This window comes from Malaclemys terrapin, chromosome 3 (assembly GCF_027887155.1).
Source record: "Malaclemys terrapin pileata isolate rMalTer1 chromosome 3, rMalTer1.hap1, whole genome shotgun sequence".
In the NCBI taxonomy this organism is placed as follows: Eukaryota; Metazoa; Chordata; order Testudines; family Emydidae; genus Malaclemys; species Malaclemys terrapin.
In genome coordinates, this window is record NC_071507.1 from 24,447,526 (window position 1) to 24,735,883 (window position 288,358).

The 288,358-nt window shown below is 43.9% G+C and overlaps 2 protein-coding genes across 9 annotated transcripts; both read right to left on the reverse strand.

The window, feature by feature from the left end:
• Positions 1-1,565: 1,565 nt before the first annotated feature.
• On the reverse strand, positions 1,566-2,114 carry LOC128833739 (probable transmembrane reductase CYB561D1). Its single transcript, XM_054021838.1, has one exon. The coding sequence runs from the start codon at positions 2,112-2,114 to the stop codon at positions 1,566-1,568; it is 549 nt and encodes a 182-aa protein (XP_053877813.1).
• A 4,967-nt stretch (positions 2,115-7,081) lies between these two features.
• On the reverse strand, positions 7,082-188,886 carry CCDC85A (coiled-coil domain containing 85A). Of its 8 annotated transcripts, none has more exons than XM_054024090.1 (6): positions 188,573-188,886; positions 183,851-184,706; positions 43,248-43,324; positions 19,185-19,304; positions 13,486-13,584; positions 7,082-9,150 (listed from the first exon to the last, which is right to left on the reverse strand). In XM_054024090.1, the coding sequence occupies exons 1-6, from the start codon at positions 188,786-188,788 to the stop codon at positions 9,061-9,063; spliced, it is 1,458 nt and encodes a 485-aa protein (XP_053880065.1). In that variant the 5' UTR covers positions 188,789-188,886; the 3' UTR covers positions 7,082-9,060. The 8 variants fall into 8 exon arrangements, 7 of the variants coding, with proteins under 7 accessions (XP_053880065.1, XP_053880064.1, XP_053880067.1 ...); XM_054024089.1 differs by having other exon boundaries at positions 183,782-184,706; XM_054024092.1 differs by lacking the exon at positions 19,185-19,304 and having other exon boundaries at positions 183,782-184,706.
• Between the last annotated feature and the right edge of the window lie 99,472 nt (positions 188,887-288,358).

Consider the following 288,358-nt stretch of genomic DNA (forward strand, 5'->3'; position numbering starts at 1 on the left):
GCCAGCACACACCCGCAGTGTCAATGCAGCCTACAGATGGAAGGGGCTTTTCCATTGCCATAGGAACACCACCTACCCGAGTGATGGTAGCTAGCCTGATGAAAAACTGCTTCTGTCACCCCAGCTGTGTCAACACCAGGGGTGCGGTCAGCACAGCCATGGCGCTCACAAGCTCTGGAGCTATGCTGACCTAAATTTTCAGTGGAGCCCAGGTCCAAAGCCCAAGTCATTGCGAGTTACGAAGCCCCCACAGCTAGTAAACCTACCCCTGGGCTACACCTGCAAAGCCATCCCCAGCCCACGAAAACCCCAGGGACACTGCAAACTTGGTTCTTTCCCATTATAACCCACTGAGCTAACCCATGGCCTCTGCCCCAAAGCGACACGCAGATACAGACCTGCCACTGCAGCAGGGGACAATCAAGAGCAGAAGTCAAGTGCTGCAACTGGCCTTTGAAACAGCCACTTCTCTGAGGGGGCTTCACAGGACGTGGAGGGTGCCAAGCAACCACCTCCCCAGGATCCCCCACCCCATTCTTGGCTAAAGTTAACTCAGTGTTTGTCAAGGAGACCATGCAGAGCCAAGACCTTTGCTTACCCACTGGATGGGTACAGCCTGGGCAGCAATAGTGCAAGTTTCCACACCCAATGCCACCTGTCTATGGTGCTATCCTCACCATAGGATCTAGGTGCTTACCCGCATGCCTCAGGCATAGCTAGACCACCAACTCATTTCACACAGGCCCATTTCACACCCCACATTGGCGAGAATCCAGGCAAAAGGCCCCATATCCTTCCAACTACTCCCTCAGCCTGCTGGGCCCTGGGGGCGGGGGGGCCAACTACCACAAAATCCAACCCTCCTGCCTAGGAAAAGCCTGGGGCTCTGTGAGGGCCTGCATGGGACGGGGCTGGGGGGCATCACAGGGGGAGAGGGCAACGGGAAGCCCAGAGTAACATTAGGAACAACAATTAATCCAGTTTGAAGAGAACCTGGGACCTATTGCACCCAGGTGCTCGTCTGCCTCATTTACAATCCCAGCAGCCCCAGGGGTTGAACGACAAGCAGAGATGGCCAGTGGAGTTCTGCCTGCAAAGATGGTCCAGGGCTTTGCACTCAAAAGCAAAGGAACTCATCCAGGGGCAGGACCAGCTGAGCTGCAGTGCTAAGGGGCAGGGACTCCAGTGTGAGCCAGGAGCTTGAAATCGAGCCCTGGGTCCAAAACCTAAACAAAAATACATTAAGTGTCTATCTTAGCTGTGATCCGCCAGCTCAGGACCTACGCCCACAGAGCAGCTCTGCTAAAAACACAAGGGGAAATGCTCATTAGTACAGGGAGTGAAGGGACTAGCCACAATGCACCCGTGCATTGTGGAACGAAGGCAGAAGGGCAGGCAGTAGCTCAGACCCGGGGGGGTGGGATGGGAGAGAGGGGGATGGGCAGGCCGGAATTCAGACCTGGGGGATGGGGGGACGACGGTAGGGAGGAGAAGAGAGGGGGATGGGCAGGTGGGAGCTCAGACCTGGGGTGGGAAGAGGCACAAGGAGAAGGGGATGCCGGAGTTCAGACACGCACCCTTTTCTTTGGTAGGTGAACGCCCGTGGTCTGGTTCATGATCACCAGGGCAGGGTAGAAGGCCAGTGCCAGGCAGAAATACCAAGCTACCCCTTTGATCTGTGCCTGGAACCACTCAGAGCAAATTCCGAGGACTACGGTGAAGGTGGCCAGCAGACACACAACCAGGCCACATGTGACATGGTACAGCCTCAGCCGTGCCACAAAGGAGATCCTCAGCAGCTGGGGGAAGCGCAGGCTAAGTCCGCATAGAGCCTGCCCGCAGGTGGCAGCCAGAGTCAGGACTCCCAGCAGGCTATGCCAGGAAACCAAGTGTGGGAGCTCGCTCCGATTCTTGCTGGAGATGATGAAGGCCAGGCCCAGCGTGGCAGCCACAACCGCTGGCGTCTGTGCGGTCCAGTGCAGCCACATTATCACCTGGTGGGAGCAAAGGCAGAACGGTGAGTTCTTGGGCGAGAAGAGCAGGATGGCTTCGAGTAGGCAGAGGCAGAAGGCTATTGAGAACCAGGGTGCTAGGAAATGATTGTAGATGAACATAAAGGCAACTAACTCCTTGCTTCCAGGCAGGGGATTTTGTTGTTAAAGAATGAACGGGAGGCAATTGCCTACTCTTGGCCTGCCTGTCCATAGTGATGAAGGGATGTAGGTGACCATGACTGGTCAAATCAATTGGTAACTTGGGACTGACTCAGCTTGCAGAAAGATCTGAAAGGATTCCTGCTTTTCATCTCATTGCCTGGGAATGTGGAGTCCTTTTTTAATTCGGCCCAGCCACCAGCATGTCCTGGGAACATATTGTCACTGTGTTAGTCACTGAATAGTCATATACAAAAAGACAATTTCACATGCTGAGACCCTGAGGGCAAACAAGCATCCGACACACCAATGGCTCATTCATCATTCTTTTGTCAGGCTACTCAGGCAACTAGAGAACAGCAAAGAGAACACTGGCTGGATCTGAGGTGTGACGTTGCACTCCATATGATTTTACGAAAATATGCTAATGAGAGTGAATATAATGTAACTGGAATATGCTTCATGCAAAAGGTCTCTTGTAAGGTATCATTACAAAGCTTATAATCTATTGAGGGTGGTCATCCTATTTGTAGAAATGTATCATTCTTGTATCTGAAACAGGAAATATGAAATATAACTGAGGTCCTATTGTAATTATGCAAAGTGTGGGCCATTAATGAAGGTTTGGAATCTTGATGGCTCCCATTGTTGGGTAAAATCTGTTTCTGACCTGTTTTATGTAATGTCCATCTTAGATTTGCCCAAAGAGGGAGAAGACCTACCCAGGGGACCTGTCCAGAGGGATAAGATTACCCAGTTCCTGAGTTCCTGTTTGGTGTCCAGCACCCCTGATTTTCACCACTATCCCTGTTGGTATCCTGAGTTTTTGTCATTGTGTCCCTGTCTTCAGGATATGGTATTGTAATACCCATTGTGGTTTTCCCCTGTTTTACATCCATAGGTTAAGGGGGTTTAAGGGCTCTAAGCTTCATGCTCTGGTAACTGTTAACAACTGAGTGTGTCTTGCTTATGTTGTTTATTGTCTGAAAGGGGTCCTTGTCTAGTTTACTGACTAGTGGCATAATAAATATTTGTGTGTTACATCTTATTCTGCCTCTGGCTTAATAAATCACACAATGATAGATGTGGGAGGGGGTGGGATCTGCAGACAGCCCATCTTCTGATCTGTGTAGACCATAGTTAAACTGTTTTTGGGCTAACACCATTAACCAGGACAATTGACTGTAGATTGTTCTGTTTACTTGCAAGTCTTCCTGTGAGTCAGGCCGGGAAGAATGAAGGCTTGGGATCTCACAGGATATGTGACCATGTCATCTAGTACTGGAATCCATCTTAAACCTCGTGCTTTTCCATTTAGAAAGAGGAGTGGAGACCCAGAGAGACAAAAGATTCCTGCTTTGTGTCAAAACTATAAAAGGGGGTGGAACAGAACAAAGGGCGTGGCAGTCATGAGAAATCCCCTAGCTACCACCTGAGCTAACAAGAACTGTATCGGGGAAAGGATTGGGCCCATACTAGGAAGGAGTCCAGTCTGTGAAAGAAGATTATTGGAATATCTCTGAGGGTGAGATTTTATCTGTATTCAGTTTCCTACTGTATTAGGCTTAGACTTGAGTGTTTTATTTTATTTTGCTTGGTAACTTACTTTGTTCTGTCTGTTATTACTTGGAACACTTAAATCCTACTTTTTATATTTAATAAAATCACTTTTGCTTATTAATTGACCCAAAGTAAGTAATTAATTCCTAGGGGAGAAAACAGATGTTCATCTCTCTCTTTCAGTGTTATAGAAGGTGGACAATTTATGAGTTTACCCTGTATAAGGTTTATACAGAGTAAAATGGATTTATTTGGGGTTTGGATCCCATTGGGAACTGGGTATCTGGGTACTAGAGACAGGAGCACTTTCTAAGCCATTTTCAATTAAGTCTGCAGTTTTGGGGGGATGTGGTTCAGACTCCTGAGTCTGGGTTGGAGCAGACTGGCATGTCTGGCTCAACGAGGCAGGGTTCCAAAGTCCCAAGCTGGCAGGGAAAATGGGCTCAGAGCTAGTCTCAGCACATCAGGTGGCAGTCCCAAGGGGGTCTCTGTGACCCAACCTGTCACATGAGGGTCACTACTTGGCTCTTTATCTAGGCCCATAAATCCACTAGCTTTCCACTCATGCTGGGTTTATGGCATGGCAGGAACAGATTGTTATCTTCCTACCATGCAATCTCAGTGCACTCTGTAGGATAAGAGGAAGGCCATTGTCTCTAGCCACTTAGCTCTCAGGCACCAGGGGATATTTAAATGTACAAAGTGAATCTGATTTGATCCTGCAAACCTTTCTTTTTTGCACATAGTTTTCAAGCACCCAAGTAGTCCCACTGCAGGGCAGGAAACAGCTCACCAAAGTGAGGACGGCTCAGGTAAGATTTTCCAACTTCAGGCAGAGTCTGTTTTCAGTGAATTTCCCTTTAAAAATTTACAAAAATATTTTTATTTCTGTTAAATTATATGAAACTTTATTCTTTTGTTTCTCTGTTTACAGAACATATTGGAGTTTATGGGATTGTAGAGAAGCGAGACTCACCGGCACGGCGCCTCCTGCTGGTCGTCCTGCGAATTAGTTCTTGTCCAGTCCAGAGTGCCCTCTGCAGGCCGGTGTCTCACCTGCCGCTGGCCCCCATGTCCCTCTTGGCCCCCCAATGCTCCTTACCTTCAGGGTTCTGCCCCCAGCAGTAATCCACAATCTGGGCCTCCCCTCCCAGGGGAACCCCCAACCCTCTAAACTCACCTTGCCTCAGTGGCTACTGCCAATTATCATCTAGCCCCCACTCACAGGGGCAGACTGCAGTCTGTAATGGCCACTCATCCTTGGCAAGGGGTTAGGACCTACTGCCTTTGCCTATTCTCGGGCTGCCCCTCTGCAGCCCCAGTACCTTTTGTAGGCCTTCACCAAGGCCTGCAGCCTGGGGTTTTACCAGGCTGGAGCTCCCCAGCTCCTTTTCCCTATTCCCCAGCACTGCTCCAGTTCAGGTACCTTCCTCTCAGGCAGCTAGCCCTTTTCCCTCCAGCTAGCTTGGCTGCTTTTAACCCCTGCTTATCGGAGTGGGGCAGTTGCCCCACTACAGGGATGTGCCCATGTGCTTTTTTTTAAAGTCAGCCCCATGCTGAGAGAAACTTGCAAAAGTAAGGCCAACTTTCAGAGGAGTATGGCAGCCATGAATGTGCCTGGATAACTCCCAATGAATGGCAGCTAGGCAGGCACAGTGATTAACAAAACTGATTCCTTAAGTATTTCCATCTCTGAGCTTATGTTTAATTGAACCCAGTGCTTGGTGGGCTATTGTGATTCATTCAGTCTCTTCCCTTTGTGAAAGTGTCAGTCATATCATGATGTTTCTAGGACACAAACAAATCCTCAAGAAACTGAAGCATTCCCACTCTCACCCCCCGAAGAGTGTCCTTTAAAAGACATGATGGAGGGAAGTAGAGAGAGATTAGCCACAGTAGGAGAATGGCATGGATCTTCCCCTACTCTATTTCTGACTCTGCCACTCACTGCTTGGTGACCTTGGACAAGTCACTTTACCTCTCTGACTTGTTTTAATAATAAATAATTAGTATGAGGTGCAACTGTTGGAACTTCACCATCAATAGCATTGTTTTCTAACACGAAAGACCAGAACTTGCACTTGACCCTGAAGTGGTAATAGGAGTAAAAACCAGCAAAAACTCCTTTTGGCACCGAAGTCAGCAGATAGGACACTGAGTACATATAAGCAGAATATTACTTCAGTTAGGCCATTTTTTACATAGTGAAGCACAGTTAAAGGCTAAATGATTCCCAAAATATATGTTAACGTCTCTCCGATTAGAGATTAGGATAGAATGACTGTTCTTAAAATTCTATTAGTTTCACTACACACAAGTAGTAAGATGTTGCTCCTTCTGGACCTCAGCACAGATATGCAGATGGAAGATGGCTACCCTGATAAGTCCTTTCATAAAGGGAAGAAGCTGAAGCGGATATATATATAGTTTTACATTCTGAATTGTGCTATTTTTATCCTAATTTTCTTCTTTGTTGACCAATGTATATTATGAGATTTAGGGCAATAGCCAAAAGATAGTAATGAGCAATAAAGAACCTAAAATCCAGGTCAAATCTATGAAGTATTTTTCTTTCTGTTCAGAAACATTTCTGAGTGCATGCTTATTACAATGAAAAAGGATTTAGCTACAGTAATTTTCTTTTCTCAATAGGAAGTGACTGTTTAACAAAAAAAACAATGCCTATTCAGAAGCACTAGGACAATCTCACAGGACATTTGCCCAAAGATACTGATTTCAATCCTCAGTTATAGCCAAAGACTCCTGGAATAGTCTCAGAAGTAACCCTGGGCTTCTTTCATTCTGGACCAGCTGTATACCAATCTGAACTCATGCACAACAAGGCTGCTTTAAATTAAGCCATTTGCCAGTGGAACCCATGGACCAACAGGGCAGACTGGGCTCACCATCCCATACAGAATCCTTGGCTAGTCTCTATTTCTCATGGCTGCTCTCCATATGCCACCAGCAGGAAGGAGTGGATGGAGTAAAAGCCACCATGTTGGCTCTCCATCACAAGTAATTCTCCCTACACTGAGATGATCCTCCCATGCCCAGCTATATCAGAATGATAAATTGTTCTGTGCCAGCTATCTGACATAAACCAACACCACCACACAGTAGGATCTGGGACAGTGTATTTAAGCAGCAGAACCTAAGCAGTAAGGAGTAGACAAGACAAGTTAAGGGGCCGGAATTTCTATTTTTGAGCATCCAGTTCTTCCACTGACGTCGTGGGAGATAGAGCTAGCTAATGTAACTACTATACAAGAAGTATCTAGAATAGATCTCTCAGTGAACAGAATTTGCTTTTGGCATCTGGTTTACATATCTCATGAAATGCATCATTAAAAGAAAGCAAACAACTATGGGATTAAATAATTTATTACCATTGCTAAGATGAACACAGATACTTGATACCCAATTGTATGCAGAACTGTAAAAAAATAGTTTTAATACAGTATCAAAATTTACACAAGTGTAATGTCAAAAGACCAGTGTCTCTTGAATTAGCCCCTGCAGGTAAATACTACTGTTTTACTTCCCCCTCCCCACATATTATAGGAATACAACAATTTAAGTTTAATGATAAAACTGCTTGAGAGAAAAATATGGAAATGTAAGAAGCATTTTTATATATAATAATTTAAAAAATGCCATGTTTCAAAATTAAAAGCCAGATTCTGCAGTCCTCACTCAAGGAAAAGGAATCAACAAGAGTTGTGCCTGAGAAAGGAATGCGGGATTGGAGGCCTTACAACTATGTTGAATGGTACCAAATAAAATGACAGAACGGATATAATTACTGCCACAAATTAATCCATAACAGTTTTCTGAAGACAGGAAGCTGATTTTACAGTACCATATAAAAAAGGTTGCACAGCAGCCCAACTACATTCCACTACCAACAAACCAGTAATACAACATATAGCAAGCCCACAAAAAACAGAGAATATCACCTTTGAATCAAATTTTAGTAATCAAGAACAAACCCAAAACCTGGGAATTGTTGCATTCCTATTTTTTGATGCTCAGCTATGGTAAAAAGTTAAGCAACAGCATTCAGTCACAAGCCTGTCGCACATTCATACAAGAAAGTATTGTTGCATTTAAATATACAAGAAATACCTATCACAGCATTTCAATACACACAATCTAATGTTATACACATAGAAAAAAAATTAAACTAAGCACATCTAGGGCACCTCCTGGTCAAAACTCAGGCAATCTGAACAAGAGCTTTTAGCCTCAGAATAAATTAAAGACATGCTTTGAGAAGAATAAAAGTTTTCTTTGAAAGAACACTACAGTAGGCAAGGAAAGCTTTTCATAAAAGCAGTGCAATCTTTTAGATTCATATTTTTGCTAAATAAAACAGCATGTCTCTAAACTAAGTGGTAGAAATTAGCATTGGCAATTGGAAAATGCTCTCAGAAAAGAACTCTGATGGTGGTTTTGGTTTGAGGTCTTAAATATTGTTACCTCAATGTTCTATTCACGGGATGGTGCCCATCATATATGTCTCCAGGAGGCGTGCACCAAAGAGAATGAAAAAAGTCTATCTTCACTTTCATTTAGAAAGAAATTGTGTTTTACTACATTTACTGTAGTTTTTGCTACACTACTGGCTGGTTAGGAGATTTTATGGTCTTTTTAGCACCTCAAAATGCAAGTATTATAAAAAAAAAAAAATTTCAGCTGCAAATTGCCTAAGCACCATTAACTAATACTGTAGACTGAAGTGTGAGCTACCAAGTAACTGACTTTCTTGTAACTGTGATGACTGAAGGTACAGTTTTTTGGTGTTGCTTCACTCTGGTGAAAAATTCCTGCTAAACCCAATGGAAAATTCATTCAGACTCAATGAAGGTTCACCGTAACAATCTTTAAAAAAAATCATGTTTGTGTATCTCCTGAAAAATACCAATTAGGTTTTAAATAAGAAGCATTCAGATCTTTTCATTCTGAGTGTGTATTTTTGAATGACAATGCCATGGCTAAGAGGCAGAGTTTAACTATATAGTATACTGAAATGACAGTGCAAGAAGTCTAGGGTACATAACTGTTGTCTGAAAGACTTTTATGAAGAAGCTGTGCCAATTTTCAAAGCAGTAGTGTAGTCAAGAGTAAACAGAGTTTACCCACTTTTCAGTTGGAGAATATTGAGTTTAGGTCAGTTTATCCACTTTTTTTTTAACCACTTCACCACTGTTTCAAAGAAGTCATGTATACTTCATGTAGACATCCTGTTGTCGGCTGAGAAGTTACTGTGGATAGAATAAGTTCCCTCTATCCGTCACTGGCCATTTAAATTCTATCTTCTGAGAGACGTGACACTCAGGTCCTTTTACATAGGTCCTTTATACTGATTTCCTGACAAATGTTGTCTAATTCCAGGACATGAACCTGCAGCATCTCCAAGCTTCCGCCATACAACCTAAAGGCAAGTGATAGAAAGATATGTCAGCTATATCATCCAACCAAAAGTGGATTTGTGTATCTGTATGCATTATACACACACACACACACTATGCAGCATAGACAGAAATAGAGGCAGAGAGACACAGTAAGAAGGAAAAATAAATTTGGAATGAAATACAGTATCTTCATTTTTGCCCATCTGTTAACTAGAAGTCTGTTCAGGAGCAATGTCTGTCCTGAAAACAAGGGTCATGTTTGGAAATCTTTATGCAATTGTTTATTAGGCAAAACTCCCATCAAAGTCAATTTCAGGCACACAGGCCCCAATGCAGAAAAGAGTTTAAGCAAGTGCTTAGCTTTAAGAACATGAGTAGTCCCACTGAAATCAACGGAAGTGGTCTTATACTTAAAGTTAAGCACATGCTCCAGTGCCTTTGCTGGATCAGGGTCATACGTGAATGAGAATGTTCAAGATTTTTCATAGTGTGGACTACATGTGAACAGATTTGCTCCTTGTCCTCACCTCTGTTCCCATTCATGATTGTATTAAATACATGCCACAACTACAACAATTCTTAGCACAGAAAGGTAATATTAGGAAAGCATTTAGTGTATTCTTAGTTGGCTTTTAATGAAGTTTACAAACAGGAAACAAGAACAGTTAGCAACACGTGACTTTGCATCTCTCTGTGGGCCACCAAGAAGCAAGAAATGGATCATTGGACAAGATTGGTTATTAGAAATAGAAATAGAAGCAAGACAGGGTCAGAAATAAAGATGAAATATGGGAGTACAAATTCAAGCACAGGGCTGTGAAGAGATTTGGCTTTGGACCAGTTGGATGGGCCCAAACCAAGATTCCAGAGCCCAACACCCTCTGAATTTTATGTTCCAAATTGGTCCCACATTGTCGCCTGAGCCCATGTCTGATTTGAAGGAGATGGGTGGAATGAACAAAAAAGGCTGTTCCTAACAAAACAGTAACAGTAAAGATCATGGAAAAATGTCGATAACCAGAGATCAGCGTCATACCTCTAGCACAGTAATTGACACCTATAGGCTAGTTTCACAAAGGGACTTAAGTGTCCCGATGCCTCTAGAGTGAGGCAGCAGTGCACATGCTGAGAAGCAGAAACATAGGTGACTTTTACTGCAAAAACTTAGGCGCCTGCAGGGTTAGGCGGTAGGTGAGTGGGAGGCTGTGAATCACAGTGGTGCCTAAATCTGGGACTTAGGCACTTAGCTAGCACTTTAGGTCCCAAAGTCCCAGATTTAGGTGCCACTGGGATTCACAAAATCCCCACTCAGCTGCCCCCTAACCCTCAAACTTAGTTGGCACCAAACTTTTTGCTGTAAAAGTTCCCTAGTCACCTAGCAATTGTAAGGATTAAGAAGCAGTTCCCTCATAACTTTTAGCCCAGTGGTTAGGAAGTGAAAGATGCCCAGTTCCTCTTTATTTTTCCAGAGCGTCATTGGAGCAGAGGGACTGGATCCCAGGTGAGTGCCCTATCCACCAGGCTATAGAGCCATTCTCACACTGTCTCCAGCCCAGTGACTTCAATTATTTAGCAAAGTGGAACAGCTTCAACAGGCAAGATTGAGGGAGACTCACATCAGACTATCCCATAGCTCAGTGGTTAGAGCCCTCACCTGAGAGGTGATAGATCCTTGTTCAAAACCCTTTTCATCAGGTGCATGGGGGTTAATATCAGAATCTGAATCGGCCAACCACATGGGATCTCTCATCACCATCAGCAGCCATCTTTGCTTACGTGTGGAAAGCAACCTATATACAGGCCTTGAAGCTACTCCAGCATATTGAGTTTGGTACTAGTTAGGATTTTCACTGGCACCTTTCTGAAGACAGAGTAACGTGGGCCAAACATCTCAGGAGTGGCTGCAAATACCCACAAAGGCACATTTGCCCTCAATCAAGTAATTGTATGTGGAACCTCATTTGTGTGGGCATGTCTAAACAAGCAGATATGCCCCAGCTTGCTACACAGTAACTCTACAGTGCTCTAGCAAGGCAGGCACCAAATAGCAAAGTGGACGCTGCTGTGGCACGCTAGAAGTTTCCTAGTGCGCCCTGATGTATTCTTGATACAAACAGTAGTATGTCAATAAGCACTAGGGAACTTTGTGAGCAGTATAGCAGGGTCCACCTGGACAGTTAGTGTGCAGCACGCTGGAGCACCGCAGATTTACGGTGCAGCAAGCTGGGCGGAAGTTCTCATGCTTTTGAAAGCCAGCTCACAGTAGCTAATATGAGAGAATAACTCCAAATGTACCTATGACTGTTACTTGTGATAAGACAGTGGCTAGAGGCTCCAATCAAAACCACACGTTTCACTGTACTAAGCACTGTACAAAAGCAAAGTAAAAGGCCTATTTAAAAGTTATGTAGACACCCAATGTGAATAAAAGGAGGATGTGTTAGAAATGGTGTCTTTTCCTCTTGAGGAACTGGCATAATTTCCATCATTAGTGTGGAATACACATGCATCCTGAGGGGAGAATGTGCCCCTTAGTGTAAGTTAGGGGAATCCTTAGGGATGGAAAGTGTGCTGAAAACATTACAAGGCCTTCATATTCTGTGATGCAGACATTTTATAAACTGAAAAACCACATAGTAGATAAAAAATTTAAAAACAAAACCAAAATTTTCAGACTTGACTAGTGACTTTGGGGTCTCAACAGTTAGAGTGCCCACCTACCCTCTGAAAATCAGGTCCTTTTAAGATGTCCCAAACTGAACACCCAAAAATTAAGGTACCCCAAAAAATCAGCAGTGACTATTGAAAACCCTGACCCAGAATACAGAGGCAAAATGATCACATGACAAACATTTCACCTAAAAAAAAACAAAACAAAAACAGGAGCAAAGTAATGATTCTGTAAGCCCTAGGAAACTACAGTGAGAATTAAAACAAAAGAATAATTAGCTAATCAAAGGTTTGCTTTTCATCTGAATACACATGGATAACCCAAGGAGAAACAGGAGTACTTGTGGTACCTTAGAGACTAACAAATTTATTTGAGCATAAGCTTTCGTGGGCTACAGCCCACATCATTGGATGCATGCAGTGGAAAATACAGTAGGAAGATATATATATACACAGAGATCATGAAACAATGGGTGTTACCATACAAGGAGAGTGATCAGTTAAGGTGAGCTATTATCAGCAGGAGAGAAAAAGAACTGTTTGTAGTGGTAATGAAAATGGCCCATTTCCAGAAATTGACAAGAAGATGTGAGGAACTGTGGGGAAGCATGGGGAAATAGTTTTAGTTTGTATAATGGCCCAGCCACTCCCAGTCTTTATTCAAGCCTAATATAATGGTGTCCAATTTGCAAATTAATTCTAATTCAGCAGTCTCTCATTGGAGTCTGTTTTTGAAGTTTTTTTCTTGTAATATTGTGACTTTTAGGTCTGTAATCGAGGGGCCAGGGAGATTGAAGTGTTCTCTAACTGGTTTTTGAATGTTATAATTCTTGACGTCTGATTTGTGTCCATTTATTCTTTTACGTAGAGACTGTCCGGTTTGGCCAATGTACATGGCAGAGGGGCATTGCTGGCACATGATGGCATATATCACATTGGTAGCATGGCTGCTACTCTGAAACCAAGGAGAAACAAACATTTAAAAAGTTTAAAGAACATATCTAATAATGGAGTAAAAACATTTAGCTTTTCCGTGCTGAGCAGATGGAAAAAAAAGAAAGAAAAGTATTTTTAAACAAACATGTTAAATTTAAAACTCAAAACATAAGTGCATTGGGAAGAAATGGTTGTGTCAGATATAATACATGAACATTTCAGACATAAAATTACATAACTATTGGGAAGTTTTATGGATTACTATAACAATATTTATCATTTAGAAAATACTTTTTATCCATAAATCACAAAGCTCCGTGTACAGGTGGGTAATTATCACTAGCATTTTATAGATGATGAAATGGAGGCACCAAGATGTTCATATACCTGCCCAATGTCACACAGAGATTAGCCATCTTTTAACATCCTAGTCTTGATGACAAAGCTGAGAATAAAACCCAGGTCTCCTGAGTCCCATTCTAGTGTCTTATCCACTGGACCACTTTCTCTCTTTATAGAGATATATTTATATATTAACAACATAAAATATGCTGACCAAAGTGTAATGATTATTTAGTTCATAAAAATTCGGTAAATTATATTATTGAAAAATCAGAGTGTAATTGGCTTCATTTTTATATGAAAACTTTAAAGGCACATTGTCAGCAATTTTTAAATATTGATAACCTTGGTACAAATATTATTTCAGGTTTCAGTACAGAATACAAAATTAAGCACATTAAACTTACATTGCACATTTCTCTGACTATAGCTTTTTCTGTCTCACTAAGGTCATGATCATATTCTTTACCATGCTGCCGATCTATATTTTCCTGAGCTTCCAAGACCTGGGTATGTTAAAAAAAGAGTAAATTTTATTTTACAAATGGAATTTGTTCTTCAACTACAAAAAGAACATTAAGAAATTTAACCTCTAAAATGGCCTTTTCAGTGTAAGAATATGCATGTGTAATCGGATAATAGATTTAAGTGTAATGAAGCAGATCAGAGTATGTAGTCAGCACACAATTTCCTCCAGTATACAATGAAATTGGACAAGATTTAAAAACTTGATGCAGAAATTACTGGGTGAGGTTCTATTGCCTCTGTTATTCAGGAGGTCAGAACAGATGACCAGAATGGTCTCTTTTGGCCTTAAGCTATGAAAAGGGCTGTACCTTACATCAGTACTATAACCTACATGGAACATGTATACTGTAGAACCTAAAGGATATGAACACCAGAGTTAGGGACTTACCAATCAACCAGACACCCTGTGAAACTGGAAGTCATCAATCAGACAGTAGCACATAGAAAAAAGAAGAAAAAAGCAAATACTGTACTGCCTCAGGGCATTAGACCCGAGGCTCTGGGCCTCAGCCACTGGAGGGTTGGGGCTGCAGCTGCAAGGTGGGGGGGGCGGTCGGGCTCCAGGTGGGGGTGGGGCTCAGGGCTTCTGACCCTCGAGAGCACCACGGCTCCATTCCTGGCTTCAGCTCTGCAGGGGGTGCCAGGGCTTGGGGCTTCAGCCCCACAGCTCTGCTCCCGATTTCAGCCCCAGGGGTGCTGGGGCTTGAGCTACGAGGGGAATGCTGGTTTCAGCCCCAGCGCTCACCCTGTAGCTAAAGCCCCTATCCCCCCCACTCCCTCCTGCTGAAACCAGGAGTGGAGCTGCTGGGCTGAAGCCCAAGCCCCAGTGCCCTGCCCCAGCTGAAGCCAGGAACAGAGCTGCAAAGCTAAAGCCCCAATCCCTGGTCCTATAGGCACCAGCTCCATGGGTGCTCCAGGGCTGGAGCATCCATGGAAAAAAAATAGTTGGTGCTCAGCCCATTGGCAGGCCCCACCAATCAGCTCCTCTCCCTCTCTCCCAGCGCCCCCCACCCACCGCGGTCAGCTGTTCAGTAGTGTACAAGAGGTGTTGGGGATGAGAGGGAGGAGTGGAGGCAGGAAGGGGCAGAATGGGGGCAAGGGCAGAGTGGGGGCAGGGAGAGGCAAGACGGGAAATGGTGTGGCAGAGTTGGGGGTTTGGGGGAAGGGTGTAGTGGGGGCAGGGCAGGCCCCCTGTGGGGTGGAGTGGTGGTTGAGCACCCCCCGGGAACACAGAAAGTCAGCGCCTCTGCCTGGCACCACCCCCCTGCTGAAACCAGGAGCGGTCTGGCACTTCCCACAGGGCAGAAACCAGAAACGGAGCTTCAGGGCTGAAGCCCTGAGCCACAACGCTCCCCGCGAGGCTGAAACCAGGAGCTAAGCTGTGGGGCTAAGCTGAAACCCAAGTCCCAGCGCTCCCCCCAGGTCTAAAGCCCTGAGCCCTGGTGCTCCAGGGGGGCAGAAGCCCTGAGCCCCCTGCTGGAAGCCTTGGTGGCCCCTAAGATCAGAAACTGCAACACACACACCCTGCTGGGAGTCCTGACCCCCCCCCAACCCTGTGGTGCAGCCCCAATTCCCCCATGTCTGAAGTCCATCACGTCTTTTTCAGAGTTACTATAATTTCAGAGTTACGGACAACCCCCATTCCCAAGGTGTCCGTAACTCTGAGGTTCTACTGTATTTCTACATGGAAATATGGCTTTGGGGTGATAAAACAATTCTGGCCATAACATAAAAGCCTGTGATTCCATATGAAATGTTCACACAGTTATTTCATATGTACAAACACTCAATGGATTAGATTCAAATAAAAAAAAATCCATGCCATTCACTCAATTTAATTTAATTTAAATTAATATCAGTTCCTAAAAGTTAACCTCTTCCCATTTAGGACTGAGGACTTAGTGCAAATGTTCTACTTGTCACAAGCAAGAGTGGTACCTATGCTTTCCATTTTACTGGCTAATTAGTCATTTTCTTCCTGTAAATACGTACAAAAACGATGGGCCCATTGACATCAATGTGCTTTGGACTATGTCCTTGGGATTTGGATTCAGGCGAGGATCCTGATTCAGGAGAGCACTTACACACACACACTTAACTTTGAAGTCCATGGAATTTAAACACATGCTTAACTTAAGCATGTGCTCAAGTGCTTTACTAAACTGAAGCTTTTGGGGGCACCTTTCTGAGATACACCACATAGGAGCTGACTTTTTGTGTGCTCCGGAGAATTGTATTTAAAATCAACTTAATGTTTAAGAGACTTCAGTTTTGAGGAAAACAAAGTTCTAATTTATTTTATTTTTGCTAACTATATATGTGGTGATGGTGAAAGGTGCTACTCTCTTCTTTGTTCTGGGTCACTGAGGTACAAACACTAAGGATATAACTTGCCCTATCTAGACAGTTATTAAAGGGTTTGTGGGGGTTAAGTTACTCCTGGATGGAAAGTAAAATTTTCCAAAATTCCTTTATGTTGCGGAGCATCTGCACAGTGGCCAACTTCACCTTACACTGTGGGTATGTCTACATAGGGATAAAAAACCCACGGCTGGCCTGGGTCAGCTGGCTCGAACTCCCAGAGCTCATGCTGTAAGGCTGAAAAATCACAACGTAGACGTTCAGGCTCGGACTGTAGCCCAAACTTTGGGACCCTGTGTTGGTGGAGGGTCCCACAGCTTGGGCTCCAGCCCAAGCCTGAATGTCTACACAGAGATTTTGAGCCCCGACAGCCCAAGCTCCACAAGCACAAATCGGCTGACCCAGGCTAGCTCCTGCCATGCCACAGATCTTTTATCCCTGTGTAGACATACCTCAGTGATCCTAAGTCAGGAGCCTTAGGCCTGGTCTACTGTTAGGACTTGTAAACCAACTAAAGATATGACGTCAACATGCACAAATTAAAGTACATTACCCCCCCATGTGGATGCTCTCACTCAGGAGTAAAGGATTCAGTTACAGCAAATTAAGACCACTTTACTCCTGAGTGACATCATCCACATAGGGGTTTAATGTGCTTACACTGACTTCACGCATTTAGCTGATTCACCTTAACTTTCCTTAGTGCAGACATTCCTGCAGAAGTTTTACTAGCATAACCATGTCAAGTGGGGAGAGGGGGTGATTTTGTAATCAAATAATTATACCAGTGTACGCACGTACACACACACACACACACACACACACACACACACACACACACACACACAAAGTTATATTGATCAAAAAGGATTAATACTGGTATAGCTTATTCCCTTTCCTGTATTGGAATAAGCTACACCAGAATAAGCATTTTTATACTGTTATTGTAATGCAGTTATAGCAGTTTTTACTGATTCAACTAGACTAGTGTAGTTTAAAAAAAAAAATCAGTAAAAATTTTTAATGTAGACAAGGCCTTGCACAGGGGCTGAGGCAGCAACAAGGGACTGCATTTAAGTACAGAGATTCCAGGAGAGTCCCAGGCTTATCTATGTACAATTCTTCCCCAGTTTATAGATGCCAGTGTAGTTAAAGTGGAACAATCCCATTACTGTAGACAGAGTGTTGTTGGTATAAAGGGGCCTTCTATTGGCATAGCTATTCCTATACAGAAAGGGAATAAGCTCTACCAGGAAAAGGCACCTGTATGCTAGTATAACTGTGTTCATACTAGGGCTTGTACCACCTCTAACCGAAACAGTTATACCGGTAACTTTCCAGTACAGACCAGGCCCAAGAGAGACAGAGGTCCAAGTGAGCTGACTCTTGGAGACAGGGCAGTGGAGGGAGTTGCCTTGTGTGTTGTTTGTGACCACCTCTGTTCAAGGGATCAGGACTCATGTACATTTTTCAGTCTGGCTGAAAGGAAGAAATTTTATTTAACTGGATAAAATTTAGCACACACAGGGAAATGCGTAGCATCATTCCTCTCTATTTCTGCCTGCTAATACAATTCCTATCAGGATAAAAGCAGGGGCATCACATCACAGAAAACTAAATTTTGTATACATCTAACCATTTTAATAACCCTAATGAGTACTTTACCACTGTAAACACATCCACTTACACCAACTAGCTATCAGACACTATCAAAAGCATGTTGATAACTGTTCCAATCAAAGCGATTTGTCAGAGGCTATACAAAGATAACTACAATAATCTTATTTTGTAAATCCACATGATCTCTAGGCTAAGTTGTTTTGTGCAGCTTTGTTTTCCATAATGACAGCAGGTGAAATTCACCCATCTGTGGAGGGCACACACAAGACCTTTGGTGCTGCTGAAACATGCACTTCTCAAGCACAGAGGAAACTGAATGGCTTCCCCACCCCTGGATACTACAGGGCTGGGATGTGTACTGCCCACAAGCAGACTGGGTGTAGATGGTGGCAGGGCAGACTAGGGGAGCAGCCACAGGAACCTCAATTATGTGCAGGTGGCAGGAGGCTAATCCTAAGCTAGAGTAGTGGATGCGGAGAGACTGCCCGAACCCTGACATTCTGCTGAAGGAATGGCTTTCACTGCCACAACGCCTACACATTTAACCAGCATAAAAGCTGTTTACTCAAGCTTTATGTAGGAGAACTCAATGTCACCCATCCACATGACTTCACAGACTTCACTGGCACTTTTGTCTGAGTGAGGAGTGCAAAACTGAGCTCCTTAAGTAACTAATTTATCCTTACATCATTTCCTGGTATGGCAGGTAAGGAGTATTATTCCTGTTTTCAAATGAGTAAGCTGTGTAAGAATGATTTGCCCACACCTCACAGAAGGTTATCACTGTTCCTGATTCTATGCTCAGATCATTAGGTCATGCCTTTCTCTGTCAATTAGTTAACACAATTGTCCAAACTGTCCCAAAAGGAGAAAAGATTTCTATTGCATAGCTGATGCATATATAGTGGTGGGACCATGTACTTGCACAGATGACATGTGAAATCTCATGATATGCTAGATACCTCCTGATAGGTCATTGTAACATTTTGTTTCATTAAGGGAAGTAGCTGCTGTTAAAGTCACAAAGGGCCAGACTGTGAGCCCTCTGCTCACATAATTCCTTAGAAGTCAACAGGACTACTTCCTGTGTGCTCACCAAAGTAAGAAAGAGGTTCACAATCTGGACCAAAGTTAGCATGAGAACTGAAGAGATTATGGTGAATCGTTTTCAGCACTCCATAGTAGATATATCACACTCTCTGAAATCACATGACAAAGTCCATACCATGCATGTGCCCTGTATAATTTGGTTTCATTTTTATAAAAAAATGTTTGTGATATTCATATTATTCACCTTATCCTGTAGCAGAGAATACATCAAGTCCAAAGATTGCTTGTCCCACCCTTCATCATAGTCATAAAAGAAAATATGTATCATTTATTATGGGAACACAATGGGGCCCATTGTGTTAGACACTGTACGCTCACAATGGAGATAGTCCCTGACCCAAAGAGCTCACACTCTTAAGTACATGATTGAAACAAAAAATAATGTTGTATACAAAGATATTGCAGTGATATTGCTCTAAGTACAATGGAACATATGTCAAACAACATACGTAACATTCTGCATATACTGTATGGGAGTGTGTGTTACCTTAATAGCATTTACCACTGCTTCAGGCTGCTGAGAAGGTGAGACATGTCCACTGAAGCTAGCTGGATGGTTTGGAGAGCAGTAACTCCCATCCGCCCCTGATGGCATCCTAAGGGGAGCCTTAGTAGAAAATTAAAAACTATTTAATAATGAAAGGTGTTTGTAACTAATTAAGCAGATGTACATTTTTTAAAAAGTCAGTTTATCACGTGAGCATGGAGGGCATATTTCATTCAAAACCTTTGCCTATTTCTGTGCCATGCTTGTGCTACTTTCAGTAATAAAAAGACCTGAATTAAGTCTAAAATACATCAGCTACATTGATCAAACTGCCTGAGTTTGATTCTCTAAAGATACTCTTTACCCTTGTTGGTGGTCACCTACTATCACAGAGAGGAAACCTGGTTAAGTGGTTAGAGGACAAGGCAGAATCAGATGCTTTGGCTCTATTCTCAGCTTTGCCACTAAGTTAGCATCTGCAAGGTGTTCTACCAAGGTCTGTCTGTGCAGAGCAGCTTGCTGTACTGGAGCCTCACTGAAATCTTGAGCATGTCACTGAAACTCTGTGGCTCAGTTTTCCCATCTGGGAAATCAGGATACTACTACTTACCGACAGTCTTCAGAAAGGTGTTGTGAAGCTTAAAGGTAAACAGTTTGGGCCCCAAATATAGGTGTCACAGTTCAGGGCAACTGCACCTGTTTTCACCTCCATGGTCCAGCTCCTCAGCCGTCACCTCTCTTGGGAAGAGACCTGTGTCGCTCTCCCTCCTGACAAGGGTTTTTCCAAGCTGCACAGTTCCCTGCCTACAGTGAGTTCCCAGCAAGTCAGGCTACCTAAGCAGGCCTGCTTTGCTTTCTCCTCAGAGGCTATACACAGAACAATTGCCCTCAATTAAAAGTTTCCACACAGCCCATTCTGAGCAAACACATATATTTTCAAGGTGAAGGCATTATAGAGGAAATGTATTACAACAATAAACAAAACCTACACACATGCTAATAAGCTTAGCAGAAATTATCCCAATTCCAGCAAGGGCTCAGGAAGGATTCAGTCCATGAAATCCCACCAAGGGTTTTTTCTGCGGTCACAAGTTCAGAACACCTTTTGTTCAGAACAAGCACACCCAGGACTCAGAGTCACTCATTTATACAGTCAAGTATCAGGGGGTAGCCGTGTTAGTCTGTATCTACAAAAACAACAAGGAGTCTGGTGGCACCTTAAAGACTAACAGATTTATTTGGGCATAAGCTTTCGTGAGTAAAAACCTCACTTCTTCGGATGCATAGAGTGAAAGTTACAGATGCAGGCATTATATACTGACACCTGGAGAGCAGGGAGTTACTTCGCAAGTGGAGAACCAGTGTTGACAGGGCCAATTCAATCAGGGTGGATGTAGTCCACTCCCAATAATAGATGAGGAGGTGTCAATTCTGTCTGAGGGGTTGGAGCAAATTCGGTTGTATCTTAGGGCTTGGCTGTAGACAATGGATCGTGTGATGTGTCTTGGATGGAAGCTGGAGGCACGTAGGTACGTATAGCGGTCAGTAGGTTTCCGGTATAGGGTGGTGTTTATGTGACCATCACTTATTTGTACTGTAGTGTCCAGGAAGTGGATCTCTTGTGTGGACTGGTCCAGGCTGAGGTTGATGGTGGGGTGGAAATTGTTGAAGTCCAGGTGGAATTCTCCTAGGGCCTCCTTTCCGTGGGTCCATATGATGAAGTTGTCATCAATGTAGCGCAAGTAGAGGAGGGGCACTAGGGGACGAGAGCTGAGGAAGCGTTGTTCCTCATGGCTGACTTCCTCAACTGAATTTGCTCCAACCCCTCAGACAGAGACAAACACCTACAAGATCTTTATCAAGCATTCGTAAAACTACAATACCCACCTGGGGAAGTGAGGAAACAGATTGACAGAGCAAGACGGGTACCCAGAAATCACCTACTACAGGACAGGCCCAACAAGGACAATAACAGAACACTACTGGCCATCACATACAGCCCCCAGCTAAAACCTCTCCAGCGCATTATCCACGATCTACAACCTATCCTGGAAAATGATCCCTCACTCTCACAGACCTTGGGAGGCAGGCCAGTCCTCGCTTACAGACAACCCCCCAACCTGAAGCAAATACTCACCAGCAACTACACACGCACCACACCACAGAAACACCAACCCAGGAACCTATCCCTGTAGCAAACCTCGTTGCCTACTCTGTCCCCATATCTACTCTGGCAACAGCATCAGAGGACCCAACCACATCAGCCACACCATCAAGGGCTCATTCACCTGCACATCCACTAATGTTATATATGCCATCATGTGCCAGCAATGCCCCTCTGCCATGTACATTGGCCAAACCGGACAGTCCCTCCACAAAAGAATAAATGGACACAAATCGGACATCAGGAATGGTAACATACATAAGCCAGTAAGTGAACACTTCAATCTCCCTGGTCATTCTATTACAGATTTAAAAGTCACTATCATTGAACAAAAAAACTTCAAAAACAGACTTCAAAGAGAAACAGCAGAACTAAAATTCATTTGCAAATTCAACACCATTAATCTAGGCTTGAATAGGGACTGGGAGTGGCTGGCTCATTACAGAAGCAGCTTTTCCTCTCCTGGAACTGACACCTCCTCATCTATTATTGGGAGTGGACTACATCCACCCTGATTGAATTGGCCCTGTCAACACTGGTTCTCCACTTGCGAAGTAACTCCCTGCTCTCCAGGTGTCAGTATATAATGCCTGCATCTGTAACTTTCACTCTATGCATCCGAAGAAGTGAGGTTTTTACTCACGAAAGCTTATGCCCAAATAAATCTGTTAGTCTTTAAGGTGCCACCAGACTCCTTGTTGTTTTCATTTATACAGTGTGGGTCTTTGACCTTGGGACCCTGGGAACAGGTAATCAGCAAAGGTCTCCTCCTCAGGGCTAAGCTTCAAAAGATGAGCTCTTGTGTACCCAGAGAGGGTATATTTGCCTACATCTCCCCCTAGAGATTTTCTGGGAAACCCACCTAGCTTTGTTTGTCCCATAAGTTCATTTTTGTCTGGCTCATTGTTTTAAATAGTCCTTTGATCCTCATAACACTTCCCAGGGTTTACACTGGTCACATCTCCCCTACTGAAGTTACATAGAATTGCACATTAACACAAACTTTGTATTTTGAATACAATGGACTCCAAAGGTACTTAAACTTAATTCAGTAAGGTTTTTTTTCCAGGATTTTGCAGGAAGTCACTGTGTCTGTCACACTAGGTTTTGAGAATGCCTAACCTCAATCAAAATGTTTCCATGAGTGGGGGTGGATATTTTAATTACAGTTAAATTGACTGGGAAGAGTTTAATTTTGGAACATTCCCCTGTAGAATTTGCTGCCCAAATACTGCTGTGTCTTATTTGGAGAGGGGCAGTGTGAGTGGGGAGATAGATGACTCCTGATTTATCCTTTTCCCACTTTAAACATATGCAGTCTGCTAAAGATAAAGTGACAGGTGGGTCCTCGAAAGTCACCTGCATTCTCTCGCTGCTTGTGCAATGGCATCAAATGTTACCAGCCTTGGAAGTAGCTCCCATTTATGGAGATATGGCTCAGACGGCAGCTTGGCAAGTCCATTCTCTTTACTTGTGGCCTGTGGCATTCAAAAATGCCATGGGTGGCATCAGTGGATCTTCTCCCACTCAGAGGAGTGTAGACTTCCAGTGAGTAGGGGAATGAGGCAGTGAGGAAAATGGGAAGGGATAGCTCAGTGGTTTGAGTATTGGCCTCCTAAACCCAGGGTGGTGAGTTCAAGCCTTGAGGGGGCCATTTAGGAATCTGGGGCAAAAATATGTCTGGGGATTGGTCCTGCTTTGAGTAGGGGGTTAGACTAGATGACCTCCTGAGGTCCCTTCCACTCCTGATATTCTATGAGAGGAATCTTAAAAAATGTAACAATACAAAAACTCAAAAAAACCCCCAACAAACAATAATACAGAAACAAAAATGGAGAGGGAAAGCCAAGAGTGTAGCAGCTGGCCTGGCATGAGAAGATGCACTACACTGCAATAAAAAACCTGCAGGCACCAAGTCTCAGATCCTGGGTCAACTGACCTCAGGGTATGTCTATACTTACCAGGGATTGACGCTGTGGCAGCTGATCTACTTGGGGTCAAGTTAGTAAGTCTAGTAAAGATCCACTAAATTGATCACAGATAGCTCTCCTATCAACTCCACCACAATGAGAAGCGTAAGGTAAGTCAACAGGAGAGTTTTAGTTGACACCACACTAAGTTGACCTAAGCTACGTCGATTCCAGCTATGTCATTCATCTTATTGCGTAACTTAGGTCGACTTAACCCCATAGTGTAGACCTATCCTCAGTCTCGCAGGGTTTAGGCTGCAGGGCAAAAATTGCACTGTAGAAGCTTGGGCTCAGGCTGGACCCCAAGCTCTGAGACTCACCCTCCGTGCAGGCTCCAGCCCAAACCTGAACATCCACACTGCAACTGTTAGCCCCACAGTGTAAGCCCCACGCGCCTGAGTCAGCTGACCTGGGCCAGTCTCAGCCATGCCACAGGTCTTTTACTGCAGTGTAGATGTGCCCTAAGGGGCTACCCAAGCAAAAAGAGTTTGGGGACCAGCATGATCTAGTGGATGAAGCACTGAGGCAGGGATCGGCAACCTTTGGCACGCGGCTCGTCAGGGTAAGTACCCTGGTGGGCCGGGCTGGTTTGTTTACCTGCCGCATCCACAGGTTTGGCCAATCGCGGCTCCCACTGGCCGTGGTTCGCCATCCCAAGTCAATGGGGGCTGTGGAAAACGGCGCGGGCTGAGGGATGTGCTGGTCGCCGCTTCCCGCAGCCCCCATTAGCATGGAGTGGCGAACTGCGGCCAGTGGGAGCCGTGATCGGCCAAACCTGCGGATGCAACAGATAAACAAACCGGCCCAGCCCGCCAGCGTGCTTACCCTGGTGAGCCGCATGCCAAAGGTTACCGATTCCTGCACTGAGGAAAGCTGGGTTGTAGTCCTGGCTCTGCCACTGATCTACAGTGAGACCTTGGTAAGTCACTCCCCACTCTTCTTCTGTTTCACCTCTCACCCTTCGTCTGTCTTGATCATTTACATTTGTAAACTCTACAAGGCAGGGGCTGTCTCTCACGCTGACCATGTCTACACTATAGACTTCATCCAGCATAGCTATGCCGGCCAGAGGTGTGAATCTTGACTGACATAGCTGCATAGACAGAAGCCAGTAAAAGCTGCATCAACACTAGAAGCACTTTTCCAGTATAGTAAAGCATCCCTAGTGTAGACATGGCATATGTGCTTAGCTGGGGCCTTTAGATACTTCTGTAATAGAAATAGTGAAATCATAATAGCCACTGATCTAAGCATTTAAACAGCAAACAACAACAGTTAGTAATTCTTTTCAATGGGGACTTAGAGTTGGCATTGTGCTGCAATAACTTCACTAGCTAAGTAAACATTTGCTGTTTGAGCACCTCAAGTTGCAGTATTCAAAGTAGTTCCTATAACGACGATAGGGAGCAAAAGGCAAAACTGCTGTGTTGAGGTAACCTTATCTAGCAGCCTACTTCGGTGAAATGCTAAAAATTCAGTCTGGCAATAGCAACCCAATAACACCACAGAGAGAAACAGCTATGTAATACACTTAGGAGGAACTGATGATCTTTTCAACTTGACCTGTTCTAATATGATCCCTTGCTGTTTTCATCCTTCACACAGAACTTAATTTAAAAAGGAAGAAAACCATGCAAAGCAAAGCAAAACAAAGGAAAGCATTTAGAAGTTGCTAAAATACAGGAAAATATGTCTCCTTCCAACATTTTTTTCTTGGAAACACTGTATTATATACAAAATTCCCTAATTATTTTTTCTGTAGAAATGGGAATGCATTTCTGTTATAATCATAATAGTTAATAGTACCAAGAGCCTCCAATGAAAATCAGTGCCTCATTGTGCTAGGTCCTGTGCAAACACATAATATGAGACAGTCTCTCTCTCCCAAAGAGGCTGCAATCTAAATAGAAAAGACAAATGGGGCCGGGGGGGAGAGGGGGGGAGAGAACAGGCACAGGGAAGTGACATGCAACTGAATTCCCTGACAATATTGCATAAGAAACAGCCTGCGTTTGTATGTTCTGAGTGATTTTATGAAAACATTTTGGGCCTGCATCTCCATTATGTTACACCTGATATAGATATTTACACCAGTGCAAAGTGTAAATGACTGCACAAGCTGAAGAGAACAGAGAATTGTCTGATTATTACAGACAAGGGGCCTGATCCTGAGACTTCCTGGGAATTCACAGCACACTGAGATTGTGGGATTGAGCCCCATATGTGAAAAATCCTAGAAATAAAAGCATAGCTACAGAAATGAGAATGCTTCTATATAGACATCATAAATTGTATGCTGAAAACATGTAAATGAGTGTTTAGATCAGCATTTGAAACCAGTTTAGGTTCTCACTCATCTCATCCTGTACATTCATCTTTTCAAAGGATGTTGGGATTTTTCTTTTTTATGAGAAAGTGATTAAAACAATTGTAACTGATGGCATATGAACCTAGTAATTGGGCTGATAACACTGACATACAAATGTATTTACCACAATACATAGTGAATCTTACAGTTCTCCAAAGCGATATACTGGTATCAATTTGGGAAGGGAATTTATATAACTTTATATAAAAATAAATCCAAAGTAAAAATTTATAGATCTGCTAGTTACTGAACAAGCTTAAAGCTACCCTTTTGAAAAGGAAATAAGTTTCAAGTTGAAAGGGAGGGAGGAAAGGAGTAATAAAATAGATTGGAGCAATTCTGTTTTGGGAAAAATTCTCTCAGGTCCCTTTGTTTTCTTATGAGTCAATATTTTCAGTTTCTTTACTGACCCCATGGCCAGTGAAAACACTGGCCAATTTCAAACTGTGTAAAATAAATATTGATATTAAAAGCAAGGAAAATACAAGATGCAGCACAGGCATCTAAAACCTCCCATATTCCAGAAAATATGAGTCCTGTGAGTTGTGCTGCTGTCAGAGTCCATGCCTTCTTGCAGGCGCTATGATTTCTTCCAGGAAGTCACTTCTGTGTACGCACAGAATACTTACCCCCATCACTGTCCCCAACTGAACATGAGAACTAGGTGTGAACATTTATGGGTCAAAGCAACCACAGTTCTCAAGGCAAATCCAATGCACACATTCATAAGAAGTGTTTGAAAAATGAATCTTTCTCCCTCAGGCATCCATCCTCTTTTTGTCCTTTCACAAGAGGCAACAGGTTCCTATGCGCTACAAAAGGTGCTTTACTGCCCCTGATTGCTATCCATCTGAGCAGCTCAAGGTGGTTTACAAAGACTTGCCCAAAATTGTTTACCTTGTGAGAATAGACTTTAAAGAAAGACCTCGATATTTCATTTTGGATCTGGACATCAAGCGTTCCAAAGTCTGGAGCTCAGGCTTTGGTTTGGCCCAATAAGTAGATAATGGGTTAAGAGTCAAAGAACTGGTTGTGGATCTCAGTGCTACCAGCTTTGGTGTACTTCCTTATCAGGGGTTTTGGTCTGGGCCATTTCTGGCAAATAGTGGCAGTGCTGTACCATCAGACTGACCTTCTACTGAGAGGAGTTACTAGGGATGCTTGTGAACTAATAAATAAAGGATAAGATCAAGGTTTTCTAAAGAAACTACAGTAAAAACTGTTTTATCTGGCACTTCACCAACTGGAAAGCTCTATAAACCGGTATTTCTGATCTTCATTGAAATTCTGGTTTATAGTCTGGTTGGCGCGGGGCTGGCAAGAGGCTGGGGTATGGGAGGGGGTGTGGAGCACAGGTTCTGGGAGGGAGTTTGGGTGTGGGAGGGGGCTCGGGGCAGTGGGTTGGGATGTGGGAGGAGATCTGGGGTGCCAGATCTGAGGGCTGCTCAGCTCGAGCAGCTTCCTACAAGTGATGACCTGTCCTGGCTGGTCTTAGGCTGAGGCGCGGCAGGCAGCTCTGCACATTGCCTCTGGCCACAGGTGCTGCCCCCGCAGCTCTCATTGGCCGTGGTTCCCAGTCAGTGGAAGCTGCGGAGCTAGCGCTTGGGGCAGTGGCAGCACGAGGAGCCGCCTGCCACACCTCCACCTAAGAGCAGCCGGGACAGGTTGCCACTTGCGGGGAGTCGCCCGAGGTGAGCACCCCCCAGATTCGACACCCCCATCACCTCCTGTGCCCCAACCTGCTGGCCCAAGACCCCTCCTGCACCCAGACTCCCTCCCAGAACCCGTGCTCCACACCCCCTCCCATGCCCCAACTCTCAGTCCCACACCCCCCCCACACCCAAACTCCCTTCCTCTTAGTTAATTGTCATTTTTCCACTTACTGGCACCCCCAATTCCCTCAACATGCCGGATAAAATAGATTTTATTGTAGTAATTGCGAGTGCCTCCATTTTTGGGTGTCCAATCTAAGACCTCCAAAAGGGGACCAATTTTCAGAAGGAAAGTGCTCAGCACTTTTTGAGAATCAAGCCCCTTTGAAGTGTCTCAAAAGAGATACCCCAAAACTGAGGCAAACAAAACTTCTAGTCACTTTTGAAAATCATGATCTGTGTTTGGAAAATGTAAAAAAATTAAAGCTGATTCTTATATTGAAAGTGAAGCTGGGTAAAAGTCTTGGTATTCTGATGATTGATGGATGCCAAGTGAAGTCTTGGATGATTCTGCAGCACAGCAGTTGGAATTCTCTAGTAAATGCCCACAAGAGGTACCTACATAGTTACTAATTACAATAGGAACTTCTTAGGGTGGCCAGGAGCCTGCCACATGAGAGTTGTGGAGTGGCCTGAATTCCATCCCCATGGAAGAAATCATTTAGAAGCAGGTCCTTGCTTCTTTGTTAAAATCAGTGCAGTCAGGGTTCCGTCACCCCATAACTACAGGACCTCTTGCACCTTATTCTGAGGCAGCTGGTTCTGGCTCCTGTCAGAGACAGACACTGAAATAGACTGACCGCTGGTCTGATCCACTATGGCAATTCCTATGGTCACTACTGTGCACTGTTGACTCCATTATGAGCCTGAGAATCATAGAATCATAGACTATCAGGGTTGGAAGGGACCTCAGGAGGTCATCTAGTCAAAACCCCTGCTCAAATCAGGACCAATTCCCAACTAAATCATACCAGCCAGGGCTTTGTCAAGCCTGACCTTAAAAACCTCTAAGGAAGGAGATTCCACCACCTCCCTAGGTAACTCATTCCAGTGCTTCACTACCCTCCTAGTGAATAAGTTTTTCCTAATATCCAACCTAAACCTCCCACACTGCAACTTCAGACCATTACTTCTTGTTCTGTCATCTGCTACCACTGAGAAGAGTCTAGATCCATCCTCTTTGGAACCCTCCCATCATCCAGATCATTAATAAAGATTTTGAACAAAATCAGCCCCAGAGCCGATCCCTGAGGTACTCCGCTTGATACCGGCTGCCAACTAGACATAGAGCCATTGATCACTACCCGTTGAGCCCAATGACCTAGCCAGCTTTCTATCCACCTTATAGTCCATTCATCCAATCCAGACTTCTTTAACTCGCTGGCAAAAATACTGTGGGAGACTGTATCAAAAGCTTTGCTAAAGTCAAGATATATCACGTTCTCTGCTTTCCCCATATCCACAGAGCCAGTTATCTCATCATAGAAGGCAATCAGGTTGATCAGGCATGACGTGCCCTTGGTGAATCCACGTTGACTGTTCCTGATCACCTTCCTCTCCTCCAAGTGCTTCAAAATGGTTTCCTTAAGGACCTGCTCCATGATTTTTCCAGGGACTGAGGGTGAGGCTGACCCGACTGTAGTTCCCCGGGTTCTTTTTCTTCGCTTTTTTAAATATGGGCATTATATTTGCCTTTTTCCAATCATCCATAATGCACATTGGAAAACATAATCCCAGCTATACATATAAAATGATGGGGTCTAAATTAGCTGTTACCACTCAAGGAAGAGATTGTGGATTGTGGATAGTTCTCCATTAAGAAAGGGATAGATAATAGGACAGAAAATATCATGTTGCCTCTATAGAAATCCATGGTATGCCCACATCTTGAATACTGTGTGCAAATGTGGTAGCACCATCTCAAAAAAGATATATTGGAATTGGAAAAGGTTCAGAAAAAGGCAACAAAATTGATTAGGGGTATAGAATGGCTTCCGTATGAGGAGAGATTAATAAGAGTGGGACTTTTCAGCTTGGAAAAGAGATGGCTAAGTGGAGATATGATTGAGGTATATAAAATCATGACTGGTGTAGAGATAAGGAAGTGTTGTTTACTATTTCTCATAACACAAGAACTAGGGGTCACCAAATGACATTAATAGGCAGCAGGTTTAAAACAAACAAAAGGAAGTATTTCTTCACACAATGCACAGTCAACCTGTGGAACTCCTTGCCAGAGGATGTTGTGAAGGCCAAGACCATAACAGGGTTCAAAAAAGAACTAGATAAATTCATAGAGGATAGGTCCATCAATGGCTATTAGCCAGGATGGGCAGGAATGGTGTTCCTAGCCTCTGTTTGCCAGAAGCTGGGAATGAGCGACAGGGGATGGATCACTTGATGATTACCTGTTCTGTTCATTCCCTCTGGGGTACCTACAGCAGAGAGAGATGGAATCAATAAACATGTGAACTTATTTTCTATTGTAAGTAAACCTATTGAATTCCTAATGCCAGGTCACCCAAAGCAGCTCTTTAATCAACAGGAAACAGAGGAAAATCTAGCACAGCTTCACCATACTGCTCTAGGAATAAAATAAAATAAAATAAAATAAAATAAACAGAAACCTTGCATCTCCCTGGCGTTGACCCCAGAAAATTGGGGAAACTCAGACTCTATTTCCACAGTGCACAGGTGTAAGTGCACTTCACAAATACCTAAGTCACACAGTAAAGGCTCTTATGTAACAGTGCATGGAACAGCTTGCTCCTTTAAGTAGAAAGCTAATCCTAGGCCTTTTGGCTACTTGAGCCACCATAAAATATCATTTTTCTGCCTACACTATTGATAAACATGGCCATTAATGAAAATCCACTATAGCATATTATGCACTGTATCAGAACTCAACATACATTCAATTTGTCAGCCAGCCTCCATTCAAGAAAGCTTGTTGTTTACTATCTCACTAGCTTTGGCTATCCATGACACATGCAAGAATAGCCAAAAAGGAAGAGACACAATACACTGCTACTCAGAGGACAGCCGTATTCACCTCCAAAGCTTGCTTCAGAGAAAATACATTTTTTCCTATCCACTGGGGTCTGCACTAATTGCTCACTTGGCATAGGACATCCTACTTCAGCAAATGTAAAGACCTTGTTCTTCAGGAACATTTACTCCCAAAGGCAAGGGGCCTGGATAGGGAAGCATATTCTTCCTGCTGGGTAACTCCCACTCCAGTTCAATCACTGCCTGATTTTGAAACCCATTCACTTCCCCACTGTGACGGGTTCCCCCTGGGGTGCCATCTGGAAATGGCCTACCTGTATGTGTGCTGGAGCTTGGGAGAGTGCTTGGCAGGCTGGTTACAGCAGTACAGTGTAAAGGGAGCCCCCCAATCCACCAGCCTGGGCTCCCTTTACACTGTACTGCTGTAACCACCCTGCCAAGCACTCTCCCAAGCTCCAGCACACATACAGGTAGGGACACACCCAGCTGCAGATGTTGTGATCAGCTCTGCGTGGGGAGGCTACAGCTAAGGAACTACCCAGCTGCTTAAGTGCAGACCCCCCTCTGGAGTGTAAACCCAAAATTATACTGTACAGCGTAAGCTCATGAAATTCATCCCCTCCCTCAGTGTAGAAAATGATATGCAACAGCTTTCTGCCCCAAGTTATGATTCCCACACACTGGTTTTAGACAAAGCAAAAATAAGTTCATTAACTACAGAAGACAGATTTTAAGTGATTATAAGGGATAGCACACAGATTAAAGCAGATTACCTAGCAAACAAACAAAACACGTGAACTAAACTTAATATACTAAAGAGACTGGATATGAGTAACAAATTCTCCCCTAAATGATGATTCAAGCAGGCTACAGAGATTCTTAAGGGGCCAGCTGCACTTGCTTACAGCTTAAAAACCCCAGATGTTCCTTTCACAGGCTAAAAATCCCTTTAGCCTGGGTCCAACACTCCCCTCCACCCCCAGTTCAGTCTGTGTTCTTCAGGTGTTTCCTAGAGTCTCTTTGGGGCAGGAGTCAGTGAAGAACTATGATGATGATGACACTCCCCTGCCTTAAATAGCTTTTGCATATGGCGGGAACCCTTTGTCTCAAAGCTTGATTCCCATGCCAGTCAATGTAAAAACACTGGTATTCCAAGATGGAGTCCAGCACCAGGTGACCTGGTTACATGTCCCTGTAGTGCCACAGCAGCCATTGCTCAGAGGCTGTTTTTAGCGTCCTCAGGAAGATTCCCCGTATTGTTTTCTCCTAATGGCTCATCAACCTGAATGGGCCCTTCCCAGCCAGCCATCTAGACTGAGCATCTTTGGCCTAGTGGGCATTTCCCAGGTGTAAACACATTTGTCAATATTCCTAACTTCAGATAGAAAATGATACCTGCATACAAATAGGATAATCATATTCAGTAAACCATAACCTTTCCAGTGATGTCTCACATGACCTATCTTGCATAGAATACACCATAGTTATGCCATAAACATATCTCTATGAAGAATGTGGGGTGCAGTGTCACACCCACCCTCCCCTGTTACCTCCAGTTCTTACAAGACAGAGGGTATATTTGTTGACTTGTTTGAAATACTCAAGAGAATGAGGGGGCAGGGAAGGAAGCAACTGGGATAGCAGGATAAACTGGACTTACAGGGCCATGCTGCGAGGAAAAGGCCATTAAGACAAACCAGCAAGGAGTTTGTTGGAAATAATCCTGTTGATTAAAATGTACATTATGTCATTTTTGTTCACTATGTTTCTTGCTTTTGTAGATCTCAGAAAACCTCCATTTGTTAAGTTTTTTTTTTAAATTTCTTCAATGAAGAAGGCATCTTAGAACTATAGTCTCTCTGAATTCCGATCTGATGTCAAAAACCTTTTCAGATGGATATTTCCAACTTCATTCACTTGCTGTTTCTGAATCCTTACTTAGAGCAGATCTCATCACTAAATAATGATATAAGTAGACTAGCCTTTCACAACCCACAGTACAGAGCCTGAAGAAAAATGCACTGATCTACAGCTAAACAGGACATTGAACAGCAGAACTACATGTGCCATTTAAAAAAAATCAGTTTACAAAATAAAGAATCTCAAAGGTAGTGGATAGTGAAACCTGACATGTGACAGGGGCATAACTTTTTGTAACCCTGAGCCAGTAAATGAAGCAGTCTCTTATTTGCAATCCTATATGCCTCCTATATCCTTTAATGTCAGAAGGGAAGTAAATCTTTGGCAAAAAACACATGATGTCAAGACCCCATTATGCACAGTTGAATGGATAAACAGAAAAGTCAGAGCAAACAACGAACCTGAAAGGCCTGGCTGGGATCCATGCTTAGCCCTGCTAGAATACCACAACATACCTCCTAATGCTCTATTAATATTGTCAGTTGAGAAACTGAGGCAGAGAAGTGAAGTCAGTCAGCACAAGGCCACAAGGGAAAGTCAGCATCTTACCCCGGATTAGAAGGTTGGAATTCCTAGCTCCTAGTCCTATGCTCAGAACATTAGGGGGGGAGGGATAGCTCAGTGGTTTGAGCTTTGGCCTGCTAAACCCAGGGTTGTGAGTTCAATCCTTGAGGGGGCCAATTAGGGATCTGGGGCAAAATCAGTACTTGGTCCTGCTAGTGAAGGCAGGGGGCTGGACTCAATGACCTTTCAAGGTCCCTTCCAGTTCTAGGAGATAGGATATCTCCATTAATAAATAGATCACATCTATTTTCTACTTCATTTTTTACTTTAACTACCAACCACTTTCAAACAGCATATTGATGAAGCAAATATGATTCAAACTTCACATTCTGGACAGTCCTTTAAACTTCATTGGAAAAAACAATTCCCTCTGAATTGTCATCTGATGTAACTTTAAAAAAGCAAATGCTTTCACCAGGCAATCTGACACAAAATTATAACATATACAATTAAACCAATTGCAAGATCAACATGTTAGACAACTGCTAAAAGTTAATTTAGTGCATGGTTTGTCTAACATGAGCATTTGTACTATATGAAAATCTTGCAACACCTTATTAAATCTCTAGATGCTGCATGACTGTACAAGAAGAAATTTGGGAGCTCTAATTACAGGTAGTACAATGGAGAAGTCTCCAATGACCACACTGAAGTTACAATAAAGCAGTGTGAGAATTAATCAATTCTTATCTGTCTTTATCTTACATACCTCCTCAAAACAATGGAAATACAACTCATTCCAGATAGTACTATATTTATAGACCTTATAGCAGGGCCGGCTCCAGGCACCAGCCCTCCAATCATGTGCTTGGGGCGGTACCTGGAGAGGGGCGGCGCTCACCCGGGGAGAGCGGGGCCGGAGCGCCGCAGGGAGGGCGGCGTGCCTGGCTCACCGCCCTCCCCCAGCGCTCCGGCCGGCCGGGGAGAGCGAGGCCGCGTCTGGGCTCTCCGCCCTCCTCCCGGCGCTACGGCTGGTCAGGGAGAGCGGAGCCGCAGCAGGCTCGCTGCCCTCCCCCGGCGCTCCGGCCGGCCGGGGAGAGCGGGGCCGCGGCCGGGCTTGCTGGCCGGGGAGAGCAGGGCTGCCCTCCCCCGGCACTCCGGCCGGCTGGGGAGAGCGGGGCCGCGGCCGGGCTCTCCGCCCTCCCCCTGGCGCTCCAGCCGGCCAGGAAGAGTAGGGCCGCCCTCCCGCAGCGCTCTGGCCGGTCGGGGAGAGTGGGGCTGCGGCCAGGCACGCTGCCCTCCCCGCGGCGCTCCGGCCAGCCGGGGAGAGCGGGGCCACAGCTGGGCTCAGCGCCCTCCCCTGCCGCGCTCCTCGCCGGGGGGCCGGGGGCAGCGGGAGGCTTTTTTGCCTGGGGCAGCAAAAAAGCCAGAGCCGGCCCTGCCTTATAGACAGGTCTTTTAAGTGTTACTGTACCACAAACCTTCTTAAGAGCTAAACAGAATACATCTATGACTTTCTACAGACCCTTAAAATCATATTTGTTATTTCCTTCAAGAATGTAAATAGTTTGGGTTAGGCATGTTTATCAGCAATCCATGCTGAAATTTTACTGGTGGAGGTCTTCTCCCATTTTGTCCCTAGTGTATGTTTTCAGTCTTTCCCTAAAGCAGAAATCACTCTTAATGGTATGGAATTTCCTAGGTCTTCTCTAGATCATTTATTAGATATTGGTGTCAAATTAGCATCTCTTTTGGAGTAAGCTCATATTTGCATTCCGGCTCCACCTGTCTGAAGTTGCTAGTACTAGCAGTATCTTCTGAATCTGTGGTAATAATGACTTCCATTTGCTCACTTTTCCTGCTAGTGCCATTCCATACCTGTATGCTTGCAGCTCCTTTTCATCACACAGTTTGGTCAGTTCCTGGTCAGTTTTATGCCACCAAGAAACCAAAGCCTCCTGAGAAGTTCTGTCTCTGTCTCTTTGGATAACTTTTTCTGATCTGGCCTAGTTGTAGCAGAGGGGAGGCAAGTGTAAGAAGCTGAATAATCCCATCTGCAATCTGGAGCATCTTTAAAGGAATGACCATTGGGAGGTCACTGTGAATTTGTCATGGAACCACAAGACAAATAATGCTGGTGACTGCAGGAAGATGTCACTTTTTTATGACCCTTCTACTGACTGTGACTGAGTTCCAAAAAAAAAAAAGAAAAGTTTTTAGGGAAGTTCTTTAAAATCTCTTTTGCTGACTATTACAACAACAGACAAAAAGACTTGAGGCTACAAAAACAACGAGGAGTCCGGTGGCACCTTAAAGATTAACAGATTTATTTGGGCATAAGCTTTTGTGTGTAACAAACCCACTTCTTCAAATGCATGGAGTGAAAATTACAGATGCAGGCATAAATATACTGACACATGAAGAGAAGGGAGTTACCTTACAAGTGGAGAACCAGTGTTAACAAGGCCAATTCAGTCAGGGTGGATGTGGTCCACTCCCAATAATTGATGAGGAGGTGTCAATTCCAAGAGAGGGGAAATTGCTTTTGTAGTGAGCCAGCCACTCCCAGTCCTTATTCAAGCCCAAATTAATGGTGCTAAATTTGTAAATGAATTGTAGCTCTGCAGTTTCTGAAGAAGAAAGAAGTGTTAGAGGAGCAGCAACAATGCACTGTGGCTGTGGCACCTGGGCAGAGTGTGGATGGGGAAGGATTAAATAGTTACATGGTCTGTACTTTAGACAGTTGCTTATTTGTTGTTTGTCTATTACCATCTGTGTCTTGTCTATTTAGATCATAAATTCTTTGGGGAAGAAATTGTCTCCTATGTGTCTGAATAGCACCTAGCACAATGGATCCCGTGCCTCAACAGGGGCCTTCGGCACTATAACAACAATAATAAATAAATAAATAAATAAATAAAAAGACCCAAGAATCAAGAAACTGAAAAGAAAGGACAGAATGCACAGAAAGAAACAGAGTGCTAGATAACCTCATAGATTCTTTCACTGACTCATTAGCTACCCTGTGCATAAGCTCTGCCTTGTCAGATTTATGCTGCGTTGCCATGGAAGTTGAGAATTCAATTCCTCTAGCTCTTGTACACTCATATGAACTTCTGGCAACAACGACATTCTTTTTGTTTGTCCAGACTTGGTTGTCTTGGCAATATTTGCCTCTGGCTTCCTATTTCATTACAAGGTGGGACTTGTAGCCAAATTATTAGATAAACTGAGACTTTTTTTTCCATTCTAATCCTAACATGCTTCCTTCTCTCTACCATACAACTTAAAATGGAACTAATATAAGAAGAAGAAGAGAGTGGCTTGCCAGGAATATTCTCACCAAATACATTCATTGACTACACGGCACATGTACACTTGTGTTGTTTCAACATATGATGTTATCATCACCCCTAGAAATATAATCAACCTATTCAATTCACAAGCTTCCTTTTCATTTAACTGACTTTTGGAGGCCTGATTCTGATTGCACACCAGTGTAGATAAGGAATCAATGGGACAGATTTTGTTCACAGTTACACATGAGGGCAAATCTGGAATAATGATTGCCTAATCAGTGGAGTTATTCTAGATCAGTAGCTCTCAATCTTTCCAGACTACTGTACCCCTTTCAGGAATCTGATTAGTCTTGAGTACCCCAAATTTGACCTCACTGAAAAAACTACTGGCTTAGAAAATCAGACATAAAAATACAAAAGTGTCACAGCACCCTATTATTGAAAAATTGCTTACTTTCTCATTTTTATCATATAATTATAAAATAAATCAATTGGAATATAAATATTGAACTTGCATTTCAGTGTATAGTTTATAGAGCAGTATAAACAAGTCATTGTCTGTATTAAATTTTAGTTTGTACTGACTTTACTAGTGCTTTTTATATAGCCTGTTGTAAAACTAGGCAAATATCTAGATGAGTTGATGTACCCCCTGGAAGATCTCTGCATATCCCCAGGGGTAAATGTACCCCTTCTTGAGAACCACTGTTCTAGACATCCACCAACATAACTGAGATCAGAATGTCGCCTAATGGATTTACATCAATGTAATATTGATGTAAATGAAGTATGAATCCAGTTTTGTCTTTAAAAAGCTTCTTGACTACTGCAAAATGTCTCAGTACAAGCAAGCATTATGTCTCTGCTAACTGCAGAATGTACTACCAGAGATAGCCTAAAATTCTGTGCACAAGAGCTGATCAATAGGTAGAGACTAACAGCAGAAAAGGCACATGAGAATGGTGATGCATAGGTTGTTTTTGTATGGTGCATCTTATAACATATTGCATTGTAATACAGCCAACTCATTAATTGCAACTCTTTGGTTAAGGACTGTGGTTACAATATTATGCATGTTATTTACTGCATGCAATAAAGATGTGAGGTCAGATCACACTCTCTGCTTTTATGCACGGGGACAAAAAAGTCTGCAAATAAGGGCCTAATTTTTGTAGCAGCCTCTCCCTCCAAACATTCAGAGATTTCCCAAGCAGATTCCCACTCTATGCTCTTAACCACCCCACCTTTCTCACCTACCCATTAATTAAAACAGAAGGGGACTTCTGTTCAACCACTCGTTTTTTTATCCTTTCTATTCTACTACCTTGTGCATGTGCTCTAGCCACCCAGATTCTATTTTAGGCCAAGAAAATGCAGTCCTAATTTACTGGAAACTTGTCTGGAACAGAGACATGAACACTGCTGAAATGAATCAAAATTTTAGTCAAGTAAATATCAGTGAAAAGTCTTGGGGAACTGATTTTAGGATTAAGCAACTGCAACTCTCTCTAGACTTTACTATATGCTCACACAGTGTCTAGAACAATGGGGCCAGAACCTGGCTGAGAATTCCGTAATACAAGTGACAAATACTAATAATTTTAATGGGAGTTGTGTTGGTCGCCACAGTAATGAAAAAAGCTTTTCTTATATAAATAATTTTATTCTTAACTTTACAGCCAAGTGATAGAAGGCAAACCAGAGTCAGCTTCTATCTGAAACAAGCAACTCCATTCTGTTCAGCATTCACAGAGCCGTGTACTGTCATGTGAAAGGTGGCCATTAGAACTTTCAATCCACCTCCCACAATCTGACATAACAATAGCGACTATTTCACACAAGAGTTGTGCCTTTTTTACATAAAGGACTGAAACTAGTCTATACAGTAAGCTACACTAGAAAAGGTTTGCTAGTATAACTACTGGTACACTGGCAAACCCGCCTAGTGTAGATGCAGTTTACACCAGCAAAGGAAGTGCTTTTGCCAACATAGCTTATCTTGGTTTTCTCAAACAAAACAAGCTATCCCAGCAAAAGCACTTTTTTGCTGGTATAACACTAGGGCTTTGCCAGTATAAAAAGGTTTTAAAAAATTATACCCCAACATTATCACAGTGACAAAAGTTTTAAGTGTAGACCTGGACTAAGACAAATTCCTTGCACTGAAGATATTAAATTAAAGATAGACAAGACAAACAAAAACATGAAATAAAACTTCAGATAAGATGGTGCAGAGATATTATTCTTCATGGCAAGTTTCTGGTAAGGCTTAAACAGGAATTCTAAACTTGCCTGGAATATATAGGAGAAAATAATCACTGTATAAACCAAGTTGCTTAAACATACATACATACTGGATACACTCTTCCAGTAATATTATATCTAACCATGAATCTCCTGAAAAGAAGTCTGACATTACTGATTCCTAAGTCTGCTTTCTTTCTGATCTACCAAAATCATCATAAGTATTTTGTGCTTCTGTGAATTGCGCAGAACAGCCATGGGCCAAACCACAGATCTCTTAAAGAGAGTCTTATTATATGCCAGATCTTTCTTGGTTCGAATTACACCACCCACAAACATCCTTCCACAAATTGTGTCTCTCTATGTACACCACTTGCAAGCATTGTTACATACTTTTGTGTTTGAGAAGCACTGATATTAACCTATAATATACTGTTTCCTCATGCCTATCCAATGTAGTTTGGCAACCGGTAGGAAGACCCTGTTGCATGCTGTAAGTCTTGGAAAACATCTGCTTTCTTTCCCAAAACTCATATCAGTGGCCATATATTGAATGTGCTTGGATTATATCTTTTGTTCGCCATCTGAAAACAAATACATGCTAATTGCTGCCCCCATCAACAAAGTAAATTTACAACTTGTCTGCAGCTTCTCATAACTCTTAAACGTACTAGAATGCAATCAACCAGTATGCGAACAAATGTTGGGAGACTTTTGCAGTCTTAAATGAATAGGAGCATTTTTATACCATTTCTATTCCCTGATCAGACTGAAATATTGACCCACTGTAGCTATTGTTTTTTTCCCTAGCCACTGTAATCTCTTCTCATAGTGCAGCAAACTAGAGCTCAGAATTCAATTTGGACAGTGAAGATGTCATCATTGAAACACTTTTCTCTGAAGAGGTGCCTGCTGCTAAATATTAATAACACCGTTAAGTTACAGGTAGAGGGGGGTTGAAATAAAAACAAATATGTAAGAAAAAGACAAGAAAAGCAAAGGAAAAGGGGAGATAACTAATAGGTTGCCAAGGGGTTTTGTGCTCTATGCAGGGTATAAATGGTCACACCATTACACAAGTTGGTTTGAGTAATGCATATCTAGAAGAGGAGAAATAGGTCAGGGGAGGAAAGGGGTTAAAAAGGAAGAGAGGAGGCATAGCAGAAGAAGAGAGATGAGCAGGCAGGAAAAAATAAGCATCGTAAGTAGCACTGATCATACTCATTCAGGGATAGAATAGTTATTAACAAGTGTATCAATAACAGTTCACCTCTCTCACTCTCTTCTAATATGTATAGTCCTGGAGCTTTAAAATCCCTGTTGTCCTGCAGGGTGAGTGCCACTGAATAACAGGGGGTTTTGTTGTTGTTTTTTGTTTTTACAAAAAGACATTCCCTTCCCACAAAACAGATGGAGTTTTTATACCTGTATCAGAAAAGGAACTTCATTTGATGTTGTATGCTTGGAGTGGAATTGTCAAAAGCACTGAGAGTCAGCCTAACCCTCATAAAACTCCCATCGCCTTCATCAGAAAGAGAGTTAGACCAATGTGGAGAGAGCTTTTGAAAATCAAAATCCCATTCTATGTCTTTCTATTTCTGTTTCAGCCTGGCAAGTGTCCAGAGCATAGTTAGCATGTTTCCCATAATGACAACCAACCCAGACAACAGACAAGGTTAGCCACTACTGCCCTTTTTAACCTTAGTAACTTTGAAGGTAGAAAAACAGATCAGATAGAATATTGCCTGAACAAGAGTCTTTCACCAACTCACCTGAAGCCCCAGAATATTCTTTATAGAACATGCTGGCTGGGTCCCTACTGTTTCTCATAGACTCATAGACTCATAGACATTAAGGTCAGAAGGGACCATTATGATCATCTGGTCTGACCCCCTGCATGCTGCAGGCCGCAAGACCCTTCCCTGTACTCTACCGTTGAAGTCCCCAGTCCTGTGTTTTAGTGACTTCAATCGGCTGAGACCCTCCTGCTAGTGATCCCTGCCCCATGCTGCGGAGGAAGGCGAAAAACCTCCAGAGGCTCAGCCAATCTACCCTGGAGGAAAATTCCTTCCCGACCCCAAATATGGCGATCAGTAATACCCCGAGCATATAGGCAAGAGTCTCTAGCCTGACCCTTGTTGGCCATTATGTTGTTCATGTACCATTGCTTGGTTTTCCTTGGCTACTATGTTTTATCATTAAACCATTCCCTCCATAAACTTATCCAACTTAATCTTAAAACCAGACAGGTCCGTCGCCCCCACCGTTTCCCTCGGAAGGCCGTTCCAATATTTCACCCCTCTGACGGTCAGAAACCTTCGTCTAATTTCTAGCCTAAACTTCCCCCCGGCCAGTTTGTATCCATTCGTTCTCGTGTCCACATTAGTACTAAACTGGAATAATTCCTCTCCCTCCCTTGTATTAACCCCTCTGATATATTTAAAGAGAGCAATCATATCCCCCCTCAGCCTTCGCTTTGTCAGACTAAACAACCCAAGCTCCTCTAATCTCTTTTCATACGACAGGTTTTCCATTCCTCTGATCATCTTAGTCACCCTTCTCTGCACCCGTTCCAGTTTGAGTTCATCTTTTTTAAACATTGGAGACCAGAACTGCACACAGTACTCCAAATGAGGTCTCACCAGCGCCTTATACAACGGAAGCAAGACCTCCCTATCTCTACTAGATATACCTCGCCTAATACATCCCAAGACCGCATTGGCTTTTTTCACCGCCACGTCACATTGCCGACTCATAGTCATCCTGCGGTCCACAAGGACCCCTAGGTCCTTCTCCTCTTCCGTTACTTCTAACCAATGCGTCCCCATCTTGTAACTAAAATTGTTATTATTCGTCCCCAAGTGCATAACCTTACACTTTTTACTATTAAATTTCATCCTATTTCTAATACTCCAATTCACAAGCTCATTCAAGTCTCCCTGCAGAGAGAAATGAAACACTAACATACCTGAGTATGACTTCAGAATGGGCTAGCTGTTGACTATGCTTCCTTCCTGTATTGAAAGCAGTGAAATTCCTAGGATGAGCAGACATGCTATGAAAGACCAACACATGTCATTCTCATCATTTCTAATGATAAAGTGTTCACAGGTGTTTGGTTAGCTTCTAGAACCAATAAACCAAGCCAAGATATAGACACACATTTGGCCATAAAGCATATATTTTTGGCAAGATGCAGACTTTGTTGCCTACTTAATTATTCCTCTTGCATTTCCCTCAGCTTGTGCCCCCGCCCCCCACACCCCTCACCAAAAACACCACTGCCCCTATTGTAGACTTTTAGGCACTATTTTTAGAACTGACTAGTGATTTTGGATACCCAACATGAGAGATCTTAAAGGGCCATGATTTTCAGAGGTTGGGAGTTCTGCACTTTCTGAAAAATCAGACCCCTTTACAGTGTCTCAGGTGTGCACCTCAAAATGGAGACAAACAAAACCACTAGTAACTCAAAAAATGTTGGCCCTAAAGTGTTTCCTGAATGACCTATCTCCATCTCCTACTACTGCTTCACCACACCAAGACAAATCACAGATTATGTTTTTAGGTCAATCATTTTCATTTGCCTTGAACATCTTGCTTGGCAAGACAATAATACTCTGCATCACAGAGTATCTTCCATCTCAAATGCTCTGCAAATGTTATTTTATATATGATAATCCTCATTACCCCTTGCAGGTGGTAAGTATTATATGCCCATTTTTCAGATGAGTAAACTAAGATACAGAGAAGTTAAATCACTTGCTCAAGGTCACATAACTAGTTAGTGGCAGAACAAAGAATAGAACCAAGATCACTCCTTTAACTATTAGACAAAACTTTGCTTAAAATCTGCTTTAGCAAAGACATCACCAACTCTGATCCTGAGCCATTCTTGTAACTAATGCATTTGTCTCTATACTTTATAAAAATTATTAAATCAGAGTATATGAATATCGCTGCCCCTTCCCTTTACCACTATCTTCGATTTTACATACAAGTGATAGTATTCTGAGTCAGTACAATGAACCAGCATTACATGGCTATTTTTTTTAAATGAACAAGATATTTCATTTTGAAAAGTTATTGATTTCCACAGTATTTTTAAATGAAATATAATAGCAAGATGCGTTAGTCAATAAAAAATTAACATATATTTGAAAAATGCAAATATTATTAATTCATTGCTAATAAATAAAAACAATTAAAATAAAAAGAAAAGCATGTACCAAGGAGAGCTAACTCCAATTCACTTGATGTTTGTTTATTTTTAAAATGTAATTTCAGTCTCCCCATTAAGCACCTAACACATCCCTCCAAAAAAATTACAATAACCAATTTATTATTTTAATTGCTTGACAAATTTCCATTTTTGAATCAAAGTAATGTTTTAGTTGACTGCAGAATAGCATTTGAAACTTGCTACATTTTGCCCAGTAATAACATATGAACAGCCAAACAAAAGGTTTATATTTTAGAAAGATATAAAGATAGAAATTCACTCTTAAGATGAAACTAGGACTGTCAAAGGTCAGCTGTTTGTAATTTTAAATGTCTTAATTGTTAATTATAACATAAGTTTCAGCCCCCAGTGAGTTCTTACAAGGTATCAACACTTGTAAAGGAAAAAAAATGCTCTGAAGTTTTGTCATGATCTCAAATACACCAGTAGAAATGCTCCACTATAATCAGCAATGAGAAATGAAAATAAAAGATGCTAGAGGCTTTGATTACTGTAATGAGAGTCTTTGATCACTGTGAGAGTTCAATTATATCAATGTCCCACTGCAGAAAATACTGATGTTAAACACGAATATATGAGTGTTACTATCTAGCTAGGAGCTACTGTTCCTATCAACAGGAAGTCACCCACCTGGGGTAGCATGCGATTTTCCTCCTCCAGCTGTCTTACTCTTGCCTCCAGCTGCCTAACATAGGACAAGGTTGAGTCTAAAATTAAAAAGAAAAAACTCACATTATACACACAGGTCTGCTTTTGTGCACTAGCATCAGTGCCTATATAAGACAGGAGATTTCTGATTTGGTGTAACCACAGCAGATATCTCCTCTTAAATGTACCTTACGACATTCAGTTCTGTTTCTCTCTAAGATAATACCAGTAAGTGCTGATACTATAAGTAGTCTAAAAGATTAAGACTTGGCAGAATGAGCCTAATCCCTTGTTGATTTTGAGTCTAAACTACTGTACTTTAAATCAGTGGTTCTCAAACTTGGGCCGCTGCTTGTTCAGGGAAAGCCCCTGGCAGGCGGGCACATCCCTCATCCCGCGGTGCTTCCCGCAGCCCCCATTGGCCTGGAGCAGTGAACCGCGGCCAGTGGGAGCCGCGATCGGCCGAACCTGCAGATGCGGCAGGTAAACAAACTGGCCCGGCCCGCCAGGGGCTTTCCCTGAACAAGCGGCGTCCCAAGTTTGAGAACCACTGCTTTAAATGACAAGGCAGTTGCTTCTACACTACAACACAATAAAAGTCCTGAAGAAAGGCAATGAAGATCAATTTCTGCTAATACCTACCCTAAGCTTTCTGAATTTGCTGTGCTATGTAACCACATACAATTTTAGAAACACAAGAATAATACAGTGAACTATGGGATCACTTTTGCACAAGCATGGACATAAAAGAGTTTGTTCTATAGCAAGAGCCAATCACAGAGGTAAATCCTGCTCATCCCATCCTGCTCACCCAATTCACACAAATATTTTCATTGGCCTCAGGTGAAAAAGAAAAGCAGGATTTCCCTCAGGTATGAAATTCAAAAAATAAGCATACATCAACCCCATGGGCTCACTTCCACCCTCAAGAGAGTCACATATGGTCAATTCTCCTCCCACTGAAGCAAACAGTTTTCCTAATGACTTAAATGGGAGCAGGATTTGGTCCATAAGGAGAACAAAAGCCAAAAATCAGAATTTTCCAATACAGATGACCAGGCATATCTTGGCTCATATGGAAGCTCTGCAGGTAGAAAACTGCCTCTAAAGAAAATGTTCATGGAATGAGGTGTAGTTTAATTGTAATACAAAAGACTACTTCTCGGTACAAGAGCATAACTGTGACTCTACCAGCCCCTATTAATTTAACAGAAGTCAGCCCTTCTCTGGGGCCTGATTCACTAATCCTCTACACCATTTTTATGCTGGTGTACTCTAGTGACTTTAGTTAGAATTACACCAGCCATCTACTCATTGAATAGAGTGGAGAATTAGCTCTTTGGTCTCAAAAGGGTGTGTCTGTGGACATTCTGGGTCAGGTGTTCAACTGGCATAAACCCAATGGCTCCACTGACTTCACTGGAGTTCCCCAATTTAAATTAGCTGTGCATTTGGCACTCTAGATCCCTAATATATCCAAGTCACTTCACGTGCCAGCCAGTCCATGAAATAAAAATGACGTAGACTGGGAATGTAATGTAGCTGTAGTTATGTGGTCCCAGGATACTAGAGAGACAAGGTGGATGAGCAAATATGTTTCCAACAAAAGCTATTACCTCACCCACCTTGTCTCTCTAGTAGAATAAGTTTCACTTACCACCCTTATGAGGAAGTAGTAGACTAAGGGCCATTTTACTTCTGAATTAGAGCGTCTACAGGGGGGGTTAATACAATTTAACTAATCCACTTTAAATTCATACCTTTATTTAATTCTGATTAACTTTCCTGAGTGTCTCCATGAATACAAGCCCTAAAACAGCAGTTCTGAAACTGTTGGTCGGGACCGTAAAGTGGGTTGCAACCCCATTTTAATGGCGTTGCCAGGGCTGGCTTAGACTTGCTGGGGCCCGGGGCTAAAGGCCAAGCCCCACCGCCTAGGGCCGAAGCCAAAGCTCGAGGGCTTTGGCCTGGGTGGCGGGGCTCAGGTTACAGGCCCCCGGCATGGAGCAGTGGGGTTTGAGCTTTGGCCCTCCTACCTAGGGCAGTAGGGCTCAGGCGAGCTTAGGCTTCAGTCCCTCCTCCTGGGGCTGTGTACTAATTTTTGTTGTCAGAAGGGGGTCGCGGTGCAATGAAGTTTGAGAAACCCTCCCTTAAAATATGCAAACATATGTAGTTCATATGAAGTTACAGAACATGAAGGCAATATAAAGTCATTTGTCAGAAATGATTAGTACACAGTGAGCTAGTGGACTATACATAAAAACAGAGGGAGAAAGGTAATCTGAGGTTTTATATGCTGTGCTCTGCAAGTGTTGTATTAACTAGTGTTGGATGAGTCTCTGAAGAGTCCCAAAGTTTGGTTTAGATAAGCACTGAAGTTGCAAAGCTTATCCAAAACTAACCATATTCTTCTAAGAGGACCTCCCATCTCATGACCCTCCTTCCTTCTCTGTAACCCACCCCTTGTGGTAGCAGCATTCACAACAGTCTCACGCAGTACCTTCCCCATCCTAAGGCAGAGCTGTAACTAGGTATTTTTGTGCCCGAGGCAAGAATATAAAATTGTGCCCTCCCCCAGGGGTGGCTCTTTGGCAGCAATTTGGCAGCAGGTCCCTCAGTCCCTCTCGGAGGGAAGGGACTGCCGCTGAATTGCCGCCGAGGAATGAATGAAGGGGCAGTGGTAGAACCTGTGATTTTGGGGGGTCAACTCATGATTTTTGACTGCTTGGGCTGGTACCAGTCCAGTTCCAATCCAGAGAAGGACTCACAGGTTAAGAGAAGACGGAGGTGCTGGATAGCAGCAGTGGCCATTAGGGATCAGCATGTGTCCTGAAAATGCTGGGAGTTCAGGCTTGCAGGCAGGATCAGGGGTGGCAGGTTTGTAGAAATTTTGGTGGTGCCCAGAACCCGCCCCCCGCACCCAAACTCTGCCCCCCCCCGCGCCCAAGGCTCTGGGAGGGAGTTTGGGTGAGGGAGGAGGTCTGGGGTGCAGGCCTTAGGCTGGGGCAGGGGATTGGGGTGCAGGCTCTGGGAGGGAGTTTGGGGATGGGAGGTGTGCAGAGGGAAGGGGTGCAGGGGTGAGGGCTGTGGGTTGCGGCTGCAGATGAGGGGTTTGGAGTGTGGGAGGGGCTCAGAGTGAGAGCAGGGGTGTAGGGTGTGAGGGCTCTGGCTGGGGATAAGGTGTTTGGGGTGCTGGAGGGGCTCAGGGCTAGGGTAGAGGGTTGAGGATGCGGTGGGGGGGGTGAAAGCTCTGGCTGGGGGTGTGGGCTCTGGGGTGGGGCAGGGCTGGGGATGAGTTTGGGGTGCAGGCAGGCTGCTCCAGGACAGGGGCCAGAGAGGAGGACTCCCCCCAGCCCTTTCCCTGCCGGCAGCAGCAAGCTCTGGGGGAGGAGCCCCCCCTTTCCTGCCCCCCCCCCAGCAGCACACTCATCCACACCACTGTCACTGCATGTGCTCCTAGGACCCCTCTCAGGTCCAGGAATCTCCCTTGCCTCCCCTGCGGTGAGTGCCGTGGGGTGCTGCGTGCGCCTCCTCCCCTGCTGTTGCCCCTGACTGTAGCTTCACTGGGGGTGAGGGAAGGGGTTGCCTCCTTGCCCAGAATGGGGCAGGCACGGTGACTGTGAGCAGGGGGACCCCCTGTGCTGCTGGAGGGTCCCATTGGAAAATGAAAGGGTCTGAGGGAGAAAGGCAGGCTCAGAGTCAGTCTGCCCTGGCAGTGAGATGGGGGGCACTAGGACCCTGTGGCAGCAGTTACTGCAGGGAGGAAAGTATCAGGGGGTAGCCGTGTTAGTCTGTATCTACAAAAACAACAAGGAGTCTGGTGGCACCTTAAAGACTAACATAGGGTTACCATACGTCCGGATTTTCCCGGACATGTCCGGCTTTTGGGGGCTCAAATCCCCGTCCGGGGGGAAATCCCCAAAAGCCGGGCATGTCCGGGAAAATCGGGAGGGCTGGGTGGTGCTCGGCCGGGGCCGGCGGTGCGGGGCCGGTGCGGGGCCGGGGGCATGGTGCCGGGCCGGGAACTAGGGGCGCAGTGCCGGGCGCGGGGCCGGACGGGGAGCCGGGGGCGCGGTGCCGGGCCGGGGTCCGGGCTGGGAGCCGGTCAGCCGGGCCCGCGGGGAGCCGGGCCGGCGGGGAGCCGGTCAGCCGGGCCCGCGGGGAGCCGGGCCCGCGGGAGCCGGGCTGGCGGGGAGCTGGTCAGCCGGGCCCGCGGGGAGCCGGGCCGGCGGGGAGCAGGTCAGCCGGGCCCGCGGGGAGCCGGGCCGGCGGGGAGCCGGGGAGCCGGGCCCGCGGGGAGCCGGTCAGCCGGGCCCGCGGGGAGCCGGGCCGGCGGGGAGCAGGTCAGCCGGGCCGGCGGGGAGCCGGGCCGGCGGGGAGCAGGTCAGCCGGGCCCGCGGGGAGCCGGGCCCGCGGGGAGCCCGGGGGTGCGCCGGGCCGCCGGGGGCCGGCAGTGCTGGGCGGGCTGGGGGTGGTCGGCCGGGGCCGGCACCCCAGGGCCCGAGCCGACCCAGGCTGGAGCCGCCGGGGGGCCAGCCTGGGCCGCGCCTCCTCCCCCCCACACCCTCCTTACCTGCTTCAGGCTTCCCGCGAATCAAATGTTCGCGGGAAGCAGGGGAGGGGGCGGAGACTTTTGGGAGGGGGCGGGGTTGGGGCGGGGGTATGGGCGGGGCTGGGGGCGGGGCCGGGGGCCGTGGAGTGTCCTCCATTTGGAGGCACAGAATATGGTAACCCTAGACTAACAGATTTATTTGGGCATAAGCTTTCGTGAGTTAAAACCTCACTTCTTCGGATGCAAGGAGGAAGCACGGAGTTGCTGTGCTCCAGGCCGGGGGTGAAGGGGGCGGGGGAAGCAAGTTGGGGCCGGGGGACACTTGGTGGGGGTGGCAGGTGGGGCGGGGGGGTGGAGATCACCTGGGTTATAAATATCTCTGTGCCAGCCAGCGGTTTTTTTTTTTTTTTTTTTTCCTTTTTCTCCACCACTTTCTGCGCCCCTGGGCTTTGTGTGCCTGAGGCATGTGCCTCACTCGCCTTGCCCTTGTTACGGCACTGCCCTAAGGGCAGTTATTTTGGGAAATAGTTCACAATACATCCTTCCCTTCCAACAAAACTCTTCTTGGGAAAAACTATGTACTCCTCCCCCTCCTACAGTACCATCTTCTCAAGGGGGTTGATTTGCAGATTTCCACAGCAAGAGGAGGCTTCTGGACTCAGTGCTGCTCCTTTTGAACATCATGCTCTTGCCAACCCGTGCCATTGTCTGTTGAATTCACTTTTACTCTTGATGCTTTTTGCTTCTGCCATTTTGTACTCTAGCACCACATACATACATATTATATTTGTAAAAGATTTTCACCTCTCTTATTTATTCCTTTGTTTTATACTTTATATCTTAAGGACCAGAATCATAGTTGGTGTAAATCTACTCTACTGAAGTCAATGTTGATTTACATTATCTGAGCATCTAGTGTAAAATCTCCTAGTTTTTCAACCCTTCCATAATATGAAAGATTTATTTTAATCTCCCTACCAATCTCATTAATACTAACAATTAGGCCAGATACCAAGGGCAAATGCTAATTGAAATGAGTAGTCCTGGTGCCTTTAATTATTACAAATACATATATTGAAGTATAAATTAATATACTCAAGTTATGTTGTAAAATGGACACCATAAATTACACGGGGTGAAATTTTTCTCCATTGAAGTCAGTGGAAAAATTCCCAATGATTGCTATGGAGCAGGATTTCATCCACCCTATATTCAGTGCAGCACAGCCAAAGGCATTACGAGAACTGTAGCTGTAACACTGACCAGAGCTATATTAGTGTTGCCTCCCAGTCTAGCATTTTGCAAGATGCTCCAATATATCTGTCAAAAGGTAAGCCATGTCCCCTTATGGCCCTGCCAAGGCACTCCACCCTCGTGTTCTTTCAATTACCAGACTTGGATTGGCTCAAGAACATGTACCCCCTTCCTGGGGATGATTTATTCAGTTTTCTACAATGGGTGACTTACTTTGTTGCTCCAGATCTCCATGCTGGGGTCCCAATAAAAGGCCCAGTCAGCTCTTTGTCCCAGTTCAGGAGCCCCCACACCTTCCTTCCTGGAGCTGGTGTTGTGCTTCAGTCACTGTCTCTCCTTACTGCAGGAGCCCCCCCCCAGCTCTCCTCCTTGGGGTCGGGTTATAATTTTGCCAGCTGTAGGGCGTTAACTAACTTCTCCCTCTGCTGGCCCCTTTATCCTCAATTAATCCTTAGGCCAGGAGGATCCAGCAGGCAGCCTTCTCCTGCTGGTGTCTTACTGCTTCTAATTTAGGGCCCTACAGGAGCTTTTTACTCCCTACAGTGTCTGCAGGCATCTGACCTGCCATGAGAGAGGAGACAGCATTTATACTGGACCTCTTTTCCCAGCTCATTCCCAGTTATTTGGAGGGGAGAGAGGAGCCTTTACCACCCCTTCTGAAAGACTCCTGGCCTCAGATTCTTAAAGATATAATGACAGGATTTCCTCCCAAGCATCATTTATTCCTAGGACCGCTTTCTCTCTGTCCCCATTAGGTTCATATAACGAACCCTTAAAGCCTTAAAAGGCCATGTCACGTGGCAAGGTGGCTCACATCCTATAACGGGCAAATTACCCCACCACAAAATATCTGACAATAATTGTTTTGAAAGACAAATTGATAATCATTGGACAAACAAGAGGATTTTCAGCTGATGTAATTAGTAAAGCCATTTGTGTTTTATGCTTCTGTAAGTACATTAATTTATTATCCATGTAGTTCTTAGGATTTCTAATGCACGGCAAAAGACCTCCATTTACTACAAAACAAATCTTAATCTTTGGTTGCACAGCTGCTTACATATAGAATATTAACTCCCAAACACATCTGATCTGAGCTCCCTCAGTCTTAAAACAACTAATAAATAATGGAAAAATATTTATATTAATACCAGTAAAAGCTCTATTGTCATGACAAAGCTTGACAAAGCCTTAGCTGGGATGATTGAGTTGGTGTTGGTCCTGCTTTGAGCACGGGATTGGACTAGATGACTTCCAGAGGTCTCTTCCAACCCTAATAGTCTATGATTCTATTATTCTATGTTCTGAATATCAGCGTAAACCTGTCAGTGATGTTGTGGCCAAATGAGGACTTAGATAAGATCAAACAACTTGTTTTTGCTCAAGAACTAAACAGGATTTTGACCCAGAGACAGGATACTGGAGTAGATGGACCACTTCTTCTTAGGGCTTGTCTTCACTACTGTGCAGGGTCGATCTAAGATACGCAACTTCAGCTACGTGAATAGCGTAGCTGAAGTCGATGTACTTAGATCTACTTACCGCGGTGTCTTCACTGCGGTAAGTCGATGGCTGCCGCTCTCCTGTCGACTCCACTTGCACTCTTCGTTCTGGTGGAGTACTGGAGTAGACGGGAGAGCACTCAGCGGTCAATTTATCGCGTCTATACTAGATGTGATAAATCAACCCCCGCTGGATCGATCGCTGCCCGCCAATCCAGCACGTAGTGTAGACAAGCCCTTAGTTTATGTGCAATATGTCTCAGGTGGCACATGACCAGGATTCATCGCTGAATTTGGTCTGCTGATTGGATCATTAGCTTCCCCGGCTTGGGCTGAGTACTGATGGGGAGTGCGATGTGAATGCTGATCCATCTCTCCCCACTAATGTACCACTGGTCAGATCCAGTGTGGGAACTCCTAGCTTCATGTTTGGTTGCATTATTTCTGCTTCTCCCATGGTCCAATATTCTGTTTTTAGATATTTGTTCTATTAAAGCAGCAATCTTGACTGAGTTCCATTCTACTTCATTAAATATGACCCCTGTCAAATAAATGTGTATTTTAAAATTATAGTATTATTCATTAAAGCCATGAACACAAAAAATGCAGATGGCTGTTAGGTCATATAATCAGAATAGAATATCAGGGTTGGAAGGGACCTCAGGAGGTCATCTAGTCCAACCCCCATCTCAAAGCAGGACCAATCCCCAACTAAATCATCCCAGCCAGGGCTTTGTCAAGCCTGACAGTAAAAACCTCTAAGGAAGAAGATTCCACCACCTCCCTAGGTAACCCATTCCAGTGCTTCACCACCCTCCTAGCAAAATTTTTTCCCCTAATATCCAACCTAAACCTCCCCCACTGCAACTTGAGACCATTACTCTTTGTTCTGTCACCTGGTACCACTTGAGAACAGTCTAGATCCATCCTTTTGGAACCCCCTTTCAGGTAGTTGAAAGCAGCTATCAAATCCCCCCCCCCCCATTCTTCTCTTCTGCAGACTAAATAATCCCAGTCCCCTCAGCCTCTCATCATAAGTCATGTGCTCCAGCCTCCTAATCATCTTTGTTGCCCTCTGCTGGAATCTTTCCAATTTTTCCACATCCTTCTCGTAGTGTGGGGCCCAAAACTGGACACGGTACTCCAGATGAGGCCTCACCAATGTCAAATAGAGGGGAATGATCACGTCCCTCAATCTGCTGGCAGTGCTCCTACTGATACAGCCCAAAATGTCATTAGCCTTCTTGGCAACAAGGACACACTGTTGACTTATATCCAGCTTCTCGTCCACTGTAACCCCTACGTCCTTTTCTGCAGAATTGCTGCCTAGCCACTCAGTCCCTAGTCTGTAGAAGTGCATGGGATTCTTCTGTCCTAAGTGCAGGACTCTGCACTTGTCCTTGTTGAACCTCATCAGATTTCTTTTGGCCCAATCCTCTAATTTGTCTAGGTCCCTCTGTATCCTATCCCTACCCTCCAGCGTATCTACCACTCCTCACAGTTTAGTGTCATCTGCAAACCTGCTGAGGGTGCAATCCACGCCAACCTCCAGATCATTAATGAAGATATTGAACAATGTCAGCCCCAGGACCAACCCTTGGGGCACTCTGATTGATACCGGCTGCAACTAGATATGGAGCCATTGATCACTACCCATTGAGCCCAATGATCTAGCCAGCTTTCTATCCACCTTATAGTCCATTCATCCAGCCCATACTTCTTTAACTTGCTAGAAAGAATACTTTGGGAAGCCATATCAAAAGCTTTGCTAAAGTCAAGGAATAACACATCCACTGCTTTCCCTTCATCCACTGAACCAGTTACCTCATCATAGAAGGCAATTAGGTTAGTTAGGCATGACTTGCCCTTGGTGAATCCATGCTGACTGTTCCTGATCACTTTCCTCTCCTCTCATACTTTTTCACAGCCCCCCAAAGACACAGGATTGTTTCCTTGGTGTTTTACAGGGTATGTCTACATTGCAATAAAACATCTGCGGCTGGCCCGTGTCAATTGACTCGAGCTCGTGGGACTCCGGCTCTGGGGTTATAAAATTGCAGAGTAGATGTCCAGGCTCAGGCTAAAGCCCCGGCTCTGAGACCCTGTGAGGCGGAAAGGGTCCCAGAATCTGGGCTCCACTTGAGCCCATATATTTACACTGCAATTTTATAGCCCTGAAGCCCAAGTCCTGTGAGTCTAGTCAGTTGACACAGGCCAGCCAGGGGTGTTTTATTGCAGTGGAGACAGACCCTTAAGAGTCTTCTTCCAATCTGCAAGTATATTCAGATGTACTGGATCTGCTGTATTCAGATGTAATGGATCTGCTCGGTGAAGATGAGAATCTTCGTAGTTTCACCACACACAGTTCCTCAAATGTTCCTTTTTACATCAGCTCCACATGCTGTTAACATAGTTGGAAGTGTAGTCATTGTGCCTCACTCCATTCTGGGAATGAAACTAAATTCTGGATTATCTGTATAATAACAGTGTATTATATGTGGTAATTTATCATCCTCAAAAACTTAATACAATGTTTTTATAGAAATTATGAGTCAATCTGCCCTCATTCTGTATCAGTTAGTCTAACATGTTATTAGAGGACTTCAGTATTTATGTAGCTGATCGTTTTTCTCTTATGATATCAGAATTCTTGAAACTGCTAGATATTTTTGGTTTGAGTCAAACTATGTTAGAGCCTGATGTTATTCCCACATGCATATTCTTGACTTTTTTTTGTCTTACAGAATATCCATTTTCAGTATGTCTATGACTGATCTCCCTACATCAAATACTTTTGTAATGTTCTTTAAACTAGATTTCCTCCATTTTAGAATGGTTGAGGATGTCACATTAAATTCTATTTTTTAAGACAGCTTCCCTTTGTTCTGTTTTTTTCCCCCTAGGGCTTTCTCATACTATGAATATGGCTTAGGCTCTGATTCAATGCTAACTGAAGTCAATAGTAGGTTTTCCATTGACTTCAATAGGCCTTGGATAAGCCATTAGTGCATGTGGTCATGTTTCCCTTTAGTGACTGGCCCAACTGACTAACAGTCTGCTAATTAGACAGCAAAAAACATCTTCTTTAACTCAAGCATTAGAGCTCCGGTTTTTAGTGCTTAAGGTGCTGAGTTTGAGTTGTGCTGACAACAGTTGTGTCTATATATCTATATATCTATATCTATATATCTCTCTATATATATACACACACACACACACACACACACGTGACCATTGTTCATTACGCAGCTCCTTTTTGAATAGAGGTTTTATTTTGTACAATTAAGGAGCTGGCTGATAGTTCCTTCGCTGATGTGCAGTTCTGTTAAATTCGGAGGAATCTTGTAATAAGGCTGGCCAGAAGTGGAAAAATAAAATTATATGGAAAATGTTAAAATAATCTTGTTTTGGTTTTCATCAAAACTTTCTGATTAGTTCTATTTGATCATCATAATTTACCTGGAGTGTTCCAGGATCTAAATAAGCCTTGTTATATTCTGATGAATGTGGTGACCATATTTTAAATACGGTGAGAAATTCTCAAGTGGTGTAAATGGGTAAAATTACATTGAAGTCAATGGAGCCATCTAGTTATATCAGCAAAGAACTGTGTGCCAAGATATATAGGTAGCTGATGAATTTGGTTCAATTTAAAATATTTGCAGAAGGCTCAAACAATAGGGAAAGCCTTTAAGATGCTGGCTGTAGTCTTTGGAAAGCTATTACAAAAACGTGAAGGGTACGTGTAACCTTGCTTTCACTGTACTACTTTGGGCAGGAACATAAGATTTGCAATATCATATCAGACCAGCTCAATTAAATCCATCTCCTGGCAATGACAACTAATATCTCACTGGATGAAAGGTGAGAATCTGCACATAGCCAACTATCTAATATTACAGAATATAAATCTTTTCCCTTGTACCTTACAGTGACCAAGTAACAGCTCAAAGCATGATTGATTAATCCTATATTAACAGCCATAACTAGAAATGTTATAACCATATCCAGCCTATTTTAAAATCTAGTTACTATATATTGTCAACATCCTGTTCTTAGGGTCCTGTGGCACCTTTAAGACTAACAGAAGTCAGTGATGTTGTAGCTGATCTGGTTAGGTCCTGTGATGGTGTTGTAGATCACTGATGATCATTCATCGGTGATCTACAACCCATACTGGACAATGACCCCTCACTTTCACAGACCTTGGGAAGCAGGCCAGTCCTCGCCCACAGACAACCTGCCAACCTTAAGCATATTCTCACCAGCAACCACGCACCACACCATAACAACTCTAACTCAGGAACCAACCCATGCAACAAACCTCGATGCCAACTCTGCCCACATATCTACACCAGCAACACCATCACAGGACCTAACCAGATCAGCTACAACATCACCGGCTCATTCACCTGCACGTCCACCAATGTTATATATGCCATCATGTGCCAGCAATGCCCCTCTGCTATGTACATTGGCCAAACTGGACAGTCACTACGCAAGAGGATTAATGGACACAAATCAGATATCAGGAATGGCAATATACAAAAACCCGTAGAAGAACACTTCAACCTCTCTGGCTACACAATAGCAGATGTAAAGGTAGCCATCTTACAGCAAAAAAACTTCGGGACCAGACTCCACAGAGAAACTGCTGAGCTCCAGTTCATTTGCAAATTTGACACCATCAGATCAGGATTAAACAAAGACTGTGAATGGCTAGCCAACTACAGAAGCAGTTTCTCCTCCCTTGGCGTTCACACCTCAACTGCTAGCAGAGCACCTCACCCTCCCTGATTGAACTAACCCCGTTATCTCCATACTGATTTATACCTGCCTCTGGAGATTTCCATTACTTGCATCTGAAGAAGTGAGGTTCTTACCCACGAAAGCTTATGCTCCCAATACTTTTGTTAGTCTTAAAGGTGCCACAGGATCCTCTGTTGCTTTTTACAGATTCAGACTAACACGGCTACCCCTCCAATACTTGACATCCTGTTCTTATTTACACTGGTATAAATTCATTGAAGCTACTCTGTATTTCCACTAGCCCTATTAGAGTTGCGTTCCTTGTATGACATTCTTAAATCCTAGAGAGCTTCTTGTTAAAGTATAGTGAAATTCCTCTGAAACCCAACAATATTAAGGCTAGTACTATCATATAGATAAAATTGAGGTTTGCCTAAGGGAGAACTGTATTAAGCTCAGCAAAATGTTTAGCAACTGTTTATTGTGAAAGTGTCTGGTAAAGCATGTTTTCTAGAACACCTACGGCAGGAAAAACCATCGAGTAAGGTTTGTATCACTCAGATTATTGCTCTTTTGACAAGAAAAATTATTTGTCTTAAATTATGCTGCAGTAAAACTGAGCACTCTCATCTGCGATTATTGCTCACAACTATTCAGTTTTTTCCTGTAACTAACAATATAACTTCTTTTGTTGGTGGTGGTGGTTATTTTTGGTTTTGTTTGTCAATTCACTAAACTTAGTTCCATGGATACTGCTCTGATTATTTCAAAATTAAGTCTTAGTGATTGTAAGCTTTATACTTTTTTAACTAGAATATATCCTTCAGATTTTATTATTTCGATCAAAACAGTTATTTTTGTTTTTCGGGCAACAGGTGCTGTACCTCCTGTTTTCAACACACATGGGATCCAGACATGTAAGTAATTATATGTCTCTAGAATTAGACATTTGTATCCAAATTTTCTTACACGATTAGTGTTTTCTCAGTTGCAGCTTTTAATTGCAAATTATCTCTACTTGTTGCAGTCAGAGGCTTGTATTTTTTCAGAGTCTTGACTCTGCTATAGTCAAGGCTTTAATGGTTTATCGATGGAGTCTGACTGGGGTTGTCTGTGTGTTTGCATTTGTCTGGACTTAAGTGCTACTTTGACACTGTAGATGATGACATCCTTTTGAATGTCAATGACAGAGTGCATTAGTTTTGCTCCTACTCAACTTGACGGCATAATTCTGTTTCAGTAGCAGACTTTTCTTTGACTCCTGCTGATGTCACTTAAGGAGTCCCTCAAAGATTTGTTCTAAGCCACACTCTTATTCACTATTTAGATGTTGCCTTTGAGACAGGTTATTAAAAATACAGGCTTGGGTTTCTACTTTCTGTTGAGGATAAGCATATTTATATTTTACTTAAGAACAATATTGATTCTACTGTCTTGGTGTAGGAGATTTATTGTTGCACATAAAACTTTGGATGCAACAAAATTTCCTCCAGATGAATTCAGCTCTAACAAAAGCTCTGCTTTCGAACCCCTCTCATAGCTTTTGGCAAAAAGCCTCTACTACAAAAGTGCATCTCAATGGCTAGGAAATCATCACTAGATCTAAGACCAGACATTTAATAATAATAAAGATATCCCATCTCCTAGAACTGGAAGGGACCTTGAAAGGTCATCAAGTCCAGCCCCCTGCCTTCACTAGCAGGACCAAGTACTGATTTTGCCCCAGATTCCCAAGTGGCCCCCTCAAGGATTGAACTCACAACCCTGGGTTTAGCAGGCCAATGCTCAAACCACTGAGCTATCCCTCCCCCATAATATGTGGTAGTCTTGATTCCAACTTCTCCTCTAAAGTTATATGTAAGATTTATTTTTAACAGCTGCATAACAATGCCACTATGAGGGCCTGCTGTAACATTCACACCATTGATACAGGCTTTTTGTTGACTCATGGGTTGACATTCATGATGCTTTTCTCACAGGGTTACTTGATATGCTTTCAGCTCAGCTTCCGTCTGCGCAAAATGCATCTGCCAGGTTATCAACGAAAACTGAGAAAAATCGAACCCATTATGCCATTGCTAAACTCTTCTCACTAGTTGAGGTTTGTTCCAGAATTGATTTTGTGTGCTTCAGGATTGTTAGAGGTCTTTCTGGCCTTTCTTATTTCACTGAGTGGTTAGTTCCATATACCAACATGCTCTCTTTTACTCTTTAGCAATACTTCCCTGCCTCAAGATGCACCCCACTGCACTTTGAATGCAGCAAGCAAGACTGGTGTTCAGAATGGGCTTGATCCAAAGCCCACTGAACTCATTGGAAAGACACAAAACTGAGCTTTAGAGCAGCCTCAGTAAGAGAAGAAGAGCTGAAGAAGGAAACAAGGACACAGGCTGGGATGAGGGACAGCAGGATTAGTAGTGGGAGGATCACTAAATGGAAAGGGCTACTAAATCAGAGAAAGGATTAAGAATTGGTCCAGGAGCAAGAGATAACTAAGGGGAGCAGGGCCGGCTCTAGCATTTTTGCCGCCCCAAGCAGCACAAAAAAAAAAAAAAAAAAGCTGCGATTGCGGCGGCAGCTCTACCACCGCTTCATTCTACGGCGGCAATTCGGCGGCAGGTCCTTTGCTCCCAAAGGGAGTGACGGCCCCACCGCCGAATTGCCGCCAAAAGGGCCGGATGTGGTGCCCCCCTCTTCATTGGCCGCCCCAGGCACCTGCTTGCTAGGCTGGTGCCTGGAGCTGGCCCTGATGGGGAGGGCTCCACAAATAGGGCATGGAGAGAAGCACATGGATGGGAGAAAAAGAAAGCATCAGGTCTAGGGAAATAATCTTCAGTTTGTGTCACAGCTTTAAAATTCCTATCTGTTTCATTTGTATTTATTATTGTTATTAAAAAACAACTCCTAACTGAAGAGGCCCCCTGGCTCTACAAAATATATTAACAATACAGAAGCATAAGCCAGTTCCTATGAACCAGCTACTGACTACCCTCCAGCATCAACTCTTCCTTCTCCCACCCAACTGTACAGAAACAGAGTGCCATTGTTCCATACATGTTTGTCATATAGCATGACTCTGCAAAAGGAAAACAGTTATGTCTTAACATCTGATCGCCAAATCCAATGAGGTGCTGAGCTCATGCAATTGTAGTTGCTCAGCACCTCACAGCGCTGGATACAGAAGTAATAACTACACCTCTGATCAAGGAAGGTACAGATTTTCAGACTCTGCTAAATCAAAAAGCCACTTGCTGGACTTAATAGCCTGAAGCACATAAATGTCCAAAAATGAGATTGGTTGAGAGTTTAACTATTGATACAGTAATCCAAGTGGATTATAGGATATTTCTGGGTTTATGCAGCTAAACACCAGCCTCTTCCACGGCGAGGGGCAGACAAACAACCTGACCCTTAAAGGCAAAATTTCACTCCGATATAAGAATAACTTGGGCAAGGAAGCTTGGGCCTAATGCGATTATTTTTTGTGTGCCAAAAACTCTCCTTTGTAGTAAAAAGCTTTTGAAAGTGCCAGGAATCCCAAACATTCACTTCCGAACAGAGCTTTGTAAATTAACATATGCCATCCCATCCAGAACAAGAAAAAGTGTTTGGGGATGGCTGAAAATACCCATTAAATAGATTAAAACACACTGTGGAAAATGCCATCTTAGGTGAATTAAATACATCTGCTAGCATTCTAAACCATACAACACTAAAGTAATCTCCTGGGACTTGAAGAGGGCTTTCAAACACAGGTCATACCACATAAAAAACCTAGTATATAAATGTATTAAGTACAATATTGATCGTAAAATTTTCATCTGGATAAAGAAATCATCTTAGCAACTGAGATCAAAGAAAGATACTGGGATGGGTAGAAAGAAAATGACAAGCACAATGCCAAAGAGACTAGTTAGATCTGGTCTTGTTCATGCAACAAACAAAAACCTTTTGTAATTTAAGTTACAGTTCAGACTTACTATTACAATTAAAATATATGTCCTGGACACCAAGGAATCTCACAGTAACAAACAAACCCTACAAAGAACACCACCCATTTAGCTACCTAAAAGAACCCAGTTAAGAAAGACAAATATTCCAAATATCCATACAGTTCATATAATTGCTAACCTAAATGTACAAGTATAAAATAACATAAAACACATTTAAACAACCTTATATTCTTCCCCATGATTCTAACCAAAACTCGACCTCCAGATCAAAAACCCTCTTATGCCTACTCATCATACACCCGCCCTCTAATACTCACCCACCGCAAACATAGAGCCGTTCATTCAATAAACCAAGCCAGTACATTATTTATTTGCCATGTTTGTAGAATGTTTACATTTTATTTGTAGTCAATGACCTAAAACAATTACATGATATTGTAGTTATAAAATAATCATATCGATATTAGACAAGTGATGGGGAGGTGGATGAGGACGATCACTCCTAGGTTGCTTTTTCCTGTTTAATTACCGTATTTGACAATGGTAGTGCTTGCCCACGGAATTTGCAGAGATGTTCCTTCTGTGACATTTTAAATCCTTATTTCAATTCTCAGTCATGGAAACATAGATCATTAGTAGTAAAAAGAAGAATTATTCTGCTTTATGGTCAGAGCTATAAACATTTCCAAGAGTTTCTTTCTAGCTGTATTACAAACATTGCCAATGCACAATTTTGTATTGAAATAATGAATCAGACTTTCTAAAGAGCAGTACAAATTAACTCTGGATTTCAGATTTATGCTTCATTTCCCCCAAAGATTTCGGTTACAAAAGATGAGTTGATTGGAGGACCTCAAAATGACTCCTTTAGTTAAAGTTGCACAGCCATCTTTATTCTTAACAGGAAAAGACTGTTATTCAGACTCCCTCAGACTTTTTTTTACCTTTTGGATTTAATTTTTCCAAGTTTGTTCTTAGTCCCAGAATTTAAAAAAAAAAAAACACTGAGCAAAAATGATGTAGCCTTTTTAACAAATGAATGGAATAAACAAACACTTTGACCATTATAAAAAATTGTAACTTTAAAAAAAATCAAATCTAGTGCTTCAGCATTTTGGGGATAGAAACTTAAAATTTACATTGGATGTAATTCCATAGCTCACAGACATGTTTTTTGGAGGTCTAGTGTGAAATTTAGCTAAATTATAAGACGTCTATAAGCATTGCACATGTGATTTTAATCACATGAAAACAAGGAAAGTGCTAGCATATAAAAATTCAAACACGGTTTTTGACATATAAAATGTAATACATTGGCATCTATGATAGAGGACCAAGTAGTAGTGATGAGTTATACTAATAACTTTGTTTTTATTTTTCAATACCCTACCAGGGCTTCAGCCACACCCCACTGAAGTCAGTGGGCCTGATTCTCATTTACACTAAGGTCCCTTGACATCACTATGGTAGTGCCAGAACAGTACAGAGGAAACTTAGTGCAAATAAGAATGAGACCCAAAAAGTCTTTCCATTGACTTCAGTGTGCTTTGAACGAGACTCTGAATTAATTAAAAAGAACAGGAGTACTTGTGGCACCTTAGAGACTAACAAATTTATTAGCGCATAAGCTTTCGTGGACTACAGCCCACTTCTTCGGATATGCATATGCATCCGAAAAAGTGGGCTGTAGTCCACGAAAGCTTATGCTCTAATAAATTTGTTAGTCTCTAAGGTGCCACAAGTACTCCTGTTCTTTTTGTGGATACAGACTAACACGGCTGCTACTCTGAAACCTGAATTAATTAACTGAGATATGCATACACAGAAAGTTCAAAGTGTAAAGCATTGTTGGATCTGACTCTCATATACACTGAGGTCCCTTTGCATTGCACAAGCAGTGTGCCCCCTTATCTATATAAAGGGCCTAACCTAACGCCCATTAAAGCCACTGGAAAGATTCCAAGGGGCAAAATGAGGATACTGGCTGAAAAGCAGTTCATGTAATTTAACAAATAAAGAAACACTGCATCAAAAAAGGGAGAAATGATTAAATCCTAATGGATCACATGCTACAAACCACTGTTAAGAGAAACAACAAAGAGTCTGGTGGCACCTTAAAGACTAACAGATTTATCTGGGCATAAGCTTTGAGGTTTTTACTCACGAAAGCTTATGCCCAAATAAATCTGTTAGTCTTTAAGGTGCCACCAGACTCTTTGTTGTTTTTGTAGATACAGACTAACACGGCTACCCCCTGATACTTGTTAAGAGAAAGAATCAGAGTGTGGTTGTGAAATAAAACTTAAAACCACTATCTCAGGCCTCATCTCCACACAATTTTGTACCAGTATAACTATTTCAGTTGGGGGGGGGGGGGGATTTTTTTTTTTTTTAGCAAAACGTTTAGTACTTCAAGCTCTAGAGTGAACACAGGTATATCAGCATAAAAGTGCTCATACAATACAGCTTATTCCCTTTCTCGTATAGGAATCAGCTATACTACTATAATAGGGCTACCATATATCCGGATTTCCGCAGACATGTCCGGTTTTTTGGTCTATAAATAGCCGTCCGGGAAGGATTTTTAAAAATCTAAAAATGTCCAGGATTTCCCCCTGGTCGGCTATTTATAGACCGAAAAGCCGCCGCTCGGCAGCCAAAGCCCCTTCACAGCTCCCTCCATCCCCTGCAGCCTTACCACTCTGTCCAGCCCCTCAGCTGTCTTCCCCCTCCTCCCCTCCCCTGAACGCTCTGCCCACCTGCTCCTCCCCCTCCCCTGCTTCCCGTGAATCAGATCTTTGCGGGAAGTCTGAAAAGAAGCAGGGGCATGCAGGCGGCAGCAGCAGGTAAGCTGGGGTGGGGGTACGGAGGGCAGGAGAGCTCCGGGGAGGCGCGGGCCTGGCCGAGCGGCTCCCTCCGGCCCAGGCTGAGCAGCGCCCGGCGGCCCCAGTGGCTCTGGCCCTGGCCCCAGCAGCTCTGGCCCGGCTCAGTTCGGGCCCCGGGGCACCGGCCCCCGTTCCGGCCGAGTGCGCCAGCCTAGCCCCGGCCGAGCGGCACCGGCCGAGCACCCTCGGCCCCAGCAGCTCTGGTCCCAGGGCGGCGGCCCTGGTTCCGGCTGAGCGCACCGGCCCCGGCCCCAGTGGCTCCGGCCTGGCTCTGGCCTCAGGGCGGCGGCCCCAGTTCCAGCCGAGCGCACCAGCCCGGCCCCGGCCGAGCACCCCCGGCCCCAGCAGCTCCAGCCCGGCCCGGCTCAGGCCCCAGGGCGGCGGCCCCAGTTCCGATTTTTCATCTTCCTCAACAGCACATGGTAATTCACCCACTGGGATCAACTGGGCATATCTCACCTAATCAATTCCCTGCCAATACAGGGGCCTCGGGATTGATGGAATGTCAGTGTCTCCCATTCTCTGTCCGTGGACACAGTCCTGAGGAGTGAATTGCTTTAGTCCAACTAAAGTCTTTAGTGTTCAGGTATCATTGAATCATAGAATATCAGGGTTGGAAGGGACCTCAGGAGATCATCTAGTCCAACCCCCTGCTCAAATCAGGACCAATTCCCAACTAAACCATACCAGCCAGGGCTTTGTCAAGCCTGACCTTAAAAACCTCTAAGGAAGGAGATTCCACCACCTTCTTAGGTAACCCATTCCCACCCTCCACCACGCTCCCAGTGAAAAAGTTTTTCCTAATATCCAACCTAAACCTCCCCCACTGCAACTTGAGACCATTACTCTTTGTTCTGTCATCTGGTACCACTGAGAACAGTCTAGACCATCCTCTCTGGAACCCCCTTTCAGATAGTTGAAAGCAGCTATCAAATCCCCCCTTATTCTTCTCTTCTGCAGACTAAACAATCCCAGTTCCCTCAGCCTCTCCTCATAAATCATGTGCTCCAGCCCCCTAATCATTTTTGTTGCCCTCCGCTGGACTCTTTCCAATTTTTCCACATCCTTCTTGTAGTGTGGGGCCCAGAACTAGACACAGTACTCCAGATGAGGCCTCACCAATGTTGAATAGAGGGGAATGATCACGTCCCTCGATGTGATGGCAATGCCCCTACTTATACAGCCCAAAATGCCGTTAGCCTTCTTGGCAACAAGGGCACACTGTTGAGTCATATCCAGGACACACGTACTGATGTAACTTAGAGGATCCCTGTAAACCAAGTCCCCAGAATTTCCCTTTTTATCTTTAAGGCTTTAGGGTTCACACGAGGAGAGGTGACACACACACACCCGTACACCTCTCTCGCACAGGGGTTGACCGATTGACCTGACCCTCTCTGCCCGGCACTTTCCACCCTCCATGCCTGGCTGGGCCCCCAGGACGGACCCACCTCTCCTGGTACCTGGCGCCACGTCTTCCCAAGGCAACATGGTGGGGAGGGCACACAGGGTCACATGCCCTCCCCCTCCCCAGATTTCTGCCAAGGTTCATACCAGAATGTGGCCAGCAGCAGCCTTTCGGCACTGTGTGGAATAGAAGGGATGGGAGCAGCTTCCAGCTGCAGGGCAGGGGGTGAGGAGGAAAGGGATGACCTGGCCCATGTCTTTGCAGAGCTCATCTCTTCCCCACACACACACACTCCCCTCTGGCTGGAAGCAGCTTGTCCCTTCCTGCCCACACAGTGTCGAAAAGCAGTTAACATAGCCACATCCAGTTGCCTCCTGTCCCCCAACTACAGCGTGGGCATGAAGGGGTTAAGCCCTAACACTGCATTGTGCACCAGCGAAGCTGACTGCAGGGGCTTCAGCAAACCCAGCCAGAGAGGTGGCTCAGCAGGGGAGGGTGCCTAGGGGACGGAGTGGGTGAAAAGGGTGCTAAGCCCTTGCCTGGGAGGCTGATATGGAGCCTGCAGGGTCGGATGCAAACAGGCTGGAAATCGCTTTTCCTCCTCCACTCCAGAGCTTAGCTAAGGGGCAGAGAGGCTTCCCCATGCCAGCACTGTTGGGGCTTTGGCCCATGCAGGGCTCGTCTCCTCCTGGCCAGCGCCCGGGCCAGAGGTCTTGGGCTTTCCCGGGGCCCTCGGCCCAGCCAGAGGCAGTGGGGGAAGGAAGAAGCCAGGCTGTTGATGAGCTGAGCACTCCGACCAGGGGCTGGTTCTCTGCATAGCGCTGGGAGCGAAATGCGCCCCGCCGGAGGGGATATAGAGGAGCAGCGGGGATGGGGGTGCTGAAGGGGCAAAGCAGGGAGAGGACAGCAAGACAGGGAGTACGTAAAGGGCCAATGGGTGGATCGTAGAGCCGACACATAACCAGCCATTGCCTGCCACCTGCCTGCACTCACCAGCCACCACAGCATGCAGCATGCAGCCAGTGTAAGCCAGAAACAGGATGGGGGGCGGGGACCTGCTGCCCGAGAGCCAGCACGCAGCAGGGGCTGCACTGACGGACTGGCAGGGGAATGGCCGGCCCTGCGTACTGCAGCTTTGCCCCGCCACCAGCCTTGCATATCCACCCCCATTGTCAGCCACTGGACTCTGCCACTCACCAGTGGGATCTGGCCAGCAGCAGGACCTGCCAATACTGATGGGGTGGGGGAGACAGAAAATACAGGACAATTTGCCCATTTTTAAGAAACTTCGGGACACTTGCAGGAGGGCTTAAGTACGGGACTGTCCCTTTAAAAATGGGATGTCTGGTGACCCTAGATGAAACGGATGTGCCAGCCACATTACATTTATATCAAGCAGCAAAGAAAAGCCTTCTAGGAAAGGATTCATTTTCACTAAAGTACTGTACAAGGCTAACATGTAAAAATGCAAATAAACAGCACTGTGTCCAAGTGACCCTGAAGGATGGTGTTTAGCTGGTCAGTGTACCAAGCTAAGTGAAGGGCTCTAACTTCAACTATGTAAAGAATGAAATATTTTTAAAGTGTATGTGCTATCCCAGTGCTCCACATCATCTACTTCCAGCTGCTTTCAGGTGTTTTCTCTTGGTTTCGCTCTTATATTTTCCTCTGTCGCTGTTCCAGAATTAATTCTTTGATAATGGTGGCAAATGATTTGAATGAAGCAGAGTTACCCTAAGTAAAATGAAAAAAATATCAGAATATAATGGGCTTTTCATCTGCAGACCCCACAGCACTTTACACTGCACATGTGATTGCAAGAGCAGACAGATTTGAACAGCAAAATTTGCTGTTTTTAAAAGACAACGGTATAACTGTTCAATAGCAACTAGTGATTTTAGGTGCCCAGCTTGAGACATCTCAAAGAGATCTGGTTTTCCAAGAAACAGTGCTCAGAACTTCTGAAAAATCAGGCCCCTTTATGTCGTCAGGGTGACACCCAAAAGTTGGGGACCTCAAAGTCACTAGTCACTTTTGAACATTTAGGATTCTCTGTAATCCAATATTTAGCCTAGATTATGATACCCTTAATCATACTGATTTCACCACAAATAGTGTAATTGATGTAAATGGATCTACGGTAGGAGTGAGATATTGTTCAATGCAAACAAAGGCACCACAATCTGGTCCTTCATAAAATACTAGTTATTAACATAACATGCTGTGGTAGTTGGTGATGTATCCTTCCTCCAGCTAAACAGGGGAGATCTGCATGGAGGGAGCCCTCCATCTGGATCATCTGGAACGGATGGATTTAGCACTTGCTTATTTGAACACAATAGAGGTATGTTATCAAAGTGCAGGGTTTTAATCAAGATTTCCTGAAACTTCACACCTCAGTTTAAAAATCTCTCTAAGTCTATCCTGGAGAGTCCCAGTCTTTTGCTGTGTTCTTTGAGGTATGTGCATTTGTTCAGTTCACTGAGAAATATCTCTTGCAGTCTCCATTTGTTATAAACACACATATTTTATACTTCTGGAGAAAGAGGAAGCGAGTGAGTAAAAAAAAAAAAAAACAGAAGAAAATTCCATCTGACTTAGAGCTATATTTGGTGGAAATAGAAACATAAGGCTCTTCAAGAGACAGGGAGGGAGTCCCAAATATAGGAGCTCCATGCCAGAATATGAGAGCTGGCAAGTATATTGTTTACCAAGTGCTTGGGGCCAGATCCTCAGCTGGTTAAATCAGCATTACTCCACTGATGTCAATACAGCTATGCTGATTTACACCAGCTAAGGATCTGACCCCAAGAATACATCTTGTTCACCAGCCAGTCCAATCAGTGATAGCACTTTATTAAGGAGACTAAACTATCAGTATAACCTTTTAGTTTGCCATCTCTGTAAACCTTAAATCCAAATCACAGACCCTTGTGCAGTTTTCTCTGCAGTGTCATGATTTAATCAGAAATAGCTTGGTACAGATGCAAAGGCAAATGAGATCAGTCATACATAAAACACGGCTATGTTTCTCTTATCCTTCTATGTATAATTTCAAATTGTAGAGCAGTTAGAGGGGAAGATTTATTGAAGCTGGCACATGGAGGATGTAAATTGCACCTCCCTGAGTCAGACATGGCCTCTGCACACTAGGGGAATTCATCCCAAGGGAGAGCAGGTGGTGATGCTGTCGCCTGCCCTCCCTTGGTTGTAGCAGCTTTAATTTCCACACAGCAGAGGTTGATGAGATGGATATGCTGACTCACATGTCCCCCAGCCACCTGGCCATGTCCATTTCTTGGCCAGCACCACCCACTTTCCAGTCTTCACTGGCTCACTATAGACCACATACCTCCCAGTCGAGGGCAGGCTGTGGCCACCTTATGTCAGCACTACATCCTCCCCTAGCAGCCATTCAGCTGCTGCATCTCTCTGCCAGCCATCTATCAAACCCAACCAAAATCCCAGGTTCTTTAACACAGACTATCATCTTCTCCTCCTTACTATTCAGATGCAAATAGTTTATCTAACCAATCCCTCTAAGCTATACCACCTACTGCATAGGAGAAGTAATCAAATATATTTAGGAATGGCTCTAAATAAATGACTATGAACAGATACATAAATACAGATCTGTCAGTACATACTTTTTTGTAATGCCCAGCCAAAAATAACCCAGCTAGCAATTTCTTACTGTACCATCTTTCTGCAATGAGCTGTTTCTGTTGAAGGCTTTCAAAACCATGGTATGTTGCTACCTACCGAGGACTGGTGAGTTGGTCTCGACCAACTTCTCAATCCCTTATGGAAAAGGGCAATTTAATTCAATGGGGATTAAATCAGTAGGATTCTACAGAAATTACTCTTAAACCTATAAAATGTACTACAAAATTATTTCCATTTTGGCTTCTCTAGGTTTTATTTTGTATCTTTTTTGTCCCTTTTCTATAAACAGGGATGTCGTCCTGTATTAAACACTATTGGAGGCTTCCAAAATTCTAGACAAAGGCTATAATTTTCTATTACATTGTACAGGACTTTTCCGTAAGAGAGATCACAGCTGGTTACCTCTATTATCCAGCTGACACAAACATATATTTTAAACAAAGTCTCTCTTCCTTATTTCCTGGTTCTTTCAATAGTGGGCAAGCAGCTCCCTTTCCTAAATAACTGAACTCTACTTTAAGCTACAATGGATAATGGAAACAATAATATCCTTCAGAGTTCATAGTGCAATGTAGACAGAAAAGAGACCCATATCTGCTGCAATCTTTATGGAGAAATAGCCTCTTTTTAGAGTGCTGTTACCAGCAGTACATGACTATTACTATTATTATTGAAGTTTATATTACAGTAGTGCCCAGAGGTTCCATTCAAGGTAGGGGCCCCATTGTGGTAGGTGTTATACAGCTGCTTAGCTCTCAAGAATTTACAGTCTAAGAAAAGAGCTCAAAGGGCCTGATCCAAACCACGGGAGATTCCTCACATTACATGTAATGACACAAACCTAAGTAGCCAGGCTAGACATTTCTACATATTAGATTGCTTTATACTTCACACAGCACATTTCAATAACTGTGGTTTAATAATTTGGGGAAATACTTTAGGATGATAGAACTGACAATCTACTCATAGCTATCATAACCATTTTATTAATACATATGGAAAAATATAGTAGTTTTGTAAAAAATGAAAGTTCTAGAAAAAACAAAAATGCTGACATTTTACTCTACCAAAAGCTACAGGCTGGAAAGACGTCTCCGGCGAATTTTTAGGATAAAAACAAAAAGATATCACTATTCCCAGAGTCCTGTATGATAAAAGGCAGATATGACTTCAAGGATGAATTGCAATGGGTCAGAGGGGAATTGCAAATCAGATGATATCATATACATATATCCATCATAACTCATTAAAAAGACAATAAAAAGACAACCTCTCATTTTATTAAGTAAGTTTGAGCTCAGATAGTACAGCGATAGAAGTATCTAGATAGACAGAAAGGTTCTGTAATTGATCTAGCAGGGTAGGTACTAGATCAGAATGCAGATAGCACCCTGAGGAGCTTGAAGGTAATGGGGAAAAGCAATTAAAAGGATTCAGCTATTTTAAACCAGAAGACACCATTATGATTTGTTAGTCTGATCTTCTGTATGTCACAGACCACAAATTTTCACTCTGTGACTCTAATAACTTTTGGTTGAACTAGAGCAGTTAGAAAGACTTCCAATCTTGATTTAAAGTGATGAATACATTTTTCCATCTCTAGGGGAATCAATCACATCCCTTGGTACATTGTTCCAATGGTTAGTTACCCTCACTGTTAAATTTGTGCTTATTTCCAATTTGAACTTTACTAACTTCAACTGCTAGCCATTGGAGCTTATTATACCTTTGTGCACAGGATTAAAGAATCCTCTGCTATCAGAAATCTTCTCTCAGTACTTATAGACTGTGTTCAAGTTACCTTTTAACCTTGTCTTGATAAGCTAACTATTTTCTAGATTGTCCCTCCTTCACTGACAGAACTAGAGCTGGTCACAACATGGGTTTTTTTCTTTGTGGAACATAACATAAGAAAGGCCGTACCGGGTCAGACCAAAGGTCCATCTAGCCCAGTATCCTGTCTACCGACAGTGGCCAATGCCAGGTGCCCCAGAGGGAGTGAACCTAACAGGCAATGATCAAGTGATCTCTCTCCTGCCATCCATCTCCATCCTCTGACAGACAGAGGCTAGGGACATCATTCCTTACCCGTCCTGGCTAATAGCCATTAATGGACTTAACCACCATGAATTTATCCAGTTCTCTTTTAAACTCTGTTATAGTCCTAGCCTTCACAACCTTCTCGGGTAAGGAGTTCCACAAGTTGACTGTGCGCTGCGTGAAGAAGAACTTCCTTTTATTTGTTTTAAACCTGCTGCCTATTAGTTTCATTTGATGACCCCTAGTTCTTGTATTATGGGAATAAGTAAATAACTTTTCCTTATCCACTTTCTCCACATCACTCATGATTTTATATACCTCTATCATATCCCCCCATAGTCTCCTCTTTTCCAAGCTGAAGAGTCCTAGCCTCTTTAATCTCTCCTGATATGGGACCCATTCCAAACCCTTAATCATTTTAGTTGCCCTTTTCTGAACCTTTTCTAGTGCCAGTATATCTTTTTTGAGATGAGGAGACCACATCTGTACGCAGTATTCGAGATGAGGGTGTACCATCGATTTATATAAGGGCAATAATATATTCTCAGTCTTATTCTCTATCCCCTTTTTAATGATTCCTAACATCCTGTTTGCTTTTTTGACCGCCTCTGCACACTGCGTGGACATTTTCAGAGAACTACCCATTGACTCCAAGATCTTTTTCCTGACTTCTTGTAGCTAAATTAGCCCCCATCATATTGTATGTATAGTTGGGGTTATTTTTTCCAATGTGCATTACTTTACATTTATCCACATTAAATTTCATTTGCCATTTTGTTGCCCAATCACTTAGTTTTGTGAGATCTTTTTGAAGTTCTTCACAGTCTGCTTTGGACTTAACTATCTTGAGCAGTTTAGTATCATCTGCAAACTTTGCCACCTCACTGTTTATCCCTTTCTCCAGATCATTTATGAGTAAGTTGAATAGGATCGGTCCTAGGACTGACCCTTGGGGAACACCACCAGTTACCCCTCTCCATTCTGAGAATTTACCATTTATTCCTACCCTTTGTTCCTGGTCTTTTAACCAGTTCTCAATCCATGAAAGGACGTTCCCTTTTATCCCATGGCAGCTTAATTTACATAAGAGCCTTTGGTGAGGGACCTTGTCAAAGGCTTTCTGGAAATCTAAGTACACTATGTCCACTGGATCCCCCTAGTCCACATGTTTGTTGACCCCTTCAAAGAATTCTAATAGATTAGTAAGACATGATTTCCCTTTACAGAAATCATGTTGACTATTGCTCAACAGTTTATGTTTTTCTATGTGTCGGACAATTTTATTCTTAACTATTGTTTCGACTAATTTGCCTGGTACAGACGTTAGACTTACCCATCTGTAATTGCCGGGATCACCTCTAGAGCCCTTTTTAAATATTGGTGTTACATTAGCTAACTTCCAGTCATTGGGTACAGAAGCCGATTTAAAGGACAGGTTACAAACCTTAGAAACTTGAGACAAAAAAACATAAAAAAATCAAAACCCATTTTTCCATCTAAAAATAGATTTGACAGAAGATTTTCAACCAGCCCCAGCCACAAACCAAAGGTGGGGTTAGAGGAAGCAAATTACTGAAGCAGGGACATACTCACCCTATGCCAGGATTAAGAATTATTGCAATTCCCATTGCATCAATGCTGTATCCACTGGTGCCTGTGGCAATGCTTACTGTGGTGTCATCAGGTTTGGCTGCTGGCTTCAGTCTCCCTACATCACCTCCGGTTGTCTCTGAGTTCAGTGGTAGGAAGGGCCTTGCTATTATGCTCATCCACAGAGTGTGCTGTAGTTGTGGGATAGCACCAGGAAACCCATTTCTCTCATTCCCAGCCACTTTCTACATCATGTTTTACACAAGGGCAGAGACCGCTCTCAGTACAAGGCTGCAGGGCTACCTGTCAAGAACTAGAGCACTAAATTTCCTGTTTTTCTGGCTCTTGTCAGCAGTAGAAATTTGCCTCACAGCACAGAGATTTTTCATGCTCTGGTAATAATCTCATATGCATCTGAAAACTTCCTAAGAAACGTAAGAGGCAGCACCCCAAGCAAAAAAACTCCTCCATAGAAATTCACTGTGGACTTTTCCACCCAAAAATAAACCTTTCCACCTAAACAGGAGTCTAACTGGGAGCTGTTTGACCCCACAGGGGCAAAAATTTGGGGCATATAACTCAGGGGCAGACTTTTGCGTGACCCTGGTCTACTCATCATGTGCAAGGTAGTCCTTTGTTGAGGACTGCTGGTCAAGAGCTCAACAAAAATAAAGATTCCTAATGCAGACTGAAAAAAAAAATCTCAGTATGTGGTGATGGGAGACTAAACAAATGTCCTTCTCTCTTATTCCTCTAATAGTAGCAATTACTACACACTGAATCCCTGAGACAGTTGACATGCAAACACTCTTCTTCCTGGAAACATGCCAATGTCTGAGGGAGATTACAAGCCTACTTTTTTCCAGTAGCATAAACAAACTTCAACTAGACTCTGCAATAACAACTGAAGCAGAAGAATTATCAGGCAGAACAGAAACTGATCACCACCTCCCACTCTGTCGAAGACTAGATTCTTAGCTGTCAGCACTGACAGACCAGGTCTGAATGAGGGAATGGCTCTTTTATGGAAAATTGCAGATTTACAGATAGCCAAGATTTCCTTGACTTGAGAATTCAGGACTTGCTCCTACGAGATCTTGAGCTAAGTGCCCTCAACTACCATTAGAGTACTCAGCACTTCATAGGATCAGTCACTAAGGGAGCAAGTGGGGCTAGAAAAGTAGTAATCTGAATTATGTTTGCTTCTTTTACTGAAAAAAAAAGCCACCACAAAAGGGTGTAAGAACAGGCCTCTCTGACACCTTTCTTTAAGACACCACATAGGCTGCAAAGCTAAAGTAAGTATGTGACTGACAGTTTTTCCACCTCAATGTCTACATCTTCCCATTCCTGACTGTTACAAAAAAGTCCATGGATGGATTCTTTCCAGGTTCAATAACTCACAATATTCCTGTCAGACTGTCAGCCCTGGAAGTAACATCCTCTAGTGACCAGAGAATAGGTATAATTTTGGCAGTGCCATCTTCACCATGGCATGTTGTTACTGTGCCTCAGTCTCCAAGCTTATTCAGCACTTGGCCCTCTGCTGAAACTTCAAGCAAGGGTGCCAAAGCATCATGATGGTTTTTGCTACATGGACTCTTCTCTATTGATATAACAAGACTGAGACCAGCCTTTTGTTTCACAATGGCCATGGAGAAGACACTGGCTGAACAGCAATGGCATCCAGTCCCAGCTGACACCTACTGGATTTAAACTAGCAGTCAAAGAGTGAAAGGACCTGTTTCCCCTTATCAATTTCCAGAGCCATCCAGTCCCTAACATATGAACACTTATCTTCAACTGATCTCTATTAGCTTGATGTACTGATATTCCGTAAGCAATATATGCCCTGTAATCATTCAATCATTTCTGTTGATTTTATTATAATAATCACTGAATTATTTTACATGTTAATAAAGACAGGTTATTATTTGTGTCTTGAGTGTAAATATCAGTCCTTGCTCAGCTCTTGTAAGAATATAAAGTAGGGGAGATATAGCAGGAGCAGTTTTCAGTAGATGTGAACTTTTGTCCCCACATGCTTTTGTTAGGAAGTGACTGAGAAATAAGCTCATATTTGGTTTTGAAGCTTAGAGAATGGGAAAAAAAGAGAAAACTTGACCTCAAATTAAACTAACAAATAAGACAAATCTGTTACTATGGAAGCCAAAGGAATGTAGATGTTTGAAAAAAGTAAAATCAGAGAGGAAATAAGTAATAAATAATAATTTTTTATTTTGGGTAAGTCATCTTGTCTATTTAATCTAATTTTTTAACCACTGAGCAAAATGCTTCTTGCGTTATAACTGGTAAAGAACTGACTATAAACCAAAACAGAAAAATTGATTTTTTTAATACGGCGACTCTCAAAAACAGTCATGACAACAGAAAAGAGTTTCTTCTGAAGTATTGTGATCCCTCAAATTTAGCATCAAAGCATTGGCTAATAAAATTGTTAACTGTGGGTAACAAACATTATTGTTTCACAGTAATTGACTATGCAATGAAGTCTCCTAATTTTCTAAAGTTCTGATAGTGGCTCATGTAATAGCACGTGTAATACCTGCTGTTAACAATGCCACATAGCTAATTCATTCCTTTAGCTAGTAACTGCCTTTCAGAGTATTAAATGAGAGCATTAAAATCACAATTGAAAATATTTTAGTTTGAAAGATCTATCATAGCTGAATTATAGAACTTAAGACGTCACATTTATTACAGCACGATACTTACTGCCTGTGTGATATTTTACAATGTTTTATTTAAAATAGTGGGATTAATATATGAAGTATTTTAGAAACCTAGTCAACAGTATCACTAAGCAGAGTCTGTGAAACTCATTGTTATTAAGCTGACAACGTAACAATGTGTTGCAAACTGAAACATATTTCCATACCTGGTGTGGTCTGACAAGCTGCCTGTTATGCTTACAAAAAATGTCACATTCAGATGCAATCTCTCTTGGTATCTTTGCGATCCTTTTCTTTTCACTTCTTTGCATGTGTGTGCATACAAGTAAAAGTACAGCATAACTCAGGGGTTTTCAACCTTTTTCCTTCTGAGTCCCCACCGCCTAGGGTTACCATATTTCAACAATCAAAAAAGAGGATACGGGGGGGGAGCCTCACCCTAGCCCCACCCCCACCCTGCCCCCATCCACTCCCTCCCACTTCCTGCCCCCTGACTGCTCCCCTCAGAATCCCCAACCCACCCACCCCCACTCCTTGTCCCCTGATTGCCCCCTCCTGGGACCCCTGTCCCTAACTGCCCCCCAGGACCCCACCCCCTACCTAAGCCTCCCTGCTCCTTGTCCCCTGACTGCCCCCTCCTGAAACCTCTCCACCCTAACTGCCCCCCTAGGACCTTACCCCCTACCTGTCCCCTGACTGCCCCAACCCTTATCCACACTCCCGCCCCCAGACAGACCCCCGGGACTCCCACGCCCATCCAACCACTCCCTGTGCCCTGACTGCCCCCCCCAGAACCCCCAACCCATCTACCCCCCCCTGCTCCCTGTCCCCTGACTGCCCCCTCCAGAACCCCCCTGCCCCTTCTCCAACCCCCTGGCTCCCTTACCATGCCGCTCCGCAACACACTCCAGGGGGAATCTGGACACAGCCACAACTGGCTCAGAGGGCCTGGGGGTGGGGAGACTTCAGAAGACATTAATGGGGTGGACCCCCCAAAGCCTCTAACCATCATCTGTCTGGGGCTTTGGTTTTTTAAATCTTCCCCAAAATCTATCCCCGGCTATTGCTGCCAGGCGTCCTTTTCATCGGTCAAGTACCCCGTAGTCACCCTCCCCCTGCCCCCACTCCATTCCAGCGAGGGAACAACCAGTGCCCCGTGAGGAAACAGACACCGGGGCTCTAGACAGGAGCTAAACTCTCTGTTTTCCCTGCTGCGGGGCAGTTCTCTCCCCCCTGCAAAAGCAGGTTAGAACAGCCGTGCCCCGGCTCTCCCCAGGGAGCAGCACGCTGGGCAGCAGGGGAGGGGGAGAAGGAAGGAGGAGCTCTAGAGCTGCAGGAGGCTGCCTGGCCAGTGATTTGAAGCTGCAGGGGAGAGGAGGGGGGAAGGGGAGGAGAGGCTCTGGCTGCTAGAGCCCTCTTTAGCCACAAAACAGATAAGCATCTATGCTTACTTCTCAAAGCTATTGTACCATATGTGCCTTACACCTGACCTGGAGGGACCTTCTCTAGTAGTAAGAAGGTAGCTCTCCGCATCTATTTAATCCTCGGCTTCTCTGCAGACACTCCAGCAAGGCAGCTATGTTAGAGCTAAACATGGTAGCAATTTCATCATGCGATTAACCATCCATTTCTATGCACTCTGCCAAATGACAAAATCCACAGCCCTGAAGTCTTCAAATTCCACCAGTCTTGCAGTGGATTTCCTGGCCCATAAGATGAATTCCACTGACATCAAGGCCTGAATTTCTGAGGAGTTGCAGGCATTCAGTATCTATGAAAATCAGCTTCTAGATGTCTCAAGTCAGACACCCACAAACAGATATCTAAAATTAATGAACATGGAAAAATGCTGGCCTCTGTGTATTGTATTGTGCTCACTTATCCAGTAGCAATTACATTACAATGTGTAAAACACTCAAAGGGTAGAGAAAGAAAAGTCCTTCATCACTAAGACAGGGAACCACCATTATTCTTGTAAAAATCAGCCTACAGGGCTATAATAATTATACATTTACTTTGTCTTTTATCTTCCAGCTGTAAAAGCATTCTACCAAATCTGCTGATTCAGACAACTGCCTTTACATGAAAAAGAATGCAAATCTCCTTCCAATTCAGAATCCAGAAATATTATAGCAACTCAAGAGTGCATGAATATACATTAAGTTTTAAAATACTTTGTTTACATTTTCTTGTAAAACTTGTTTATCATACTGGGAAACAGATACTGAAGGAGTATCATATATGTCACCGAATATCTCATACTACAAATCCTCTTGAAGTCTTTCCTCCTTTAAAATCATAATGTATCCAGTACAAAATGTCTAAATCCTAAAGTTGTTGATTAATGTTATCAAGTATGTCACTTATCAAACCAATGGCATTTTGTTATTAAATCAGAAAACATTGACTATTGAATCAAATGCATCATATACTGAATTAAATTTACCACTAATCTAATAAGATACATCACCTACTACATACTGCATGTTAAGCACATACATCACCAAATCAAACAAAGACCACATATTTAATTAATTAATGCTGGTATATCGTTTACTGAAATGTAGTAAGGAATGACCTTTACTGAGCCTTCTACATTTTGAAACAAAAACATCAAACAAAATCTTCCACAATTTTCAGGAAATCCCCATTTTGGATGAGGTCTCTCATGAGGCATTTTAGAGGGTTTTAACCAAGATAATGTTTTGTAATGATCTGAGAACTACAGAATATTCTATTTGATAGGGAAAGTCATAATGTACATAGGACACTGAAACACAGGCAACGATCCCAGTAAGAAGTTTTATCCCTTGACTCCCATCATATACTGTAGTAAAATCAGCATTAAAGTGCAGCAACTATTGTCATGCTTAACAAAGTTTGCCTTTACCATGTTAGATATATTAAGGAAAATCTCTAGAAGAAATATGTACTTTGCTGTATATGTAGGAAAATACCTATAGATGCAACATATGAGAGATATTGGTTAACAAGTTAATTGTACATTTTCCCCCTGTACACAGGGATCCAGTTCTGCAAGAGGCCCATTTTTATGGTGTGTGCATGTGTGTATTTTATTCTGTAGAGCATTAGGGTATTCGCTGTACACTGCAAATGTAGATTTATAATAAATCAACTTGTTAACAGATTATGGGCCAAATTATGGCCTTTAGACCAGTAGTTCTCAAACTTTTTTTTTTCTGCTGACCACTTGAAAATTGCTGAGAGTCTCAGCAGACCACTTAATGATCTTTCCAAATGTTATTTGTATCATTAGCTAACTATTGTAAAACGCTTTGGATAAAAGCACTATATAAAAAAAAGTTATAATAATTAACTTTTTTGTTCTACAAATAAAAGCACACAACTCATATTTTCATATCAGTAGTTTTACCTTTCTAATGCGATGGATGTGCCCTCTCTACCCCACCGCAGCAGCCCCCGATCTGGGGCTGGGACGGAGGGGGGGGTCTCTCCCTCTCTTCCCCACTGCAGCAGCCCCCGATCTGGAGCTGGGAAGGAGCAGGGGTCTCTCCCCCACCACAGCAGCCACAGCAGCCACAGAGCCATTCAGCACTTCCACAACAGAATTGCTTTCCCTTTCGATTTCTTGGATGTAAGTTTGGAATACACTCATGAGTGAATGCATGTGCCAGAGGTAAATCTCACTTAATTCATACTCAAAAAATGTCTTAAGCACTATGGGTGGTTTGTCCTGTGACAGAAAGAATGACTTCAAGGCTGGAAACATCTGTATCAGCCTTGTAATGCCCGGAAATAATGACAGCCATCGTGTCTTGCTATGAGAAAGCAGCTTTCTGTATTCAACATCAACAAACTCACAGTACTCCTTCAGTCGCTCAGTTCGGACAGTGTAGATATGAAAGTACTGGTAAATTTTAAAAATAATGTTCTCAATGTCAATGTTCATTCTTTCTGCTGCATGGTGAACACAGTTGTTCAAAATGTGTGCTGGGCAACCCACACCAATTAATGTTCTCTTCTGCAACAACTTCTTTAAGTTTGCAAACACGTTCTTTCCATCTTCATCACGCCGGAGTCCTCCAAACATTGTATTGCAGTTGTCACCTGTAAATGCAATACACTTCTCGAACAAACCATTTTTTTCAAGCGTTTCTTTTACGTAATGAGCAATTGTGTCGGCAGTCTCATTAGGTGTGTTCTGGACCTCAATCAAACTTGACTGCAAACTGCCATTCTTCCAGTTGAAATACTGAATAATTACTGGAAATATTTTCACTGAACCGTGATTGCTTCCATCTGTAGCAACTCCACAGTAAGCTATGTCATTTTCTTCAAATGTTTTCAGAACAACATCAACAGAATGTGGTGCAAGCACGGAGATAACAATTGCTTCTGTCTTGGTTCTAGCACTTGAAAATTTCCGTGCCACTTCAGAATCAGGGAATGTCTTCTTCAACAAGACAGATGTGCAATCCATTGACTTAAAGCTATTATGATGCTTAACAGTGTGAAATGCAAACGCACCCTCTGCTGTAGTAACAGCATCCTCTGATTCGCTGCCTGGTTTTACAAAATAATCTGTCAATTTTGTTGATGAGCTCTCTCCTTGAACTGCTTTTTTGTGCTTGTCTGAGTCCACATGAGTTTGTAAATCATTAGCACCTTTATTTTTCACAGAGATGTAAGTACCAGGTCTACATACCATGCACTCAGCTTCCCATTCATCTCTACCACTTCGAAAACATGGGAACTTTGTCTTTAGTTCTGCAGTGAATTTACACTTTCGTTTTGGCATTGTGTTTGCTCCTAGGACCAGGGGCAGCCAGGGTCTCCACGTGCTGGGCCCGCCACAAGGCAAGCTCAGTGGCTCCCATTGGCTGGGAAAAGCTCCAATGGGAGCTGTCGGAGCCAGCCCCTGCAAGTCCTGCCCCCACAGCTCTGATTGGGCAGGTATTTCGCAGTGATCCACCACACTGCTGTGTCTCATCACAAATGGGGAGCTGAGTGCCATACAGCACACCCCAGCCCCAGGAGCTCTGATCCACTTGCAGGCAAGGCAGCCCGATGCCCATCGCAGCCAGAGCTCTGATCCCTCTGCACACTCCTGCCTTTTTCACACTGCCCTCCCTTCCTCCCCCACCAGTCAGTGCTTTTTGGCGACTCCCCGGAGCAGCTCCCCCAGCGCTGCCCCCCACCTGTGCAATCAGCGGCGCATGGTACTCCCAGCTTTGCTGGCATCCCTGGCTTACCTTAGAGCAGGCTCTGGCGACTGCTGCTGCTCCCTGACTCTTCGGCTCTGTTTAAGAGCCGAGCTGCCCTAGTGCTACCGGCTTCAGGCACTTCTCCTACCTGGGCTCCAGCTGAGCTGCTCCTCCCAGCTCAGACTGTAAGAGCCGAGCTGCTGGCTTCTGGCAGCCCTCCCCTACCTCAGGACCCAGAGCTGGCTGGACACGTCCCTTCCCCAGCTCCAGCCGAGCTGCTCGGCTCCGCCCCCTCAGACTTACAGAGCAGAGCTGCAGGAGCCAGCGTTACCGGCTTCAGGCAGCACCCCCCCTGCCTCTGGACCTTGCACCGTGGGAGCAGCTCAGCTGGAGCTGGGTAGGAGAAGTGCCTGGCTGGGGGCTCGGGGTCCGGAGGCTGCCTGAAGCCAGTAGCGCTTGCTCGGGCAGCTTGGCTCTGTAAATCTGAGAGAGGAGGAGTGGAGCAGAGCCACAGGGGGAGAGGAAGTGCTGGCCATTTTCCCGGACATGTGTGGCTTTTCAGCAATTCCCCCCGGACGGGGGTTTGATTGCTGAAAAGCCGGACATGTCCGGGAAAAAGAGGACGTATGGTAACCCTAGTCAAATGTGATCATGCCAATATCTATTACACAATATACACCTAAACAAAACAGTGATTTCTTAGTGTTTGTCTGGACAAATTATTTTATAATAAAGTACTCTCTACTCATCAGTCTCTTCAGTTCTACTAGTCAATATCTACCTCTAATTTTAGATAGACAGTTTCACCCTATGGCTACATTTGAGCTGGGAGGTGCGATTCCCTGCTTGCGTAGACATTTCTACACTAGTTCTCCTGGATTTAGCACACTAAAAACAGCAGTGTAGCCAGGGTGGCATGCCCAGAACCCTCTGGGATTCACACCACCGAGCTCAAATGTAGACGTACCCTAAGTGTGAAACTTTTTATGCAGTTTTAAGAATAGGAGATTTTAGTAATAATAGTGTAACTTGTGCCAAGATTAATTTTATACTAGGGATCTAAATTATATGTCCCTTTCATTTAAGGGCCAAATTATGTTCTCACTTGCAATACTATTAATCTAGCGTAACTCTATTGAGCTTTGGAGATTAAAAATGACATAAATGAGAGCAACATTTGGCCTTACTTATTTTTTGCCATTTGTTTTATCTTTGGCTCCATAACCTATCATTCACACCGAGTCTTTGCTGTTTTGGCTGTTTCTTTGCCTTTCCATTTGCAGTCAGCTGTTGACCAGAGATTCATTTTTTGCAAATGCTGCCCTGCCCAACTTTGAAGTTTCAGCTTGAAAACTGTGCCACTGAATGGCAGAGATGCTAGAAAATTTCTAATGAAAAAGCCAGCGAAGAGCTGATGGAAACCATAAAGCTACTTTCCCACACAAGTCTCCTTTGTGATATTACTCTGAAGCAGAGCATGCTGGTTTCCTTATGGTGTGGATGTGATCAAGGCTTGGAGAGCAGAAACACTGATAGGATAAGATAGGAAGTGGAAGGGAGAATCTGGGCCGAGTTGTACCAAAGCACACTTTCAAAGGGCACACACATGGTTCAAACTCCACTTTTAACTTATCTTTACAGGGGCACTTTCAAAGCTGATGGTCACCTTATGGAAGTGCTCCTCTTCTCAAAATGTGTTAAAAACACTTCTGCTATGGGAAATTATACTGCCCCTTCCACATGTGGATAACTAAAGGCCCAGGTGCTCCCTTGTGCTGCACAGGGCAAAGGGAATAAAGGAGAAACTAATAGCCCCAACAGCAATGAAAGAAAGTGGTAACATCACATTTTGCCATTTTGGGAATGTCTAGAAACCACTCCACACTAACACCAGGTGGGTAGGTGTTCTTGGACTGAGGTGGGACTTTGGGACTGAAGAGAGGAAGAACTCCTATATGACAGACTTCCCTCCTGCCACCACCTTCAGAGTCCCAATCATAAATCTATGATGTATCTCACTGCTTCCTCCCACCTCAAAGGAAGAAGTAATGCACAGACACAGAGTTCACCTCACTAAATCCTCCATGGAATGGAGCCATTTAGGCCACATATTTTAGACACTGTGACCTAAACATGAATGATCTAAACATTTCTCAATCTTTTTGATATCTGGAACTGACTTGTTGTCTTCCTAAACTATGTCATGGAGATCTTAGGGACTGGCGTCAGTTCACAGACCAGTCATTGAGAAAACACTGATCTAAGGACACTTGACTGATCCAGCCCTATACAATAAAATAGTTCAAACAATGGTCCAGTCATAAATAAGCCATGATGGGAATCTGCACGGACAGTTTATTAATATGCAATGACAGCAGAGAGTGCCAAGTTGGTTTTGATAAGTTAATTTGAATTATTTAGCACAGGCAGAGGTGAGAAACAGCATCTCTCCTCTGAATATAGAAAGACACAAGGCCTGTGTTCTTTGTTGTCTTGCTTGTTTCTGTTTTAGAAAACCACAAGAGTTCTACAAATTACAACTATAGTGAAATCAGTGATTGAAACAATGTCATGATGTCTATTGAACAGACCAATGGGACTGTTTCTTGATTACGGACTTGGATTGGGCTGAAGTAGCTTCTGTGGATATACTCCATAGTGGCTCTACACTAAGGAGAGTAAGGTTTCTCACACTACCCACAGAGCCTCTCCCCAGCTACTCAGTCTGGGGGCTATAATGAATTCTGGGCCTTGCTGAACCACTAACTATGGTGTTCATCATTTATTTTAATGTGATCCCCTAAGAAATCTTAAATACCATCATGTAAAACAAGCAGAAATGTGTTTATTGCAACGTGTCCTCCACTCAAACACATTTTGTTAATGCATACTACAGACAAATATTATCTCACTCCAGGAAAAGCAGCGCTTGCAAGATTTTTTAGTATCTGTTTTCCAAGAATGCACTGATTAGGGTTCCCATAATATACAATAAAAATGATTAAATGTAAACACTACTAACACAGGATAAATGTTTTATACAGTAATATATATATATATGTAGCTCTGCTGTATCACATATACTGCAATACTCTGTTTCTTTCCCCCAATAGATCACCTACAGCTGGTGTGATGAAAGTGTCTCTGTTGAACTTTTGACCCACTTAAGACCCACTACTGCTAAAGTTCCTACTGATTCCAATAGGAACAGAGTAAGACTAACACTGAGCAATTTTGAAAACCTTGCCCTTTATGTGGATATAGCTCTTACCAAAACAAAATTATAGCATAAAATGTATATTGCTTACGAATTTTAATTCATTTAGGACAAAATTTTGTATTTGCAAGTCTTTCACTTTGAAGGTATTAAAGACAGGAAAGTCAAAACAGGCAACAGGACTGAAAATTAATAGAGATTCATGCCTATTTTTCTTGTTAGAACTGGATATTATGCATAATGTTTCAGTATTAATCTTGCCCCCAGTACAGGGAGAAAGTAGCTGCATATTATGGCAGAGTATATTCAGTAACATGTAAAATTAAAGTAACATGAATAATTTAATAATTAAGAAATTATTAATAGAAATTTTAAATAAACTTCATTATAACATACTTCAGTCATGTATCAATTATTTTAAAATACTTAACAGATGAGACTATAGCAGATACAAAGCACTTATAGAAAATAATTTAAACACATCTCCACAATGTGATCCAACACAATAGATAATAATGCATTTACAGAAGTGACTATTAAAAAGCCACCATTTACCCAGCGTTTCCACATCACAGTATCTGATATACTGAAGGTATTTTCCTGAGAATAGGATATATCATGGTCATGTGGCATGCTAACACTGGGTAAATGGTTTTACAGGCACACTTTTAACAGCAATTTTATTTATAATTAATTAATTAATTAATAAGGCCAGATTTTGCCACTTTTACTCATGCTAAGTAGTACCTTCTGAGCTGATTCTGCAAGTAAAACCAAAGCTGATTTCAGTGGTGGTTTGTAGGGGTACAGAGAACCAACTACCTGTGCATTGTAACTTGCAGGATTGGCACCTTTCTGCTCAAGTAGTCCCATTGATTTCACTGGTATTCCTAAGGGCATCAGAATCTTGCCCTAAGTATCTAAGCATGTGGGGGAGGCATCTTCCATGACTCCAGGTCAACTGAAATATCAGTAAAAAGTGACAAAGAGTCCTGTGGAACCTTACAGACTAACAGACGTATTGGAGCATAAGCTTTCGTGGGTGAATACCCACTTTGTCAGACGCATGGTGCATGAAATATCAGTGCATCTTATTAAAAAAAATATGTCAAGATCAAATTACTGCTACCCATAAGGGACAAATTCACTGCTGGTGTAACACCACTGAAACCAAATAAACTAGTGCACCTTATTACTGTATTCAATTGTTGACCAATATATACTGGCTACCATATATCTAATCTATCTATATATGTTGTGACAAAGCTTTGTCCTTGTCTCTATGGGTCCTGTGTTTCCTGGCAGATTTCGCTAGCCTCAGAGGCTCACTGTGACCCTCTACTTAACCCTTCTCTCTCTAGAGACAAGGGTCACAGTCTACTGAGCCATTTTCATCATAAGCCAGCGAGGAAGGTGAGGAGAAGCTATCCTCCCTTGCAGAGTCTCTGTTGTCTCCCAGTCTCAGTGATTAATCAGGAGGGCAAAGGGGGAGAGCCCGAGCCTGCCCTCTACTCCGGGCTCCAGCCCAGAGACCCTAATAGTAATCACCTATGGTAGCTGACCTTTTAGGAACAGGATACATACAATTCCCTGGGCTACTTCCCCAGAGCAGCCCCCACTTCCTCAAGCTCCACTTCACCCTTACCTCAGGGCCTCCTTCCTTGTGCCTAATATGGTGTGTACAGCTCAGTCTCTCCAACAGCACAACTTCTCACAGCTCCTGACATGTACGCCCACCTGACTAACTGGGAGGCTTTTAACTATTTTCAGCCAGCCAATCAACCTTGCATCCTCCCTGCCTTCTAGAAAGCTCTTAATTGGCCCCAGGTATCTTAATTGATCTGGAGCTGCTGCCATTTACTTATCCTGGTACCAGGGATTTGTTTAGCCTGAGGCTAATATATCACCTCCCACTACTTTTCTATAGCCATCTGGCCTTGCCCTGTCAATATATATAATATTGATAATATCTATTAGCCACACCCTATATACGTTAGTATGCATTCAGCATAAGTAGCATTAAGCACAAATAGTATAGCACTTCTAAATTGGCCTGTATCTTTACTACAATCCTGTTCTCTTATGCTAAGTATCCCATAACACCTTTAAGTAAGCTTGGGCATAAGCAGACAGGAAACTTTTCAAAATCAAGATACATTTGTTCTATGTCTTAGTACAAGCTAGGGCAGTACCTCCATGGACCAGTACCTGAAATGCTAGTATCCAAAACAAAGATAAGGAAGGAACAGAACAAGAAGTTAGGGAACTGGGACAAATAGGTTGGATTTTAGTAACATGTCAAGAGATGTATGTGACGTTCCCCTCTGGTGTTATCCGGACCAGTGATCTGCTAGGTCACTCCAATCCTTGACTCTGGGAGCCAGCCTTACCCTGCTCTGCTGTGAGAACCCCCACTCCTGGGCTGTTCACGCACAGCCTCTGGTATGTAAGCTGCTCCTTGGATTGTGCAACCAAATGACACTAGCCAATATCTCTGATCCCAGACACAACCCTAGGAACCTCTGTCTTGCAGTGTCCAGTTATGCCTGCTGGACACTGCAAGCTTATATGAGTTCATCAATTTAACAAAGAAATTGATATGTACCAGGATTGTTATCCCAAGGGGAGTCTCTGACATGCTTCAAACCAAACTCACTGCTTCAGGAATAATAAACAAAATAATGTATTAACTACAAAGATAGATCTTAAGTGATTATAAGTCAAAGCACAACAAGTCAGATTTGCTCAAATGAAATAAAAGCAAAACACATTCTAAGCTGACCTTAACACTTTCAATGCCCTTACAAACTTAGATGCGTCTCACCAGGCTGGCTGGTTGCTCTTCAGCCAGGCTCTCCCCTTTGATCAGTACTTCAGTTGCTTGGTGGTGATGTCTGTAGATGGAGGTGGAAGAGAGAGGAAGAGCATGGCAAACATCTCTCCCTTTTATCATGTTATTTCTTCCCTCTTGGCTTTGCCCCCCTTCAGGATCAGGTGATCATTACCTCATCGTAGTCCAAACTGACCAAAGGAAGGGCGGTGACTCACTTGAGAGTCCAACAGATCCTTTGTTGCTGCCTAGGCCTGTGTCCTTTGTTCCTGATAGGTGGAGCTGGACTTGTCCCATACATGCCCTGATGAGGTGTGAACTGCCCCTCTGCTCTTGGAGAATTTTGCCTGGGCCTGTTTTAAGCCATGAGGACACATTTCTAGCCTCATAACTATATACATGAAATTACAACCCATAACATTACTGTAACAACAATTACTATAACATCACTATGACAGGAATGCTCAGTGCATCATGAACCTTCCAAAGACACCTGACATGACAAACTTTACACTGGATACCACACAATCATTTTATAAGGATGAACATGGGGTGCTGGGTGTTCCCCGGAGGTACAGAGCATCACAATGTGTAACTAGTAAAATCATCATATAAATAATACCAGCTAAAATTTATAACTTGGGGAACATACCTCCTGCATAAGGTGAACGTAACTTTGCTGCAAAAGAGGCTTCCTGGGGATTGGTATTGTGTAGAATCTTTGTCCTGTAACTATATTATTATTGGCTTAGAGCAATAAACCTGACTAAAATTGGTTATTTGGCCCCTTGAGTATATTTCATATCAAACCAAAGTGTGGTCAAGCAATTGACTATGCAATTTATCAACACAATTCACACTGCACTCACAGGCTTGCTTTCAGGCAGAGACAACAGTTCTAAAAACCTATTAATTAATGATTACCAAATTACTTCTTACAGGAGCTGCCATTAAGAAGTAAACATTTACACAATTGAAATGCCACAGTTATTTTCCATTCTAGATATATTGAAATACCTGCAGTAACTCTGGGTAAATACTGACTTTACAACAGCAACTACTGTAAATGCATTTTTATATAATTACAGAACGTATCATGGAACTGATTAAACTGGCCCAACTGAAGCCAGCTATAGGCCCTGATCTTTCAAATAGCACTTGTACTCCAGCGGAGTCCCACTGACTTCAGTAGGGCTGATCATATTGTACCTTGCAGAACTGGGTCTATGGTCTGAAGAACAAGGAGCCATAAATTAATTTCTGTCTGACTCCCCTGATTTCAGCAGCAATCTGCTTTGATCAGATACAATATGTTCAAATAACTCTGTGCTTACGCATAATGGGATGAACTTTTTCATTTTAATACACCTTCATCTCAAGTTTTCTTTTCCCTTCCAGATAGTGTAATAATGGGGAGAGAGGAAAAGAAAATCATTCCTGTATGTCCTCTCTCAAAAGTGTACACTATCCAGTGCATGGATGGAATTCTAAAATGTACCTCATATTACTGATTTGATAGAACATAAAAGAGCTCTTCCAAACCTTCAAAGACTACCCTGGAAATGTATATTTTAGGAACTTTTTATCCTATGTACTGTGACAGCTGCTATAATGGCTTCTTTGTTTTTCAATATACGTATTTAGAGTTTGCTTTAAATGGGAAATAGTCATCTGAAGGACCATGACATCTTGCAACTGCTGCCCAAGAGAACCAAATGCTAGCAACCCTTATGTCATGTGTTTCTGCAGAGCACTCAATATAGCTCGACATTCTGAAGGTGTATAGGCACTTCCAGTGGCCTTCATTGGTTAGTGGAACTGGAGGTTGGTGCATGGATGTGCAAGGGGGTAAGTAAAGTGCAAAATGTTTTCCCTCCCTGCAGCACAATCATGATCCCAGTGCTCGCCAGAGACAAACTGAACAAAATAGTAACAAGAGAAGCCAAGCACTCAGTGAGGAAGCTGTGAAGACTATGGTCCTTTCACACAATAATTGTGTTATCTAATTATAAAGCCCAATTATTGTCTGACAGGACCATATATACAATGCCTAAGCTCTGCTTTGATGTGGGTATATTATAAATAAAAAAAAATCAGAACAGAATAGGGTAAACATCACTCACTAAAGGTTCACAAAATATATGGACTAATAAGTAGTCTTGACACAATGCATAGTGCAAGTTCCCAAATACTATTCTGCCAATGCACTAGATAATCCTTACTTGCATCACTCCTTCCTTTGTAGTATATTGAAAACTGCTGATTGTTTAGCACTTTACTGAAGCGCATAGTGGTTTTATGATGTGCATAACTGGAAATTAGGAAAAAATTCAATTTACTCATGACCACCATCAGAATGTGAATATAGGTCACCAGAGGTCAAAGTCGAGTGTACCAATAATCCCTTAATAAACTAACATTAGTAGCTATAAGCAATGTTAACATATAACATTAATGAAGCATGTAAATATCCAGCTGTTAAAATGGAAAACCTGTGACGATTTGGAATAATTTAATGCTGCAGTTTGCTTCTGGAAATATTGCATTTAATTTAACATGAAAGTAAATACAATTCTAGAAGTACCTAGAAGGACAGAACAAGTTTTGCGGGGGGGGGGGGGGGGGGGGAGGGGGAGTGGCAATATAGGTGAAAGAAAATGTAGAATCAAATGAAGTAAAAATCTTAAGCGAATCCACATGTTCCATAGAATCTCTATGGATAGTAATTTCATGCTCTAATAAGAATATAACATTGGGGATCTATTATCGACCACCTGACCAGGACAGTGATTGTGACAATGAAATGCTAAGGGAAATTAGAGAGGCTATCAAAATTAAGAACTCAATAATAGTGGAGGATTTCAATTATCCCCATATTGACTGGGAACATGTCACCTCAGGACAAAATGCAGAGATAAAATTTCTTGATACTTTAAATGACTGCTTCTTGGAGTAGCTGGTACGGGAACCCACAAGGAGAGAGGCAATTCTTGATTTAGTCCTGAGTGGACCGCAGGAGCTGGTCCAAGAGGTAAATATAACAGGACCGCTTGGAAATAGTGACCATAAGATAATAACATTTAATATCCCTGCGGTGGGAAGAACACCTCAACAGCCAACACTGTGGCATTTAATTTCAGAAAGGGGAACTATGCAAAAATGAGAGGGTTAGTTAAACAGAAATTAAAAGGTACAGTGACTAAAGTGAAATCCCTGCAAGCTGCATGGACGCTTTTCAAAGACACCATAATAGAGGCCCAACTTAAATGTATACCCCAAATTAAAAAATATAGTAAAAGAACTAAAAAAGAGCCACAGTGGCTTAACAACCATGTAAAATAAGCAGTGAGAGATAAAAAGGCATCTTTTAAAAAGTGGAAGTCAAATCCTAGTGAGGTAAATAGAAAGGAACATAAACACTGCCTAACTAAGTGTAAAAATGTAATAAAAAAAGCCAAAGAGGAGTTTGAAGAACGGCTAGTCAAAAATTCAAAAGGTAATAACAAAATGTTTTTTTAAGTACATCAGAAGCAGGAAGCCTGCTAAACAACCAGTGGGGCCCCTGGACGATCGAGATACAAAAGGAGTACTTAAAGACGATAAAGTCATTGTGGAGAAACTAAATGGATTCTTTGCTTCAGTCTTCATGGCTGAGGATGTTAGGGAAATTCCCAAACCAGAGCAGGCTTTTATAAGTGACAAATCAGAGGAATTGTCACAGATGGAGGTGTCACTAAAGGAGATTTTGGAATTAATTGATAAACTTAACAGTAACAAGTCACCGGGACCAGATGGCATTCACCCAAGAGTTCTGAAAGAATTCAAATGTGAAGTTGCGGAACTATTAACTATGGTTTGTAACCTGTCCTTTAAATCGGCTTCTGTACCCAATGACTGGAAGATAGCTAATGTAACGCCAATATTTAAAAAGGGCTCTAGAGGTGATCCCGGCAATTACAGACTGGTAAGTCTAACATCAGTACCAGGCAAATTAGTTGAAACAATAGTAAAGAATAAAATTGTCAGACACATAGAAGAACATAAATTGTTGGGCAAAAGTCAACATGGTTTCTGTAAAGGGAAATTCATGGAGGATAAGTCCGTTAATGGATATTAGCCAGGATGGGTAAGGAAGGGTGTCCGTAGCCTCTGTTTGTCAGAGGGTGGAGATGGATGGCAGGAGAGAGATCACTAGGGGCATTGCCTGTTGGGTTTACTCCTTCTGGGGCACCTGGCATTGGCCGCTGTCGGTAGACAGGATACTGCACTAGATGGACCTTTGGTCTGACCCAGTATGGCCATTCTTATGTTCTAGCTTGGTACATTCTGTATAAGAACATAAGAAAGGCCATACGTAACCTGTACGTATTACTGAGGCAGGCACACAAGCCCATGTTTTAACTTATTTCACAATAAGGGGACTGATTAACTTACCTTATGTCAATAATCCCTATACAGATTCACTTGGAATATCAATGGTAGTGAATATTCTGACAATGAGTAAACTTAAAATGAGCTAAGTGACTCATTACTGTGTGGCAAGCTCATATTCTCTACAAAATAAGGTTTCATGGAACATCTAGGCACCAACACCACCCGGAAAGTGCAAGAATCTCTATATGTGAAATTAGTCACTGGTAGAACACTAAGCTTGGAAAAAAGTGCCACAGATGATGATGGAACTGTAAATTTCTACATTTTATAAGCATTTCAATTTACAGGGTTAAGAGTTGTTTCATTCTCCACCTAATGCAAATCACAAAAATCTGAGCTTCACATGAAACACTTTTGCACGAATTTTAGTGCAGTAATGTACTCAAAAATATATCCTTGTTCAGATCATTATTATTTACTATCAGTGGCTCTAAAAGTATTTAAATATCCAACTTGCTTTGGCTGAAAGACCATGAAAGAAAAAGGTAAGGAAGGGCTATCTGAGCAGTGCAGACAAATCTGATGAGTCATGCTCACCATGTGTAAAAGCATGGAGCCTTTGATGAAGAATGTGAATAATATAGCTGAATACCACCCTGGTTGTATATTTATTTTGTGCACTGCTGCACAGCACTCAAGTGCATAAGGACTGACATAAAAATCAATATAATGACATAAGCATCAATATAAAGTTCCCTCTTTTGTCCTTCTAGTGTAAATGGAAGTCATAAGTAGCAATGAGTTAACTTGAATGGTTGAAAGTTAAGGTTTGGGTTTGAATAAGAATCCATAAGAACAGATGTTTATCTGAAACATCTCCAAACTAAGCAAACGTTGAGTCTGTAAAATTGAGGTGAAAATCTCAAGAGAACAGGCTTCTTTCCAAGATTTTTATCACTTGCATTTGTGAGCTCAGCTGCAAAAAACATATCTAAAAATGAGGTCGGTGGAAATTTGCCGCCAAAATTTTCAAAAACAGCTGCTGATTCTGAATGCTTCAGTCTTTCAGTGCACACGCTAAGCCATCTTGAACAACCAAGCACTGAGGAACCCAAAATCAGAGGTAACTTTTGAAGATGTTGGCTGATTGGTTCTGAACCAATTTTGTCACAGCAACCAATTTTTTGATTAATTATCTGACCAGGCAAGGAGCATGTTTTCTGCCTCTGTAGCTTTGTGTAGGGTCTTCTGCTTTTAAATCAAGCTGAACCGAGCCTTAAATGAAAGTTACCTGCTAACAGAACTGCTTTTTTGAGGATGAGTGCTTACATCTGCAATGTCTGTGCCTCCTACTACACATAAAAATGCATTTACAAGATTTAGAGCCTTATAAACCACTGTATACAAACAATATATTTCATCCAAATTGAATCAGTGCCATGTTTTCCTTTAGAAAGTAATACTAGGTTATTACCTCCCCAATATGTAAGTTAAGAAACTTTTTTGGAAAAAAGAATCTTAAGATCTGATCCAAAGCCCTTTGGAAATTAATGAGTGTCTTTCCATTAACTTTAATGGGCTTTGGATCATGCCCTTAATTTTGTCCTTAATCACATAAACAAATTTTTAAAATCCCTCAGAGAAATCGCTGCAGTTGTTTTAAAATGTCTAATCCAGGAGGACCACAATTTAATGAGTTTCTAAATTTACATTTTAGAAGTAAAAAAAAAAGTGACCTAATATCTATTTAACAACAGCTATCTGTTTTTGATATTTTTAGACTCTGATTTCTTATAGTGAAATAGCCCTGTCAGAGCCATTATGTGGAGCTGAGTGAGATGACAGAAGGAACTAATTATTTTTGTTGCAACATTAAAATATTACTTTTTTAAATTTTCCATGCTACCAAGTGGGAGTTCCACAGAATATCCATGTTGTGGCCTCATGAATCTTCAAAAGGAGAACCGTGTGGGGACAGTTTAACTCACTGCACTGCAACTCTGGATTCTGCTCTCTTGAAAGTTGACAGCAATGTTCAAATTCAGGGCTTGCTTAAGTCAGCACAACCCCATTGATTTCAATTGTGTTATGGTTTCTGATTCCATCAGTGAATTTAGCCAAAGGGCTAGGAGTGAGAGAGAATTTCTTGCAGTTTTGATAGTTGCTAACCTTGATCACTATCACAGAAAAGAGGCAGTGTTGTAGTTTCTTCTCAAAGCTAACCAAAGTAGTGGCCCTACTGAGGAAGAGCTATCATATCAAACAATGTTATGACAATACATATCACTTTGATTTAAGAATCTTTTTCACCTCAGAGAAAGATAAAAAAAAAAAATCACATTGCATCAAACAGACTTATGAGACCATAATATCCTATTGTCTCCAAGCCAATGTAATTCGTCTGGGGATATCTGACCAGATCAGAATTTTTGATTCTTGTAAAAGCACAGATGAACACTGAAACCCTGTAAACTGGATATGAAACTGAAATTGAACACACATGATCCCTATCATTGGAACAGAAAAAAATGCAGAATGCTCTCTACCAATGGCCACTTAATGGCATAAAAATTGTTTGCCTATCTCATGCAAATTAATGAATTCACCCCAACACCAGAACAGAAGCTTAAATGAAAGAATCCATCACCCCTAAGCAAGTACTGCAGTCAAAGAACTAGACCCTCCTCATAGTCTGCCAGTCACAGTAGGCTGCTGTTCCCTTTCCCAACAGCAACATGTTATGTTTAGAGCTAGTTGGAAACTTATCAACCAAACAATTTTTTCATTGGAAAGTACCAATTTGGCAAAACCATTTCTCTGGTCCAGGATGGAATTTCTGGTCAAAACCAGAGAGTCAAACCAATCTAACCCAGATTAGCAGATAGCCCAGTGGTTAGACTGCTCATGTGGGATACTCAGGTTCAAGACCCTGTTCAAAGTCAGCTAAGCCAGGGACTTGAACCTCCCATATGAATGCCCTGACCATGGAGCTATTGGCTGTTCTGAATTGGAGAGCTCTTGGTTTTTCCATGAAATATTTCGAATGGTCTAGGTTTCATTCTGCATCCAAATGGAAACAAATGTCAAAAACAGCAAAAATCTTTTTATCCAGTGAGTCTGAGTTCTATTGCACTTACCACTAATTTGCTATGTATTCTTGGACCAGTCATTCAGGGAAGCTATGCAGCAAGTGGATTGATGGGAACACTGGGTGTATGCAGCTTTTGCATCTGCCACCAGAGCCATCCTGTAATTGCACAAGATGATTCAGGGTAGCCATCTATGCACTGCAATAAACTGTTGTTTTACTGATCCTCTGAACAGGAGTAGTGTATCAGAGGGGTAGCCGTGATAGTCTGAATCTGTAAAAAGCAACAGAGGGTCCTGTGGCACCTTCAAGACTAACAGACATATTGGAGCATAAGCTTTCGTGGGTGAATGCCCACTTTATCAGATGCAAGATGATGAAGTGGGCATTCACCCACGAAAGCTTATGCTCCAATACGTCTGTTAGTCTTAAAGGTGCCACAGGACCCTCTGTTGCTTTGAACAGGAGTAATTCACCGGCTTCTGATTTTGCCAATTACTGTCATGCGACCTCGCTGGCTGGAGCTAAACACAACCCACCCAGCATGTTATACACACACCATTTTATGTCTTCTGGGAATCTGTGTTCCTTCCATTTGAGACTAGGTTGGTGACTAATAAGGGTAAGTGGGCCCTTTTCCACCACCCATCTTCCATAAAGAAAGCAAATTAACAACATTTGTGGGTGCCATCAGGCTTGTTAGTGTTCTAGGTAGAGCTTCTTCCCAAAATCGAACTAATTTAATAACAGATAAGATCACACACCCCAGGAAAGGGGAGGGGAGAGAACAAAGAAGTAAATGCCTGATGAAGACAAGGCAAGTGAAACAAGCAATACCTGTAAACCAAACTTCAGAGAACCTCATAAAACCTGGATGTGCCAGCAGAATTGTGACTTGCAACCATCCAGAACTTCCAGTGCAAGCGGAAGGGAAACAAACAAGTTACAAAAAGGAGTGGGGTATGTAAACTCTACATTGTACAGTGTAACAACAAAGGTAACGGGCTTGGGAAGATACACTGAAGACCTGGAAGAACAAACTACCAGTATGGATTCCGCAATCCCATGAAACACAATAGAAGTGACAGACTCCAAAAGCTTAACAGCAGCTGCAATGAAAGAAAGCAGAGCTTGGGATTGGAGCCTCATAGTGCTGTTCACATATATAGCAGAAGCAGGAAACAGTCTTGCCGTGAGCCCTGATTCAGCAAGATACTTAAACCATTGGTACCCTTTGACTTCAATGAGATGACTCATGCTTAAAGTGAAGCATATGCTTAAGGACCTTGCTGAAAAAGGGCCCAAAAGATCTTATAATCTAGATGTAAAAGGTTGAGAGGAAATAAAATGCCACCAGCTTACTCTGAGGGGGACTATTTGTTGTATTTCAAACATCTCTATCTTTCTTTCTTTGGTTCTATCAGTTGAGCTCCTGTGGCCTATAACTGCACTGCCTCACAAGGAGCCTTGGGAAGGAATTGTGTCTCAGAGGGAAACTCCTCTTGCTCTCAGTCAGGCGTACTTTTGCCACAGCCTTTTTTGAGATCTTTATTGCACCACCCTCCTTTGGCAGGAGCATAGCTCTGTCCACTCCTAAACCTCTCACACACATACACACTCACATGGGGGAGTGTTGGGGGACGCATTGGACATTCAGCTCCTGTTCCCTCCTCACTCCACCCCAGACCTGGGGCCACCATCTAGGCAAGACTCATGCAGTCACACACGGGCCTGAGAGGAGTGCTTCCTCCCCTGCACAGCCCCATAGCTCACGGGCAGATTCTAGACTTGTGTGATTATCTGTATTTGCTCAATGTACTAATCCAGACCACAGGTAATAGAAGCCATTGCCCAAATAACAAGTATTAATTTAAATACTAGTGAGAAATAGGACAACAAACTAACAAATATGTAAATAACATTAAAATAAATAGGAAAAACTTTTTAAAGTATCCTTGGTGATTATTAATTTTAAGGTAGATTCACAATTTCACATCATCCAATGGCTTACAAAGCTGGATACAACTAGACATGTCTCATTGTAGCAGAGTCTATATACCTTTTACCTGATAGTTCTTTAAGTGGAAGTGATCTTCTCTTCACGTGATATTCCTTATAAAACCTTTTCCCCCTGTGGTGGGGTGTCTGGCCCACCCCCTTGCTAGAGGGGGCTGCAGCAGGCCAGTGGGCCTGTGCAGCCCAGCAGCCAATAAGAGAAGGGCGCATTGCGAGCCAATCAGGGCCCGGATTGGAGACAGCCAATCAGGGCCAGGCTCAGCCCTATAAAAAGGCTGCTCTGAGAGAAGAGAGTCAGTCTGTCCTAGACCTTCAGGGAGGAAGGTCTGTCTCCTGAGCAAGAGACCAGCACACAGGACAGTGCAGTGCTGGGCAGGCCCAGGGAAGCAGATTGGAGCTTCAGTCTGATACCTGCTGGCCCTGAGTAGAAGGGCCTAGAGAGTGCAATGGGGTAAGAGGGGAAGTGACCCAGGGAAGGCTCAAGGCAAGGGGAGAGAAGGAGGGCTGAGAGGCTGCGTTAGAGGGTCCCTGGGTCGGGACCCAGAGTAGCAGGTGGGCCTGGGTCTCCCCTTTTCCCCCTTGTGCTGCACCGAGCAGTGGCTGAGTCACACTGCTACCTGCCCCTTGATGCAAGAGGGACTTGGGGGTTGTGGCATGCCACTGAGGCCAGTGCAAAGACTCCTAGTAACACCCCCCCACCCTGGAAGGGGGTGTGGATGGACTAAGGGGCACTGCCAGAGAGCAGTGGTCCGGAAGAGGATGCCGCAAGCCAGAGAGCGACGCAGGTCCACACGCCAACCGAGGGTGAGACAATGGACAGGACACCACCAGGAGGGGGCACTCCACTGGACAGAGCTAATTCCTGAGATGACCAGTAGGAGGTGCCAGGGGATGAGTCCCAACCCCGTCACACCCCCATTTGTATTTAAGAAAACTGCATCTTTCTGCATTGACCATTTTGTGACATATCACATTCACATCCTCTTATATCAGTCACTTTGTATTAACATTTATATGCATTTTCATAGAGACAAGCAATGTATCCCAAGTATAGCATTCCATTTAGTTGATTTAGCTATTCATTTCATTTTGGCAACAGACTGAGCTATTCTCACCATACTATTCTGTCATGGTGCTATTTTCCTTAAGACTTTATCTGGGTGAAGGAAAAATCTGCTGCATTAGCTGAAAAACTTTTACTGCCTCCATTAGTCAGCGTAAAATTGTAATAACAAAAATATTTTATTTGTAAATTATATTAATGCTGATAATTACAACCCTGTGTTGTACGTATGTGTTTCTCCCATACATACCACAGCAGTTTCAACTATGAAATAGTAAGGGTGGGATGCATTCTAGGATGATCTAAGGTTCATTAAGCCTGGCTTCACAGCCTGTATCATCACTATAAGGAATCATTTATCCAGAGGGAAAAATACATGACTCTTAGAACCCAATTCTTTCTAGCCCTTTTGTAAGTAACAGTGGGAAGCGAAGGTGACTGTCTCAATGGGGTTGTCCAGGAGCTCTGGGAGGTATTTTGCCTTCCTTGAGGCAGAATGTTCCCCAGTGCTCCTCCTCTTGCATCTGAAGAAGTGAGGTTCTTACCCATGAAAGCTTATGCTCCCAATACTTCTGTTAGTCTTAAAGGTGCCACAGGACCCTCTGTTGCTCTTTACAGATTCAGACTAACACAGCTATCCCTCTGACTCCTGGAGCAGTGTGACTCACATTACTTCCAACACTTGTCCCCTCCCTCCTCTGGGCGACCCTGGACTGAGGTGTCACTAGAGGAGGTTTTGGAATTAATTAAAAGTAGCAAGTCACCGGGACCAGATGGCATTCACCCAAGAGTTCTGAAAGAACTCAAATGTGAAATTGCGGAACTATTAACTATGGTTGGTAACCTGTCCTTTAAATCAGCTTCTGTACTCAATGACTGGAAGATAGCTAATGTAACGCCAATATTTAAAAAAGGCTCTAGAGGTAATCCCGGCAATTACAGACCAGGCAAATTAGTTGAAACAATAGTAAAGAATAAAATTGTCAAACACATAGAACGTAAATTGTTGGGCAAAAGACAACATGGTTTCTGTAAAGGGAAACTGTGTCTTACTAATCTATTAGAGTTCCTTGAAGGGGTCAACAAATATGTGGACAAGGGGGATCCAGTGGACATAGTGTACTTAGATTTCCAGAAAGCCTCTAACAAGGTCCCTCACCAAAGGCTCTTCATAAATTAAGTTGTCATGGGATAAGAGGGAAGATCCTTTCATGGATTGCGAACTGGTTAAAAGACAAGGAACAAAGGGTAGGAATAAATGGTAAATTCTCAGAATGGAGAGGGGTAACTAGTGGTGTTCCCCAAGGGTCAGTCCTAGGACCAATCCTATTCAACTTATTCATAAATGATCTAGAGAAAGGGGTAAAAAGTGAGGTGGCAAAGTCTGCAGATGATACTAAACTGCTCAAGATAGTTAAGACAAAGGAGATTGTGAACAACTTCAGAAAGGATCTCACAAAACTAAGTGATTGGGCAACAAAATGGCAAATGAAATTTCATGTGGATAAATGTAAAGTAATGCACATTGGAAAAAATAACCCCAACTATACATACAATATGATGGGGGCTAATTTAGCTACAACAAATCAGGAAAAATATCGTGGAGTCATGGTGGATAGTTCTCTGAAGAAGTCCACACATTGTGCAGCTGCAGTCAAAAAAGCAAGCAGGATGTTAGGAATCATTAAAAAGGGGATAGAGAATGAGACAGAGAATATCTTATTGTCCTTATATAAATCCATGGTACACCCACATCTTGAATACTGCATACAGATGTGGTCTTCTCATCTCAAAAAAGATATACTGGCATTAGAAAAAGTCCAGAGAATGGCAACTAAAATGATTAGTGGTTTGGAACGGGTCCCATATGAGGAGAGATTAAAGAGGCTAGGACTTTTCAGCTTGGAAAAGAAACTAAGGGGGGATATGATAGAGGTATATAAAATCGTGAATGATGTGGAGAAAGTGAATAAGGAAAAGTTATTTACTTGTTCCCATAATATAAGAACGAGGGGCCACCAAATGAAATTAATGGGCAGCAGGTGTAAAACAAATAAAAGGAAGTTCTTCTTCATACAGTGCACAGTCAACCTGTGGAACTCCTTGCCTGAGGAGGTTGTGAAGGCTAGGACTATAACAGGGTTTAAAAGAGAACTGGATAAATTCATGGAGGTTAAATCCATTAATGGCTATTAGCCAGGATGGGTAAGAAATGGTGTCCTAATCTTTGTTTGTCAGAGGGTGGTGATGGACAGCAGGAGAAAGATCACTTGATCATTGCCTGTTAGGTCCACTCCCTCTGGGGCACCTGGCATTGGTTGCTGTCGGTAGACAGGATACTGGGCTGAATGGACCTTTGGTCTGACCCAGTACGGCCATTCTTATGTTATGTTCACTCTACTTCCAGCAGAGATGAACAGTGGCACATGCCAGCATGCATTTTCATCTCAGTAAATGGACATTTATTAGAGTTATGCCTTGGGTGTTAAATAAGAATATGCCTGTGAGGCTAGAATGCCACCCCCTGTATTAACTGAACCATGGAGAAGGTTCTTGAAGGTCCTAAGAGTTTTTTTCTAGTGAGAGATAAGATTAGGGTCAATTTATTGTTTGATGCTCTCTGTTTATACTCAGAGCCACCACTGGAAAGTATCTGCCCACAACACGTATATCCATGTATCTGTTTTTTGTTTTGAGGTACCATAATGAGGGGTGGGGGGGATGCTTCTGGAAACAATGTCTGACTGATACTAACATCATTCCAGATAGTAATGTTAGGCATAATGAGAATTCAGAGAACCCAGGGCTGTAGGAGGTCTCGGGTAATGCCAATAGATTCCGCTTTAATTTTTATTAGCCACGTTTCAGGTTGTTTAATAATAGGCAGGATATTGCGCATCATAAATGAAAGGGATGAAAGTTATAAGAACTTGTCTTCCACATGATTTGTTTATAATGCTGCACATTTGTAATTTAAAGGTGCGAGCATGCTTTCTGCACAGGCTTTATCAACCTGAGGATAGTAATATCCCAGACTTTTACCTAGAGTTTATTACATTTCTAGAAGATGACAAATAACAAACACCAAGCTTTCATTTTTCCAGACAAGAATTTAAATCCCTCCTGAAGACCTTTTTCCACAGCACCTACAAGTAACTAGCTGACAAAGTCTTCTACTTATTCCCTTCTTTACTCTGTGCTGAACTGCAGGGACTAAACCTGGGAACAGCTGTGAGGCAGGGAAGGAGGAAAGGGCAAGAGCTGGTTTATGGAGGAAGAACAGGAATTTAGTATATTTAACTTTTAAACTATATACAAAATTAAAATCCATAACAAACAAATATGTTACAAATAAGACGTGCACTTATCATTTCCCTGACCACTTTGCTTGTCTGCTGTATACCTCTCCACTGCCATTCTTCTGTCTCTGTCTTTTAAACTGTGCATTGTTCAGGGCAGAGACTGTCTTCCTTTGTGTTTGGCAAGTGCCTGGAACATTCTGAGCACTGCTATAATTTAGCTAATAATAATACATCCAATTATACATAGGGAACTCCAACAAGACACCTATAAGGAAGAAGCAAAAGCAAAGGCAAAAGGTCAGAGAGACTGACAGAGGATGGCAGAGGAGCAATAGCCAGTGCAGCAGAAAATGACACAATGTGATATCTGAGTAATTTAGTTTTCACCATTCCTCAGCATGTTTGGATATTGCTCTCAGGCTGTGACCTTCAGTAAGTTGTGACTGTAGCAGAAAAATAGCTCAGGCTAGGGTTCCATAGCACATACATCAAGAGGACACACCTGGAAGTCATCATATAATTTAATTTGCAACCAACATAAAATAGCCACAACTAAAGTTATGTCCTCACTCCATCTAGTGCCAGTCTGAATCCCAGGGGAATCCTGGCTTTTGTAACAGCTGTAATCTTTTCAGTGTGCAGGCAGAGGGCCAAATTCTGCCCTCAGTCACACCTCAAGACAACAGGCCAAACACATCTCTGGAGTAAGTCCATTGAAGTCAGTGGAAATAGCATAAGGGTGAATTTGTCCCAATATGGTTGTATAGGACATACTGAGAACAGATTTTGGCCCACAATGGTATTTTTAAAAATACCAAAATTAATATATTTACTTTAACAGCAATAAACATTTCTGCCTGCTATATACTGTCTGGGCAGAACTCTGATGGGTTTAAAAGGAAATCTCAATGCCAAATTCAGCATGGCAATGTGGTGGAATAGGTATAGAACAGGTGTAAATCACTCAGTAAAATAGGATAAGTGGTAATACTGGAACTTTCCCTGTTTAGCTGGGGTGCGGGTATTCTTTACCTCTTGGCAGTAGCTTATTCTACTACACCCCGCTGGCACATTGTTTTTCATGCCCACTGAATGCCAAATAGGTGCACACTATCCTACTTTACCATTTACATCTGTTTTATAACCAACTTATGACTGACATGAAATGTCAACCACTATTTGTTTGGCTGCTCAGTCTGACTCCCTGAATGCAGCTTCTGGGAAGCCACTCCAGGCTAAGTACTCACTAGTTCCCCAATTGGTCTTTATTTTAGAAGTTTGCAGTACTTGAAACTGCCCACTTCAGCCCTAATTAATAACGTTCTCAAGTGCTGTTATTTTTCTCCTCACAGCTGCCAGATGGAGCAGTGCAGATTACTCTCCGCCTCATCATTTGAGTGTATAATTTTTTTAAAAGCATCTGTTACGTAGTGTACTTCTTCCCCTTTGATCCCAGCACATTTGCCCCGTTTGATCCTGCACATAATAACCAAGTGTAATGAATGCTGCCTTCCCTCTGAGCTTCAGATACTATTACTGGGCCACTTCACTGTTTTTGTTATGTGCTTATTTTTATTTAAAATCTTTCTCATAACAAATAACAGTCCACTGTAGCAGGTCAGTCTGAAACCCAGCTGGCCTAGTGGTCAGGCTGTTGCTCCACAGTTCTTTTTAATCTCTCTGTTCTGGAAGGCCTCACCCCTTCTTTGTGCATCCCTTCCTTTTCCCTCAGGGTTCTGTCATGACAGAGGGAGGATGGGAGCAAAGTAGGGGACAAAGAAGGGCAATAAAAATGATTAGGGATATGGAACAGCTTCCATATGGGGAGAAATTAAAAAGACTGGAACTGTTCAGCTTGGAAAAGAGACAACTAAGGAGTGTATGATAGAGGTCTATAAAGTCATGAAAAGGTGGAGATAAAGTGAATAAAGAAGTGTTATTTACCGCTTCACATAACACAAGAACTAGGGGTCACTTGATGAAATTAATAGCAAGTAGGTTTATAAAACACAAAAAGAAATCCTTCTTCACACAACACTCAGTCAACCTGTGGAACTCACTGACATGGGATATTGTGAAGGCCAAAAGTATAACTGGGTCCAAAAAGTAATTAGATATTTTCATGGAGGATCAGTCGCTATTAGCCAAGATGGTCAGGGACACATCTGGTTGGGTGTCACTAAACTACCAACTACCAGAAGCTGGGACTGGATGACAGGGGATGGATCACTCAATAATTGCGGTGTTCTGTTCATTCCCTTTGAAGCATCTGGCACCAGTCACTGTCAGAAGACAGGATACTGGGATAGATGGACCAAAAATCTGACCCAGTATGTCTGTTCTTATTCATAGATTCATAGATTATAGGACTGGAAGGGACCTCGAGAGGTCATCGAGTCCAGTCCCCTGCCCGCATGGCAGGACCAAATACTGTCTAGACCATCCCTGATAGACATTTATCTAACCTACTCTTAAATATCTCCAGAGACGGAGATTCCACAACCTCCCTAGGCAATTTGTTCCAGTGTTTAACCACCCTGACAGTTAGGAACTTTTTCCTAATGTCCAACCTAGACCTCCCTTGCTGCAGTTTAAACCCATTGTTTCTGGTTCTATCCTTAGAGGCTAAGGTGAACAAGTTCTCTCCCTCCTCCTTATGACACCCTTTTAGATACCTGAAAACTGCTATCATGTCCCCTCTCAGTCTTCTCTTTTCCAAACTAAACAAACCCAATTCTTTCAGCCTTCCTTCATAGGTCATGTTCTCAAGACCTTTAATCATTCTTGTTGCTCTTCTTTGGACCCTTTCCAATTTCTCCACATCTTTTTTAAAATGCGGCGCCCAGAACTGGACACAATACTCCAGCTGAGGCCTAACCAGAGCAGAGTAGAGCGGAAGAATGACTTCTAGTGTCTTGCTCACAACACACCTGTTAATACATCCCAGAATCATGTTTGCTTTTTTTGCAACAGCATCACACTGTTGACTCATATTTAGCTTGTGGTCCACTATAACCCCTAGATCCCTTTCTGCCGTACTCCTTCCTAGACAGTCTTTTCCCATTCTGTATGTGTGAAACTGATTTTTTTCTTCCTAAGTGGAGCACTTTGCATTTGTCTTTGTTAAACTTCATCCTGTTTAACTCAGACCATTTCTCCAATTTGTCCAGATCATTTTGAATTATGACCCTGTCCTCCAAAGTAGTTGCAATCCCTCCCAGTTTGGTATCATCCGCAAACTTAATAAGCGTACTTTCTATGCCAATATCTAAGTCGTTGATGAAGATATTGAACAGAGCCGGTCCCAAAACAGACCCCTGCGGTACCCCACTCGTTACGCCTTTCCAGCAGGATTGGGAACCATTAATAACAACTCTCTGAGTACGGTTATCCAGCCAGTTATGCACCCACCTTATAGTAGCCCCATCTAAACTGTATTTGCCTAGTTTATCGATAAGAATATCATGCGAGACCGTATCAAATGCCTTACTAAAGTCTAGGTATACCACATCCACCGCTTCACCCTTATCCACAAGGCTCGTTATCCTATCAAAGAAAGCTATCAGATTGGTTTGACATGATTTGTTCTTCACAAATCCATGCTGGCTGTTCCCTATCACCTTACCACCTTCCAAGTGTTTGCAGATGATTTCCTTAATTACTTGCTCCATTATCTTCCTTGGCACAGAAGTTAAACTAACTGGTCTGTAGTTTCCTGGGTTGTTTTTATTTCCCTTTTTGTAGATGGGCACTATATTTGCCCTTTTCCAGTCTTCTGGAATCTCTCCCATCTCCCATGACTTTCCAAAGATAATAGCTAGAGGCTCAGATACCTCCTCTATTAGCTCCTTGAGTATTCTAGGATGCATTTCATCAGGCCCGGGTGACTTGCAGGCATCTAACTTTTCTAAGTGATTTTTAACTTGTTCTTTTTTTATTTTATCCGCTAAACCTACCCCCTTCCCATTAGTATTCACTATGTTAGGCATTCCTTCAAACTTCTCGGTGAAGACCGAAACAAAGAAGTCATTAAGCATCTCTGCCATTTCCAAGTTTCCTGTTACTGTTTCTCCCTCTTCACTAAGCAGTGGGCCTACCCTGTCCTTGGTCTTCCTCTTGCTTCTAATGTATTGATAAAAAGTCTTGTTTCCTTTTATTCCCGTAGCTAGTTTGAACTCATTTTGTGCCTTTGCCTTTCTAATCTTGCCCCTGCATTCCTGTGTTGTTTGCCTATATTCATCCTTTGTAATCTGTCCTAGTTTCCATTTTTTATATGACTCCTTTTTATTTTTTAGATCGTGCAAGATCTCGTGGTTAAGCCAAGGTGGTCTTTTGCCACATTTTCTATCTTTCCTAACCAGCGGAATAGCTTGCTTTTGGGCCCTTAATAGTGTCCCTTTGAAAAACTGCCAACTCTCCTCAGTTGTTTTTCCCCTCAGTCTTGATTCCCATGGGACCTTACCTATCAGCTCTCTGAGCTTCCCAAAATCTGCCTTCCTGAAATCCATTGTCTCTATTTTGCTGTTCTCCCTTCTACCCTTCCTTAGAATTGCAAACTCTATGATTTCATGATCACTTTCACCCAGGCTGCCTTCTACTTTCACATTCTCAACGAGTTCCTCCCTATTTGTTAAAATCAAGTCTAGAACAGCTTCCCCCCTAGTAGCTTTTTCAACCTTCTGAAATAAAAAGTTGTCTCCAATGCAGTCCAAGAATTTGTTGGATAGTCTGTGCCCCGCTGTGTTATTTTCCCAACATATATCCGGATAGTTGAAGTCCCCCATCACCACCAAATCTTGGGCTTTGGATGATTTTGTTAGTTGCTTGAAAAAAGCCTCATCCACCTCTTCCACCTGGTTAGGTGGCCTGTAGTAGACTCCTAGCATGACATCTCCCTTGTTTTTTGCCCCTTTTAGCCTAACCCAGAGACTCTCAACACTTCCGTCTCCTATGTCCATCTCTACCTCAGTCCAAGTGTGTACATTTTTAATATATAAGGCAACACCTCCTCCCCTTTTCCCCTGTCTATCCTTCCTGAGCAAGCTGTACCCATCCACACCAACATTCCAATCATGTGTATTATCCCACCAAGTTTCAGTGATGCCAACAATGTCATAGTTGTATTTATTTATTAGCACTTCCAGTTCTTCCTGCTTATTCCCCATACTTCTCGCATTTGTATATAGGCATCTAAGATACTGGTTTGATCTTTCCTCCCAGTTTTGTCCTGACTCTCCTTTCTCTCTGCCAATATAGCCCCCACTCCCTCTCGTTTCCGACCCATCTCCCCGGTCTCCATGTTCCCCACTTACCTGTGGGCTTTGCTCACCTGTCCCCGTCGAACCTAGTTTAAAGCCCTCCTCACTAGGTTAGCCAGTCTGTGTCCGAATAGGGTCTTTCCTCTCCTCGAAAGGTGAACGCCATCTCTGCCTAGCAGTCCTTCCTCGAATAGCATCCCGTGGTCTAGGAAGCCAAAGCCCTCCTGGCGACACCATCTTCGCAGCCAGGCATTCACCTCCATGATGCATCTGTCTCTGCCCGGGCCCCTACCTTTGACAGGAAGAATTGAAGAGAATACCACCTGCGCTCCAAACTCCTTCACCCGTACTCCCAGAGCCCTGTAGTCACTCTTGATCCGCTCAGTGTCACACCGCGCAGTATCATTTGTGCCCACATGGATGAGTAGCATGGGGTAGTAGTCAGAGGGCTGGATAATCCTCGGCAATGCCTCCGTAACGTCTCGGATACGGGCCCCCGGCAGGCAGCATACCTCCCGAGATGAAATGTCAGGGCGACAGATGGGCGCCTCCGTCCCCCTCAGCAGAGAGTCTCCGACCACCACTACCCTACGTTTCCTATTCGCAGTGGTGGCAGCAGACTTTCCAGCCTTAGGGGTACGAGGCTTCTCCTCCTTTACTGTAGGGAGTGATTCCTTCTTTCCTGGATCAAGAAGAGCATAACGGTTACCTATAACCACGGCAGGAGGGTTCGGAGCAAGGGTGGAGCACTGCCTGCTGCCAGAAGTAACCAGCTGCCAGTGTCCACCCTGAGCCATCTCCTCCTCCACCAGTGGTGTATCAGCAGTCCTGTGTACTGGGACAGCTACCTCAGCTGTCTCCACATGGACACTGTCGAGGAATTGCTCGTGGATTCAGATGCTCCTCAACCTAGCCACCTCCTCCTGTAGCTCTCCCACCTGCTGCCTGAGAGATTCCACCAGCAGGCACCTCTCACATTGGATGGTCCCCCCCAGCCTGGATATCAGTAAGTGGAAATTGCAATTCTTATATACTGAATGTTAGAAAAATTAATATAACTTATAGTATTATAAAAAATATAATGAAATGTTTGCTTTTTTATGTCTCTCTGCTGCTGCAGCATTTCAGAACTTAGCAGAAAAAGCATCAGGGTAGTGTACTATATGAAACTGGTTTGTGTGCCTGAAGTATAAAATAGCAAGGTGAAGCAGAGTGTCAAGAGGGAGTTGTTAGCTCCAGGTGTATTTCCCTCCCCCCCAACAAGACAAGCTAACAAGTAAAAACCCAAGGCTACGTAAACAGACCAATAAGAAGAACGAATAACTGCTATAAGACAAGAGCCAGTGGGGTTGACAGCAGAGAAGAGAGGGGTTGGAAATCAGACAGATAAAAGTAAGTTTTATCAGGATAGGGGAAAATGTATTAGTTTAGGATAGTTATTGTGATTTATGCAGGGGAAATTAGGGATTTCTAGTAGATAAGCACACAGATGAGGTAACATGGTAAACTGAGTGTGTACAAAGTTACAGAACAAGGGATAAAAGATAGATGTTTGACAATAAGAGAGTGGAGAAGACACGGAGTGAACATAGCAGAGACCAGAGATTTGAAAGGAGTCACACTGTCCCCAAGAAAGGCAACTTGACCATTTACCTTTTTGTCTTATCTGGTTTTGCATGTATATTGTAATTCATGAGTGATAATAGCATTGTCTTTAAAACATACATCATAAGACCTAAACGAAACTGTTTAAGCCTAAATTGAAGTGAATTTCATTTTTCATCCACAAAAAGAACAGGAGTACTTGTGGCACCTTAGAGACTAACAAATTTGTTAGAGCATAAGCTTTCGTGGACTACAGCCCACTTCTTCGGATGCTGTAGTCCACGAAAGCTTATGCTCTAATAAATTTGTTAGTCTCTAAGGTGCCACAAGTACTCCTGTTCTTTTTGTGGATACAGACTAACACGGCTGCTGCTCTGAAATTTTTCATCCAGCAATCCCAAACTATACTCCCTGCTGGATTGCTTCCTACTGGGCAGGAGCACCTCTATTTGGGGCGTGGTCACAGTCTGTAGCAGTTTAGCCTGCCAGGGGATAATCCACTCCTCTGGCCTCTCCTTGGTTCCCAGCTCCAAAGGGTGGAGGGTCCTGATTACTACTTGTAAAGTGACAGCACAAGTACTGCAGTTGCTCTTCCCACAGCTCCAGGCATCAGCCTCACTTCCTGGAACATCCTGTAGCTCCACCTGGAGCATGCCCTGCAGCTGCTGCGGGGTGGGACCTACCCACCCAGTACTACTCCAGGTCTTGCTGTGGTTTAGCCTGGGGTCTGTAAATCCCATCACAGCCAGATTGTTAACAGATGCATGCAAAAATGAGTGTGCACTTTCAGGAGTCTGGCCCTATGTTATTTCTGTAGATGGACTCTACAAAAAAAAAAAAATTCCAGCACCCCTTAAGTTTGGGGAAGTCTATATAGTGATGCTAATGTTGCTGCTGATGTCCACAGACACTAAAAGAGAAATATTTAGCACTTATGATTGACAATCAAACTGCTTCAGGAACATAGGAATTGCCAGATTGGTCAGACCCAAGATCCTTCTAGTCCAGAATCCCATCTCCGACAGTGGCCAGTAGCAGATGCTTCAATGGAAAGTGTAAAAACCCTGCATTAGACAGATATTGGATAAATAAGTGTGGCGACGACAGAGGAAAGGAAACAGAACGCCAGGTCTGTGGTAGCCAGAAAGCCTTCTGAGCCTCAAGCCGAAAAAACTCCCAGGAAAACTTTCCTGGGGTTTTTATTCTTTCTACCTCTCTGCTTACAACACTTCTAACTGGTTACATTCTTGTGCATAGGGAAAGCATACAGTGTACAACAACATGAGATAGCAAACCCATATCTTGTGCACGTGAAAGCCAGCTGCGAGGGAGACAAACAGGCCAGCCAAGAAGTTTCCCAAATCACAGACGCTGGGGTGAAGGCCACTCCTGCCTTGTAGCCATGGAAACAGTGTGCCGTAACCATGGGCTGGCAATTTGGGAGCTATGCATTCCTACAAATAAGAGGCTGGCTTATTTATATAAAGGCATTACAATATTCTCCCATTCTAAGATCTTGCTAGCTTTTTTAACCACATTCAGCAGCGTTCTTCACTGAGTGTCTACAATGATACCGAGGTAATACCAGAGTTGATGCAGTAAATTTAGAACCCTATAAGGTATATGAGTAGTTCACAGTTTTCCTCCCAATGTTCATCATTTTGTATTTATCACCTTTGAATTTCATTTGCCATAATGTTGCACATTCATCTAGCTTGGTTAGGTCTCTCTGAAGCGCCTCACAGTCCTCTCTGGCCCTGACTTTTCCTAAGTAACTTTTTGTAATCTGCAAAACTTGCTACCTTACTGCTCACTCCCCCTTCTAGATTATTAATAAATATATTAAATAGCACGAGACCTAGTACAGAATCTTGAGGCACCTGCTGTTAGCCTTTTGTCATGATAAAAATTGACCATTTAATCCTACTCTTTGCTTTCTGTCTCCTAGCCAGTTTTTGATCCAAGCCAATACTCTGCCTCTCACACGATTAGTTTATTTAATAGCCTCCTCTGCAGGACCTTTTGGAAGTCCAAATAAATTATGTCAACCAGTGCTCTTTTATCCACTACTTTATTAACACTTTTAGAGAACTCTAAGAGATTAGTGAGACATCATTTTCCTTTGCAGAAAACTTGCATTATCTTCCAGGAGTTTTGTTGTTTTATTTTTAATTATTGTTTCAACCAATGGGCCAGGTGCAAACCAATGGGCCAGGTGCAGATGTAAAGCATACTGGTTTATAATTCCCAAATCAACCCTAGAACCTTTTTTAAGTATAGGAACAATAATTGCTACTCTCCAGTCCTCTGGAACATTTTAATGAGTGATTGGATATCTGTATTAGTAATTCAGCCTCTTCATATTTCTCCTAGATATACCACCTATGCCTGGTGACTTTTATTTCTTTTGAAATTATCAATTCTTTCCTATACTACTACTTCTGAAACTTCAGTTTCCAAGAATAACTCATCTTTATTATCAGAAAAGTGCAGGTCTTAGGCAGGTATCTCTCCAACATGCTCTGTGGTGAAGACTGAGGCAAAGAAATTGTTTAGCTTCTCAGTGATGCCCTTGCCTTCCTTAATTGTTCCGTAGCCTCTGGAGATTCCAGTGGGCCCACAAGTGGAACTTCTAATTTCCTTCTTGCATATTGCCTGCTGTAATTTATGCTCTTGCTTCACTAGAGTCAGATTTCCAAATTTTGAAGGATTTCTGCTTGGCTTGAATAGCCTCTCAACTTTGCCATTTAGCCATATTGATTTACTCCTTGCCTTCATTGTTTCCTTTTTGTTCAGCGTTACACATGCTTTGTGAGACTCTTATTATTATTGTTTCCTCAAGTACTATCCATGCCACTTCTACAGATATTACTTCCCTTACTTTTAACTTTAGTGCCTATTAGACTAGCCTCATTAAAATGAAATTTCCTCTTCTGAAGTTTACTGCAATTGTGTCACTTTTTGGTTCCCTAACTTTTGGTTCCCTTGGATGGTGAACCTAATTACATTGTGGTCACTATTATTCAGTGGCTCAGCTATTATCACTTCTTGAATTAGCTCCTCTGTTACTTATAATTGTCAACAGTAGCTTCTCCTCATATGTGCTCTAGAAATTGCTGTTCCAATAAGTGAACACCTAAACTGTCGAGAAATTGTTTCACTAAATTTTGTCCCATTCTGACGTTTGACTATTTTACTGGTGGGTAGCTGAAGTCCCACATTATTGCCATTTTATTAGATTTTGCTGCCTCATTGACTTCTTTCAACACTGTGCGCTCAATTTCTATTTCTTAAACTGCAGGCCAATAGTACAGCCCTACTAATATGTTTACTTTCTTATCGTTTAGGACTTGTATCCATATAGTTTCAACTGTGTGGTTCTCTCCACTCTCAATATTTATCTCATTAGATTCTATGAAATCCTTTACGTACAACACTAGTCCCCACCTCTTTGGTGTAGTTTATCTTTCTCGTATAGTTTGTAACCAGATAATACAGTTTTTTGTTGAATTTTGCCATTTCACCAAGTTTCTAATGCCTGTTATATCAAGGTTATATCACCTATTTTTGCTTTGAAGTGATTGTGGCCAGCTGCAGCATGGTGGGTGCAAGGGTAAAACATATGCGGCCTGATTCACTGTCCCAAGCCTTCCCGTGTACATCTCCGGTGCTGCAAAGACTATGGAATCTGGATTATCAACCCTGCCGGGGAATCCTTGTATGGAGAAGTCTCCAGGGGATATAGATCCACCTCCTTCCCCAAACCTTCAGAGCAGAGATTATATCAGGTTGGGAAATGGAAGGGGCTCCTTGCCCCCTCTGAACCAGCACATACAGACACAATCTGGCCCTCAGAAAGTAACTTGAATCTGTTGATCCAATTCCCAACAATATGAAGTTGAGTACATAAGTTAGGGAGCAGAATATTATGTGCAATTTGAACCATTGCTTAAGGGCCCAAACTCAAATCTGTCAGGCAAACAGTGGGAAGCAAAAGTTATAAGTATGGACCTGGCTGCTGGAAACACTAGAGCAAATGAAGGAGGATGGGAATTGTCATTCAGCAAGCCTGTGCCGTTAGAGATTACAGTTGTCTTCATTAGCCAGGAGGCAGGGCAAGGAGAAGGGAAGAAAAGGGTGAAGTTTGGCTCAATAACACAAACATTATTGATTACAAAGTTGTGAGACCAGTGACATCGCTTGGCACTTGACATCACTTTGGACATGGCAAATTATTTAAATGTATGTGGTACAAAAGTAAAAGCAAACAGCATTATGTTAACAAATCAGTCAGCTATTCATGGATTAGAATAAAAATAATAAAATAACAACCCCCAGGCCTGCCCTGCAGTGTCACAACAAACACGCTAACATGGGGGAAAATCTGAGTTTGTGATTCTCACATAGTCCTAAAAGGAAGGAGTGTCTTGTGTGATTCTACAACGAGCTGTGCATTGTTGTCTTCCCTTTCCATAGAGGGTCCCTGGTTCTCATGAAGCTCCCCTTGATAAGAAAGGGAGATATCACAGTCCAAACATGCTTCTCAGATCACCAAGAAGATTCTGTGCCATTTTAGAATCTTATCCTGAGCCCATCGCAGTCAATGGCAAAACTCCCACTGAATTCAATAGGTTCAGGATCAGACTTCTACTGGATTAGAGGATTATTCCTAGGTACCCTAAGAGATTGCTGCACTCAGCAGCCCATAATGAATGACTACACCTATTTTCACAATTCTAACTTACTGAGAACATGGAAATTAATATCAGTCACTTTCTTACAAGCATGTCTAGTACATGACATGCAGCATTTTTCATTTATCCTATTATCTAGCTACCATAAGTAATTAGCTTAATTGTTGACAATTCAAGAGTGCCACTCTTTTCCCACCACTACATATCCTCATAGAAAGGGGGAAGATATTGACATATTTCCTTGAATCACGTGGTGGATGTGAAGCTTCTATGACAACAGAGAAGAGTATGCATATCCCCACTGAATTCATTATATAAGTCATGAAAAAAAAGAAAAACTATTACTAGCACTGGCAAGAAATGAAACCCATAGGTCATTATGCTGCAATATTTAAACAATTTAATTTCTGTTGGTTAATAAAATACCATAACTCCACATCAAATTCAAGTGAAATTTGACAAATTTGCCATCTCAGGTAAGCTGATTTTGAATAAATTAGTGCTGCTGCTGAATTTTTTTCAAGCATACTTCTGCCAGTTAAGCAAACACTATCAAGAATGTACATACTTTACAGCCTTATTCCTAAGGATGTTTGCTTCTTTTTCACAAAGGTCCCTAAGACACCCGTTTTACATTTCCTCTTATTTATTGGTCTTTATTTATTTCTTTAATTCTTCATATAGGTTTTATTGTTACCTCTACACCCCCAATATTTAGCTCTGAGTTATATATTTTTTTACCTTTGTTTTGCTGCTACAGAATGCCACTTTCTTTGCATGCTTTTGTCATTTATTTTAAAAGACACTTTTTCTTATTTGGCCAACAAAAATTGAGATTGTAGTTTACAAATTTGTTCCTATCCTATATCCTGTTGGTTTAAATCTTGTCACTACACTTTGCTTGTATTTATATCCCCTTTATCCTTCTGGTTTATGAATTTTCAGACATGTGACAATTATTATCTGGAGGCAGATAGGGAAATGATATACTGTGTTCAGCATTGTGCCAAGTGAAATTTACAAACAAAAGGTAATGTATCTTACACCAGAGACAATACATTATGTTGAATACAAAACCAAAATATGCTGAATACAAATAAGCAGCACTTTCTACACAAGTACATACAAATTCATAGCCTCCCAAATGAGACAGAATACCTAGGAATATTTGGCTAAAGTCACATTTGTATAGATACACTTCTAAGTCACACCTACTGGTCTCAAGTCTGGCTCTCTGTGTCCCCAGAGAAGATTCATTGAGGAAGCATATACCATGATGCTACCACTTACACTCCTCTTGGTTTTCTGCCAAGGAGCACATGGCTGCCATATCCACTGGGGGCGATGAGGTCCATAGCATATGAAGCTAGGATATGCTGAGTCAGAGAATTCCTACTACTACCCTGACTGCACCGCCTTTGCCAGCCAGCTCTGCTCACATTGGTTGGCTGTCTGCAAGCCCCCTGGCAGAAGGGAAGTTGTGACCCATTAGTCCTATCAAAACTTTCCCATGGCCAACATTTCACTGCTGGGGGCCCCAGGCCTTGGGTATGCTAGTAGAATCCAACCTAGATATGGACTAAATCTAGCCCATTACCTGTAAAATACTGGCTGATCTGTTTTAACTAGGACTGTCAAGCGATTAAAAAAAATTGTGATTAATCGCACAATTTAAAAAATTAATCGCTGTTAAACAATAATAAAATACCATTTATTGAAGCATTTTTGGATGTTTTCTACATTTTCAAATATGTTGATTTAAATTACAATACAGAATACAAAGTATATAGTGCTCATTTTATATTTATTACAAATATTTGCACTGTAAAAACAAAAGAAATAGTATTTTTTCAATTCACCTATACAAGTACTGTAGTGCAATCTCTTTATCATGAAAGTTGAACTTACAAATATAGAATTATGTACCAAAAAAACTGCATTCAAAAATAAAACAATGTAAAACTTTAGAGCTTACAAGTCTACTCAGTCCTATTTCTTGTTCAGCCAATCATAGAATATTGGGGTTGGAAGGGACCGCAGGAGGGCATTTAGTCCAACCCCCTGCTCAAAACAAGACCAACCCCCATTCAGATTTTTACCCCAGTTCCCTAAATGCCCCCCCCCCCTGGGTTTAGCAAGCCAATGCTCAAATCACAAGGATTGAACTCACAACCCTGGGTTTAGCAAGCCAATGCTTAAACCACTGAGCTATCCCTCCCCACATTTGCAAGAGATAATGCTGCCCACTTCTTGTTTACAATGTCACCTGAAAATGAGACCAAGTGTTCACATGGCACTGTTGTAGCCGGCATTGCAAGATATTTATGAGCCAGATGCACTAAAGATTCATAGTCCCTTCATGCTTCAGCCAACATTCAGAGGACATGCATCCATGCTGATGACGGGTTCTGCTCGATAACAATCCAAAGCAGTGCTGACTGACGCATGTTCATTTTCATCATCTGAGTCCGATACCACCAGGAAAAGGTTGATTTTCTCTTTTGGTGGTTCAGGTTCCGTAGTTTCTGCATTGCAGTGTTGCTCTTTTAAGTCTTCTGAAAGCATGCTCCACACCTCATCCCTCTCAGATTTTGGAAGGCACTTCAGATTCTTAAACCTTGGGTTGAGTGCTATAGCTATCTTTAGAAATCTCACATTGGTACCTTCTTTGCGTTTTGTCAAATCTGCAATGAAAGTTCTCTTAAAACGAACAACGTGCTAGGGCATCATCCAAGAGTGCTATAACATGAATTATATGGCAGAATGTGGGTAAAACAGAGCAGGAGATATACAATTCTCTCCCAAGGAGTCCAGTCACAAATTTAATTAACGCATTATTTTTTTAACAAGCGTCATCAGCATGGAAGCATGTCCTCTGGAATGGTGGCCAAAGCATGAAGGGATATACGAATGTTTATCATATCTGACACGTAAATACCTTGCAATGCCGGCTACAAAAGTGCCACAAAAATGCATGTTCTCCCTTTCTGGTGACATTGTAAATAAGCAGCATGATCTCCCATAAAGGTAAGCAAACTTGTTTGTCTCGGAAATTGGCTGAACAAGAAGTAGGACTGAGCGGGCTTGTAGGCACTAAAGTTTTACATTGTTTTGTTTTTGAGTGCAGTTACATAGCAAAAAAAAATCTACATTTGTAAGTTGCACTTTCACGATAAAGACACTGCACTATAGTACTGGTATGAGGTGAAAAAAAATTTAATACATTTCAATTGGTATTCTATTGTTTAACGGTGCGATTAAAACTGTGATTAATCGCGACTAATATTTTTGAGTTAATCACGTGAGTTAACTGCGATTAATTGACAGACGTAGTTTTAACCCAACATAGGTGTTTCCTGTCTTGTTTGGAGTTTTCCTTTATCATTTTTGAGAAATGCAAAAGTGCCCGCCCTCTTTTATTAACCATTACTTTTAAACCTTTAAGGCACAAAACTGAATACGAATGGTGTTAACTCACTAATCCAATAAAACAGCAACTGATAAAAATCCTGTAAAAACTGAAATATAGTTCATTCTTCTTGCAAGTTTGCATGCAGCTTACAAAAACGAAAGTGACACTGGCATTTTTTCATAAATCCTCAGAAAAGGCCTGGATACAGACTATCTATCAGAAAACCAAGCTAGATTTTCGAGTCAGGCTAAATGATCCCAAATGAGCATATTACTTAAAACTATATTACCCATGAAGAAAGTTTTGGTGTTGGACTACCTTAGTTTTTATACCCCCAAAGCTAAATGCTGAAAAATGGGAAGGTATGTCCTCAATTTGACGCCTCTTATCTTTAATGTCCATATGCATTCCTGCTGCAGTATTAATCAGCTTTGCATTTATAATAAGCCCTTTCTTGTATATCAGGCTACACAATATGCACATAGTCTTTTTTAGTCTACCTGCACATTATGGTAGGGCAAGTAGACTTCAAAGCCAGAGCACAGCTAATGCCCCCACAAAGCCACGCGCTTAGATGAGTCAAGGGGCATTTGTACACACTCCAAAAGACAGTTAGGTGTGCAGTTACCTGATCTGCATACACAAGTACATCTTCGTTTCATGGGTCGAATAGGCAAGCATGACTTTGGGGGCCCATCAGTTGTACCAGCTTTAAAAATTAGGCACCACATGGAATAAAGCTGTTAGTCACTCCAAGATCAATGTGTAAATTTCTGAATTCTAAAACCAGCAATTTTAACATTCACACAAAACACACATTCACTGTGGGACTTTCAGAAATGCTCAGTATTGGCCAAACTCAAAAAATAGGGTCATGTCTTCAGTTGAAGTAAATCAGCTCCACTGAAGTCAGTGGAAGCCAGCTTATATTAGCTAAGGATTTCACATATAATCTTTCAACATTTTTAACTGCTATACAGTATTTGGGAATAACTAGGATTAGCATGGTATATTTTATGCTATCCATAGGCACCCACTCAGCACCCCCAGGCAAAGGAAAAAGCTGGCACCTGTGACTATCAAGTCCATAATTGCAGGGGACATGCAATGGTTGAATTTAGTTCATCGTGTTTTTTCTTCTCTGTCCCTCTGACCCGTACTCTGGCAATGCTAAAGGAAATGCAGGTCTAGAGGTTCAAAATGATTTACTCAAAGTTATTTTCTGTATCATACTGGAAGTTAATCTAGATTATCATAATGGTCCCTTTTGGCCTTGGAGTCTATTAATTTTCTTCCTACCTAACTGTAGCTTCTTCAGAATTATTTGTCATATTATTTTAACAACTTTGTTTTAGAAAAAGAACTAGAGGGTGAATGCAGTAAGAAAAAAACAGTTATACACAAGCAAAGGAGCCCTGTTTTGCTGGCTGCTGCTACAGTTAGCTTAATAAATAACTGTACTCAGACTCACTTATAATGGAAGAAAGAAGAGATGAAGAAGTTACTGTCAGAGGAAAACTGGGCCAGGTAAACATCAAACTGACATCTTCATCTTTATCCCCTTCCTTCTCCAAAATCTTAAGTGTATGCAAAATTACTTGATTTCAGCAAGACTCTATTTAGCTAAATGAAATGACTCTCCAAAATGTTAGTGCTATCAATACCCACTTCATCCCTACACACACTCAGACATTTTACATGCACTCTAGCTCCTCCAACATGACATATCCAATATTACTGTAGCTTAGTATCCAACTTTGGCATCCACTGCTTGAACCTTCCAGCAATTATTGATCTACTGTGATTGAAGATCTTTCATATGATGAATTTTGCTGAATAATTTCCACATATTGATACTTAACATTTGCAGTGGAATTCTTTCCACTCCTTCTGGAAAGAATATTCTTTTTCTAGTGCTCGAATGCAGGGTGCAGCTCCAACTTGCTTTGTGTAACTCAAACCATAAGATCCTCCATTGCTATGAATTTCTATTTCAATTCACCTTCTTTGCATCTGCTATTAATTTCTTGCATTTATGTCCATGCTAACATCACCCTCATTGTTTTTATTGTGTTCTTGTAAAGGGATCTGTTTTAGATTTTCACAATGTACTTGCCAGAAGAAATAATGCTGTTTACTGCTCTTCCAAGGAAATATTCTCTCCACACACACTGAGCATTACCTGCTCTTGTCACAGTGCATCTTGCTGATTTCCTTCCCCTACCTTGACTCCAATACAGTTTCCTCATTTTTAACCACTCATTCAACTGATAGTTGAGTATGATGCCCATCTACCCCTGCTCGTGCTTCTTTCATTATCCTCCTGCCTTTATCAGGCTTATCTAATCTGGTTCCTGCTGAAGCTGTACATTGCATTTCTTAACTCTCAGCCTCCCTGAAAAACTCATGATTTTGTTGACTTCAGTGAAGCAAGGTTTTTATTTAGTTTCAGAAAAAAAAATCAAACTATTTGTATGAATGTAAGTGGTAACTTCAAATGTTTCTGAGTATTCTGTTTATAAGAACTCTCTATTTTCCATCATTCCGGGTTAAAAATGTAGAATAAAATTACCTGATACTTTCTCTGAATTCTCTACATAGACTAAAATCTGCTCTCAGTGACATCAGTGTAAATCCAAAGTGACTCCATTCTAACTAGTTGAGTTATTCTGAATGTACATTGGTGTCAGTGAACAGGATTTGGCCTAGTGTACCTTCCAGTCAGTTCACTGGAGTTTTGCCTCTTCTATGAAATATCAGAGTTGTACAAAGCTAAAGAATGTAAGATGCAATTTGCAATCCTGTACTGCATCTAACTTTCCTTTTCCCTCATGTTGTGTCCCACAAGCTTTTCAAAGGTACATGTCTCTTTGTTCTGTGCCTAAAAAGTGTTGCATTGCTAAGATTACTACACTGCAACTACAATAAACCCTGCTGGGACCATGAAAAAACTTCAGATGCAGTGTATTTGAAAGAAAACACTGTGGGGGCAGGGCTGTTTTTCCAGTTCCTAATAGTCTTAGTTCAAGTATAAGTAACCATTCCAACTCTAAGGAAGCCAGTTTACACAGGTGCAGAAGTCCAGAACCAGGATATAGGATATTTAGGTGAAATCCTCTCCCACTGAAATCAAACGGGAACTTTGCTGTGGTTTTGATAACTTAATTCACTTGCTAGACCAAATTTATCAGCATCTGTTTTGTTATTTGGGGCTTAATCAGCCATATATTCTCTCTTTCTGAAAAAAGGGATTGAACGGTCATTCCAGTACCCTTTCCCCTACCCTGACAGGAACAGCATTAAATGGAGTTGAACATCCAAATATTTGTCTGTCAGAGAAATTTCACTCCCACAGCTTCCTGCCACTCCTTACATCTACCCAAACCATTTGATGCACATTCAAAGACTCATGATTTTAATTCATTCTGAATACACAATCTACAGACATTATTAAAATTAAAATGACCTAAAGAAACACCAAGAGCACTTTCCCAATACAACACTACATAAGAAATCCCTCAACAGCAGACAATGCAAGCAATACTTCAGTGGCCCAAAAAACTGCTGTATTTGCACTCAGTTCTGCTACTGCTTCAGGTGATCCTGGCACTGGCCTTGTGCTCTAGGGCTCCTTACACCATAGCAAAAATAAAAACAAATCCAAAACAAAAACACCCACATTCAAGGTCTTCTTATGCCAAGAAAATACAATAATAAAAATATCCTGCCATACTCTGGAACTCTTCACCCATTCTCTGTTATTTCTCTATAATGATGGGAAAGTGGAAACATTTATTGAGGTGACACACCACGGCTTCCAGAAACTGAGATGTCTAGAAACAGTCAACTGAGTAATGTCACTTTCTGTATATCTCTGGTTCCTTTCTGAAATGATCCAATAACAAGTAAAGATACAGCTGCAGTAAACTTTCCAAAGTACAGTTAAAGCACAAGTATACTGCACAATACATTCTAGCTCCCCAGTGAAATGTTTGAACAATTTTAAGACAGATTTCCTCCCTAAATGAGTTAACAGGATGCATCATTTCTATCATTAGGGGGGAGGGATAGCTCAGTGGTTTGAGCATTGGCCTGCTAAACCCAGGGTTGTGAGTTCAATCCTTGAGGGGGCCACTTGGGAATCTGGGGCAAAATCAGTACTTGGTCCTGCTAGTGAAGGCAGGGGGCTGGACTTGATGACCTTTCAAGGTCCCTTCCAGTTCTAGGAGATGGGATATCTCCATTATTATTATTATTATTATATTAATAAAAGAGTATGTCCAGAGTATTATACCTTCCTCCTAGATGGTTGCCACTTCTTTATCTTTTCAGCAAGGAAAAACTGGTGATGAAGCATACTGTGCAAAGTATAAATGTAATAAAAGAATAATGTACCCTCAGCTATACGTAATAGACCAAACTCTGCTCATGAATGCATGCGCACAAGTCCCACTGGCATAAATGGGAGCCCTGTATATACATGTGAGAGGATAATTTTACCCACCAGGACTAATTCCTTTGAGGGATTCAGCTAAGACGATAAACTAGGAAAGTGATAACAGGGTTAACAATCTTTGTGGACGGGGGGAAGCAGTAGATGTGATATATCTCAATTTTAGTAAGGCCATGTCTTCACTACCAAGTTTTGTCACCAAAAACTGCTTTTTGTCAACGAAACAGTGAGTGCATACACACCGTGATGAGACTTTTGTCGGGAAAAATGCCCAGTTTGACGACTAAATACATCCATCCTGACAAGAGACTTTACGTCTTTTTCCTCTACATTTTTCTTGACAAAGTATCAGTGTAGACACCATGCTTGATTTCATCACTTTCATTGGCCTCCAGGAGGTATCCCACAATACCTATCCTGACCGCATAGCAAAGAAGGACTGTTGCAAAAATGCTGCAAAAGAAAACTGGAAGCCCATGGACTGCTTGGACACAAAGCAATGCATCATGGGACATTTAGTAAGGTCCCAAGATGTGCTGTGATGTGATCCACTCTGCCTTCCATAGCAACATAAGGTATCGAGCTGGCCTGTGGAATAGTTACCCACAGTGCAATGCACACACTGTTGATGATGGTGCCCCTATTGTGGGTGCGATCTGCTGACAGAGGGAGCAAGTGTGAACATGAGAGTCCAATTTTTATTATGTTGACTTTTGGGTGTCACCATCACTTTTGTTAACAAAAATTAGTAGTGTAGACATAGCCTAAATTACATTAAAACTTTCAAACCAGTTATATACAAGGGGCACATCTACAACCATTGAAGTACATCTAGAGTAGCAAATGGTACCTCCAGCTGTATAGAACCTCTTACCACCTTACTAGGGAATTGGTTCAGCCCTGACTCTGATGGACCTACTAAACCACCAGTATTGCTTCATGCAGCACAGAGATGTTCCATAGAGATTGGGCTGATTGCCAGCCATCTTGATTTTGCTGAGGTGATCCTGCTTCCCAAAGTGCTGTTTGCAGGATGGTAACAAGTCATAAAATTACTTTGGGAGATTTGGGAATATTACTAAGGTTTGTGCGGCTGGATGACATTTTAACACATCATCATGTTAGTATGATGCAAAATTGTTGTGGTTATCAGTATTAAGATAGTACCTAGTACCTCAGCTGAGATCAGAGGCCCATTTTGCTAATCACTGTCAGAACACCTATTAAGAGATAGTCCCTGCCTTGAAGAGTCTAAATAGACAAGACAGTTTTAGGATAGGAAAAAGGAAGATTATTACTCTTGTTTTACAGATGGGGCACTGATATACAGTGAGATCAAGGGTAGCACTTACAAAAGCATTCAGTGTTAGCCTAACTCTGCTCTCCTTGGAGTTTTACCATTGACTTCAATAGGAGCAGCGTTAGATCAATGTTGTATGCTTTTCAAAATCCAACTCTGAGTGATTTGGTCATACTGGAAGTCTATGATAGAGTTAGAAAGTGAACCCAGAGCTCCTAAATCTCAGACCAGTGCCTTAACCTTAAGGCCATCTTTATTCCAAACAGAATGATGCCTTGATTCCAGCTGAATTTCCTCCACTAGGACAAAAACATGGTAATGTTCAAGTACTAGCATGGCTGAACTCAGCTTAATTTATGAGATCTCCTAAATAGCCCACAACAGTATGACTGCAGGCAGAGACAAAAAAAAGCTAGATGTAACCTGGAATTAGTTTCTCTAATATAGAAATTTTTTTCCATAACTTAAGTTTCATTACTTTGCAGTTCAGAAGTCATTAATTTGAAATCGTTGTTTTGTGACTGCACAGCTAAGTCCTTTAACACACACAGGAATTTACTGCACTATCAATATTCATTCATTTTTTACAACTTTTTTTAAGAATGAAGACCGGAACGCCAAGGGCTCATTAAGAAAACTGTCTCTTTCATAAGTACAGCTGTTCATCAGATAGGCAAGTCAGATGTAGTCATGAAATCCCAAACACTAATCACTCTGATAAATCCAAGATGACAATAAAAAAATCATGAGGGGTTTTAACCGAGCAGAACTGGGGGGTATTTTTTGGCTTGTTGGGTTTACTGGCTGTTAAACAAGAATGATGTCAATAATTTCCAGTGACAGACAGTTCCTGGACAGACATCAGGATATGCTTCTACGGGCACAACATTCTGAAGAATCAGAGCAGGTGGTGCAGCAGGAACAGAAGGACGGTGAAGAAAATTGGCAGCATGTGACCTCCAGAAGAAGAAAGAGGAGCGTCCATGTACCAGCAATGCAGATACAGGTGAGCAACTGTTTTCATGTTCTCTCCACCGGTACTAATGCAGAGAGTGGACTAGATGATACATCTGAGGGAAGGGAGCAGAAGGAGACTCCACCCATTGGAAGGCATGAGATGCACTGTCCTAGGGTTCCACAACCACCTCTCCCAAGAGAAGGAGGTAGGTGGTAGTGGTCAGGGACTCTCTCCTCAGGGGGATTGAGTCACCTATCTGCCATCCCGACCAGCAAAACCGAGAAGTGTGCTGTCTGCCAGGAGCTAGGATACACAATGTGACGGAGAGACTGCTGAGACTCATCAAGCCCTCGGATCTCAACCCCTTCCTGCTTCTCCACGTGGGCACCAATGACACTGCCAAGAATGACCTCGAGCGGTCATTCTTGCAGACTACGTGGCTCTGGGAAGAAGGATAAAGGAGTTTGAGGTGCAAGTGGTGTTCTCGTCCATCTTCCCTGTGGAAGGAAAAGGCCCAGGTAGGGACTTACGATGTGATTGGAATAACAGAGACTTGGTGGGATAACTCATATGACTGGAGTACTGTCATGGATGGATATAAACTGTTCAGGAAGGACAGGCAGGGCAGAAAAGTTGGGGGAGTTGCATTGTATGTAAGAGAGGAGTATGACTACTCAGAGCTTCGGTATGAAAATGCAGAAAAACCTGAGAGTCTCTGGATTAAGTTTAGAAGTGTGAGCAACAAGGGCGCTATAGACCACCAGATCGGGGGATGAGGTGGATGAGGCTTTCTTCCAGCAACTAACAGAAGTTGCTCGATCACGGGCCCTGGTTCTCATGGGAGACTTCAATCACCCTAATATCTGCTGGGAGAGCAATACAGCGGTGCATAAACAATCCAGGAAGATTTTGGGAAGTGTAGGGGACAATTTCCTGGTGCAAGTGCTAGAGGAACCAACTAGAGCTCTTCTTGACCTGCTGCTCACAAACCGGGAAGAATTAGTAGGGGAAGCAAAAGTGGATGGGAACCTGGGAAGCAGTGACCATGAGATGGTCGAGTTCAGGATCCTGACACAAGGAAGAAAGGAGAGCAGCAGAATACGGACCCTGGACTTCAGAAAAGCAGACTTTGGCTCCCTTAGAGAAATGATGGGCAGGATCCCCTGGGAGAATAACATGAGAGAGAAAGTACTCCAGGAGAGCTGGCTGTATTTTAAAGAATCCTTATTGAGGTTGCAGGAACAAACCATCCCGATGTGTAGAAAGAATAGTAAATATGGCAGGCGATCAGTTTGGCTTAACAGTGAAACCCTTGCTGATATTAAACACAAAAAAGAAGCTTATAAGAAATGGAAGATTGGATAAATGACCAGGGAGGAGTATAAAAATATTGCTCAGGCATGCAGGAGTGAAATCAGGAAGGCCAAATCACACTTGGAGTTGCAGCTAGCAAGAGATGTTAAGAGTAACAAGAAGGGTTTCTTCAGGTATGTTAGCAACAACAAGTCAAGAAAAGTGTGGGCCCCTTACTGAATGAGGGAGGCAACCTAGTGACAGAGGATGTGGAAAAAGCTAATGTATTCATTGCTTTTTTTTTACCTCTGTCTTCACGAACAAGGTCAGCTCCCAGACTATTGCACTGAGCAGCACAGCACGGGGAGGAGGTGACAAGCCCTCTGTGGAGAAAGAAGTGGTTCAGGACTATTTAGAAAAGCTGGATAAACACAAGTCCCTGGGGCCGGATGCGCTGCATCCGAGGGTGCTAAAAGAGTCGGCAGATGTGATTGCACAGCCATTGGCCATTAGACTGGTCTACAATTTTTGAGAAGTCGTCTGCTTCAGAGATAAAATGTACTATTTATTATATATTTTGATGTGCTGAATTCAAATATGACAATTAAAACAACTGATTGGCTACTGTTTCTAAGATATTTAAGTTTTTACATTTTATGTCTATGTATATTGTGTAGATAGAGTTTTAATCATAAATTGTAAACCTAGGTCTTTTCATGTGTTTATGGTTGCTTTACATGATAATATTTCACCTGTCCTGTTTATGTAACACTTTAAAAATCAGAAAAGGGTTATATAAATAAAATTCATTATGAAACAAAAGGCAAAAAACTATTATGTACATAGTTTAGTCCAATTCAGTGTCTACTCGGCGCTTCTTGGCTTGTCTCTTGTATTCATTAAATGGAGCATCTCTTGTCACTGTCCAGCAATAGTCTGCAAGTACTGATGGGCTCCATTTGCCCTGATAGCGTTTCTCCATTGTTGCAATGTTCTGGTGAAATTGCTCGCCGTGCTCGTCGCTCACTGCTCCGCAGTTCGGTGGGAAAAAATCTAGATGAGAGTGCAAAAAATGTATCTTTAGTGACATGTTGCAACCAAGGCTTTTGTATGCCTTGAGGAGGTTTTCCACCAACAACCGGTAGTTGTCTGCCTTGTTTCTGAGAAAATTTATTGCCGCTAACTGGAAGGCTTTCCATGCCGTCTTTTCCTTGCCACGCAATGCATGATCAACTGCATCATCTCAAAGAAGTTCACGAATCTGAGGACCAACAAAGACACCTTCCTTTATCTTAGCTTCATTTAACCTTGGAAATTTTCCACGGAGGTACTTGAAAGCTGTTTGTGTTTTGTCAATGGCCTTGACAAAGTTCTTCATCAGACCCAGCTTGATGTGTAAGGGTGGTAACAAAATCTTCCTTGATTCAACAAGTGGTGGATGCTGAACACTTTTCCTCCCAGGCTCCAATGGCTGTCGGAGTGGCCAATCTTTCTTGATGTAGTGGGAATCTCTTGCACGACTATCCCATTCGCAGAGAAAACAGCAGTACTTTGTGGATCCAGTCTTCAGACCAAGCAAGAGAGCAACAACCTTCAAATCGCCACAAAGCTGCCACTGATGTTGGTCATAGTTTATGCACCTCAAAAGTTGTTTCATGTTGTCATAGGTTTCCTTCATATGGACTGCATGACCAACTGGAATTGATGGCAAAACATTGCCATTATGCAGTAAAACAGCTTTAAGACTCGTCTTCAATGAATCAATGAACAGTCTCCACTCATCTGGATCGTGAATGATGTTGAGGCCTGCCATCACACCATCGATGTTGTTGCAGGCTACAAGATCACCTTCCATGAAGAAGAATGGGACAAGATCCTTTTGACGGTCACGGAACATGGAAACCCTAACATGACCTGCCAGGAGATTCCACTGCTGTAGTCTGGAGCCCAACAGCTCTGCCTTACTCTTGGGTAGTTCCAAATCCCTGACAAGGTCATTCAGTTCACCTTGTGTTATGAGGTGTGGTTCAGAGGAGGAGGATGGGAGAAAATGTGGGTCCTGTGCCATTGATGGTTCAGGACCAGAAGTTTCACCCTCTTCCTCTTCCTCGTCTGACTCAAGTGAGAATGATTCTAGTGCATCAGGAGCTGGCAGTCCTTCTCTGTGGGGTACAGGGCGTATAGCTGATGGAATGTTTGGATAATGCACAGTCCACTTTTTCTTCTTTGACACACCTTTCCCAACTGGAGGCACCATGCAGAAGTAACAATTGCTGGTATGATCTGTTGGCTCTCTCCAAATCACTGGCACTGCAAAAGGCATAGATTTCCTTTTCCTGTTCAACCACTGGCCAAGATTTGTTGCACAAGTGTTGCAGCATATGTGTGGGGCCCACCTCTTGTCCTGATCTCCAATTTTGCAGCCAAAAGAAAGGTGATAGGCTTTCTTAACCATAGTGCGCTTTTGTGATGCAAAAGTCACTTCACCACAAACATAGCAGAAGTTATTTGCACTGTACACACAAGTACAAGGCATCTCTGCTCACTTTGGCTAAACAGAAATGTGTCCCTTTGCAAAATCAAACACTGACAAATAAGAGAGCACGACACTGTATGATTTCTAGAGCTGATATAGGGCAATTTGTTCAGCAGAGTGATGTAAGCTTTGTTATGATTGCATCATCCATGACTTCTAGGAATAACATGATGCAATTCATAGCATGTATGACGCAATACCAGCTTCAGATTGCATCATTCATTGTTTTGCCTAAAAAGCAAGTACTGTCCAAACCCAGTCATAGATTTATTCATAGATCCAGTCAAAGATGTATTTTAGTCATTTCTGGTTGAAATTGAAATCCCTTCCCTTTATAACTCAATTATCCTCTGCTATTCCCAAGTCAAGGGTCGTATATACTGACCCAATAGCATATCTTGAAAACTAGAGCCAATCAACAATTTTAAGCATCATTTTCATTCTCAGTGACCCAGAATTAGTAATGTTTGACTACATTTATTTCAGAAGCATTTTGGCTGTAGAGCAGTGTTATCTTTGAAAACACATAGCGATTGGGATATCCCAGATGACTGGAAAAAGGCTAATATAGTGCCCATCTTTAAAAAAGGGAAGGAGGAGGATCCAGGGAACTACAGACCAGTCAGCCTCCCCTCAGTCCCTGAAAAAATCATGGAGCAGGTCCTCAAGGAATCAATTCTGAAGCACTTAGAGGAGAGGAAATTAATCAGGAACAGTCAGCATGGATTCGCCAAGGGCAAGTCATGCCTGACTAACATAATTGCCTTCTATGATGAGATAACTGGCTCTGTGGATGAGGAGAAAGCAATGGACGTGTTATTCCTTGACTTTAGCAAAGCTTCTGATTCGGTCTGCCATAGTATTCTTGACGGCAAGTTAAAGAAGTATGGGCTGGATGAATGGACTATAAGGTGGACAGAAAGCTGGCTAGATCATTGGGCTCAACAGGTAGTGATAAATGGCTCCATGTTTAGTTGGCAGCCGGTATCAAGCAGAGTGCCCCAAGGGTCGGTCCTGGGGCCGGTTTTGTTCAATATCTTCATTAATGATATAGAGGATGGTATGGACCGCACACTCAGCAAATTTGCAGATGACACTAAGCTGGGAAGAGTGGTAGATATGCTAGAGAGTAGGGATAGGATACAGAGGGACTTACACAAATTAGAGGACTGGGCCAAAAGAAATCTGATGAGCTTCAACAAGGAGAAGTGCAGAGTCCTGCACTTAGGACAGAAGAATCCCATGCACTGCTACAGACTAGGGTCCGAATGGCTAGGCAGCAGTTCTTCAGAAAAGAACGTAGGGGTTACAGTGGATGAGAAGCTGGATATGAGTCAATAGTGTGCCCTTGTTGCTAAGAAGGCTAACAGCATTTTGGGCTGTATAAGTAGGGGCATTGCCAGCAGATCGAGGGATGTGATCATTCCCCTCTATTTGACATTGGTGAGGCCTCATCTGGAGTACTGTGTCCAGTTTTGGGCCCCACACTACAAGAAGGATGTGGAAAAATTGGAGAGAGGCCAGTGGAGGGCAACAATAATGATTGGGGGCTGGAGCATATGACTTATGAGGAGAGGTTGAGGGAACTGGGATTGTTTAGTCTGCAGAAGAGAAGAATGAGGCGGGATTTGATAGCTGCTTTCAACTACCTGAAAGGGGGTTCCAAAGAGGGTGGATCTAGACTGTTCTCAGTAGTACCAGATGACAGAATAAGAAGTAATCGTATCAAGTTGCAGTGGGGGAGGTTTAGGTTGGATATTAGGAAAAACTTTTTGACTAGTAGGGTGGTGAAGCACTGGAATGGGTTACCTAGGGAGGTGGTGGAATCTCCTTCCTTAGAGGTTTTTAAGGTCAGGCTTGACAAAGCCCTGGCTCGGATGATTTAGTTGGGGATTGGTCCTGATTTGAGCAGGGAGTTGGACTAGATGGCCTCCTGAGGTCCCTTCCAACCCTGATATTCTATAATTCTATATACCTTCGGATCAGAGTCAGATGGAGGTACATTGGCTCATATAATTAGACCACAGGGGTTTGCATAATTACAGTATGGTTATTTACTTTACCAGCCATGAAGGGCAGAAACCTAACGCAAAAATTTTGAAATTATTTTTTAAAAGATTATTCAGTTCTGTGTTGGAAACTGCTTTCAAGACCGAGAAAGAACAAACCTGTGCAGGGCATTTATTTCAGTGATGCATCCACTCAAAGAAAGAGGGAAAAACAATTAGTTCAGGAAGGTGGAGTTCTCCTTCGGACATAGTCAAGGACAATTTGGAGCCTCAGACGACACTTTACTTATGATTATATAAAATCTTTAGAAGTTAAAATTGATAATGGATTGTGGCAGGGAATTGGGGATGGAACAAAAGTAGTTTAATTTTTAACATGAATACTATCTGAGATGATTAAGATATTGTAAAGATTTGTAGCAATACAATTGCAGGAGGCTCAGTGTCTCAGCAAACCTTTTTTGATAATTCACATTCTGTCAATATAAAGAAGACTAGTATCAAGTTTTACCTGGCAAATTCTGCTATCATTTTGGAAACACAACTTCAATGGTGGTGTAACCAAGAACAAAATTTGGCTAGTTAGATATAGCTGAACCATTTTGCCAGCCTTTTGCATAAAAGTAACCATTAATAGCACACTGCTGCACTGCCGAAGAGTTCATGACAAGAAGTGAATGATAATGTATCCAGTTAAAATTTACAGGGGAAATGTGGGTAAGCAAAATGTAATTATCCATGTTAATGTATGGACACAAAACATTGGAAAACTCTCCCATTCTCATAAAAAGTGTCTGGGACTTAAAACAAAAAGTAAGAAGTATTTCAATTTAATCTCTCATCATGTTTAATACTGACTCAGAGGAAAAATGCTGTGTACTGCATTACCAACATCACTTCCTTCCTGCAGCCCTCGGGTTTTCCTTAGAGGATGCCCATCCAAGTAATGACCCTGCCTCTCCCTGCTTAGCTTATAAAATATGAGTAAAGTATAGCTTGAGGTAGTACAGCTGCATTAAACATAAGCATATTCATCTGCTCACACATGTTAATTTCACTGCACACTTACACATGGACATACTGAGTTCTGACAAGACCTTGCTTTCTACTAAAGTCCACATTTAAATAATTTTCAGATGCTTAGGAATGCCTTGATTGTGATGTTTATTTGTTGTCATTTTTAAAATATTAAATGTATCAACATGCCAGTAGTCACTATAGGTAGAACATAAAAAAAATTATAGAAGCTAAATATAACATAGGTAGGGCTTTACCAAATTCACAGTCCATTTTGGTCAATTTCACAGTAATAGGATTTTTAAAATCATAAATTTCATGATTTCAGCTATTTAAATTTGAAATTTCACGGTGGTGTAAGTGTAGGGGTCCTGACTCAAAAAGGAGTTGTGGGGGGTCACAAGGTTATTGTATGGGGAGTTGTGGTACTGCTACCCTTACTTCTGTGCTGCTGCAGGTGGCAGCGCTGCCTTCAGAGCTGGGCAGCTGTAGAGCGGCGGCTGCTGGCCAGAAGCCCAGCTCCGAAGGCAGAACCACCATCAGCAGCAGTGCAGAAGTAAGGATGGCATGGTATGGTATTGCCACCATTATTTCTGTGCTGCTGCCTGCAGAGCTGAGCACCCGGCCAACAGCCGCCACTCTCCAGCCACCCAGCTCTGAAGGCAGCAAAGAAGTAAGAGTGGCAATACCACGATCCCCGTAACATAAGCTTGTGACCCCCCACAACTCCCTTTTGGGTCAGGACCCTCGATTTGACAAACTCTGGTTTCCCCGTGAAATCGGTATAGTATAGGGTAAAAGCACACAAAAGACCAGATTTCATGGTCTATGATGCATTTTTCATGGACGTGAATTTGGTAGGGCCTTAATCAAAGGGCATTGACATATAGGACCTAAATTCTCCATCTCTGCATATTTTCAGCCATTGGTTTCTGTTGTCTAGGAAGATGTTGCTGAGCCCCTCTGCCACTCTGGACTGCATGATAGCTAGTGTATAAAGATGGCTCTTACAATACGCTCAGAACAAGGCACAACTTGGGCTCATCCTGATCTCTAGCAGGTGGGTGTTTAACTACCCTGGGTCCATCACAGTAAATGTTCTGCCCCCAAATCCCTAGAGTTCAAACTAAGGATTGCTATGAGTGTCCCAGTAACTGAAGCCACTATGAGGGATCCCACAGGATGAGGTAGATTGCCCAGAGAGAGTTCAAATTAGGCCCACTGAGGGCTTTAAAGAACAGAACCACCACCTTGAAATTGAATCAGAATAAAATAAGCCACAATGTTAATTTTAGCAGGCTGCCATAAAAGGCTACAAGACTGGGTTCCTAAAATATCTCAAGGAAAATATTGAAGTTCTATAGCTGTGAAAAGTACATTTTAATAAATCTTTCTTACTTCGTTCTTAGTGTATTTCAGTCATTTTTTCAATCAAATAACATCCCAGAGTGTGCATAAACAAGTGATAAGTGAATAATCCACTAAAAACTGATTCTGCGTGTTGGTTGCACATTTTTAGGGCAATACAGCACCAAATCACTGACACGGAACTAGGACATCTATTTCATGCATGAAGCAACACTTTATCATGGTACAAGTATCTGTATCTTTTATTAAACTGACTGCGGTCTCTGGCTAGTTCCAAGAACCTGCAATAGGTTTTCACATTATATTCATCTGAGCTTAAAATAAATCAAACCTTGCTCAATTTCTTGTACATACTGGATTTTTAGAAAATTATTTAACAATTTCAGCTACTGAAACTTTCTACCTCAGCAAACATAATTTAATGATTTCAGGCATCTTCTCCTCTGCTCACCCTTTTACTTATATACTAATTGAATTGGTAGTATCACATTCTACAGTTTAGCCAATTAAACTTTACAGAACTTATCTTTTATTTCAGCCTTCAAATTAGCCTAGAGCAGTAGCTCTGCCTTGTATGTTAAACATCTGTAACACAATACAAGCAGCAACAACAACGATACTGAAAGCGATTAGTACACATTTGCATTTTCTAAACAATTTTAGGGTATAATCTGGAAATGAAGGGAGAGAGATTTTCCCATTTGGAGAGGGTCTTCAAGGTTGTTCTAAAAATACTTTCACAAGAAGCCCTTACATAGGTGAACTCTTTGCAATTTTGCCACATTTGATTCTCTCCCAGACAACTGTCTAAGCTAAATGCAAATGCTGATTTAAGCATCATTTGGAAATGTCCTTTTCCATCACATCATCATTTTGTATAGCTTGCTATTGAGAAAAAAGGACTGTATTTTGATTAGTGAAATAAATGAGACCTAGAATACAGAAGGAGGAGGAGGAGGAGGAGCAGAAGGCGGCAGCAGCAGAAGCAGAAAGATGCACAAGATTTTACCACCTCCAAATTGTAAAGAGCTAAAACATAATTCCTGATCCACTAAGCTGTCACATGAGAATGGAGCCATTTTAGCACACTCTCAACCAGCTTATGTCTATTAACTAACAACCATCCATTAATTTACTTAAAGTAAAGAATGAGGGCTAAATTGTGCCCTTGGTTATTCATGTGCATGGAACTTGTGTGTGTGTGTGTGTTGGGCTAGAGTCTGGCCCCAGATATCCACATTTGTGTAATTTTGACACTTCTTTGTCTAGATCTTTGTTTCACAAACCATCAATATACAATATGTAGAATGGAGCCACAAAAATCATTTTCTCCACAGTACAGTATAGAGTGATGCAGCATTCCATACCTCATATTATTACAATTATTACAGATGGAGAGCTCCTCTTACAAGGTAAATATGCCAGCAAGCAAAATGCAGAGCCCTGAAATCCTGTTTCAGGAAAGAAATTCAATTTGATCCATGTGACTTCTGTGATATTTATATTCAACACAGAAGTTAATTAAACCTCCATCCAGTTAAGCAGAGTTTTTAAGAGCAGCAGTGAACTGAATACAAATAGTAGAGATCACAGAATCTCAGACAGCGTGACCTGATCCTGTTCCAGGGGAAGCTAATGTGACACTCCCAGTGACCTCAATGGGAGCAGGAACAGCCCCCATATCTTAAATTTGCCATTCAGTTTTATTTTCATTTTCTCAAGAGGAGTTTTGAACATTTCCCAAGTTCTTGTGTCCCTTCTTCCCATAATCCTAGGGGTCCTTCTGTATTTGTCACAAGAGGAATACAAATAACACCTCATTAGCAGCCAGGAAATATCCCCCCTTGATCATCCCTATTATTTTACAGTTCTAAAGGGCATAACAGGCATATGTTTAGAACTGTCACTGTTTTCTTCCCTCTCTTCCTTCTCTATTTACCCTAATCTTTTCCCACACTGGTAGTAACAACTATGGTGAGAAACAAAGAATATGATGTCTCTTTTCAAAAGCTCATTGTCAAGAACAAAGCTCAGATCCCTATGCAAACAAATCACAAAAGATTTCTACCCAACAAGCTCTTAGTACCAGAGTAAATTTTCTCTCTACTTTTGCCATTCTGTGTGTGACGGTACCTCTCATAAGGCTTTATGGAAATATGCTTAGAATGTGTTTTATGCTACATATGCCATGTAACATATCTCCGTAAAGGTTATGATCTACTGAATGTATTAATCCTATTTGTATGCATGTATCATTTTTGTATTCGAGGTTATGAATATTGGCTGTGTACTGGCTTGATTTCTAAATAACCTTAGTAGAGCATTTGGTCAGTTCCTGGAGCAAGGAATGTTGAAGTTAAGTACCTAATCAAGAGACACTTAAAGGGCAATGAATCTTGGAATGCTCCAACCCACATAAGAAGTCTACTTGAGGAACTTCAAGGTAGCATGTGACCCATGGCTGCTACCTGGTAAGAAACTGTGAGTCATGTATGGACAAGTGACTTGCCCAGGTGACTCCAGAACTCCATCTTGGAGCTGGACTTTGCATAGAAGTGAGGAGGGGGTCTCCACCCACAGGAGAAAATCTATTTAAACCCCTGGGAGACCCCTCCATTTTGTCTTCAGCTGGCTAAAGAGAGAGCCTCTCCACTACCCAGGGTACTTGAAAGAAACTGGAAGAAAGGACAGTGTGCAAGGGGTGTGAGTGATTGCTGGACCCAGGCTAAAAGAAGATTAGTCTGTAAAAGGGAGCATTCTGGAACTGGTGAGGATCTTATCTGTATTCAGTTTGATTAGACATAGATTTGTGCATTTTATTTTATTTTGCTTGGTGACTTACTTTGTTCTGTCTGTCTACTTGGTGCCACTTAAATCCTACTTTCTGTGTTTAATAAAATCACCTTTTACTTATTAACTCAGAGCATGTATTAATACCTGGGGGAGCAAACAACTGTGCATATCTCTCTATCAGTGTTATAGAGGGCAAACAATTTATGAGTTTACCCTGTATAAGCTTTATACAGGGTAAAACGGATTTATTTGGGTTTAGACCCCATTGGGAGTTGGGCATCTGAGTGTTAAAGACAGGAACACTTCTGTTCGCTGCTTTCAGGTAAACCTGCAGCTTTGGAGCAAGTAATTCAGACCCTGAGTCTTTGTTGGAGCAGACGGGAATGTCTGGCTCAGCAAGACAAGGTGCTGGGGTCCCGAGCTGGCAGGGAAAGCAGCGGCAGAAGTAGTCTTGGCACATAGCATGGCAGCTCCCAAGAGGGTTTCTGTGATCCAACCTGTCACACTATGACTAGAAAACAAACAAAAAGAAGGTAATGAATAACCTAAGTAAAACATTCTGGAACTACCAGCATAGTCTTTCAAACATACATCACTCTCATTCCCAAGAAGTCAGTTTCATGCTGAGTAGTAATTTTATTTCTGCTTTTGAGACAGTGATGATCTTTTGGATGTTTTGTGAAAATACAAGGCCCCACCCCACCCTCTATCCTTTTCAGTACCTTCAGGACTATGTTCTGGACATATCATCTTCCAAATATGATTGACAAATGAGGTGCATGCAAAAGACTAATTCCAGACTCTACTAATTGAGAAGTCCCCCCAGATCTTCAGCTGGTGTAAACCAGAGTAACTCCACTGACTTCAGTGGAATTATGCCCATTTACACCAATTGAGGATTTGGCCTACGCTGTTTTCTTTTGATGCCCGATCAATTCAGCTAAATGCCTGTATTTCACATGCATCACTCTGAGCAACCATGGTTTATAGCATAAGTCACCTGAGATATTGCTTATGGTGAGTGTAAAAGGCCAAAGGTCAACATAAGGGAGTCTGTGGGCATTCGCTACTAGAAATATTTAGAAAAACTATTTTTAAAATGGGGACTTCTTTGCTTATTTCAAGCACTTATATTTTTTTACAACTGGTATAATTACGTTTTTATTTCTATGGCGGACTCTTGTTTGCTTTCATTTTCCCCTATAAAGCCAAGAATTCCTCAGCATAGTTGGCTCTCCCCATGCCCATATTCACCAACTCCTTCATGGCAATGTTTAGAAAAGGGCTCATAACCCCTTTCGCTCTTGTCTGAGAACCTAGTCCAACAACCAGTGAAATCAGTGGCAGTTTTTTCCATTGACTTCAATGATCTGATAGATGATCCATTATTTCTGTCGCGACTTAGCCTTCACTGAGGTCAGAGCCCTTCTCTCCAAGGCACCCAAGAACAGGTACCCCCAACATGACATTTTCTCATCCAGCACCATTTGTTTGAAATACATGGACACCAATACAAAGAGAACAACCATCTATGCAACCTCTTTACTTACGAGCATAGTATTTCCAAAAGTCTGCCCTCAGTTACAGTATTCACAGCTGGAGTAAATGAGATTTCAGTAGAGTTACACCAGTGGCACTGGGGCTGGGAGCTGAATTCGACCCAGGGTTCTACTCTTGGCAGAAGACCACGTCTAAAGCAATTCAATTATATTGGCACTTTGAACAGGTGCTTAAGAAAAATATTAAAGGGAAAGCAGAGACCACCCTTGCAAACTAACAGGACATTATTCCAGCCCCATGAAATATGACAGACTATGACATATGACACCAAATGCCTTATGTGCTTACTCACATACAACAATGCCACTTCAAGCTCTATACACAGTTTGGTCCACCAGTGTCTGTCCAGAACTTGTTTACAAACTGATTTATTGCACACGCATGGTCTTCTGCCTATCACTATAACAACGTCCTGCCTACATCCTTGTGTTATTTCTTCTTTACATCACTAACTTCTGTCATTTCAAATATACCCTGTGTACCCGGTCACAATGTTTATTTGTTTAACCAACAGTATAGTCTAGGTATCAAACTGCTTACTCAGTTGGGTACTTTGTTATACTGGTAACTATCCCTTTGAAGCACAAATCATTTGTTCTAAAAAAAACAATAATCTTCTTTATGGGGAACTCCAAATCTACAATACATGGAGCATGAACTACCCATAATGCAGAGAGAATTATTATCAATATGGCCCCTCTTTCGAAGCATATTTTATTTTACATTGCAATCTGAGTTACAAAAAAAACTTAATTATCCCTTTGACAAGCAATTTTTTGTGCCTCATCAAAAGGATTTTTTAAGTGTCTCCAATCTTCATTCACTAAACTAGTTTCTACTATCATAGGCTAGGTCTACACTACCCGCCTGAATTGGCGGGTAGAAATTGATCTCTCGGGGATCGAATTATCGCGTCTCGTCGGGACACGACAATCGATCCCCGAATCAACGCTCTTACTCCACCAGCGGAGGTGGGAGTAAGTGCCGTCGACGGGGAGCCGCGGAGGTCGATTTTGCTGCCGTCCTCACAGCGGGGTAAGTCAGCTCCGATAGGTCGAATTCAGCTACGCTATTCGCGTAGCTGAATTTGCGTATCTTAAATCGATCCCCCTCCCCCCCATAGTGAAGACCTGCCCATAGTCTTTTCTCCAGGCAGAGGATCTCTCCTCTAAACTTTAATTTTTAAGAACTGAAAATAAATTTGTTTTTAATTTTGTTCATCTAACTCAAAAATCCATTTCTCTTCTTGGGCATTTCCCAGGAAAGGTTTCCACCCCCACGGTGTCTTTGGTTGATGTTAAATTTATCAGAATTACCATTTAGACAAGATGAGAGATTAGAGGTAATCAGGTTGTGTGTTAGCCTTTAGCCTCATGACTTTTTCTATGCATTACAATTTTTTTAAGAAAGCTTTCCAACTTTCTGTCTTTGTAAGATTATTTAGTTAGTTTCTTGATAATTTTCAAAACACATACTTATAATAAATGACTGGAAAAATCCTCAATCTGTTTTCTGAACTGTAGGGAATTGTTTTTCAGACCTTAGCTAAGGACCTAATCTGTTAAGCGACTGTATCACTAAGACACAGTATGTAATAAGAAGCTTTCATTATTTTCAAAATGTATTGTCAATGCTGGATTTTCTTCCTCCTAATCAAATGTGGATGGATGTTTCCATAGTACATGCACAAACAGCAAATCTAAACAAATCTATACTGCTTTGTCACAGTTTTGTGCAGTCAGGATTTTTCCTACTGGTTGTTCTGGTACTTTGGGGATTTCCAGTGCATTTATGCACCATGTCATAGTGCCACACTAACAATGTGACAGTTAATAGTGAGGTGGCCCTTCCAATCAAAACACCCCTTTTCATTCATTTTCTCAGAATTATTTTGGAAAAATCCATGAAAACCTGTTCAGTCATTCTTATGTTATCCAAAAATGGGGGACAGGCAGTTTTCAACTGTTAAGAAACTTTTCAGATTTTCTTTTTAATTACACCCTGCTAACTTAAACACAGCATTATTTGAAAAACTCATCGGAGGGATGACTTTAGGGGTGACTTGTGGCTTTAGGCACAGCCTTCAGCAAAGGGTGGTGTGAATTGGCTCCATCTGCAGAGTAACCTTGCTAGGTATCATGATTCAGACACTCCTCTTAAGGTATGTCTCTTAGGCAGTATTTGGTCCTGCCATGCGGGCAGGGGACTGGACTCGATGACCTCTCGAGGTCCCTTCCAGTCCTAGAATCTATGAATCTATGTCTACACTACGAAATTAGGTCAATTTATAGAAGTCAATTTTTTAGGAAGCGATTTTATACGGTCGATTGTGTGTGTCCCCACTAAGTGCATTAAGTCGCATTAAGTCGGCGGAGTGCGTCCACAGTACCGAGGCTAGCGTCGACTTTCGGAGCATTACACTGTGGGTAGCTATCCCACAGTTCCCACAGTCTCCACCACCCATTGGAATTCTGGGTTGAGCTCCCACTGCCTGATTGGGCAAAAACGTGTCGTGGGTGGTTTTGGGTACATGTTGTCAGTCACTCCTCCCTCCATGAGAGCAATGGGCAAACAATCATTTCACGCCTTTTTTCCGCACAGACGCCATACCAAGGCAAGCGTGCAGCCCGCTCAGCTCAGCCGCCGCTATTGTGTCCTGGGTGCTGCTGGCAGCAGACTGTACAATAGGGCTGCAAACCATCGTCACGCTTCTGCTGCCACTCTGCACTCCTGCTCTGGTGGTTGACATTCAATAGGAATGAAAACCATCATCACGCTTCTGCTGCCACTCTGCTCTCCTGCTCTGGCAGCTGACGTACAATAGGGCTGAAAGCCATCGTCACGCCTCCGCTGCCACTCTGCTCTCCTGCTCTGGCAGCTGAAGGTACAGTAGGGCTGCAAACCATCCTCACTGACCGAATGAATGACTACTTCTGCTGCCACTCTGCTCTCCTGCTCTGGCAGCAGATAGCGCAGTAGGGCTGCAAACCATCGTCACGCTTCCGCTGCCACTCTGCTCTCCTGCAGATGCCATACCACGGAAAGCATGGAGCCCGCTCAGATCACTGCGGCAGTTATGAGCACTGTAAACACCTTGTGCATTATCCTGCAGTATATGCAGCACCAGAACCTGCAAAAGCAGGCAAGGAGACGATGGCAGCGTGGTGACGAGAGTGATGAAGACATGGACACAGACTTCTCTCAAAGCACGAGGCCTGGCAATTTGGACATCATGGTGGTAATGGGGCAGCTTCATGCCGTGGAACACCGATTCTGGGCCCGGGAAAGAAGCACAGACTGGTGAGACTGCATAGTGTTGTAGGTCTGGGATGATTCCCAGTGGCTGCGAAACTTTTGCATGCGTAAGGGCACTTTCATGGAACTTTGTGACTTGCTGTCCCCTGCCCTGAAGCGCAAGAATACCAAGATGAGAGCAGCCCTCGCAGTTCACAACCACGTGGCAATAGCCCTCTAGAAGCTTGCAACGTCAGACAGCTACCGGTCAGTCAGGAATCAATTTGGAGTGGGCAAATCTATTGTGGGGGCTGCTGTGATCCCAGTAGCCAACGCAATCACTGAGCTTCTGCTATCAAGAGTAGTGTCTCTGGGAAATGTGCAGGTCATAATGGATGGCTTTGCTGCAATGGGATTCCCTAACTGTGGTGAGGCGATAGACAGAACCCATATCCCTATCTTGGCACTGGAGCACCAAGGCAGCCAGTACATAAACCAAAAGAGATACTTTTCAATGGTGCTGCAAGCACTGGTGGATCACAAGGGACATTTCACCAACATCAACATGTGATGGCCGGGAAAGGTACATGACACTCGAATGTTCAGGAACCCTGGTCTGTCTGAACGGCTGCAGCAAGGGATTTACTTTCCAGACCAGAAAATAACCATTGGGGATGTTGAAATGCCTATAGTTATCCTTGGGGACCCAGCCTACCCCTTAATGCCATGGCTCATGAAGCCATACACAGGCACCCTGGACAGTAGTCAGGAGCTGTTCAACTATAGGCTGAGCAAGTGCCGAATGATGGTAGAATGTGCATTTGGACGTTTAAAAGCGCGCTGGCGCAATTTACTGACTCGGTTAGACCTCAGCGAAACCAATATTCCCATCGTTATTACTGCTTCCTGTGTGCTCCACAATATCTGTGAGAGTAAGGGGGAGACGTTTCTGGCAGGGTGGGAGGTTGAGGCAAATAGCCTGGCCGTTGATTACACGCAGCCCGAAAGCAGGGCGTTTAGAAGAGCACAGCAGGGTGCACTGCACATTGGAGAAGCTTTGAAAACTAGTTTCATGACTGGCCAGGCTACGGTGTGACAGTTCTGTTTGTTTCTCCTTGATGAAAACCCGCCCCCTTGGTTCACTCTATTTCCCTGTAAGCCAACCGCCCTCCCCTCCCACCTTCTATCACCGCTTGCAGAGGCAATAAAGTCATTTTTGTTTCAAATTCATGCATTCTTTATTAATTAGTCACAGAAATAGGGGGATAACTGCCAAGGTAGCCCGGAAGGGATGGTGGAGGAGGGAAGCACCGGGTGGGGTGGTGGAGGAGGGAAGGACAAGGCCACACTGCACTTCAAAACTTATTGAATGCAGCCTTCTGTTGCTTGGGCAGTCGTCTGGGGTGGACTGGTTGGGTGCCCAGAGGCCCCCCTTCCCCCTCCCACGTTCTTGGGCATCTGGATGAGGAGGCTATGGAACTTGGGGAGGAGGGCAGTTGGTTACACAGGGGCTGCAGCAGCAGTCTGTGCTCTGCTGCCTTTCCTGCACCTCAACCATACACCGGAGCATATCAGTTTGATCCTCCAGCAGCCTCAGCATTGCCTCCTGCCTCCTCTCATCATGCTGCCGCCACCGCTCCTCTTGCTCCCGCCACCTCTCATCTCGCATGTCCCTCCTGTCCTTGCATTCATTTTGTGCTTTCCTGGACTCTGACAGTGTTTGCCTCCACGCATTCTGCTGGGCTCTTTCAGTGCAGGAGGACTGTATGACCTCAAAGAACATTTCATCGCGAGTGCATTTTTTTCACCTTCTTATCTGTGCTAGCCTCTGGGACGGAGATGATAGTGGTAGGCTGAAACATTTGCAGCTGCGTGAGGAAAAAAAGGGAGAGTTGGGTTGACCATTTAAAATGGGTTGGCCATTTAAAAGGAGGGGCTAAGGTTTTCGGGTTAACGTGCAGCACAAACCCAACTAAACCTCCCCTCACAGCCAATTCCCTGGGATGATCGCTTCACCCCTCCCCCCACTGCGTGGCTAACAGCGGCGATGATTTCTTTTCAGCCACAGGGACAAAGCCCAGCAGGAACGGCCACCTCTGAATGTCCCCTTAATAAAATTCCCCTATTTCACCAGGTGACCATGAATGATATCACTCTCCTGAGGATATAACACAGAGAAATAAAGAACGGATGTTGCTTGACTGCATTCCAGTAGCTTTAGTGGCCCCGAATACCTCCCACGTCTTCAGGGCAAATTAATCATTAAACACGCTTGCTTTTAAACCATGTATTATATTTACAAAGGTACACTCACCAGAGGGGCCTTCTCCGCCTTCAAGGTCTGGGAGCCCGGGTTGGGAGGGTAATGTCTCCGGGGTGATAAATAGTTCCTGGCTGTCAGGGAGAATGGTTTCTCCACTTGGCTGCTGTGCGCTATCTTCAACCTCCTCCTCCTCATCATCTTCCTTATCCCTGTTGCGTGAGACTCCCTTGCAGCAGTCCACATACAGGGGTGGGGTAGTTGTGGGGGCACCCCCTAGAATTGCATGCAGCTCATGATAGAAGCGGCATGTCTGGGGATCTGACCCGGAGTGGCTGTTTGCCTCTTTGGTTTTTTGTTAGGCTTGCCTGAGCTCCTTAAGTTTCACACGGCACTGCTGCTGGTCCCTGTTATAGCCTCTGTCCTTCATGCCCTTGGAGATTTTTTTCAAATATTTTGGCATTTCGTCTTTTGGAACGGAGTTCTGATAACATGGATTCATCTCCCCATACAGAGATCAGATGCAGTACCTCCCATTCGGTCCATGCTGGAGCTCCTTTGCGATTCTGGGACTCCGTGGTCACCTCTGCTGATGAGCTCTGCATGGTCACCTGTGCTGATCAGCTTGCCACGCTGGCCAAACAGGAAATAAAATTCAAAAGTTCGCGGGGCTTTTCCTGTCTACCTGGCCAGTGCATCTGAGTTGAGATTGCTGTCCAGAGCGGTCACAATGGAGCACTCTGGGATAGCTCCCAGAAGCCAATACCATCTAATTGCATCCACACTACCCCCAAATTCGACCTGGTGATGTCGATTTCAGCGCTAATCCCCTCATTGGGGAGGAGTACAGAAATCGATTTTAAGATCCTTTTAAGTCGACAAAAATGGCTTTGTTGTGTGGACGGGTGCAGGGTTAAATCAATCTAACACTGCTAAATTTGACCTAAACTTATAGTGTAGACCAGGGCTTAATTCCACTTCCTCCTGGCTGCCAGGCAGGTGGGAAGGGCGTAGTAATCTGATGCTGGCTCGATCACTCTGGCCTCAAGAAAAAGAGGTGCAGTCGAAGGTTCACCATTCCCTATTCCTCCTCACCCAGGAAGTAGTAAACAGGCAACTAGCTCCACTTACTCCTAATGTTAGAACCAAACATTTGGGTAGCCTGTGCAGGACTGTAAGGGTGTTCTTATTCCACCTTACTCCTTTGTATAGTCCAAGTCATTAAGGAACGGACACTTGATAACAGTGTTGCTCAGTGTCTTATCTTCAGAAAGCCTCACCTCTTTGCCTCTCTTCAAACATTTGCAAGGGCTGAAATTTTTGAAAAATTACATCTTACAATATTCACCCCTACCTCTATTTCAGCATATTTTAATAGCTGCAAATTTAATAGCCATGTGATTGAACAACTCAAAGGAAAGATAAGAAGTTAGGAGATGTCTGAAGGACCTGGAACTTTTTCTCAGAGTTAGTGCTGCTTATTTGTCTGCTAGTGAACTAATTACACTCTTTATTTTTCAACCTGTAACAAGTGCAGCAGCTTATAACTACTTTTGAGATTACTAATATAACTGGATGTGGCAGTGCACCCAAGGATCAGCAGAATAAGGGAGTCACACTGAGATGCTGTTAAATGCTGTGGTCAATTTTCATTAGGGTTAGCATTAGTGGGTCTGTGCTCTTTACTAGAGTTATACAAGACTGGATCATTTCTCTTCTCAGGGATTCTCACAACATTTTCTATGGTTTTGATCCACATGAATTTGTTTCACAATTCATGAGATACAGATTCCAAAAGCCAAATTTAATTGAAATCTTTCTGTGAACATGGCCTGAGTTTCAAGCCAGAGACAAGGCCCCCAGTGCAGGTGAGTCTCTTGTGATTCCAATTTTGTTATGAATATTTTGCACAGTTCTGCCCTTTAAAACAAGAACCAAGGCCCCAATTCTGCAAACACTTACACACATGCTTAATTTTAAGCACTTGAGAAAAGTCCCACTGAAGTCAATGGAGCCATTCATGTGCTTAAAGTTTGGCACATACGCAAATGCTTGAAGGACTGGGCTCTAAGATGCTAGGCAACTTGCACGGTAAGTTTAATATATTAGAAAAGAGGACCATAAGATGATGAAGTGGGCATTCACCCACGAAAGCTTATGCTCCAATACTTCTGTTAGTCTTAGAGGTGCCACAGGACCCTCTGTTGCTTTTTACATAAGAAAAATGTAACTACTAAGCCATTTTTGACTTTTGAGTAATGTGCATTGTCTCTGGCCTGATGGATCATTCTGATTATGCTTAGCAGCACATTTTAAGCAGCTCTACAGTGCTGAAAGAACAAGGCAGCATGAGCCATCTGGATCCTCCACTAAATGCCTATATTCTGTTCTTTTGTACTGTTGCACTCAACCTGTTTTGCCATGTTCTAAATCATTCTAGCTACACTGGACTTCTTTTCTTATATACTCCTAGGGAAAAATAACAATAACCGAGCATCTAACCATGTGGTGAGGCTGCCATGTAAGAGCAATACACACACACACACACACACACACACATACCCCTCCCTGTGTTCAGGGCCCAAGTAAATTCCCAACTCTGCTGCATAAGTAGGCTTATATAAGATCCTCTGGAGTCTATGGTCAATATACTTTTGCAATGTGGGGTCTCCAGCCAAAATGAGGAGAGTGAATAAAGTAGGTACAGTGGGTTTTCCAGACTGTATAGATATGGCTGACAAACTTAACTGGGATCTCTGGCTCTTTTCTAAAGTTACTGTTACAACAAAAAAAGCTTCCTGCTTCATCGCCCATCCTTCGTCTGTCTTGTCTGTTTAGAACATAGGCTTTTCAGGGCAGGGCCTCCCTCTCACTAAGGGCTGATCTACACTGGGGAGGGGATCGATCCAAGATACGCAACTTCAGCTACACGAATAGCGTAGCTGAAGTCGAAATATCTTGGATCAAATTACCTGGGGTCCACACGGCGCAGGATCGATGGCCGCGGTTCCCCCGTTGACTGCGCTACTGCCGCTCGCTCTGGTGGAGTTCCGGAGTCGAGGGTGAGCGCGTTCGAGGATCGATATATCGCGTCTTAATGAGACGCGATATATCGATCCCAGATAAATCGATTGCTACCCGCCGATATGGCGGGTAGTGAAGACGTACCCTAAGGCAATATTTACACTTACGGTGGCGTGTAAAGTATATGCACTGCACACCCACCTAGCAATGGGTATAAACAGCAGTATAGACAGTGTGGCTTGCTTATGTGAGTAAAGACAAGCCATAACCTTAGGATATATGCCCAGCACAATTCTCTACACACCCAAGCGGTGCCTCCCCATCTACACAGACATTTTTAGGAGTGTAGTGTCCCATTGCCTCCCCGCTGCCTCCCTCTTTTCATGATCTCTCTTTTTGTTGATTCTGGAGTGACTCTGAAGTCCAAAGCATGACGCGTATGCTGATCTGAGCTGATCGGGCAGACAAAGTCATTGGTGAGCATCTTGGTAGTTATAGCAGTGGTATGATGCTTTTTTCTTGCACCTAACAATCGATTATTTCTATCCTCTTCAAAGGCTTGGAAAGCTCTGAGTGTTGTGTGTCACCATGCTGATCTAGTTGACACAGCCTTCTCGAGATCATCTGGTTTTATTGTATCAAAGTGTATGATGTTCTTGATGCTGTCCCTGTAGCACATTCTGGGGTGGCCTTGATTCCAATGTCCTTGTGCCACGTCTCCATAGAAAATTTTTCTGGGGAGTCGATGTTCAGGCATCCTAATGATGTGTCCAACCCAGCATAGTTGGTCTTTTATCAGCATTGCCTCGATGCTTGTGGCATTTGATTTTTGGAGAACCTCACGGTTGGTCATTTTGTCTTTCCAGCAGATCCCTATAGTGGCACGCTGTTCTAAAAAGGTTTAAAATACTTTCATCCCCATGTGTCAAGACCTGAAGAGAAAGTGTTGGAATGGGAACCAGCAGCAGCACATGGAATGCAAACTTCTCCATGAATCTGTTCCATTTACTCTGATCCATAGTGAAGATAAAGCCATAGAATTATAGAATATTAGGGTTGGAAGAGACCTCAGGAAGTCATCTAGTCCAAACCCCTGCTCAAAGCAGGACCAACAGGACGACAGGAGATGTATCACTCAATAATTGCCCTGTTCAGTTCATTCACTCTGAAGCATCTGGCACTGGCCACTGTCAGAAGACAGGACACTGGACTAGTTGGACCATTGGTCTGACCCAACATGATCATTCTTATCGTTCTTATATTGTCATTTTTCAGTTAGGAAAGGAGGTTTTCATTAGGTGAAAAGTCATCTGGTTATCTAAGTCTCATGACTCTAATGTAGCTTAAGTGACAACGTCCCCTTCCAACCCATCAGAGATAGAATCATAGAAGAATCATAGAAGATTAGGGTTGGAAGAGACCTCAGGAAGTCATCTAGTCCAAACCCCTGCTCAGAGCAGGACCAACACCAACTAAATCATCCCATCCAGGGCTTTATCAAGCCGGTCCTTAAAAACCTCTAAGGATGGAGATTCCACCATCTTCCTAGGTAACCCATTCCAGTGCTTCACCACCCTCCTAGTGAAATAGTGTTTCCTAATATCCAACCTAGACCTCCCCCACTGCAACCTGAGACCATTGTTTCTTGTTCTGTCATCTGCCACCACTGAGAACAGCCTAGCGCCATCCTCTTTGGAACCCCGTTTCAGGTAATTGAAGGCTGCTATCAAATCCCCCCTCACTCTTCTCTTCTGCAGACTAACCAAGCCCAGTTTCCTCAGCCTCTCTTCGTAAGTCATGTGCCCCGGCCGCCTGATCATTTATGTTGCCCTCCGTTGGATTCTTCCAATTTGTCCATATCCTTTCTGTAGTGGGGGGACCAAAACTGGATGCAATACTCCAGATGTGGGCCAAATAGAGGGGAATAATCACTTCCCTCAATCTGCTGACAATGCTCTTACTAACGCAGCCCAATATGCCGTTAGCCTTCTTGGCAACAAGGGCACACTGCTGACTCATATCTAGCTTCTCATCCACTGTAATCTCCAGGTCCTTTTCTGCAGAACTGCTACTTAGCCAATCGGTCCCCAGTCGATAGCAGTGCATGGGATTCTTCTGTCCTAAGTGCAGGACTCTGCACTTGTCCTTGTTGAACCTCATCAGATTTCTTTTGGCCCAATTCTCCAATTTGTCTAGGTCCCTCTCCCCCCAACTCAGTGTCATCCACAAACTTGCTGAGGGTGCAATCTATCCTATCGTCCAGATCATTAATAAAGATGTTGAACAAAACCAGACCCAGGACCGAACACTGGGGCACTCTGCTTGATACTGGCTGCCAACTAGACATCGAGCCGTTGATCACTACCCATTGAGCCTGACAGTCTAGCCAGCTTTCTGTCCACCTTATAGTCCATTCATCCAATCCATACTTTTTTAACTTGCTGGCAAGAATACTGTGGGAGACTGTATCAAAAACTTTGCTAAAAAAACGGAATTGTTTCCACTGCTTTCCCCATATCCACAGAACCAGTTATCTCATCATAGAAGGCAATCAGGTTGGTCAGGCATGACTTGCTCTTTGTGAATCCATGTTGACTGTTCCTTATCACCTTCCTCTCCTCCAAGTGCTTCAAAATGGTTTTCTTGAGGATCTGCTCCATGATTTTTCCAGGGACTGAGGTGAGGCTGACCACTCTGTAGTTCCCCAGGTTCTCCCTCTTCCCTTTTTTAAAGATGGGCACTATATTTGCCTTTTTCCAATCGTCCAGGACCTCCCCCAATCGCCACACGTTTTCAAAGATAATGGCCAATGGCTCTGTAATCACATCAGATCTAGACCCATGGACTTGTGCATGTCCAGCTTTTCTAACTAGTCCTTAACCTGTTCTTTCATCACTGAGGGCTGCTCACCTCCTCCCCATATTGTGTTGCCCAGGACAGCAGAGTGGGAGCTGACCTTGTCTGTGAAGACCAAGGCAAAAAAAGCTTTGAGTACTTCAGCTTTTTCAACATCCTCTGTCAGTAGGTTGCCTCCCCCATTCATTAAGGGTCCCACACTTTCCCTGACCTTTTTCTTGTTGCTAACATACCTGTAGAAACCCTTCTTGTTACCCTTCACATCCCTTGCTAGCTGCAACTCCAGTTGTGTTTTGGCCTTCCTGCATGCTCGGGCAATATTTTTATACTCCTCCCTAGTCATCTGACCAAGTTTCCACTTCTTGTAACCTTCCTTTTTGTGTTTAAGCTCACCGAAGATTTCACTGTTAAGCCAAGCTGTTTGCCTGCCATATGTGCTATTTTTTGTGCACATCGGGACGGTCCATATGATTTCTATAGAGGTCTTCCTCAGAAGTACCAGTAGCTCCCACAGCCAGGGGCACAGAGCATAGCACAGTGTTAATAATACCTGACTCTCAACTACACCAGTAACTCAGTACCACTGCTACCATTGGTGGCAGTGGCTATAATATAGATACTAACTTTTCTAAGGGGCAGTTCAGGCTAACAATCCGGAACCTGTCACAGACACTACAATTTGTTTATTTAATTAATACTAAAACCTTCAACCATTAAATATATCACACACTGAAAAAAAACTATATTAAACCTATCTTCAAAAGTTAGGAAAAGCCACATTCATGCATTCCTATTCAACCTTAATTCTGCTCCCTTGCACATCTATCCTGTGCACTGAATAAGGCGGGAGTCCTGTGGAAAAAGTAGCATGTGCTCATGTAATTAAAGACTGTATCAGATGCACAAAGGGTCCGAATTCAGGTACCTTACTTCTGGTTTTTCCTAGCTTTTGAGTGTTTGAGTTTTCAATCTAAATAATGTTATTTATCATAGGTTTGTATGTTTAAGTGTTTGTGTGATTTCCTGGGGGTTTTTTTAAGAAAAAGATAAAACAATTCTATTATGTGCACCTCTAACAACCCCCTATTGCACATCATCATCAGGCTAGAGGTATGAACCTTTAGTACTGTAACACTTGAGCTACAGGACCAACCAGATGAACAGGCAGCAAGAGAACATTATTTTCCCAGAGGTGACAATTGGTTGCTAGATACTGGTGCTGGTCCCAGAGAATGGCCAGGACTAAAGAATAAGTCCAGTCTAGCCTTACTCTTTCCTTCCCCCCTCTACCACCATCCCCACTCCCACAGTTTGGGGAGTTCCTCTCATATGTGTTGCCCCATGAGGGAGAGATTGGCCTCTGGTGCCATTGTGCTGAGTCCAGAACATAGTTGTGGGGAGCCCAGCTGATCAACCTCTCTCTCCTGCCCCATGTGGTGACCTCAGAAGGAGTGGGAAGTAAATGTGCCACTATGGCCATATGTCTTAGTGTTTATAGTGGAGGGATGGGGGAGCACAGTGAGTTTTTTTCCTCCTTCTACTACAGCTGTTCTGAGAGCTCCCTGGTCTTCTCCATGTAGTGGGAGCTGCTGCCACTGCTGCTTTTGCGGCAGCATGAGCCTGACTTCGGTACGTTCAAAGATTTGGGAAGGCTGGCAGGAATTCAACAGAGAGAGGGAAATGGTGATATTTAACACTCAGGCAAACCTGAGTAGAATTTCATAGGACAAAGAAAACGCAATTATGTAGAAGAAGGAAATGCTCCCTGCTGAGTATCACAGGCCTGCTGAAATCAGTAAGGATGCAAGACCTTCTCAAAGAAAAGTTTCCTTTACAATGGAAAATATTAGGCAACCTAAATATAGGAGTCATTACCAGGTTCCCCTATAATAAGCAGTTTAAGGCCCAGCCCATTAGTATTTCTATGGTGTCATTTGTTTCTGTAACAGTCTAAGACAGGGGTCGGCAATCTTCGGCAGATAGCCCACGGCTTCCCACAGCTCCCACCGGCCAGGAACGGTAAACCGCAGCCACTGGGAGCTGCGAGGGGCCATGCCTGCGGATGGTCAATGTAAACAAAATGTTTCATGGCCTGCCAGCGGATTACCCTGATGGGCCATGTGCGAAAGGTTGCCGACCCCTGGTCTAAGAGACTGTGGACTCAATAGGAATCCTCAAATCCTTACTTGCATAAACAAATGCAGGACCAGGCCCTAAATTCTTTCACTAACTAGATTAGCTTATCCTAGATATGATACCAAAGTGAGTTCTCCTGTTCTCAGAGGAAGAAAAACTACAACATTAATATTCTTTTCTAGAATTTTGCACATAATGAGAAAATAGTCCAGGTAAGAAAGGAAAAGTGTTGGTCTTCGGAAGCAGCAACAGGAGCTTTCTGTGTTAAGTTTTATATTAATAGTGCATATTCCTAAAAGGTCAGTGCACATTAAAAATGTTCATTACATAGGGTTGCCAGTTTGGGTTGGATGTATTCCTGGAGATTTCATCACATGACATTTAATTAAAGATTGATCTTTAATTCCTGGAGACTCCAGGCCAATCCTGGAGGGTTGGCAACCCTATCATTACAAATCTGTGCTTCCATTTAAGGCTTTGTGCATTATGGGAGACATTTTCTGGTTGCTTGTCTGCCTAAGTCTGCCCAGTTCAATCAGTATTTGCACTCAAAAACTGCAGTAGATTGCTGAATAATGTAACTGCTAGAAAGCTGCAGAGGAGCATTAGACTCTGTCATCAGTCTTCCATTGTGTTAGGCCCTGGAGCACTTCCTAATACGGTAATGCAAGTGATGCTAATCAGATCCTCATATCTTGATGCCTTACAGAGTTTCTAGCAGGCCATATTAATCAATATCATCACTTTCCCATCATTGTGCAAGCAGAGTAATTTTATATATGCCTCATTTGTTGAGATTAGTATTTTTGCTCACCTTAACTTTAATAGGCAATCTGTCTTACAGACTTTGTCCTCTTACTAATTTTTGCTCATGCTGGGTAATAGTTTAACAATATGCTGAAATATTTCTGATTATCTACTTTTTGGAAGAAAAATGAGTGACTAACACAAACTTTTTCCACGAAGGCCAAGATCTTCATTTTCGATAACATTTTCAATTTAATATTTCCTTTCACAGCACATTGATTAATGTACTACATTTTTCTTCAAGTCTACATTTTTCGTCAAATGATATATTTTATACATTTCAGAATAAACACTAGTAAATATATTTGCTGACCTTTTAAGGCTTTTAGAGATCAAAAACAAAATTTCTTGTAACACCCACTGCAAAATAAGTCACTGTTAAAAAATACTATTGATATTCTCCCAAATAAACCAAAGCTATTTGAATAATATATAGGGAACATGGAAATGTCTGAAAGAGACTGACAAATAGACTTTTACGTGTTGTTTTTAAATTACAATCCAACTGCAGAAGAATACTTTAAAGGTCAAACTGATACTAAAGACAGGCAAGTAATCTGAATCATCTATGATGAATGTGCTGTTAATTATTTATAACAATGCAATAGGCAGCTGCTAAAAATTTCTGAAACTACATAGCATCTTACATTTATAGTGAAGATTTTAAAGTAAAATTTATATATTTCAATCAAAGAACGAGCATGCTGAAAAGTACAATCTATACACTTTATTCATATGAGTAGAGTACCAGCTGCTGTAATTGGAATACTTAGATTAGTAAGGCAAGTAGGATTTGGCCCTAAGTGATTCGCTATTTAAGAGCAAATTTAACACTCACTGTTCTGTTCATTTAGCTTTTCTTTGACAGGTCAGATCTATTTTTAAATAGGAAATGTGTAGTTTATTTCTTCTCAGTATTTTTTCTGAGCTAGAAGACAATGCTACTGATACTCATTGTGAGGCATGTGCCTCCTTTGATAAAGGAATAGGGAGAAGGCACATGCCTGAGCACTAGCCTCACAATAGAAGAATGATGTCTCTGAAACAGACAATGCTACCTGGGCCTTGGGAAATTACCTCTTATAACTCTCTCTCTCTCTCTCTCTCTCACTCTCCAGTGCAGACGTACCAGCTCTTGGGGATAACACTACTGCTCTACCTCACAGGTGTATTGTCACTGTTTATAAGGCGCTCAGCTTCTGCAGTGATGAAGGCCATACTAAGTTCCTAGAAACACAAACTAGTTTTTAACCACTCTTTGCTATTTATACTGCAGAGCCCATACTGCTAAGGGAGAATAAGCTAATTCTTTCCTGACTTGCACATTATCATCAGAATTGTTAACCAGGTTCCAGTTGGCAAATTTGTATTACTTGTGATGTACAAGCCAGAAAGAACTAAGTCTGACACTGGGATACTCCACGCTGAGTTCGCAGGGCTAGCAGTTAGAAAATCCAATTTTGTACATGTAAAAAATTTGATCTGTGTCACATGGGGGTTTAAAGGAGTGAGTCACTTGGTAGAGTATAACTAAGGTTACCACCTTTGAAATGCAAAAAAGGCACACCCTACCCTCTACAAGGCAACACCGCAACCTCCCTCCCCCTTCAACAGCCATATATAGAATCCAGAGAGAACACACATATAGATAAGATTGATAACATCATTTTCTTACTGAAGACGTGGGAACACTGCAGCATCTTTACCTGGACACAGAAACTTTTAACATTAGATATCCCAGTGCATTGTGATAATAATGCAAATCTTTAGACCCACATAAATAACCCAGCAGATTTAATTATTTTTCTGGCAACTGGCAAATCCACAGAAAAGCAGCCAGGATGGTCAAATATTGGTCAGGTCGTAATCCTAGGTATAACTTCTCCAAAATGCTAGCGCCCCACTCTGCCTTTCCTAATGATGCTGGAATCGATAGTTCCAATGGAACAAAAGGGTAACTGATCACCTGGATGGAATTTTCTGTAGCAAGTCACTCTTTAATTGACTCAATCAGCCCCTGACTCTTCAATTCCTGTAAGCCTTTTCAGCTTTAGGCTACTCCTCTGCTAGGGCTACTAATATAAAGACATTGACCAGCTCCTACACAGAACCCCCTCTCCATGCCCCTGCACAGGAGCTGATCAGAGCTCTAATGGGAAAGTAGGACCTCCTCTTTCCTAGCACTCCCACAGGTACTAGCGGTCAGGGAGAGGTAAGGGAGGGAGCAGGCCTCCTAACCTCCCGCTACACTGGCCAACAGGGAATGTCCATAAAGGTGGTAAAGCAGTGTGTGCTGGCTAGGAGCCCTTAAGAGGGAACCTAGCTGGGTCCCTCCATGTCACTTCCTGCACTCCTAGAACAGAAAACAGCCCATAGTTTGGAATTCCCAACTGCTAGTGGTCAACGCGGCTGCTAACTCCTCTTTAAATACTAGAAAGCTATTTCTAGGTAGCTTTATGAAAGGCTGTGGAAGAAGGCAGGGCCAGGATTACAGTAATGAGCAGGGGCAGCTCCAGGCACCAGCGCACCAAGCGCGTGCTTGGGGTGGCAAGCCGCGGGGGGTGGCCTGCCGGTCCCTCTTTATCCTGTGAGGACCTCACAACCGCAACACTTGTCCTCAGGATCACATGCCTCAGTTACTATAATCCTCACTTAGCAGGGTTTCTCCAGTCCTGGCAGCTTGTTCAGAATGCAGCCAGGACAGCACATATGCCCTCTGGCTATAGCTACTATTACCATGAAAGGGCCACTCTGTGTGCTTCTCATCAGCTGCCTGCTGCAGTGGATTGATTTTAAGATAGCACCTTTGATTTTTAAAGCCCTTAATGGTCTCAAAGTCAATTCTAGCTTCAGCCTCAGGTTGGTGGGTCTCTGTGGTCAGGCACTAGCCATCATTTAAATTCCCTACCTCTGCTTCTTAGGGTGGGTCTAAAATGTGGGAATTGGTTCTCCCTATAGGTTCTCCATCAAGCTCTCCCTGACTTTTATAAAACACCTTAAAACTTCTTGCTATGAAGGTTTATTTGTTACTGTAAGAATTGTGGACCCTATATTCATGTCTCTCTGTCCTTTTACCCATTTTTCCCTTTTGTTTTTTCTAGATCCCTTTGATTTTATTTTTTCAAAGGTAGTTTTACTATTTTAATTCTTTTAATTATTGCAATGTTTTTAATGAAGGACAGTTCTTTAGTTCTATTACACTCATTATTTATCATTATCATCATGAGATGGGGCAAAAGCCACTAAGTAGCACAATGTAACCAGGGCCAACTCTAGGTTTTTTGCTGTCCCAAGCCAAAAAAAAAAAAGCACATGCTTGGTTTTCTGGTGCCTAGAGCCAGTCCTGAATGTAACATTTCTAAATGGTTCCAAAAGGAATAATGGTTTTAAACGGCCCTAGGCGAATGCAAGATACCTCTGAACAGGGAGTGCCTGCAGTAGCCCTGTTAAAAACAAATACTGTATCTGCACTGTGGATAGACAGGTTACAATGAGAGAGAGAGAGAAAGAGCATTCAGCTCTGCTCGTATAATAACAAAATGAAGTGTGTCGGGAAAATGCCATAATCTCCAGATTTACACATGCTGCATTAAGATCTATGCCTACATTAATATGAAGTTTGTTTTGTTATTATACAAGCAAAAACACACACCATATTAAAGCTGTACTTAAATAACTAAAAAAAAGGGAAATGTTAATTATATAACAATATATGGTCAACATACAATAATTTGCTTAACACTGTTAATTCCGTATTTACATATGTACCAATATGCGTCAGAACAGTATAATTTTAATTTCTTATTGTAAATGACCAAAACATCATAATTGAAATCCTCCCTCCAAAAAAACCCCTAAAAATCCATGCCTGAACTGAACAATATAGCTGGTGGCTAGTTCCAAACAAACCCCATCCTGCATATAGGGAATGAACTAGGCTCAATTCTGTATTCACTAACAATTCAAACCTCAGAAGCTACAGGAGCATTGTCTGTCAGCATTTTTGAGAGAAACGGATATAATCCCACCTACTGTTTAGCTGTGCTAGACTTTCTGTACAAACAAGGCTATCACATTATTGAGAAGCAAAAGAATATCTCATCAAGTACTGGAGCTGCTCAATCAGAGGAAGGCATTTAATGTCATTTCCTTTACAATATACAGCTTTAATTTTTAAAATACCAGGCAGTGTCCATCCTAGAAATCTTCATAAGAAGTATGGCAATCAACAGGTCTCTTTACACCTCCACTCTGAACTACCATATCTCCAAATCAATCCCCTTTCTCTATCAACAGGAGACTTCCCTGATATCACTCAATTTCCCCTCTCCACCACTGTGAGATTCCTGCCATTTCCTCTTTCTGCCCTACCCCGCATACAAAGTTCCCACCTGCACTCCAGCCTCAACCTTTCCATGGCTTTTGATATTGTTGATCACCCCCTTCTCCAGGACATTCTGTCCCCCCTCGGCTTTCATTGCCTCCACTCCCTTCCCTTTACCTTTTCAATGTATCCTTTGATGATTTCTCTCTCACTCCCTCTGCAAAGGACCTACAGGGCTTTGTCCTTGTCCACTCTGTTGCTTGGCCTTGGCCAACCTTATCCATTCACACAAATTTAACAATCATCTTTATTCTGATGGCTTTCAAATCTGTTTCCCCATGCCTGACCAGTCTCTGCCTGTCCAGTCCTGTATATTTAAATATCTTTCTCTGAGGTTTCAACCTGGATGGCTCACTGACAACTCAAGCTGAACATGCTCATGCAGCGCAGAAGCACTATCACTTCGGATATTTAAAACTAGACTGAACACAAAACAAGAAGGAATCACATATAATATGGTTCTTCTCTGACAAATGACATTGGGGGTCCCATGGTGGTTGTCTCTCAGTGATTTCCATATCAAATGCATTTATCTTAAAAGTAAAATTAATAGGTATGAGCCTTGATAGTTTGACTCTTAGAGAATTTCTTATGTGCGTTTTGCTAAAAATAATTGATTTCTTGTGCTATTTTCACTGTCTGTATTAAACTACTTATTTTTTGATTAGGCACGTTAAACTTCTAACCTCATTTTATCTTAAATTGGGGCAATGATTTAATTATTTTACCTATACCCAGTAAAAGGTTTTTAGTAGCACACATGCTTTAAGCCCACACTATTATTATAAAATTGACTAAATACATTAGGAATATTTTCACAGGAGAAAATTATATGTCTCTGCAGAATGTTTTACAGCAAAGACCTTTATCCAAGAGTGTTACATCATAAGTGACACCATCTGTTCTACACTTCAGCTTGCAAGAAATACTGACTGTAAAACAAAACGTAATGAAGTCTTTCTGAAAAACTACTGCCTTGTGATCCTTAAAATATGCACATATTTCAAGGAGTCAATAATCAGACTAATCTAATTAAGAAATAGATAATTAAAAGACCATCAAAAATGTTGGTAAATCATGCTCAGGACACATAACCTGATGTTTGCACTAGTTTTTATGTAGGATTAAAATAGTAATGGAACCTCATCTGAGATTTAATCTATGGATGATTTAGAGAGATTAAATTGCACTCAAACAGGCTTTATAATAAAAAATTCCATTAAAAATTCAACATTAAACATCACAGGAACCTGCAATAATTGCGGTATCTTTCTGTACATATAACAGGAGGTGTTACAGTACCAGTCACTACAGAGGCTAAGATTTACACAGCCACCAGAAGTTGTCTATAGTAGTAGTACAATGACTAAGGTTGTTGCACTACACTGTAACATGAAAAACAGGTCACAAGAAACAAGATTAGAAATTAAAGCTGCCTTCGCAAACATGATCCCAGCATGTAATCCCTTCACCAATTTTTACTTAAAGCATCAATTCTTTCTTTATTAAGATTTTTGGGAGAGAGAGGGCCTTAAATTGCATTTTTTACTTGTGAGCAAGGATCTTTAAGACAATCTCATTACAAGCACATTGCCATCTATTCATGGGTTTTCTGCATCAAAAATTAGAAAGTAGCTTAGTTTCCCTTTGGCCTAGCAAAAAAAGAGATCTCCCTAAGAAACTAATTTTAAAAGGAAACACACTGATAATGTTGATATCATGATAATGATTAAAAATGAGGTCTTCTATGCATGATAGTAAAGCTTTATTTCCCCTAAGATATTATCCTTAAAAGACCTATAAGAGGAGATAGTGTTGCCTAGTGGCCAGCGCACTGGCCTGGGACTCAGGATATCTGGGTTCCACACCTAGCTTTGCTGCTGGGTGACCTTCGGCAAGTCACTTCCCCTCTCAGATTCCCCATCTGTATAACAGGGATAATGATACTGAACTCCTTTGTAAAGCGCTTGAAATCAACTGATGAAAAGGATTAGATCTGAGAAGCTGGCTAGCTTCGATTTATCAGTTCACCAGCAGCTCTATCGAAACATCAAGGCCTCAACCCTACAAAGACTTACGCACATACATAATGTTATGCATGCAAGCAGTTCTACTGAAATCAACACTCACAAACTAAAGTTGTGCAATACCAGTCTGATGGCCACCTTCTTGGGGACTTAACAAGGGACCTTCAGAGTTGAAAGTATGAGTTTCTCGAGCTGGAGCTTAGAAGCCAAGGCTCCCCAGGTGACACTGTAATGGACTCATATCTTTTTTCATTCAGGTACAGAGGGGGTCCTGAAACACATATGCACCCTCAGGTTATGCCTATGTCAACTCTTTGCAGACTGGGGCCTGCAACTAAAAGGCATAAAAGAGGAGAGGATTTTCAGATCGCTCGTCACAGCATCCAAGCCACAGGTGTAAAAAACAATCAAAGCTACAGTGCCCCAATCACCCAGGCCACTGCAACTGTTTCCATCCAGGAGACCGCAGTGTTCACTTGAGCCTGTCAGCAGCTCAACAGGTCTCTGAGGAATGCAGCAGTCAGTTTATACAATTAGAATCAGAGCAGCAAATTTCAGGTCAGGGGATGTATCCTGGGGCTGAAGGGAGCGGACTTACTACAATTGCTGATTGCCAGAAAATTAATTAACGAGATTAGTCTGATGACCAATATATTAGGGATTTTCAGTTCCTACTTTTGCCAGCTGTTTTGCTTAAACACACTGTAGACATTACCCTGGGGATGATACTACATTGTGTGTTTATTTCAGTAGCTGCTTGATCTTTTATTTTTCAATTTTCTGCACAATACTTTTAAAAAAAGATGGCTTTACAAAAACAAGGATTATTGAGCAAACAGAAGATACAGGAGCTGAACTGCTGTAATGGCCCCATCCTACCAGGTAAGGAATGCTTCCTAACTGGTGTGCAGTGCCCTGATCTCTCAGAGAGCTAAGGCACTCAAGGAGGTGCCAGGAAGTACACAGCACCTTGAAAGAGCAGGCCCTAACAAGTCTGTGCAAAACAGCACACAGTAAAATGCCAAGCATTATCGGAATAGCTATCAAGGACAATTTACTTCCATGCATCTATTATTGAACACACAAAAACACAAACTATGGCAAAACCTGTAATATAAACCAATATTGCCCTCAGCAATCTCTGCTACAGGAAACAGACAGACCATCACACCAATATTTTAACAGAATTTCTGCTCACAATGCAGGATTGGATGGCATTACTACTTACAGTATTAAATGCTCAATCCAGTTGAAATTAACCTAGGCAGCTGCAGTCTCCCAGAAGCTCTGTAGAATTCCTATTAATCCAGTAGCTAGACTCAGCCCTTGGTTAGGCAAAATAATCTAGGGTGGTTGAAAGTCCACAGTGAGTTCTGCAGTTGGCTAGCATGTTCCCAAAATGGGAAGCACGGATCATGGTTGGGGCACTGATCCAGCACACTGGAGCCTTTGCCAGTGGGCTCCTCTGCCCCCTGCCCCCAATTTAATTTAAAACTACCTTCCTCCAGAGGAAACCTGTAGCATGCTCATCCTCCAAAGTGAAACCCTCTGGGGCACAGCTGTCCCTGCTGGCACAGGCAGGCGCATGTAACTTTTCCCTATGCCAGTGAGGGTGAATTGAGCCCAATAGCTGCCACTGTGACAGTGATGTTGATGGGAGAAATACCCTTTTATTCACCAAACCCACATAACCCCTTCCTTTAAAGCAGGCTCGCTGGGCCTTATTCTCATTTACACTGAAGCTCCTTTACACTGCCAGAACAATTTAAATAAGAATCAGGCCTTCTGACTGCCTGGCTTCATTGTCATGCACGGGAATCAAGCTCATGATAATGACATTGGAGGAATTGCACAACAGATACTCAGGACATATCCAGACATCCTGCTGCAAGGGAAGCTTCATCATGAACTGAGGAACCACCTTAAAAGGAGTCATGGCCAAATGTTTCTGTTCTGCTCTGGCCAACCTGGGAAGCCCTTTCCTGAAGGTAACTAACAAAAGCAGCTTTGATAACCACAGGTAAAACTGTCTACACCTGTAAAGTTCCCAGAGTTGGCCACAAACTCCTGTGTTCCCAACTTACTCAAACCATTTCCTGATTTTGGCCTGCTGCTGCCCTCCCTAAGAGGCTAGCCTGTGTGCCACCGGCCTCTCTCCTCACTTATGCTATCTCTCCATTCCTCTACCAGCCTGTCACAGTGCAAAAAGCACTGTGAGATCAAAAGAGACAAACGAAGAGAATGTCATCTGTCTGCTGTCTGTCTATCTAGCAGCTTCACATCAGGAATGCTCCTCCCAATTATGATGACAGTAATGGGGAGATTGGTTAGAGTGCCATGAGAGGGAAAGAAGAAATACTGGATGAGTCAGTGTTTTGATTTAGGGAGCTCCTCATTCTCTGAGACACAACATTTCTCACTATTAGTGCTGTTTGTTTTGACTCTTTGTATTTCTCTCACTTAGGACAATGAAAATACATTCAATTTCACTCTGGAATGTAGTCTCTTTCCAGCCAATTTCAATTTCATGTTCTCATTCATTAGTACTACGTATTTTGGGGTTGCAAAGAAGGCAGAGAATTTCTGGGGAACAGGGGAGATTAAATGGAATTTCATGTAAATTCACTGAAATGTTAAATAATTTGAGGGTTTGTAAAAGTATGTTATTAAAAATATTAAATTTGGGGGCAAATGTCACCTATTTAATTCTATTTTTCCATTATGCAGATATTTGAAATCTTAGAGCAAGGAAGTGATAAGACTGGTATCTAACAGCAATCTGCTGACAAACATCTCTTCCAAATGTAACCATAATAACAAGAAACATACAAAACTGAGATTTGCCACATTAATAAAACATAGAGCTCTTGCACATTAGTACATTCAAACCAATATTTTGTTCTCAAAGCAAAAAATAGTGATTTCACATTGGAATATAATTCAGTCACTCAAACAACCCTCTTGTACAAATGGATATCAGAATCCTTCCAGCAACTGAGTTTGCTGGCTTTAAAATAAAAAACCTTCAGATGACAGAGTACCAGAATAAAAATGTGTTGTCCTGGAAACAGACTCCTAGTTTCACAATCTACAGTATGCATTTCCAAGTGGCTGTTGATAAATGTTTATGTGTGTATTTAAAAAAACCCTCTGTTTAATCTGAATTGTTGCAGAAATGTCAAGAAAGAGGATAACACAGCTCCCTTTATCCAGAATCTCTTTTTGCTGTTAGACTTCCACAAGTATCTTTTCTCTGTCCCTTGGGTCTGTAACCCTGGATGTAACAGCAGGACTGTGATCAATACATTGACTTGGCACTATCCAACTAATTCTCAACAAAACCAGGATGACTGGGTGTCTTGAGGTGATATAACTCTGAGAGCTGTGATTCCAAAATAGTCTGATCAGTCATTTTCGTGCTCTCAGTTAATCCACTGATTCATCTTTACTAGCTTGAGTACAATTTTTCAGTAGGTTCTAAAAGATGAGTTCTCCTCATTTTCCATGTTAGTACCTTGATATGGAAGTGAAAAGAGATATGAGTCTAGATACCCAAAAGCTAACAGAGTTTGGTTGAATATATCCAAGATGCTCTTTGTCTACGTAGCTCTCCAAACTATACACCTGCTCTGTAGTAGCAACTAGATGAAATGTAGCATTCCGCATATTGATTGCAGAGTGTATCAGGCCTCATTTCTTAATCAAGTTCCAACAAGGAATAAATCAAAGAATACTAAGCACCTGTACCTGGAGGAGACACTGATTCTGGTGTCTTCTGCTGTTTAGTTAAGACTGCAGAGCCTTTGGTCTTGGTGGTTCGAGATCTGGTTAGGAAAAAAAACTTTGTTGGAATGCTTTGTTTTATGTTTCATTGTTTTTATGGATTTAATATAGCAAACCCTAAAATGATTCAAAGTCCCACAACAGAAATGAAAACAATGTACTAAAATAACAGTTAAATTATGTCATTGAAAAGAGCACTGCAGGAACTAGGTTAGAATGTTCCAATTTTAGCCCCACTACATTCATTTCAACAGGTTTAGTTTTACTGGTTTTGTTTAACTAACTCCAGTGAAATACTACATAATCCATAGTTGGGCAATATTTTCTGAAATCTATCAATCTTTTCAGTATTCAGTATTCAGTTGATCTCAGACAACAAAAATCATGGGATGCATTTTTAAAATCCTTAGATTCATCCACTGTAAAATTCTCTACTGAAAGAGACTCCTATCCTAAACCAACATAGAATATGAGTCACCAAGCAATGTATTACCCCAACTGTAAGTAAGGTTTATTTAAATGTGAGTAACTTGGTAGCAAATCAGTCCAGAAATGTTTCAAAAAGCACCACAGATGTTAGGTCTTAGTTGTAAATTCACATTTCTAAAACTTCCAGGCAATGATCAAGGAAGAGCCTTACAATTCATAAGCCCATAAAAACAGATGCACTAAAAGAAACATAGCTATGCAGCCATAGGCATTGGGCCATGAAGCCAAACATTTGGAAGCACGTGGAAGGCAAATCTGATTCTGCTGATTAAATGGAACGAGTTGGTTCTATGTCATTTAAACTTTAAATCTAAGCTATGTCATAGGAGTTCTGAAAAACTTATTGAGTGCTTCCCAAGATCACAAAGTCTTTTAAATGTCTACTGGGTCTTCTTTATTTACTATACTAGTTCATGTTTGCTTTGTTGTACTGTTTATCTCAGAGCTTGCTTTGATTAGCCTTTCATTAACTGTAATAAATCTCTGTTATCCCTAACAGAGTTTTAAATGCTGCTGTGTTTGACTAATTTAAACCACCACTTAAAATCATACTAGATTTTTACAGAACTACACTATAAATGTTGCAGTCTCTTCTCCTCCATCAGCCAGCATTATTTGTAATACCCTTCAGGATAACCTAGTGCAAATTTCATACAAATCAGATGTAAGAGAAATATACACCAGGCTTTCTGAGAAATGTACTCACTGAATCATAGGGGTAAAAAACAAAACAGTGATCCATCCCATCCCCTTTTCCAACAGTCTTTTCCAAAATAGACAAGTGATTTTTACCCTAGCAACTCTCGGTGGGTCGGCTGAGGCGCCCCCTGGAGTGGCGCCGTTATGGCGCCCGATATATGCCCCTGCCGACCCGGCGCCCCCTCAGTTCCTTCTTGCCGGCTACTCCGACAGTGGGGAAGGAGGGCGGGTTTGGAATGGATATGAGCAACACATCTCGAAGAACAACAGTTACAAAGGTGAGTAACTGTCTTTTCTTCTTCAAGTACTTGCTCATACGGATTCCAATTAGGTGATTCCCAAACCTTACCTAGGCGGTGGGGTAGGAGTTAGATGTTGCAGATCAAAGAACCGCTGAACCAAATGCTGCGTCATCCCTGGACTGTTGCACTATAGCATAGTGGGAAGCGAAGGTATGTACGGATGACCAAGTCGCTGCCCTGCAGATTTCCTGTATGGGCACATGAGCTAGAAAGGCGGAGGACGACGCTTGAGCCCGAGTAGAATGGGCAGTAAGCCAGGTAGTCGGGACACCCGCCAAGTCATGCACGAATGCAAGATGTAATCCAAGACGAAATTCGCTGCAAGGAGACCGGGAGACCTTTCATCCGGTCTGCTACTGCTACAAACATCTGGGATGTCTTTCTAAAGGGCTTAGTTCGTTCAATATAAAAGGCGAGAGTCTTGCGAATGTCTAGGGAATGTAGCTGCTGTTCCCGTCGTGAAGCGTGGGGCTTCGGAAAGAAGACCGGAAGGAAGATGTCTTGATTGACATGGAAGGCAGACACCACCTTAGGGAGGAAGGCGGGGTGTGGTCGCAGCTGTACCTTGTTGTCAGGACTGAGATCCCCACTTTGAACTTTAGGGTACAAATGTAGGGGCCTGCGTGAAAAACTTCTAAGCTTAACTACCAGCTTAGCTCTGGTTCGGCTGCCACCATCAATGGATTCCCTCCCTGGGAAGCCTTGAAAAACCCTCACCAAATCCCTGGTGAAAACAAATCCAAAACCCCTTGGATCTTAAAACAAGGAGAAATTAACCATTCCCCTCCTTCCTCCCACCAACTCCTGGTGAATCAAGATCCAAAACCCCTTTGGATCTAAAACAAGGAAAAATCAATCAGGTTCTTAAAAAGAAGGTTTTTAATTAAAGAAAAAGGTAAAAATCATCTCTGTAAAATCAGTATGGAAATTAACCTTACAGGGTAATCAAACTTAAAGAGCTCAGAGGACTCCCCTCTAGTCTCAGGTTCAAAGTACAGCAAACAAAGATAAACACTCTAGTAAAAGGTACATTTACAAGTTGAGAAAAACAAAGGAAAACTAACACGCCTTGCCTGGCTATTTACTTACAAGTTTGAAATAGGAGAGGCTTGGTTAGAAAGATGTGGAGAACCTGGATTGATGTCTGGTCCCTCTCATTCCCGGAGAATGAACACACTCCCAAACAAAGAACACAAACAAAAGCCTTCCCCCCCCAAGATTTGAAAGTATCTTGTCCCCTTATTGGTCCTTTAGGTCAGATGCCAGCCAGGTTACCTGAGCTTCTTAACCCTTTACAGGGAAAAGGATTTTGGAGTCTCTGGCCAGGAGGGATTTATAGTACTGTACACAGGACAGCTATTACCCTTCCCTTTATAGTTATGACACTTGTCCTTATGGAACACCGTGTATGGTGCATCCGATGTAAGAGCTCGAAGCTCCGATACTCGTCTCGCTGATGTGATAGTGATGAGGAAAGCTGTTTTCCAGGAAAGGTACAGAAGGGAGCAGGTGGCCATCGGCTCAAAGGGGGGACCTATGAGTCTAGAGAGGACGAGGTTGAGGTCCCACGTAGGGGTCAGATGACGGATTTCCAGATTCAGCCGTTCCAAACCCTTGAGGAACCGGTTGACCATAAGATTGGAGAAAATCGAGCGGCCATTTTTGCCTGAAATCGCTGCCAGGTGTACCTTGATAGGTGATACCGCTAGACCTTGTCGTTTGAGTGACAAGAGGTAATCTAGGATGGTAGGTATTGGAACCTGTAGGGGGACAGCGTCCTTCAGGGCACACCAGCAGGAGAAGCGTTTCCACTTGGCTAGATATGTGGACCTAGTGGAGGGCTTTCTGCTTCCTAATAGGACTTGCTGCATCAAACTGGAGCAGCGCAGCTCAGATTGTGTCAGCCATGCAGCATCCATGCTGTGAGATGAAGGGACTGCAGGTCCGGTTGGCATAACCTGCCGTGATCCTCCGTGATCAGGTCTGGCCACAATGGGAGAGGAATTGGCTTGGTCACCAACAGATCGAGGAGTGTGGTGTACCAATGTTGTCTGGGCCACATTGGTGTGACCAAGATTAGGCGGGCCTTGTCCCTGCGTAACTTCAGAAGGACCTTGTGGACCAACGGAAACAGAGGGAAGGCGTAGAGCAGCTGGTCTTTCCACGGTATCAGGAAGGCGTCTGACAGGGAGCCCGGGGAGCGTCCCTGGAGAGAGCAGAACACTTGGCACTTCAGATTCTCATGGGAGGCGAAGAGGTCTATGTGGGGAAACCCCCACATCTGGAAAATGGAATGAATGACGTCTGGACATATTGACCACTTGTGAGTCATAAAGGATCTGCTGAGGCGATCTGCCAAGGTGTTCTGGACTCCCGGGAGAAATGACGCCACCAGGTAGATTGATTGGGCTATGCAGAACTCCCAGAGGCGAATGGCTTCCTGGCATAGTAGGGACGACTGTGCTCTGCCTTGCTTGTTGATGTAAAACATGGCCGTTGTGTTGTCTGTGAAGACAGTGACACAACGGCCTTGCGGGTGTTCAAAGAATACCTGACACGCCAGGCGCACTGCCCTCAGTTCCTGGATGTTGATGTGGAGGGATATTTCCTGCGCGGACCAGAGGCCTTGAGTGCAAAGGTCCGCGAGGTGAGCGCCCCAGCCCAGGGAGGACGCGTCCGTGGTGAGGACTAGAGAAGGTTGCGGTGCATGGAATGGTATTCCCCCCCAAACATGGTTGGGATTTAGCCACCAACTCAGAGAGGACAATACCTTCGTAGGCACCGTGAGTACTGTGTCCAAACTGTCCCAGCCTGGACGGTACACTGACGAGAGCCAGATCTGAAGCGGGCGGAGGCGTAGCACTGCTCTACAGCCAAAATGCTTCTGAAATAAATGTAGTCAAACTTTACTAATTCTGGGTCACTAAGAATGAAAATGATGCTTAAAATTGTTGATTGGCTCTAGTTTTCAAGGTATGCTATAGGGTCAGTATATACGACCCTTGACTTGGGAATGGCGGAGGATAAGTGAGTTATAAAGGGAAGGGATCTCAATTTAAACCTGAAATGACTAAAATACATCTTTGACTGGATCTATGAATAAATCTATGACTGGGTTTGGACAGTACTTGCTTTTTAGGCAAAACAATGAATGATGCAATCTGAAACTGGTATTGAGTCATACGTGATATGAATTGCATCATGTTATTCCTAGAAGTCATGGATGATGCAATCATAACAAAGCTTACATCACTCTGCTGAACAAATTGCCCTATATCAGCTCTAGAAATCATACAGTGTCGTGCTCTTTTATTTGTCAGTGTTTGATTTTGCAAAGGGACACATTTCTGTTTAGCCAAAGTGAGCAGAGATGCCTCGTACTTGCGTGAACCATGCAGATAATTTCTGCTATGTTTGTGGTGAAGTGCCTTTTGCATCACAAAAGCGCAGTATAACCACTTTGGTTAAGAAAGCCTATCACCTTTATTTTGGCTGCAAAATTGGAGATCAGGACAAGAGGTGGGCCCCACACATATGCTGCAACACTTGTGCAACAAATCTTTGCCAGTGGTTGAACAGGAAAAGGAAATCTATGCCTTTTGCAGTGCCAATGATTTGGAGAGAGCCAACAGATCATACCAGCAATTGTTACTTCTGCATGGTGCCTCCAGTTGGGAAAAGTGTGTCAAAGAAGAAAAAGTGGACTGTGCATTATCCAAACATTCCATCAGCTATACGCCCAGTACCCCGTGGAGAAGGACTGCCGGTTCCTGATACACCAGAATCATTCTCACTTGAGTCAGACGAGGAATAGGAAGAGGATGAAACTTCTGGTCCTGAACCATCAATGTCACAGGACCCACATTTTCTCCCATCCTCCTCCTCTGAACCACACCTCAGAACACAAGGTGAACTGAATGACCTTGTCAGGGATTTGGAACTACCCAAGAGTAAGGCAGAGCTGTTGGGCTCCAGACTACAGCAGTGGAATCTCCTGGCAGGTGATGTTAGGGTTTCCATGTTCCGTGACCGTCAAAAGGATCTTGTCCATTTCTTCTTCATGGAAGGTGATCTTGTAGCCTGCAACAACATCGATGGTGTGATGGCAGCCTTCAACATCATTCACGATCCAGATGAATGGAAACTGTTCATTGATTCATCGAAGACGAGTCTTAAAGCTGTTTTATTGCATAATGGCAATGTTTTGCCATCAATTCCAGTTGGTCATGCAGTCCATATGAAGAAAACCTATGACAACATGAAACAACTTTTGAGGTGCACAAACTATGACCAACATCAGTGGCAGCTTTGTGGCAATTTGAAGGTTGTTGCTCTCTTGCTTGGTCTGCAGAGTGGATACACAAAGTACTGCTGTTTTCTCTGCGAATGGGATAGTCGTGCAAGAGATTCCCACTACATCAAGAAAGATTGGCCACTCCGACAGTCATTGGACCCTGGGAGGAAAAGTGTTCAGCATCCACCACTTGCTGAATCAAGGAAGATTTTGTTAACACCCTTACACATCAAGCTGGGTCTGATGAAGAACTTTGTCAAGGCCACTGACAAAACACAAGCAGCTTTCAAGTACCTCTGTGGAAAATTTCCAAGGTTAAGTGAAGCTAAGATAAAAGAAGGTGTCTTTGTTGGTCCTCAGATTCATGAACTTCTTCGAGATGATGTATTTGACCATGCACTGCATGGCAAGGAAAAGACGGCATGGAAAGCCTTCCAGTTAGTGGCAATAAATTTTCTCAGAAACAACAAGGCAGACAACTACCGGTTGTTGATGGAAAACCTCCTCAAAGCATACAAAAGCCTTGGTTGCAACATGTCACAAAAGATAAATTTTTTGCACTCTCATCTAGATTTTTTTCCACCGAACTGCGGAGCAGTGAGCGACAAGCACGGCGAGCGATTTCACCAGGACATTGCAACAATGGAGAAACGCTATCAGGGCAAATGGAGCCCATCAGTACTTGCAGACTACTGCTGGACAGTGACAAGAGATGCTCCATTTAATGAATACAAGAGACAAGCCAAGAAGCGCCGAGTAGACACTGAATAGGACTAAACTATGTACATAATAGTTTTTTGCCTTTTGTTTCATAATAAATTTTATTTATATAACCCTTTTGCTGATTTTTAAAGTGTTACATAAACAGGATAGGTGAAATATTATCATGTAAAGCAATCATAAACACATGAAAAGACCTAGGTTTACAATTTATGATTAAAACTCTACTATCTACACAATATACATAGACATAAAATGTAAAAATTTAAATATCTTAGAAACAGTAGCCAATCAGTTGTTTTAATTGTGATATTTGAATTCAGCACATCAAAATACATAATAAATAGCACATTTTATCTCTGAAGCAGACGACTTCTCAAAAATTGTAGACCAGTGTAATCTGGCATGTTTGGTCACGAAGGTGCACGAGGCCATGTGGCCCAGAAGACCGAGGCACGTGCGTGCTGTCAAGGTTGGGAAGCTTTGGAGGCCGAGGATAATGGTCATCCTGGACTGAAAGCGGGTCTGTGGAAGGCAAGCCTTGGCGAGATTCGAGTCCAGGACTGCCCTAATGAAGTCTAGTCTTTGGGTCGGCTCTAAAGTGGACTTTTCAGTGTTGAGCAGCAGGCCCAGCTGCCTGAAGCAGGTGATGACGAAGCGAATGTGAGACCGCACCTGTAGCTCGGACCGCCCCAGTCGTCGAGGTACGGAAACACTTGGACCTGATGTCTGCAGAGCCAGGCCGCTACGACGGCCATACATTTTGTGAAGACCCTTGGCGCTGTGGACACGCCGAAGGGGAGGACAGCAAATTGGAAATGTTGGTGTCCAACCACAAAGCGAAGGAACCGCCTGTGCGGCGGATAGATCGCTATGTGGAAGTACGCGTCCTTCATGTCGAGGGCGGCGTACCAGTCTCCAGGATCCAGGGATGGGATAATTGTTCCCAGGGTGACCATGCGGAACTTCAACTTTACCATGAATTTGTTGAGTCCGCGTAGGTCTAGGATGGGCCGAAGCCCCCCCTTTGCCTTGGGGATTAGGAAGTAGCGGGAGTAAAACCCCCTGTCCCTCAAGTCCTTTGGTACCTCTTCCACGCTCCAACAGACAGGAGCCTTTGTACCTTCTGCAAGAGGAGTTGCTCGTGAGAAGGGTCCCTGAAGAGGGACAGGGAGGGAGGGTGGGAAGGGGGGGCGAAAGAAACTGAAGGTGGTATCCTGTTTTCACTGTGCGAAGGACCCAGCAATCTGATGTTATGTGGGACCACGCAGGGAGGAAAAAGGAGAGGCGGTTGGAGAAAGGTAGGGAAGGATCCTGGGAGGAGACTGGTGCTCCATCCTCCAGGGCGGCTTCAAAAGTTTTGTCTGGTGGTCTTGGGTGGCCCTGATTCTGGCCTGACTGCGGACCAGGTTGACGCCTCCTAGTGCTGCGACCATGCCTTCTAGGAGGGTCTTGTCGCGGTCAAGGGTTGGGGTAAGTGCGCTGCGGTTGGGGCCGGAAGGGCCTATGTTGTGTCATTGGGGTATGCATACCCAGTGAGCGAATGGTGGCCCGGCTATCCTTCAAACTTTGCAGTGTGGAACCAGTCTTTTCCGAGAAGAGACCTTGTCCTTCAAAGGGAAGGTCCTGTATAGTCTGCTGCAGTTCCGGTGGGACGCCGGACACTTGCAGCCAGGAAATACGTCGCATGGCTACCCCTGAGGGTAGAGTTCTAGCAGCCGAGTCCGCTGCGTCTAAAGACGCCTGCAGAGATGTCCTTGCCACCTTCTTGCCCTCTTCGAGCAAGGCTCCGAACTCTTCCTTGGACTCTTGGGGAACCACCTCTTTGAATTTCCCCATCAAGTTCCAGGTGTTATAATTATACCGGCTCAGGAAGGCTTGCTGGTTAGCTACCCTGAGCTGTAGTCCACCACAGGAGTAAATTTTACACCTGAATAAATCCAGGCGCCTGGCGCCCTTGGATTTAGGGATGGGCGCTTGCTGGCCACGTCTTTCCCTCTTGTTTACGGATTGTACCACGAGGGAGCAAGGTTGGGGGTGCACATACAAGTACTCGTAGTCTTTGGCTGGCACCATGTCTTTTCTTTCCACCCCCCGCGCTGTGGGAGGGATGGACACCAGGGACTGCCAGATAGTATTGGCATTGGCCTGGATAGTTTTAATAAAGGGCAAAACTACCTGGGTGGGGACATCAGCTGACAGTCCACAACTGGGTCCTCAATCTCTGCCACCTTCTCCACCTACAGATTCATGTTCTGTGCCACCCTACGAAGAAGGTCCTGTTGAGCACGCAGGTCTATGGGTGGAGGGCCAGAGAAGGACGTGCCTGCCACAGCCTCGTCAGGCAAAGATGAGGACAACAGTCCCTGGACCAGTGGGTCCTGGGGAAGGTCAGGCTGGGGCGGGTCCAGTTGTCCAAGGTCCATGACTGGAGGGACATCGGCCTGCTCAGGTGGTAAAGCCATTGTCTCTGACTGCATCGGGGGAGGACAGCTAACTGTTGCCTCAGGCACCCTAGGCTCCGAATGAGCTGAGCGAGAGGCACCTGAGGGACCACCTTGGGTCTCGTCCTGTCCCTGGCTTGCACCATCAGCATCCTGGTCTTGGACATTATAGGCGCTCCCTTCTTGGGACGACTCCGAGTTCTGATGGGAAGGCCATGGCGGTGCCGAGCGCACTTGCTGAGGTGGCGCGGCACCGTCCACTGGTGCATGTCTGGGGGTCAGGGACCGGTGCCCCGAGTGGTACCGTGACCTGGAGCAGCACCGATGGTCATAGCGGTGCCAAGAGGTCGATCTGGATCTTGATGAAGATCGACGGTGCAGGCGGTGCCGCGACCAGTTGCGCAATGAGCGGTGCCAGGATCGGTGCCGGGAGCTGGATCGCTACCGATTGTACTGAGAGGGCGAGCTTCGGGACGTGGAGCAGTGCCGCAAGTACGACCGGTGCCGAGATGGAGATCGGTGCCGGGACTGCAAGCGGCGCTGAGAGCGGGACTATCTGCGTGACCGGGACCACGACCGGGAACGGGACCTTGAGCTGTGCCGAACTGATTCACTCTGCTGAGGAGGCCACATGAATGAGGGCTTCCCAATCAATTGGACAGCCCATACCGGCGGTGCCAGAGGCTGAGAAGGTCCGGGCTCAGTCAATGCGATCAGGTCGCAAGCGGTGGAGAAAGTCTCCAGGGTCGATGGCAGGCCCAGCTCAACCACAGTGTGCACTGGGGAGCTGATCTGCACCGGACTCAATGGCGCTTGGGGCTCGAGAATCGACGGTGCTGGAGTCGGGGCGTTTGTGGTCAGGTCCGGCGTGGCGAGTTGTTCTGCCGGGACCGCAGGAGGTGCATGCCCTTGTGGGGGGGCAGCAGGCTTTTGTTGCGTCGGGGCCAGAGCTGTCTGGTGTTGAGGGGCCTTACTAGGACCAGGACGCTTCGGTGCCAGAGGCACGCTGCGGACCAATGGTGCCTGATCTGCGTGCGGTGCCAGGGGCACTGGGCTAAGTATCGCTCCCATCAGGAGCTGTTTGAATCTGAAGTCCCGCTCCTTTCTCGTCCTAGGCTTGAAAGCCTTACAGATACGGCTTGTCAGGCTGATGAGCTTCCCCCAGGCACTTCAGACAGGAGTCGTGGGGGTCTCCAATAGGCATAGACTTGAGGAAAGCCGTGCAAGGCTTAAAGCCTGGAGCCTTGGGCATGAGCCCCGGTACCGGGTGAGAGGAACGGGGATAAGCCCTGAATCCTCAACTTATCTACAACTATATACACTAAATTTACTAACTTATAAACTTGCTAACTACTAAACTAATTACAACTACACTAAGGAACTAGCAATAGAACGAGGAACGCTAGGGATGAGGAGGTCCGCTACGCAGCTCTCCACAGTTCCAACGACCATCACGGACGGTAAGAAGGAACTGAGGGGGCGCCGAGTCGGCAGGGGCATATATCGGGCGCCATAACGGCGCCACTCCAGGGGGCGCCTCAGCCGACCCACCGAGAGTTGCTAGGGTAAAAATCTTCTGACATTTGTGCACACCTAATTGGAATCGATACAAGCAAGCACTTGAAGAAGATCTTTTATTGGACCAACTTCTGCTGGTAGAAGGGACAAGCTTTTGAACTTCACAGAGTTAGAATCATAGAATATCAGGGTTAGAAGGAACCTCAGGAGATCATCTAGTCTAACTCCCTGCTCAAAGCAGGTCCAATCTCCAGACAGATTTTTGCCCCAGATCCCTAAATGGCCCCCTCAAGGATTGAACTCACTACCCTGGGTTTAACAGGCCAATGCTCAAACCACTGAGCTATCCCTTCCCCTTCAAGTCTCTATTGAGACAAAATAAAAGACCAATTGCTATCCAAATGTTTACAAACTTTTTCATATAGTAGACTACATCTTGAGATCAAAATAACCTAGTGGGCACACCTCCAATCCAGATCTCACATCTTCTTGGAGACTACTATTTTGCTTAGTTACCTCAAAAAGTAATATCAATATAGATACAAGATTTAAACAAACTAATTTGAAGAACAGCTAGCCAAAAACTCAAAAGGTAATAACAAAATGTTTTTAAGTACATCAGAAGCAGGAAGCCTGCTAAACAACCAGTGGGCCCCTGGACGATCAAGATATAAAAGGAGTACTTAAAGACGATAAAGTCATTGCAGAAAAACTAAATGAAGTCTTTGCGTCAGTCTTCATGGCTGAGGGTGTTAGGGAGATTTCCAAACCTGAGCCGTCCTTTCTGGGTGACAAATCTGAGGAATTGTCACAGATTGAAGTGTCACTAGAGGAGGTTTTGGAATTAATTGATAAACTTAACAGTAACAAGTCACTGGGACCAGATGGCATTCACCCAAGAGTTCTGAAAGAACTCAAATGTGAAATTGCAGAACTATTAACTATGGTTTGTAAGCTGTCCTTTAAATCAGCTTCTGTACCCAATGACTGGAAGATAGCTAATGAAACACCAATATTTAAAAAGGGCTCTAGAGGTGATCCCGGCAATTACAGACTGCTAAGTCTAACGTCAGTACCGGGCAAATTAGTTGAAACAATAGTAAAGAATAAAATTGTCAGACACATAGAAGAACATAAATTGTTGGGCAAAAGTCAACATTCTTTCTGTAAAGGGAAATCATGTCTTACTAATCTATTAGAGTTCTTTGCAGAGGGTCAACAAATATGTGGACAAGGAGGATCCAGTGGACACAGTGTACTTAGATTTCCAGAAAGCCTCTGACAAGGTCCCTCACCAAAGGTTCTTACATAAATTAAGTTGTCATGGGATAAGAGGGAAGATCCTTTCATGGACTGAGAACTGGTTAAAAGACAGAGAACTCTCTGGGGGTCAGGGGTACGGGTGTCTGGGCTGGGGGGCACTCCATGACTGGATTCTGCAGGAGAGGGGGCAGAGAAACAGCAACTGGGTTCTTGTAGGGGTTTCTTTAACTATTCCTGGGGGATTTTTTTTGTGTGTGTGTCTGTATTGTTACAGACATACTTGCTGACTGGTATTTTGAAATAAATTATCAAAATAATTGAAACTGGAATGATTATATAGTGTTATTTTGACAAATCAAATTTGCAGAATTTTAAAATATTGTGCACAGAATTTTTAATTTTTGGTGCAAAATTCCCCCAGAAGTATCTATAAGTAACCAAATCATCACTGCTGGATAACTTACAAATGCTTTTACCTTTGTAATAGAGGGCTCTAGCATCAGTGATGTAGTGGCCACAGCCAGAAAACCAGTGTGTAGACTGTAATTTGTTAGTCTCTAAGGTGCCACAAGTACTCCTGTTCTTCTTTTTGCGGATACAGACTAACACGGCTACTACTCTGAAAAGTGTGTAGACAAATCACAAACATGCACGTAGGTATGGTAAAAGAAAGAGCCGTTTTTCAAAAACTGTAACCTAAAAACACAGGAATTTCCATTGTGGATCCATCTAGTCCTATAGTCTGTCTCAAACAGTGACCAATACCAGCTATGTTAAAGGAAGATGCAAGATACCCTGTAGTAGGCTGTCATGGAATAAGCCCACCGTGAAGTTTCCTCCAAACCTCCAATAGCAGAGGTTGGCTTATGCCCTCCAGCAGGAGGGTTTGGTTTCTTCCAAAACCCTTAAAGTTTTTGTTTGTTTGTTTTCATCTCTACTATTGTAGCTCTATATGTTGTCAAAATCCCAAGAAATGGCAAATCCTCTTTTTATTCATACTAAGCTCTTAGTCTTAATGGTATCTTGTGGCAATTAATTGTGCTAACTGTGGTTTAAGAGATTAAGGAGTCTCATCCTATCAAAAATATTTTCCCAAAATGCCATTGTGCAGCATTTTACCCTTTTTCCATTTGAGACTCCAAACTCCAAAGCACCTTCAGAAAGACAAAAATATTGAAGGTTAGAAAATATACCTACAGTCTTAAAATCCAAGATTGCAAGGTTGCACACAGACCCATCATAGCATGGATCAGTTTTGATCCTGACACAGTTAGAACATGACATTTTGAAGATGTACTACTCTCTGGAAAAAGCAGCAGCGTTCAGAAATTGAGCAACTTGAGTTCCAAGTTGATTCTCTTCATGGAGACTACACTATAACTATTCAAGTAGCACCACCTGGACAATGTTTATTTCAAGACCACTAATTGAACATAATGCTGAATGCTCTCTTGGTAGGGAAAAAAATCTTTGTATGTGACATGAAAGAACTAAATTCAGCCTAGCAGTTCTCTGGCTCAGTAATTAAGGCAATGCTTGCTAGCTCTAAAACCAATAAACAAAATCACTCTAGCAATGAAAACTAGGCATGCACAATTTTATTACACCTCACTAAACAGATATATTCTTGGAATCCCTAAACACCATATAACACCAGAAAGCATCTGTACAGCATGATTTCTACATTTGAATGGTAAACGCAGGCTGCCGGTATTTTCATTTCCACTTTACCTGACCACTTGGGCTCCTCATTACTCATTGTTAACCCATTCTACTCCAGGTCCTATTACATCTGGCAGCCATTCTTTTAAGGCTCTATTATTTCAACAGGGCAGTAAAAAATATTCTGTTCGCATACGCAGAAGGAAAGAAAAGAGGCTTTTTGATTAATGTGCATTATAAATCTGAAGAGAGTGAAGAGGTTAAGCAAGCACCACTTACGGAGAATTATGATAATATTACTGATCTGCATTAAAACAGCCAGACCTCAAACAGTCTGACAATTTAATCACCAAAATATATCTAAAAAGCATGTTTTACATTGCAACAATATTGCAATACAGAAACCCAGAATTCAGTTTAACGTGATGCATAAGACCCAATTCTGAAATCAACAGGAGCTTCCTTTGAATAAAGGACTGAGTTAAGAGTTCAAGAGCTGTGGCAGACCTTCCCTCCCAGCCCCAAAATATTACTGCATACTTCAGGTAGACAAACATTCGGAGATCCTCCAAGCTCCTGATGGTTCCCACTGAAATCAATGATCCTTTCCAAAGACTTCAATGGGTGCTGAAACAACGTCCTAGTCACTAATCTGAAATCAAAATATAACATAAAAATTAAGAAACTATAGATCAAATGCATCCCAAGTGTCATCCCAGCAAAGTCAGTGGATTTGAATGAGAATTGGATTGCCTAAGTGTAAAGGTGCTACTAAACATGGCACAGTGATTTAATAAGCTAGCTTTTCACCTCTGGAAGTCTGTCTTCAAACCTCATTTAAGTTCTAATATATACTTGAAATGAGTTGGATAGTCACACACTTCAAATGACCCAGACAATCTGGCACAGCTGTTAGATTCTGTTCTGCAAAAGTCAAACACTGGGAACATCAGGGCACTTGCTGGTCTGGAATTGATAGGACTGCGCAGATACCTCTGTATAATTGCAACATGCCTAGCTCTAGCCATACCCACCTGGGAAAAGTGACAATGACTCAGAGGGTCCACCAGTCATGAAAGTTAATTCAAATAAAGCATACTTTTAAAAGTGCCTTATTTCCTTGATGTGATTCCCACTCATTCTAATAATCAGTGATTCCACTTTGGTGCCACTGGGCCTTTGCAGCAGCTGCTGGACACAGTAATAGTTCATAGTGAGGAACAAAACACATGCAAAGCAGAGACCAGAGTGGCTGTATTGCTACAGGACAGGACTACTGTTGAAGTAGCCTATCAAGAAAAAGCAGATGGCAAAATATTTTTTAACTTTTATTCAGCACAGCAACAGGTGAGAAGGAGTGAGGAAGGAGGCCTGACAGGGACACATAGGAAAGCAGAAAAGGATGGGAGTGAAGCAGAAGAAAAAGAAGAGGAAGAGTGGAGGAAAAACATTTGTATAAGGTTAAAGGGGTTTCAAATATTAATGTCCTCAGGACCTAGGAATTCTCAGGGACACCTTTGGCTCTAGCAGATGATACTGGCCTTTTACTCATGAGATATACTAGGTTTACTATTTGCTAAACTCCATTCTCCAGATACACAAGCACCTGGTTTTTTAGTTCCCCTCCTGCTAACCTTTCCTGTTGAACTGGTGGAGCCCTTAGATGGTTTGTAAATATTGCTTAGGTGGCATTTTCCCATCACATACAGGGTAGTCCGTGGATCTCTTGAAGGATGCAGTATGCATGGGACCAAACAGGGCTTAGATAATAAAATTTCTAGGATATAGGATTTGTCACACCAGTCAGACAACCGGGCTAACAAGTATTGGTCTCATGTCTGTGTTTTCAGAGAAATTTCAACAAATCCATTTGACACCTGGGTGCCAAGCCAACTCCCAAGAATTTCCATTGAGTTCAATGGGAGTGGATCAGACCCCCAGCCAATTGTACAGTGCTGTACATGGAGGAAGAGCAGATTTCTTTCCTGATGCCTGAGACAATCAGCATCATGATGCCCTGAATCACAAAGTGTAACTACCCCTATTTTAACATGCATAACAACACGTATAATGGCTGGTCACTCGCCCCCTTTTAAATCCAGCTAGGGTATTACACTCTGTGAACTCCTGTGGTGAGGCTGATTACACGCTGCATGAAGTAGCATTTGCTTTAATGGAAGGTTCATTTTATGTGGTTTATGCTCTCCTGCCATTCACTTCACTGAGTGACCTGGCATCTCACAGTGAGGGGCAGTTCACAACAGGAGGAGTGTTTGTTTTCACTCTGGGGAAGGTTTACAAAGACATAAAGGGCAGTTAAAGGCCTACCACCAATTAGAAGTCCATGAAGATTGGACACCTAACTCCAATTTGTGCCTCTTGAAAATCTTTTCCTATACTCTTTGTAATTTTATCTACCTCAATATTGGTAAGTCCCCTCAACTCTTTTCCTTTCAAAGTCAATTAATCCTAGCTTTTTGCAGTCTCCCCTCTTATGTAAGTTCTACTTCCCCTCCCCTCCCCCACCATCTTTGTTGTCCTGCCCTGAAGCTTACCATCTCTGCTGTAACCTCCTCAAGGTATGGGAACCAAAATTAAGCACAATATTCCATGCGAGAACATGCCATTGCTTCATATCCATTTATTTATATTATGTGTTTTACCATGTTCCTTCTTTATTAATGCACCCAAACATACTTGTCACTTTTTAAACATATAAGGAAGAGACAGAAAGACAGAAGCAGAGAGAGAGGAGTGTATAACCTTAATAAACCTTAATATAAATCTCAAGATTAAATTTTTACATGATCTTAAAAGGTATGGTTAAGACATACTGTAACACTGCAGAGCCCACTGTTCTCTTATTCCCAGACAGGAATCATTACAGCACTTACAGAACAATTTCCTAGGTCTGATGCTCAAATTAAAAGGGTTACTGTTTATTTAAATCAGAGAAAACCTGAATTGGTGCAATTTCGGCCACCAATCATGAGCACAACTACCATACATATAAAGTGGAGATGCGAAACTGATGGCAAACAGGCTTGATGTAGGTCAATCCAGACTGTGCTGGCCCTGTGTGGGTGTGCAAAGGTGCACAGAGACAGGTGCAATAAGCTTTCTCCCACCCTTTATGTCCCACAGGAACCAGTCAAAATCCAATCCCTTATATTCCCTGAACACGAGGACATTGTAGTGCTGTCACTGCTATACTCCTGAAGGATTCCTGATTCCTGGCTATGAACAAAAAAAAATGCACAGACAATCCAGGAAATTTTTGGAAAGTGTAGGGGACAATTTCATGGTGCAAGTGCTGGAGGAACCAACTAGGGGCAGAGCTTTTCTTGACCTGCTACTCACAAACAGGGAAGAATTAGTAGGGGAAGCAAAAGTGGATGGGAACCTGGGAGGCAGTGACCATGAGATGGTCGAGTTCAGGATCCTGACACAAGGAAGAAAGGAGAGCAGCAGAATACGGACCCTGGACTTCAGAAAAGCAGACTTTGACTCCCTCAGGGAACAGATGGGCAGGATCCCCTGGGAGAATAACATGAAGGGCAAAGGGGTCCAGGAGAGCTGGCTGTATTTTAAAGAATCCTTATTGAGGTTGCAGGAACAAACCATCCCGATGTGTAGAAAGAATAGTAAATATGGCAGGCGACCAGCTTGGCTAAACAGTGAAATCCTTGCTGATCTTAAACGCAAAAAAGAAGCTTACAAGAAGTGGAAGATTGGACAAATGACCAGGGAGGAGTATAAAAATATTGCTCAGGCATGCAGGAGTGAAATCAGGAAGGACAAATCACACTTGGAGTTGCAGTTAGCAAGAGATGTTAAGAGTAACAAGAAGGGTTTCTTCAGGTATGTTAGCAAGAAGAAGAAAGTCAAGGAAAGTGTGGGCACCTTACTGAATGAGGGAGGCAACCTAGTGACCAAGGATGTGGAAAAAGCTGATGTACTCAATGATTTTTTCGCCTCTGTCTTCACGCACAAGGTCAGCTCCCAGATTGCTGCACTGGGCAGTACAGCATGGGGAGAAGGTGACCAGCCCTCTGTGGAGAAAGAAGTGGTTCGGGACTATTTAGAAAAACTAGACGTGCACAAGTCCATGGGGCCGGATGCGCTGCATCCAAGGGTGCTAAAGGAGTTGGCGGGTGAGATTGCAGAGCCATTAGCCATTATTTTTGAAAACTCATGGCGATCGGGGGAGGTCCCAGATGACTGGAAAAAGGCTAATGTAGTGCCCATCTTTAAAAAAGGGAAGAAGGAGGATCCGGGGAACTACAGGCCAGTCAGCCTCACCTCAGTCCCTGGAAAAATCATGGAGCAGGTCCTCAAGGAATCAATTATGAAACATTTAGAGGAGAGGAAAGTGATCGGGAACAGTCAGCATGGATTCACGAAGGGGAAGTCGTGCCTGACTGACCTAATTGCCTTCTATGATGAGATAACTGGGTCTGTGGATGAGGGGAAAGCAGTGGATGTGTTATTCCTTGACTTTAGCAAAGCTTTTGATACGGTCTCCCACAGTATTCTTGCCGCCAAGTTAAAGAAGTATGGGCTGGATGAATGGACTCTAAGGTGGATAGAAAGCTGACTAGGTCGTCAGGCTCAACGGGTAGTGATCAATGGCTCCATGTCTAGTTGGCAGCCGGTTTCAAGCGGAGTGCCCCAAGGGTCGGTCCAGGGGCCGGTTTTGTTTAATATCTTTATTAATGATCTGGAGGATGGTGTGGACTGCACTCTCAGCAAGTTTGCAGATGACACTAAACTAGGAGGCGTGGTAGATATGCTGGAGGGTAGGGATCGGATACAGAGGGACCTAGACAAATTAGAGGATTGGGCCAAAAAAAAACTGATAAGGTTCAACAAGGACAAGTGCAGAGTCTTGCACTTAGGACGGAAGAATCCCATGCACTGCTACAGACTAGGGACCGAATGGCTAGGTAGCAGTTCTGCAGAAAAGGACCTAGGGGTCACAGTGGACGAGAAGCTGGATATGAGTCAACAGTGTGCTCTTGTTGCCAAGAAGGCTAACGACATTTTGGGCTGTATAAGTAGGAGCATTGCCAGCAGATCGAGGAACGTGATTGTTCCCCTTTATTCGACATTGGTGAGGCCTCATCTGGAATACTGTGTCCAGTTTTGGGCCCCACACTACAAGAAGGATGTGGAAAAATTGGAAAGAGTCCAGCGGAGGGCAACAAAAATGATTAGGGGTTTGGAGCACATGACTTATGAGGAGAGGCTGAGGGAACTGGGATTGTTTAGTCTCCAGAAGAGAAGAATGAGGGGGGATTTGATAGCAGCCTTCAACTACCTGAAGGGGGGTTCCAAAGAGGATGGAGCTCGGCTGTTCTCAGTGGTGGCAGATGACAGAACAAGGAGCAATGGTCTCAAGTTGCAGTGGGTGAGGTCCAGGTTGGATATCAGGAAAAACTATTTCACTAGGAGGGTAGTGAAACACTGGAATGCGTTACCTAGGGAGGTGGTGGAGTCTCCTTCCTTGGAGGTTTTTAAGGCCCGGTTTGACAAAGCCCTGGCTGGGATGATTTAGCTGGGAATTGGTCCTGCTTTGAGCAGGGGGTTGGACTAGATGACCTCTTGAGGTCCCTTCCAACTCTGATATTCTATGATTCTATGAAATAAGAAGGGCCAGGGGTGAGGTCTGGGCCCTCTTCCATACTAGCCTAACAAATAAGGCCACAGTGTGCATGGAGAAAGTGCATGCATTCAGACATGGGCTATTCCAAAGGCCCAACACAGGAATTATTGCTGGCTGAGCCAAAATACCATGGCCACATGGCCACATCTCCTTCGAACATCATTCTATAGGCCTAACTCTGCTTCCACTGAAGTCAATGATAAAACTGACATTGATTTCAATGGGAGCAGAGTTAGGTCGCCAATGAGTGCTTATGAAAATCTCACCAAATTTTTTCTTTGCGTGACTATCCAACTTAAACAATAAACTTTGGAATTTGGCCAATGTTGGCTTAAAATGGGTATTTCTCGTTAGCTTACAGTAAAGCCTGTCTTAAAAGTTTACACACTTTATTTTGTGCCTCTTGCATAGTGCTGAACTTTTAGCTGAACCCTTTCAGAAAAGGTTACTAGCATTTCAGAAATACAGGCATACAGCCTAGACATAGCGCATTCATGCACTGTGCATGTTTCATTGTTGTCTGCTCTTACCTATACTGGTGTAAGGATGGAGGGCTGTTAAATGCAATCATTTGTAGCGATTCCCACTTTTATGTGCATTGTTGTATCAGCTATTGTATGATTCCCAGTTCAATCTTTAAACTTTTAGTAATCAGAGTGGTGATGTGCCAGTACATACAGACAACTGTTTAAACTAGATTAGACCGCTTTATAAACCAACATTAAGATATGGAGTCATTTTTGGAAAGATGATTCACCAGATACTAAAACATTTAAAGCATAAATAAAATATTTCCAGTGTGGTTAACAATATGTAAGGCAGTACTTACAATTCTCTCCAAAGTGTTTACACACACATTTTCCAGTAACACGAAGCTAACCAAAAGCTCCATAATCTTCATATTACAAACTGCACCTCCAGCATTAACCACACTAGCCCACAAAAATGTTTTTGTTGTTATAACAAATTCAACATATTCTAGTCATGTAGATACCCATATACTTCCCCACTGCAACTTGAGACCATTACTCCCTGTTCTGTCATCTGGTACCACTCAGAACATTCTAGATCCATCCTCTTTGGAACCCCCTTTCAGGTAGCTGAAAGCAGCTATCAAATCCTCCCTCATTTTCTCTTCTGCAGACTAAATAATCCCAGTCCCCTCAGCCTCTCCTCATAAGTCATGTGCTCCAGCCCCCTAATCATTTCTGTTGCCCTCCGCCGGACTCTTTCCAATTTTTCCGCATCGTTCTTGTAGTGTGGGGCCCAAAATTGGATACAGTATTCCAGATGAGGCCTCACCAATGCCAAATAGAGGGGAATGATCATGTCCCTCGATCTGTTGGCAATGCCCCTACTTATACAGCTCAAAATGCTGTTAGTCTTCTTAGCAACAAGGGCACACTGTTGACTCATATCCAGCTTCTCGTCCACTGTAACTCCTAAGTCCTTTCCTGCAGAACTGCTGCCTAGCCACTGAGTCCCTAGTCTGTAGCAGTGCATGGGATTCTTCCGTCCTAAGTGCAGGACTCTGCACTTCTCCTTGTTGAACCTCATCAGATTTCTTTTGGACCAATCCTCCAATTTCTCTAGGTCCCTCTGTAGCCTATCCCTACCCTCCAGCATATCTACCACTCCTCCCAGTTTTGTGTCATCTGCAAACTTGCTGAGGGTGCAGTCCACACCATCCTCCAGATCATTAATGAAGATATTGAACAAAACCAGCCCCAGGACGGACCCTTGGGGCACTCTGCTTGATACCGATTGCCAACTAGACATGGAGCCATTGATCACTACCTGTTGAGCCCGACAATCTAGCCAGCTTTCTATCCATCTTATAGTCCATTCATCCAGCCCATGCTTCTTTAACTTGCTGGCAAGAATACTGTGGGAGACCGTGTCAAAAACTTTGCTAAAAACAAGGAATAACATGTCCACTGCTTTCCTCTCATCCACAGAGCCAGTTATCTCGTCATACAAGTAGACAAGTAGAAGTTCTGTCAAACTGGATTGATCCTGAAACTCTTATTCATGTGAACCATCCAAATAGTCCCATTGATGTCAACAAAACTATTCGCAAGAGTAAGAGTTACCTGCCTGAGTAAGTAGTGCTAGATTAGACCCCTACTGACAGGAGTACAGTGGTTTCCATTAAAAAGGCTGCATTTACCAACAAGTTACCACACCATAGTATTTAAGACACCAAAATGATTACATATTCTCGTATACGAAAATAATTGTTGCAGCTTAAATAGCACTGAGTGCTGACTCTGATAAAACTTTGATTTTTTAAAGGGGGTTACTTTACCTTAAATAAACCTGCACAAGAACATATGCCATTGCTTTGTTCATTGGCCATTGCATACTACCATCAGACAACAATTAAATCAGTTGCAGTATTGCCATTCAACCTTTTCTCCCTGAAGACACAGAGCAATTTCTTCTGTGCTCGTTCACATACAAGCAGTATGTTCTGCTATGCACTGTCTTTCCTCAAAAAGCAACATATTTATAACAGTAATTGTTCATAATTTAAGATGTGTGTTCATTTAACCTACAAATATTTTTGCTTGAGACAAATACTGCTGCACTTGTTCTGTACATGAGTTCCCATACCTCCAGCAGTATGTACCAGTTAGTGCTAGTCAGCACTTTTACTTTGGCTCATTAATAACCTCAACAGGAAGCAAGAGGCAGCTCTAAAAGCCTTTGATATTTTCCTTTGACACAAAAATCAAAGTCCAGACTAAAACAGATTCAGAAAATGGGAGATTTACAATAAACCGTTTAGAATAAAAAACAACTCAAACTACTAGCTCTCAAAGCATATTAATTTATATAGAGGGACATATATAATACCTATACTTATGTCAGAGTTAAAGATTGTCATACCTTATTTCTAGAATCCATAAATGTTTACTGTAAAACTTATTTCACCATTGCTATTTTGTCCTATAATTTCTGCAGTCTTCTTATCCCCAAATAGTTCTGTGCTCATTAAGCAGAACACTTTAAGACTGATCACTGTAAAATATTATTATCTGTTACAACACATGTTGTATTCGGTTAACATCCTTAAGATGAAGTATATGTTTTGGCAGAGTTGCCCAGAAGTGGGGGCAAGTGGGGCAATTTGCCCGGGCCCCACAGGGGCCCCCACGAGAATATAGTATTCTATAGTATTGCAACTTTTTTTTATGGAAGGGGCCCCCGAAATTGCTTTGCCCCAGGCCCCCCGAATACTCTGGGTGGCCCTGGTTTTCAGTTACAAACACTGGGCCAATTTCTACTCTCCGGCCCCAATTCAGCAGAGCATTTAAGCACACAAAACTTTTGAGCAGATGAGGGGACCCATTTCAGTGGAATGTATAGAACATTTTCCTATTTTCTACTTTTTTAAAACTTTTACAATATTATCATTAGAATTTGAAAATTAATACATGAAAAACATACCAAAATGCAATCATACTTTTGGCAGTAAGAGGGGGGAAACAGAAATTTAAACTTAAAGCTGACACACAACATCCTTTACTTATCCAATTGTGCCTACAAATACTGCTCTCAGGTGCAAGCAGCTCCCATTAACTTCAGTGGGAGCCCTACGCATGCATCTGAGAGAAAACTAGGCCTTAAGAATTACAACACATACCATTCCACACACTGCAGCATATTTACTTAATATCATCCAATTCAGCTACCCCTATAATAGCCTACTAAAACAGCCTTAACTCCACAGTGTTTGTCGGTTTCAATCAAACTCTTAAGCTATTTTTATACCTTTTGTATTTATTATAACACATATAGTAGGGCAAAATTCTGCCATCATAACTGTGCTACTAACTATACTGCTCTATCAGAGGTGATGCAAGTATTAATGACAGCAGAATTTTGGACAGCAAGAAAAGTACCTATAGCAGCTTTCATTTGACTAGAAATGTGTTGATTGTTTACAAAAGTGCTTTCCAAATACCAAGAGCAATTAGTCCATTTCAAGTCTGCATAATACATTTTTTTCAAAATAATGTTCAGCAAAAAAAGGAGCACCTCTAATTCTAAGCATTTTCTATTTTTTCACAATTTATAAATTGGAAATGGATTTATATCCACAAAAAAACAACTCATTTTGTGTTCAGGCTGGTAACTGTCACATAAGAGTGACATGACCATAATCTGCTATGTTGCTTCAGGCCCATGTTATTTGAAACTGCCAAATTAGAAATCTTAGACAAAATTTGTAGTATAAATGTAAAAGATTAACAACATCCAAAGCAAACAACGCAACTGTAATAAGAAACAAACATTTGTGTGTATGTTAGGATTTTTCTCTTTTGTGTTTTTACAGAAATAATGATGTTCATGTCCCCACTGCAGAAAAAATCCACAAAATGTTAATGTTAGAGTAATATGCATACCAAATTTTACTCTCTCTCTCTCACACACACACACACACAATTTCTAGCCCTACATAGGGCTCAATCTTGCAAAGCACTAACTAACCTCACCTCCCGCTGAAGTCAGTAAGAACTGAGAGACCATTGCACATCACAGGATGGTTTGGCATCAGGCAGAATAACAGCCCGATCCAAAGCCCACTGCAGTCAATGGGTATCTTTCCCTTGATTTTAAACCTTTCTATTCATCATACGCTAACATAAACATTTTATTCCTGTTGGTCAAACAAATGATAGTCACAAATAATATCGCAATGAGATCGCCAGTGCCTCATAAAATGAACACTATACATTGATATTTGATCAAACACATGCTGTCTTGTACTGAGATGGAAATTTATCTAGATTTTTATCTAACCCACACAGGATCCCAAGTACCTATAACAAGTTTGATTTTTTTTAATGCAATGATTATAGCATTATTTTTATTCTATTCCACTGTTTTGGGGCAAGTTTTCACAAGGGCCCTCTACATTCATGCTTGTAAATTGCATCATCTTTGCACATGTAAAACCTGAGTTTGCACTCAAATTCTGGGTAATCTAATTCACAATTCTCTAATCTGCACTCAAATGTGCAGGCTTTTTGCACATGTATCAGTATGCATAGAATTGTGCAAACACAGATTTACAGGCCACTTATGAAAATGTAGTTCTTTATTATCAATGTCTATCTTGCAATTTTTTTAGAGTAATTGACAAAACAGTTACAGTATAGTTCGGAAGCAGAAAAGTTACCTAAATTTTAACTTAGAGGGTTTAATCCTGCACTACTGAAGCCATTAGGAGTCTGCCATTGATTTCTATGGCCCCAGGGTCAGATTCTAACTTCAAATGTGAACCTCACAATTACCTTACTTAACTCAGGCTTAAGTCATATTATACAAAAACAAAGGAAAAGTACAGTGAAGGCCCTTGAGCACCCAAAGGCCTCCACTAACATGATTAGATAATGGGCAGGATTGAAGGAGCATTTTGAGTGGACGTAAAGTCTGATCCAGCTCAACAGTTAACAGAGAGACTCCCAAACTCCTCCCTTCAGCTCATTATGACTTCAGTCCAAATTGTGGAAAGCTGGAATACTTTACTCAAGAGATGCCAATCACTTCAGGTTTAAACCTGCAACTTCTCTAGTTTCATTGGAAATAACTTGGCCAAATTTTCAAGGGATCTGATTATTTGTATGTAGAATATTAGTTAGCATGGCCATTTGCACACAGAAAACCTGCATCTATGTCTGCAAGCATGCAAATATATATTTGGGTGTGCTAAGAAATGATTTAAGGTATCAAAGTGGATAGATTCACGAATAACGTGGTTGCAAATAAGGAGGTCCTTTGAAAATGTATCAATACATTAAAATATTATGAGGTTCAATGTTTTCATTCATTTTAAATGAAATAAACTGAATGAGAAAGGAAATATACTTTAATAAAGCATAAGAAGTTTTTTAAATGTCTATATCTTTAAATCTACATTCTCATTTTTCAAATATTCACTTTAATTAATTGTTCTAAAAATTAATTGGAAATCTCCATGTTTTAACCATCCCTCGGGGTTTGGTGGTGTTGTGAATCCACACTTCACTAGGAATAAGCCAGTCCACAGGCCTGAGGAGCAGGTCATCTCATAAACGAAACCCTCTTGTAAGTCATGCATTATTTATAAATGGATTGACTTGAGGGAGCAATGTTACAAGCTGATGAGGATTGCAACCCAGGCATGTAATTCATTATGGCCTTGATCCTAAAAGCAGATCCACACAGGAAGACCTTTATGCCAGTGCAGAGTTCCATTTTAGTCAATGGGCTCCATGCAGGTGCAGGGCTCTGGCCTTTCAGAGCTGGGGCCTATAAACCCTATCCTCAGCCCCTTACTCAGGCAAAATTTCCATTGTCGGCAGAGTTGTAGGATGCCCTACTCCAAATCAGAGTAAGAAGAGGTGAGGAATGGGTTTTATAACTGCATAACTAAGACTCAGGCCCTCCCTTATGAAAACATCATATAGAATGTAAAAGGAATTAAATCAAGCAGATTCTATGGAAATTACTGGAAAGATCTATAGAATTTATAGATGGGTTTTTCATCCATTCTATAAAAGAGGTAGACTATTTTATTGAGTTCTATAGGTTGATTTTAAAAGGTATTGTAGTCTATTAATTTCTATAGGATGCTTCCATAGTGTTTTTCTCCTGCCAAAATACCAAGGGCTCAATTCAGAAAGATACTTAAGCATGTGCTTCTGGAGTTGGAACACTAAAGAGCAGGAAAAAAATACTTAAAATTCTCTCTAATCCTGTTCATTTTATTTTCAATTCATTAATAGATATATACCAACTATAGGGTTTGGGACACTGCAGGGGCCTATGGCCAAGTAACGGCCTTCAGGAAGCTATCTGATTCATCTTTTAACTAGAAGATGGGCGGCGCAGGAAACTGGCACTGAGATGGGGAAGCTTTCAACTTTAAATAGGTGGCTCACATCCAGTCAGCATCAGACCTAACCAGAAGTTGTTATTATCTAATAGCTGACTTCAATGTAATTCCACATAGGTATAAGGGTCTGTCTATATAACTATCATTGTAGGATCAGGGACTAGAATTGTTAATCTGTCACAGACATGACATTTACACACTTAAGTGACATGGTTGCATTATCCCTTACTTATCTATTAAGTCTAATGGCCGATAGATGTCTGAATGGCTACATTATGCCTGCCTCACTTCATAATGAAATAATAATAATAATAATAAGATCTAGCTCTTATTGGCTTTATCATTACATGTAATTGTTCTTTTCAAAAGTGGCTGGTATAATCTTACATCGACCTCAGTAGTCTTTGTAAATGTAGTTTCAGTAAATATAATGACCCACCATTCATTCCATTGTATACACTCCTGTGATGAGGTAACATATCATCTGCTACTTGTCTTCTTAGGGTACCTTCTCTGCTGCCTCCACTGAGATGTTTGAGATGCTCCGGACTCCCCCCATAATGTTGTTTGAGATGCTCAGGGCTTGTCCCCCTCACTTTCTGGAGATGTTCTGTGCTTCCACTCAATGTGTGTTTTTGAAGATGCTCGGGGCTGCCACTGCTGTGCTTTTGATGCTCTGGGCTACTACTAGGTCTATGTTTTTGAAAATGTTCAGGGCTACTACTTAAAATGTGCTTTGGAAGAGTTTCTGGACTACTACTGGTGTGCTTTTGCTGTTCAGGACTACCTTTGCCAACATTTTTATGATGTTCTGGACTTGGTCCTTTTAGATGCTTCTGGTGGTCGGGACTTCCAGAACTCTTAGGTTTTTGGAGATGCTCTGGGCTAACACTCCTATGTTTTTGATGCTCCGGGCTTCCCTCACCCCTACTTTTTTGGAGATGTTCAGGACTAGTATTTGGATGGTGTTTATGATGGTCTGGACTGTCCGTACTTCCAGTGCTAGAGGTGCTGCTCCCATCACCAACATCTCGTATGTAAGTACTTGTTGCATTTAGCTGGCAGAGGCTGATTTGGCTGTCAATGGAACTCCTGCTGCCTGCTCCACCACTTTTCTCTTCATCCAGCAAAACACATAGTTCTTTCAGTTCCATGTTTTCTTTAACCACTTCTTCTTGTCTCACTTCCAATTCTTTCAGTTTCTGTAAATATAAGGCAACCTCTTTGTGCATAACCCCAGCACTGTACCTGCCCAATCTCTGCCACTCTCGTGATACCTTCTTGCCTTTCTGCCTATCATCATCCAGAAAACAGCAAAGGTCTCTCAGTTCTTGGTTATCTTCTTGCAACTTCTGATTGATATCCTTTAAAAGAAAGAAAATAATTAGAGAGACGTGTCTAAAAATTAATATTCATTCTAATGTTAACATTACATAAGCCAAGTTTCAGAGTAACAGCCGTGTTAGTCTGTATCCGCAAAAAGAAGAACAGGAGTACTTGTGGCACCTTAGAGACTAACAAATTTATTAGAGCATAAGCTTTCGTGGACTACAGCCCACTTCTTCGGATGCATATAGAATGGAACATATAATGAGGAGATATATATACACACATACAGAGAGCATAAACAGGTGGGAGTTGTCTTACCAACTCTGAGAGGCCAATTAATTAAGAGAAAAAAAACTTTTTCTCTTAATTAATTGGCCTCTCAGAGTTGGTAAGACAACTCCCACCTGTTTATGCTCTCTTTATGTGTGTATATATATCTCCTCATTATATGTTCCATTCTATATGCATCCGAAGAAGTGGGCTGTAGTCCACGAAAGCTTATGCTCTAATAAATTTGTTAGTCTCTAAGGTGCCACAAGTACTCCTGTTCTTCTTATTACATAAGCCGATTAGCAGAGCTGTTAGAGACATGTCATCTAACTTCCCCATCCTGCTCCAATCAGCATACGTCAATCAATTTTGCATGTATGATTGGCCTAATATGACTGCATGATGTTTCTGTAAAACAAAGACATTAGGCAGCACAAAACTAAACATCTCACTGAATGAATCTCAAAGGTTCAGAGGTTAATTTCAGATATGGTGTGAAAAGTTCAATTTTTTAACCAAAACTCATCTATAACCTTTTAATATCAAACAGGATAGAAAAAATATATTTATCATAGCTTCTCTCAGAAGATTTCCACTATCATGAAACGTCCTCTTTTGTGTTATTGCTGAATAACAGGAAGTGTAGAGGCATTAATGATTGTATATATGATTATACTTTGATTTTATTATATCTATAATCTAATCTAGATCTAGATATCTAGATAGATCGATAGATGATTGAAGGAAGGTTTACATATATAAAATCATACTTTTCAGAGCACAAAAGAGTTTGGGGTTTCATTTGGTTTGATTCCAATTTTGGACAAAAGAATCTGATCAGGTTTGATTTAGTCCAGACTGGTTCAGCCATTCTGAAATGAAATCATTTCCTATAAATAACTCTTAATAGTCTCAATTCAAAGAAGACTAAGAAGTACAAACCCCATGCCCTTCTCTAACTACTGAACATTCATGCTCTAAAATAAAAACATTCAAAAACATAAGAACATAACGGCCATATTGCTATAGCAGGACATGATGCAAAAGCATTCGTTATAGTTGTTCCTAGTTTTAATAATCTGGCCTATGATTATATTCATCATTTGCAACTCAGGGTATTCTTTTCCACCTTTTAATGCTTTTGTAACATTCTGTGTATTTGTAACACATATTTATTTTGTAAATGCTCACGCTTTAAATACATTTCCTATACTTCCCTCTTCTTCCTTTCTTCTGTATTATTTGAAATACAGAGATGAATTACACATATGATGTTTTAGCATTAGGGAAAATCCTTTTTCTTTTTGTTTCCTAGTAGCAAAGAAGGATGTTTATTCAGCAATGTTTATACAAGCTCGGATTTTCAAAGGAAGATGTAGAAGCTAGGTGCCCAAATCCCATTGAAATTCAGTGGAGAGTAGGCACCTAACTCCCTTAAACACCTTAGAAAATCACAACCATGTAGGCTTCTGAAACTAAGCTCAAGCTTTTAAAGAGAGAATAAGGCTTCTGTAATGAATAACATCTACAATGGATACTTAAAACATTACAAAGCAGGCCTATGAATTATTAGAAGAAAATTCATTTTCAAGTCACAGTTCAAAAATATGAAGAAAAAAGGGGAAATAAAAGTATCGCTTAGAAAGTTCAGAGTTAAGATAGGGAATGAGTGATAAGTTACTATCACATTCCAATGTGGTTTCTTAATTAAACTTACCTGGTATGTAAGCCCATACACTCTAACCACACCCCTGCAATACCAAGGGAGAGAGCAGCAGAGAGAGTAACAGCCTAAACTCTGCATTTCCTTGCATTGCTTTTGTAATTTAGAACCTTAGCTTTATTTTAACTAAGATAATTGTATCATCAGATGGGACCCCAGCACCTCCTGAAGTGCAGACAGATGTCATTTACCGCCAAAGTGGAGACAGGTCTAGTCATGCTTTGCAGAACAGGACATATGAGGAGGGGAATGAAGTCTTCTCTCTCTCACTGATTTTCTGTTTTATTCTACACCATTATCAATCACCATTTCTAGCGCATTAGAAGAGGTTTTTCTTAACCACAGTACATAATATGGGCTAACTGTATGCATCTGCTCTACTTTGTCAGACAAGAACTTCCCCAGATAATATTTCATAAGTCCATACCTCTCCCTATGTGTCTCTTCTCATTACCCCCTCATAACCCCTCAGTTTCAACTCAGTTAATGAACTCCCTGAGAATTTCATCCCTCAGAGTAACAGGATGGAAAGTGTTTGTGAGCTATATAAACTATATAAATCCCAACTGGAGTAAATTTTTGTTCCATATAACAGCTTTGGCATGTTACATCATAGCTGTTGCTATGACACAGACGCAGTTCTCAAAGGCAGGGTGAGCATCCATGAGTGATTATGCCTCTCACCCAGAAAACATTAAAACATCTAGGAATAAATAATTACAGGCCTGATCTGCCTCCCATTGAAGTCAATGGAAATATTCCATTTAGAATGGTTGGCTCAGGTCTTAAAACAGAAACAGCACGTCAAAAAGTGGAAACTCTCTGAAGATATGCCCAACTGATAGATTTTGTTAAAACATCTTGCTCGAGAAGAGTTTCAACTGCAATTGGCTTTTTAAAAAAATTAAAGGAGGGAATCAGAAAAATATTAGTGTTTAATCAGAGGACATGCTCTCACTAAAGAAATCAAAGCATGGTATTGGTGAACCCAAAATCAGAGAGGTTTCCAACAATCTGTCCCAGGATTGGAAAGCATAAATACTATGTGCTGCACACTGAAAATGATCAAGGCTTCCCAGAAGCCTGGTGAGAAGCTTTATTGATAAAGTAAGAAACAATCTTAAGATAGCAATAGAGTTAACAGGACAGTCAGACAATCTTAAAAACAACAATCTTTTAATCTATCCAGCATCATATATTTTATCCTTTCACTTAAAATGAGAACATTTAAACCTACTGAAATCTATACATTTTGAGGGCAAGAATTCAAAGAATCAAAGGTACCCATCACCACAAAAAAGTTTTTGATGTACATTGCACCATATACTCGTTCTACACCCTGCACACAGTTTGCCATTTCTGTTTCCTGCACGCTCTAGGGAGGAGATAAAAGTTGAGTGATTTTTTTAAAGAAGCAACTCCTATTCATTGTGGGCTGAATCCAGCCATCCTTTTTCAGGTTTTACTCTGTCCAAACACCTATCAACCCTCCGTGAGAATTTACCTACATAATGACTGAGTAAAAACATTTGGGTAGGTAGGGGAATTGTCCCTGGATGATGCACATGCAGATAGGAATCCCCCTCCCCCGTTTGAAAGGGCAGATCCCTGAACCCACGGAAGGCCCTCTGCCAGTCCAGGGATGTGGGGGAGAGAGACACATTCATCATTCCCCATCCCCCTAACCTCATGGGGAATCTGTACTTCTCTTCTCCAAACCTTCCCGCAAAATACCACCAGACTTGCCAAATTTTATTTGCTCCAAGCACAGAACAGACCAACAGACCACAGGGGCAGCGGGCTCAGCCCCGCAGCCAAACCCTTCCAGCACCGCACCTGAGGCGGGCTAGGCGCAGGGGCCCTGCCCAGTGCCAGGCGGCAGCGGCCCCCTCTGCCCCCGCCCCTCACCTTGAGGCCGCGAATCTCGCCGAGGTGGAGCTGCAGGCGGCGGTTCACCTCCCGGATGAGGTTGCTGTGGTCCAGCATCGCGCTCATCTTCTCCGCCTCGGCCCTGCGCAGGCTGCGGATCAGCTCCTCCTTGCTCCACTTCAGCAGCTCCTCGTCGGACACCTTGGACAGGTCCTCGGCTGGGACCGCCCCGCCGCTGTCCGCCGCCTTAGACATGGTGGCAGCCCAAGTCCAACCTCCCTGCCCGCGGCCGCCCCGGCAGCAGACGAGGGGACCCCAAAGCCAGCCCGGGCTCTGCCCGCTCCCCAACAAGTCAGCCCCTGGCTCTGCTGCCGCTGGGTTCAGGGAGTGGGAGGAGGGGCTCCTCAGCCCGGACAGCAGCGCCTCACAGAGAGGGGGGAGCCCCGAAACCCAGTCCACGGGCTGCTCTCTCCCAGTAAGTTGGCCGCGATGTGCTGCTGCTGCTACTACGCTGATACAAGGCGGGGATCTTCCGGACCCGGACCGCAGATCCTGACAGAGCGGGGGAGGTGGGCTGAAGTCTGGGGGACCCCCACAGCCAGCCTGGGGATCACACCCTCCTCAGCAAGTCAGCTGCAGCTGGCTCTCCTCGCCGCTCCTGAGGCTGTGCTCATCCCCCGAAGCCATCCTTTCTAATTAGGGCTCTGACGGTACCGAGTTCTCCTCCGGCACGCAATGGAGCCATGCACAGGAACAGGGGTGCAAAGTCCCAAGCTGAAGCACCATAGTGGATGGGACGGGGAGGGCGGGAGGCTGGGGAGCAGGATCCCGCGGGGAAAAGGGGGAAACGCCTCTTAAAAGCAGACGCAGCTTCTGGTGCCTGGTTTCTCGCCCCCTCTGCCAGCGCAGCAGTAAGGGTGAGGGATGCAGGCAGAGGGCAGTGCCGCTGCCGCCGCCCCGCTCCTTGGCATGCCTCCTCGGCGCGTACCCGCTGGACAACACTGAGGCTGCATCGGACTCGGGGCTGGAAGGGGAAGGCGGCGGAGCTTTGGAGCGCCTGCAGCAGCAGCAGCAGCAGCCGGAGACTCACGCCGCTCCTCCCGCTGAGGCTCTCCCGGCACAAGTGAGCTGATCCAGAGCGGCGCGCGGCTTTTCACAGAGGCGCGTGCCATGTGCGAGCCCACTGGGAGGGAGTCGCCAGCCGCAGTCCAGCGTGGCTCTCAGGCGCCACCTGCCGCATGCCAATGACTCCGCTGCCTGTGCAACTGGCTTCACACAGCGGGCTCCTCGGCCAGCTCCGCTCTCCTCTCAGCCCTCTTGAATGCCCTGCCCCTACCAGGGCCCGCTCTAGGTTTTTTGCTGCCCCAAGCAAAGAATTTTTTGGCTGCCCCCCCACCCCAGCCCTGGGATCTCCCCCTCCCAACTGCACCCTCCTGCTGCCCCAGCCCTGGGTCACTGGTAACTCGCTCCCAGGGCGGGTCATTCAGCAGGAATTTTGGAGGTGCACAGAACACAGACAGGATTGCTTCCCATATGGTTACAGAACTGCAGTAAAGCGGAACAATTTTCAACTTGTGTGACTGGAGGGTATCTGGATGCACATTATAAGACTGTCCTACATAAATGAAGAAAAGTTGAGGTGCCTTTATTATTCTTTTGTTCCATTCTTTGTTTCTATGGGGAATGCACTATCACGGTCTTTCTTTTAAACAAATAAAACTAAAACTTAAAAAAAAAATGGCTGTTGAAAATAGCAACTCCAGTCCTACTAACCACTGGGAAGCATTTCTTGCTCAATTTATTCTACTTTTTCTACAGCAAGTTACAGTGGCTCAGTATATTTGATTTGGGGGAAATGAAGTAACAGGTGCCCAAATTGAGCTTGAGCACTCCTGAATTTTGAGGGTGTTCAAATCTGGAAGGCAGGTGCTAGATTCCATTTCTGAATATTAGCTATATCTGGAGAGGAAAAGTCAATTTCTGCTTCCATGGCTCAGAAGTGGAAATCCTCCTAAGTGCCTGGTACTGTATGTAAAGCTGCCCAGGTCCAGAGCCTCCCCTCCCTTACTTTTCATTTTAAATTCTAGTGGGATCCACATACCTCCCTTGCTAGGCTTCAGATAGAGAGGTGCACCTTCCATTTAGTCCCCCCAATTCCTTCTTTGGGGGAGAGCCCAGGGCTGGGGCAACAGGAGATGTGTGGGGGGGGAGAGTCCAGGGCTGGGGCGGCAGGAGGTGCGGGTGGGGGGAAGAGCCCAGGGCTGGGGGAGCAGGGGAGTGCAGATGGGGGCCAGAGCTGGGGCTGCAGGGGGTGTGGGTGGGGGAGAGCCCAGGGCTGGGGTGGCAGGAGGTGCGGATGGGGGCCAGGGCTGGGGATGCAGGGGGGGAAGAGCCCAGGGCTGGGGCGGCAGGAGGTTGGACTAGATGACCTCTTGAGGTCCCTTCCAACTCTGATATTCTATGATTCTATGATTCTATGAGGTGCGGGTGGGGGGAGAGCCCAGGGCTGGGGCAGCAGGGGGTGGGGGGGGAGAAGAGCTCAGGGCTCTACAGGTGGGGGGGCGGCAAAAAACCTAGAGCTGGCTCTGTTCCTACCATTCACAGCAAGCTGCAGATTTCAGTTCCATACTCCTTTCCCACACCCCTTCCTGTTGCTAGTGGCCAAGGGAATGCTGGGAAATATAGTTCTTTCCCTGCTCCAGGGCTGGCTCTATAGGCAGGAAACTAACCAAGGAACTACAGCTCCCAGGGGCCCCTGTTGGTTCTTAGCTCCCATGCTGGATTCTTGCACCCCTTGCAAATCTGCTGCCCCAAGCAACTGCTTGCTTTGCTGGTGCCTAGAGCCAGCCTTGGCCCCTACAATGGCAAGGTAGGGGGACGGATGGAGGGGCGGTATTCCTCATTTGGGAGCTGCTACCAGCCTGGGCACTAGCTATCGTCGGGAGAGATAGGGGAGCAAGTAGTAGAATCGATGACTGACCAACTTCACTTAATCTCATAGAATATCAGGGTTGGAAGGGACCTCAGGAGGTCATCTAGTCCAACCCCCTGCTCAAAGCAGGACCAATACCCAGACGGATTTTTACCCCAGTTCCCTAAAGGATTGAACTCACAACCCTGGGTTTAGCAGACCAATGCTCAAACCACTGAGCTATCCCTCCCCCTCGGTGCCTCATCTCCTCATCCCAACCCTGGGCAAAAGATATCTGTCCCCCAAAGAGGTGGGAAGGAGTCATTGGCGTTCAAGGTTACATAGATTCTAAGCCAGTAAAGGACCATTGTGATCATCTGGTCTAGAACTTCTGATCTAGAACATCCAGAACAGGGGTGTGCAAACTAGGGCCAGTGAGACATTTTAAGCTGGTCTGCAAGCTCCCACTGGGCAGTGGGGTCAGGGCCTGCATCATGCGGTTCGGCCCTGCTCTGGCACTCCGGCGGGGGCACTGGTCTGGGACCGCAACACACGGCTTGGCCCTGCTCCGGCTGGGATGCAGGGTTGGGGCCATACCACGCAGCTTGGCCCCACTCCAGAGCACCACGCGGCTCGGCCCCGCTCCATGGCCCAGCTCTGGCTCCTACGTGCTCCAATGGCCGCCTCCGGCGCTTCAATGAGAGCTACACAGGCAGTGCCTGCAGATGGGGCAGTGCTCAGAGTTGCCTGGCCATGCCTCCGCGTAGGAGCTGGAGAAGGGACATATCACTGCTTCTGGGAGCCACTTGAGGTAAGTGCTGCTCGGAGCCTAAACCCATGAGCCTCTCCCCACGCCCCAACCCTCTGCCCCAGCCCTGATCCCCCTCCTGCTCTCCAAACCCCTCGATCCCAGCCCGGAGCACCCTCCTGTACCCCAAACCTCTCATCCCCAGTCCCACCCCAGAGCCCGCACCCTCAGCCGAAACCTGCACCCTTCATGCACCCCAACTCCAATTTTCTAAGCTTTCTATGGCCCAAAAAATTTGTCCACCACTGATCTAGAACTTCCCCAGAATAATTCCTAGAGCAGTGGTTCTCAACTAGGGGTACATGTACTCAGCTAGATATTTGCCTAGTCTTACACCAGGTTAAAGAAAAAAATTACTAGCAAAGTCAGTGCAAACTAAAATTTCATACAGACAATGCTTGTTTATACTGCTCTATAAACTATACACTGAAATGTAAGGACAATATTTATATTCCAATTGATTTATTTTATAATTATAGGGTAAAAATGAGAAAGTAAGCACTTTTTTCAATAATAGTGTGCTGAGACACTTTTGTATTTTAATATCTGATTTTGTAAACAAGTAGTTTTTAAGTGAGGTGAAACTTGAGGTACATAAGACAAATCAGACTCCTGAAAGAGGTACCGAAGTCTGGAAAGATTGAGAGCCACTGTCCTAGAGCACATCTTGTAGAAAAACATCCAGTCTTGATTTTAAAATCATCAGGGATGTAGACTCCAGCAGGACCTTCGGTAAATTGTTCCAATGGTTAATTACTCTCTCCATTAAACATTTTACAACTGATTTCCACGAACAAGACTGTGTAAGTGCTAAAGATTAATTACTATTGTTTGTTGCTGCTGCTGCTTCTATTCTTGTTACCCTACTTAGACCCCTGGCCAAGCAGAACTGTTCTCTACAGTGCATTACAAACTATACCAAGATACTCAGATTTTGCAACCTTGAAGTCTAATGAACAATGTGATGGGAGGGTGAGATTTGAAACCAATGTTCAAAACACATTTATATAAACTATTTTAAATTGAAATATAACTGCACAAAACCATCCTACTTGTTAGTATTCCTGTTTTCTCTACTGGGGCAAATGAAATTGTTTGTTTGAGACTGCCAGCAACAAAAAGCTGCATTTCATACAATTTGCCCTGACCCTTCATTTACAGAGAGAATTTACGATTATGGGCCAGATTCAGATCTGGTGTAATTGGCTACAACACCATTTTGTGGGAAGTTATGTACACCTGCAATATATTGCTAGCTGGGATTTCAGATTCCAAGTGCCCAACACTGTGAGAGTGATTGTAGAGTTGTGAGGGCCAAACATTTTCCAGTTTGCCTAAAAAAGTAAATACCCTGTACTAGGACTAATCTTTTTTGTGGATGATTTGAAAGTGTAGCCTTATAGTCCATCAATGTTCCTCACTAAGTAAGGTAATCTGATGTATCTCAATTTTACTATTGTCAGAAGTGGATGAACTGAACCTGTTTGGTGGATAATCTACTGGATTCACTGTACTACATCATCCAGTCCCTCCAGAACAATCCTGCATAGACAGGGAGAGAAATGCTAAGAGGCCTTTAGCTCCTCTAATTCTGTGATTCAATACTGCTTAGGACTATAAAAGAGGGGTTCTGCCCACTGCTCTTGAAGGCACACAAAGTACTTGAGACCCTTTCTCTTCTCTTTGCAAATAATGGTGGATCATGTGGTTACAGTCTCAAACTGTCACAAGCAAGACTGACTCTGGCATAAGACATTTACTGCTGGATAGCATATACCCCTAAGAATCCTGCAATCACTGTCACAGTGAAGTCGCTAAGCATTTTGCTGCCCCAGGCAACTGCCTAGTCTGTCTATAAAAGAGAGCCAGTCACTGCCACAAGAGCACACTAGCCTAGAATTATTTTCTGCTCTCGGTAATATTTTAAAGTTGTCACAAGAACAGCTTTATCTGAAGCCCTTTCTCTTTTCTGTTTCTAATCTTCTGAATCTGAATCCTTCCCATGCCATCAGATGTCACTCAGGGCACAAACAAGATTCCACCCTCCCTGTCTATCCTAGGTCACTGTTCATGTGTCCTCTGTGTTGTTAAGTCCCATAAGTTTTCCATCTCTAAATAGTGTTTGTAGGAAGGATTATTTCGGCCAGCTCCTTTTACATGTTCCTCCAGCTGCCCAGTGGCATGCTTACCCCATGGCAGGCACTCTGACTTCATCTTTACCACATCCCAGATATTTCCATCTTCTTTTCTGGATATTTTTGGAGATAAGGAGTTGTTGAACTCTGAAGAATCTTGGCTTTTATTATAAATTAATTCTATTTAATACTTGCTTTTTTTCCTGAGGCATTTCTTTCAAAGCATTTAAATGTTTGGGCAGACCTTTGGTGGATTTCCAGCTTTCACATGCAAATGTGAAGATGGAAATAACATTTGAGTTGAAGATTCAGTTTGGTCTTTAAGTTGTAGATTTTCAGTGACCAAATTTTGTGTAAGCGGGTGAACACAGCTGCAACCTTGCTAATTCATGACTTTATTTCCTTCTGGACATCCTCATTTGCTTGCACCTTACTGCCCAATGTGAATTGATTTACTTTTTGTATTCCTTGCCGTCTTAACATAATGCTTGAGTTAGGAGTTGCTGGGGTTCTCAGTTAGATTTGTTTTTTCATAACAGATTATTAACCCCATCTTTTCTGTGATGGGGGACCGTCTTGGTTGATCTGTCACTTAGAAGAGTCATGGTGTCAGCAAAATCTAGATCTTCTAGGGTGCTGCTGCTGAGCTATGCGATTTCTAATCTTAATGGAAAAAAATTCAGTGAAGAGATCCTGATTCTGCCTGCCTCTGACACAGGGGCACAGTGGTAGCGGGACAGCATAGGAGGCAGACAGAACTACAGTACCACAGAGAGAATTGGGAGAGGGTGGGGCTGTGGTTCCCCCTGACTTATGGTTGACAGCATGAGGGAATTTATCTCCTCAGGCAGACTGACTCCCAGTGCTCCCAGGGACGCAGCACAGCTACATATTGCCCCCAACACAAGGCACAATCAAGCTCCAAATGTTAGTGAGGTGCAGTCAGGGTGGGCATATATCTTGTAACTCTGAGCAGCATTTTGAACTCTCTCAGATTGGTCACACTGAAAGGAGTTTAAAAAGTGTAAAGTTAGGCTGTTAAGGAAATAACTTTTTACAGAGGGGAACATTTAGATGAAAACAATGTTGGTTTTAATCAAAATTTGCCTTTGAATTTTTTTTGTTTTTAGTTTTTTTAAAAAAGAAAATCCCACACTAAACATATTTTAATTTTTGTTGTTTTCATGATTATCCAAAAAATGTTTAATGAAAATGGAATTTTTTTCATGGAACTTTCCAGTTAGTTGAAAAACGATTTTCCATTGAAAAAGTCTTTTGAAAAAAAATCTGCCCAGTTCTAGTGGAAATATAGCAAAAGGTCATCAATAGTGTTACTTTTTCATCCTTAAATAAACTTTATTTTTTCCATTTTGATGTAATTAAAAAAAAGAACAATGTCTGAGAAAGGCAACAATAAATAATTATCTTACTTATTCTCAAAAATTAGCAGTGTATTAGCTGAAAGGTTAATTTGGGTTAGAGTTTTATAATTCCTATCATATTTTTCAATAAAACAAAAAGAGGTGTCTGAAAAATGTCTAGTCCAAAAATGGACTAGTCCACACATGGAATGATCTCCTACCTGGACCTGACATTTATGACACTCACCAGGACTAGCATTTCATACACCTTGTGTTGAGACCTACGAAGAACACGGGTCTGAAGTGTACTGCTTAGGGGAATCATTATAGTCTTCCATACAGCTCTCCATATCTTTGTCATTAGGATGGATCACACTGGTGTATAATACTAACTGGAGCATAAGGAAAATTATGATCGCTGTAAAACATGTTTTTTAGAGAAAGCTTAATAATGACAAATTTAAAACAGTTTAACGCAGACCTATCTCTACTAATAGAAACAAGAAATTATCAAGCAAGAACTAATCTTAAACATTTTAATAAGAAAAGAATGTTATCCCCCAGGCATGTGTAACAAGATGAGAATGATAGTGGGAAAAGCTATATAATTTTTTTCTCATGGCAATATTAAAACTACACTTTCAAGATCCTTCTCAGATATTTCACATTGTAACAGGGTAACTCACCCGTTAAGGGCTGGTGCCAGCCAATCCTGACTACAGAATGAGCCATACCTGGGAGAGATCAGGATGATTTCCCTATAAACAGTAGCAGAAGGCTACAATGAAGGGCTGGGGTTCAGGAAATTGTGAAGAGGCTGTAGAACAGTGGTCTCCAACCTTTTTACACCCAAGATCACTTTTTGAATCCCAGGATCTACCCTTCCCCGAGGCCCTATCCCTTCCCCAAAACCCCGCCTCGCTCACTCCGTCCCCGCCGCACTCCGTCGCTCGCTCTTCTCCACCCTCACTCACTGGAGTAGGAGGTTGGGGTTTGGGAGGGAGTGAGGGCTCTGGGTTGGAGCCGACGGGGTTGGAGCCGACGGGTTTGCAGTCTGGGAGGGGGCTATGGGCTGAGCCTGGGGAAGGGGGTTGGGTTGCAGGAGAGGTGAAGGGTGCAAGTTCTGGGAGGGAGTTTGGGTGTGTGAGGGGGGTCCAGGCTGGGGCAGAGTGTTGGGGTGCAGGAGAGGGTATAGGGTGCTGGCTCTGGGAGGGGGCTCAGGGCTAGGGATGCAGAAGGGGATTTGGGGTGCTGGCTCCAGGTGGGGGCTCAAGGCTGGGGGTTGTGGTGCGGCCTCCCGCTGGCTCCCACTCGGTGGCGCAGCGTGTCTACTGCTAAGGCAGGCTCCCTGCTTACCCTGGCCCCATACTGCTCCCAGAAGGGGCCAACATGCCCCTGCAGCCCCTGGGGTGGGTAGAGGGCACGTGGCTCCGCACACTGCCCCTCTCTGCAACCCCCATCCCCACAGCTCCCATTGGCCACAGCATCCCGTCCACGGGATGGTGCTTGCAGGCAGGAGCAGCGGATGGCAGGAGACCCCTGCCCTCCTACCCCCTGGGCTGCACTGGCCGCTTCTGAGAGTGGCACTGCCAGAAATCATGATCAACTGGGAGATCCTCTAGGATCGACTGGTTGATGACCACTGCTGTAGAGAGTGTGAAAGGCTCCCATAGGGAAGACCCTGAGACCAAAGGAGCTGTGACAGAGAGAAACTGCAATGAGCAGGAGGCTCCTGCTAGAGACACTGAGGGCTTGTCTACACTTACCAGGGGATTGACGCACAGCGATCAATGCATCAGCGGTTGATTTAGCAGGTCTAGTGAAGACCCATGAAATCAACCACAGATCGCTCTCCCGTCAACTCCTGTACTCCACCTGAACGAGAAACACAAGGGAGAGCATCTCCCATCGACATAGCTTAGCGTGGACCCCACAGTAAGTAAATCTAAGTATGTCAACTTTAGCTATGTTATTCACATACCTGAAGTTGCGTAACTTAGATTGCTCTCCCCCCATAGTGTAGGCAAGGCCTGAGAGAAGGGTTTGAGTCTGGTAGCTAGAACCAGAGGATTGGGGATTTTCCAAAATGGCTCTTATCTTTTGAGTGTGTAAAGGCAAATCCCCCAATTTGAGCAAGCCCAGATGTGGGGCAGTCACAATCCATATCTGGAGACAGATCCTAATTTTATCGTTTAAATTCCACATGCTATGCCTGACTTATTGTAGTGGGTGCAATGGGTACAAAAATGTTAATATAACTTAGAGCCTTAACTCAGCTTCCTATTGTATGGTGAAGACAGCAAACAACATACAGCATAGTTGTTCATTTTTCACATTACAATGTTCCACACATCTGATGTTGATTGTGAACTTTTCTGCAGCCAAGTGCACTCAGAGTTTCAGAAGGCCTTCCCCTGTCTTCTTTGATAGTTTTTCTTTTGTTAGCTAGTTTTCTAGTGACACTAGACACAACGGCAGCAAAGCAACAGTAGTAGCATCAATTATAGCTGCAGAACTAGTGGGAATAGTAGATTGCATGGACCCCTAATGGGAGAGGCTGGCTATGTTTTCTGTGTCATTTTATTTTATTTTTTTAGTTTCCCCTTTTCTTTGTTTGAAGCATGAGATACTGAGCTTTATTCTACCCTCAATGGAACAAATAACTCTACCTAAATAGTCTCAGATACAGTTACAATTGTTAGTCATGTAGGGCCTCTGCCTCCATTCCATCCTGCCTCACTTGACAGCTGGGGATTCCCCTGATATGGGCAGGATTCCTGAGTGGAATAGATGCCATAGCTACTTATTGGTCTCTACACCATCTGCTCTTGCCTTCCTTCCACCCAGTTTATGTGGCTTATTAGGGTCAAACTAGAAACTAGAGTAAGTGTGTGCAGGGCCGCCGAGAGCGGGTTCGGGCCCCAGTGAAAAAATTTTTCGGGCCCCCCAGCAAGGGTGTACCGGCTAAACAGGGCCAATGAGAGTGGGGTAAGCCAGGCCCTGGGCCCCCTTCCAGACCGCTGGGCCCCGCTAATTTGTACCAGCTTCCCCCTCCCCAGCCCTGAGTGTGTGGCCACAGCACCTTGTGATCTGCAATTCCTGGCTATCAGAGCAGTCCCCAGGGAACCGTTGCAGCTAGTGTAGCTTATAGCAGCCATTCAACCACCTAGGATCAGAAGGAGTAGAAAAGATTTAGCACTTTCTCTTCAGGTCCTGTGATGAACACAGGTCAGCCAAACTTCAAAAGAAGAAAAAGATTGGAAGGTGCTGTAGCAGCTTGTTTTGTCTCACAAAAGCCTCAGGACTGGCCTCAGTTCTGAGAGCCACAAATTGAGACTTTAAAAACAAAAAAATCTGGGACATTTTCATTAAAAACACAAGCACTAAACAGCTTTGAAGTGTGCTCTTCTCCTCCATGACACATCTGGAATTCCTGCAGTCACATCTGTACTTACAGTAGCTGCCATTGAAGAAGAAAGGCAACTGTGGCACAAATAGCCTCAGAAGCCACTTTTGAAAACTTTGGCCTAAGTTTTCAAACCTATTTATTCATTCCAATGAGGCAAATGTAAATCAATAGATTTCAAACTCCTTTCAAGATTAAAAAAATAGATTGAATAATTAGTCCTTACATCAAATTACAGCATGGTTCTAGGAAATGACATGTTTCCAGCTCAGGAGAAAACCTATCTGGAACAATAACTTGAAGGCATCCAAAGATGTTAAACTAAAATTGTTAATGATAACATTTTATGGGGTTGATGTTACCCTGAAGAGCTTGGCAAGTTTTTCCATACAGCTGACAGTTTATTCTGGCCAGGGTCCAAGAGAGCCTCATCTCTCTAACATCTGTGGGTTTGTTTTAATTGTACTTCTATTTATCATTTTAGGAGCCTTTAACTTCATTTTGTCTTCATATTTGATTAACTTACTAATGAGGAGCCAGATGCTTCCCTCCATTTATGCTGACGAAGAGAAGCAAAGCAGGTGGGAAGGACGAAGAGGGTATGCTCCACAAAATGCTTTCTTCCCTCCTCCAAACCCCATTACTAATTCACCAAGCAATAGGGGTTCCACAGGGTGGGAAGAATTGAAGATGGAGAACAGCTGCTCTGTATGCATGCTCCTCTCCTCATCCGCCTGGAAGCTAATGCAGCTTTACTACTCTCTCTATGGCTGCCTTCAGAGAGGTGCCTTGGGCATAGGTACTGGGGGATAACCAATGGACGTATGGCTCCTGAGGGAGGTGAGTGGAAAGTCAGGCAGCACACAGAGTGCTCTATACCCATCATGACTATCCTGGGATCCGAGGAGATAGAGCCAGGTTTCTGCATAGCACCTAAGAGTCGTCCCAGTTGCAGGTTACAAACATTACCCTCCTGAAGAGAAAATATGAAGGAAACTCCAAACTTGCTGACATTCCATTGTTCTTCTACCTTTCTGTTTCTCACCCAGCTTCTTCTCATTTGATCTCTGACCTCAACGCTGTGAGTTACCAATTTCCATACAAGTTCTTGTAACAAGCTGTTTTAACTGTATTAATTTGCACTGATAATTTTTATTAGTCTTTCGAAGTAAAATTCAGTCTCTAAAATGTAATTTATTGGCACATTGCTTGGATGGTGAGCTCGACTAAGGCAATGTATTTCAGTTAATTCAGGGTTCATGGATCAAAAACTTCAATTTATTCCCCAAAGAGGTGCAGTGCTAGTTTTTCTCACGACTGTGCCAATAGGCCACGCATCTGGCCTGGAGAGACAGTTGGCCCAATTCTTGCTGCTCTGCACCATGTGTTTTCAGTCACACCAGCACAAAGTGAGGACAAAAGGCTAACAAATTCATGTTGCACTGGTGTAAATGACTACACAAGAAGCAGTCCAACAGGCCCACTATCTAGAAGTGAGGGTATAGTTCAGTTTCCATTCACATTCGCTCCTTCACTTCTCTGCTGAGATTTCCATGAAGTGTGCCTGTTCATACAGACAAGCTGCGCATCTGCACGGCCATGCAGCAGGCTTTCAAGGCAATGCAGGCAGGCAGGGAGAGGTGCCCCTCCCCTAGCCAGGCCCAGGCCCGCTGGAACTTCTGGGGAGCGGAGCCCCTCCCTCGGCCCAGGCCAGTCCCACCAGAGCTGTCGAGGAGAGGAGCCCCTCCCTCACCCCAGCCCAGGCCCAAACTGCTGTAGTGAGAGAGGGCTGGTGGGGAATCCTCTCTCCCAGCCGCAGCACCGGGGCAGCCTGCACGCCAAACTCCTCATCCCAGGCCCCACCTCAGAGCTTTCACCCCTAGCCAGTGTCCTCACCTCCTGCACCCAACCCTCTGCCCCAGCCCTGAACCCCCTCCTGTACCCCAAACTCCTCATCCCTAGGCCCACCCCAGAGCCCACACCCCCATCCAGAGCCCTAATCCCCCCACACCCTAACCCTCTGCCCTAGCCCTGAGCCTCCTCTTGCACCCCAATCCCTTCATCCTCGGCCCCACCCCAGAGCCCACACCCCCAGCCAGAGCCCTCACCTCCGCCCCACACTCCAACCCTCTGCCCCAGCCCTGAGCCCACTCCCACACACCGACTCCCTCGGCCCTGCCCCCACCACATGAATTTTGTTATGTGCACCAATATGAAGGTGATGTATCACACATCATCTCCATATTGGTGCACATAACAAAACTCATTCTGCACATGGATGTAAAAAATTAGAGGGAACACTATGGACAAGGGTTGTAGCTGTTTCAATATGCACACGTATCCACTAAGAACTGGACTAATAGCCCTTACTCCACATGGGCAACCAAACCACCATTGCATAGTAACAATTTTCAGCCACTCTGACTACTTGGATTCAAACTAGAGGTGAAATGTTCCATATCCTGTCATCAATCCCCTGACATACAAGACATAGTATTTTTATTCTTTGGAGACCCAAAGTATTGTTTTTTGAACTGGTCTATTTCATGATGAGGTCATCATCTCTTGTATATAATATTGTTATGCATAGCTTATTTTTGCATAGGTTTGTAAAATTGAATTTTAAATAAAATTACTCCATAGCAAGAGTCAGTGGGAGAGATCCTTAGCTAGTTAAAGCAGCATAGCTCCACTGAGTTCAGTGGAGCAGTGTCCATTGGCACCAGTAGAGAATTGGGCCCTATTTGTTTTGTGTGTGGATAGCTAAAATGAAGCATTGTCCCCCTTCTTCACAGATACAGTGTTTTGTAAGTAGGCTCTGCCATTCCAATGAATACCCACAAATGTGGCATTTGCTAACATCTTTGTTTATAGTCCTATCAAAACCGTGATACAAAGATGGCTCAGAAGTTCACCTGAAGGGCACAGCTTAAAATGCACATAGAAGCAGACTCTTAGCAAAGCCATTGGCAGTTTAAGGCTGTGCGCTCTGGAAGGATTCCTGAGTAGCAGGTACCTCAGATCAGCCATTTTGAGGGTGGGGGAATTAGAAACAGCAGGAATTGAGTTCATTTCAAGTTCAGATTTATCACTGATTTGAGAGTTAAATGCACATAAGTAATATATACATAAAGATCCAGGCTAACTTAAGTGTCGTCCTTAAAATGGGAAGCTATGGTTTGGAGGGGACAAACCCATGTAATAACCATTCTCCAGAGATCCTTCAAATGTAGCAGCAGCTGCTGGAATCTCTGAATTTGCACACCCTGTTCAATCAGTCACTCAGAAGAAGGGATGGGGCTCTCCAAGGCACAAAATAATCAGCCTTCTCCTGCAAAGGCACAAACTTTTCAAGGATATCGGTCTGAAGTGGTCCCAATATTCTGTACATCTTTAAGGGTGTGCTCCCCCCCTCAATGTTAAGTACAGCTTTGAAAATTGTATATGCAAATAAGAGATTAGAGCTGGTTGGAAAATGGGGTAAATTTTCTGTGGAAAAAGTGACAAATGAAAAAATGGTTTTCTATCCATTGAAATTGTCACTGACTTTTTGTTGAATTAACCAAAAAATGCAAACATTGTTTGGTGTTTGGCAAACAATTTTGGTTTTCACTTTTCTGGTAAAGAAAAGAGCACTTTGTGAGGAAAGCAAACACCTTCCATAAAAATTTTCATTTTATCAGAAACCCAATCTTCCATCCAAAAAAAAAAAAAAAAAAACGTTTGACCAGCCTTACAAAGATACTTTAGAGGGGAAAAAGAAGAAAAGGCTAAAATGGTTAATTTGTAGCTAATGTTGCTGATATCATGTAGGTTTACTGCAAAGAGCTCTACAGCTGCCTTCCTCTTTAAGCTATTCAGCAACTGCAACTGTAGACTGAAACTGCCCACTAATAAATAGACTTGTTCATACTTATTGTCTTCATTGATCTGGCACAGATACAACTGGTTGGAGTTTAGCTTAGCAATTCTGATGATGTTACACAAGTGAGAATAGAATCTGAAGCTTGTTTAGTCTTAGGCTAGGTCTACACAATGGGGGGGGGGTCGACCTAAGATACGCAACTTCAGCTACGTGAATGGTATAGCTGAAGTTGCGTATTTTAGGTCGACTTACCTGGCTGTGAGGACAGCGGCGAGTCAACCGCTGCCGCGTCGCCGTTGACTCCGTTTCCGCCTCTTGCCGCAGTGGATTTCCAGAGTTGACAGAGCGATCAGGGATTGATTTTATCGTGTCTTCACTAAACGCGATAAGTCGATCCCCAATAGATCGATTGCTACCCGCCAGATCGGCGGGTAGTGAAGACGTGCCCTTAGACATATGGGTCCTGCCAGGTTAACAGAAGTAAACAGCAATTAACACTCATTTTGTCAACATAATCTGAATATACCTAGGGAGAAGGTCAATTAAGTAAGACAGTGCCATTTTTATATAGTAATTTTTTATAGTAAAGCAATATATTAAGCTAGTTAAGGAAACCCCACATAAGAAAGGCAGCAAGTAGCAGATAGTAAAGTAGTTTGAGACTCAGTGAAAAGAGAAGATTTACAGTGAGGAAAGGACAAAATGAAAGTAATGTGACAAAGAAGATTTTAAGTTCCATGTTAGTGGGGATTCTGTCAAGCAGCAATAAACTTAGTAATGAAATCTAAAAAGATTATAAAGGGCCAATGATTGCAGAAATTAGACAATGTCCAGATAATGCCTGTGCAGATGGTAATAGTGAAACCATGGGGACTGTGGTAGACATTAGAGAAATAAATAGAGAAAATAAGGAAAACATTTTAGCCCTCACAATCAAGATGGTTAGTCCTGCTGAAAATAAAGATCAAATCATGGGGAAATTTACGGACGTTAAATTCTTGAAGGAAGATCACCATGCTGTCTTAACTGACAATGATAGCCTTAAACAGTCAAAATACAGGGCCTTCAGGGATTAGAGAGGAGAAAAAATTACAGTTGCCAGAAAGTGTAGTGTTCTAATATGGGCTAGCTACCTTTCCAGTTGCAGTGCCTGCTGTTGGGGGTATGTGGTTTACAGGCATCAGAGACCAAGAAGGGGAAACAAACAAATCTGTGAGCAAGTGAGTGTGAATTGCCTCTGACTTCTCCCATTGTAGTGTGTTAACTTTCCCAGTGACTTCCTGCACTAGCCTGGCATGTGTAAGAGAATTTGTGCCAAATTATGCAACAAATTTCAGTATCAATCATCTTGATCATTTCTAAAACTGAAAGAGGATGGTCCGTGAATCCTGTCAGTCTATCCGTCTGTCTGCCTAGGTAGTATCATCACAGTATCAGAGTTCTTTTACTCTGTATCTTTCTCTCTCCATTCCATTCGGATTCTAGGAATATGGTCAATAGCAACTGCCAATTGTACTGACAGTTTGGCAAGTGGTGGCCTATTTGATACCTGTTGTCATGTCATATTCAATAATACTCTGAAAATTTTCATTCTCCAGGCACCACTAAAATACTCACTAACAAACAAATAAATGGAGGGAATAGCATGCTTGGGGGGGGGGGGGGGGGGGGGGGGGAGAAAGGTTTACAAGCAACTGGAAAGGCAACTCAAGAGACTGTTAAATGATTAGTATTAAGCTACGTGGATCATTTGTCTCTGACTTTCATCTTCATGATACAAACTCTTTTGTCATGCTGCTGATTCCCCTCAGCAGGACAAATTCTTTAAATATCTAATTAAGCTCTGTGTGAGATCTTAGGTAATTGAAGAATTCCAAGAAGCGCTAGCCTCATATTACACATTGTTGTAACATTCTGTATGGTACAGTATTGCAGTCACATGCATATTATTGGTGTGTTCATCATTTGATTTTATTGCAAAAAGTAAATAAATACAGCACTCTTGTTAAAAGCCTACTTACCTTAAACGGTCACTGTTTAACCAGTTTGATAAGGAGGGGCTGGAATTTTCAGGGTTTCTGGGGCACTTAAATTAAGATAGATGTGTGTGATTTTCCAAAGGGGTATGCTAGCTGCATGTAGCACCACTGTGCTCCCAGGGCTGGATGTACCTAATCTCTGGGCATCACAAGCATAGCTAAGGGTATTGAAGCCCAAGTGGGATTTTCAGACTCAATAAGGGGCCATCTGGTAGAGTTATAGGGATAAAAATTAAGCATAATCAATGCTAGTAGACATTGATCCAGTTTTGGTCAAGGTGCCAGGGCATCACTGGAAGAGCTGCCTTAGAGAGCTTCTTATACAGAAGAAAAAGGTGGAGAAACAACAGGTTATTGATTGTGATTCAAAGTTGAAATTTGTCCAAAAAAGTGAGTTGGGATACAGGAGAAAGGGAATGGGAGTGCGCATTTCAAAGCAGCAAGAGATGGAAAGAATAATGCACTCTCCAAAATGTGGGCAAGGAGGATGGAAACCAAACAGTGAGAGAGAACTTCGCAATGGGAGAGGGAAGAAAAGTGGTCTTAAGATACCAAGACTCAGTAGCTCTGGGTTTGGATCCTGGCTTTGCCACAGACTTCCTGTGTGACGCTGGGCAAGTCACATCTTTGTGTCTTGGTTCCCGATCTATACATTTCAGAGATTTTAAGGCCAGAAGGGACCATGATGATCATTTAGTTTGACCTACGCCACACAACCAAGCAATAGTTTCTGCATCAAAATGGTGTTAACAATACTTCACTTTCTGACAGGAGTGTTTGCAAGGGGTTCACACACTAGGGTGACGGTGCCACACAAGTACCGAGACAGACTAGAGTGAAGGCAAACACTGGAGGGGATAGGAGTAAGTCATTCCTGGAAATGACATTTAATGGAAAACAAAAGCACAATAAATAAATATGTGCTTCAGAACAGCCACAATGTTGCCAACTTCAGCAAATTTCCAACTATTAGGAGTTACATAATATGTAACTTTTAATCTGTGTGAGGAGTAGCAGGAAAAAAAGAGAAAACTTGCTGAGCATTTTGTCATGACTGATGTAAGACAATGGCCTATAACTAGAATTGTTGAAGATAAAATGAAATGCTACAATACAAACAGTTGTTTCACAAAAGCAAATAGCTGAGGCCAAAGACAAATGAGCTCTAGAGGAAACCACTATTTGCTGTTTGTAGCAAGAGATAAATAATGCACATGAAGCAAGACTTCCATGTAGGGAATTCTTGCAACTGCAGCAGAATGAGAAATAAAAGTGGATCTAATCCAGAAACTTGATTTCCTAGGATGACATAGCAATCACTAATCCAAGGTTTAAATATAAGGTTTCAACCTCTGAACACCGGATACCAGAGCCAATTAGGGGTCATTCCTGGGGAGTTTGGAGAATTAAGGATAAGAGGTTATTACATAAAAGTCTAAAGTTGGAGACAGGGCAACTCTAGTTAACAGGACAATGCATGGTTAACAAGAAATCATATTTTATTAGGTATTCAGATTATGTCATGGCAAACTGGGCTAGATAATCTAGGGCTTGATCCAAAACTCACTGGAGTAAATAGGAGTCTTTCTATTACCTGCAAGAGCCTTTGGATCAGGCCCTTGCAGAATTTGGTGTCTGCTGGCTTTATCCCTGATATCCAGAGGCGGATTATGGTTTTGTGGGGCCCCTCACTCCTTCTATCTGCAGTCCCCCTGCCCTCTTTCCTCCTCCCCCTCCCCAAATTTACATTTTCATAATCCAATTACAGTGCAAGAGAACTAATTAAACCTAGTGGATAATGATTGTAATAATAGTACTTAGTATTTATATAGCACTTTCTATCTTCAAAGCACTTTACAGGCATTAACTAATTAATGAATAAAATAAATTTAGAAATCAATGCAGGAGCATAGCCTATGATTAGAATTAGCAACTCAATTATGCTCCCTCTCTGACCATTACACTTGTAAAAATGCTCCTTATTTCTTTTACTGGTGTGCATTACTTAAACTGAGACTGAATTTCACAACCACTGAGATCTAGGAAACATTTTTACAGAGTGCACTGAGCATTCGCTGAGGAATACAGTGCTTCACAGAACATGCAACAGATCAAGGCCCCAAATCTTCTGTCCACTTCTGCGCTTGGAGCAAAAGGCAGAGAATCCAGATGCAAGCGCCCCAGTATGTTCCCCTTTTCTCAACCGCACAGAAACACTTCCTGGTGCTCTGGAATGGTCAGACTCTGCGAATGGACAATGGCTGCCTTCCACAGGATCAACCCCTCATCAGCCCTTTATGGAAAAGTTCTATACAACTTAATATGAAGTGATGATATAGAATGGTTCAAAAACTCAGATTAAATAGGAAAGTTATGCCCCTGCCATTTTTTCCTCTTTTGAATTTGATTGGTTTTTAAAGTACTTTTCACAGAATCCTGTTAGTTTCATCCCTATTAAAGTCTATAGGACTTTGCATAAGAGACACCATGCAGTATTGTATACACTAATGAAAACCCCACAGGAGCTATGCTGCACTGCATAGTAATGTGGAGGTGCAAGGCCTCTATCAGATTTGGGGAGATCCATGGGCTAAACCCCTATCACTAATGCATGTGAGCAAATCCATCCCTTCCAAAAAAAAGCAATCAGTTGGTAACTCCACAAGGCAGAGTTTCTTTGCAGCAATAAATTACAGAGGGGCAAGTTAGGCTCTTTTAAAATGTGAAGGAGAATTCTTTTCACTCTTAATCCTGAATTAAGACTTCAAGATACAGTACAGCAATAATGGAAAAAAAACATTTGGCAAAGTCCCTGGCAATCTTCACCTTCCGTTTTAATTATTATTTCCTTTTCATGTTTGCCATTGATTGCGCCTATCTGATCGATCTTTTGGAGGTCTGGAAATGTTCCTGGTTTTGCAGATTGCTACTTTGCAAGAAGACTAGATTGAGTGCCAAGATAACTTACATCCATTGCTTTTTCCCCCAACTCTTTTCATTCGTTTGCTTGAACACAGCAGAAGAGTATCATAGTAAATAGCCATAAAAATACACCACACAGTCATTCAAACACATCACTAGTCATTGACACATGCTGCCTAAAACAAAAAGAAACCTTCCCTAAATGATCAAGCAAAGAACCTTTGTTCATAAAGAAAATTTGTGACATATGAGCCTCTTTGAAAAGATATTTTGCCTGCTGACACATTCCTAATACCCCCCTCACCATCTGCTGAGAATTTAGCATTGCCCTCCTATGGCTTTGCACATCTGTTTAAAAAAGTTAATTCATAATGCAGCATTTTCCCTGTATATTTATGGACCATGCCCCAACCCTTCCCCCACTCTCTTTATGGCCAAGTCCCAATTGCCTGTCATGTGTATCTTGTAAGTATTTTCTTACTTACCCCCAAGGTAACAGGTCCTCTTGACCTGCTACTTACAAACAGGGAAGAATTGGTAGGGAAAGTAGAAGTGGGTGGCAACCTGGGCAGCAGTGACCATGAGATGGTTGAATTCAGGATCCTCACAAAAGGAAGAAAGGAGAGTAGCAAAATATGGACTTCAGAAAAGCAGACTTTGACTCCCTTGGGAAACTGATAGGCAGGATCCCCCGGGAGGCTAATATGAGGGGGAAAGTTGTCCAGGAAAGCTGGCTGTATTTTAAAGAAGCCTTATTGAGGGTGCAGGAACAGAGCATCCCGATGTGCAGAAAGAATAGCATATATTGCGGGCGAACAGCTTGGCTTAACAGTGAAATCTTCTGTGAGCTTAAACACAAAAAGGAAGCTTAAAAGAAGTGGCAATGGGCTTAAACTGCAGCAAGGGTGGTCTAGGTTGGACATTAGGAAAAAGTTCCTAACTGTCAGGGTGGTTAAACACTGGAATAAATTGCCTAGGGAGGTTGTGGAATCTCCATCTCTGGAGATATTTAAGAGTAGGTTAGATAAATGTCTATCAGGGATGGTCTAGACAGTATTTGGTCCTGCCATGCAGGCAGGGGACTGGACTCGATGACCTTTCGAGGTCCCTTCCAGTCCTAGAATCTATGAATCTATGAAACCTGGACAGATGTTCAAGCTCGAGCATGCAAGGGTTTAATCAGGAAGGCCAAAACACAACTGGAATTGCAGCTAGCAAGGGACGTGAAGGGTAACAAGAAGGGTGTGAAGGGTAATAACAGGTATGTTAGCAACAAGAAAAAAAAGTCACGGGGAGGCAACCCAGTGAGAGAGGATGTGGAAAAGCTGAAGTACTCAATGCTTTTTTTGCCTCGGTCTTCACAGACAAGGTCAGCACCCACAGTGCTGTCCTGGGCAATACAGTATGGGGAGGAGGTGAGCAGCCCTCAGTGGTGAAAGAACAGGTTAAGGACTGTTTAGAAAAGCTGGACATGCCCAAGTCCATAGGTCCAGATCTAATGCATCCAAGGGTGCTGAGGGAATTGGCTGATGTGATTGCAGAACTATTAGCCATTATCTTTGAAAACTTGTGACGATTGGGGGAGGTCGCGAATGATTGGAAAAAGGCAAATAAATATAGTGCCCATCTTTTAAAAAGGGAAGAGGGAGAACCCGGGGAACTACAGACTGGTCAGCCTCACCTCAGTCCCTGGAAAAATCATAGAGCAGATCCTCAAGGAAACCAGGAGGAGAGGAAGGTGATCAGGAACAGTCAACATGGATTCACCAAGGGCAAGTCATGCCTTCTATGACGAGATAATTGGCTCTGTGGATATGGGGAAAGCAGTGGATATGATATAACTTGACTTTAGCAAAGCTTTTGATACAGTCTCCCACAGTATTCTTGCCAGCAAGTTAAAAAAGTATGGATTGGCTGAATGGACTTTAAGGTGGATAGAAAGCTGGCTAGATTATCAGGCTCAATGGGTGGTGATCAACGGCTCAATGTCTAGTTGGCTACAGGCTGGGGACCGACTGGCTAAGCAGCAGTTTTGCAGAAAAGGATCTAGGGATTACAGTGGATGAGAAGCTGGATATGAGTCAGCAGTGTGCCCTTGTTGCCTAAAAGGCTAATGGCATATTGGGCTGCATCAATAGGATTGTTGCCAGCAGATCGAGAGAAGTGATTATTCCCTTCTAGTCCACACTGGTGAGGCCACAGCTGGAGTATTGTGTCCAGTTTTGGGCCCACCACTACAGAAAGGATGTGGACAAATTGGAGAGAGTCCTGCAGAGGGCAACGAAAATGATCAGGGGGCTGGGGCACATGATTTTCGAGGAGAGGCTGAGGGAACTGGGCTTGTTTAATCTGCAGAAGAGAAGAGTGAGGGGGGATTTGATAGCAGCCTTCATCTACCTGAAGAAAGGTTCCAAAGAGGATGGAGCTCAGCTGTTCTCAGTGGTGGCAGATGACACAACAAGGAGCAATGGTCTCAAGTTGCAGTGGGGGCGGTCTGGTTGGATATTAGGAAACACTATTTCACTAGGAGGGTGGTGAAGCTCTGGAATGGATTAGCCAGGGAAATGGTGGAATCTCCATCCTTAGAGGTTTTTAAGGCCCGGCTTGACAAAGCCCTGGCTGGGATGATTTAGTTGGTGTTGGTCCTGCTTTGAGCAGGGAGTTGGACTAGATGGCTTCTTGAGGGCTCTTCGAACCTTAATCTTCTATGATTCTATGATCTTTGGGCAGTAGATTTGAACTTATAAAAGCTAAAGAAGAGAAAGAGTTTCTCTGGCTTGCCTTTCATGATATTGCACAACTTCATAACAATAGCATGTCAAATGTTACATGCATAACAATAGTAAGTCAGGTGTTTAAAACAAAAAAGACTATCCCCACAAATGCTCATTATTGAACAAAAAATAACTGGCATGCACCTCTTTTCCCATCCAACTCTTTTCTCCAAAATCAACCTCAAGGATTTGCCTTACTGCATCCTTTGTTCATTTGTTTTTTGAAACTCTTCATGAGCTGGAAATCTGAATACCACAATGAATGGTATATTTGTAAGATAGACTAAATAACTTATCTTGCAAAGGTCTATTGTGTAACAATAAAGGCCAGACTACCCACAGGAGTGAGTAGCCAGAGATCTCAGCTGAGAATGCCCTTCTACCAGCAACCAGAAGTTTAATGTTAGGGACAAAAAAGTATGAGCACCTCAGGCAATCAAAACTGCTCAGTGGAACATAGTGAGGAAAAAGCTTGGAGGCAGCTGGGGGACAATTCAGGGCTCTCTATTGATCAACAACCAATACTTTGAAATGCACTTGGAGGCAAAACAACATGGGATACTGGTGTAAAGTGTTATATGCAGCATAGGCTGACTTAGAGTGGGCAGCCACATTCTGCACTACATACAGCTTTTGAGTGATCTTCAAGGGGTAAAGAGCCCTGTGTAGAACTCTTTGTAGTACTCCAGCCCAGGAGTAACAAAGGCACAGATAAGTAGTGAAGACTGCATTAGAGAAAAAAGGTTGCAACCCCTGGCCAGTCACCGGGGAATCCAAGCTCAGTATTGGAGCCAAGACCAAAAGATCGTAGAACACTGTGACAAAGGCCTCAATAAAGGAAGCAGACCCAATCCCCACCAGTCACTCAGGATGCTTCCCCTTCCCATATGCTTAGCCTCCAGACTGAATCTAAACAAGCTCGTCTCCATCCAGGTCCTTATCCTGGCACTTTGACAAGCACATAGAAAGTGAATAGACTGCAGCCCCCAGATTCCATGGAGCTGAGCGTCATCTGCATACGCATAGTACTGTAGCCCAGGACTACATATATCCATTGAGCATGGAAGGGGGCACAAAGCACTGGGTAACAACTGGGATCCCTTGTGTGAGAGTCCTCAGGTAACATGAGCAAGTAGGTAACACAATCCTCTGAGATCTCTCCGAAAGAGATGAAAGATGCCATTACAAAGTGGCCCCATCAGTCCATGCCAGGTACTACAAACAAACCAGATTAACTTTAGAGAAAGCAGCAATCCTGAAATATCAAAATATTGGCATGTGAAATGACAGCCTCCAAACTGCTTAACTTGTTTAGAGAATGATTCATGCTTCATTAAAGATTTGTCTATGTAACACTTCTGCCAGTTGGAGTGGGCAGCAAGAAGGGTCGGGTTCAATATCTAGGGGTTCCTTTTCAACAATATAACACAGAACTGGCTTGAGCCCCCACCCAGTAACCTGGGAAAATTAAATGCTACCCTCTGGGTGCCTCTAAGAGGCAAGACTTCCCCTCTCACAAGCACAGAGTCTGAGATAGAAAGAGTTTTTCTTTAATAAAAGTAGACTAGAATAAATCTGGGAAAACAGCACAAGCAGGATTCATAAACATAAAAGCATGAGCAAAACACCCACCCCAGAATATGCTGGGCAGTGTCTTTTACTTCACAGTCTTGAATCCAACACCAAAGTTCCTGTAGTGTGTCCCCCTCTTATCACCCCACTCAAGTTGTTTTCCCCGGTCAGCAAAGACCCAGAATTCAGAGGTGCATCTGCCTGAATTCTCCTCCCATCATGGTGGGAGTGGGGGGAGACTAAATGCCATCTTGCTCACTGTGCCAGCTGCCCATCAGTCACCTTCTGCTGCCACCTGGCTCTCTGCGGTGACTTCTGCAGGTTTGTCTCTTAGTCATTGTCAGCTCTTGGGCTGGGCGAAACATTGTCCCACCACAAGTGATTTCAGCTCTTATTGAGCCCTTAAAATAACAAAAGATTCCTCATGGAGCCTATTTAGCTCTATCTTTGAACAGTGGGCAGGAACAGGTTAAACCAGACCAGGGACCCTTAGGGAGAGTCCACACCCCCTAGCAAGGACACCTCTCTCCCACTGCCCTTACTTTTACTGGGATCTGGCATTCGAGGCCCTGGCTTACCAAGGTTGTTTCAGCTGAGGGTGACCTCATTTGAGACAGGTTAAGCACAGTTCTTCTCCCCTTTACTCATACAATAAAGACAACAACATTGATAACAGCATTTCACTACCCTTGCATTCAGGAATAAAGTAATTTGTAACCCAACACTAGCCAAAGCTGATCACTTGGAGCTACACAGCTCCTGTTTGCTGGATACCTATGCAGAGGAGGTGTGTGTTCATGTAAATACAGTTTGCTCCTGAAGTCTCTCTCCCTCCCCAACTAGCAGCCAGGGAGAGTTCATTCAGACCCTGCTTACATCTATGAAACTTTCTCATGCCTTGCAGGTTTCAGAAATGTCTCAGATTAGAGTTGATGAACAGTGGTTTATGAAAAAAAATCCCATTATTTAATGGTGGCCAAAACCAGCACAGCTGTCTCCTTCCCCAGCATTTCTTTAGCTAATTAAGCACCCCGTAGGGAAGCTCTCTATGTCCTGTCTTGATTAAAGACTTTCTTTCCAGGTTAGGAAATGTATGTTACCTGTTGGACAAAGTTTAAATCACATGGCATCTATTAACTTTAATAGTCACTTGACTCCTAACTGCTGTGATCACTGCTTTGAATATTTTGAAGTAAGAATTAATTTATTGCCAGTCGTGATAATTGAAAAGCAGTTTCTCCCAAGAATTAATAATCTCTTTATTAAACTCATTCCATTCTAAGCACTGAAAACTGTGTAAGAGGTCTGTTCACCATGCCTGAGTTTCACAGAGATTAGCTCCATTGGAGACAGAATACTACTAACCTCGTAAATGCAAAATTTTCAAATTTAGGTTTGACAATAGGCCATCATTTTGTTATGATCATGTGCCACATCACACAGACCAAGCCAATAACTGCTGTAATCATTTTACAGCTTGTGAATGAGTCTTAACCCTTAAAGTTAGGCTCCTAAATCCCTATTTAGAAGTCTAATACGTATAAATAAGTGTCCATCACGATAAGATCAGGTGTCAGTCAAATCAAGAGTCAAATATCAAACACCATGAGCCAGTCAATACCAGTCATGTGTATGGTATGAGAAGAGAGCCCATGATTACAACATGATAAACTTTCTCACTGCTTGTTACCATAAACTCCTTCTTTAATCCTTATCTCCACAGAGCTAAGACTCATTCACAAGCTGTAAAATGGATTACAGCAGTTACTGTCTTGGTCTGTGTGATATGGCACATGATCATAACAAAATGATGGCCTATTGTCAAACCAAGCCATTGTTTTCAGAGAAGCCAAGTTGGAGACATGCAATTAGTTTGATGGATACAAGTCAGTCTTGTCCACATATTCTGATCAAATTGAAGTCTATGACACAAGTATTTCATTTCCAAATTTACAGTGAAATCAAGTCCAGAATTAAGTAATTCCTCAACTTGTAACTCCCTGTAGATTTTTTTTTTAATGAAGTGGTAGTGTTACTGCATACACTGTTGTGATGACACTACATTTTTCTTGTTCTTCTAAGTAATCCACCTGTTTCCCACACATACTTTATCAACTGCTCCAAGAGTATCTAAGCATCACTGAAGCCAAAACATTACAAAAATAGCCTAGATGTCAATGTCTGGTTCACCAGTAGATGGCTCCCTGTCACAATTTTACAATAGGAGCACTGTACTGCAAAAACTAAAGTATCTCTTCACTATAATAGCCTAATTCTGATCTTTCAGTGATCCACTCTGAACACAGGGCCAGACTGCCCTGCCTCACATAAAAATATGTGAGAAGAGACCAAGGTGAAGCAAAACTCCATGAGGAATTCCATAATGGAGTCTGCAAGTGAGCAAGTTCTGTGAACACAATTCACAAATTTCAAGCAATCCACTGCACTCCAGAGCATCTTCATAGAGTGTCTCTGCCTCCACACCAGTTCCAAGGCCCCCTGGCCACAAGGCTCAATCCTCACCCACCACTTCCCTTTGATCGCCACAGTACAGAAGAGCTCCCCCCTCCCAAGACTGTGTTAACTTTGAGGTGGATTCTCCACAGGGCAAATAGGGGAAAGGATGATGCACTTAGCACACAAGCATCTCCTGGCCCACCTTTTTCCTCTCCAGAGCCAAGTTCGTAGGGAACTCTCCTTCAGAGGACAATCTCCAGGGGACAATCCAGCCCATAGATATTGGGCTGTGTTAAAGGTTCACATACTGTTCAGTACAAAGATTTGCATTCTTTATGTGTGTTCAGCCATTATGACACAGAAAACATGCTGCCATAGATACTAGGCATTGCACTAGAATGAGCTGCCATTGATGGAGTTTCTTCTCCATATGCCTTATATAACTGATTATGCATGCACTTATATTTCACACATTTTATAATTATAAATTGCCTGCAATCTTACAGTCTCTATGTGATTTTTAAAAGTATAAATTAAGAATCACAAAATTCCTCTTCAACATTCCACAAAATTCCCCAGTTTACAGGTTAAGAACTGAGCCACATATAAATAAGACTTGTTCAAAAAGTTACATAGTTACAAAGTTCATGCTGGTGGGAGAGCTGAAAAAGCTTGGCTCCAGGCTTTAACCACTAGATAACACTCCCTCTCAACACTCCTGAGAGGTAGGCAATGTTATTGTATGTTCACAGACAGGTAAACTGGACACCGAAGGGGTAAGGGATTTACCTAGGTTACCCAGCCCATCAGAACTGAGTAAGGAATAAAACAGAAGTTCTGATTTCCAGTGCACTATTTTAACCACAAGAGACTCTCTTCCTACTAAAAGTTACTTCCAGCCCCCTCCTCCCCCCCCCCCCCCCCGATCAAATGGAAATACACATTCATAATTTACACTGCGCTTCATGGTTATTTCTGACAATATGCATCAGATGTACAAAGAAAACTTATGGATGTTTCCTGAAAAGTTACTGACCCACTGGGTTAAAGTTCTTAATCTTGAAAGTGTTTGATACAAAATACCATGAAAGCTATTACTTCTGTATGCTCCCGCTAATATTCTGATCTTGAGAGAAAGACCCTAGAATGTACGAGTGCATAGAAATATGGAAATGTTCAGCCTCCTAACCTATGGCCCTCACTAGAGAACATGTACCGATGAACACATCATATTTTATTAAGTACAGTAGCTAAGAATAACACTAGCTCTTTGTCTAAGGAGAATGACTTCTGTAAAATTGGAAATTTCATTCTATAAATAAGACTTCTACCACATCGTATCTATGTAGGGATCTCTGCCAAAGACAACTGACAAAGGTACCCATCAGGCTCATTCACATGTGTGAGGCTGAATAAGTCTATTAGGCTTACAGTGAGGAACAAGCCTAACTAAAACTGCACACATTAACACTCCATGCCTTAATTAAAATGTACAATTGCATACAGCTGATACCTACGAGGCTGGTGAAACAAAGGAACCACATATGACCTTCAGTTAATTTTGTGTCAAAACTTCAGGCAGTTGTATGGGAGGGGTCTCCATTCAGAGTGTGGAAAGCTTGACACCATCTGGGGCCAGGTCCTGCTCTCACTGAAGTCAATGGGAGCTTTGCCATTGAGTTCACTGACAATAGGATTGGGTCCTTAAAAATACTAGGGCCTGATCCTACAAGTTGCCTGATGTGATTTGGGAGTGTTTTACATGAGGTGCAAACCACTGGAGAATCTGGCCTAGAAATGTAGACAATATTATTTCTGCAAATTAAAAGATTTAGGGATATGCATAGTGCAAGGCCAGACACGATGCATGCCAAGCACCCCTCCCCGAACTCTCTCAGTAAATTCCTCATTGAGAAAAGAAAGAAGTACAAAGGTAATCAAAGGTAAGGAACAATGGGAGATCTTGGTGGTTCAACCAAGCAACTCCACAACCCTCTCCCTTCCACCCTCCCCCAGCCACTTACTGTCCCCAGGATCCTTCCTTGTTATATTCAGTTTAGGATCCTAGCCTGCAAAGACTTCCTCCAATGGGACTCTGGAGGACTATGCATATTTAGGCTAGGAACTATTTTCAGGATTGCACCCTTAGTTCCTATGTTTATTTTAGGCTGTGGTTGTGTCTTTATTCTCTATGCAAAGTGTCATACACACTTAGGGCATAATATACAATTGTAAAATAAGAAATTATTATAACTATTAATAACTTAGATGATGGTTACAGCATTTGCTGTTTGCTACTGTATTTTTAGCCTGATTCAAAATGCTTTCTAAAAATCCATGTACATTTTTTAAATTGTGATGTAGTTGATACTCAGTGAAATAAAATATAAACATCTGTTTAATTATATGAGAGACTCTGTAGGAAAAAAACTACGTTGCACTCTTTAATTTAATAACACTAGGCCTCACCTAATGCACATTTAACAACGGCATTTAACTAAAGGAAATCATTCCACACCCTCACTCTCTCATTAAGCTCTTGTGATTTGCGTTTTCCTTGTGCCTTGCGTTTTCCTTGTGCCAGCTGACTAATTAAGCCCCAAAAAGCAGCTTTCAAAAGCTGGGTAAGGCATGATTTATGCAGAGAAGCATCTTTTTCCCCCCATAACAAATATTGTTTTAAATGAAATAAAAACATGACTTGGACTCTGTTAGAATAAAGTATTATCACAAGCAGAATTCTCTTAGCTCAGTTTGATTTTAATAAGTGAAATATTCATATTTTTCTCTCTTGTTCTATTGCTTGTGATGGAGAAAAATTACATTTACATTTACTAAATCTGTGCCTACATTTATCAATGAGATATCCTTTTCTATGAGCTTATTAAATCTGCCTGCAGAAATTGTGGCACTAATATGTAGCTATGGCTAATATCAGGCTGCTAGACCAGTTGCCAGCTCATCAAGCTGAGCACTGACAAACTCATAGCTGGAAAACAGACCAGCTCACCTGTATGTTAGTATTGTTCAAGATAGCTGTGATACTTGTAAGAATGTGTGTAGTGTTTAGACTCTACAAAATGCTTATAAGTTGCTGCATGCACTAATTTCACTTATGTCTGTTTCCCATGGTATCAGGTGATGTGTAAGTTTTGCTTTATAACTGTAAAAATTCCTGCTGTGAACCCAGTCAGGAGGAATGGTACACCACCCATCAAGAAGGACTGTCAAAATTAAATGGGCCATAGGGAAGCATCATGATACAAAAACTTGGCTAATGGCCCTCTCACACCCAGGAAGGTGCAATATGCAAGAAAGCCTATGTCATCAGCTTAAGTGCTGAAAGGAGGGGATAAAACAGGAGCACAAGAAAATTTTCTCCCTCCCCTTTGCTGTTTGGATTCTGACAAGGCTGGAGAGATTCCCCAGGGTCAACCTGGGTTAGCCCTAAAAGATATTCAGTGCTAACAGATTACTACAACTGTGTCACCTTTTAGAACCACAGACTAACTTATTTTTTATATATATATATATATGCCTGCTTTAACCTGCAAATAACTCTTTCATGTCTTTTTCCCCAGTTAATCCTTAATTAGTTTACTAGAGGATTGGCTACAAGTGTTGTCTTTGGTTTGAGATCTGAGGTACAGATTGAGCTGGGGTCAGTGACTGGTCTTTTGAGACTGGAAGTAACCTGAATCTTTTGTGATCTTTAGTGTATGGCAACCAGTTATCACTAAATCCAGCTTGCCTGAGTGGCAAAACAGACTAGAATGCCCAAGGGGACTATCTATGTCTCCAGGGTAAGTGTTACCAGAGTTCGCATTTGTGACTGGGTTGGTGAAATCCAATTATGGAACATTCAGCCAGGGGGCATCTGCCCTCCTTTTTTACAGTCTGCCTTGAAGCAGACACTCCCAGTTGTGAACCATTCCAGATAGCATGACAGCTATATCATCCCATTTGCAATCCATACGGCACATTCTTCAAATGACCTATAATACAGTACAATATAGTGCTGTTTACAAAGAAGTTACTGGTAGGAATCACTTTGTGTAACCTTAAGAAATGCTTCCAGAGTTATAACATTGGATTTTCCTCAGGAAAATATTCTGTGATTTTATTTTAATAGTCAAATGTAAATTTAAGACCAACTAAAATGCATGCTAAAAATCTTACTGAGATTCCTATTTTGTTAACAAATATATGGAGATATACTTATCTCATAGAACTGGAAGGGACCCTGAAAGGTCATCAAGTCCAACCCCCTGCCTTCACTATCAGGACCAAGTACTGATTTTGCCCCAGATCTCTAAGTGGCCCTCTCAAGTATTGAACTCACAACTTTGGGTTTAGCAGGCCAATGCTCAAATCACTGAGCTATCCCACCCTATCTATTTTTAAAAGAGAGAAATGGGATTTGAAAGTACAGCCCTTGCAAGGAATAAGCAAACCTCACACTAGTATTGGGTGGTTCAGCTAAATGTATAGTAGAGTGTTCGGTCAAAATGAATAAATAATAAATGGCCTCATTTTCTAAGGTGTGCAAAACTGACAAATCCCATTGATGTCAATGAGAGTGAGAAGTGCTCAACACATTGGGAAAATAAGGTCAAAAATAATAGTTTGTATGTATATAGAATCTTTCATCCATGGGTCAGATCCTTAGCTTGTGTGAACTGGCACAACCCCATTAAAGTAAATGAAGCTGTGACAATTCACACCAGCTGAGGAACCACTGCCATATACCTAAAAGTGCTCTAGTTACCTAGCCTTCACACACCCCTTCAGGTAGGTGAGTATTATTATGCCTATTTTACAGGCAGGTTACATTAGATAAGATGCAATTTTTTAAAGAGATACAAACCCTCATACTTCAGGTCATTAACAAACCAACAGCCTGAGGTTAGGAAGAAATGTAACTCTAGAATGGTTATGTCATAAATCTTTTATAGGATTTCTTGTACATCTTTCAGAGCAACTAGTACCGGCCACTGTTTGTGATGACTAGATGCTGAACTAGATGGACTACTGGTTTGATCCTGTACAGCAATTCCTATGTTCCCTAAGCTGAGGCACAGAAAGGTTAAGGGACATGGCTGTGCAATTTTAGCTAATGGCAACACTAGGAACAGAATTCTGGAGTCTTTAATTAATCATGACCTTGCCTCTCCACAATGAAGACTGAACCAAGCATAAAAATCTGCTTGTTTGGGCCAATGCAAACTGCAATGCATACAAATAAATAAGAACGTACATCACCAAAGGATGTTGGTGCTTGCACTAAGTAGTGGAACATGGATCAGAAGCGGTCAGGCAAGTCAAAAGGTACAGGAAATCAGCACTTGTTTTAGCACCAGTAGGAGCATGGCTTAGAGTCCTTTAGGGGGGAAGAAAGGAAAGGTAGATAAGGGCCTGTACTGTTTGGAGAGAGAAGGCAATTCTGCACTGCAGTGCTCTTGTGGAAATTGCTGGCAAGTTTTACTAACTGTCAAATAATTTTCCCTACTTTAATATTCTATATTATTAAAAAGAAAGGTAACATGATAGGGGAAGTGCACACACATTTTCAAAGGGCACACAGGGAGTTTCCTAAGGTCTGTAACTTGTCATGCAGTTGGCATGATTAGTTTTATTTTCTGCAACAAGTTTCTCTAAGCAAACCCTAGTTAATAGCTTCTAGCTGTTGTGGGAGAGTGCATGGCCCAGAATGCTATGTGCTGCTGCCACACAATGATTTAGAAAGAAAATTAAGTGAGTTTTAAGTTTCACATCATATGACTCCAGTTAGCTGGGCTTTTTGTTTTGATTTGGCTTTAGTAGGTGCACGGAACATATTTTGTTTTGTTGCCATCTTGAACAATACAGTACTTAGCTCTCTTCATCTTAAAAGCATTGGACAAACATTAACTAATTATTAAGTCTCATAACACTGACATGCTGCTGTATAGTAAGAATAACTATGTTTATAGAAGAGGAGACTGAGAAAGGTCAAGTGAGCAGCCCATGGTCACAGGAAGAATCATTGTCAGAGGCAAATTTAGACCTTGGAAGTTCCTGGCCCTGCCCTGTGCTCACATTGTTAGGCCCTGATCCTGCAAACATTTACACATGGATATTTCCTTGTGATTTAAGAAGAGCACTATGTCACAAGCCACGGGGTACATTTTCTTGACAAGGCCAGCTCCCATAAGGAGAGTTGCATGGCAAAATCAGTCACACAGTCTTGCATTTAGCTGTGTAATTCTGATGCTTCATCTCCCCCCCACCCTACCCATGTACTGCACTTTCAACTCTTTAAGCACTCTATATCTGCAGCCAGTTCAGAGCAGAGTTCAAAGAAAACTATCAAAGGACACATTCCATGCTCATGTCCATTCTTGTTTGATTGGTCCCTTAATAGAAAATAGGGGTCTTGCAAATTGAAGTATCTGTGTATTCTTTTTATATGGAAAAAATAAAACATTGTGTTGAAAATCCCTCCCTAAAGTCCCCACTGGTATCCGCACAGGAGTGAAAAATCATACCTGCTTCTGCTAGGTAGTAGGCAGGCAGCAAGCGTGTGAAAGAAAAAACCCCAAAGGCTTGTAAAGAACAGCTTTCTGCAGTACTGCCAGGCTGTTTCCAGAGACACAAGTACTGGGCTGCATGAAGGGAGGGATGTAACAGAGAGCTTGGAGAGCTGGACACTGGAGCTGGACTCAGGAGACCTGGGTTTTATTGGCGACTCTGCCACTGACCCACTGGGTGACCTTGGGCAAGATACTTAATCGTTCTCTGCCTGTTTCCCCTCCTACACTTCATCTGTCTTGTCTATAACTATGTGGCCCTGATCTCACTTGAGGCCTCTAGCTGCTTATTGTAACAGGTGCTGATACCAACCCTACAAATGAGCATGAAGACTGACTTATCACACTCCAGAAATGGCTGCTACAGGGTGAGGAGGAGGTGGACAGACATGGCAGTGTGAGGAAGCTTGCATTGACACTGCCTGTGCTGTACTGGCTTTGTGACTCAGGTTACCTCTACCCTGTAGCTGGAGGTGTAATTTCCAGCTTGTGTAGACATACTTATACTAGCTTTGATCAAGATAGCACATCAGAATAGCAGTGTAGCCACAGCAGCATGGGCAGTGGCATGGGCTAGTCACTTGAGTACATACCTAGGGTTACAGATGGGATTTTATTTGGGAGGCTAGCCCATCCTGGCATGGCTACAATGCTATTTTTAGTATGCTAGCTCAATCAAAGCTAGCATGTGTACATCCACCTAACCTGGAAATTGCACCAGCAGCTTTAGTGTGGACATACCCTCAGTGAAGGAATCCAGGGCCAGATTCTCAGCTGGTGTAAATGGGGATAGCCCTGCTGAAGTCTTTCGTGAGCCTCAGAACCACTGAAAAGAAAGTGAAATGTTAGTAAGTTTACAGAAAATTGCCTAGACATTAAAAATAATTCAGTCGTTTTAAGCTTCCTTCTCTTATTTTTATGTTGCATCCTCTATTTGACTTTAAGTCTATGTCATGTATTTAGATCCTATAGAATCTACAGCTGTGTATTTCTCCTTATCTTATCACTGCCATTCTGCCAAGATTCAATCCTAGCAGAGGCATGTGATATCCTCCGGTGTTTGGAATCGAGTTGAACTCTCATCACTTGGGCCACAAGGCATCTGCTAAGAGGGAAGAACTGAGAACAAGTGTCCTAATGAGACACTGGACATATCCTAGAGTCATTAATCTTAGAGCCAGTGACATTCACACCGGAGGTATTGATGAGCCTGTCCAACAGTCATTTGACTGCTAAATGGCTCTAGTTCATCCTGGTTGCCTCTCCTCTATATCATTAGATGTGAGTTCTTGGATATCACTATCTAAAAAATGAATTTAAAACGCCAACTGTAAATCTTTCCTGGCCACACAAGACACATCACACAGGCTTTCACATACCAAATCTACAAGAGCATTCAGCCTTTTTTCCATAATTCCCTCTGTGTCCTTGTAACTCTCTCACATCCATGCCATGCAGCCTTGGATTCCCTCCCTGACCCAGTTTGCTATCCCTCCACCCTCACCTTTTGCACATTCCTTCTTAAAATATGTTTCCCCCCCCCAATCAGGCCTACTGACAATATTTCTACCTCACCTCCCCATAAAGTGTATAAAAAAGCCACAAGAACAAAAGTATGGAACTTAAAGAAAACTATTGAGAACTGTTACAATGTACATTTAGGGGTCTTATTTGAAGTGTTCAGTATAAAGCACCTAAAGTGGCCTAATTTTCAAAGGTGCTGAAACTTAAATGATTGTGTGTTATTTTCTTTACCATCTAATCCAATTTTTGTAGCCTTCCTATTAATGTTCTCATAGACTTTAAGGTCAGAAGGGACCATTATGATCATCTGGTCTGACCCCCTGCATGCTGCAGGCCACAAGACCCTTCCCTGGACTCTGCCGTTGAAGTCCCCAATCCTGTGTTTTAGTGACTTCAATCGGCAGAGACCCTCCTGCTAGTGATCCCTGCCCCATGCTGCGGAGGAAGGCGAAAAACCTCCAGAGGCTCAGCCAATCTACCCTGGAGGAAAATTCCTTCCCGACCCCAAATATGGCGATCAGTAATACCCCGAGCATGTAGCCTGACCCTTATTGGCCATTATGCTATTTACGTACCATTGCTTGGTTTTCCTTGGCTACTATGTTTTACCATTAAACCATTCCCTCCATAAACTTATCTAACTTAATCTTAAAACCAGACAGGTCCGTCGCCCCCACCGTTTCCCTCGGAAGGCCGTTCCAATATTTCACCCCTCTGACGGTCAGAAACCTTAGTCTAATTTCAAGCCTGAACTTCCCCACGGCCAGTTTATATCCATTCGTTCTCGTGTCCACATTAGTACTAAGCTGGAATAATTCCTCTCCCTCCCTTGTATTTATCCCTCTGAAATATTTAAAGATAGCAATCATATCCCCCATGTTGTGTTTGTTAAATTTTTTAATTTAGCATATCGTGGTGTTTTCATGGAAAAGTGACTGGCACTTTGGCCACAAGGTGAAGTTCCATTATTTCTCCACAAAACAGATATGGCACACTGTGTGGCCTTGAGCAAGACACTTCACCTGCTGTATTCCATGTTCCCCATCTGTAAATAGGAATAATTCCTATTTACCTTTCAGGGGCATTGTGAGGAGTGATTATCTCAGGTTTATACAGTACTTAGAGAATAAAAATAAATCAATATGAACTACATTGTGCCTTATAGGTACAGCTTTAAATTATGGGTAATGTGCAGTTGCCCAGTTGTACTGGGAGAGAAGTAATGTACTGCATCCTTTTAAGATGTGTAGTGTGCTCCCCTGTTCCTGGCCAGCCAACTCTGCTGGCCAGTGCATAGGGGAGTTGAGCCATGCCACCATCAACTGATTTTCCTGACCATAGGAGCTATGCATCAGGGCACCCCTTATGTAGCTCATTTTGTCAGCTTCTCAGATGAGTGCTGACATTGTAATTCAGTGATTGCAAATATCATTACTTCTGCAGTGCTATCATGATCTTGGCAATTCATTTCACTTCACCTCTCCATTCACCACTATCAGGTATACAATGGGGATAAAATGTATCACACCTACCTCAGAACTTTCCAGGCTGTTGTGATGCTTAATCAACTAACATGTACAACTTACTTGGAAATCCTTGGGGAAAAAAGCCCAGCAAAGTTCTAAACATTGATTACATTATCACCATTATGCTGTAAGCAAGAATAAAGGTGGAAAATATTTAGTATTTTTAGTGACCTAGCAAATGAGTTCAATGATATTCATTGACACTCTTTATACTACAGCAGGAGCATAAAATACACATTTGAAAGATACCATATGTTGCATTATATTATAATTGTATTATGGTAAAGTTATATAGGATATTCTGTATACATTAAGAAACCAGAACAAACTAGCATACCACTCCTCTGTTATATTGGCACATAATGGATTAAGAAGGTGCTGAAAAATGACTAAAGAGGCAGAGTCTTATTTCACACCACTGTACTAACTCCACTAAAGTTAATGGAATTACAGCAATGCAAGTAGGATCAAAATCATGCCCACAGCAACATTTCAGTGCATGGAATTTTATACCTTCTATTTACACTATTTGGAGTTTCAGGTACAATTCTTTTACAAATATAAAATGACACCCCTATGTCTTATATAATCTGTATTCCACTGGGAAGAAATATATTTGTGGCTATAGTGAAGTGATGAGCTGCGGAACGAAGGGTGGGGGGGAATTAGTAAACTTCCATAGCTGGATATTTAGCTATTCCATATAGTTATTATTTCAGAGTGAAAACACAGAGCAGGAAGAAATGGGAAAAGATTCAGAAGAGGCAGCTTCAACAGAGTAATTCAAAATTATTTGCATAGCTGGAAGCAAGTCATAACATTTTCACCTGATAATATGGTTACTATGTAAGGAAACAACGCTTACAAGTCTTGGATTATAGTTTCTCTTTTAGAATTCAGATTGAGAGAGCCAAAGCATTAGTACTGTCTATCTACAGTGACACTTGAAAACTAATCAAAGGAAAACTAATATACAACCAGGGAGGTGTGTGAGAATGAATGACAAAATGTTACTAACATAAAACAAATAAGTAGCTATTATTTGTCCTCTCCAGGCATAAACCACCATCTAATGATAAAGGCATGGTCTCTTACAAGAGAATAGGCTTACCACATTGATTGTTTTATATTCAGTGGGTGTGTACAGACAACAGCAAATATTAGGAAATGGTGGGAGTAGAAGAGTATTTTCTTAGAGGTGTTTTCAACCTCTGAAACTGCACTCTCAGGAATTACAATATAATACTTTGTACTTCTCCAGAACCTAGCAGAGGATTTCAAAGCAATCAAGATATTAAATTAACTTATCCACACCAGGTGCCATATGCTTTTACAGATGGGCACTCTGAAACAGGTTACCTGAAACTTACCTGAGGTCAACAGTGAGGCAAGGGTATTAACATAGCTCCACTGAAGTCAATAGAGTTTCACAGATTTAAGATTGGTGGAATCCAGTCCCATGGAGAAACATTGGTGGAACAACCAGTATAAGTGGGATCAGATCCAGACCCAAGATTCAACAGGAAATCTACAAAATGTACTCAGCCTGGATGCTAGCCCATGGCCTCATGGGTAGTAGCTCTCACATTTGTTCCAAACAGGTAAGACACTGCGACAAAGTTGTTCCTCTATCTTGGTGGGTCCTGCACTTATTGGCAGATTTTCTTGCCTCAGAGATTCACCATGTGAGCTGGGGAACAGCCCAGAGACCTTCCCCTCAGGAAGAACCCACAGTGCAGGTCAATTGGGAGGTTTGGGGGGAACCCAGGCCCGCCCTCTACTCCAGGTTCCAGCCCAAGGCCCTATGGACTGCAGTTATCTATAGTGCCTCCTGTAACAGCTGCATGACAGCTACAACTCCCTGGGCTACTTCCCTATAGCCTCCTCTAAACACCTTCCTTATTCTCACTATAGGACCTTCCTCCTGGTGTCTGATAAAACTTGTTCTCTTCAGTCCTCTAGCAGCACACTCTCCATTCCTTGCACCTCTTGCTCCTAGCTCCTCACACTCACACCACAAACTGAAATAAGCTCCTTTTTAAAACCCAGGTGCCCTGATTAGCCTGCCTTAATTGATTCTAGCAGCTTCTTCTTAATTTGCTCCAGGTGTCCTAATTAGCCTGCCTTAATTGGTTCTAGCAGGTTTCTGATTACTCTAGTACAGCCCCTTCTCTGGTCACTCAGGAAACAGACAACTGTTCAGCCAGTGACCAGTGTGTTTGCCTTTGAACAGACTCCTGTACCTCACTGGCCTAGAGGGAGGGAGCTGCTTCTAGACCCTGGGTTTTTCCTACAAATGCTGTCTGTTGCTGCTGCTCCAGCTACTTCCCTGGCTAGACTAATCCCTCCTCCCCTGCATTTCTGCTACCTGCTTGCTAGCTGACTGACTGCTAGACCCCCCCCCTTTGGTTGTTGCTCCTTAGTCACAGCCCCTTGCGGGGCTGCTGGCCCACTCCCTGGAGAAGGGGAGGGAGGGAGCCAGCCATTGCTCCTGCTACTAAGGACACCACCACCATCGACCACCACCTGAGAGGAATACTTCCTGCTGGCCACCAGACTGCCACCTAAAGCTGCTGTTTGCTGCTGGGAGCTGCTGAAGCCCCAAGGAGAAGGAGAAAAGGACCATTTGCCAGTAGAGGAGCGCGTAAGAACATACCACCGTGGAGGGAGTTCTCACGGACTGAGTAACTTTTGAACTGTGCTCTTGTGGTGGGGGTCTAGACTGTGTTTGTGGGACACGGGGTGTGGTGTGGAGCCTGCCCCCTGGTCCGTCTGTGTCCCCCTGACCCCCACCATCATCATTGTCCCCTCCACCACCCCCACTGGCTACTTACCATCTACCTCAAGCTCCTGCCTCTGGGATTTCAGCTGCTCACCTAGGCTTGCTACACCCTGTTGCCACCATTGGGCCTGATACAGCAGCCAGCTTCCAAGGACTTTCTTTTTGTTGCAAGCGCACGTGGGTGCACGTACCCCCCCCTTGCAACAAGCCCCCAGCTTTGCCCCTGCTGCCTACCCATTTGCCCCTTGCTGCCTTTTGCCCCTCCCCCTTGCCCCAGCCCCTTGCTAGCTCCAGTTTGTTTGCCTGCCCCGCCCTTTCCCTCTGCAGCCTTTGTTTGACCCGCCCCAGCCTCCGAAGCTAGCCCCGTGGTTCCTCTGCCCCATTTCCCGCCTGGTTACTCCCTTCCCCCTGCGGTCCCCTTGCCCTGATTAGCCCCTCCCCTCGTGCGCCCATGTCCCCTCCTATGTGCTTGTGCCACTCCCCGTTTTAGTTTAATTCTATCTCACTGCACCCCCCCCCCAATGCTGTTATTTCCTCCCTTCCTTGGTGCAACAAGAGGAGCCGGAAACCTTCCCTGAGTCAGTGACTGACCCCTAGCCCTTGATAGCCCCCCCCATCCACACACACCCTTTTTTTTTTTTGGCGCCCTCCTCCCCTGCCTACAGCCTAGCGGGGAGGAGTGGTTGACCTGCTTCCTCTTTCCCTACCCCCCCCCTCCAGTGTTTGCTCTCCCCCCATCCTCATTATGGCAGGGGACGAGGAGAGTGAGACCCCTCGGGCAGACCCTGCTGCCCCTCCTCCACCCGCCCCACCATCATCCCCCCTAGCCTCTACCTCAACCGCCGCTGCCGAGCCACCTACTACCATCCCTGCTGGAGAGCCGGCAGCGGTGGGTAACGAGGTGACCTCCGCTGCTGCCACGTCCCTTGCCCCCTCTGACTCTGGGGGAGTCCCCCCAGCCGTCAGGAAGGGCCAGGGCACGAAGAAGGGTAAAGGCCCCGCTAAAAAAGCCAGGCCCTCCATGGCAGGGGGTGCCCCCACTGCCACGGCCCCGCAACAAGCCGCGGCATCCCTCCCTGCTGTTCCCTCCACCAGCTCTATGGGTGTCCCACCCCCAGCTCCCAGGGCATACGCCCAGGTGGCGGCGGCCCCCCCGCCTGCCGCTACGTCATCTCCCCATCCACCGCCTCTGCTACCATCTATAGCGGCCGGGGCCCCTTCCCCACCTTGACTAGGAAGCATGGTGTCCGTTGCCTCCTGGTACCCACCTCGCCCCACGTGGAGACCTACATGCGGGCGTTGGCGAGGGTGGTGGGGTCCACAGCCATTGTGGCGGCCTCCAAGATGTACGGAAAGGTCGTCTTCTTCCTAGCATTGGAGGCCGCCGCCCAGGAGGCAGTGGAGAAGGGCCTGGCGGTGGGGGGCGTGTAAGTCCCCCTGGAGCTGCTAGAAGACCTGGGCGCCCGACTGGTCCTCACTTCTGTCCCTCCCTTCCTTCCAAATGCCACCCTGTTACCCGCCCTCTCTACCCTGGGGACGCCGATCTCTGTGGTCAGCCCTCTCCCATTGGGCTGCAAAGACCCTGCCCTCCGTCACGTCCTCTCGTTCCGCCGGCAGGTACACTTACAACTGCCGCCGGCGGCACGTGACGGTGAGGCGCTTGAGGGGTCCTTCTTGGTCCCCTACCAGGGGGCCCACTACCGGGTACATTATTCAACGGGGGGGGCCCGGTGCTACCTCTGCCGGGCGATAGGACACGTCCGGAGGGACTGCCCTTTGGCCCGGCACAGAGGGACATCCGGGACCCCCGAGCCCCAGCAGGGCGCCAGCCCCGTCATCGCCGGCGCCCCTAGCTGCCTGGCGCCCGAAGCCGCCCCTCCTCCTTTCCGGCCCACCAATGCTCCCGCTCAGGCCCAAGGGGTATCTCCCCCAGTGCGCCTAGACGAGCGAGAGGGCTCCGCCTCTGCCACCTGCGATCTGGCGGGGCCTGTGGAGGAGGGTGAGGTAGGGATATCGCCGGGCATAGAAGAGGGCATGCCCCAGAGAGAATCCTCCCTCCTACATGCTGCCCCACCATTGCCTCCCCGAGTCCCTAAGCCTTCGCTCTTGCTCCCTGACCCAACTCCTGTTAGCCAGCCCCCGGATGATGCCATGGAGGGCTGGTCCTTAGTACAGGGGAAGTGGGACAAGCGGAAGGCTCGAGTTCCGCTCCTTCCATCTGATGCGGTAGCCCCCCAGAAGACCAGGAAGGGGGGAACCGATGCTAAGCCTTCCGCTTTGCCCCCGGGTGGGGTTTGTCCACCATTGCCGGCTGGGGAAGACGTGGCGGCATCAGAGGAAATCACTACCCCTCCTCCAGTGTCCCTTCCTATGGAAACCCCTGATGGAGCCCCTCTCGCTCCCTTACAATCTGAAGCCCCTGCATGCACCAAGGCGAGCGTCGCTTCGGGTGCAGGTGGGGAGAGCCCTGGGGTGGTGGAAGGTGATCTCCCTTCCATTTATGAGGAGATCGAGGCCCTGGGTCTGACCCCGGTTACCCAGGGGGAGGACGACCCTCTGCCAGCGGGCCTCGATCTGAGCGACCTCGCCTCGGCCCCCCTTTCCCCGTATTCCGTCCCCTTACCCACTGCTTCCACTCCCGCCTCCAAGGAGCCCCTGGACTCTTCCACCATCCCAGCTGCAGATGGCACCCCGCTAGCGGCCGCCGAACCTCTTGAGGCGACGGCCAGTGCCACGCAACCGGGACCCGAGTCGCCAGGGGACTCCCTCATGGCTGAGGGACAGCTGACCTCCTTTCCGGGTGGGGGTCCCATCGTTGATTCTCCACCTACGGATGCCGTGGCCTTACCATCTGCCTTGGAGCATGAGTCCGGCATCGCCGAGGGCCCACCTCCCTCCCTGCAAATCCCTGAGCCCCTTGGGTGCCACCCCCCCAACCCAGTGGCCTGGCTGCTGAGGCCCCCACTATCCCCCCCTTCCCCTGTCCCTATTCCTGACTCCGACCCTGCCCCTGTCACCGACCCCGTCCCTGTCCCCTCCACTTCCCATGATGCTATTGCCGCCCCTGGGGCCGTCTCCTTCCATATCCCAGAGGATGACCCCCAAGGAGTGGCCTTTGTTTTTCCCTGTCCCGACCCACCAGGGGCTGCTGTTTTCCCTCCGCCGCCCCCCATTGAGCCAGGGTCTGAGGCGCCAGCCCATTGGACGCCACGTCGAGGGTCTGCCCCCTGCTTGCCCGTCTCGGTGGGCCACGGGGCTGTGACAGGGGCCCCGCTGGGGGATAGCCATAGATCAATAACCCCACCCCCCCCATACACTGAGAGAGGAGCTACAGGACTTCCTTGAGGACATCCGTGGCTCCCACAACAAGGTACAGCTTGCACTCCAGCGATGGGGGGATTTCCATCAGATCCTCCGGGCCGCGAGGGCCCTCATGGGGGAGGGTAAGAGGACTGGGAGGCAGGCCGCCGCGGCCTACCAACAGGTCCGCCTCTTCCGTGACTCCTTAATCGCTTATGGGGTAGGTCACGGATTGTTGCGCGGCCCGACGGAGGCTGTGGGTGTCTCTGCTAGCGAGGATCCCCCCCCCCCCCAGCCCTCCTCATGGCACCGATCATCTTCGCAACATTGAACACCCGGGGCTGTAGGATGGGTCTCCGCAGGAGCCAGGTGCTCCCCTTCCTTCGGGAGGGGGGGTACTCTGTGATTTTCCTGCAGGAGACCCATACAGATCCGGCCGCTGAAGCTAGCTGGCGGCTGGAGTGGGGGGACAGGGTCTATTTTAGCCACCTCACAGTTCGTACGGCTGGAGTGGTGACCCTGTTCTCCCCCGACCTACGGCCCAAGGTGCTGGGGGTCACCGAGGCTGTGCCAGGCCGCCTGCTGCACCTCCGGGTCCACATGGAGGGGCTTGTAGTTAATCTCGTCAACGTTTACGCCCTGACATTGGGCCCGGAGAGGTTGTGTTTTTATCAGCAGGCGTCCGCCTTCCTCGGCACCTTGGATCCTCGCGAGTGCCTGGTCCTGGGCGGGGACCTTAACGCCACCCTTGAGGAACGGGACCGCTCGGGGACCGAGCAGCACCAGGCCGCCGCGGACGTCCTCCGGGAGATCATCGAACATCACTCCCTGGTGGACGTCTGGCGCAACCACCACCCGGATGACGTTTTGTCCGGGTGGAGGTCCATCGGTCGTACTACTCCCGGTTGGACCGCATCTATATGTCACGCTTCCATCTTTCCCAGGCCCACTCCTCCAGTGTCCGGCCGGCCCCTTTTTCAGATCACCATCTAGCCACCGTGACAGCCTCTCTCTGCGCAGAGAGGCCGGGGCCGGCCTATTGGCACTGTAATAATAGCTTGTTGGAGGATGGGGGCTTCGTGGCGTCCTTCCGGGAGTTCTGGCTAGCCTGGCGAGGGCAGCGGCGTGCCTTTCCCTCGGCGTGACGGTGGTGGGACCTGGGGAAGGTGCGCGCCCGGCTCTTCTGCTGTGACTACACCCGGGGCGCCAGCCGACAGAGGGATGCGGCGATAGGGCAGTTGGAACGGGAGGTCTTAGAGCTAGAGAGGCGTCTGGCCGCCAGCCCCGGTGATCCATCCCTCTGCGGAGAGTGCCGAGAGAAGTGGGAAGAGCTGCGGAGCCTCGAGGACCATCGGGCCCGAGGTGCCTTTGTTCGATCCCGCATCTGCCTCCTTCGGGAGATGGATCACGGTTCCCGCTTCTTCTACGCCCTGGAGAAAAAGAGGGGGGCTAAAAAGCACGTCACCTGCCTTCTAGCAGAGGACGGCACCCCCCTCACGGATCCGGCGGAAATGTGCGGAAGGGCCAGGGCCTTCTACGCAGGCCTTTTCTCCCCGGATCCGACCGATCCTAACACTTGCAGAATGCTCTGGGATGAACTCCCGACGGTCAGCGCGGGCGACCGAGACCGGCTGGAGCTGCCTCTCATTCTGGCTGAGTTCTCGGAAGCCCTCCGCCGCATGCCCACCAATAAATCTCCGGGCATGGATGGGCTGACCGTGGAGTTCTACCGCGTGTTTTGGGACGTCCTCTGCCCGGACCTTGTCACCATCTGGGCCGAGTCCTTGCAGGGCGGGGTCCTCCCTCTTTCATGCAGGCGAGCCGCGCTGACCTTATTGCCGAAGAAGGGGGACCTCTGCGATTTACGGAATTGGCATCCCATCTTGCTCCTCAGCACGGACTACAAAATCGTAGCGAAGGCCATCTCGCTGCGGCTAGGGTCCATGTTGGTGGACGTGATCCACCCAGACCAGACCTACACCATCCTGGGCCGCACCATATTCGACAACTTGTATCTGGTCCGGGACCTCTTGGAACTCGGGTGTAGGGATGGTCTGTCGTTCGCCCTCCTGTCCTTGGATCAGGAGAAGGCGTTCGACAGGGTGGACCACGGGTATCTCCTGGGCACTCTGCGAGCGTTTGGCTTCGGGCCCCAGTTTGTGGGTTTTCTCCAGGTGCTGTACGCCTCCGCAGAGTGTTTTGGTCAGGCTCAACCGGACCCTGACCGAACCAGTCAGCTTCGGGTGAGGAGTACGTCAAGGATGCCCCCTCTCGGGCCAGCTGTATGCTCTGGCGATTGAGCCCTTCCTCTGTCTCCTCCGTAGGAGGTTGGCAGGGTTGGTGCTGCGGGAGCCGGAGCTGCGGCTGGTCCTGTCGGCGTACGCCGACGACGTGCTCCTCGTGGTCCAGGACCCGGGCGACTTGGTGCGGGTGGAGGCTTGCCAGACCATCTATTCGGCGGCCTCCTCCACCCGGGTTAACTGGGCCAAGAGCTCTGGCCTGGTGGTAGGGGACGGGTGGCAGGCAAGCTCCCTCCCACCCGCGCTTCAGGCCGTCTGGTGGAGCGCGGGTCCACTGCTCTATCTCGGCGTTTACCTTTCTGCCACGCATCCGTCTCCGCCGGATAACTGGCTAGGTTTAGAGGGCAGGGTGTCGGAGCGGCTCCGGAAATGGACAGGACTGCTCCGGTGTCTCTCCCTTCGAGGGAGAGCACTGGTGCTCAATCAACTGGTCCTGTCCATACTCTGGTACCGGCTCAACACCCTGGTCCCGGCCCCGGGTTTCCTGGCCAAACTCTGGACGTTGATTCTGGAGTTCTTTTGGCCAGGACTGCACTGGGTCTCTGCGGGGGTTCTCCATCTACCCCTGGAGGAGGGAGGGCAGGGCCTGAAGTGTTGGCACACTCAGGTCCACGTCTTCCACCTCCAGGCCCTGCAGAGGATCCTTTATGGTACAGGTAGTCCGGCGTGGAGTGTATTGGCGCATGCCTTCCTGCGCCGCTTCCGAGGACTCCGATATGACCGGCAGCTCATTTGTCTCCACCCGAGAGGTCTTCCACAAGACCTCTCTGGGCTGCCGGTTTTCTACCAGGACCTCCTCCGGACCTGGAAACTGTTCTCAGTGACCAGGTCCGTGGAGGCCACCGTGGGGGCAGATCTCCTCGCGGAGCCCCTGCTACACAACCCCCAGCTCCGTGTGCAGGTGGCAGAATCCCCCATGGTGCGCCAGAGGTTGGTCCTGGCAGAAGTCACCAAAGTCGGAGACATCCTGGACTATGACCCGGGAGACTGGCTGGATCCCCTGACACTTGCTCAGCGCATGGGGCTCTCCAGATCTCGTACTCCCTGGCGGGTGCTTCAGGAGGTGAGGGCCGCTTTACTGCCCGCTGCTCGGGACTATCTCGACCGGGTCCTGCGAGAAGGCACGTATCGCCCACCCTCCACTCCAAGCCCTCCAGACCTTTTCATCGGGACCCTGCCCCGTAGACCCAATCGGCCCCCCACCCGTCCCTTCATCATTAGCCGGCTGCACGATATGCAGCCAGTTCTGTTCCGGACCGTGCCAAGGAAACATCTATACACGCTCGTGCTCCACGTTCTTCGTGTCCTCACCCTTGCGTCCCGCCCCGATACGAAGGGGCAGGACCTCCTGCCAACTCTGGAGGGTGAGGAGCCCTGGTGGGCCAGCCTTTATTCTACTCTGATCCCAAAGCCCACCGGGGACATCAGTTGGCGGCTCCTTCACGGAGCCGTGAGCACGGGCGTGTACTTGGTGCGGTTTACCCCTATCCCAGACACCTGCCCCTTTTGCGGCGTGAGGGAAACCCTGGCACATGTTTACCTAGAGTGCGCCAGGCTGCAGCCCCTATTCCAGCTCCTCAAAGATATTTTGTTACGATTTTGGTTGCACTTTTCCCCTCACCTTTTTATTTATGCACTCCCTATCCGTCGCCCCCCAAAGTCACGGGACCTCCTGGTCAGCCTCCTCCTGGCCCTAGCAAAACTGGCCATCTATAAAACCAGGGAGAGGAGGTTGGCTGATGGAGTCTCCTGTGACTGTGGGGCCTATTTCAGGTCCTCCATTCGTTCACGTATCCGGGCAGAGTTCCTGTGGGCGGCGTCCACTGGCTCCCTTGACACCTTCGAGGAGCAGTGGGCGCTGTCCGGGGTTCTCTGCTCGGTGTCCCCGTCGGGTTCCCTTCTTTTGACCCTTTGACCTCACTCCTGTCCCTGTTCTTTTATTAGTTGTCCCCCATAATTTTTTTGTCTCCAGGCCCTGTGGACCCCCCCTTAAGCTGGGGGGGATCCTTTAGCAGTGGATCCCAATAGGACCAGACTCCTGTACCCCACTGGTCTGGCTCTGTCACAACACCCAGATGCTGTCCGACTTTATAGTTCCTGTTTCCTGTGGCAGAGGGTCATGCTGTGAATAAAGCAGCAGTAGAGGAATAAGGGAGGGGGGGAAGAGAGAGAAACACAAGACCAGTCCAGAATGAAGGGCTGAGTGAATATTTTGTGAACCTCTCCCTTTCCCCTAATATTGACCAGGGAGAGATGAGAGCCCCTGGGTATGCAGTACTCCATGTAGACCTTTAAAAAGGCAGCTATGTTAAAGTTCTACCAAAAAAAAAAAAAAAACCTATGCAAAGAGGAAGAAATATGTTTCTCAGTTAAACCTGTGATGTGGCAGGAGGATAATTCCTGTGCCCCCTCCTAACTCTATTGCCAGCAAAAGACCCAGTGATTACTGCCATCGAGTACAGAGTACCTGTTTAAACAGCAAGAGACAGAAACTCTCATGTTACCAGAGCCAAATTCATTTGCAAAGCTGATTGACTCAATTAATTCAATTTCCATCTTTTCTTTGCAGCAGGGTAGATGCAGATTTGAAAGCATTAGGTGATGGGATTGCAACTCATTAGGAAACAACAGAGGAGGAGGAGGAGAAGCCAGAAAATGAATGTGGCTTTAGTGGGAGAATTTTAAAAAATGCCATTTGTCTTCATGACACTGAGAGGGAAGAGCCAGGAGATTGTGTGTGTGTGTGTGTGTGTGTGTGTACATTTAGTTTTTAAAGAGCTCTGACCTCAGTGCTTCAGTCAAACTGGCAGTAGGCGAGAGATGGTGGTATGAACTTTGTGGTGTGTAGTAGCAAGAGCTCTAAAGACTGAGTCCTCCTCTGCTATCTGGACTTGGATGGGTTAAGGCAACAGAGTAAAATTCTACTTGTTTGATTGTTTAATTGCTACCTGCCAGAGATTGAAAAATAAAATTCATTTTTCAAAAATTGTCCTAAAAGGGAGAGCAAGTCAGTTGGCTGGGATGCTTACACAGGAAGTTGCTAGCATCTGCTGAAAGTTTAAGTCCAGCCCCTGGTTAAACTTGCATTGCATCAGACCCATTTGAGGTGGCATGGGAATTTTTAGGGGATCACCCATAGACTCTGAGACTTCGTTTGTCTTGGCTGGGGAAATTATCCCCCCACCCCCTTGTAGTGGGCCCATGCAAGGCCCTTTATGCTACAAAGTGCCCCACAGTGGGGCGGGCGTGGGGGCAGGATGTACATTAACTGGCCAAATAGGAAGGACTCTATACTTCTTACCTGGCACAAGTGATACAGATAGAGCTGTGGGAAACTGGTTGAGGGGCACTGTATCCATTCTTATGCAGATACAGAAGCTGGGAATCCCCACATAAGGAGAGGGAGGTTCAGCAACCACAATTCAAATTGCATTGGAGGGGCATCAGTCAGTTGCCTGGAAAAGCAGGGGCACTGCAGCCGCCTGACCATCCTGCCTATAGGGGATGAATTAATTCTGTCCTCTGGTTTCCAGGACATAGCCTCTTTACACCAATCTCATATGGAATATTTCTGCAGATCCCTCTGTTTTCATATCACCTCAGCCTTAAATGTTCTCCAAGTAGGATTGTTTATCTAGGCAATATTTCAACACATTCTTTTATTGACTTTCAGTTATGGATGAGGGAGGAGATTTTTAGCAAATGTGGAGGAGATTGCATAGTATTATTTGTTAACAAGACAGTGCACTTCTTCTTGTGCCAGAAAGGATGGTTTCAATGCTCATCTGGGAAGATGAGCAGTATGTAAATCCCAAAAGAACTGCTTGCTGCCAGGGGAGTTATGAACACCAGTTACGTACCAGAGGCAATATTTATGCTCATAGAGGTATCTGGAGACAATTTCTGTTGTAATAACATCAGGGGAAACTCAATATATCCAATGGGCCTTGTGTGGCTCCTTCCTGTTAGGGCTCAGCTCTTTGATTTGTGAAGAAATAATCCAGTTCTTATGCTTGAACTCTGATACTGCAGCAAGAACACAAAACTGCTTTTGTACTTACTCTGTGTGAACCCAGCCCCGTGTCATTTTACAGAGAGAGTGCTGGCATACTGTTCCCTTAACCACCTGACTGGCTGGACCTATTGCACTTCACCTGCATTTTAGCCATCAGAAATATATGCATCAAACACAATCTTCATGACTTTCACTGATGTCCCTGAAAGCCTTGCACTAATAGGCCTTTATGAAGAAAGGGAGTTGGTCATTTCTGTATACAGCAACATGATAGGGGACTGATGCTGGGCATCATTCTCTTCATCCTCAAGCTGGGTTTAGAACCAGCAGATTTTTCAATGACGCTGTAGGGGGAGATGGAGAAAGCTATATCCCATAACTAAGTCAGACTCAATTATTTTATATCAAAACAATATTTTAGCTTTTAATGAGTGCAACTGCCAATACAAAGAGTCACGCATTATGAATCACTATTTTCTCCTTCCTAGCACTTTCTAATTTCCTGCTAAGGAGACAGGGCTGAATGGGTCATTAATCTGAATTAGAAATACCATGACCGGCTCTGCTCTTTATCCACTAATGCTTTCCAATAGCACTACAGAAAGGGATTTTGTATTTCAAACAGCTGCAGGATATAGGTATAGAAGGATTGTATTTTAAATAATGTCAAGAAGGGTACTTTTACTGACAAACACCTGTGTTTAAATGCAGTACAGGGTTCTCTTTCTGTCACAAATATCACAGAAAGTTAAACAGTCACTAGGTAATGTGTTCCCTAAACCAAAGGGCATGAGGATTTGTTTCCTCTGAATCCCATTTAAACATTAGTACATATAGTTACACTTTAAAAAAAATACACAGTAGAGTGAAGGTCCAACATAACTGTTTATTTTCATTACTATATTTTAACAACATATGAAAACATACCAATTAATAGCAATTTTAAAATGAAGGAAAGACATTTTGGATTTTACATACAAAAATATTGTATTTTGCATAATGTATTTTACATTAACCATGTGCCTTTCATCACATAGGATCCCAGAGCACTTCAGACAATGACCACATTGTGCCATTGCTTTTTAAGCAGAACTCCTCATTGGACTTCAATAGGTAGTTGTTAAAACCCAATGGCGTATTATATGACCAGTGACCCCAAATCTGCAAACATGGCATTGAAGCCTTATTTGATTTTTGTATGACCATAGGACTTAGGAGCCCAGTCATAGGCCAGGACCTCACTGTACGAGGCACTATATAAACACTGTACAGATATTTTACATCTTAAATGAGACTCAACTGTTCCACAGGCCTCCTACCAGCCCTCTTATAATGGGGTGAAATTCATCCTGTGTAATTTTCCCTCACATAAATAGTTCCACTGAAGACAATGGGACTTGTTACCAGAGTTAAATTATTCATGGGAGCAAGCATTTGCAGAAGAATTCCCATGACTTCTACATGAGTCCTCATGACTCTGGATTCTTAGAGCAAGATTTGGGCCTACTACACAGGATACCAGTTAAATGCAGCCACATCTGGGATGAAGGGCAGTAACCAACTGGGACACAACACCCTGCACAGTTGCAGCAGTATGAGGGAAGTTGTGGCTGAGGACACTGGTGCAAATGTACCACAGATCTTTAACATTAGAGAACTCCACCAGTTCACATTCATTCTTAGAAGGCAAGACTGTCAATATTGAGATGTCTTTCTTTATTTCTTTGGTAGATTAAACCCCTAATGTTGTCATAAGGCGCTTTTACTATGTCAAACCCCTTCAGCAGTTTGTTGTAATTAGATCAAGTCATCTTTCCTCCAATTTGAGCCTCTGTTTCCCCAGGGAGTAAAGTTATCTGCTTTTCTTATGGTGTCAGAAAGTTATATTTGGCAACATGCATAATTTCAGGCTCATGGACCTTATTGCTGAACATTTATTAAGGTACACTGATAAATTAGAGCTAAGCAAATTAATTATGGCTAAAGAGACAGCTTTTCAATTGTTTAGCTCTCTCTGTTTCAACTACGGGCTGATTAGATCTACTTGAGAAATGCAGGAAGGATGGAGGTGACAAGTATTTCATATTTCAGCAATATTTCAGTTCCTGTTCACTAGTGTAATGGGATACAAGGACAGATATTGATACTAGTGCTCCTGAGGGGCAGAACATTTTGCATGCAAAATTTTGAAGTATTTAAAAATATTACTGCTCAAATGAAAATTATGCCTGCTATAGGTAAAATATGAAACATACTACCAAGATCATTTCATTTATCTTATAACTTGTTCCACAAAACACAGTGTTTTGGGGGGTTCCAAACAAAGGAAAATGTCAAATGAAATATTAAAAGTTGAAACAAGACTCGCATTGGTTAATAACAGTTTATTGGTCTAAATTTTTATGTAAAATGGTATATATCAAAAGTCTGTCACACACAGATTGCAAACACTGCCATGTACAGGATATAGGATCAATTTTTCTTCTTATTTTCTATTAATGGCTGCTAGTATCTTAGCAGCAGTGGACAGGATAGAGCTGGAGAATGAAAAATTGTCTTCCTTCCTATATTTGCTTCCTTCTTGAGTCTGTTTCTTTTTACAAGACATAAAAATATCCAGAGATAACAGAAGTATTTCCTTTGATCCAAAAACCATGTCTTTTTTTATCCTGAGCAAAAGATGAAAGGGCGCAAACAAATGGAAGCTTCTGACCTCTGGACCCCTCTTACACACAGACATTCCAGAACAGATGAACCAGAAAGGTTGAATTGGCCTTTCAAAGTCTGAGCCTAGTTAGAATTAATTCACCCATCCCTATCAGCTGTTTGACTAGTTTGGGCTCCATTGCATTCAGCAGAAGAATCACAGGCACTTGTGCCATTGGCCTTTGGTATGAGAGTACAGTTTTAATGCCATGATGCTGTTTTCAGTACATTGTGCTGGTAGGTTTCTTTTATCCAACTCTGTCAAAACATAATAAAGACTTTTATAGTCAAACAGTAAAGAATATAGGAATTGCCCTACTATCTGAGAGCAGTTATTCCAGTATCCTGCCTTTGACAAAAACCAGCATCAGTTGCTTCTGAGGGAGGCCACCCCTTCCAGTCAAACATAGCAGATTCTCATTAGAGCCACCAGACTTGGACTGTCTTCCTCTGCAGAAAACATAAGTAGCCTTCTTGGGATTCGGAGATGATCCAATCAGTCATATCATCAACCTTCATCATCATCTGCCAACTCTCAAGGAGTTTAACTGTTTCTTAAAGAAAACCTTGAATTCTCCCTTTGAAATGGTCCCCTCTGCAGAGCTCACAAATGTCCTGCCAGTCAGTACTATCACGTCAAGAAAAATAAATTATGTCTCAACAAAATTCAGTGGCCATCCGATTCCGACAGTCATCACTATACTCTGAACAATTTACATTACGTTTTCAAAAATAATGAATGTGCCCTGGTTTTATTAGTTTCTATCTTAAATCCTTTTTTCCCTTAAACAATGTTTCCATCTCATTGTTAAAAGACAGCATAGGTCTCATGAGAGGGATCGCACTGAGAGCTCTGCCAGCTGAAGTCCTACTGTACATACATGAACAGAACAAGTACAGCACAGGATGTGGAAGCACAAGCTTCCTCAAATAACCTCACCAACGAGCATCAACATGACTCAGAAGGATCATCTTAAGGGTCAGAGAAATAGTTTTAAACTCTGTTCCCATTCAGCCTATGAGCTCTCTGCTGAGACTGCCAAAAAGGTTGATTTTTATTATTTGAATTCTGGTAATTCCTGTAAGTTCCAACCAAGATCGGTCCCTCTTCTGCTAGGCACTGTACAAACTCATAGTAAGATTGTAAGGGGGTTGGACTAGATGACCTCCTGAGGTCTCTTCCAATCCTAATCTTCTATGATTTTATGTAAGGCATTCAGGACAGGGCCTATCTAAACAGACAAGATAGAGAAAGTGGGAGAAAAGTTTTATTATCCACCATGTCAGAGATAAGAAACTGAAGCACAGAGAGATTTGTGTGACATTGGGGAAGTCTGCAGCAGAGCTGGGAATGGACTGCTGATTTCCTGAGTCACGGTGCCTTAACCACAAGGCCATCCTTTCTCTAAGGTAAAGTTTTTTTTGTGATGGGAATGCCTGTCTGCTATTAACAGAACAGGGACTTTCAGCTCTAAGCAGCTATTGGATGGTAACAATTTTCAAATATTACCACTCTGGGCTGAATTTGAATGATTCAGATTCAATGGGGGTGATCAGCTGTATGCCATTATCCAGCCAAGCTTGCTGCTTACATCAGTCTCCCCCCCCCCCAATGAAGCCAGCCAGGGGAGGTGCTCTACATAGCATCCTCACCCTCCTGTGGAATAAAATCCATGGGAGAGAGTCATACATGGGATAATTGATCAATAATCAATATAATCATGCACAGTCACCCCTTCCACACACTGAAACCCCCTTTGAGGCAGGGATTCATGCCTGCCATGGGTGAGGAAGGACGTCAGTGCTAGCCTACAATAGGAAACTCATGTTCTATTCACTGCTCTGTCACAGAACTCCCTTGCACCACTTAGTCTCAGCTATCCATATGCAAAATGGGAACAATAAGACTTCCCTACCTCACATGAGTATTGTGGAGAAACGCACTAAGGATTGTGAGGTGCTCACATACTACTGCTCTGGAGGCAATACAAGTACCTAAGCTAGATGAGAGTATGCCCTTCCTGCCACCTAATTTTTCTCTTTATCTTTTAGTTCATGAGACTATGGCGCACTAGCCCACACTTTATGTGCTGTGAGGTTACAGAGGGTCAGGGTGTTGCATCAGCACAGCCCAGTTTGTCACATTTTACATTGCTATAGGTAAAAAACAACATTCATGTTGTTTCCCCAAGTTTTGCTCTTAGGCTGACACAGCAAAGAGCAAATGTTTACAGCCCAGTTACAATACCCCCCCAATTGGAAGTTGCTAATGGCAATGCTGACAAACCTTTAATTACTATAATGCTAACAGGAATTACTGTAATAGTATTTTGCACAATATATTAATGCTTTCCATACACATTTACTTGATTAACTAAGTTTCTTAGGGTCCTGTGGCACCTTTAAGACTAACAGAAGTATTGGGAGCATAAGCTTTCGTGGGTAAGAACCTCACTTCTTCAGATGACTTGCATCTGAAGAAGTGAGGTTCTTACCCACAAAAGCTTATGCTCCCAATACTTCTGTTAGTCTTAAAGGTGCCACAGGACCCTCTGTTACTTTTTACAGATTCAGACTAACACGGCTATCCCTCTGATACCTACGTTTCTTACTTATTCTTACAGCCTGAGGCCAATCAGCAGTCAGACATAGAATCATAGAACTGGAAGGGACCTTGAGAGGTCATCTAGTCCAGTCTCCTGCACTCAAGACAGGACTAAGTATTACCTAAACCATCCCTGACAGGTGTTTGTCCACTCTGCTCTTAAAAATCCCCAATGATGGAGATTCCACCACCTCCCTAGGCAATTTATTCCAGTGTTCAACCACTCTGACAGTTAGGAAGTTTTTCCTAATGTCCAATCTAAACCATCCTTGCTGCAATTTAAGCCCATTGCTTCTTGTCCTATCCTCAGAAGTTAAGAACAACAATTTTTCTTCCTCCTCCTTGTAACAACCTTTTATGTACTTGAAAACTGTTATGTCCCTCTCAGTCTTCTCTTCTCCAGACTAAACAAACCTAGTTTTTTCAATCTTCTCTCATAGGTCATGTTTTCATGTTTTCTTTGTTTCACTTTCTCTGGACTTCTCTGGACTTTCTCCAGTTTGTCCACATCTTTCCTGAAATGTGGTGCCCAGAACTGGACACAATACTCCAGTTGAGGCCTAATCAGCACAGAGTAGAGCAGAAGAATTACTTCTCGTGTCTTGCTTACAATACTCCTGCAGTACTCTGTCCTAGGCAGTCATTTCCCATTTTTTACATGTGCAACTGATTGTTCCTTCCTAAGTGGAGTACTTTGCATTTGTCCTTATTGAATTTCATCCTATTTACTTCAGACCATTTCTCCAGTTTGTCCAGATCATTTTGAATTTTAATCCTATCCTCCAAAGCACTTGCAACCCCTCCCAGCTTGGTATCATCCGCAAACTTTGTAAGTGTACTCTCTATGCCATTATCTAAATCATTGATGAAGATATTGAACAGAACCGGACCCAGAACCGATCCCGGCAGGACCCCACTCATTATGCCCTTCCAGCATGGCTGTGAACCACTGATAACTACTCTCTGGGAATGATTTTCCAACCAGTTATGCGTCCACCTTATAGTAGCTCCACCTAGGTTGCATTTCCCTAGTTTTGTTTATGAGAAGGTCATGCGAGACAATATCAAAAGCCTTACTGAAGTCAAGATATACCCCCATCTACCACTTCCCCCCATCTACCAGATTTGTTACTCTTTCAAAGAAAGCTATCAGGTTTGTTTGACACAATTTGTTCTTGACAAATCCATGCTGACTGTTATTTATCACCTTATTATCTTCTAGGTGTTTGCAAATTGATTGCTTAATTATTTGCTCCATTATCTTTCTGGGTACAGAAGTTAAGCTGACTGGTTTGTAATTCATTGGGTTGTCCTTATTTCCCTTTTTATAGATGGGCACTATATTTGCCCTTTTCCAGTCTTCTGGAATGTCTCCCATCTTCCATGACTTTTTAAAAGATAATTGCTAATGGCTCAGATATCTCCTCAGTCAGCTCCTTGAGTATTCTAGGATGCATTTCATAAGGCTCTGGTGATTTGAAGACATCTAACTTGTTTAAGTAATTCTTGACTTATTCTTTCCCTATTTTAGACTGTGATCCTACCTCATTTTCAGTGGCATTCACTAGGTTAGACGTCCAATCGCCACCAACCTTCTTGGTGAAAACCGAAAGAAGTCATTAAGCACCTCTGCCATTTCCACATTTTCTGTTACTGTTTTCCCCCCCTGCCCGCCATTGAGTAATGGACCTACACTGTCCTTGGTCTCCCTCTTGCTTCTAATCTATTTGTAGAATGTTTTCTTGTTTCTTTTTATGTCCCTAGCTAGTTTGATCTCATTTTGTGCCTTGGCTTTTCTAATTTTGTCCCTACATACTTGTGTTATTTGTTTATATTCATCCTTTGTAATTTGACCGAGTTTCCACTTTTTGTAGGACTCTTTTTTGACTTTTAGATCATTGAAGATCTCCTGGTTAAGCCAGGGTGGTCTCTTGCCATACTTCCTACCCTTTCCGATGCAGTGGGATAGTTTGCTTTTGTGACCTTAATAATGTCTCTTTGAAAAACTGCCAACTGTCTTCAACTGTTTTTCTCCTTAGACTTGCTTCCCATGGGATTTTACCTACCAACTCCTTGAGTTTGATAAAGTCTGCCTTCTTGAAATCCATTGTCTTTATTGTGCTGTTCTCCCTCCTACCATTCCTTAGAATCATGAACGCTACTATTTCATGATCACTTTCATCCATATGCTTTGGAAGCTGCTTTTTTCATTTAAAACCACACCAGGGAACTTAAATTTACATGCTACAGTAAATGAAACTGTTAAATTGTATTTACTGTAAGAGTCCATTAATATGTATCATTCTGGAATAGCACAAAATTGAGTGCATGTAACTAAAATGCATTGCATTTAATGGTTGTGGAGAAAATACGGAAATATGGACAGTGGGATTAACATATTAAGTCCAAGCAAGATGCCACTGCTGTCCACAGCTGGGTGATTTTCTACTGAGACAGAACAAGATATACACAGTGGGGAGTGCTGAGATGCAGTACAAATATTCCTGCAAATACTTCAGCAGTTTCAATAGCTACTAGATAAACATAATCCAGACATGTATCAGGGACCCCTTTATCCATGGTCAAAGGGGATTTCTCTATCTGCTTCCCAGCACCAATACACAAGCACTTTCATTTGCCCATGTTGGTTTTCCACACAAATGTACAATGCACACATATCACTCATTGTTTTCTTATTATAGTGATCATGCCAACAGCAACTATCAAGGTTGCAAAGCAGTTTCCATTATAATCCTGTTTCTATGCACTGAACTTTCCCAAAGTACTCACTTCGGGGGATGAATTTGTTGATGGTGGATCTCTGGCTAAAGATGATTTCTTGTTTGTGTGAACTTGTGTAAAATGCCTCCCAGAACTGCATGCTGCAGAGGGAGGATGGGACTGCGCTAGCCCTCAGAGGGATAAGTGTGCACTTCCCCTTCACACCTAACTCTGTTGGCCAGTGTGATGAGAAGAGAAGGGAAGGACAATGACCCCACGTGGCTGCTGCAGCTAGAGGTACTAGTGTAGTGCAGACCATGATGACCACGCATCATCAGTGATCTACAACCCATCCTGGACAATGATCCCTCACTTTCACAGACCTTGGGAGGCAGGCCAGTCCTCGCCCACAGACAACCTTAAGCATATTCTCACCAGCAACCACGCACCGCACCATAACAACTCTAACTCAGGAACCAACCCATGCAACAAACCTCGATGCCAACTCTGCCCACATATCTACACCAGCAACACCATCACTGGACCTAACCAGATCAGCTACAACATCACCGGCTCATTCACCTGCACGTCCACCAATGTTATATATGCCATCATATGCCAGCAATGCCCCTCTGCTATGTACATTGGCCAAACTGGACAGTCACTACGCAAGAGGATAAATGGACACAAGTCAGATATCAGGAATGGCAATATACAAAAACCTGTAGGAGAACACTTCAACCTCCCTGGCCACACAATAGCAGATGTAAAGGTAGCCATCTTACAGCAAAAAAACTTCAGGACCAGACTCCAAAGAGAAACTGCTGAGCTCCAGTTCATTTGCAAATTTGACACCATCAGATCAGGATTAAACAAAGACTGTGAATGGCTATCCAACTACAGAAACAGTTTCTCCTCCCTTGGTGTTCACACCTCAACTGCTAGCAGAGCACCTCACCCTCCCTGATTGAACTAACCTCGTTATCTCCACACTGATATATACCTGCCTCTGGAGATTTCCATTACTTGCATCTGAAGAAGTGAGGTTCTTACCCATGAAAGCTTATGCTCCCAGTACTTCTGTTAGTCTCAAAGGTGCCACAGGACCCTCTGTTGCTTTAAATAAAATAAGTGATTACACAGTATTTATACTCCTGTTGTTCACACTAAATATGTAGCCTAGTACATACTCTGAACCATGAAATGGGCACCATAAAACTTACATGATATGTAACATGGCCAAGTTAGTGCTGCTGTTGGAACTTTAGCAGATCTGTCATATACAAATGCAGAAACTAGGTCATTTTCCATGACTTCAACAATGCTAAACTTAATATATATACAGGGTGAACAAGTATTCTTACAAAATCCCTCTGAAGCAGCTACACCCCCAATCCTGCAAACACTCAGGCACATGCTGCACTCTAAGCCTGTGGGTAATTTAAGTCGATTGAAATTAAAAGATATGCAAGTCTTTGCAAGAATGAGGGTGATGTATTCTTACCCACATTTTACAGATGGGGAAATGGAGACAGTGCCATTAAGTGACTTGTACAAATTCAGAGGGATAGTGCGTCACGGTCAGAGCTCTTAGCTCTACAGATGGTTTGCTGCTGGTCAGATTTACGCAGAACGAGCATGAATGCTGTTGGAGTGTATTCAAGAGATGAAACAAACCGTTCACCACCTCTTGTCAGCCCTCCTTCATTTATCCCCATCCTGTGGGAAGTAAATGATTTTAAAAACAATCATTCAATGCCTTTCCACTGTGCTCCCTCAGTGGGTGTTAGTCTGCTAGTCCCAATGCTGCAGTGAGTTTGCTCTGCCACAGATGGTGCTTTCTGTCAGTCAGTTAAAGGAAGTCAGTATGTGGCAGAGAGCTGAATCAACAGTGACACAGCTGGACTCATGCTAGGGCTGCACAGCTGTAGGAGCAGAGATCTTTTTTTAAACATTGCTCTTCCCCTTCCACGTCCCCTCCACACAGGCCTGGTCAGACATTAGCCAGCTAAGGGGGTAGGGAGTTTCATGGGCCACATGGAATTTGAGAGTAGAAGAGTGGTAGGTTGAGGACTAGATTTTGGAATCCAGTAGATAGCAACACAATAAGTGGGATAAGTCTGTGATAATAACGAACTCAGTAGGCATTCAGCATGGGACTGTGGCTTGATCCAGGACTGGGATTACAGAAAGGCAGCAGCAAAAGGTGAGGGACCAGAACAGATCTCCTAACCCAAGTACTGGGGCCAATTGAAGTCAGTGAAATTATTTCTATTGACACCAGTGTTTTTTAGCTTAGATGAGAATTCCACATTTCTGCTGGCATTAAATGCCAGATCTGCTTGGACAGCTTCTGCAAATGCCATGGGCTACTACCTCTAAGGCCTGGTCTACACTAGCAGGTTATGTCGAATTTAACAGCGCTAAATCGAATTATCTCTGCACCCGTCCACACAACAAAGCTATTTAGTTCGACATAGAGGTCTCCTAAATTCGACTTCTGTACTCCTCCCCAACGAGGGGAGTAGCGCTAAATTTGACATGGCCATGTCGAATTAGGGTAGGTGTGGATGGAAATCGACGCTAATAGCTCCGGGAGCTATCCCACAGTGCACCACTCTGTTGACGCTCTGGACAGCAGTCAGAGCTCAGATGCTCTGACCAGCCCTCAGGAAAAGCCCCAGGAAAATTTGAATTCCTTTTCCTGTCTGGGCAGTTTGAATCTCATTTCCTGTTTGGACATTGTGGCGAGCTCAGCAGCACTGGCAACAATGCAGAGATGGCCATGCAATCTCAGAATAGAAAGAGGGCCCCAGCATGGACTGATCGGGAAGTCTTGGATCTGATCGCTGTGTGGGGCGATGAGTCCGTGCTTTCAGAGCTGCGATCAAAAAGACAGAATGCAAAGATCTACGAGAAGATCTCCAAAGCAATGACAGAGAGAGGATACAGCCAGGATGCAACGCAGTGCCGCGTGAAAATAAAGGAGCTGAGACAAGACTACCAGAAGACCAAAGAGGCAAATGGATGCTCCAGATCCCAGCCGCAGACATGCCGTTTCTACGAGGCACCTCATTCCATCCTAGGTGCGGCCGCCACCACTACCCCACCACTGACCGTGGACTCTGAGGATGGGATATTGTCCACGCCCGCTTCCTCTGAGATGGTAGTGGACGGGGAAGAAGAGGAAGGAAATGAGGAGGACGAGGCAGTTGACAGCGCTTACAACGCTGATTTCCCAGACAGCCAGGATCTCTTCATCACCCTCACAGAGATCCCCTACCAACCAACCGTCCCCAGCCATTAACCCGGACCCAGAATCAGGGGAAGGATCAGCCGGTAAGTGGTTTAAACATGTAAACATTTATTTATAAAAGAATATAAATATTAACTGTGGCTTTTTCATGATTAGACTGTCCTAGGCACTTAAAGTTCTAGTCTTTGGCAGTGCAACTGCTGCAAAAAAATCTAACAATGTCTGGTAAATCTTGATTGGTTTGCCCTAGGCACTGTACTGTTTAGACCTTGCCAGTGCAGCTACAGTAAAATTCAGTCAATATATCCGGGGATAGAGCAGAAATCCTCATGGGACATCTCCATGAAGCTCTCCTGGAGGTAATTGGAAAGACTTTGCATGAGGTTCCTTGGGAGAGCGGCCTTGTTGTGTCCTCCGTAGTAGGAAACGTTTCCGCGCCAGGCTACCATCAAGTACTCCGGGATCATTGTCTTGCACAGCATGGTGGCATACGGCCCTGGTCTTTGGAGGCTTTCCCGAAGCATGCGTTCTTTCTCGCTGTCAGAAATACGCATCAGAGTGATGTCGCTCATGGTCACCTGCTTTGAATTAGGGCAATGTTAGTATTGGGACTGCTTCCCTGTTCCTTTACAGAACTGTAACCGCCAGTTTACAGCCATGCGGTGGAGGCGGGAGAGGGGCAGCATAGAGGGATCTTTCCCGGGGACAGCCGCGAGAGGGTGGGACAGGGGCAGAGTTCATGCTTGCCGGATTGCTGGCAGCAGGAACTGGCCAACGCTAGGAGCATTGCTTTGAACGTGAAAGTAGGGCAGTGCTATTATTAAAGTTTTAAGCTTCCACAAGTCTACGGCTTACCATGTCAGCCCGCTACCCAAATTCTGCTGTGCTGTTCCGATTCTGTGATCTGCACTGCAGGACCCCAGGGACTGAATGCGAAGGCCGAAAATTCGACCTTGTCCTGAGTGCACATGTGATAGGTGCTGTGAATGGTCTTTTTCACAGAGAAAGACTATTTTCTTTGTTCACCCAAAAATTTATCTTTCTGAGGAATTTACTCCCTTTTTCCCATCCCACAGCTGTGGCTGTCTCCCGACCTACCCTGTCATCAGACTCCTAGAGGCTGTCGCAGATTAGGCGTAGACGTAAAAGGACATGGGACAACATGTTCTCAGAACTTATGGGCTGCTCCCGAGCCGAGGCAACCCTGCAGAGTCAGTGGAGGGAGAACATGTCCCAATACCAGCGAGCACACAGCGAACGGGAGGAGAGGTGGCGGCAGGAAGACCAGCAGGCGACTCAAACACTGCTTGGACTAACGAGGGAGCAAACGGACACGCTCCGGCGCCTTGTGGATGTTCTGCAGGACCAGAGGCAGGAGGACAGAGCCCCGCTGCAGTTTATGTGTAACCACCGTCCCCCGCCACAAAGTCCCATACCCCCCTCACCGAAAGTACCAAGAAGGAGGGGCTGCAGAGCCCATGAAAACTGTCACTCTACCCCTGCAGACTGCTCAAGTGGCAGGAGGCTGTCATTCCCCAAAATTTGATAAGTCCTTTCCTTCCCGCATCACCCAAGCCCCCATCACAGTTTCATCCCCTAACTGTCCATTTGCTAATAAAAAATACGTTTCTGTTAATTGCTGTTTCCATCATGTTTTTTTTAGATGACAGTCTGTTTTAAGGGGGGGAAAGGTGGTTGGTACAGACACAGGAGCAGGTTCAGCAGCAGGGCACACACACAGTGCAGTCACTAGGCACCCTGGTCAGTCTGGGAGGCGGTTTTCATTGTCTGTTGGGGGCGGGGGGCTATGAGATTTTTTGGAGGTGGGAGGCGGTTACAGATCTTATGCAGCGGTCCTTATCCTGGATCACAGAGCCATGCAGCAGGGAATTTGTAACCGTCCTCCCCCTGCCACAAAGTCACATAGCCCCCACACACAGAGTCCCGAACAGGAGGGGTGGCAGGCTCCGTTCAAACAATCAGTCCGCCAGTGCGGACCACTGTAGAAGCAGGAGCCTGGCATTCCTCGAGTTTAGAAGCGTCCTTTGCATGAGTACACTACATCCGGTCCCCACCACAGTCTGCGTCCCAGTTTCAACACTTTCCCGCGAAAACAGTAATAAATAAAACGTTGTTCATTAACAAATTATCAGTGATTTTATTTTTAAATGTGGGTTGGAAGGGGGTGAACGGGGTATGAAACTGGAGAGGATTGTGAACAGTCACTGGGTAAAGAAACGGGGCCAGGTTCAGCTTCTCTGTAACCAACAAAATTGTCACAGGTTACCCTGCTCACTCAGGAACCTAGCTTTCAAAGCCTCCCACATGCACAGCGCGTCCTGCTGGGCTCTTCTAATCGCACGGCTGTCTGGCTGGGCGTAATCATCAGCCAGGCAATTTGCCTCAACCTCCCACCCCGCCATAAAGGTTTCCCCCTTGCTCTCATAGAGATTGTGGAGCACACAGCAAGCTGCAATAACAATGGGGATATTGGTTTCGCTGAGATCGGAGCAAGTCAATAAGCTTCTCCATCTCCCCTTGAGACGTCCAAAAGCACACTCCACCACCATTCTGCACTTGCTCAGACGGTAGTTGAAGAGTTCCTTTTCACTGTCCAGGGTGCCTGTATAGGGCTTCATGAGCCAGGGCATTAGCGGGTAGGCTGGGTCCCCGAGGATCACTATAGGCATCTCGACATCCCCAACAGTTATTTTGTGGTCCGGGAAGTAAGTACCCTCCTGCAGCCATCTAAACAGACCAGAGTTCCTGAAAACACGAGCGTCATGAACCTTGCCCGGCCATCCGATGTAGATGTTGGTAAAACGTCCCCTGTGGTCCACCAGTGCTTGCAGCACCATGGAAAAGTAGCCCTTTCGATTAATGTACTGGCTGGCCTGGTGGTCCGGTCCCAGGATAGGGATGTGAGTTCCATCTATGGCCCCACCGCAGTTTGGGAATCCCATCGCTGCGAAGCCATCTATGATCGCCTCCATGTTTCCCAGGGTCACTACCTTTGACAGCAGTACATCAACGATTGCCTTGGCTACTTGCATCACAACAACCCCCACGGTAGATTTGCCCACGCCAAAGTGGTTTGCGACTGACCGGTAGCTGTCTGGGGTGGCAAGTTTCCAAAGGGCTATGGCCACTCGCTTCTGGACAGTCAGGGCTGCTCGCATCCGGGTGTCCTTGCGCTTCAGGGCAGGGGACAGCAACTCACAAATTTCAAGGAAAGTTCCCTTCCACATGCGAAAGTTTCTCAACCACTGGGATTCATCCCAGATTTGCAGCACTATGCGGTCCCACCAGTCAGTGCTTGTTTCACGTGCCCAGAATCGCCGTTCCACGGCATCAACATGACCCATTGCCACCATGATGTCCACGGCATGGGGTCCCGTGCTTTGTGACAGGTCTGTGCCACTCTCAGACTTCATGTCCTCATCGCGCTGCCGTAGCCTCCTCGCCCGATTTCTGAACATCTGCCTCTGGAAAAGGTGGCTGATAAGGTGCGAGGTGTTGACAACGGCCATAACTGCAGCGATGGCCGCAGCGGGCTCCATGCTCGCAGTGCTGTGGCGTCCGCAATGTCACTCAGCAGAAAAGTGCGCGAACTGATTGCCCGCAGGCGCTTTCAGGAAGGGAGGGAGGGAGTGATGGTGGATGATGACTTTTACCCAAAACCACCCTCGACACATTTTTTTCCCCAGCAGGCATTGGGGGCTCGACCCAGAATTCCAATGGGCAGCGGGGACTGCTGGAACTGTGGGATAGCTGCCCACAGTGCACTGCTTCCAATGTCGACGCTTGCCCCGTTAGTGTGGACTCACAAAGTCGAATTACTGTCCTTAGTGTGGATACACACGTTTGACTTTGTAATATCGATTCCACATATTCGATTTAAGTACAATCGAACTACTCTCGTAGTGTAGACATACCCTAATAAAAAGCAACAAAGAGTCCTGTGGCACCTTATAGACTAACAGATGTATTGGAGCATAAGTTTTTGTGGGTGAATACCCACTTCTTCAGACACATGCCTCTAATAACTCCACTTCAAAGTTAGAACGCCACACAGATGAATTAAGGATCTCTCTCTCGGTCTCACGGTGCTGCTGGTGATACTTGGGGAACCAGGGCACAGTATCCAGCCTGTCTGACTAATGAAGGACACCCCCACCCCAGCCTCTGCTTGAACCAAAACCAATCAGAGGAAAGACTTACAGAAAGCAATGAAAAGGCAGTGGGAGACACACTTAAACCCCTCCTGACAAGGGTGATAAGATTAAGGCAACTCCCTGTGCCTCATCGGCATCAAAGATGGGACAGGGAGGCATCACCATTAGCATGCAGAATGGAGAACAGAGATTCCAAGGCAAGAACTGCACTGAACTCTGGGACCAGAAAAGCAGGGAAGCACTACATCATGGGGGATCTCTGCTCCAGATGTTAATGAACCTATACCTGCACACACCCAGCTCAGCAGTTATCAGGCCAATTCTAGTAATGAATCCTTGATTAATATCCAAAATACTGAAGCTGCCTAATTGCATTGTGAGCTCCCTTGAAGGAACACCACCCATAGCCAGGAATGATCAGTTCCTATTGTCTAGCCCAGTGTTTCCCAAACTTGGGACACCGCTTGTGTAGGGAAAGCCCCTGGCAGGCTGGGCCGGTTTGTTTACCTGCCGTGTCCGCAGGTCCAGCCAATAGCAGCTCGCACTGGCCGCGGTTCGCTGCTCCAGGCCAATGGGAGCTGCTGGAAACGGCGCGGGCCGAGGGATGTACTGGCCGCCGCTTCCAGCAGCTCCATTTGGCCTGGAGCAGCGAACCACAGCCAGTGGGAGCCACGATCGGCCGGACCTGCGGCTGCGGCAAGTAAACAAACCGGCCCGGCCCACCAGGGGCTTTCCCTACACAAGTGGCATCCCAAGTTTGGGAAACACTGGTCTAGCCTAAAGAAAACCCTTGAGTCATCTGTTTACCCACAAACAAATCTAGTGTTCTCCCTTGAGCCATTGTTGTTTCCCTAAAAAAAAAACCCTCCCCACGCTCAAGTAAGTGTTCTGATGTCTGGATCCAAACTCTGCATCAGTTCCACTGGGACTTCATCTTCTCCTGACTGATCGTGCTGTGGGCTCTGTCTGTCTCCAGCACTCAGGACCCTGATTTACCACCATCACCTGGAAACCCCGACCAGTTCAAGCTTCATGGAGTGGTGAGACCCCAGCTCTCTCTCTGTTTACTTTTCTACCTCAGGTATAACTTCTTAACCCTGACCTGTTTGATCAGGTATAGTTTTCTATATATGACTTTTGTAATCTTTTATAATGTAACTGTTATGTTTGTTTAGGCTCTCCTTGTGTGGCTATCACTATTATTCAATAAATAACTTTTATGGTTAAGCTTGTTGCATCCCTCCCTCTCTCTCTGAACTTTACTCTTTTGTGTTTTGGCTTCCCCATTTACTCTGCAGCAACGCTCTTCTTACCTAAGCTAAAGATCCCTGTAGTGCCCAAAAATACTGTGGGGTTTGCTCATCAAGTGGGTTACTACCCGAACAATTGTAACGTGAAAGTGGAGACAGGGACATGCTGAACCTGTGACATACGAGGGTGGCAGCTTGGAAGTGCTGCTTGACCCAGCCCACTGAGTCCAGGGACATATAAGGGGTCAGCTTGAGAGTGCTAATTGACCTGGTCCACTCAGACTTGCTCTGTTAAGGAAGGTGTGTGTGTGTGTGTGTGTGTGTGTGTGCACACACTCATCTGGTTCTGGGGCTGGAGTAACCCAGCCCTGGAGAACTTAGGTCCTGCAGGATAGCTCTATTGGGAGGAGACTTGCAGAAGGGAGAAGTAGAGCTCCATATGAAAACACAAGTGACACAAGCAGTACATTGATAGAATTACAGAACCCCCCCCCCCCCCCCCCCGAGAAGAGTAACCCTAATAAATGAGCGTTCCCCACAGTAACAGGCAAATCTGGTAACACTGGTGCAGACTCAAGACTACTGTGCTTTTGATATTATGATAAAGGCTGTGATAACAGGTAGAGGGCGAGAGTTGTGTTTTCTTTTAATGAAATTTAGATCCTGGAAAAATATAGCAAAAAAGTCTATATAAAGGCCAAAATTCAATTATCACATTCATATCTCCATGCATGTGGAGGATCAGCATCCCAAATAATTATTCATATATTCAGATTGGAATCAAATGATCCAGTTTCTTTCTGTTCGTGTTTAATTGTTCTACTGAAAGGCATGTATCAATTTACACAAATGCCATTTCATTTCTTTAAAATGCAACCACCATTATAAATGATTACATTAAACATGCAGTTGAAAGATTTAAAAAAAAAAAAAACTTGTTACACACAGCTCATAGCATTAATACAGTATACTTTCTTCATTTGACCCCTTGTTAACGAGCATAAGCTGAGTTTTAGTGTTACAAGACGCTTAGAAAATATAGGTCTGAACACTTATTGGGTTAATCACCTCCAAACAGAAGATATTAGTAATTTCTTTAATTACAGTACAATTAATCAAACATAGAAAACCCAGGAAGAATTGGCTGGTTCCTATGGATTAGACTGCAGGAGTCCCAACAAATTTTAGCGATTTAGCCTGTAATTTGCAGTAATGCATTTCAACTTGGACTCCAGAACAAAAACCAAAGCTGTATAGCAGATGGTGAGGTTAATATACTTTTATTTAATACAGCCAAAGCTGAAGTTTAGTGGGAACAAATGATTAACACTAAAGTAAACTTATCAAATGAAATCTTTTTATGAACTTACTATAATCAGTTTAAACCTGCTACAAAAACACACAGCTGTAAAGTCTCTTAAAAGCCCTGTGGTTTTGACTTTTATTCACCAAAGCAAGTTAGCTTGTGTAAACCCTACTTTTTCCTCATTTTAGTTTTTTTAGGCATGGATAATTTTTTAATTCTGGAATATTAATACAATGACTAAGCAGTAATGTGCACTCTTTGCAAAGCAACTGAGCTATGTTTCTTGATTTGTTTTTCTTCATTTTTTAAATTAAGTTGTGACTTGTCATTAACATTAAGGTAAAAGATTCATCCAATTGATTTTACCAGTTGGCTTTTGTAAAATGCATCAGATTTAAGGACATCTATAAAGGAAGAATTTTTAAACAATCCTATGGTGCCTATTGAATACTGAGATTTGCATGAAGAGGAGGAGGAAGAGGAGGAGGAGAATACAAGTTAGACTTGGTTTCCATTCATGCCTTCCTAATGAAGAAAGGACATTAAAATTTACTCAAGACACATGGAATAATTATTAACTTTGAGGGGCTTTGTAATGGGAGAGTTAATATATCATAACAAATACAAATAATATCCTTCCATTAATCTGACGTATAGTCTGCTTAATTCTTCTGGTAGCTCTGTAATTTACATCCAGCACTTAAATAGAAGTAGAGATGACACTTACTGCCAGGGCCGGCTCCAGCATTTCTGCCGCCCCAAACAAATAAAAAAAAAAAAAAAAGCCACGATTGGCGTTCAGCGGCAGGTCCTTTGCTCCTAGAGGGAGTGAGGGACCTGCCACCCCCGAATTGCCGCAGGTGCCGCCCCTCTCCCTTGGCCACCCCAAGCACCTGCTTGTTAAGCTGGTGCCTGGAGCCGGCCCTGCTTACTGCTACCGGGCTGACAAAGGGAACCTGGACTCTAACCAAAATCTATGCATACAGGGGTGAAAAAATGTAAGAATCAAGGAAGTTTCTTCCTTCAAATAAGTAGTTGGTGGTGAGGTAAAAGAACTCCTTAGTCACATCCTTAATCAAAAGGGATAGGGCTGTTAGAGAGGCCTGGTCTATACTAGGAGTTTATCTCGAATTTAGCAGCATTAAACCGAATTAACCCTGCACCCGTCCACACAACGAAGCCCTTTACTTCAATATAAAGGGCTCTTAATATCGATATCTGTACTTCTCCCCGACGAGGGGGGTAGCGCTGAAATTGGTATTGCCATTTCGTATTAGGGTTAGTGTGGCCACAATTCGATGGCACTGGCCTCCCAGAGCTATCCCACAGTGCACCATTGTCACCTCTCTGGACAGCAATCTGAACTCGGATGTTCTGGCCAGGTAGACAGGAAAAGCCCTGCGAACTTTTGAATTACATTTCCTGTTTGCCCAGCGTGCAGACCACCATGCAGAGCTCATCAGCACAGGTAACCATGCAGTCCAAGAATTGAAAAAGAGCACCAGCATGGACCATACGGGAGGTCCTGGATCTGATCGCTATATGGGGAGAGGATTCAGTGTTAGCAGAACTACGTTCCAAAAGATGAAATGCCAAAACATATGAAAAAAATCTCCATGGGCATGATGGAGAGAGGCCACAATAGGGACTCACTACAGTGCCGCGTGAAAGTTAAGGAGCTCAGACAAGCCTATCAAAAAACAATGGAGGCAAACGGTCGCTCCGGGTCAGAGCCGCAGAAATGCCGCTTCTACGCTGAGCTGCATGCAATTCTAGGGGGGGCCGCCACCACTATCCCACCTCTGACCGTGGATTCTGAGGTGGGGGTAATCTCAGCCATGCCTGAGAATTCTGTGGATGGGGAAGAGGAGGAGGAGGAGGATGACGACGAGTTTGTGGAGAGCACACAGCACTCCATTCTTCCCAACAGCCAGGATATTTTTCCTCAGCCTGACTGAAGCACCCTCCCAGTCCCCAGACAATGAGGCCATGGAAGAGACCTCCGGTGAGTGTACCTTTGTAAATATAAAACATGATTTAAAATCAAGCATTTTTTAATGATTAATTTGCCCTGAGGACTTGGGATGCATTCGCGGCCAGTACAGCTACTGGAAAAGTCTGTTAATGTGTCTGGGGATGGAGCAGAAATCCTCCAGGGACATCTCCATGAAGCTCTCCTGGAGGTACTCCAAAAGCCTTTACAGAAGGTTTCTGGGCAGTGCAGCCTTATTTCATCCTCCATGGTAGGACACTTGACCAAGCCATGCTAGTAGCATGTAATCTGGTATCATTACATGACAGAGCCTGGCAGCATATGGTCCCGGTGTTTGCTGGCATTCAAACAACATCCGTTCTTTATCTTGCTGTGTTATCCTCAGGAGAGTGATATCGTTCATGGTAACCTGGTTGAAATACGGGAATTTAATTAAGGGGACAGAGGTGGCCATTCCTACTGGGCTGTTTGCCTGTTACTGAAAAGAAATCCTTTCCTGCAGTTAGCCAAGCGGGGCGGGGGGCGGGGAAGGAATCTTCACTGATACCAGCCACACGATGTGGGGAGGGATAAAGCGATCATCCCAGAAAATTGGATGGGGGGCGGGGTAGTTTGGTTTCTGCTGCTGCATGTTAACAGGAAAACCACAGCACTCAACGGGCTTTGCTTGGTACGTGGGAAAGGAGGGCACTGCCTGTAGGAAAGCTGTAGAAGCCGAAAGACAATGGCTTACCATGGCTGCATGGAAGCCGAATTCTGTTGCCCGGACCTGCGTCTGTGCTCTCTAATACCAAAGCCGCAGGCACTCAATATTAAAAGATGCAAAATGCGACCTTGTACCGAAATCACATGTGCTATGTAATGTGAATAGTGTTGTTCACTGTGAAAGAGTATAAGCACTGTTCTGTAAAATGTATCTTTTTAAATACAGGTTTCAGAGTAGCAGCCATGTTAGTCTGTATCCGCAAAAAGAACAGGAGTACTTGTGGCACCTTAGAGACTAACAAATTTATTAGAGCATAAGCTTTCGTGGACTACAGCCCACTTCTTTGGATGCATACAGAGTGAAATAAATATTGAGGATATATATATATACACATACAGAGAGCATAAACAGGTGGGAGTTGTCTTACTAACTCTGAGAGGCCAATTAAGTAAGAGAAAAAAAACTTTTGAAGTGATAATCAAGATAGCCCAGTACAGACAGTTTGATAAGAAGTGTGAGAATACTTACAAGGGGAGATAGATTCAATGTTTGTAATGGCTCAGCCATTCCCAGTCCTTATTCAATCCTGAGTTGATTGTGTCTAGTTTGCATATCAATTCCAGCTCAGCAGTCTCTCGTTGGAGTCTGTTTTTGAAGTTTTTCTGTTGTAATATAGCCACCCGCAGGTCTGTCATTGAATGACCAGACAGGTTAAAGTGTTCTCCCACTGGTGTTCTGTTATTTTCTTTGTTGGGCCTGTCTTGTAGGAGGTGACTTCTGGGTACTCGTCTGGCTCTGTCAATCTGTTTTTTCATTTCAGCAGGTGGGTATTGTAGTTTTAAGAATGCTTGATAGAGATCTTGTAGGTGCTTGTCTCTATCTGAGGGATTGGAGCAAATGCGGTTATATCTTAGAGCTTGGCTGTAGACAATGGATCGTGTGGTGTGTCCTGGATGGAAGCTGGAGGCATGTAGGTAAGTGTAGCGGTCAGTAGGTTTCCGGTATAGGGTGGTATTTATGTGACCATCGCTTATTAGCACAGTAGTGTCCAGGAAATGGACCGCTTGTGTGGATTGATCTAGGCTGAGGTTGATGGTGGGACGGAAATTATTGAAATCATGGTGAAATTCCTCAAGGGCTTCTTTTCCATGGGACCAGATGATGAAGATGTCATCAATGTAGCGCAAGTAGAGTAGGGGCGTTAGGGGACGAGAGCTAAGGAAGCGTTGTTCTAAGTCAGCCATAAAAATGTTGGCATATTGTGGGGCCATGCGGGTACCCATAGCGGCACAGGCCCAACAAAGAAAATAACAGAACACCACTAGCTGTCACCTTCAGCCCCCAACTAAAACCTCTCCAGCACATCATCAGAGATCTACAACCTATCCTGAAAGATGATCCTTTGCTCTCACAGGTCTTGGGAGACAGACCTGTCCTCGCTTACAGACAACCCCCCAACCTAAAGCAAATACTCACCAGCAACCACACATCACTGAACAAAACCACTGACCCAGGAACCTATCCTTGCAACAAAGCTCGATGCCAACTCTGTCCACATATCTATTCAAGCGACATTATCATAGGACCTAATCACATCAGCCAAACCATTAGGGGCTCGTTCACCTGCACATCTACCAATGTGATATATGCCATCATGTGCCAGCAATGCCCCTCTGCCATGTACATTGGCCAAACCGGACAGTCTCTCCGCAAAAGAATTAATGGACACAAACCTGACATCAGGAATCATAATACTCAAAAACCAGTGGGAGAACACTTTAACCTGTCTGGTCATTCAATGACAGACCTGCGGGTGGCTATATTACAACAGAAAAACTTCAAAAACAGACTCCAACGAGAGACTGCTGAGTTGGAATTCATATGCAAACTAGACACAATCAACTCAGGATTGAATAAGGACTGGGAATGGCTGAGCCATTACAAACATTGAATCTATCTCCCCTTGTAAGTATTCTCACACTTCTTATCAAACTGTCTGTACTGGGCTATCTTGATTATCACTTCAGAAGTTTTTTTTCCTCTTACTTAATTGGCCTCTCAGAGTTAGTAAGACAACTCCCACCTGTTTATGCTCTCTGTATGTGTGTATATATATCTCCTCAATATTTATTCCACTCTGTATGCATCCGAAGAAGTGGGCTGTAGTCCACAAAAGCTTATGCTCTAATAAATTTGTTAGTCTCTAAGGTGCCACAAGTACTCCTGTTCTTTTTAAATACTTCTCTCCCTTTTTTTCCCTCTCTCCCACAGCTGCAAATTTTTCAAGCCTCCCTCCTCCGTCCCGAAGGCTATCTCAGATAAGGCGTCGAAAAAAGAGAACGCGAGACGAAATGTTCTCAGAAATCATGGAATCCACCCGCAAAGAAAGAGCTCATCTGAATGAGTGGAAGGACACGGTATCAAAGTACAGGAAAGATGTCAGTGAACGTGAGGACAGGAGGGACGCTCGAGACGAGAGGTGGCAGGCTGCAATGCTGGGGTTGCTGCGTGATCAAACGGACATGCTCCAGCGTCTGGTGGAGCTTCAGGAACGGCAGCAGGAGCACAGAGTGCCGCTGCAGCCACTGTATAACCTCCCTCCCCCCTCACCATGTTCCATAGCCTCCTCACCCAGACGTGTAAGAACGTGGGGGAGGGGGAGGCTCCGTGCACCCTCCCAATCCACCCAGGTGGACAGCCCAACCAAAAGGCTGTCATTACTTTGAACTTTTTTAGTGGCCTTTTCCTTCTCTCCTATCCTCCTCCCAAACCCCACCCAAACTACCTTCTCAGTTCTCTCCCTCTTTTTATAATCAATTAATAAAGAATGCATGATTTTTAAATGATAGTGACTTTATTTCCTTTGAAAGCAAGCTGGGATCAAAGGGGGAGGGTGGGTTGCTTACAGAGAACGAGTCAATCAAGAGGGTGGGTTTTCATCAAGGAGAAACAAACAGAACATTCACACTGTAGCCTGGCCAGTCATGAAACTGGTTTTAAAAGCTTCTCTGATGCGCAGCACTTCCTGGTGTGTTCTTCTAATCGCCCTGGTGTCTGGTTGTGCGTAATCAGTGGCCAGGCGATTTGCCTCAGCGTCCCACCCCGCCATAAAGATCTCCCCCTTACTCTCACAGAGATTGTGGAGCACACAGCAAGCAGCAATAACAATGGGAATATTGGTTTGGCTGAGGTCTGAGCGAGTCAGTAAAGTGTGCCAGCAACCTTTTAAACATCCAAATCCACATTCTGCCACCATTCTGCTTGCTCAGCCTGTAGTTGAACAGGTCCTGACTACTGTCCAGGCTGCCTGTGTATGGCTTCATGAGCCATGGCATTAAGGGGTAGGCTGGGTCCCCAAGGATAACTATAGGCATTTCAACATCCCCAACTGTTATTTTATGGTCTGGGAAGTAAGTCCCTTGCTGCAGCCATTTAAACAGAGTAGTGTTGCTGAAGACACGAGTGTCATGAACCTTTCCCGGCCATCCCACGTTGATGTTGGTGAAACGTCCCTTGTGATCCACCAGGGCTTGCAGCACCATTGAAAAGTACCCCTTGCAGTTTACGTACTAGCTGCCCTGGTGCTCCGGTGCCAAGATAGGGATATGGGTTCCATCTAATCGCCCCACCACAGTTAGGGAATCCCATTGCAGCAAAGCCATCCACTATGACCTACACGTTGCCCAGAGTCACTACCTGTGGTAGCAGCAGCTCAGTGATTGCTTTGTCTACTTGCATCACAGCAGCCCCCACAGTAGATTTGCCCACTCCAAATTGATTCCCGACTGACCGGTAGCTGTCTGGCGTTGCAAGCTTCCACAGGGCTATCGCCACTCACTTCTCAACTGTGAGGGCTGCTCTCATCTTGGTATTCTGGCGTGTCAGGACAGGGGAAAGCAAGTCACAAAGTTCCATGAAAGTGCCCTTATGCATGTGAAAGTTTCGCAGTCACTGGGAATCGTCCCACATCTGCAACACTATGCGGTCCCACCAGTCTGTGCTTGTTTCCCGGGCCCAGAATCGGCGTTCCACAGCATGAACATGCCCCATTAACAGCATGATCTCCAAAGCGCTGGGGCCTGCGGTTTGATAGAATTCCATGTCCATGTCCTTATCACTCTCGTCGCTGCGCTGCCGTAGCCTACTCCTCATCGCCTGGTTTTGCAGGTTCTGGTTCAGCATAAACTGCACGATAACACGCAAGGTGTTTACAATGTTCATGACTGCTGTCCTGAGCTGAGCGGGCTCCATGCTTGCCGCGGTATGGCGTCTACACTGTTCACCCAGGAAAAAGGCGTGAAACAGTTGTCTGCCATTGCTTTCCAGGAGGGAGGGAAGGATGTACCCAGAACCAGCGACAATGTTTTTGGCCGCATCAGGCATTGGGATCTCAACCCAGAATTCCAATGGGTGGAGGATACTGCGGGAACTATGGGATAGCTATGGGATAGCTACCCACAGTGCAATGCTCCAGAAATTGACACTAGCCCCGGTACATGGATGCACACCGCCAAATTAATGTGCTTAGTGTGGCCGCATACATTCAACTTTATACAATCTGTTTTCAAAAACGGTTTCTGTAAAATCGGAACAATCCCGTAGTGTAGACATACCCAGAGAAATTAGGTACAAATCCTGTAGTATCCTACATTAGACAAGTACATTCACACAGGGATTTACTTGTGGGTTCTCTGTTAAGCTATATTATAGAGTACTTTACCTTGATTTTCCATGGTGTCAGGTGTTCTCTTGACAAATCTCAGACAAAGTCCAATGGCTGATTCTCACCTTGAATTTTCTAAGTACCTCCTGAACAGAGGTGCACTTTTCAGCTAATTCATTTATTTCTTGCTTTGAATAGTGTTACAGAACAGAATTTGCCTTATGCATTTCCTTGATGCTCTCTTCTCTGCCTGTTATGGAGGGGAAAGTGTCTCCACAGTCCAGAATGGGAGATTATTTGTATCATCATAGGTCCATGACTGGGATTTCTAAGCACAGGTCAACATGGTGCTATACAAACACAAAACAAACAGAAGGTCCCTGCCCCAAGGAGCTTACCAAACCTGTGCATTTCAATAAAATAAAGAGGCTGTTGGCTTAAAGATGGAAACATACTGTTTTGACCCTACCATTCAGCATGAGAAAGACAATAGTTGCACTGCAAGTTCCTTCAGTGTCTTATCCCAGGATGTCCACTCTGTCAGTGCCCTTACATGGCATACCAAGTTCACCTCCATAGGCATCAAGACCCTGCCATCCTTCCTGGATCTCTGGTTCTATTGGTGGCATGACACCATATTCACTGTTTATCTCTACAGCTATTGAACCCTAGCCTTGCCTGGACATCAGCTGAGCACTGCTTGCACACAGGCCATGCTATCCACCAAAACAGCAGACAAGCCTTTGCCATCACAGATGTATTGCTTTATCATATGCTAAATGCAACCCACTACTCCTGATAGAGTGATGTGGTGCATCATTCCAGAACTGAGCGATAGATCATTCTGGAAGGAAGATGGAAACTTACTATATGTCTACACTGCAGGTGGCAGGGTTCTTCCCAGCATGGGTAGACAGACATATACAAGCTCTGCTTGAGCTAACATGCTAAAAATAATAGTGTAGCTGGGGGGAGCATGGGCAGCAACTCAGGCTACCTGCCTAAGTACAATCCTGCCTGGAGCCCCTGCGTAAATACTAGGGCAGCTAACCCTCCTAGTGCAGTGAAGACATGCCCTTCCTGTTTATGCTTTAGAGCTGTTCAGACTGATTCTGCAATTTACTCTCATTGGAGATGATGAGACCAAGGTGAGTAAATGGAAGTTATTCCCAATAGGAAAGGGATTAGGAAAATTGAGACAAATTCAAAAACCAGGTGACAATCTGAAGTTTGGCAACACAGAACATTGTTCAAATAATCCCCACCAGAAGTCCCAAACATAGACTGTTTCCCCACATCCAATGTATATAGTCCTTAAAACTCCACTCTTCCTAGCTGGAATCCACACCAACCTATCTGCTGAGAACCCTTCCAAACTGCTTTCCAGTGTCTTCCACTACACTTAGGGTATGTCTACACCTACGAAATTAGGTCGAATTAATAGAAGCCGGTTTTATAGAAATCGGTTGTATACAGCCGATTGTGTGTGTCCCCACATAAAATGCTCTAAGTGCTCTAGTCGGCGGACCGCGTCCACAGTACAGAGGCTAGCGTCGACTTCCGGAGCATTGCACTATGGGTAGCTATCCCACAGTTCCCGCAGTCTCCGCCGCCCATTGGAATTCTGGGTTGAGATCCCAATACCTGGGTGATGCAAACAGTGTCGAGGGAGGTTCTGGGTACATGTCATCAGGCCCCTCCCCCTCCGTCAGAGCAACGGCAGACAATAGATTCGCGCCTTTTTACCTGGGTTACCTGTGCAGACAACATACCACGGCAAACATGGAGCCCGCTCAGCTCACCGTCACCATATGTCATCTGGGGGCCGGCAGACGTGGGACTGCATTGCTACACAGCAGCAGCTAACTGCCTTTTGGCGGTAGATGGTGCAGCATGACTGGTAGCCTTCATCGGCGATCTGGGTGCTGGCAGCTGTGGGGCTGGCAGCCGTAGGGCTGCATTGCACCAGCCCCTTGCTTTTACCTTTTGGCAGTAGATGGTGTATTACGACTGGTAATCGTCCTATTACAAGTTGGATCATTGCACATTAGCAGAGTCTTCCCTGAGCAGCAGATCGTGCAATAGGCCTGAAGGCCATCGTAGTACACTAACTGCCAAGCACCCAGAAAATGCCGAGGGCTATCAGTCATGCTGCATTGTCGTCTTAAGATGTAAAAAATAGATTTGTTCTGTATTCATTTACTTCCCCCTCCCTCCGTCAAATCAACGGCCTCCTAAACACATGGTTTTCAGTTTAATCTTTGGGGGGACCATTCTGTGTGACAGTTGTTTGTGTTTCTCCCTGATGCACAGCCACCTTTCTTGATTTTAATTCCCTGTACCTGTACGTCATGTCGTCACTCAGCCCGCCCTCCCTCCCTCCTTCCCCTGGTCCATCAGATACTAGTTTTGCGCCTTTTTTTCAGACCAGGCGCCATAGCTAGCACTGCGATTATGGAGCCCGCTCAGATCACCGTGGCAATTATGAGCACTATGAACACCACGCGCATTGTCCTGGAGTATATGCAGAGCCAGGACATGCCAAGGCGAAACCCGGACCAGCCGAGGAGGCGATTGCAGCGCGGCGAAGAGAGTGATGAGGAAATTGACATGGACATAGACCTCTCACAAGGCACAGGCCCCAGCAATGTGGAAATCATGGTGTTACTGGGGCAGGTTCATGGCATGGAATGCCGATTCTGGGCCTGGGAAACAAGCACAGACTGGTGGGACCGCATCATGCTGCAGGTGTGGGACGATTCCCAGAGGCTGCGAAACTTTCACATGCATAAGGGCACTTTCATGGAACTTTGTGACTTGCTTTCCCCTGCCCTGAAGCGCCAGAATACCAGGATGAGAGCAGCCCTCACAGTTGAGAAGTGAGTGGCGATAGCCCTGTGGAAGCTTGCAATGCCAGACAGCTACCGGTCAGTCGGGAATCAATTTGGAGTGGGCAAATCTACGGTGGGGGCTGCTGTGATCCAAGTTGCCAGGGCAATGAAAGACCTTGTGATATCAAGGGTAGTGACTCTGGGCAACGTGCAGGCAATAGTGGATGGTTTTGCTGAGATGGGATTCCCAAACTGTGGTGGGGCCATAGACGGAACCCATATCCCTATCTTGGCACCGGAGCACCAACCCACCGAGTACATAAACTGCAAGGGGTACTTTTCAATGTTGCTGCAAGCCCTGGGGGATCACAAGGGACGTTTCACCAACATCAACGTGGGATGGCCGGGAAAGGTACATGATGCTCGCGTCTTCAGGCACTCTGGTCTGTTTCGAAAGCTGGAGGAAGGGACTTTCTTCCCGGACCAGAAAGTAACCGTTGGGGATGTTGAAATGCCTATCGTGATCCTTGGGGACCCAGCCTACCCCTTAATGCCATGGCTCATGAAGCCGTACACAGGCAGCCTGGACAGGAGTCAGGACCTATTCAACTATAGGCTGAGCAAGTGCCGAATGGTGGTGGAATGTGCATTTGGACGTTTAAAAGCACACTGGCGCAGCTTACTGACTCGCTCGGACCTCAGCGAAAAGAATATCCCCATTGTTATTGCTGCTTGCTGTGCACTCCACAATATCTGTGAGAGTAAGGGGGAGACATTTATGGCGGGGTGGGAGGTTGAGGCAACTCACCTGGCCGCTGATTACGCGCAGCCAGACACCAGGGCAGTTAGAGGAGCACAGCAGGGAGCGGTGCGCATCAGAGAAGCTTTGAAAACGAGTTTTGTGACTGGCCAGGCTACGGTGTGAAATTTCTGTTTGTTTCTCCTTGATGAACCCTCCGCCCCCCCCCACCCGGTTCACTCTACTTCCCTGTAAACCAACCACCCCCACATTCCCCTCCCCACTTCGAGCACCGCTTGCAGAGGCAATAAAGTCATTGCTATTTCACATTCATGCATTCTTTATTAATTCCTCACACAAATAGGGGGATAATTGCCAAGGTAGTCTGGGATGGGTGGGGGAGGAGGGATGGAAAAGGACTGTCATAACTATAAAGGGAAGGGTAACAGCTGTCCTGTGTACAGTACTATAAAATCCCTCCTGGCCAGAGACTCCAAAATCCTTTTCCCTGTAAAGGGTTAAGCTCAGGTAACCTGGCTGGCATCTGACCTAAAGGACCAATAAGGGGACAAGATACTTTCAAATCTTGGGGGGGAAGGCTTTTGTTTGTGTTCTTTGTTTGGGAGTGTGTTCGTTCTCGGGACTGAGAGGGACCAGACATCAATCCAGGTTCTCCACATCTTTCTAAACAAGTCTCTCCTATTTCAAACTTGTAAGTAAATAGCCAGGCAAGGCATGTTAGTTTTCCTTTGTTTTCTCAACTTGTAAATGTACCTTTTACTAGAGTGTTTATCTTTGTTTGCTGTACTTTGAATCTGAGACTAGAGGGGAGTCCTCTGAGCTCTTTAAGTTTGATTACGCTGTAAGGTTAATTTCCATACTGATTTTACAGAGATGATTTTTACTTTTTTTCTTTAATTAAAAGCCTTCTTTTTAAGAACCTGATTGATTTTTCCTTGTTTTTAAGATCCAAGGGGTTTGGATCTTGATTCACTAGGAGTTGGTGGGAGGAAGGAGGGGGGATGGTTAATTTCTCCTTGTTTTAGATCCCAAGGGGATTAGATCTGTGTTCATCAGGAGTTGGTGGGAGGAAGGAGGGGGGGATGGTTAATTTCTCCTTGTTTTAAGATCCAAGGGGTTTGGATCTGTACTCACCAGGGAATTGGTGAAAGGTTTCTCAGGGCTTCCCAGGGAGGGAAAAATTGGGAAATGGTGGCAGCGGAACCAGAGCTAAGCTGGTAGTTAAGCTTAGAAGTTTTCATGCAGGCCCCTACATTTGTACCCTAAAGATCAAAGTGGGGATCCAGCCTTGACATGGTGGTAGAGCGGTGGGATCATTTTAAACCCAAAAGCCAGTGAGATTTTTTTTTCCTTCTAGCTGCTTGGAAAGCCGAGCTGGAGGTAGATAGATGCATATCTTATCTCTCCTTGCCTGAAGGCAGAGGTGTTAAGTTTTTTTTAACAAGGTCCTTTGTTAAGAGAAGTGTTCAAGTAATTAGCAAACGACTGGTAAAAGGAATTTACAAGCTGAATTGTTTTTTTTTTTTTCTTTTTACATCCTCGGGAGTAGCTAGTTAGAAAGTCTCTGTTAACTCAGCTGAGAGCTTCCCAGTTTCAGTCAACTGCAGAGGGGGTGACCCAGCACAAGAAAACAGGAAAATGACTACCAAAGAAGTAGCTAAAAAAATAGAACTGGCCAAACTAGAAGCAGAAGAAAATGAAAGAAAACATCAGAGACTGCTTCAATTAACAAAACTCGAGACACAGCAGAGAGAAAGAGAAGAAAAAGCCAAAGAGGAGGCCCACAAGAGAGAGATGGAGCTGAAAGAAAAAGAGATGGAGCTGAAAGAAAAAGAGATGGAGGAGAGAGAAAAAGAAAGGAAGCATGAACTGGAAGTAGCAAAGGCTAAGCCAGATACAACAGCCCATCCCAACAACCCCTCTCCAGGTACCACTTCCCATCCCAGAAAATTCCCCACCTACAAGGCAGGCGATGATACTGAGGCCTTCTTAGAAAATTTTGAAAGGGCCTGCCTTAGATACAGCATCGCTGCAGACCAGTACATGGTAGAGCTGAGGCCGCAGCTCAGTGGACCCTTAGCAGAGGTGGCGGCTGAAATGCCTAAGGAACACATGAACAGTTATGAACTTTTTAAAAACAAGGCCAGACTCAGAATGGGGCTAACACCCGAGCATGCCCGTCGGCGATTCAGAGCCCTAAAGTGGAAACCTGATGTGTCATTTACCCGTCATGCCTACCACATTGACAAAAATTGTGATGCCTGGGTATCAGGAGCAAATGTTAAATCTCTGGAAGATCTGCTTTCCCTAGTAAAAATGGAGCAGTTTTTAGACGGTGTTCCTGAGGAAATAGAAAGGAACATCCTAGATAGGAAGCCCAAAACTGTAACTGAGGCGGGGGGATATTGGAGCCAAATGGGTGGAGGTGGCAGAAAAGAAAAAAACTAGTAGCAGTTGGAGCGAATATCAGAAGGGGCAAGCCGAAACAAAACCTTACCACCGGGGACAACCCAAGGCCCCACCCACATCCCAAGGGAAACCCCAGACGCCTTCTCACCCCACCACACCAGTCTCCACCAACCAACATCGTCCCGGTGATACCTTAGCAGGGCGATGTTTTAAATGTAATGAACTGGGACATATAAAGGCTCACTGCCCCAAAACCCCAACCGATTACAGTTCATTACACTCCAATCACACCAAAGATCCCCAAACCCAGATGCCTCTCTCATACCCTCGGAGCGAAGGGAAACCTTGAGAGTGGGCGGAAAGAAGGTTACCGCTTGGAGGGACACTGGGGCTCAAGTGTCAACTATCCACCAATCCCTAGTGGACCCCAAACTCATCAACCCAGAGGCTACAGTGACAATTCAACCCTTCGTGTTACAGTCTGTAACCTTGCCTACAGCCACGTTGCATGTCCAGTACAAGGGCTGGTCAGGAATGTGGACTTTTAAAGTCTATGACAATTATCCCATTCCCACGCTGCTGGGGGAAGATTTGGCCAACCATGTGAAGCTAGCCAAGAGGGTGGGAATAGTCACCCGCAGCCAGGCTAAGCAAGCTTTCACCCCCATCCCTGTTCCTGAGCCGTCCACCAGGGCCCTGTCTGTGTTACCGGAGACCCAGACAAAGGTGGTGGAACTGGATCCCCTGCCAACGACTGCAACAGCCGTAGTGGATCCAATCCCAGAGACCCAGCCAAAGCCAGTCCCAGAACCGGAACTGGCAATGCAACCAGCACCAGAACCATTGCGAGCCCTGAGTCCAGCGCTTGCAAACCCGTCTACAACTCTAATGCCAGAGGGCACCAGCAAGCCTGACCTGGCAGAAGCAGCAGATAACCCTACCCAAGAGGCTCAGCCAGAGCCTGAGATACCACATAGTGCACCAGCAGACAGCGGTTCACAGTCAATGGAAACAGCCCCAGCACCTGCATCGCTTCCAGAGGGACCAAGCCCCAGTCCACAGTCCAAGGAGGAACTGATGTCTCCAGCATCAAGGGAACAGTTCCAGGCCGAGCAGGAAGCAGATGACAGCCTTCAGAAAGCTTGGGCAGCGGCGCGGAGCACCCCACCACCTCTCAGCTCTTCTAACCGATCCCGGTTTGTTGTAGAACAAGGACTTTTATACAAGGAGACTCTTTCTGGTGGGCACCAGGAAGACTGGCATCCTCAAAGACAGTTGGTAGTTCCCACTAAGTATCGGGTAAAGCTCTTGGGCTTAGCCCATGATCATCCCAGTGGCCATTCTGGGGTGAACAGAACCAAAGACTGGTTGGGGAAGTCCTTCCACTGGGAGCGAATGGGCAAGGACGTTGCTAAATATGTCCGGTCTTGTGAGGTGTGCCGACGAGTGGGAAAGCCCCAAGACCAGGTTAAAGCCCCTCTCCAGCCACTACCCATAATTGAGGTCCCATTTCAGCGTGTAGCTGTGGATATTCTGGGTCCTTTCCCAAAGAAGACACCCAGAGGAAAGCAGTACGTACTGACTTTCATGGATTTTGCTACCCGATGGCCGGAAGCAGTACCCTTAAGCAACACCAGGGCTAAAAGTGTGTGCCAGGCATTAACAAACATTTTTGCCAGGGTAGGTTGGCCCTCCGACATCCTTACAGATTCGGGAACTAACTTCCTGGCAGGGACCATGGAAAACCTGTGGGAAGCTCATGGGGTGAATCACTTGGTTGCCACCCCTTACCACCATGAAACCAATGGCCTGGTGGAGAGGTTTAATGGAACTTTGGGAGCCATGATACGTAAATTTGTAAATGAACACTCCAATGATTGGGACCTAGTGTTGCAGCAGTTGCTTTTTGCCTACAGGGCTGTACCACATCCCAGTTTAGGGTTTTCACCATTTGAACTTGTGTATGGCCGCGAGGTTAAGGGGCCATTACAGTTGGTGAAGCAGCAATGGGAGGGGTTTATGCCTTCTCCAGGAACTAACATTCTAGACTTTGTAAGCAACCTGCAAAGCTCCCTCCGACACTCTTTAGCCCTTGCTAAAGAAAACCTAAAGAATGCTCAGGAAGAGCAAAAGGCCTGGTATGATAAACATTCCAGAGAACAGTCCTTCAAAGTAGGAGACCAAGTCATGGTCTTAAAGGCGCTCCAGGCCCATAAAATGGAAGCATCGTGGGAAGGACCATTCACGGTCCAGGAGCGCCTAGGAGCTGTTAACTATCTCATAGCCTCCCCCACCTCCAACATAAAGCCTAAGATATACCATGTTAATTCTCTTAAGCCCTTTTATTCCAGAGAATTAAATGTTTGCCAGTCTACAGCCCAGGAAACAGATGACGCGGAGTGGCCTGAAAGTGTCTACTACGAAGGAAAAAAAGGATGGTGGCGTGGAAGAGGTGAACCTCTCCGCGACCCTTGGACGTCTGCAGCGACAGCAGATCAAGGAGCTGTGCACAAGCTTTGCACCAATTTTCTCAGCCACTCCAGGATGGACCGAACGGGCATACCACTCCATTGACACAGGTAATGCTCACCCTATTAGAACCCCACCCTACCAGGAGTCACCTCATGCCAAAACTGCTATACAAAGGGAGATCCAGGACATGCTACAGATGGGTATAATCCGCCCCTCTAATAGTGCATGGGCATCTCCAGTGGTTCTAGTTCCCAAACCAGATGGGGAAATACGCTTTTGCGTGGACTACCGTAAGCTAAATGCTGTAACTCGTCCTGACAACTATCCAATGCCACGCACAGATGAGCTATTGGAGAAATTGGGATATGCCCAATTCATCTCTACTTTAGACTTAACCAAGGGGTACTGGCAAGTACCACTAGATGAACCCGCTAAGGAAAGGTCAGCCTTCATCACCCAGGCAGGGGTGTATGAATTCAATGTACTCCCTTTCGGGTTGCGAAATGCACCCGCCACCTTCCAAAGACTTGTAGATGGTCTCCTAGCGGGATTGGGAGAATCTGCAGTTGCCTACCTCGATGATGTGGCCATTTTTTCTGATTCATGGGCAGAGCACCTGGAGCACCTGGAAAAAGTTTTTGAGCGCATCCAGCAGGCAGGACTAACTGTTAAGGCTAAAAAGTGTCAAATAGGCCAAAACACAGTGACTTACCTGGGGCACCAGGTGGGTCAAGGAACTATAAATCCCCTACAGGCCAAAGTGGATGCTATCCAAAAGTGGCCAGTTCCAAAGTCTAAGAAACAGGTCCAATCCTTCTTAGGCTTGGCTGGATATTATAGGCGATTTGTACATCACTACAGCCAAATCGCCACCCCGCTGACAGACCTAACCAGAAAGAAACAGCCAAATGCAGTTCAGTGGACTGATGAGTGTCAAAAGGCCTTTAACCAGCTTAAGGCAACACTCATGTCTGACCCTGTGCTAAGGGCCCCAGACTTTGACAAACCGTTCCTAGTAACTACAGATGCGTCCGAGCGAGGCGTGGGAGCAGTTTTAATGCAGGAAGGACCGGATCAAGAATTCCATCCTGTCGTGTTTCTCAGTAAGAAACTGTCTGAGAGGGAAAGCCATTGGTCAATCAGTGAAAAGGAATGCTACGCCATTGTGTACACACTGGAAAAGCTATGCCCATATGTTTGGGGACGGCTTTTCCAACTACAAACAGACCATGCTGCGCTACAGTGGCTTCATACCGCCAAGGGAAATAACAAAAAACTTCTTCGGTGGAGTTTAGCTCTCCAAGATTTTGATTTTGAAATACAACACATTTTGGGAGCTTCTAACAAAGTGGCTGATGCACTCTCCCGGGAAAGTTTCCCAGAGTTAACTGGTTAACAATTGTTCTTGGAATGAAACATATTGTTAGTTTTTATATAATCAGTAGTATGTCTAAAGGTACATGTGTCTTATTAACTCTGTTTTCTCCTAGAACTCCAGGAAGAAATCACAGCCAGTGTGGAACCGAACGTCCAACACTATCTGTGATTTGGGGGGCGTGTCATAACTATAAAGAGAAGGGTAACAGCTGTCCTGTGTACAGTACTATAAAATCCCTCCTGGCCAGAGACTCCAAAATCCTTTTCCCTGTAAAGGGTTAAGAAGCTCAGGTAACCTGGCTGGCATCTGACCTAAAGGACCAATAAGGGGACAAGATACTTTCAAATCTTGGGGGGGGAAGGCTTTTGTTTGTGTTCTTTGTTTGGGAATGTATTCGTTCTCGGGACTGAGAGGGACCAGACATCAATCCAGGTTCTCCACATCTTTCTAAACAAGTCTCTCCTATTTCAAACTTGTAAGTAAATAGCCAGGCAAGGCGTGTTAGTTTTCCTTTGTTTTCTCAACTTGTAAATGTACCTTTTACTAGAGTGTTTATCTTTGTTTGCTGTACTTTGAACCTGAGACTAGAGGGGAGTCCTCTGAGCTCTTTAAGTTTGATTACCCTGTAAGGTTAATTTCCATACTGATTTTACAGAGATGATTTTTACTTTTTTTCTTTAATTAAAAGCATTCTTTTTAAGAACCTGATTGATTTTTCCTTTTTTTTAAGATCCAAGGGGATTAGATCTGTGTTCACCAGGAGTTGGTGGGAGGAAGGAGGGGGGATGGTTAATTTCTCCTTGTTTTAAGATCCAAGGGGTTTGGATCTGTACTCACCAGGGAATTGGTGAAAGGTTTCTCAGGGCTTCCCAGGGAGGGAAAAATTGGGAAATGGTGGCAGTGGAACCAGAGCTAAGCTGGTAGTTAAGCTTAGAAGTTTTCATGCAGGCCCCTACATTTGTACCCTAAAGTTCAAAGTGGGGATCCAGCCTTGACAAGGACACACTGCATTTTAAAACTTTAACTCTTATTGAAGGCCAGCCTTCTGATACTTAGGCAATCGTCTGGGGTGGAGTGACTGGGTGGCCGGAGGCCCCCCACCGTGTTCTTGGGCATCTGGGTGAGGAGGCTATGGAATTTGGGGAGGAGGGCTGTTGGTTACACAGGGGCTGTAGCGGCGGTCTCTGCTCCTTCTGCCTTTCCTGCAGCTCAACCATACGCTAGAGCATATCAGTTTGATGCTCCAGCAGACGGAGCATTGACTCTTGCCTTCTGTCTGCAAGCTGACGCCACCTATCATCTTCAGCCCGCCACTTGCTCTTTTCATCCCGCCATTCAGCCCGCCACCTCTCCTCTCGTTCATATTGTGCTTTTCTCATGTCTGACATTGACTGCCTCCACGCATTCTGCTGTGCTCTATCAGCATGGGAGGACATCTGGAGCTCCGTGAACATATCGTCCCGCGTCCTCCGTTTTCTCTTTCTAATGTTCACTAGCCTCTGCGAAGGAGAAACATTTGCAGCTGGTGGAGGAGAAGGGAGAGGTGGTTAAAAAAGACACATTTTAGAGAACAATGGGTACACTCTTTCATTACAAGGTCGCATTTTTCCTCTGCCTGCCGGTTTGGTATGAGAGATCACTCACGCAGTGCCAGGCAACAGATTTCGGCTTGCGGCCAGCCATGGTAATCCACAGTCTTTTGGCTTTTTTAACCTTCTTAACATGTGGGAATCGTTTCAAACAGCAGCGCATTTCCCATATCAAGGATGAATTGGGTTGGCCATTTAAAATGGGTTTTCAATGTAAAAGGAGGGGCTGCGGTTTCCGGGTTAACATGCAGCACAAACCCAAGTAAACCACTCCCCCCCACACACACCCGATTCTCTGGGATGATCACTTCACCCTTCCCCCCACCGCGTGGTTAACAGCGGGGAACATTTCTGTTCAGAAGAGCAGGAACGGGCACCTCTGAATGTCCCCTTAATAAAATCACCCCATTTTAACCAGGTGACCATGAATGATATCACTCTCCTGAGGATAACAAAGAGAGATAAGGAATGGATGTTGTCTGCATGCCAGCAAACACCGGGACCATACGCTGCCATGCTTTGTTGTGCAATGATTCCAGACTACGTGCTACTGGCCTGGCGTGATAAAGTGTCCTATCATGGCGGACGGGATAAGGCAGCCCTCCCCAGAAACCTTTTGCAAAGGCTTTGGGAGTACATGAAGGAGAGCTTTCTGGAGATGTCCCTGGAGGATTTCCGCTCCATCCCCATACACGTTAACAGACATTTCCAGTAGCTGTACTGGCCGCGATTTCCAGGGCAAATTAATCATTAATCATTAATCATTAAACACGCTTGCTTTTAGACCATGTGTAATATTTACAAAGGTACACTCACCAGAGGTCTCCTGTGTGCCCTCAGGGTCTTGGGTGAGTTCGGGAGTTACTGGTTCCAGGTCCAGGGTGACAAACATATCCTGGCTGTTGGGGAAACCGGTTTCTCCGCTTCCTTGCTGCTGTGAGCTACCTACATTACTTCCATCCTCATCTTCCTCGTTCCCCAAACCCTCTTCCCTGTGTGTTTCTCCATTGATGGAGTCATAGCACACAGTTGGGGTAGTGGTGGCTGCACCCCCTAGAATGGCATGCAGCTCCGCGTAGAAGCGGCAAGTTTGCGGCTCTGCCCCGGACCTTCCATTTGCTTCTCTGGCTTTGTGGTAGGCTTGCCGTAGCTCCTTAATTTTCACGCAACACTGCTGTCTGTCCCTGTTATGGCCTCCATCCTTCATGGCCTTGGAGACCTTTTCTAATACTTTGCCATTTCTTTTACTGCTACGGAGTTCAGCTAACACTGATTCATCTCCCCATATGGCGAGCAGATCCCATACCTCCCGTTCGGTCCATGCTGGAGCTCTTTTGCGATCCTGGGACTCCATCACGGTTACCTGTGCTGATGAGCTCTGCGTGGTCACCTGTGCTCTCCATGCTGAGCAAACAGGAAATGAAATTCAAATGTTCGCGGGTCTTTTCCTGTCTACCTGGTCAGTGCATCTGAGTTGAGAGTGCTGTCCAGAGCGGTCACAATGAAGCACTGTGGAATAGCTCCCGGAGGCCAATAACGTCGAATTCCGTCCACACTACCCCAATTCCGACCCGCAAAGGCCGATTTTATTGCTAATCCCCTCGTTGAAGGTGGTGTAAAGAAATCGGTTTAAAGGGCCCTTTAAGTCGAAAGAAAGGGCTTCGTCGTGTGAACGTGTCCAGGCTTAATTCGATTTAACGCTGCTAAAGTCGACCTAAACCCCTAGTGTAGACCAGGCCTTAGGCTCTTTGTCAGCCCTATTCTGTTCAACAAGCCACCCTAGCCAAAGTACATCTCCTCTGTTCCCAGGGGGAACCCCCACAGCATCTGCTAGAAAATCATTCTTACCAGGGAGCATTCCTCACTCCTGGATCCAACTCTCTTGCTGGAAGAAGTGAGCAGATAAATCTCAGCTGCTCCCCTACCTTCAGCCCTTAGCTCCAGCTTAGGGGCAGCAAACAATTCCTGCTGCTGCTGCTGTTCCTCCTCCTACCTTCAGCCCTCCCTAGCCCTAGCTCCAGGAAGCAACCCAGCAAACCCCTCTTATTGCTCTCCTTGCCTTCAGCCATCTTCTGGGAAATCACCTGCTACTTCCTTCCACAGTCCCCAGACCCCTAGTAGCTCTCACCTGCCCCTTCTGACTGTTCCACGCTGCTTTGATTCACTCCCAGCCCCTAGGTCCAGCCCTGCTCTCTTAATTGGCCAGACTGAGAAAACCTGTTCTGACACACAGCCTACTTCATTTATTGGGCCCAGCTAGACTGTAATCTGTGTATAGTAGTGTATTGGAATAGGAAAGGAAAACACAGGCCTACCTCTCATGCTTTTCCTTATGTCTTATTCCAAGGTGCTGTGATGTGTGCATTGTCAGTATTTTGTACATCCTTGTTTTAGTCCAGTATTCAAATACTTTGTTTCTAACAATACATGCACTTCAGCAAGCTGGAATCTGTTAGTTACTGTGTTCCTACTGGCTAGAAGGGCCTGGCAACAGTAAAAGATATGTTGTTTTATTCAGGTTCCTATGTCATGCCTCTCATCATAACCAAGTGCATGGATATGCTACTGTTATAGACTGCACCTCTCTTCAATTAGTCTGGTTTTAGCTACTGCTGAAAGCATTCAGCTGATAGAAATGCTCTGGCTCCAAAGCCCGTGAGACTGGTCATTTGATCTTTTATCACTATTTGGAAACCTTTCTTTGTTTAGAAAAAGGTAAAAGCCACTTTGTGCCTTGCTCTTGGGTGGGTGCTCCAGGGGAAAGAATAGTTTAAGGGGAGTAGGGAGAAGGCAGGGCCATGTCTACTCTCTACCCCATGCACTTTGCAGAGCTAGTCAGCTGCAGAAAAGACAGCATGCTATACCAAAAACTCTCATCCTCAAATCGCCAACACTCTCCATCTTCCCCCTCCACCATCTCCCCACATCTAAGTTCCATCTCTCAACCTTCTGGCTCCCTCCATGCCCTTTTGCATCTATTCTCCCTTTTCTGCTTACCCACTGGTGCTCCCTCTCCATCCAATTTTTAAAAGATTACATTTTCAATAAGTGTCTTATGATACTAGCAATACCTATGGTGTAAGCCCCACACCTTGAATAATATTATTCATGTAGGAGTCTCTTCCAGTGTACTAGCTTGGGATACTGCATAGCTTGCCAAGTGTGTTGTCTTCTTGCTCCCTCTTCCCCCAACCTCATATTCCTTAGGGCTAATCAGTATTGTGCATCATATTAGCTCTTTATACTCTTTCTTCACTCACCTGTGTTGTTTTTATATGTTCATTTACATTCTGTTTCATCTGTAAAATGCACACTTCCTTTTATCAGTTTCCCTGCTGCACCATAAGTTTGACCACAATCATCTTTTTGACTTTTCCCATCTATTTAGCAGTTATCATCCAGGTAACACAGTAAGGCTACTCAGTAGAAATGCTGATATCTTGATGAATATCTGTTGGTTTAAGCAAACCACTACATGCCACTAGTGGAGTCAGCTCATACCCACTGACTTTTATATTTCAAACACCACTATAAATTTTCAGCACTGACTCCTGTAGCATAGCTCATTGCAAACAAAGAGGAAAACAGTACCAGAGGATCAAACCTCAGCATTATGACATACAGTGTTGATGGAAAGAGTTATACTCTGGGCAAATAATTTAACAACATGCTGTTTCAATGAAAGCCAACATGAGTAAAAATACTGTGCAACTTTTTACCAGCTCTCTAGGAAGAAGCATTGATGACAGGAACAGAAAAAGCTTCTAAAATTCCTTATGTATTTGCTAACCTTGAAGAATCACTAACAGCTATGGAAAAACTACGGAAGATTCTCTTTGTAAAAATGTTGTAGAGGGAAGGGGGAGGGCTGTACATATGTATGTACACACACACACACTCACTCACACACACCAATTTTCCTCATTATAGAAAAATTCTTGTAACCTTTTTTGAACATCTCTACAGATGAAGCCAAGAGGAAAACTCAGAAAATGTATATTCAGTTCCTGGCTCTGCCACAGACTTCCTGTGGCTCTTAGACAAGGCAGTTAATCTTCCTGTACCCCAGTTCCCCACCAGTAAAATGGAGATAATGAAACTTCTCTACCTCTCAGGCAGCACTGGAGTGGTGCTGGCATGCTTGGAAATGGCATTCTGGCACATTTTTGGGTGTGTGTGTGTGTGGGGGGGAACTGGAACAACATCCTGTACTTTTGACAGGGTCACAAAGAAAGGGGGGCCTAGGCCCCATCCTGCCCAGCTCTGAGTGGAGACCTAGACCTCCTGGCCATTCCCAAGACAGCAACGCAGGGCGGCCCCATGGCTAAGGACCCACTGCCCCTACCAGAGGTAATCTCCCTCCCCGCTCCCCCCCGCTCAAAGTAGGGAGCCCTTACTGGAGTTCTGAGTTCTGGCACTGTGGGATAGGAAAGGAGGGAAGGTGGCTTCAGGCCAGATGGTAGAGGCACTGGGCTCCAAGGCTTCCCCCTAAGCTCTTCAGACTGCTTCCTGCCATGGCTCTGGGGGCCTGGGCTCAGAATGTTCTAGTGCTTCCTTCTCTGGTGCAGAGGGAGATAGCTTCCAGCCCTGCGGACCCCCAGCACCCTATCTGCATCCAGGCTGCAGACCCCCACCTCTTTGCTGCTGCCCACACTGATCATGGGGCTTGGGGAAGTGCCAGGGTTACCCCTTACAGCCTGGCACTCTAGCAGGGACTCTCCCATTCAGCAGGGATGCAGGAGCCCCAGCCTGTTACCTCCTGTGTGGGTAGCGGCTCTAGGGTGACCAGATAGAAAGTGTGAAAGATCGGGATGGGAGGGCGGTAATAGGCGCCAATATAAGAAAAATCCCCAAATTATCAAGACTTTCCCTATAAAATCAGGACATCTGGTCACCCTAGGCAGATCCCTGCCTGCAGGGCCACTCTCTGCTGTTGTCTGAGGCATGGCTGGGACAGAAGGCGGCAGCTGCTCAGTCTCTGCTCAGAGCTGACCAAGGGAGAGGCCTGGGACCTCTGCCCTTCCTTCTCTGTACCCTTGTCCCTGCCTCCCCTATGTTCAGTGCTGCTGTCACCCCTTCTTGCCCCCCAGGTGTGGGGATGGGGAGGGATGTCCTTTACCGCTGCACTGGGTGAAGAGTCCTGACAGAGACCCCAGTGAACATGATGAACAGTGAACAGGCCTGCTGGCAGAGGTATAGTTCCACACATACTTGGTCCACTGGACCCATATCAACAAGGCTCCAGCAGAGAAGTGAGTTCTGGCACTTCCTTTTTAGGACTTGAGCACTGTTCCCAGGGGTGTTATGAGGATAAATCCATTATTGTCTTTGAGGCACTCAGATACTCTGGGAGCCTCTGGGGACTGAGAGTTGAAATCTGGCTTGGAAATAGTCCTCACTAGGGAGAACTGTTTTTGCTTGTTCTAGAGAAATCTGTTTTTTAGTTGACCGAGTTATGCTCCATGACGTTGCATACACAGCTTGTGCAGTAGATTTTTTTCACTAAGAAAGTAAGGCATGGAGCTAAGAAAAGATTTACATGGCTAGCTTAGCTGTATACTGAAAACTCTACTCATACATAGTTAGAGTTCCTAAGGCATTTGTAAAGTGCTTGGGCAGATACCCCCCTCCTCCCACAGTCTCGCCTCTATGCTTTTATGGCTCCATTTTGCTGAAGCTCCTGTCAAAGAAACTACCACAAAAGGGAGGAAGATGGGTTCTTGTGGCCCTTGTAAGGAGCTGAGGGGGGCATTCCTGCACACTTGCTAAATTGCACAGGCAGAGGTCCTGCTCTGATACAGCTTCGGAGCTGCACAGCAACTAATGTTTGCAAGACAGTGGTTCTCTCCTGCTCACCTCCTAACGTGCACAGAACAGGAGCTCTCTTCTCGTGAGCCAGGGCCTTGTGGTAGTCTGTAGCTAAATAGTTCCAGATGATGGAATTTACATATGTGCTATTGTTTTATTTGAAACATAGCATATGGTTGTGTAATTAAAGATTATATTAAAATGTATATGCACAGAGGATAGGACCTGATGTACAACCCTGATGTTTTCAATGTCATTTTGCTGTATGTAATCAAGAGAATGAAGAATTAGTATAAAAAGAATATCATCTCCCATGCTTTTAAATTACCAGGAATGCATGCAGAATCTTTGTTTCTTAATCGTTGATCCAGCTGACCTTCCAATGTCACAAATAGAGAATTATAATATCATTATCATCTCCACTGCAACTAGATGACTTTACAAAAGGTGATAGCTTCAGGTCAAGAGTAAACAGTGGGAGCCGATGAACCCATCAGGAACAAACATTCTATATACATGCAAATGTCTGTACTATTAAGAATAGAAGACAACTACAGAAAAAATATTATCAGTTAGCAGAATTGTCCACAAACAGAATGTATCTTTACAGTGTTTTCCACTTGGCACCAGTGCAGCTTTAGATATTTCAACAACAATAAAGGTGTCACCTGGAAAATATAAGGTCACACTCAGATTCATAGAAGCGCTCTTCTGGTTATTATATTGAAAACAAAATAAATATCATAGCATGATGAGACTCGAGGTGCAGATAGCTTTTCAAATGAAAAAACTTTAACCCCTGTCTCAAGGAATCTTCCTTTTCTCAGGAGCCTCTAAGCTCCCTCCCTGCTGTTGTAGTTCTGCTGTATTTTTCTTTATACCATCTGATATTACCAGACATTTGCTTTTATCAAGGTGGCTACTTTATCAAGACTTGCTTGACCAGTGTGCCTGCTGAAGTGGGACATCTCCCAAGGAGCCAGTTTAGTCTAATGATAGTGAATAAAAATGAATTCTGCTTAATCGGGGATAAATAAATTCTGCTTAATGGGGACACATCCAACCAGTGCCAAGTGGATAAGTGGGGTTATCAAGGTGTTAAATACATGTGAAATTCTGAGCTCCCATCTTTTCATACAAAAATTGTCAAATGAACATAGAGAAAGAAAAAAACAAAGATCATATAAACATGATGGATTCATGCAATAGCATTAAGATCAGGATATTATTTTAATTTTTGGTTTTGGGGACTAATTTTTAAAACAGTGTCTTCTCTCTGAGTTGCCCTGGTTAAGTAGATTCTGTTGTATTTATGTTGCTCTACACACTAGTTATTAACTGGATCCTTTTACTTTATTTGCTGTCAAACTGTCATCACAGCAGCTCTCTTGTCTGTATGTGTTGCAGCAGTCTGTGCTATTCGCTACATATTAAATTGTAGCCGCACAAGCTGCCCTAAATAAGGAGTGGCATGTAGCTGTAACTGGTCCAGGAGTTTTGTTTCCTGGTTTCCCCTTTCCTCCAAAGGTAACATAATGTTTTTCAGGGTGGAAGGAATCCTTGGAATCCAGCTCTGACCTATTAGCTGGCACTATTAAATGGAGGAAATGGAGGAAAGGCTCCACCCATTCCTGCCCCTCTGGAGAGAGTGGGGAGTAGCAGCCCCATGGTCTTAACAGTAATGCAGGTAAGCCACACAAGATATTAAGGGAATGTCTTATTCCCTCCTCCCCCACAGTATCCTGGTGTGGGCATGTAGGGCAAGTAAGACCATGTCTACACTACAAAATTATGTCGACCTAACTTACATTGGCATATGGCCATCACAGTTATTAAATCACTTGTGTGTATGCACACTTGGCTCCTTGTGTTGGCGATGTGTGTCCTCACCAGGAGCGCTTGTATCAATTTGTGTTGACATTGTGGGGCATTGTGGGATGTCATAGAATCATAGGGTTGGAAGGGACCTCAGGAGGTCATCTAGTCCAATCCCCTGCTCAAAGCAAGACCTAATCCCCAACTAAATCAATGTCTCCTGAAAGCCAGTAACAATCGAAGTAAGCAAGCATAGCTGACACTGACACTGTGTCAACCTAACTACATCGATTGTGACTCTATGCCTCTTGGGGAGGTGGTGTTACTACATCAATGAAGAGAGGCACTTATGTCGGCAAGAGACAAATGTAAATGAAGACACTTCCACAGCTAGTTTGATGCAAGGCAGCTTCATCGACCTAACCGTGTAGTGTAGACCAGGTCTAACAATCTTACTTGCTCTTTAAGCCATGAGTCCCCTAATAGGTGATGACTGAGTGGGAGTGATGGAATGTAATTAGAATTTACCTCTAGTCTTTGGGGTTTACCATGGGGCTGTTGCTCTTCCTTGGTTTTATTGAATATAGAATCCTGAGCCTCTTGAACTTCACTTGAAGGAGAGAGGTTATGATTGAAAACATAGTCTGTTCTTATATGGGCAACTGGGCTGAGATGAGGTCAGACCAACTTTCTCCTCACCTAGTAGCAGAATGGACTCTTAAATCCAAAGAAAAAGCCCATCCCTGAACAATCAATCCCTTTATGAAGGCTTGGGAAAACAGCTTTTGCTTACTTTTTTAATTCAGGATCTTGGTTATGCATCCTATGAGTCTTAACACTGTTATCCATGGGTCTGGCAAATATCTTAATCCTATCTCAAATGGCATCCATTAGAAAGTCTATGATTAGCACAGAACAGGCCAGTTCCTGCCTGGCCATTTTCAATTCTCTTTTAAACTACATTATTTCCAGATAAATCTTTTAGGCAAAGAAGGAGAACCCTGTAAACAGAAGAGTTACTGAGAATGGTCATCACACCTCTTCAAACTAACAGTTCTACTCCTTTCATAATGTATTCTCCATCTTTCTGCTGGAAGGATCAGAATGGAAGGCAGTTCTTTCTCAAGGGATATAAAATTCCTTAGAATATCCAGCTACATGAGAATCAATTTTAAGCACTTAGCCCCACTTTTTTCCTATGGCAATATTCACAGCTTGTTATTTTTTGGGTAAAGCATACTTACTATTGCTTTAACGTACCCCATACATCCACTATTCTCTCTTCCAGCTCACAGGCAGTAGGATATGGCCTCTTTTTTTTTTTTTTTTTTAAGAGAGAGCGTGAGAGCGCGAGAGTCTGGGCATAGTTTTCTTTTAGTGAGGACGATGCCAAATGTAATTAGGTGGTTTTTCTCCTCTTCATTAAAAAAAAGCCCCTTAAGTAAGTATCTTCTCACTCTGAATCTGTCTCTGAGGAGAGAGAGAGGAGAGGTCACATTTCTCCTCAGGAGAGTTGTGCTTTTATTTCATTGGTGTACACGAGAGTGCTGCTCTGTAGACCATTTATGTGACCTGGTGGGGAAAGAGGAACTTATCCCTTGGTTTAAGTGACAGACTGGCTCCTTTGAAGACATTCCTTTGGCCTCCAGGAGGGTTTTGTTAAAAGCTAATGTGGGGTGTCAGGTTTCCCATCAGTACTTACCTCCTTTCTCCCTGAAGCCTTCCCTTTTTCAGATTTGCTGCTCACTGGTGGGCAGCCTGCCCTTTTGGAAGCTGGAGAAGGTGCACCTTGGTCTGTTGGTTTAAGCCACTCCTTACATTTCAGGTTGAGGAAGCCAAGTCAAAGTTCTTCTGGCAGAGCTGACTGAAGGCCTAGAGGTAGTGCAGAAGAAACATTTCCTTTTTCTTCAGCCATTTTGTCACCAATCAACAGAAAACATAATTGCTTCTGGGGAGAGTGCTGGTGGCACATCAACACAGAGAAGAGTCACAACTTATACTGGAGCTTTATGTGAAGGTTGCAGCTGTGACATGTCAAATGGGAGGGTCTCTGCTTCTGTTTGATCATCTACCTCCAGTCCACACACCTGGAGAGGAGAAGCCCTTTAGCCCAAATAGGAGAAGCACTAAGAGCACAGCTTTACCAACCCAGACACCATAAGTTCTCAAGACTGGCCAGTTGAACCTGAACATTGTCCTTGATTGTTCATTTCAAAATAATTATGTCAAAAAAATGCACATGCATTTATTGCAGATGAGAACCTTGTATTCATGAAGGGAACTGTACATGCAAATAGATACTTACACATGGTGTTGCATAATTTGAGCATGCACATACGAGATTCACAGGTACAATAGAAGGGGGTACACGTTTTGAAAAAATAGCTTAAGTACCCACATTTAGAAAAATGGCCCCTTAGTCAAAATTGGCTCTCAGATACACATGTATAACAATTCTTGAAATGTAGATTCTGGATTTACACCAATATTGTAGAATTGTAGGACTGGAAGGGAGCTTGAAAGGTCATCTAGTCTAGTCCCCTGCACTCATGGCAGAAGTAAGTATAACTGAAATCAGAATCTGGAACAAAGGAAATTGTTCTTATGTATATTCTGAAGCCAGAACTGATCACTTAGTATCTTGTTTTCTCTGTTGACTTTAACAGAGTTTGTTTTTTCCAAGGCTTGTGTGTGAGAGTGGACAATGTCGATAAACATTTAAAATATACAAACACATTTGCTTCCAGGTGTTTGTCTGGACTGAAACCTATTAAAATAAGGAAGAAATGTTATGCCTCTTCAAATCTTTTGCATACATTGAAGTAAAATGATACTTTGCTTGAAGGGCACGTTCTCCAGCTGAGTGTGCAAGCCACTAATGAATCTGAATGAAAGGTTGTTTCATTTTTATAGATCCAACTTCTTTAAAATTGTTTTCCTGTTGCCACACAAGTCTTGATTACTTTGTGCTCAAAAAGCAGAGTGCAAGCTTTGTTAGCATGAATCCCTTTTCCTGCAATGCATTAAGCACTTTTACCCAGAATGTAAACAAACACTTCTGAGGGGCATTTGGAAAGAGTGTACAACTCCCAAAGTCAATTACTCAAATGAAGATTAGGATGAGTGAGCTCCAACAGATGTCTAAAAAGACAAGAAACCCACCTAGAAAGGATGAGAAAGTTAAGGAGTTCAGGGAATCAACAGAACTATCAAAATATGTAACAAGTTATAGCACTCCGAAAACCAGATATCAAACCTCAACTAATTACATATTTACAGTAAAATTGTCCTCTTAGATGTACAATGTGAACACCATATTTGTGGCTTTACTCTAGATGCCTGAATAGATAAATTAACTTTTTAGTAGAGTGTGATGTGTCTAATCAGCACTGGATCCTCCTGGAGTCTTGTTAGAGCTGGTCAGGAGTTCTTCAACTAATTATTGTTTATTTTTTCTCATCAGAAAATGCTGATTCATCAAAACCAAATCTTTTCTCAGGATAGGGTAAATTTTGACACATTTTTCAGCTCAGAAAAAAGTTTGTAAAAAGTTTTGAAATTGTAAAAATGTTTCCAATTGCCATCAAAGTGAAAAAGTCTGGTTTTCCCATTTGAAATGGCTTTTTGTTTTGAAATTTAAGCTAATTATAACAAAATAAAATGGTCAACATCTAAATGAAATGTTTCAAAATGATCAAAACAAAACATTTCAGTTGATCCAGACTGAATTTTTTTCCTTCAGATTTTCAGTGTGTGAAAAATTTGCGATTTTGACTTTTGTCCCACTTTGGGACATGATATCCAAACTTTCACAGTATAAAAAAACATTTCCTTCCCAACTCTAATTCTTGTGCCAAACTCTGGATATAACGTTTTCAAAGGCTTGCTATCTAACCACCTTTTTCCACCTTCCTGATAATCTTATAGATATTGCATAGTTTGCATGTGAGCTGTGAACAGACCTCATATACTCAAGAAAAAATAGGATCTCCTGTCCTCATAAAACAATTTTATTGTGTATGGAAATAAGTATTTATATATGCAATTGCACAATTTGTGGGTGAAAACACAAGGTTTGTATGTACAACAGAAGTGTGTACATGCAAATGTTGTAACTTCACCCACCTTAGCAAGTTTTCATCAACTTCAAATTTTCTTCATCACATAAAAAATAGCCATATCTAATTTAATGTATTTTTCACAAATACATGAATTAGGCTTCTTGCAAAGCATTTTTTCCACTTCAAAGTTTCGTTCCTCAAACTAGCTGAAGCTCTAAAGTGCCACCAAATGTTGGCAAGACTCAAAGCATGTTTCACACACAGGTTGCAGCCACTCATTTCTCATCCATTAACTCCCACTGAAGTGGTTTGAAAGGGATATGACCAGATCAAACCTTGTGTTCTCAGAATGAATCAGGAATGCTTAGCTGCTACTTCACAAAATATATTTGTCTGTATTTTCAACATGGGTAGCATACTCTGATCAAATATTGTACACTTCTTTGAAGGACAACATAACAGCCCTATACCAGAGCAACTGTAATGTCACTGTAAATATTGACCCGGTCACTCTGTGCATCTCAAATAAAGACTCCAATTATATTTGGTTAAATATTAGGAAACAATTTTATCCAACAAGTTAAAATTCTCAGCAGTAAATCGCACCCAGGGTTGTCCCATTTTCCTTCAACGTAACAGCCTTCCAAGATCAAAATAAGCTCCCTAGTCAAATACACTTCAGCTTCACCAGATGAAATTTCCAGCTAATCCCTTTTACTGTGGAAAGAAGTGGGCTTCAGTGAGATGGTGCTTTAAATGTGTGTATGAGATAGTAAAACTAGTCTTCATGTTTTAACACACACCAAAAAACACTTACTCCCCATTCATGTTAGGATAAAAGGCCAGCACAAAGCACTAAACCATAACTGGCTCCGACAATCATAACTGACTGCTCCGTAAAGTGGAAACCAAGACAGCATGAAAACTATGGCACAACAAATGTGAATGTCACAAAAGGCACTACCATAATATGTTATCATCTGAACACAATGCCATAAAAAACCCATCTGACACCTACCACATGCTCTATGGGAAAGTGAAAGACACAAACTACATGGCCAGCCTGCTGTCAGGGAAAATTCCTAACTGATTGCAAAATGGACTGTCAGCAATAACTCTGGATACACCATTAAGTACTAATTCAACTATTTACAGCATTGCCCAGGGAACAGTTGTACCATCTCTTACCGTGACCAGATGACTGATGAGCAGAAAAAGGAGACAGGGCAAGCTTGATTTTGCACCAACAAGGAGCAGGAATGTGCTGCCAAGGCCAACAGAAATTTATATTCAATATTGCTATGCCTATATGTGCAGCACATATGGGATAAAATCTATTCACCCAGGAGGGCCTACTCAATCCCTGGTGAATTGCAGAAGTAACTCTTTACCCTTCTGGAGAGTACAGTGGGAGGGGAGTGAAGCATTGTGCTAGCTCCAGTGGGACATCCATAAAGGCAACAAGCAGGATACAAGCACAGAAATCCATGTAACTCCCATCCCTTCCCATATGCCTGTCTAAGACAATCAGCAGCCCAGAGATAATTCATCTTTGGCGTCAATCTTCTAGAGATATGCCAAAGCATGATCAGCATTCAGGCAGTGATATGTATTATAATGGTTCCATAGATATTGCTGTGGTTTGGAATTACCAGAGGATAGTTTATATTGTCAATGGAGTGTCTGAGATGATGTACACAGAAATAGTACTGTTTCCATCCAGACATCTTATTAGGTACAACGTGGTCACAAGCCTGACACAATGTCAATGGAAGGATTTTTTTTTTATGGGAATGGCTCACACTCTTGTATTTACATAGAAACAATAAGGCACTACAAAGACAATGCAAGAGTCATTAATGTAAATAACAGTTGGTTTGTTTGCTTTTCATAAATATGTCTAACCAACCACTTTGCTTGTTTTCTATGCTTTGTGAATTAATACAAAGCATATTAATTTGTATTATATGCAAATAATACAAATTATATCAATTTAGCAATATGAATATAAACATATTGCTAAGGTTTTTACTCAAACCACCAATAACATGGAAATCAAAAGCTAGGTGTACCAACAGGCTGTTCCTAGGTACTGTGCAGCACATGCGGGATAAAATTCACTCATCTAGGAGGGCCTCCCCAAGGTCCTGTGCATTGCAGAAGTAACTCCTTACCCTTCCAGAGGCTGAAGTGGGAGGAGAGTGAAGCATTGTGCTAGCTCCAAGCAGGCTATATGGTATTGGGTGAGGATTAAGGGAGAGGCTAATGGAGCTGAGACTTAGGGTATGTCTTCACTACCTGCCGGATCAGTGGGTAGTAATCGATCTATTGGGGATTGATTTATCGCATCTCATCTAGACGCGATAAATCGATCCCCGAACGCGCTCCCCATCGACTCTGGAACTCCACCAGAGCGAGAGGCGGTAGCAGAGTCGATGGGGGAGCTGCGGCCGTCGATCCCACGCTGTGAGGACCCGAGGTAAATCGATCTAAGATATGTCGACTTCAGCTACGATATTCGCGTAGCTGAAGTTGCATATCTTAGATCGATCCCCCCCTCCCCCAGTGTAGACCAGCCCTAAATAGAGTCAGTGCCCTAAAACTTGCCATTAGGGTATATCTGTGCAACAACCACTATCACAGCATATGGTTTGCAGCAGGGGCTGCATTAGGGTTGCTTTCCTGAGGGCTGTCGAGTGAATTCCAAGGCTCAGTTAATCCCCCCACAAAGCCCAGTCACTAAGGCTGTGTGGGGAGGGTGCTGAATTTCACCTATGGTGCACAGAACACAGTGAGCAAAGAGGTGTGTGTTTGCCTTCTTTGATCTGTTCTTAACTTGAGAGGAAAGCTTACCATTATTTTAGTATAATTATTGTAACCACGTTTCAGAAGTGATATTATGCTTACACTACTATTTCTTCCAATGGATTAAAAAAATCTCCAGAGACTGAAAGAAAGTAAAAGGATTGTTTATAAATAAAGAGAAATAGCCACTCAGCACATCCAGGGTAATTCTATATAAAGAGTTTCAATGGTCTGTATTGAGCTTAATGAC

What these genes read in the sequence shown, in the direction of transcription:
- LOC128833739 (XM_054021838.1), bottom strand. Translation starts at nt 2,114, where the DNA reads ATGTTCATCTACAATCATTTCCTAGCACCCTGGTTCTCAATAGCCTTC.
- CCDC85A (XM_054024089.1), bottom strand. Translation starts at nt 188,788, where the DNA reads ATGTCTAAGGCGGCGGACAGCGGCGGGGCGGTCCCAGCCGAGGACCTG. An exon ending in TGTATACAATGGAATGAATG is followed by an intron (nt 43,325 to 183,781) that starts GTGGGTCATTAT and finishes TTTTAATTTTAG; the next exon opens with ACTCAACCTTGTCCTATGTT. An exon ending in TAGTCAGAGAAATGTGCAAT is followed by an intron (nt 9,151 to 13,485) that starts GTAAGTTTAATG and finishes ACTTGCCTTTAG; the next exon opens with GTTGTATGGCGGAAGCTTGG.